The sequence below is a fragment of the Rhea pennata genome, chromosome 2 (assembly GCF_028389875.1).
Source record: "Rhea pennata isolate bPtePen1 chromosome 2, bPtePen1.pri, whole genome shotgun sequence".
In the NCBI taxonomy this organism is placed as follows: domain Eukaryota; kingdom Metazoa; phylum Chordata; class Aves; order Rheiformes; family Rheidae; genus Rhea; species Rhea pennata.
The window spans coordinates 158,337,297-158,625,654 of record NC_084664.1 but is presented as its reverse complement, the minus strand read 5'-3'; the positions used below and the strand labels follow the sequence as shown (position 1 = coordinate 158,625,654).

Here is a 288,358-nt window from a genome sequence, read left to right as displayed (position 1 = left end):
GGTGTGAGACACCTTCACAAATTCACAAAATAACTGAGGGGGGCAGGGACTTCTGGATACTGCCTAGTCCGACCTCTGCTCAGCAAGGACCAGCTGGAGCAGGTTGCTTAGATCTATGTCCAATTTGGTTGTGACTATCTCCAAGGATGGAGATTCCACAACTTCTCTGGACAGCCTGTTCCAGTGCTTCAGAGGGAGTTCAGCACTCATGTTCAGAAAGCTTCAGCTACCATTCTGCCTTTGAGGATAGTTCTGAGAAGTTTCAGCTTTGTTTTCCTGTACATAAGATAAATGTTGGTAATGACAACCCATACAGATGTTTTGAAAAAAATAATGATATCTTGTGATTCTGTGAGGCCATACAGCGGTGAGTGAAGCACTCTGCAGCTCCTATGGATGTTCCAAATTTGGTCTTCTAGACCTGGGTTGAGATATTAACAAAATCCTTTTCCTTCTTCCTACTGTGCATAAGGCTGAAATTGGAGGATGATAGTTTTTTCCTGCTTGGGCTCACCTTTTGGTGACGTTTATATTCCGACGCATTCATGCAGTTTCAGTCATTGGTGAGTTAAGAAACATATGCTGGACCTCTTGTGTTTTGCTTTGGCCTCTACAAAAGTGTGTATATAGATATTTGATTTTGGTCATTCTTTAAAGTTATTCAGAGTATGTTTTTTTTTCTCATTCCTACAGTTTACTGCTGGTGGATATGTAATTTTTCCAGAGCTCTGTTCTATCGAATAGGAAGACACTTAAGTAGTTCTTTTTGAGCATATAATGCTGGAATTCTTTCCAGCTACATCAGGTGTTTGTACTATGTTAAGCATTTGAAATGTGCTTGTTTTATTTACTCTGGTTTTCTATCAAGTATGCAATCTTCAAGAGAATTGAATGAGATGAATGTATTATGAGTTTTCCAATCACCTCTCAGGTAAGGAAAATATTGGTGGGTAAATGTAACTTTTTCGTATTAAAAGCAAGATTGTTTACTTGGCAGTTTGGCGGTGTCAGTGCTGGGCTGCAAGCTGAACTGCAGAATGAAGCAAAATATTAACTGGATAGCAGCTGAATGAGGACTCTGGCTTGAGGACAGAATAAGTTTGAAAAGTATAAGCTTATATCCTTGAAGCTAGTATGAGTGAATGAAGCCTGTGTGATCCTGGTATGTATGTACTACTTGTTTTTTGTGTAGAAATATGCTTGGTAAAAAGATAAAGTATACTTTATACAGCAAGGTATTATCTTTTTCTAGTGCTGTAGTCTTTATTTTTAATTCTCCCATCTGATATGTAAAAATGGCAAAAAATAAAAAAAAATAAAAACACCTTTATACTGTGGCACCCAATGCAATCTGCTATATTTATTACCTCTTGCTGTCACTAGGTACATCAAAATGTAGATATACTTTAGTTAACCATTCTGGACATACTTTATCGAATAGCTCTGTGAAAAGTATCCTGTAATCCCTGGTCCTTTTCTTCTCCTTTTCCCTTTGCTTAATTGCTTCTCTGTTGCATAGCGTGAAACTGGATTATATGAGACTGGTCTTGTCAGACGGTGTTTCAAGCACTGCAATAGCAATCGATGCAGGGCAAGGCTTCCTGAAAGGGTGTTGGCCATCTGAATGCCTCTACAGAACCCAGAGGTTCCAGTAGAAATAAACCCCCAAGACTGAAGGTGCTGCCTTTTCCACTGAATTAGATCCTTTCCTTTTGGAGTAAATTTTCCTTAAATAATAGACTGATGGATAGGTAGGAAAGTCCCATAGAAACTCTGCATCACAACCAAGAGTTAAATTCCCTCTCTTGGTTCATTGAAAGAGGAGCTTGCTTTTCTCCTTATGTTAACCACAGAGCTCTCAGGTCTTCTGCTGCTAGCCTGAAGCACACTTTTTGCCCTTCCTTCTGCTCCCCCGACTTGGCATTGACATGCACTTCTACAGCCCAGTGTCACAGATTTTGCCTGCTGCAGGCTGTGTCCCAGATTTGTTGCAGCCGGAATGGAGTTTCTGCCTGTGACCGGTCATTGTGTGGTCCAGATGGAGGCTTACTGTTGTGGATCTTCCCCTGCCATGGGGGACAGGCTGCTTGAGTTACACTTATCTCCTTATCCCATTTGTGTGTTTAAATGGTGCAGGTGCACTCTTTAGGAGTGAGTTTTTCGTCAGTGTTGCAGACCAGTGAAAGAATTAAGGTGGGCAGATCCTCAATAATATTTGCACTGATGGAAAACATATGCTTGCAAACTGATTATGTGTACCGCAGAAGCAGCCCACTCCTCTGATTATTTAGCAGAAATAAGATCTGTCCACGGTGTTGTATTGTAAGTAACCGTGGGCTTTGCTGTCAGATAGTTAGTTATGTGATAGGTGATTTCGATTTGCTCCAGATCATTGTAATGCAATGAGATTCCCCACCTCAAACCACAGCAGGCAGGCCCTAGACCATGCACACACTAAATATTAGCTTTCAGTTCTTGTGAAAAGGTTCACAGTACTATCCAACTTTACATGCATATCATTTTTTAAAGACTAACAAAGATAACATATTTCTTCTTTTTTGAGTGATGGAAAGAAGGTAGAAAGAATGCTTGCTTTAAGCCAAGAGTTCCATAATGTCTCTAGGAGGAGATCAGCTGTGGAAAACTGTTGCCTAAGAGGATATTTGTTGAAAGTGTATAAAAAGGAGAAGTAAGTTGTATGGTAACTGGTTTTATAAGATACATGAAGGTTGGGAAATGGGAAGGTATTCCAAGGAAGGCTGACTTAATGCATACTGCATGGTGCATTTTGCTTCTCAGTTGTGCGGTTCCAGATTCTCCCATAATGCTGAGATATATAGAAAATGTCTTTATATGCACCACATCATGAGTCCCCAAATGAACATGATGTGAAGACATTGTATTCTAGAGTGCTTTGAGAAGAGGCGCTACCAGCATGTCTCCCACAGTGATATCTCTGGATCTAATACTTTAACAGGAAACACCATCCGTTGCATCTTCTTAATGCCTCAAGTTCATAGTTGCTGATACATTGCAGCATTGCACATTCAGGCTGCAAGCACAGCTCCGGGAGTAGGAGCAAATCTCTTTAGAAAGATTCCACCAGTGATTATTCTTTTTCAGTAGGTTTTAAACGATGTATTGCAATGTCCTGCAAACCTTACCGGATCTTGAAGGAACTGTCATGTCTTATGAGTGTTACGCAGCTTTGCACTGACATTTTTGAATGGGAGTGACGTTTGATTGTTGTGCCCTTGCTATATCTTGTGATGTTCCATTGCAAAGTCAGAGCTTTAGGACATGCATATTTGATAGATAAATGGCAACTGAATGCCTTGATTTCACACGTCTCTCTCAGTTAGGGCTCTGCATTTTGATTATGTGGCAGCTCATCTACCTTTCTTTCCCCCCTTTTTTTTTTATTCTTCAGACGCCTAGAGAAAGACAAAGTTAAGCTTGTTTGCTTCATGGAATTAGACAGGTAAGCATCAAGTGTCCTGCACTTTGTAAGAGACCTGCCTTCAGAAAGGTTTTTACTCACCGTTTTGTGGTAGGAAGGTTCTCTCTCTTTCATAAAGAATAGGTCTATGAAAGGATATTGTAAAAAATACCTTCACACAAGAAGGAAAAAAAAATCTAATTTCCAGCATTTTACAGAAAAGGCTTCAAGCTTTATGTGAAAAAAAGAAAAAGTTTAAGCTTACCTCAGAACAAGAACCACCAATGATTCTCCTCCTTAGTTGCATTTTGCTTTTTTGGTTCACTTCCTTACAAAAATGCAAAACACACCCATAAATGAAACCTTGGCCTTCTGGCAGCTGCTGTTTGACCTCTTTGGCTTCCCAGAGCAGCACTTTTTTGACCCATGAATACTGAGGGACTTTATCTATATAAGTGCTTGGGCACATCTGTTTCCCCCAAGCTCCAACATCACCCCCTGCCAGCCTGCCTCCAAAGATGAAGCTCCACACTCTCCACCACCAGTGTCCCTCTGGAAAGACAACAGGGCAAAATGTCCAGATCTTTGTCTTGAGGGCCCCATCCCGTCGTGCCTCGCCACCGTCCTGGCACTGCCACTCTGATGCCCACCGAAGGGATGGGGTCATCAGTTTGATCGTGGAGCTGCAGCTGGGGCCTGACTCTGCACAACTGGAGCAAGCTGGGAAGGGCGAGGGCAGCCCCGGGGCGGGCAGCGAGCCAAGGGCTTTCATCGCTGTGGCCACTGCGGCCGTCGCCGAGGAGAACTGGGCGCCGGAGCAGCTGTTGCGCCGAGCCCTGCCGCCGCCGCTGCTGCCGCCGAGTTGGGTCACCATAGCAACAGCATCACTGCCAGCATCCTCCTCCTCGCTGGCTCTCCTCCTCCTCCTTAGCATCGTCAGGACCAGGGAGCAGCAGCAGCAGCAGCCCCGGCAGGAGCCAGAGCCGGCAGCAGAGGCTGCGACCAGCCTCTCGGTACCCGCTCGGCCAGCCTGGCCGCAGCGCCGGCGGCAGCCCCGGGGGCGGCGGGAGGTGCACTGCGGAGGGACCCCAGACAGCCCAGGTAAGACCCGCCGGGCTGCGTGCAAACTCCCCCCGACGAACGCGGCGTGTGTCTGGGGCGCGTTTGCGTGCGAGTGTTTGCTGCTACTTCCCTGGCTCTCCCGTTTCAACGGCATCGTAGCGAAGGTTCAAGCCAAGCATGTTTTCCAGCTCGCGTATGCTGTCTCCGCCGTGCTGTCCCTTTCCCCCCACCCAGGTACCTAAGATATAATTAATAATATTCCAAAAGGTTGGTAGGAGATGGGGTGGTCAGGGACCCCAACGTGATCGGAGTGTGGAACAACTGTGCTTGCAAAATACAAGCGGGCAGCGGCAGCAGAGCAAAGGTTGACGTGGTAATTAATAACCCTTAAAAAAAAAAATCACACGACAACACACTTCTGTCTCTGCCCGCTCCGCAAATAAATCTCTCACATCATATCCAGGTGAGAGCTGTAAACCAGAGAGGTGTATGAAGAGCCAAGACAAGAAACCTCAGTGTAGTCTAGAACTGACACATTTACCCTAAGTGCTTTAAAGCCACAGTAAGTCATTGCGGTAACAACACAAACATCAGAGCTGTGAATAACATTTTTGTAAAAATACTGCTCTTAAACCATTATACCTTCTAAAGAGAGAAAAAAAATCTTTTTAAAGATTTGGGTGTGATGGCCAAGCAGTGAGGGACATCTTCATCTGTGTGAGAAAACATACGGGGTGCGTTTAGAAAGGTAGAAAGAATAGCTCGAATACAAAAGCGTATGGGGACAGTGCTTGTTATTTTAGAAACAGAAGAGATCGAAAGCTGTGGAGTGTCCTTGTGCAGGCAAATATCTGTGGATGAGTGTGTACACGTCTGGAGATCGTGAAGGGGCAGAGAATAAGGAGTAAGTTTAAGCCAAGCGGTGTTTGCTATGTAATGACTGCAGAAAGCTCTTTCCACTTCATGTAACTGCTTTATTGCTATTATTATTATTTTGTTAGCAGTAAGGAGAAGGAGTAGTGCTGCTGACGTCTCTATTTCCTTTTCTAAACCTCTGCTCTCCCTGTCTGGTGTCCTGATCTTCCCCTGTCCTCCCCAAATCATCCTTCCCTGCATGGCTGGAAATGCTCCTGGCTTCGGTGATGATAAGCATTTTAATAGAAGGCTTTCAAGCCTGTCCCATAGTATACTACAGTTATAACTCTGCTTCCTATTTATACCGTGGGGACGGTCTGGCTATGAGCAATACCAAGGAATATAGCAAAGGCTGAGAGGCACCTGTCCTATTAAACCTAGTTTGAAAAAAGCAGGATGTTTTGGTCCAATCCTGTGTTTTGCTACTTGTCTTCAGATCCCCCTAAAATCAGCAGAAGCTGGAAGACAATTTATGTTTTCCAAAAGAGGTGCAGAACAGAGGACAGAATTGGGCCCCACATTTTCTTTTATCATAAACCTTCTTGTCCTGCAAGCTGCAGGAAACAAGAAATTTTGGTTGCCAGGACTTAGTGCCCAATTCCTATGCAGGAGTGTTGTAGAAATGAACTGAGCACTACCTCCCCTGAAAAGGAAGGTGAGAGAATGGGAAATGAGAGAATTAACAAAAGAAAACAGGGACAAGTATTTTGAAGCAATGCTTGCATTTGCTGAATAATTTCTTTAGGAACCTGACCTTTTCAACCCTACTAAAAGATACAAGTCTTCTCTACAAGGGACTGCCTGACCCATGTTAATAGCCATACTTACCAACATTAAGTTTAACCGACAATTTTGGATCTTTATATTAATTAAGCCAAGCACTCCAGGGATACACTTCATGGGATATTACACTAGCCTGGCCACATTATAGTATACCTCTGGGTGGCATTTGATGTCTGTTTCAAATCTAGAGAATATTTAAATTTTGTGACTTCTCCTTTGCAATGCCAGCGAGGGAAGGAAAATGCAGCAAAAGCCACAAAAACCTGATTGTGCTTCTGGCACTGAGATATCGATGGCAGAATCAAAATCCTGCTTATACATGCTGCAGAGATGTAAAGTATGTAATCAAGGGACACCTCGGCAAGGCACAGAGCGGTGATCCTCTCACCGGCCCAAAGCACATGCTGAATGTCGGAGGGCTTTGGGGATTACACATAACACCCCACAAATATCTGTGTGTGTTCTTACTTTGCTGCTGGCTTCAGGCAGACTGTTAGGGGGAAGCCAGAACTCACGTGTGGACTTTTGATTACTACCAAGCTGCAAAACTTCTCTCAGAAATGGCTCCAGAAAGGCAGGAAATTTGTGTGTTATCACAAGCTCTGCTTTGCTGTAAAAATCTTCTGTGGAAGAAGGGCTGTTTGCTTATGCAAAGTCAGGCCACTGCATTTGGTATCAATGCATCAGAAAGAGCAAAGATGCTCCCACCTGGAATAACTGACTTTTAATACTCAATGTCCCTAACCTATAACCCACAGGCAGCAGCTCCTCCCCTCCTCCCCCTTGCTTAAAATGGAAGGCTTAGGAGAGATTTTGCCTTTTACATTATGATTTGTTCTATTATATTGTATTTTCATAGTAATGTAAGGGAACATAGCTTTTGCTTTGTGCATGGCTGTTAACAGCTGGTCTCTTGATGCCCACTTAGTGCTGTTCGCTAGCACTGTTCTAAGGGAAAAGGCTATTTTTGTACCTAATGATATTATTAAGCATCTTTTAAAATCCAGATCCTTATTTTCATTAGTCACCCACTGTGTCTCTCTGGAGCTTAGAACAAAAGAAGACTTATACACTAGTTGCTGTCAAAACTCAGCGTTTGCCAACAGGTTGAAGCAGAGATCTCTGAAATGCTGCAGCTAGGGTGGTGTTTTTAGTTTGTTCGTTTGTTCTTACCAGTAAGGAAGCTGCCATGTAGTAACCTGAGAAAAGTGATGATCTAATGATGACTACTATACCTCCTATTTAGTTTTGCAATGCTATTTCATTTTATCTTGAGTCTGTGCAGAAAATGCCTTTTATAACTCCATTCAGTAATCCTCTTCTGTGGTTTTCCCCTGTTGCTGTTTCCCCTTGCACTCTGTGCTGGTTGGCTAGATCTGTCTCCTAACGAGACAGACACATAATGATTGAAAGTAAAAGTTCTCCCAGTGCCTAAGGTGAGGATAAGATTTTTACAGACATTGAACACTCTCTATCTGTGTGGCCCCATGAAATTAGCAGTTGTGGCCCATTTGTATCTTGTAAGGAGATGACCGTCTTTTACCATACTTGTCTCTCTCACAGATCAGAGTGGTCTTTCTACGTTCTCCTCACATCCAAACAATCCCCACAGACATTCACTGTGGACCTCTGTCTCCGTCTAGTGGATACCGTCTTTAGCACTTGGAAAGGTTTTAACTCCTTTCTAGTCTAGTCTCAGGTATCGGATGCTCCTGGCCTCTCTTGCTCAGCATCTCCAGGGGTCAGTCGGTCTGCTTACTCCCTGGACAAAACCTTCCCACCAACTTGGTGAGACAAATGTTGAGTTTGTGCTTCTTGGCTGCACAGCTATGAAGCTCTGAGAAATTTGTTTCGAAGAGCCAGAGCAGTGCAGGTGCCTCACTTGACTGGTATTTCTCCTGTCTTCTCTATATGCAGTACCCTTCCTTGTGCACTGGCAGCGCCTGACATGCTGCAAGGAAACAAGGGGCTGCGACTTCGCCTGACCTCTACTAACACTGCTCCAGGAGGTAATGGGCTGCAACTGCCCGACGCAGTCACGGTTGCTGGCCTGATCCGAGCCCTCCTTCAGAAGGTCACCACCGTGACATGCCTGGGAGCTGCTTGTCGGGCGAGTGAGTCACAAGTCGGCTCTTTCCAAATCTATATCCAAAAGATATAATTGTATTCCTCTCTCCAATCCTATCGTTAGCACCTGCAATGTGAGGGACTCTGTTATTCAGCAGTTTTACTTCTCTGTCTGACTGCAGCAGACGGAGCATCCTGGTGAAGTGTAAAAGGGAGAATTTCCCTCTTTACTGCAGCTAACATGCTGCTGGCATCTCTGTGTTGGCTGACCCAGGTTGGTGGAGACTCCTCTGGAGAGGGGAGTGTTCTGGACATTTCTACCCCAAACCACCTGTAAAGCTGAGGTCATTTTGTCTTTGCTCGGCAGTTCAGATGTTCCTTGGTGCATTTTTTTTTTTTTTGTGGCTGGAGCACTCACACCTCAGATGGTGTTTCAGTACTGAAATAATCCCATTATGTGGATGTGTCAGTTAAAGAGTGATTCTGGTTCTGCTGGAGTCAGAGCAAAACTTATGTTCATCTTAGGTGCACACTTAGGGAGCCAAGCAGTTTGCCTGGGCTCACTGCAGATGAGGCACCATAGATAAAAGTGGAATCCTGATATATCCTTGATATGGTGCCTGTCGTGTTTTCTCATCCCTAGGATTGTAGGTATAAAACAGTGTAAGTAGTAGTTTAAACTTCAGCTGTTACATACACACACACACAAATATATACGATACCAAATTCTTGTTTTAATACTTCCTGATCTGTGCCCTGTAAATAAATAGTATTTGTTCTTAACCATACAGTATTGCCACAGATGAGCTAGAGCTTATGCATCCTATAGGTCTGTAAAGGAGAAATTGCAAGAATTACTCTTTATATCTCAGACCAATATTCATAATATACAGCGGTCTGTGTCTCTTGCATGGAGACTTCAAATTCTGTCCTCCTGGTACAGTGTGGCTTTTAAGGATTCACAGCATGTAACAAAATGAGAAGTGGGACTTTGTTAATATAACTTGGCTGTGGAGGGACTACCCATCTGCTTCCATCACTTAGCAGCCTGGGGAGCAGGCTCGTTCTTTGTCCAGTCACTTGGGCAAACAGAGCTCCCCTCTTATATTACAACCCTAAATCCAGCTCTGTGTGGTTAGGAAGGGATCTGACTCTGCTGGTGTCTTTAATGTCTAATTTTAGTTTTTAACATGTTTCTAACATTGCATTTATTTCCGTGGCTAGAAACCAAAGTTTCATTACTTTCTTATGGCACAAACGAAAGTCTGTATTATTTGGATGATGTGGCATCAGCAAAACATTGTTTGTATCTGTTCAGTTTGTCAGCCTGTACTGCCAAAAATGCTGTTTCAAAGACAGAAGAGTGGGAAAAGCAAACCTCTTTGGAGGATAGATTTAATAAAGAACAGAGCAAAAAGACCAGCGTATTTCTCCACTGAATCCTCCACGAGTCGGGTGTTTTATATGAAAGTCTCTACTCTTATTGTATAATCTCCCTCTCCTGTCCACTCACATCCTCTTGTTGCATCTCGGTTGCTATGACTTGACTTTCCTTGGAGAAGAGGATGCTTGTACATGATGTAACCTCATGTCCCATCTAAACATGGCCTTGGCTTGTGAAAGTGTCAGCATTGTGTGTGTCTACACGAAATGCAACCAAAATGATCTTTGTTTGCTTGAGAAAACCTCCCCTTTGTTTATGATGTAACGGGCAAATATGGGGCAATACCCAATTTGGGGAGATCAGATCCCTTTCTGTACCCCTTTTCTGGATTCACGTGGTTGAGGGAAACCTAGGTCCTGGATGCTATTTCAGATTCTGCAGAGCATTTAGCCTCCGAATTAGACATCTGGAGGTGAAGATCCAAGCTCACTAGCTGCTGATGCCTGTAGCCAGCACCCATCCTCCGTGTGATTGAGTGCCTGAGTTCAGCAGATATTGCATCCCGACCTCTGGCTTGTACAGAGGAGCTGCATGGCTTTTCCCTGTTATTAGGACCCCAACCACCCCACATCTGATCATGCAAGTTTCTCTGTAAGACAAAGCAGGTGGGTTTCATTAGAGCTGAGCAGAAACTGCTGCTGCAAGTGACTCCTCTTCCAGGCGCTTACAAACCACACTAGCCGGCATAAATCTATTCTACGCCATGCGGCAGCACAGGCTATTTTTTTTCTTTGTCTGCCTGTCTTGGCTTCTACAGCTGAAAACATCTCTTTTCTGCCCATATCCCCTCACTGTTTTCTCTCTGTTTCCCTCTCCCATTGCAGCTGTGTTTAAGCTGAGCCGTGTGAGGGTACAGCCTGTCAGGGCAGATGTTACAGAAAATAAAGTCGCATTGTGTTAGGTTCTAGAGTGCTTTGCTCTACAGTCATCCATGCCTTTCACTGCTGCAGTCAATAGGGCGCTTGCCACTGACCTCAGAAACAGCAGGATTCGTCCCAGTGGCACAGAAGGCTTTTCAGAAGGAAAGATAATGCAGAAGACCGTGAAGAGATTGTTGTTTGAGGGAAGCCAGGAAGCCTGGCCTCGGCCAGTGGAAAGGCTTTTGTTGGCTGCTGGGGATGGATGAAAGTCACGTTCCTGTTTGAGCCTGGAATGTCATGACCCCAGAACATGTTTCATCTTTTTTAGGGGGAGCCAGGCAGTAAAATTAAAGCCATTGGTAGGCAGATGAGGGACTAAGTAGAGAGAAGTCATTTCAGACGGGCCACTCTTGTTTACATGCATTAAGTAAACATCCTCAGAATGGCCCAAAAGGGGGAGGAACAACAATTCTGGGTTATGTTAAACATCTTTAGATATGTTTAGCCTTTTAGAGTGGCAGAGTGAGAAAGATCTAGCAATAGATTTTAGATTTTTACCTTTTCCTATGAAGGGAAGAAATATTGTTGAGGAGGGAAAAAAAAAGAAACAAGCCTAATGAGGATTAATCAGCAGGCTCTTGCTAATTTTTAGTAGTACTGTAAACTGAGCCTTGTTTTGCTTTGGTTGACTTGCGTTGGCAGTGGTGACATTAGTGCTTTATTAAACTTGCTGTGCTGAGAAGCTCATTGGTTTAGTGTAGCTAATAATAATACCTTAATCGAGAAACAGAAGGTGGGATAAATCGACATCAGAATTTGGAATGCAGAAATTGTTGCTTCTAGATGAACTAAAAATACACAGGAGCATAACCCTCTTCCTTGCAGCAGCACATGCTGAGCACGCATTGGGCTCTGGCTGTGGGGGGGAAATGGCTTTCCTTTTATTTTCTGTAGCTGCTAGATCAGCAGCTCTCTGAGGTGACTCTGGTGTGCTAGGTCCAAGCTCCACCGCAGGTGTGGGTGCACAAGTCCCCTTGCAGTAAGTTAATCAGTGTCCTCAGCAAGTTAATCATTAACCAAAGCCATAAACAGGCTATCCAGGGTGACATGAGAAGCCAGTTTGTCCTAGGGTAGAACTACGTGACTGTAGGATCATGATTGCACGCGATGAGACAGGAGTGACCTGCAGCAGGGACAGGGATGTAACCATGGCTACTCTGTTCCACTGCTCGATGATCCTGCTTGGGGATAAACAGCAGATGTCATGATCCCTGCTGAATTATGTGCCTTAGAGTTATTGCTATGTAAGAATTGTTTGTGCTCAAAGAGGTTTCTCCACTTTTTTCTACAGTTTCCTAGGGCATCCTCAACCTGTCATCTCTGACTTTACAAGAGTGAAATCTGATTTAACACATACGTAGGTTTATACATGTTTTTCTGCTACAAATTTTGAAGTCTCCATGCCAGTACACTAAGAGTGGCCCAGATACAGTGGTGATGGGGGGACCCTGAAATAGGTTAGCTAGATAGATATAATTGGGACACATCTAGTACCAGAATCAGCAATGCAACACTGAGCATTTGCTGCATTGTCAGACAGTAGATCAAAGACGGGGGGCACACTCTAGAAGAAGAAAGGTGAGCAGTGAAAAGAGGGAGTTAATTGAATATGTTTGGCACAAGCAATGAGATTCTTGTCCTTCCTGGACAAAAGGCTCAAAAACAACATAGGGCTAAAAGGAGGAATGCTAGAAACAAGGGCTGAATCCTGTATTTTGAAATGCGTGCTTTATAGGTAGTAAAGCCTTACCTTGGCAGAAATTGAAGCACAGGAAGTTCTGCCTGACCGTGAGGGGGAATTTCTTCCTGGGAGAGTGATGGAGCACTGGAACAGTTTGCCCGGAAAGGTTGTGGAGTCTCCTTCTCTGGAGATCTTCAAGGCCTGCCTGGATGTTACCCTGTCTACCATGCTCTAGGTGACCCTGCTGAGCAGGGAGGTTGGACTAGATGATCTCCAGAGGTCCCTTCCAACCTTACTGATTCTATGATTCTATGAGGGAAATCTTTAGCTGTTTTAAATACAAAGACATATTTGGCTGGGATAGGAGCAGACAGAGATGTAACTAGTGACTTTATTCCCCAGCTCAACATGCCTGAAAGGCAGGAGGACTACAGGGGCACATCAGTACTTGCGCCCTAGTTCCCCTCCCAAAGCTGGACATGGGTTTACTGTGCTAGCACAGGAGCTTCTCTCAGACTGGAAAATGGCAATATAATGCAGGAAAATATGAATCTAGTAAAATTGTTCTTGAAAGATTCATTAGAAGTAGGTATTTTCCTCAACACACCTGAATTTTCTTCTGCCTATATAGGTCTCCTTCTGGGCTATGGTTAAACTAGTAAATCTGAGGACATGTGTCCTTGAAAGATGAGACCTTGTGTCTCATCTGAAATTCAGAGTCATGGAGATCAATTGTAGAGAGGTGAGGCAAAGCACAGAGATAAATTGTCCTGCCATAGGTGTCTTTTGGGCTGAGGTTACTCTAGATGAAAGGAAAACCAGGAAAGTAGAGTTTGTTTTACTGTCCTCAGTCAGTCTTAGCTTCTTTCTTTGCACACAATTCATTCTACTTCTTGCTTAAGTGAATGGCAAAAAGCCATTCATAAAATCATCGGATGGGCTTGCAGGGTAGGTTGGTTTGGAAAGGACCTAGGAAGGTTACTATTCCAACCTCTTACTCAAAGCAAGGTCAGCTATGAGGTTAAACCAAGTTGCTCGGGACTTTATCCCATTGAAATTGTTACCTGCCTATAATAAAGAACAGGTGGCCTGTAAAAGCTTTTGAATTGCCAGGATCAGGGTCAACAGGAACTTTGAGAGAGAGATTAAATTCAGAGAGTGAGAAGATCTGATAGCACATGTAAAGAGCATTTTGGTAAAGACTTTTGATCATGGAACTATTTCAGAGGAAACTAGAAGTGATGGGGAGGAAAATGGCATGCAGAGCATCACAGAGGTGAAGAGGAACTTATCTTAAGTATACTTGAGTTGTCAAAGGCAGGTTTCTTCCTAGGTATATGTAGTTTCCCTTGGGGACATATGGAATATGGTTGTCAGGGGAAAGTGCTGATATTTATTGTGAAATGAGTCTGACTTGCCCTATGTCTGTGCATGGCAGATGACTGTACTGGGAGATAACGCCCCAGGTCTGTGGTTAAATTATGACTGGTTTGAAGACCTGTTACTATATCTGAAGGCTGAAGAATGGTTTTTGAACAAATCATCTGTTCAGCAGCAATAATAATCAATTATAAAGAAAAGATAATTTTTAGAAAAAGAAACCCACCTTCCTCGGTCATTTCCCTCTTTTCCCTGCTTTCCACCATAAGCACAGTCTGAAAAGTCTTTGCTTTCAGGACCAGTCCCACTGATAATCAGAATTCCTTTCATCATAAGAACATTTTAGAAAGAGTTTGAGGACCAATTATACAAATTTTTCCCCTTTGGTAAAACAACTTGGGACTTGTAGATTTACTGTGTCCACATCTCTAAATAATTCACCATGATGAATTATTTAGTTGTGTAAGCTGTTTTACATAAGGAGATGCTTTCCTTAATGTGTAAGAAATGCAGATATTTTAGATAATTTCAAAAGGAGTAGCTGTCATTTTGCTCTTTTACTTCAGTTTCTTTTGCAATTGATTTTTGCCACGCTATTGGTCTTCAGGAGTGGCTGATGCCAAGTGTACAACGTGTCAGGGTGACTTCCTCAGCAATGATAATGACAAAACCTTTCAGGAGAAAGAGGCTTATCAGAAGTTGAGGAGTCCACATCAGATTGTGTATTTGCAAAGGGCTGATTTTAGAATCACTGCTCATTTTCCAGAGAAGTTGGACTTCTTCCAGAGAAGATGATTTCAATGCATGGGAGAGAGCAAAGGTGGACAGTCTTACTGCCTGAGTCTTTCACACAATATATTCTCGTTCTTGAGCCTTACTTGTAAGATTAGCGTAAATTTTATTCTTTGATATTTCAGTAATTCTCTTGAACTTTCTTTTCCCTCCTCTTCTTTTTCCTCCTTCAAAAACAGATGATTTTTGAAGACAGCATGAATGAAACAAAATGTTGGCATGGTCTAGCTGGATTTCTTGACAAGATAAACATTAAGTTAAATGTGAGACATATGCCTTAGTGTGGAATTGTAATTTTATAGATACTTTTATATGTTATGGTTGGCAAAAGAATTTCTGTAGCCTATTCTGGCTGGAGAGAACAGTATTTCTTAGTCCTAAGACATACACAATCTAAAATCAGTATGTACCAATAGCTATATAGTGTATGTGGTGGAGTGAATCTCAATTATGTGTAGTTTCCATTTTGTCAGATTTTATAAACTGAGATGGTTATTCAGCCATGGTACATGGGTGATAAAGATGTAGCTTCATCATCAGTAGCTTCTTTCCTGCCCTCATCCTTTGGCATTAAGCTGTCAGGAAACAACGCAGCTCCATTTACTCCACCGTGGAGCACAGCCTTCTGCTGGGTGAGTACACCTCCTCCAGTGCTGATGAGGGTGGAAAATCAGTGGGACATTGGCTCCTGTTCATTCTGAGACACCAGTTTGTGCAGCCAGGCCACTGTGGAAGGTTTGAATGTCTTGCCCACCCCTGAGTTTCAGGACTAGCTACACAAACTGAGAACTCCTTGAGCTGCAATCAAGTCTGTTCTCCTTGGGTATGCTGTTCTTGCACAGAGCTCCATCCTCCCCTCCCCTTTCTATGCAAGGATCTCCATGCAGAAATGCTATTTTTAGCTCACGTATGGAAATACAGAGACCCATTTGGGCCCAATGTATGTTTCTATTTTATACGAGATTCTGGACATGGGTGGAATTTCATTTGCTTTACCATAGTTATTTACAATGTCAGCTATATCCAGAATGATCTCCTGATCTTCTCTTTATGGACTGCATAGAGGAACAGATATTTCTAAGGCACTATCCAGATAATTGCTTTTAAATGCCTACTTAATAAGAGAGACACATAATCAAATTTTATCTTTTCTCCATGGATTTAAAGAGAACCTGAATAGCTAGATGAGATATAAACATTCACGTTGTAGATTTCTGTCATTTAACCAGATGAATCTCATCTTATTTACCATCAACATATACAACACGACTTCCTCAGCCTTATCCTTCTTCTCCAGGTGCTATTGGCACTTATTTATAGGTTTCCTGAGACGTGTAGCTCAGTGATCTTGTTGTAGAAGTGGCTGTATGCAGGCCTCCTATCTCTGCCATTCAGGTTCCCCATCTGTTCTGGCTACTGGTAAGACCACCTTTCCTCTCATCTACAACCTTATTCCTCTATACACTGTCCCACTTTGCATCTCTGTTCTGCTTGCTGCATGACCATAGCAAAAGATGGGAAACAACCCCTGGCATTGTTCAGTTTGATTTGGAAGGTGTGAGAGGACATTATGTATCCTGAGGGGTTTTAGGGGTAAGAAACACTCGGAATAAATGACATATTTGGCAAAAATATAGCATGTTGAGGGAAGTAGATTTACAGACTTCAGCTGTACAAAGACCCATGAGCCAGTTCAGATAATAGAATTAATATAACCATCTTAGCACAGTGCTCCAGCTGCATGAGGACACCATCAGGATCTGCCCCTGTTGGGTAGGGTCCTTAAGCCCAAGCAGAGTCCTGTCCTAACTCAGCTATCCTCCTCTGGGCCCTGAGAGAGCTTATTCAGAGATAGCTCAAGGATACCTCTGCAGTGGCTCAGCTATGCAGTACCCTTTGTTGGGAGGAGTACTTCGGTGATTTGTGTGGGTGCCTTTATGGGAACACAGAGCTTCTCTTAAAGATATATGCCTATGTGTACTGCATAGTTTTCCACATTCTGTCACATATGTCTCTAGTATTTGCAGAAGTTATGGCTGTACATTAAGAAAAAAAAAAGTTTTGATGGAGGAAATTTCCATTATTCACCAGCAAATCTCTGTAGATAACATTTTAATTGTGAATATCTCATTTGTACCTCAATAATTGGAGGGAAGAGATTGGAATTTGATTCTCAAAGGGATATAATATATCTGGTAGTATGCACATCAACATGCTTGTGAAAGGTATTGTACCTTAAGGTCTTGCTCCAGCAAGTGCTAATACAGTGACAACCAGCCACACCAAGGCCTGGCTTTTGTAGACTTCAGGACTCCCAGCAGGACTTTGCCATTTGTCACTCTGGGTCCTAAATGTTTTATAAGATTGTAGATTTTTGTTTGTCCACTCTGTGTCACTCAAGGCAAGACATACCAGACTGATCAGCAGTGTCATCACTGACTGTGGCTGGCACAGGGGCCTGCCACAGGAGGGAGGTGAAGATGCTTTACAAGGTGCCCAGGAAGGTGGAAGCAAGTGCTGATATGAGTCTCTATCACTGCTAGTGGAAGCAGGTAGACACCCCTGAGTGGACAGCCCCCTTGTGTGATGGTACCGATGCCAGTGGGGGATCTGGTGGGACAAAGAGCACTCATCCTCCAGAATCACCTTCTGTTCTCTGTAGAGAATGATGAATCTTGGAAAATTATTCCAGGAGTCTTTAGTCCTCTTTTGAACAGGATAGTTTAGGCAATAATGTCAATACAGTGAGAAGATAACTTAATGGTTATTTGCTTCTCTCTCCACCATTGTGGTCAAAAATACATGATCTTGCATACCTGTTTTTCACCCATTCCTATGCACTGCCCTGGTGGGATCTGCAGGTCAGACAGGTAGGTTATCTATTCAGATCTAAATTATTTAAATGTTTTTCCTCTTCACTTCCACCTCGGAGTGATGGAGGTGCTGAGAGAAAATACAAAACTTCTTCCTTTTAATCTTTACAAATGATATTTATCTCATGTTGTTTATGAATCTTCAGCAAGTCTCAGCAAATCTACTATAAGCCCCCAATCAGTGTTGAATATATTACCTTCATGATCTGGACAAAGGGATTACAAAAAAGTAATAAAGATGGCAGAAAATGCAAAATTATTACACTCAGGTGAGACTTAGTGAAACTTAGCAAAGCTCCATGAAGGAAGATAAAATTGTCTGTTGATGAATACGAAGGTAATGTGCAATGGAAAGAAATCATCGGAATGACTCAAACACCTTGTTAGATTTGAAGTAATTTGTTACCACTTGCGAGGGAGTACCCTCAGATAACCTTTTTTCATAAGCTGTTTTCTTAAGGAAAAACCTCTTCTGTAAATAAACGGAATATTTGATGCATGTGGATTGGGAAGAGGATTAAATCTGAAAATAAAAATTAATCTCTTTTTTTTTTCCCTAAGTGAAATATTTGTCAATTAAAATATGTTTTCATTTAAATTAACAGAATCTTGTGGGAAGTACTGCTCTTATACAATTTGGTTGGGGAAAAGCTGGAGACTAAGTGTGCCATAATCATATTGGAAAGTTCAGGTGTTCATTTTAAATGCCTTTTTATTTCAAATTGCATCACTTTTAGAAAAAAAGCCATATACATTAAAGAATTGAATGTGCTGATTCACTGAAACAAAATGTTTCAGATCCATCAAGATATTTTATTTCTGTCAAAAATGTTATTTTATAGGAAATATAGGACTTTCATTTTTTGTCTGAACACAAATACAGACATGCACCCACTCGCACAGTGAGAGATTTTCTTGCTGTAGGCCCCACTGTGCTCTTCATAATATTGGTGTCTTATTGCAGTGTGACATCCTCTAAAATAGTATGTTTTAATTTGGTCATTGTGTCCTATGGAGTCTACATTTTTAAGTGTGAAGCTTCAGAAGAAAGTGGCCAGGCCTACTAATACAGGAAGATTTTTTTCATGCTTTGGGTTTGAGTAGACTGGATATGTTATTTTGAATCTGGATGTAGAAAACTCCTTAGCTGAGTGGTCTCAGCTTCTACAAAGTTAATAAAAAAAGTCTTACAGATTTTGGTCTTACAAGATATCTCATGTGCCAGGTTAGGTGCAGGAATGCTCTGAAGAACTATTTGGTGAGTATCTAAAATAATAATCAGGAAAGACAGTTTACACTTGTCTCTTTTCAGTATTTTTCAAAGAGTAAGATGGCATTCTGTGAAAAGGACAGCATATTGAATGTAGATTAAAATATGTTTTTGTATGATAATTAAACTATGAAGACTACCAGAAAAAAATGGAGAGGCCAGGCTTTACCAGAATTTAAAGAAAGAAAATAGATTAAAAAAAGTATTACTAATTTTAATAGCCAATGAAAACGTTTGTAGTTACAGATAGTGTTTGAAATCTCTCGGGTCCTAAAGCAGTGCATGAAAAAAAGTAGAAAGGTTCCCATTAGATTAATTTTTCCATCAAACAATATCTGAGGGAAATTATGACAAAACCTGCCCATTTGGAGACACACTCTGTAACTCTTCATTGCAGAATTATTTTTATTTTTTACTGAATCCTCTGTTGCTGGTCTTGCTTTTGTATATCTGTGTGCTGCATTTGTCTCCAGTACTCTGAAGTCTTGAGATGAACCCTGGCATCTAAATCTTGATTCACAAATCCCTATCCATACACCTTTATACATACATCATATCCATAGACTTTTGGGGGGTTTGTTTCTTTTTTTACAGTGCTGAAACTGTTTTAGTTTAGGTTTTAGTGCACAAAATGCTAGATTTTTAGTGCACAGGATGCTACGTGTAGTCTGCTTTGCTTTTTAAACGCCACAGCGCAGTCCTTGCCAAAAGGCATTCGGATAGTCTGTTTTTGGTGCTGTATGTGGTCTTCTGCAGTAATATTTTTTAAAAAAGCAGTTAATTAACTTTCTGCGCTTTTTTTTGTCAAAATGAGAATTCTATTCATTGGATGAGCAGAAAATAACAATAGTGAACTCTATACTGAAAAGGAGGGAAAAATAAAGGCACTATGGTATGCTGTGTCTCAGTACACACACAGGGAAACAAGATGTTCATGACAACGGCATGAAAAAAGAAATAATGATCTCAGAGCATTTTTTTTGTCTTTCACCTGCGTAACGAACTTGTCCTATAAACTGGTTGTTAGCGATCTCTCCTCTTCAGGGCTCAAAGGAAACCCATCTGCTCTATCACAGTAGATTAAACCATTCAGAGTATTTCTCAAGAAAAATCCCCATTGTATCATAGTATCATAGGATTTAATATTTGCCGTTAGCGTGTAACTGTGACTGTAAAAGGCAGTCGTTAAGAACCGGGGTGTTCGTAATGGCACTTTAAAACAGGAAGATGGAAGGTAGCAAAGCTCTTGTAAGCAATTTTCTTTTATTCTCTCAGGTTAGAAATGCCCCATCAGCTTGGCCCCTCTCCTTTTCTCTTTGGCTGTATCTTTTATCACCTCCCCTAGGTCACCTGAAGCATAGGGGCAAAATTATGCAAAGCAGATCTCTGTAAAATGAACTTCTCATAGTGCCTGGGTCTGTGTTTATCTTCATGTTTCCACACTGCAGTTTACTGCAGAAACAAGGGAAATATTCTCATAGGCTAATAGCTGTTGCTCTGCAAAATGCGTTGTGCCATTACTGCTCCATGCGAGTATATAATCCTCTGAACAGAACAGAGTCTGAATTCAGTGGGGCTTCAGCTTTTAACAGAACTGGCCTCTCTATCCCCAGGTTCATGGACACAGGCTGCTTGTTGCCTCCTGTGGACTTCCCCTCGCCTCCTTCTCTCCTTGCCTCTATTGCCCTCCATGGGAACCTGCCACATTTCTGCACCATCCCAGCATTAAGCCTAGCAATGAACGGTGCTAACTGCTAAGGCATGGTTCACGGTGGTTTGGCTTTTCCCTTCTGTCCATGTCCTCATTAGGCAAGATGGGGAGCTGTGTTGAGTAATCTCCTCTAATTTTGCAAGGGAGCTCATCCCTTTCCTCTCTCCTCCCCCCCCCCCCGCCAAAAAAAGTAAATCTCATTTATTACACCTTCTTCCCCCCACCTCCCATCCCCCACCTCTTTGGGGAAGGTGATAGGAGGTCTGTCCTTGTGCTTCTTTGTCTCATAAGAGATGTTTAACACCTTCCCTCCTAAGGCCCCTTGTTATCCCTGTGTCTTGGAAGCAGAATGTGGATTTTGCATCCTCAGCAGCTTGTTCGGCTCTGAGGACTGAACAGGTCCCTGAAAGCAGCTGAAGTCATGCAGAGCCAGATCTCATATTTTTGCTGATTTCTGTGGCACGTCCACCTTAGGTGGGCTTGACATCGTCTGCATCCTTTCTCTTCTCTGGTAAAAGAAACTGAATCATCCACTTCATGCATTTTTTTCTCTTCCTACATTCACGGCCTTGCCTGTCTCTGAGTTACCTTTCCTTCCTACCTCTAAACAATTCCTGCTTCACCAAAAGCTCACATGGAGGGAGTTTTCTTTCCCTTCTCTTTGTCTCCTCCTACAGAGCTATGACTCATCCAGACCCTCTTTATTGAGGAAGGGACAAGGCCTTCCCAAGTAGGATCATCTTAGCTCCACTATCATCTGTCTTCTGGAAGGACCCATCCTCTTCTAATCCAGGAAAATAAGATGGAGAAAAAATGTCAATTTTAAAATTCTTCCTCTCTAAATGGTTGCAACTAATTATGAGGGCTAGAGCTACTATGAGATCAGCTAATAAACTCCTCAAATAGGTCTGTGAAGTCTGTATTAGAAGTGGATGAGTCATAGTTGCACCAGCTGATTGCAAATAAGTGGGTGGGAGGGGAATAGGCCCTGTACTTTGTACTGGCAAGGTATGAATAAAGAGCTATCAGCAGGCCTGGGAAACTAGCAAGGGTAAGTTTGGACTGACAGCTCTGCAGCAGGGGTATGCAGGCAGCTGACTGCTTCCCCAAAAAATAAAGCCTAAGTTTTTAAATTAAATCACGCCTTGTAAACAAACCATCCTAATGATGGAGGTGGGATGTCAACAGTGGGTCAGCTAGGCTTCGACACTACGCAATTCAGCCCATGCAGCACAGGATTAACTCTCCACACCCCATCTTGCACATTTGTATGCAACCCCTTGAGCAGAAGCATTTAGAAAAGGAATGCATTGTGGTTTGAGTCAGATCTGAAAGTGATCATTCAAGTTTCAGCATTTAAGATCAATATGACAGAGCCATCAGCACACATGATATAGTCAGAGACTCCAGATGCAAAAGTCTGTTCTGAATGTGGGTCTGTCTGAGCCTAGTATTTGGTGAATTATGGTAGAGGGCAGAGGGTCCTTTCTTGCCCACGTGATTTTGCAGAGGCCAGGTGTGTTGTATTTGATTTGCTGTAAAGCTCTGCAGCTCCAGCCTTCTGTTGAGACATGCAAAATAAATTATGTGGCCTTGAGGGTAAACGCCAAAGCAATGGAAGCTGAGAAGAGGATTTTGTACACCCCACTACAGCAAAACTGTCTACCTTTCCATGTCTTGGTGCTCCTTCTTACTGACGTTTGTTTGTCACAGCACTAGATCAGAAGAGGTTTGTCAGTTGTGTGAAGCTCAGCCCTGGCATGCAGTTACTTTCTGAGACTTGGAGAGAAGTGTCATCTGTATGGACAATGCCTCCTGCAAGGCCTGCCTAACTGATGGATGGTGCTTCTTGTGGGTCACAAAAATATACATCAGTATGCAGCGTTTCACTGAAAATAGCTGCTTCTGTGATTTATATTTTTGAAAGATAAGTGCAGCCAAAAAGATTTATAGGATTAGGATTTACAGCTGATAATGCTTGAGAGTGACCCGGTTAGTGGGGCAGGGCTCAGAAGATACAAGTCTTACACTCTGTCAGTGAACATGGCCTTAAACAAATTACTTATGCCCTGACTTGTCTTGGAAAACTCATGCCATCTAGTCTAGACACAATATTCTCTCTTCTACCTGAGGAGATAATGCACTTTCTTTAGTGCATCTTTCCTGGGCTTTTGAGGTGTTATCTGGCCTTTTAAGGTGTGTGTACTGGCTTTCTGTCTCTAGCATGTCATCAGATATACAAAGCAGAACCTAGTGTTGCAGCTGGTTCCACAGTGGTGGATGGAGGGTCACTGAAGTTACTTCGGCATGGGGCCAACAATACATTTTGTATGAGGAAAATAAGAAGTTATCGACCACTCCAACCTGTGGGATGGAGACAGTATGAGAATGTACGGTTTCTCACAGAATGAGAAGGCAGTCCATACCGGCCCATTTGGAAAACAAAACAAAGTTCCAGGGCAGGTTAAAACAATTCAGCCAGACACATCATCAATAACTGGTTATTTGCAGCTAAAATTAGACCTGGAATTGGCATTTTGTATCTTAATTAAAACAAAGCTATCTTTATCAATAAACTATGACAACTCTGAGCAGACGTTTCCTAGTGAATGTTAATCCCTCAGTCTCTTTTGATTAGTAGGTGGGATTACATTAAAATCGATCCTCCTCCCGAGGTCCATTTGTGCGCTCTCTCTCAGTATTGAATTACATGGTTGGCCTCGTGCCAGCCACCGGTCCCCCATCGGGACAATGAAATCACAGCCGCAGTGATGCTCATTTGTGTTTTACAGTATGTCATTTATTTATTACAATGGGCTCAGGAGACTTAACGCCTTGGTGAGATATTATCTTAGGCTTCAGATCTCTGTCAAATCTTATTAAACTCTTTTCAGTTCAGTTTGCACAACTATCTTTTGAAGACGGGAAGGAGGGAAAGCAATGTAATATTTAAAATCTTGGTCTAGTGAGTTTTCTCTGGTTACACAGGCTGATCTGAAGAAATCGTTGAGTTTAACTCTGGCACGAAACGCCTCTGGAGGAGCTCAGAGGAATGGACATCAGTGTGGAAGGGTGTGGATCTTATGAAAAGATGAGCCCCTCTGGCTTGTGCTTGAACTTGGGGTAGCTGAGCCCTGAGAGGAGTTGTTCTTAAGTTTTGCTGAACTGTTGCGGTTGTTCTTAGGGTCCCAGTGATGCTTCTGGGAGTCACAGACACGTCCTTACCAAAATAAAAACAAGAGCAGAGAAATAACTCTGGTGTCTTTGTTTTGTGTTTCGATATTGTTTCTTAGAAATTGAGAGTAATTAAAGCTATGAATAGTTCTTCCAAGGGAAAATGAAAAAGCTTTGTAAAAAAATAACCAAGAAAAGCTGTTGACAGTCTGGGAAGAGTAAGAGCTGGATAGCTTTCCACTTAACTCCCTCCCACCTTTTCCATCTGTAGATCTTGTCATCAGTCAGCAAGCCAGCCAGGAGACCGTGATAGCTAAATGGTGTGCATTCCCTTAAGGTTCGAGATTGCATCTTTCCTCTCTGATATCCTTTAATAGTCAGCTGCTTTCGCAAAGTGCGCTGTGTTCCTTGACTTGTGTAGTTGTGATCTGGAAGCGATCTTCTAATACCTGGCCGGTACAGCAGCGTTTGGAGTTGTACGAGTGTCTCATGAGAGTCTGAAATGATCTCTTAACTGAGTCTCTAAGCACGGCGCTGAGCCTGCCAAGGCTCAAATGTGAAGTGCAAACATATATATATAATTTAGACAGGAAATGTAAAACATTATGGTATTCTTTACAGCGGCGTAAACAAAATTCTGTATCACTCTGCTTATGTGATTTGGCATTTCTAGCATAATTAATGCTCTGTGATAGCACTAAGAAGGACGCTGCGTCTGGAAGTAATGTGGGATGGGAGTGAATGATGCTCCTTGAAACGAGGAATGCGAGAGACACAGGATAGCAGACTAATTATATAGCTTGTTTTCTTTCTTTTTTAAGGAAGGTCATACTGCTATGATTGGTGCTGAATGGAGAAGAGGAATGAGTTATGCACTGTTTTGGATCTGTTTATTTTTTTTAGATTGCTGACAGATTTATCTTTGAAAATCTGGGAGGTGTGGTGGTAAGGATTTCAGAGAGAGAAAGATGGACACAATGCCTCTTTGTAATTTATAGCAGTGAATCTCTTCGGTGAAGAGACACTTTGAATACTTGCCCAGATTTTTCTTTCTTTTCTTTTTCTTTTTTTTTATAGTAGCAATACCCAGTGTTCATAGTAGATAGTTTATCATTTTTGACTACGCTTCAGCTGATATTTCACCTGTAACCCCCCAACTGTCCAAATACATTAACTTCGACACAACACTGAATGTCTCCAAAGCTTGAAGGGGGAGTAAGTGCTAAATTTTTATTTTTTACTCTGATCTTTTCGCTCAGGAAAGAGCAGCATTAATTAGACTGGTTAAGACACAGAAATGTTAACAAGCTTTGCCAAGTGAGGTTGATGATGATAATTCTGTCTTGGAATGACAACACGAGCACTAACATATGTAGCTTTAAAACAGCTAGTATCTTCTGTGCACTAAGGCAAGAAACTTCCCATAGAAAACTGAAAAAAAAGTCAGATAGCTACAATATTAGAGGGCTAATTAAAAAAAATGTGCAGATTGGTTTCTATATTTTAGAAGTCTTCACAGATCTGTGGGGAACCTGCATAATCTTATTTATTCTGGTTTATTTGGGTATCTGCAGTATAAAAAAAAAATGCTATTCACGCCATTATTTTCTTGCAGAATCAGGGCCTTTGCACTCCATATAGTCTCCGAAGAGCCTTGTGATATAAATCTGAGTTGTGTTTCCTCGAGATACTATCTCATTTGACTCCATTCATGGTACTCCATTTTGTTTTATGAATGTGATGGAAAATGAGAATGAGAGCTGGAGAATTCCCCTTTATATTTCAAGCTACTTCTTAAGTCTCGTGTGACCAAATATCTGCTTGGAAAGGATTGTTTTGTTTCATTTCATTTCATTTTCTTAGGCGTTAGCAGCTTTCCTTCAGCATAAAATGTTGTGCTAAGCCAAACACTTTTATTTTTATGCCTACCTAGCTGTATACTAGCTGGAAGTTGCTTCCTACTGCAGCAAACATGCTACTGCTGTGATGAGCCTTGGGGATCCTTGGGTTTCCCCGTACCTGAGCTCTGCGGCTGCACTCCACCCTCCGATGCGACCCATAGTGACTATTTCCCGTGACACTTCAAATGTGTTTTATCAGCTCGATGATTTATTTTGGGCATTGGGGAGAGGCTGCAGATCCTTTTGACTGCCACGAAACAAAATAAAGCTGTAGACCTGTGTATGTTTTTGAGAGCAAACTGAGCTGTTGCTTAGATTTGTTTGATTTTACTAGAAATGTGAGAAAGGCATTTTGGGGAGCAATCAGTCCAGCGGTGCCAGTTCAGTATTTGACAGACAGCATGAAGAAAAATCAGAAAACAAAGCACCGTGATTTGGAGTGTATCGCGAATTGCAAAGTCTAATCTCCTGCAGATTTGCTTGCTCAGATTCAGATGGAAGTTGGCACTGTCAGTCTGGATTCCTCTACCCTGGGTATTGTTCCACCAAGGTAAGGTTAGACTGTAGCTGAAGGTGAGCTGCTATGCATTAGATGATTGACCTTAGTATCAAGTTTCACCTGGAGAAGCAGAACCTGATTTCTTAGATGTTGCCAACACGTTCCTTGTAAAGATTTCTGTACGCAGTCAGTGAGCTCAACTTTTGCACAGTGTACATGAAGACAGATCCCACTGCTTTTAATTAGATGTTCTTTCATTAGTGTAAAGATTATTTTACATGACTTCCTGTCTACCGAGACATCATTTTAGTTGAACTCTCTGATCTGACATAAAGAAAAAAAGCATTTCTTTGGGCTTTCTCAACCCCTGTAGACCACAGTAGACTTGCTATTGTGCATAGTTCCCTTATCTTTGCCACGTTTTCTGAGCTACACTAATGTTGTTCTTCATCAGTGGCTTGAGTCCTTTATGACTCTGGGGCTGGCCAAGCTGATCCATGCTCAAGTCATTCCCTGTTATAGGTTACTGTCCCTCCTTGATCGATGCAGAGCGAGGTGACAGCACTTTGTGTCCAATTAATCATCAAAATGGCTCTCGTGATATTTGCTAATATGAGATGAAGGAAAGAGTTTAGATCCTTCTTTGAAGTGAGAACTGAGTCTGGTTTAGGGTATGTCTCAGTATATTCACTGCCAATTACCAGCATAATAAAAAATCAAGTAGTTTCCACTTGTTCTGGGTGTTTGAAGTTGTTGAAACTTATTTCCAGGCATGGATACAGAGAATTTTTTTCTTCACACTTGCCTTCTGCCACAGCAATATTAAAGCTTCTGGGAGGGGTATAGTCAACAACTCGAGTCAAAGAAACATTGTGGGGTCATAAGGGGCTTTCTGGAGGAATTTGCTTATCTAAAATGATTTGCTGGTGCCTAACCAAGAAAAATGTCACTGTAGGAGTTAGTTTTTCAAAAACAGGAAAAACTTTGACTCCCTGAAATCAGGGCAGGACTTTCATTAGCTTGAATAAGACTGGGATGTCACCTGCCAGCTTTTCAGAATTAAATCTTCTCAGGCTTACTGCTGTGTAATCAATAGCTGCTGCAAGAACAGCAGTCACAGATGGAGGGTGAATATCTCTGTAGCAATTTCAGATATGAAATTGTATTTTTCAGTTTATCTGCATCTAGCAATTTCTTAATTATAGTACCCACCACTTACAGCTGTTTACCTCTTCAAAGCACAGCACAATTATTAACAAATTAATTGCTGCTTCATTGCCCTGTGAAATATCCGGATGGTGATCTGATTATCAGGTCCTCCAGTTAATGAGAGTAGTCGTATTGGTTACAGGCCAGGTTGCATGTCGTAGAAAATTCAAATCATTTTTTTTCTGAGAAGGAACACTGAGACCGTCCGTTCTGATTAATTGCATTGCAAAGTTTTTGCGATGCTACAACATGATCCCTACATTTCTCTGTCCGTGGGAGCACAGGAGCTTCTTCTGCTCCTATGGGGATCCATGGTGACGGGACTGTGGCTCAACAGGCAGTGGACACAGCTCGGGACTGTTGTCTTTGCAGGATCGTCCTGAGAAGTGGGAGTGGAAATACTGTGAATATCTGAAGTGCTGCAACTAGAAGGAGCATAAGTGGACAGATAATCTGACACACACAGCCCTTTTGGAAAAGGGGAGCTTCTACTTTGTTGGTATTCCTTCTAAGCCTTCTACAAATTTAAGTATTTCTTTCTAAGAAAATATGATCTAACGTGAGGATTAATTAGACTGTTAACCACATTTATCTCCTTCACACAAGAGATCATTCCCTGATGAGGAGGAAAAAGGGATGTTTTATAACGAGTAATGAAAATATGGCAATTTAGGGAATTAACATACTGTAGTGGCTGACGCAAATGTTTTTCTATTTATAAGACTAAATATGTTAGGCTGTCAGAGCCTCGGGAGCTAAATGCTGGGAATGATGGACCCCTAGTGCCAAGGCTGTACAAACAAGCAAGAGGAAGAGTTGCTTGCTGAGGGCAAAGAAGAGATTTAAGTGAGATGGGAAATGTTCAGTGCCTAATAAAGCCCCAGTTTCTGTGTCACCCGTACAAAGTCTACATCTTTTAAAATGCAGATGTGGGTATTTAAATGCATTTATCATATTTAGGAATATTCAGATCTTCCCCCAGATAATTTTACTTTAACTTTTAGGGGGAGGAGGCATGCGTTTAACCTTTGTGAGTGATGACAGGGGATATTTAAACTGTTGAAACAGAAAGGCAGCTCTGTCTAATAGCTCTCTTATGCTCTCTTTGTGTTGCATAATGGGCTCCGTGCTGATCGGGGATAGCTGGCTGCCTTGTGAAAGGATGCAACCATACATCTCTTGAAAGAATTAGATTTCCCTTATGTCCTGTTGGCCTCTTAGGTGTTTGGAGATGGTAATGCACTCCTGTCTGAAAATTGCCCTCTCTTGTCTTCAGACAGGCACCAGCATATTGTGCGAACCACAGCTTTGAATTGCAAACGTTCCTAAGGCTTGGAGCGGTATCTTCTCAATGTGTCACGTTGGATGTGGTCGCACTCTTCTCTCTACTGGGACACAGCCCTGCTGCACAGCCTCTTTAGACCTCAGCCTGCTTTAGGTTTTAGAGTTTACTCCCCAGCGGATTCGTGCTCTTCTCAGGATGACATTTTAGCAGTTTTAGAGTTTGACAGCAACTTAGTATCCAAAGTTGGCAAAGGAACAAGGTATGAGCCCTCCTCCCTGACTAGTACCTGGAAGTTGTGGATTTGCGGAGGCTAGCAAGACTAACCTGCTTAGTTTTCTCTGTTTCTGAGATTATGGATTCTCTGTTTAGTTTCCTGTAGAGGACTCTCTTGTATCTCATCCCCTGTTCACTGCTCTCATTTCTTGATGAGATTTTTCCCTTCCTTGGAACACTTCTTATTTATTTACTTATTTATTTATTATCAGATTATACATCTGGTTTTCCCATAATGTGTCTCTGTTCTCCAACTTTTAGGTGGAATTTCTGCTAGAGGGACTGAGTAAATCATTTAGCCTCGCCATTACAGAAAGACTGATGGCATGTGTGTCTGCTTTTTGAGTTACAAAAATAAATCTTCCTAGCTGACAAAATTCTCCAAAAAAAAGAGGCTATCCTGTGAACAATGCTTATGAACATATTATTTCATTCTGAAAATGCAATTCAGATTCTGATTTATGGGTAGGAGTAGAGTCCTCAAGTTTTCACTTTATTTCAGCACCTAAAAAATTAACATTTTAACATTTTAAACCTTCTTTCAAAAGATTAATGCAGAGTTGTTGACGAAACGGTTCAGAACATCTTTTTATATAACCCTTGTGCTGGGCTGGATTCCAGATTTTCTTGATTTCATATGTTTTATATCTTTGCAAGAGAGATTAATTCCATGCTAATTACCATATTAAGGTCGACTAGGGTAGCAAATATAATTTGTGATCTGTATAACTTAACAGCACATTACCTGTTGTTTTTTTTCCTTGATATGATGTTTGAATACATTCAGGAAAGAAGGAAAAACCGTATATTTTTACTTGTGTCTATAAAGTTCCATGCGTTGACAAGTGGCTTTGAATTCTCTTGGACTTTGTGTGAAGGGGGCTAGCAAGTACCAATAGAAAGGCAGGGTTAAGTCTTTACCCAGCCTTGGCAGCTGTTGCTCAAAGACCTTATCCAGATATCAGAAAGGCTACTAAAATATGGAACAGAGTTTTGAAAAGTTAGAAAACTACTAAACTTCTTGGAAACAACGGGAGACCTCAGAAATATCTAGTCAACTGATTGGCCACAATCCTGATTAACCTGTTTTGGAGTAAGCTAGAAAGCTCGCCAGGCTCCGATGATCCTACTAGCTGTAATAGGAGAGTAATGAAGTGCACATGCAGACAGTCAAGTTTAGGTGTCTGAATGTGGAGCCGAATCCCATGCAGACTTTAATATTCATCTTCTCTTGGTAGTCTGCTCTTCTTAGGCAGCTCTTGCTCTTTGTTTCAGTGTTTTTGTTGAGTACATCTTCCAAGTTGACTTTGAACCCCATTTTCTGTGTATTCTATGTATTTTTTTTTTATCTGTGACTACGTTGTCCCATATTTTCTTGTCAGCTACTGTGTTGCTGTTTCTCAGCAACTGTGGCAACCTGCATTACCTATGATTTGTATTATTTGATCTAAAGGCCAGTGATACTCCTCTGACTTACTGTTTACAAAAGCCTCCTTAATCTAAGACATTTCACTCAAAATTAAAATAGAGGAAAACAAATTCTTGAACTCTTCAGATGAAGCTTGATTGTATCCACCTGGAGAACCATATCTTCCGCAAACACGGACTCTTTGTTTAAATGTAGATCCTGTTACATGCAAAGCTCACTACAGAATCAGCAATGCATGCATGTGTTCAGACTTTTTTTCCAGAGAGGCTGATGCATTTTTGTAGCTGAGAGCACTCAGCGCAAATGCAGATTGTGACCCTTTTTTGAATCTACTGCTGCTCAAACTCGTTATGTACTGTTACCGGAGATACTAGCCCTGGGGTGCCTGCCTTCTTCCTAAGACACTCTCAGTTCCATATATTTTACAAAATCAAATTCTGCTCTCTGTCCCTTCGAACTGAAATTGGTCAGGTTATATGGCTATAAACTAGGGCACAACTAATCCATTCTGAGCTGGCTGTCCTTTTTAAAAATTGTTTCTACATTCAACCTTTACAATAATCTTCCACTCTGTTTTATTTAGGATATTTTTGTACAATTCCTTCGTGTTTGGCTGTGCTGTCAGAGGGAAGCTATTTTAAAACTAAAAGTGTAGCAGAGCATACCATGAAAATCCTAGTGTAGATCTGTCTCTGAACAAGGCCGAAGCAGTAAACTCTGATGAAGCCCTACTTGCTACCATAAAATGCCAGATTGTGAGCCATGTTTTGCCCAGGATTTCACCAAAGACTTTTTTTTTTTTTTTTTTTTTTTTTAAAAAAAAAGAAGAGGAAGAAAAGATAATATTTGAATGAAATTCTAATGATTTTTTTAAGATTTTCAATGTCTGCTTGTAACCGCTGCTGTGCATAGGAGTTTTAGAAGTGGTTGAGTAGAGATTCTGAGTCTAGACTAGAAAGATATTGATGCAACTGGCATGGGAGAAACGCAGCTGGATAGTCACTGTCCAGGCACTTCAGCCAGGTTCCCCTCTTGCTAACTCTAAAGCAGTTTTGTTAAATATGAACTAAAGGAAATGCTCATGGAATGAAGTAAGAATTGTGGGGGGCACATTCATTGAGTGCTGTTTGACAGCAGAGAGCTGCTGAAGAACAAATTGCTTGGTGTGACGGAGGAAGAAAAAGTTTTGGGAAAAGTATAAGAAAAAATAGTGTCCAAAACACTTTCCAGGGATTTGTAACTCTTGTGCCCGAGCATTTCACAGTATCCCTTGAGCCAAGTGAGTGCTATTCATTCTAATTTTTTTTTCTCAAAAGGAGTGGAAGTAAAGAGCAGCTAAATGACTCATCCAAATCAACTAGAAAATCTGTGTCACAACACAGAAACAAATTCAGATCTCTTGTATCACAGGTTTGCATGCTTTTCATTCAATCATTTTTCTACCTTGAGACATGAGCAAGCCTCAAGGCTGTTATGAACTGAATAGATGTGTAAGCAAGAATGAGACTGTGAGATTAAGATTTGGAAAGGATACCAGATCAAATTTACTTTGGAATCATTATCTCCCCCCCCCCCAAAAAAAAAAAAGAAAAAAAAAAAAGTAAGAGAGGTCAAAGAGTTAGCTAGCTGAAGTCCAACACAGTGTTAGAGCTAATAGAAATGATGGTTAAGGTGTCTGTCTTTTTCTCTTCACTGGTTACATTGGCTGATGTGAATATGAAGAAAACAAAAATAAAACTAATAGGCAGAGGAAAATATTTTTAGAGTTCATAAGAGTTTTCAGCATTTATATGATTTCCTTCGATTGGAAGTTTAGCTATCGAACACCTCCTGAGTTCCTGCTGGCTTCCAAGGGTGATAGTAGTTCCCCCTGGCTATTTATGACAATCCAACCCATATTAGCAGATGATGGACAGACCTTATTAATTTAATTCCTTCTCAACAGGGTTACAAAAATGTGATATTTCTGTGAATAAACATATAAACGTAAACTGCAGCTCACACAGGATGCTGAATAATGTCTCGGTAGCAATCAGTCTAGTCCATGCAGATGTATTTTATCTTCTGTCCAAGGATAGCTGAAACATTTCCTCTTCTGCCTTCTATAGTATCAGACAACTACATGAAACCTTGGAAAATGTGTAATGATGATGAAGAATGTAGATTTTTCAACAGCTCTTGTGATCTGTTTGAGTTTTATGGGATAAAAGCTCTTCTGTGTGGGGGAGAGGAATTTTTCAGTGAAAACCCACACAGTGACTTTCCAAAAGTAGCAAAGGACTATCATAAATCTCACTATTGTCTTCTGTCTGTAAGAAACACTTTCTTCAAATATTCCTTCTCTAATGCAGGTAGTGACATGGATGGCTATTAACAGCACCTAAAGCAAAAAATAAACGTAAAAATAAAAATCTCCGAACCAGATAAAAAGCTTCTAAAAATTAAGATTCTGATAAGCACAACTGTTGGGAGACTTCTGCTGGCTTTGAGCCCTGATTTTCAGAGGAAGACAATAAATCCAGTTCTGACTAGTCTTGCTCCAGAAGTCCAACCTTAGTGGAGATGTAGCTTAATCTCTGACAACTTTTGCTCAGTAACTTGTTGCAACATCGTTCATCTTTGTCAAGATCATTAAAGGTGAGGGCACCCGTTTTGGATTTACGCCAGCGGTTTCAAAGGGTGCCCCCTCAGCTGCAAGCAGTAAAGCTCGGTGAAGTGAGAAATGAGACAATGGCATAGCGAGTGGCTGCAATTTAAAGCATTTTTCAGCACAAATGACTAAAACACTCTTAAAACTGCAGGGTCTGCTTTTTAGTGTTGACATGCTGTTGGCATGTTTGTACAGGTCTTCACTCAGCATCTCTGTGCTTCGAATAAACACTCGGGATGTTTTCCAACACTGTGATAGAGGATGTCCTCAGATATGGAAAGAAGTACTATCATCTGGCCTGTTGCAAGGTTTGCTAGCCACTCTCAAAAACAAGACCACTGTGGTCTTCTAAAGGTTTAGGTTTTTCTATTAGAAACCATTGTCCAAGCAGCAAACAGACCAATATGGAAATGATATAAAGAATTATCCTCTGTTTGCAATATAAAACTCTGTGTCTACGTGCAAATGTGTTTTTATGTTTGTGCCTGTGTGTATGCATGCATGGGTTGGTAGGCACAGTAGGAAAGAAGAAAGTTTTCTTTCCATCTAGAGTAAACACATTTTGATCCAGCTTCAGCCTCAAACATGGGGTTTGTCACCTTCTGGTGTCTGCTGTCTGTTGACTAAAGAAATCCTTCAACAGTGTTATATCTTCATATTTTATTTGCAGTCTTGAAATACCTATTCCTCCTGCCTCATGAGGACTGAAAAAGAAAATACCTTTCCTTATTAAAAGGTTTAGATACCTTTTTTAATAAGAAAATGTTTGAGCTGCTGACAGGCATAGAGAAATGAAGACAAACTGACTTCACAAAATACAGCATGTGTATACCTCCTATGTACACTTCTTGCTGCAGTAAACTGTAATAATCCACTTTATGGGCTCAGCTGGAATTTTATATATTTTAAAATATGAGAGCTTTAAATATTTTAGCATGTATCACTGGGAAGGAGGGAGGAGAGAGGCTTTGTTGCTTACAGATGTTGACTGAATACAGCAAGATTAAGAATTGAATTATGAATTTACCTAAAACTGAGTTGCCTTGGGTCATTCAAAATCGAGACAATTCTGTGGTATCTTTCACCTTTGCTGGTTAAAGGTCTAGACCTGTGTCGTCATATTTATATGCCAGACTGATACAGTACCAGAGTAGTATGCAGACTAAACCTGAGCTTTCTTAACTGAAATCCTGACTGAAGCATCAAGAGTGGTTCTGAGGCTGCTAGATCAGACACAACCTAAGGCTGTTTATTGGCCCTTTGAATCCAAAATAAAGTGCTAGAAGGAAGAATTTACTTTAAATTTTCTTATCTGATTCATCAAACCAAGAGGCAGTGTTTCCTCAGGTTGGAAGGAGGATTTTAGCAGTGGGAGAGAAGGAAACAACAACTTTGGTCTCATCCTATAAAGAATATGTTTGTGCTGGCCAGCAAGGCACAGCTCCTAAGATCAGCTTTCGTTAATAGCAGCGTGGAAGGGAGATAATATCTTTCGTCTCTTCCTCCTGCAGCTCAGGCTTGGCCAGCGTTCATCTCCGCTATAATCTGCAATTGTCGTGGCTTGTTGATCTTGAGATTTTGAAACAGATGACCTGCAATTATTCCATCATTTTAAAAACAGTGTTCAGATGTAATGGAATGTCGAAAGGAGCTTTTGCCTCCTTCCTCCATCAGTTCCTCTAAAATCTTTAGTTTCTGTGTGATACCTTCATCGTGTGATACCAGTCATCTGTGCTGGACGTGCAGCCTTCTGCTTTCTTCATGTGGAGGCTGCCCTTGACCTCTGAAGTCATATATCTTCCTGAAAGTATTTCTGCTACAGTGGCAAGAAAAGTATGAAAGTGCTCTGAACTGAAAGTCAATAGGGGTATAGAGGGGAATCAATTTTTAAAGTCTGATCATGTCATATATCTTTTTCTATATCACCTTTCAATGTTTTGATTTTTTTATTCAAAGTGGCAGTTGCTTATTTTGATGTGTCATGCAGCAACAGGAAAAATGAAATAGATTTAAGAGACTGGAATGCTTTTACTGGAAACCCTCTGTGTTTTTTGTTCCCAGTTGAACCATATTTCTGGTTGTTTAGCCTTCAGAGGACAAATAGAAAACAAACAAAACAATGGCAAAAACCCAGGGCCCCCAGAACAAGGAGATAAAAAGACATACCTATAATCCTATAATAACTATAATACACGTAGTCATGCTCATATAATGCAAGACTTTGTACATTCCTAGATTCATATTCAACTCTAACTTGCATTTCTGCTAGTTGAGCTCAGTGGTAATATTATTTAATAATTGGCTGCTGATTATAGAACTAAATTTGTGGAGGGGTAATGATCCATGTGTCAGATGACACCTTCTGCCTTTTCAGTTTTTTCTTTATTCTTCTCCACTCTTTTAATAACAGACAGAAATAACTCTCTGCCCTTTTTCTTTTCTAAAGAGTTATTTTTAATTAAATGCTGTCCAACTGGGGTGCAATGTAAGTGATTTACTAAGCACAAAGTTTTTATATCATAGATCATGACCAGATTAAAAGAGAAGCTTTCAAACGTCGGTGAGCCATGTGATGTTTCCTTTATGTGAAAAAAGGCAAGTAAGAGGCAAGTTCAACACTTTGCTCGGCAGGCTACAGCTGTTAGCACATTAATGTCCTATGATTACTGTTGATAGGAAAGCACCAGTACGCTTAAAAATCCTGTAGGGAGGTTATTGCCTCTTGACCACATCACAGATGTTTTCAGCTCAGGTAAGTGAATAAATGGTCTACTCTATAAACCGGATGTTGCAGAGTGTTCTCCTTAAAGTGCTATCAAAATGCATAAATGAACGATGTTGGCAGCTGGAGCACATACAACAAACACTTCTGTGTGATGACATTTTGAAAATTTGGCAAGTACAGGTACACACAAGTTGGAATAGAAATAGCAGTCTTGTGTAATTCAGAATCTATGTGATCTTACATTTTTTAGGTAGGTAGTTGCGTACCTAATATAATAAACACACTTGTTTGAGTTCTGTTGTGAAAATAATCTTTTGTTTATTTGCTAGATGTGGCTAACGGTTATAGATTGACCACACTAAAAGAGCTTGTTTGTGAATGTGTTTAGAATAAATGACAGTTAAGCAGACTAAATGACTTTCAATTCCTAATGGGAGATTTTTACAATAAAAGAAAGCTTCTATTGTTCCCTCATTTAGAATGTAAAGCTAGACAAAAATCCATTGAGATGTTAATCTACACCATGATCGCTGCTGGCTGACAGTTCTGCTGGTGTCCTCTTAGCAACAGTGAATGGCTTGTAAAAATGCTGCTTGGGGGTACCAGTCTCTTCCTGGCACAAAGGTTATGTAGTGGGATGGGAGTGTGTTCTGGGTTGCTTCAGAAAGACTGCAAATATTATTCATTTAATAGCTCTCTGAAAAAGCAGATATGCAGACACTGTGTTGGGCTACATGAAATGTTGAAGAGGTGAAGGTACTTGCTTGCATGGCACATGCTTACTTTATGAATAGAAAAGTTCCATATGTATATAGGTAGTTTTCAGGATTAATTAATTACTTAGATTATTAGCGACTTGCTGGCTGATATGAAAGTGCCAGTGTGCTTCATCTTCATTTGCTTGGTGGTATAGATTTAGGGACTGATTTCCAGATGAGCTGGGCTTTCACAAGTTGAAGCTCATGGGAGCTGCAGGTGCTCAGAATCTCTTCAAAGGGGAGTGAGTGAACATTTTTCAGAGAAACTCTGATTTGCCTGCAGTGCAGGTTCAGCTCCAATACCTCACCGCCCCCAACATTTGGAGCTAAAGTAGCATCAAAGCTCAAGTGCTATGCATGAGATTTTGGGGAACTGTAAATCTTCTGTTCCAGTTGTTCGGTCACTAGAGAAGACTACTCAAAGCTAAATTAAATCTCTCACTTCCTAGGAGAGAACCCTGCCAACTGTACAGAGGCTTTTCTGTTTTAGAATGGGTCTTTCTTGATATATTGAAATTGCCCTATTTTATATTTAAAAAATTAAATTTTAGTGAGAGTGGAATTGGAGCCAATGTCTCTTGCATCCCCTTCAAATCCTTTAACCCTCATCTAAAGAGACATTCTCTCTAACTAATCAAATGTTTAAAATATTTATATACACTGGAAAATGACCACTAGGGGAAAGCCAGGAGTAGCCATCAAATTTCCCAGTGATTATGGAAGTGTAAAAGATGTTGAGTGCTGGGATGCATGTTAGCAGAAGAGAAAACAATCAACATTTAATGTGCTTATGTGTTTCTTTTTTTGTATTTTGTGTGTGTGTGTGTGTGTGAGCATGTCTGATAGCTAATGCTGTTCTAGAGATTGAAAACAGGGTTCTGCCAACTGAGGAGATGACAACTACTAGGCAGTATTCCTATCTTTCATCATCTCAATATATAAACTACATTCATAAATGTAAATACAGAAAGTGATTTAATACTATATACTTTTTTTCAGAAAAGGGTGAGTCTGGCTGAGTGTTGTTCCATGTATTGCTCCAGGGTCTGAGCACAGGTCTACATTTACATGACAGTCTCTTTCTACAATCTGCTTCATATCGATGTCATTGGGGCTTTCGATCCCATTTCTCCAACTCCTTCTCATACACCCAGTGTTGCAAAGTTGTTGATACGGGCTCTGGTGAAAGGAATAAAATGAGTACCCCAGCCCGTGTACTCACCAACCTACCAGTTCTGCACTTGGACTTTGGGGACTGCAGACCCTTGTCCTTGTTGAACCACCTATGAACCGTGCTGCTGCCCTTCCGCGAAGCATGTTCAATGCTTTGGTTATTGGTCCTCACGTAGGCCTGTGGGATTGAGATGTGTGGAAAGGGAGGGTTGGGTTGCTACAAACTGTGAGTCTCACAGTTGTGAGCAGCTCCAAGTAGGTGTTTGCCAGGGGCCTGCTGCGAAAGCTCAGGTAGCTGCAGAGCTTCCACCTACTTTCCTCTTGAGCTACGCAGCCATGTTTGTTTTTCTGGCTGTTCCCAGGTTGCAGTCTTGACTTTGTAGGATCCTGGGCCAGTAGAGGACTTTCAAGGAGGTGGACCTGACAACCCTCATATAGCACATTTGTTTAGAGTTATGTCTGCTGAGTTATGCACTGAATATTTGCTACTGAAAAAAGGCTGCGATAGCTTGTTTTGTGGCTTTCTGTACATTTGTCCAGCTGCAGGGAGCTCTTGAGGTAGTAGATCAATATGACACTTCATGCTATCCTTTCTCATTTTTTTTCCTTTTTATTGTAGCAACACAGGTGTGTAGTCTAAAATGCCCTGATTTAGCTATGCCTCTCAGGAGGATCTCTATGCTGTATGTTTACAGTCAGCTTAAGCAGACATCATGATTATATTAAGCTGCTTGTCAGCCTGACATGGCTGCTCAGGACTTGGAAACTTGGTCATATAATTACAGACCAATTTTGGTCAGAGGAGACTACTGGAGATAATGTAATCCAAACTCTGCTCAAAGTAGGGCCAGTTTGAGTTTTGAAGGTACATCAGGTTGACTGGAGTTGTGACCAGCTGAGTTTGAAAGATCTCCAGGGATGGAGATTACAGCAACTCTCTGGGCAACTTCCCGCTCTGTAACGACCTGCAGCGAAAAACAATTCCATTTTACATCTGCTCATAGCTTCCTTTGCTGCGACTTATGTCCACTGTTGTCTGAGCTGTGTAAATATTTTGGCTCCTGTAATCAATTCTGTCTTCAGCAGATAAGATGATTCCTTGATTATTTGTGAAGTTTTCTTGGTGGACAGAGAATAGTGTTGTAGGGAAGTTCCTGGCTGCAGAACTGAACTTTGACATCTAGGATTTAACCTAGCCTTTTTTTTGTAAGTCTTGGATGCATTGAACCATGTCCCTGTTAGGATAAACTTGTAGCACAGCCATTGCTTCTAACAGGAGGTGCAGGTCCCTAGCACTTCACAAGGCTTTGCTTGCTTTGGATAACACTGGGGTTAGCACCAGGACGAGTCACTTTTCAAGTTTTGAATGCTCTGTCCTGTCAAACTCCCTTAACTCCTACTCCATGAGCCAAGCAAGCCCAGTAAATTAGGTTGAGGATGTTGATGTTAAAATAGCATGCAGTCAGAAACACTTCAACGAGCAGGGAGGGAAGTGATTGAGGTATTTAACTCCGCAGAGCTGACTGGAGAAGATGAGAAGTCTTTCATGTCAAGGGTCAAGATGGGAGTTCTTTAATAGATAAAAGTGACCGATTTTGGGGTGTTGCTGCAAATCTTGTACATCACATTGCACATTTGGTCCTTTGTAGGCCTAACTGAGCGTAGCTCCATTGACTCCCCTGGATCTCCACACCTTTAAGCTGATGAGCGTCCTTTCCTTAGTTTTTTTTCGTTTTTATTTAATACCCGTGGCACAGTGGTATCACAGTTACTATGCAGGGAATAGAACACAATGAACAAATATTACAGCTCAAGCTGGTGGAAAAACTTGTGATGGAATGTTTTCCTATCAGAAAATGCTATTTTGGTCAGAAAAATAGTAATTCTACAGGAGTGTGTTGATTGTGATGAAATTGTGCTTTGTGGGGGAAAGAACGACAGAACAGCTGAAGCATATTGGCAACACCAAAATCATTTCTTTCAACAAATTTGATATCATAAATTTCTTTTCACTTAAAAAATGCCATATCTCTCCTGCTTTTAGCAATAACAATAATAACAGTAATAACAAAATTAAAAGATTCCCAATGTTATTCTACTGAAATCTTACATGGGAGATTAAAATGTCAGTGTTGATTCTCATTTAAAATCCAACGTTTAACTCTGAAGAATATCCTAATTTGCTTTAATTTGGGATCTATTCTGTGAACAACATGGCTAGAGAAACTGCTCAGGGCTCCTTTCAGCCATGTGCTTGCAGTTTTTACTTTCTCTGTTTGCACCTGTAAATATCCTGAGAAATTTGGACCTGCAAGTAGGACTGTTCATGAGTCTTTCCTATAGTCATTTATATACATATGCATAAAAATTTTTGTTATTTCAGTTATATACTTAGAGTCATAGACTAATTTAGGATGATTTCTAGAGGCTGTCCAGCTCAAAGCCCTACTTAAAGCAGGGCCAACTTCAAACTTAGGTCAGGCTGCACACCGTCTTCTCTAGCTGAGTTTTGAATATCTCCAAAGATGGAGATCCCACAACCTCTCAGGCAGCTGTTCCACTGCTTGATTGCCATATATGCATAAAGATTATTGTTATTTTTCACCTTGATTTTGATCTTCAGAATTTTTCCTTACAACTTTGAAAACTAGAATATATTACATTTTTTTCTCTGCCTTCTTTTAATGGAAGATGCACATTTCTGCATCCATTTGAGTCTGATATCTGGAACTTCAGGAAGAGTGCCAAATATCTGGAAATTAAACATGTTTTCCCCTTTTCCTCTTTTCTATTTCTCCCCCTCCTTGCCCTCCTCCTAATCCAAGCCATGGAATTTATGACTGAAAGAATTAAATTATTTGCAGAAAATAACCATAAATCTAATAAAAAAAAAAAAAGCACATACCATAAATGTTTTTAGTTTGATGAGTTATTACCAAATAAGATGGGTTAATACTTCCCTTTAGGTTTTGAAGCTTGTGTGAATGATAAAGTAAGTAGAACTATATTAAAACAATTGAATTCTTCCTATGGATAAGAAAGGTCTTGGCATCTCATCTCAGGTTCTTAACAACTTTGGTAAATATTTAAAGCCTACTGATTAAAAATTAATATTCCATCCATCCCTGATGAAATGAAATAATTGAGCCTCGAGGCACTATCGTAATACAGCTAATTAGAATAATATCAGAGAAATACAGAGCAGAGAATGATCTCCTAATACTGGCTCCATAGGACATTATAATCCACTGTTTTATTTGTTGTGCTTTGATCTTTCCTTAGGTGCTGAAAGTATCCAAGCACCAAAGGACAGATATTTTCCATTGAAATCCTCTTCTGTGTGTATTTTTTTCCCCTTTTCATGAACATTATCTGCTTTCTGTTGAAAAATTTCAAGTTCTTTGGAGGAAATTGAAAGTTTTTACCAATATGGGAATTTGATCTTTTTTGTTTCCCTATACAAAGGCTCCAGCTTCTCCAGGGATGGGCATAGGTGCAGTAGGGATAAAAGGGCTAACTCCATCCCCACCCTGAGGATGCAGTAGCCATGGTTGCTATCAAGCCAGATATCATTCATTCAATGTCCCTGGTAGAAGATTTGGGACAGATTTCCCTCATAATCTCCACCTTGCAGGCAGGACTCCCCTGTTTAAGCAGTCTTCTTGCCTTAGGTAAGCTGCCTTTTATTTATTTTTATTTTATTTTATTCTATTCTATTTTATTATTTTATTTTATTTTATTTATTTTATTTTATTATTTGTAATGAGAGGGGTGCACTGCCCTAGAAAGCTAGAAACTCATTCTCCTCCCTCAGCTCTTTTCTGCAGTGGTAACATTCCTGCTGTGCAGTCTGTTAAATATAGGCTGAGTAGTCAAAAGATAACTGAACGTTTGTTATAGCAAATGAGGCAATAAACATCTGAGGTTATGATGAGCAGAAAAGTCAAGGTATTTATCAAATTGCTGTGGGAAATAGCTTTGCCAAGCATTAAGTAATAAACTTTCAATTATCATTTTTATACTCCTACTGCAGAATGCTTCTCAGATCAGATTTGCTTTTGTTGGTTCAAACAGGGTGAGAGATAAAGTTGTTTTGCTTTGTGAGCGGAGAGGAGAAGGATGTCTCCACGTGTGCATATGCACGCACAGCCGTGCCTGTACATTTCTCTCTTACTCTGGTCAATTTTTTTTTTTTTGATTATCTTTTCAACTTTTCTTGGGAATTTTCCCCAAGCCTGGATTAACTGACCAGCGTGCTGATGCTGAGGATTTTAGGATAATTCATTAAAGGACTCTTAAAAAAAGTACTTACCTTTAGATTAAAAAAACATGATTACACTTTGTTATTGTTGTTGTTATCACTGTAATATCATCCTCTGCCTGATCTGAACTTCACAGCTGTAGATCCGCTTATCTGTCATCTTCTTTGTGATATAAGAGATGAAGATTTTCTTTTCTGGTTGACACCTCATTTGACACTTTAACCATCAAAACACTAGCTGTGTTCAATGTCCAACTTGTCCTATCAGTGAAAGTCAGGTTGAGCCCATATGAACTTTTCTGAAGAAGCAAAATTTCTATGTTTATTGGTGAGGAAAAATACCCAAGGAAGAACAAAATCCTCAAAACCTCAATAGGCAGACAAAAATGAAGGCTCTAATGTAGCTGTTTAGAGCACAAAGAGATATTGGACTTATGGTGAAAACTTCTTGAAGACATCTCAATCTTGAACCAAGAAAAGCCAAACCAAAGGTAGGAAGTAGAAAAATAATACAAAATGAAACCAGAACTTTGTTATGCCATTATATTATATGCCATCTGCAGGGTATACACTCCTTTAATACAGTTTATATTTCTGTTTCGCTCTGTTTCAGAAATGTTGAGAACAGTGCAGGAGTTTTACAAGTATGGAACAGTTTCCATAAAGAAAAGGGCAAATAGGCTGGTGGACTTCAGTTTGGGAAGGAGTTGACTGGGCATGACAGCAAAGAGCTAAAGGCCGTGCATGGAGAAGGAGGGTTCTATGCTTGCTTTGACTCTCTTGGCCTCTAAAAATACACTGCAGGTTCAGATGGACCTTTAATTTGATCATTTACAATTATGGTTATAACCCTGGGCCTCTGCTCATCACTTCTCTGCCTACACGGTTATAGAATAAGGATAATAATGTAAGTTACCTCCCAAGAAGAAGCAGAGATGAAGCATTTCTGAAGTCTCTGCATGATGGCTTTTTTAGAACCGCTAAATGTTGCCACTGATATTTTTCCCTACTATTCCTGGTGTTTTATACCAGAGTCTTCATGGATAAATGTTCCTCGGTTTACTCAGAATAGACCACATATGGTCAGTTGCCATTGAGTGATCTACTGATGTATCCCAGAACCCTTTTGGCTGGGCTCCAAAATTTTCTGAAGCAAAGAAACAAATTTTTCTCCTCTTTAGCATTTGTACTCTCCTCATCTTATTTTTATATAAAACCATTGTAATTTTTAGGACCTGCTATATCTGGAATCAGCTCCAGCACCTGGCTGCTTAGACAGCAGTTCACAGACTAGCCTTGTAAAAGCAGATTCTTTGAAAACTTGCTTGTTAAAAAGCAGACTCTTTGCAAGCTGACTTTCTAGTACACTGAATCCTCACTGAACTCCAATGTGTTTCTTTTATACCTCCGAAATAGCTGACAGTTTCAGAGGGAGTCTGTGATGTGTGGGTTCTGTAGGATTACAACCCTAACAGCTGTAACACCACTAAAAGACTTATTCCTGGGAAAGCCCACAATGTAAATGAGATGTTCAAGGACTGAAGGTTACAGCTTGCTAAATGTGCCTGCTGCCAGAAACTGTACTCTCCGTGAAAGTCCTATTCCCTCCACATATGCATATATATATATATATATATATATACACATATATATATATATTTCTTTTAAAGTACTCAATTTTTAGAAAGTTTGAAAAAAAGGACTCATCTGAGAATTTTTATAAGCTCCTAAGATGGTGGGGTTTTAGGTGCTGAGTCCTTGACAGATCAATGACTACAATTAGATCTGTGAAGAAGAAGGACACCACCTTACTCATGTCTCCCTTGACTCTCTATGGGAAATTGTATCCTGTATGCAAGGAGAGGAAGGATGGGATATATCTGTGGTTCACTTCACAATCCGGCTTATTACCTGAAAAATTGATTAAAGTGGTCTATTGCTGAGACAGCGTGTTGAAAACTCGCAGCACACAGACTTTCTGCAGCCTATGCTCCAACAGGCACTTCTGGCAGAAGGTCGAGGGCAATCAAAGAGCTTAGACTACCAAGAATAAAAGTTCCAGCGTCAAAACCAGGAATTTAAATCTAGGGATCACAGTGTTCAACCAGGCAAGGTATAATGTGGTAATGACTGAGTGTTGACTGCATTTAAGCCATATGTCTCCACTCTGATCCTTAGGGTGCTTTTCCTTTGCCCCTCCAAACCATCTCCCTCTACAACCTTCACAACCATCATTTGGGATTTGAGGTGAAAGCAGTCCTTGCAACTGTTTGGGGTGCATCTTGACCATTAAGCAGGCCCAGAAGATCTTTTCTGGACTAGATGAGTTAGGGGACTTCAAAAAGATGCATGTTTGTAGGCTGCCTTAACCCATTCAGCAGGGAAAGAAAATCAGAGTGCTCAGCCCAGTCAAAATGGTGATGAAGTGCGTGTAAGGACACGGCACCAGGTACTAAGAGAGCTTCATCAGTTAAAATATGGGTAAGGCACTGGATGGGGAGAAGGACAGGGAGCGGAGATCTTAATTTCAGCAAAGTATTGCTTTAAGTACCTAGGCCATTTTGTGCTTCTGGGTCTTAAATGTTTGAGAATTCTAAACATTTTGTTACACTTAAAAAGAGAAAAAAAGTGAAAACCACACTGGAGATTAGTTTTTGTATGGATGATTCTGTGGGCACAAAAATCAGGATAAAACAGAAGCTGAATCAAGTTGATTTTTCTTCAAAAGGGTTGTTTCAGACTTAAATCAGTCTTTTAATAAGCTCCAGGGGTTAATTACATATTGTTACTCTGTGTGTACAAGGCTTATTAAAATGTGTCTCTCGTCTCAGCCTGATGCTTTCAGAACACAAATTACAGTCATATCAGAGAAATACAAAATGAAAGGAAGAAAGTACAAGCTTTACAAACTTTTATCTAAAACAGATCCTACTCCTTATCTCATCTATATGTCTAATGATATAGATTTATGTAATATTATGAAATCCTGTGGCTAATTTTGGGACTTTTTTGATCTTTTCTTAATGCTACTGTAAGGATTCAGCTGACAAATATTATTTGTTCCAGAGAACAATTTTAAATTTGCAGCGAGCTGAAAGGATCAATAATAAATTCCAGTTCAAATTGTGAATCTTCTGATGCTTTGCTAAATTAAATCCAGTGTAGTGTCAGGGATATTTTTATCCTATCTGACACAGAAATCATGTTTTTCAGAAGCCTTGACTGCAGAAATAATGGCTTATTATAAAAGAGCACAGAATGACAAGATATTTTAAAGATATAGTGGGGAATAGCCTCCCTTCATATAAGTAGGCAAAAAAAAAAAAAAAAAATGATCTCAGTCAAACTATGCAGATATACACTAGCTGAGCATTTGACTATGAGAAACATTCTAGATCTCTTGTTGTTCAGATTTCCTGCTTTTTGATAATTAATGTTCTTTGCACAGTATCAGCCCACAAACCCATTCAACCTGACGGATTCGTGATACACTTTTTGTAATTTTCAGAATTATTTGTATATCGTGATATACAGTGACATGCAGATATATGCAAAAAAATTTAGAATAGACAGGTTATTACTTTGGATGGGAACAGTACCTTTTCTGGGGAAAATTTCACTGATGGCTAAATTCTGATTGTTTCATAAGTGACCTACAGAATTTAACTTATTTTTTACTTTCATAGGAATAGACAATTTTTGTGACTCAACACGTGCATGAAATAAGATTCTGTGCAGTGAGTAGATCTCAGTATAATTGCATCCTATGGGTGAGTATATTGCTACTTTGACCACACAAGTGGAAACATGTCTTTCACCATCCTGAAAAACAAAGAAAGAAAGAAACCATTCCCCCACAAATTATTGTAAGTTGCTCTATCTAAAGCAAAGAAACGTAGAAAGAGGGGTAAATGTCAAACTCTGATCTTATATTCTTTCCATCGCTCAGAAATATGCAGTAAACCAAATGTTTTTCTGTGCCAGAAGGACGCACAATGTTAAGTGTATTATTTAGCCTACAAAGATTTTACTTCTACAAACTGAAGCTGCTTTTGAATTCAAAAAAGATCTGGCATCAAAGATCACTTGATGTTTCAGGTGGTCTACAGCAAATTTATGTGAGGATCTAGATCCCTAAATTAGAATTCTGTTGTGCTCTCATACACACGGCATTGCTATTGACAAAATTTTAACTGTGGCCTTAGACACAACCTTTGAGTAGAAAGAGAGAAATAGCACTTTTTGTTTTCTCCTCTTTCTGATATTCTTGAATAGATGTTTTACTCCCATAGAGAAGGAACCCATTCTGTTGACGCTAAAGTGACTAGAATTTTACCCAATATTGTTATTTTTATTGCAATCAATATATTCCAGGAATCACTAGGCTATTACTCTGCGTGTGATGTTGTCTTTGTTGCCAAGATTGTATCTCAGAAGACACACAGATGGTGTGTTTCTGCATATAAACACAAAGTAAGAAGTGCTGGAGCAGCTCAAAACGTGCTCGTCCTGCAATAGAGTTAGATCCCTCAAACAGGATCGGGTGACTCAGCCAGCGTTGGTTCTCCATCGCAGGGTCAGGACGTGATTCTGGCTTGGGTGCGATGTATATTCTGGCCCACAGTTTATTTTACTACCCAGGTCATGGTGTGCTGCTTGGCTGTTCTCAAGCATGAACTACAAACGCTGGAAAAGCTTTGCCGTCTTCTGTCTCCGCAATCAGAACATTATGGAAATGCAACTGCATTTTCCTTACCGTAGAAGCTGTAAACAGTTTAGATTGCCTGTCTTCATCTGTTCCATAGTGATATTTATTCAAAGGGAGAAGAACAAAACATTTCACATTTTGCTATTTATGGCCCGATGAAATCATGTGCTTGTTGTAGTCGTGTGCTCTGTTTTCCTGATTCTCAGTGCTGTGTGAGAATTACATTTCATGGGTGTCTGGCTGTTAATAGGAGGATGAAATCAGAAATCCATGATAAATTTTGACTCAATATAACAAGTTCAGGATTATGATTAAAATTCTTATGACCTTGTTGAGGCTTTGTGCCTTCATATCACTTTTTTTTTCTTATGCAATTTTTAACCTTTTGCTTTAAGAGAGAATTCCTGTGAAGCACTGAAAACTGATGCCAATGATGATAACTTGAGTCGGAGAAAATAAATCTGTGTATTTTCTTGTTCAGAATGACAGGCCATCATTCCTTGAGAAGAAGTGGCTGGTTGCTTTGCTGCTTCGTTCTAACAATAATTCACATTTCTTTAACCCGGAGGAGCACCAAAGAGCTCCCCAGCATGCATATATTTCATTTCCATCTGCAATGTGGAGAAAGCAGCTCTTTTGTACTGACAGCACTGGACATAGATTTGAAGCAGACAGCAAGGCTGCAGAGACTTTGCTAGCCAAAAAATGTAATTCCTAAATTGGGAGTTAGCTGCAATACAATGCCATTTCTACTTGTGAGTGGACAGAGCTTAGTTTCACTAGTAAAATTTCTTGTGCACTTGAGTGGATTTTTGTGCTTGTTTATTTTGTTCTCTGTTCTTTGGCTTTTTTTCATTTAATTTTCCTTTTCCTTTTCAGGGAGCCATTAGAAATTAGTAGACTATATCAGAAAAAGATGAAAAAAAAGAAAATCCTTTTAAAATTACTGATAGTGACTGACTTGATGTTCGTGTATAAAGCCTCTACATCAAAAGTTTTAGATCCCTGTTTAGATCTTGTGATTTATTTTTCTGTTTGAGGCATACAGTCTGTAGGTCAAACTTGGACTTAGAAGCCTAGCTATAGGTTTTTGGTTGATGTGTATACCATTGAAAATGCTATTCCCTTTAATAGGATTGTTTGGAGTTGTGTTTTGGTGAGCAGTGGGACTTAGTAACACGAATTTAGAGTTTCAAATGCGTTTAGGTGCAAGTAGCTGTTTAGCGATGACATGTAGATATCTAATTCTTGATCTTCATCCGCTTTTGTAGAAGTGGGATTTCTCATCCATCTTTAAGAAGTCTACAGCTAAGCTAAGCATCAAGATTTCCCTGCTAGTCTATGGGGAGAAAGAGTGTGACTCATTTCAGTGTAAAATGGATGTAGAAAAATGGGTCAGCGGGATCTCTTTCTAAAAGTGACTATTTTTTTTTGCCCTTGCTAGACAAGCTGCCCATATGTGGATACAGGCAATGTAAATAGCTAAGACAGATGAGATGAATTTCCAGTTAAGAATGGATTTTTTTTTTCCAAATTGAGACATTTATATTTAGTGAACATGTCATAGGTAGAGGTCCAAGGATTTAAGTTCCCATTGCAACCAAAAGAGATTCAGTTACTAGAGGCAGTATCAGTTCATCTGGTGATTATTTTAGGGGGAGCTTAATCACTTTCTAAGTAAGTTTCTTTAACTGTAGACATTAGAGGAAGGATTCAATTGCCTAATGATAACTGTGTGATGACATTTGATATGCTTTAGGATGTCTTGTCTGGTCTTCAGCTGCTGCTTCAAAAGGGAACAGGATTCCTGACATCGTAGGTCATCTTCCAATTGTGCATAGATGTCTTATTTTATATCTTAGAGGGTATAAACTGGCCCTAGATCTCCATGTTTAGGCATTTGAATTTCTCCCTAGGTGTCTAATTGCTACTGAGAATCACAGGTGAAAATAGCAGCAACTTGACATTCTGACTGCTCACTTTGAGCGTGCAAGAAGTCCAAAATTACCCTTTTCTCAAAGTAGCTTACGTAGATATATATATTTACAGGGATTAAAGCAAGAGGTAAAAATGCCATTGCTTCTAAAAAGGAGTTAAAAAGACCTTTGAGGCACCCTGTTCATTGCATCTTGCTGATCAAATCTGAAATATTTGCTTGTGCAACAAGCTAGTCTCTAAAATTCAGACTGAGATGCGAACACGAAGCTAGTTTCAGCCCTACATGCCCATTATCACTTCTATTGTATGTCCTGCAAATCAAATTATGCTTCTGGCAAAACCTCTGCACTATTAACAACTTCAGCTAGACATCATATAACAGAGGTAAAATGAGGTCATAAGAAATCCAAGAAATTTGCTGGGTTTGGATTGTATTTTCTTCTGCTGCATATAGCACTGAGTATACTGTAAGTTTTCCTGATGCTCTAGGCATTGATTGCATTTTTAGTACAAAAGCTAAAGACAGCAAGGAATAAGCAATTAATTGTGGGGTGTCAGGGATGATTCATCTGTGCAATGCTGCTGCTACCAAGAGTCAGGCTGCAAAACATCACCAGGAACAGAACAGATATTTGTATTGAATATGCCTGCTCTGAACAAGGATATTCACATAGTAGGGACTTTTATCGAGATGTCAGTGTTCCTATTTTTGCTTAATGACTTTCATTGCATTTTCTAGACTTTCATTTCATGTACATCTCTCTCTCTCTCTTTTTTTTTTTTTTTTTTTTTTTTTTTTTGTCTAGGGAGTGAGGGACAGTCCTTTGCTTGCCTTAATGTAGATGCTTGAGTTATACCCTAAAGTCACGTCACCTCTTGCTCCTAATCCTGTTAGTGCCTCTCCTAAGCTGACTCTTCATCCTTAAGAGATCTTGAATGTTTTCTGTGAGGTATGTAAATACAAAGAACTCAGAAATTTGGCAGATCAGTCCCTCAGTCACTGGTTCATGATTTTGAGGCTAGTTCCCTGCAGAGAGAGAATCCAGTTATTTTGTGAAGTAATCTCAATAATTTTGAAGATGCCACTTTCTTCCAAATTAATAAGAAGTGAAAGACCTGACAAGTTACAATGGGTAACAGGAAATCTCAGTAATACTGTCTTTCAGGCTGGGCATAGAACTAAGATCTTGGCTGGTTCCTGTCCTTGTTTGCTGAAGGTTACTGTTCTGAATAAGAAGTGCTTACTCCAAAATGCTGTCCCAGTTTCTGCTCCGACACTGAAATTTCTTCTGCTTGTAGAAAACCTCTCTAGAGCATGCAATTGCAGTGCTGTATTAGATATTTATTTGCATCAAGATACGTTTCTTCCTAGAATTGCAGTATATTAGTGAAATGGAAGCAATGTATTTCAAATGGTATTTTGTCCTTTTCCTTTTTCTTTTCTTTTTTCTCTTCTCTTCTCTTCTCTTCTCTTCTCTTCTCTTCTCTTTTCTTTCCTTTTCTTTCCTTTTCTTTCCTTTTCTTTTCTTTTCTTTTCTTTTCTTTTCTTTTCTTTTCTTTTCTTTTCTTTTCTTTTCTTTTTTCTTTTCTTTTCTTTTCTTTTCTTTTCTTTTCTTTTCTTTTCTTTTCTTTTCTTTTCTTTTCTTTTCTTTTCTTTTCTTTTCTTTTCTTTTCTTTTCTTTTCTTTTCTTCTTTCTTTTTTCTTTTTTCTTCTCCCCTCCCCTCCCCTCCCCTCCCCTCCCCTCTCTTCTCTTCTCTTCTCTTCTCTTCTCTTCTCTTCTCTTCTCTTCTCTTCTCTTCTCTTCTCTTCTCTTCTCTTCTCTTTCTTTTAATTTTTTTTTAGTTATTAAGCTAATGGTTGAAAATGTTTTGTTTTGCTGAGATTATCCCATACAATGAGGAGGGCAAGGAGGAACCTTTTCAATTTTCCATCTGTTGTTTCTGAAACTTCATGAAAACATCTAACTGGACCAATGGGCAGAATTTAACACAAGGCAGTATCTTTATAGAATTTTTTCTTCTTTCCTTTTTCTTTTTTTTTTCTTGATTGCATATTTAGTGTTCTAAAGACACTAAAAAAAGAGTAATAGTAAATTCTGTCCTTACTGAAATGATAAAGTAGGACTGTAGCAATGTAGATGATAACATTCTTTTGTAATTTCCAATTTTGCAATCCTTTGCCTGAAGAAAAGTTCTTAAGTGGTTGTTTCCTAGAATATTTTCCTTCAGAAAATAAGGTGGCCTCACAAGCACCACTGGAAAGGGAGAAGTTTCTCAGCTGCCCACGCCTCAGCAGGCAATTCTTGCCTGGGTGTAGAGTTGTTAGCAACACAGTTCTGTCTGGTTTTGGCAAGATACATCTCCTGCTACCATCTGCTAGACCTTACAAACTGAAGGCTATGTCGAAATATTGGTCTCTGCAACTTCAGTGTGTTCGTACCCTGCTTGTTTTGAACCAATCAGTTTGGACACTGATGCTGGGATAAACTGGCAGTATGTAGTTCATTAGAGACTGCAAAACCATGCAGAAGAGGAATACGTTTTCCTGGTGTGCGTACCATGCTGCTATGATCCAACAGTTATACGCACCAGAAATGGGCATTTAATGCTGGCTTAAGTACATTTGTAGCATGTCACGAGCATTGAGCTAGTACTAATTAGTATTAGAGAAGCAGATCTTCAAGGGGCACTGAGGCAGCATAACACTGAGCATAGTGGCTCAGCAGCTGACTTTCTCCAAAGTGTGTTGCCCACATTCAGTTGACTGGAAGTAAAGGGGCGTAAGTGAAGGTGAGTCGTGGAACTAACTGGGCCTAGAGTTGGTAGCTTCATCTAGTTAGCACATCTTCTTCCTCTTCAGGCGCTGTTTGCTTTGCACCTAGTCCAGAAGGTGTGTAAAGGACAACACCTGAGCTGGCACATAGACTTTTTGGTGATGCAATGCTTCACACCATACATAGTGCCCTTGGCTATCGGGGGAGAACTCCGACTTTGTCTTCAACAAAATCGTGAGAGCTCAGCAGCTGTCCTCCAGGCCTTTAGTCATCTGCGGAGGACTATTTGCTCTATTAGATGGTTGAGTAATGTGCTTGTGGTGTGACAGAAGGCTTGTCAGGCAAAACTTGAGAAAGCACTGTACTGAGAGGAATTTCATAGAATCATAGAATCACAGAATCGGTGAGGTTGGAAGGGACCTCTGGAGATCATCTAGTCCAACCTCCCTGCTCAGCTCCAGAGAAGGAGACTCCACAACCTCTCTGGGCAACCTGTTCCAGTGCTCTGTCACACTCTCAGTGAAGAAATTCAATTTCTTCTGGCAGAGATAAGAGCTGAAGTCTCCGGGGAAAATTAGTGCCTTTCCTTGAGGCAAACTTTCTGGCTGTGTAAAACCATCCTTTGGGTGAAGTTTATCAAGGTGCTGGCCTGAATTTGTCTGAGTAAGAAATGTTTTCTGTGTGTTGTTTTTGATAGACACTGCTAGCCTAATTTTATTCAGCAGCAGCACTTCCAGGTCCTGCTGTGTTGGTCCCACGTCTAGCAGAGGCTTACTTAGCCCTGCCTTTCTTTGTCACAGATCAAGTAATGCCATGACAAATAAAGCAGCCTTTTCCTCTGTTTGTAAACCACTTAATTTAGCTCTTGCGCTACAGCAAAACCTGGTGCGGTTATTTATATCAACATGGCCCCAAGCACTTAAAACAAGTCAACATTCTGATTATGGCTCTGCATATTTTATTGCCTATATTTATATCATGCTGCTCTGAACCAGCACCTGTTCCTTTTCTACTGCATTTCAGTTTCATTGTTGCTGCCTGTCCAAAGAATCATCGTGACGGAGACTGGTCTGCCGGTTCTTTGCTGTCTGCACCGGTGAATGTCATTTGGAACACAGCTTTGTTTCCAAGCCCACAGGCAATTTGTTAAATATTCTAAAGCTGAGGGTGTCTGTAAAAATTACTTTTTATTTTTCTGTGATCCTGAAAGCAAAACATCTTGCAGTATTAATTTCTGTATTGCAAATATTCCCTTTCAGCAGTACCAGGACCGTAGTTGTGCTGATGCTGCTCTGACGGTCTCTGTCTGACAAGTTCTCTCTCCAGCATCCTCCTTTTCTCTCCCCACACTCCCAGCCTGTGAGTATTGCAGTGACAATAATTCAACCCACTACCACTTGTCAGGCTTTGAACACTTTGAGCTCTTCACATTCAGTATGTGCGAGCACTACACTGCTTGCTGCGCTGTTGTCTTTTGGCCCAGCATTGCAAACACACAATTTGACAGATGTTTACCAGCATCAATAACCTCACTGATCCTGCAGAAAAACTCAAGACAGTCAGTGATTATTTCAATAGAAATTGTAGAGTTGTTTATTGAAGAAGAACAACTGTTATGTTCCTTTATTTGGTCAAAATTTGGATCAGACAATCCAGAGGGAAAAAAAAAAAAGATTTATAAGAACCTGACTTTTTTTTTTCCCCTGGGATCTCTTAGCTCCTTCATAACACATCTTTTCAAATCTGAAAAAGAGAAGAGTTTCTTCCAGATAGTCCTAGTTAATTCCCAGAGCTTGTGTGTCCTGAGCACTGGCAGAGGCAGAAGTGGTTTTGCAGAACAAACTGTATCTGATCATTGCACAATGCATGTGCACAGGAAAATATTCTGCCTTTCTCACCTTTTTCATATGTGATTCTACAGACATAGTAAAAATTCTATTTTTCTGTGCACATGTGCAGTGAATGGCATGTACACGACTAGATGTGGGCTTGCAGCATAGGGTTACCTTCAGCTCCCTTTGTAGTCAGCATGGAAGTAGGTGTTGATCACATGAATGTTATTGACTGTTTTTGCCAGATCTCTGTTGATTGTAATGGGACTCTACACACCTCCTACACATAAAGGTATTTTAAGTTTGTGAGACGAATCTCATGGACAGGTGTCATTTTCACGGACTAAGGGTAATCGATGTAATGAATGTAAACTTCATAGCTGTTATATGCTTATTTAGAATGTTCTCAGAACTCTTGAAGGAGGGGATAACTTGTCCGAGTGAAACTCTGGAGTGAATTTGATCAGGCAAGATGCAATATAAGCACTTAAAATCTGACAAACTGGGTTTTCAGCTGAATATACAGTGCCATGAAATTTTCATGACCAGAAATGGAAATGTGGTCAGAACAGTGCCAAGGGAAGTATAGTTCATTAACCTTTCTGAACAAGGCTGTGACTAGTTGGTATAAATGTGGCAGTGTCCTAGAGCTTCTGTTATGTACTTTGATTCTTTGGAAATATCTCTGTTGATCATGAAAGTCTGCAGTTGATAGCAGACAGGTTCCTGACCTATGCATGAGGCAGACATATTGCTTCAGAAGAGGATGCTTCTCATACAGCACCTTACATCTCCTGTCCTGCCCAATAGGATCTGATGCTGGGATCTTTCCAAAGAGGATCTTGGTCAGATTGTCTGTCACATCCAGATGTTGTCTATTCAGAAAACAGACAGAACCGTCCTCGGGATGATGCTAAGGATTAGCGTGAGGTCAAACACCCTGATATCCTCCCAAGATCTCAGTAAAGACTTATGTCCATGCAGTTTGGAGATCTGTCACTTCAGAACTTGAAAAGTTCAATTATGCATTGATTAAATGCATGATTGCATATATTTATATAAAAGTATGCATATTTAAAATATGCATACATTCATAAATGCATGCATATACATATATTTATATAAATGTATACACGCCTATACATACATACATGCATATATTCTCATCTGCTTTATCAGTAGAGAATAAATATCTATGTCCTAAAGCACGCTAATTTGTTGTATAACTCCAGTAAAAGAACCTAGGTGAAGGATGTAACTCAGCTTATTAGGGAGGTGAATATAGTCAAATGTGAGGGTGGCGAATAATTCTGTTCGCATGTCCTCAATAGGCTTCGAATAACTTACTGCTTTTTAATGCATTTTATGTAAGGATTATAATCCTGACAAAAAGAATATCAGAAAAAAAGATTCTGGTGAACAGTGGGAATGAGATACAGCAACGGCTGAAGCGTGAAGATGACAATGTGCTTCGGAGTCTGGACTTTTAGTTCTCACTTGTACATAAAGCTTTAAGACCTGTTTCTCTTGTGGAGGTCAGAAAAAGGAGATACAAGGTAGGGAAGGAAGAGGTGGGGAAGGTGTGAAGAGGAGAGGATTATGAATCAACAGAAAGCCAGTCCAGGTGAAAGTTGGTGTTATCTCCTTTTTCCTTCTGTTTTCCTCTACTTCTTCTGCTGTCTGAATTTTCCCCACTGTTTCATTTTTTGCGCAATGTTAACAGCGGATTATTATTAACTGGCATAAGCAGATAGTGATTTGTGCTGAGCCGAACTCAGAATTGGTGTCCTGAGAGGCACGTGCTGACAGAGGACAAATCGAGGTTGCTCTTCATTCTTTTTGTCAAGTGATCTGACCTAAATTTGCACAGCTGTGTTCACATTTAATCCTGTCTGATAGCTCAAAATGCTTTATATCTCATAAGAGCAGCCTACTGGCACCTAACATTTATTCTGGCCCTGGTTCAGTTCTGACCTCAAATCCTCTGGCACAACCTCTTTTTTTTTTTTTTTTTTTTTTTTTTTTTTTTTTTTCTTTCTTTCTAGTAGATCTCCATCCAAATACCTTTGGAATGACCAATCTATGAAGAGTATAATCCAGATCATTGATTTTCATCCTTTTTGGACTTGTCAACATGTACAAATTCGCCAGTGTGGATTTGCCACCTGAGGAAAAGATACGTGGACTTGGAGCAAGCTATTGACTTGTTTCCCTAAGTGACAGTGTTTGCATCCCTTAGGTGGACGCTCTGTTTTCACCCATAACTGTGTGGACCATGTATTTGAAGCTGGCAATCTACAGTGAAGGTTTCTGACCCTGATGCAAAAGTATCTTTTACTCATAACACCCTGAAAGGATATTTCCTTCACTCTTCAGTGAGAACCACAGACCCAGGTACTTTTATGAATTCCAGCTGCGCTGGAAAATACAAAGCATAGTGGAGTGGATAAGCACAAAAACAATGACATAATACGAAGCAGTTTCTTTCTTATTTGCTCTACTCTGAATACTCTTTGGGCTATGATTTTCATTTTTTTAAAAAAGTTCATTTATTATTTGTCTTCCATGCCTCTAGCTCTTATCATTTTGATGGCAGACATCAAAGAATCTTGGGAAAAGTGATTCATGGTGTTGCGCTGTTTATGAACATACATCTAATGCAGCTGACAAAATTGAGGATATTGATTTTTCCCTAGACTATCAAACTGCAAACTTTGTATTATTTTTTCCTAATATTATAAGATTCCTTTTTTTCAGAGCTCACATCCAAACTGAGTTAGCTCTTCCAAGTATAAAAACAGATTAGCCTTTAAAATTGAAAAGTAGGTTGAAATGGTTATGCAGTAGAAACAAGCATATTTAACAAGGGTGGTTGAGTAAGAGTATGTGCCTTACTTTTTTTTTTTTTTTCCCTGTACTACAAGTTTATATCTTGTCTTACATAATGAAGAAAAAAAATCAAAGGATTACAATAGACTGATAACTAAACAAACTCAGCAAAATAGCTGCAAGAGATTATTCCTATCTTGCACTGTGATATTACTTCATGCTGCGAGCTATGGTGGGTAATGTGAGGCGATTGTAAAGACTGGGGATCTTAAAAAGTAAACCCTGATACTTCCATGTCTAAACAGAGCATTATAAGGTTGTTTTTAGGGAACAAGCTAACTGGCTTTCTGGCTGAGTTTTAAATTGGGTACATGCATCATCTATGCAAATTTTACTGCATATGTTCTACTTTTTTATATTTAAGTACATACGGTTGAGAAAAACCATATATTCAGTAAGGTGATGTCTGCACTTCATTGAATGTAGATATTTTGATTGACCAATCTGTTTTAATGCTTGTGCCTGAATGTGGGTAGCTAGGTACTAAACTGCTTTTTTTGTTGCTGTTAAAGTTTTGGTAATCTGCAATTTTTGAGAAGTGACATGCTTCAGTGATGTTCTGTGGCTCAGGATAAATATTCTAGCTGGTAATTGCACTTCAGAAGGATGAAATGTCTATTTTAAAAAGTCAAAGGAACATAAACTCATGCTTAAATCACTTTGCTGGAGAAAAACCAAAGTTGTTGTCCAGGACTGACATTCAGATCACAGGAAAAAGGAAGCCTTATAACAATTTGAGTTAAAGCTTTACATTTTAATCATTCTTTAGCATCAATAGGACTGGAGAACCAAATTAAACTGCTTTAGATGAGTCATTTTGAATAAAAATCAAACTTTTACCATCCATGCCCTAGAGTAGCCCAACAATTATAGTTCTCTTCTGGGAGATTCAGGTTTTAGTCCCTGTTTAGTCTAGAATTTGGACAGAGAAAGGGTAAAATATAGAATATTTTAACTGTTTTTAAACAATTTTGCTAAATAAGGCTTGACATTTGCTTGTGTATTTAGTACAGTACTTGGGTTGGTCCTTTTTAAAACTGTAAAGCCAGATATCTTGCCATTACCTCAAATCTCAGATCTATAAGATCTATAAGAGAATTGATTTACTTTGACAAAACAAGATGTTAGCGTCTCAAATCAGTGTGTTGCTCCTCCCTAATTTCACTGATGCCCTGGCAGAAAAAGACTGGTTCTGTGAACGGAGGAATAGCTGCTGACAATGTGGTAGTAAAAGGACTAACTGACATTTGTGACTGTTTTGGCTCAAGCAATACACGTGCACTTGGAAGAGGTTATCGAGTGGTAATCACTGTCTTAAGAACAGAGATCCAGCTCAGCTGCATGAAGGTGAACAGAAAAATGGAAAAAAAAAAGCTTGATCTGATGAGTGAGCTTATTTTCCTGTTACTTTACTCTCAGAGAATGAGATTTTGATTTTTGCTGTGTGTTTGTAGACCTTCTTTTACTGCGATCCTCTGTTCCTTACCGTGAATTTTACAGTAGAGCTAGACGTGTGCAGAGGAGAATAACTTTTTCTCCCGTTGACTTTATTCTATAAACTTAATTAAGGACTTCTAAAAAAAGAATGCTCAGCTAGCAACAAATTCCAGCCACTGAAGAAATTCATGGTAAAATAAAAAATACTCTAAAAGCAGTAATAATGGAGGTGCTATCCTAAAGACTGGTATGTGTTCTATTTCTTGAGAGGCAACTTCATTCTCTTAAATTAATGTTTCTGGGTTTATGAGTCATTGGCTTTTATCACATGTTGTTTTGTTCTTTGTCCTCAGTGGGGTTTTTTTTTCCCCTTTTTTCCTTTTCTTTTCTTTTTTTTTTTTTTTCTGGCTTCTTTGATGGAGATGGACGAGAATGGCAAAAGCACTAAGGAAATGTCTGGTTTATTTTTCACTCAGAAGTAATTGTACAAATGCTATAAAGTTCATAGACTGCTGGGGTGTGCAATGTCCTGTCCTTATTTCCACTCTGCTCTGTCCTCATCTCCCCTCCCTCTCCTCCCTTTGGTTTGGTGGATGCTGATTGCAATCTCAGATGGGGATTGTCAGAGTCCATTTTAGCTTCAAGGTGTTTAACAGTTTTGCGTGTCTGGTACGTGACCAATTCAACATGTACTGTCAGAGGACTCCATTCAGTCAGTTGATTGTAGCTCCACAATTTCATTAGACACAAACAGTCTGAGTTAAAAAAAGTTCAGAGAACAGTGGAACATAAAGATGAATAAGGCCAATGCAGTTTAGCTAATATCTTATGTTAAACCATCTGCAATCCATAAAGTCTTCGCATTGAAAACAATGGAGATGAGGAGAATAAAATCAAGTCTTCCTTAAAAATTCCAGTGAGACAATATCTAATTTTTAAATGTATAAATTTTTACAGGGCAGTACTTATATGAAGGATTTTCGGTTAGTGTCCTCTTACTGCAATTAAAATGACAATTGAAACTGATTGTCTTTTGCTAGGAGGTCAACTCTTGTTAGGAGGAGAAACCTCGAAAGTGATGACCTAAGACTAGGGACACGGGGTGTCCTATAAGACACAGCACAACCTGTGATGATGGCAGCATGTTATGAGGCAATCCAGTGCTTTGGAAAAGATGAGACTGACCACAAAAACTATTTTTTCAGGGGTATATGGCCAAAATACTTCCCATGTAGCTTTGCTAGATGTTTACTTCAGTCCTCTGCTGGAATATGCTGTCATGCTAAGAATATGACCTAAAGCCAGGCATTTTAAAAGAACATATGTACTAATACCTTCCCCAAAATCTTTTTTTTTTTTTTTTTTTTTTTTTTGATTAGCCTGCTTGTTTTTGGTAAATAATAATACTTGTATTGGCAACATTCCCTATTGCATTTCAGATGCTGACGCAACAGCGTCCTTCCCTTCAGTACTATTCTTTCCAACTATTCCTCCTTTTATAGCCCAAGCTTGTTCCCTACAGTGATCAGTGACTAGGAGGGAGTTGGAGACACTTCATAGGACCTAGATTTAATGGGCTGCGATCAGAGTCAGGCAAATGGTACCGCAACGAAGACCTGGTGCATCATTTGTGTTTCCCCTGTCCGAGGTGCCTGCAGCTGTTCTGTCAGACTTGGTAGCTTCTTTCAGTGAAGAACGCTGCCCGTGTCTCTGAGAAACTAGACTTTGAACTTTGCTAAAGTGCTGTGCTGACAGAATGTGCCAGAGGCTGTACCCCACGTCGCAGGGCTGGCTTAGGGGGGTGCTCAGCCCCTCTGAGCCTCCGATGTAGGTTTATGTGCTCGGAGCCTCCAGTATTCCCATGGAGCTGGTGGTGGTCCAACCTGGGGTGCCAGCTATTTTGCTCTTTCATTCATGTGATGTGTAAGGGAAAATACATTACAGAAACTGGTTTTCTTTCTTCTTTTTTTCTTTCAAAATAAGAAAAAAATAAATTAAATGAAAACCTGCATACATATTTCCCTTTATTGAATTCTTAAATTTTCCTGTACCTTAGCCAGCTCTAGTCTCACGCCTTTCTTTCCGTCTTTGGCAATACAGGCACTGGTCTGAACTTACTGCCCACCCATTCACCCTCTCCTCTTTAAACTGTTGTCTTCAAAAGCTTAATGTTCCCTTTGATCTGGAGCTTTCGGTCTAGGGAAATACGCCTCAGCACAATATGCAGATTTAATCAGAGGCTATTCTTCCAATTAGCACCTTTCTCAAGGCAGAATACTTTTTCACAGTATCTCTTCAGTGGGATTGTTTGGTTTTATGTTGGCTTCCCCCTCACAGTCTGCTTTGACTTGATGCTGCAAGCTCAGAAGAGACTATTACACATGCAGCCAGAGGGAAATGTGATACATATGCCCCATGAACAGAATAAAACTCCTTCGTGCTGTGCAGAAAGGCAAATTCAGGAAAGGTTAGTCTAATTTCTATTTAAAATAAATAAATAAATAGTTAGATAAATAAATAAATAAGCAAGGTAGGGCATGAATTGCATTTACTTTGTCAGATGGTCACATTTGGATTTACCTTTACTGCTCCTGAATTATTACCTGGCATTAAGCCGATATTGATTTCCTTACCTTGGAGGAAGATCAGTTGTATAGCTTAGTGATTATTTCTCTTTTCTTTCTCACAGTTGCACACTTGTATTGCATGCATCCTGTCTCATTCATATCATTCCGTAATCAACATCTATAATGTTTGCTCTTCAGGAGAGTGCATGAAAAATCAACAACAAAATTTCAACACTCGATTGAGCTATTTGTGAAAAATAGTAGTGCCTGAGAGGACAGCCAGAAAGAAAAGAAACAACTTAAAATAATCACTGTAATAAGCCAGTCGGTTGGAAAATTGCTAATCAGAAGTCAGCACTAAAACTTATCAGAAAGCTACAGCCTAATGTGTATCTGAGGGCTTCATGTATCAGACTGCTCTTTCCTGCTTCATCAGAGGCACAGTGGTGAAATCTTTGAGTGCAATGGAAATAGTAGTTTGCAAGAGTGTAGGAATTCTCCCCTTTGCAGTCTGAGCCGGGTGTCGCATCAGAGAGACGCTTTTGTCCCAGGCAGGGGAACTATTAGTAGCGCTGACATGAGTCTTCTTCAGAGATTACACTTGGCTACTGTCAAATAGCTCCCCAAATGATGCTTCTGAACTGTATTAATTAAACAAATCTGATGATTCTCTTGCCAAAAGTGGACTTACAGGGAGAAGAGGCAGAAATGGTAAACGGAAAATTCAAAGTCTGGCCACAAGCAGTAGAAGCCTTCAGGCTGGCTCTGCTACCATGAGGGAAATGTCAAGGGTCTACACTCGTATATTAGACAGTGCTATTTTTGAAATCTATTTTGGTAAAGTTCCTTTGAGTAAGATATGACCTCCCACAGTCCCTTCCAACCTGAACTATCTTCTGATTCAGTGATCCTATGAGACATCATCTGCAAATGACTGTAACACTTTAAAATACTGCTTTAGCTGTTGTAGCCTCTCTACTAGGTGTCTTGATTGTCAGCATTTTCCTTAGCAGAACCTCTTCCGTCCATTATTTTTTAAATTACTCATATTCGCTCAGAAACTTCCCTTTCGGGGCTTCAGGAAATTCACGGGAGTGGCCAAAAGCATGCAAATTCTGATTTCTACCATGATATGTCTAGATTCTTTGTCTCCTTAGCCTACTCTTTTACAGACTGATCTGTGCTACCCTTGAATACCTGCGTTTTGGTAAAATGAGAAGGGAAAAAAAAATTACAGTATAGGAATAGCAAGAGAGTTAATTAAACTTTGCTTTGTGATTCTTGCACATGAGATATTACATACTCTTTGATTTGTCATATACTTTCCATAATATTATCGCTCTATCCTAATTAAACACTTTGCCGCTTGTAATAACTGCTTCAATTTGGCTTTTCTCAAGTCTTCCTGAAGCTGGAGCCCAATTGGAAAGATTCCAGGTGATTACAGTGAGCTTTGCATGAACCCCAAGATGTCAAATAGAATGTGATAACACATTTACAGATTTGTTAAGTAAAATATTTGAAATTTTTAAAATACCTATTTATACGTGCTGTTTAGGTGATGACCTGAAAAAATCATGTCTGAGGTCCAGGGAACGGTCGAGTTTTCTGTGGAGCTACACAAATTCCATAATGTGGATCTCTTCCAGAGAGGGTGAGTTGATGTTTTCATTTGTTTTCGGCTGATTACAGAAGAATCATTTACAGAAAAGTGTTAAAACTCCAAAACAGGTTGTTTCCTGACAAAGGAAGTATATTTCATGTAATCTCTGGGCAAGGATGGACATCACTGGTCTTCACGGCTGTCAGGGAGCATCAGCACACATGACTTTTGCTATAAAGTCTGACTGACTGACTTGTTTTGCAGTACACTGGTACAAAGCATGTGTTCAGAAAGAGGGACAATAGCTGCTCTAAAGTCTTTTGGACCAATGTTGCAGCTCTGTGGTAAATAATAACTGCATTGCACTCTAGTGAAACTGCTCGTGGCAGGATCATATATCTAATGTCTATATACTTTTAATGAGATTTAACAGAATCCCTTCATTCAGAGACCTCAAAGAAGGGAAGGTGAATGTGTTTTCTTTAAAGCTCTGCTTCTGTTGACCACCTTGTATTCTCACATCCCTGCAAGTTAGAAGAACATACACAAATTTTGGTTTACTCAAACTCTTGCCCCCCCCTTTTTTTTCCAGCCTTTCCTTGTAGCTTTTATAGCAGCCCTGAAATTGTTAAATGGAGAAGCCTAACAAAATGTGAGTGATTACTCTGCTTAGATGTTGGACCCTACAGGTGTTTTTCGGTGAGGAAAAGATATTACGCTGATGGACTTTTTGAGGAGAACATAAAAAACAGAAGAGTCAAAAGAATGTACTTGTCTAGTAGAATATTATTTTCTCTCATCTACAAAAACTGATGCATATATCACACTAGGTATTTTCTGTTAATCCTTACCTCTGCAGAGGGATGACTCATTGCTGATCTATCTCTAGCATCGTTTCTAGCAACTAAGTTATAAAATTGTTTCGGGTATTGGGATGCTTTCCTGTTAATTTTGAGTGTGTTGCAATAAGGCACTCATGAATTGGAAGAGGACTTTTTTTAATATTTAATAGAGAATTACTATTGCTGATTTGTTTTTTGCATTGCCTTTAGATCAATCCATGAGATTCAGCAAAAGGACATGATTTTTACCCATCTCAGAAGGAAATGTGACCCCATAAGCCATATAAAATAACGAGGGAGAAATATGCTGCCTTTATTTATTTTTCAATGAAATGAAGGGAACACAGCTGTACTTCATTTTAATGGCTGGCTTCTGCTATTCTGTTCATACCCCATGTGAATATTTACCAACTTTACATTTGAAAGCATTCTGACTATACTAAATAGATCTATTAAATTGAGAAAAATGCTTTGTGTTTGAGGCGTTTGGTTTCCCTGAGTTATAAGAGAAGTCTGCTGTGTATCTCAGTTCTTATGACCTTAGAAGATAGTCCTATTTGTAGAGTTTTTTCCCTTTTCTTCTGATGCCCAGTGTAACGTATTTGACCTTCCTCATGTTTGAAAATCCACATCCATCTGTTCAGTGATTTCTTTGGACTTCATAGGATATTCGAAGGTTAGCCAGGGATCTTCCTGTTTCTTGTGTTACTCTGTGAGGAGCTGACCATTTTTGACATATGCGCCCACTTTTCCACACAGTAATTTCTCTAAAAGACTTTGACTGTGACAGATCAACATTCCGCTGTTGGAGTAAACCTAGTACTAATACAGATAATATATTTTGCCGACACACTAATGAGTTTCTAATTACCTTTGCATTTTCCCCTACTAGTTCTTACTCTGTTTTGCTGATTAATATTCCAAACATACAGTGCTATAGGTAATACTGCCTTAATTCGTTTACAGTAATTTTTCTTTCTATTTGTAGCTTGCTCAGTATTACATTTGCTTTCTTTCCATAATTATACCTTTTGCATTTTCACCAAAATCCTCTATTGTGTCTCTCATTTGCTGATCAGCATCCTTTGACTTCATCTACTTGGTGGTTCCTATTACTGTAACATCTGAAGGTGAAGAAAAGTAGTATATAAGCTTGCCCGATTTAATTTAGAACTTGAGTACAGTTTCATTTTTCCTTACTGCTGTTGTCAGTAGTCATTGTGGACAGCTGGGATACCTTGGATTGACAGATGGTCACCTCAGATGAGAAGATGGTAGAACGGACTTTCGATTTAAACAGATATTTTTTTTCTGTGTATGTTTCCCGATTAGGTCACTATCCCTCTGTCCCCCTGAAAACCAGCAAGGTGATTTGCGAAGGACCGTCCATCAGAATAGCAGCAGAGCTGAAATGGATCTTAATTTCTGTGGGAACCCAATATGCCGTGGCTTTTTAACAACAAAAATAAGAACAATGACAGACATTATTGATAATAGTTAGTATTATCTACTACTATTCTTCATTTTTTGTTCCAAAACAAAATAAGAAAAAAAACCACAACATAATGAAGAACTTGATTACATATCCCCAGAAACACATTGCAATCTCACCAGTGGCATTAATAGGATTGGGCTGGAGTCTTACGTCCCATATCTTGTTGAACATCATTAGATTCTGGGCCTAATTTCAGCTAGTAATCTGAAAATTGACCTTGAACCATAAGGTTGAAATTCCCAGATAAGTACCATGTAACTGTGAAGAAATACGGATGAGGTTTTCTAAAGTCTTGGCAGACCTTCCTTCTAAACACAGTACCTTGAGGGAGGGCATGGCTGAGCCAGCAGTGAGCACTTCTGAAAAGAGCAAATAAAAGAACAAATAAAGCCACAAGATGTAGCAGGAGAATCCTGGGAGAATCATCCCTTCTGGAGCCCTTAGGTTAATAATCAAACTTGATTAAGGACATGGTCTGCTGGCTGCAAGTCACAGAATAAAGTGGTTTAAATTTTAGATCCTCAATAATAATTTAAGGCATTTTGTTCTATTTCTAATTGCATGGGAATCTATTTTCAGTTTTATGAACACACACTGCCACCTGTCAACCCTCCCTTTCTACAAGAAATAGAAACTCCTTAATCTAACCAAATTCCATAGCTTGTGATATTTGAATGACAATCTTAACAGCTGAAATAATATTTCTTAGCCTATATGAAGGTTTAATATTGAAAAGGAATTCCAATACAAAAATAATTAGGATTTTTTTTTAAGCTTGTTACGGTTTTAAGTTCCATGCTCTTGTGCCAGGAACAGTCATCAGTAAATTATGTGTTACAGGTAGTTTAATTTGATCAGTTATTAATATTAAAAATATTTTCTTCTGAAGCATAAACATTGCTGTGTCAGAATTTATAGACATCAAAAGTTAAATGCTGTAGATACAGCTATAGGGGAAGAAAGAACCTTTCCTTTCATCAAACCAAAGGAGTTGTGCTGCTGTTTGATGACAGAGTTCTAAAGGTTGAGGAATAAGTAATACAATTTCTGGAAGAAAAAATATTTTTAAATTTCCCATCCTAATTCTCTCCATCATGTGCTACTTAATAGCTGGTGACAGATATTTTCTCTAGTGAAATTAGCTAACTGATTCTGATTTTCCTTAATAGAGTAGGAAATAAAATTATCCCTGACTGCCAGAGATCAATTAATTGATTTGCCTGCTTCTATCAGAAGCAGTGCTTTTGTACCGTTATTCTTAAAGCATTTCAAAATCTATTTGATGGATTTCCTTACTTAAAAAAAAAAAAAAAAAAAAAGCTGCTGTGTTCTTAGGGTGTAAATAACTTTTTGAGTCTGAGAGGGAATAGATGGCATGGAGAAGATGGCAATGGTGTACTAGAAACTAAAGTTCAAGTTAAGTCCTGAGGTACCAATCATAGGGCGTAATCAATCACTTATCAGTCTTTTGACTCCCCACATTCTAAGCAAACATTTGTGACTAACACTTCGTGGAGGTAATGGTGAGAGTTTGGGGATGGAGTTTGACAAGAAACTAATGAGAAAATGAAGTCTAGCTTCTTCCGTAATAAAGAGAATATTACCCTGGGCATCAGACCAGTGGACTCAAACTTTCCAGTATCCTGCAGGTATCAGACCAAAGAACTCTCTCCATTCACAGCTGCCTAAAAGATGATGTTCATGCATGGCAGACAATGACTTTACATGGCAAGACATCATTTTTGCCTCCCAGGTGGACAACAATATTTCAGTGTCCTTACTCATGAAGTCATCAGCTTCAAAGTCCCAATCCAGCAGTTCCTCTCCTCAGCACAGTGGGGTTCTGCAATCAGTCAAGGCTTTTCCTCAGCTTGTCAGGAGAGATACATGTAAAATACTCATCACGTTCAGAGGTTGAGAACTAGTTTCTCAACTAGATCCTTGAGGTACAGTGTCAGGATATGTCAAAAAGTTTCTTTAAAAAATCTAGAGCAGAGAAAAATCATGTTACTTTTTTTCCAGACAGGATGAATTTCTTCAAGCTTCCCACCTTTAAAGAAATATAAAACACTTTTGGGCCGTAAATCTGTTTGTTTTTTTAATATGCTTGCATAGTTCATTTAGGATGCATGGATTTTCGCTATTAGAAATGAAGTAAAAATAAAAATAAATTAAACACAGTTAACCATGTGATGCATTTCTGGAATAATGATTAGTGATATTCATAATGTTCAAATAATGATTAGAACACACATATTGACAGAACTAACCTTTTTCTAGTCATGAAGACATAAAATAAAGACCAAAATTATTTTTCTTGCCAAAAAAGCAGGTGGAAATGACTGTTTACATTGTCATATAGGGATAGTGGTGAACCTGCTCCAGTGGGAACTCCGGTGCCAATAATAAGGAGATCAGTTTGGAATTAAACAGGGTGAAACCTAAGATACGAGACTGCTTTGCAAGTGAAGGGAGTCCATCTAAACAGGCTCCGCTGACTGGTGACTGAAATGGTGACTGAAAACAAATGCTCTTTTCTTCCTTCAAATAGGCAATACTCCGACTACCTTAGCCTGAATATATGAGATAAATTTTTCAGTGTCACCTCTCTTCCTACAGAGAACTGAGCTAAAGAACAATTCCAAGACCATTTAACAGGTTTGAAACTTTTGGCTAACCAAGCCAATATCACAGAATGAGTATAATCTGAATCCAAAAATAAGTGATCCAGCTCAATAATACTCAGCTAAGACAACTTGGCACCTGCTAGATGTGGCAGAGAACTTTAATGCATCCCTTCTGAAATGATGCAACCGGTGAACCATGATAGAAAGCTGTGACTTGGCTGCCAGAGATCTTTCTTCTGTGGCCTACACAGAAGTCACTTCCCTTTGTCGTCTTTTCCCCCATTTTCATATGATTGCAGGTTGTACATCAATCAGATGATGTAAAATCCAGAGACAATATTATGCTCAGAATATGCAAATCCATCTGTTGCGTATAAGCAGATCACTAATAGTCAAAGGGCTCAGCGAGCAGCTGACAATGCAGTGCTGAACACAAGACACCAATTAAATTAGCAGTTAGAGGACAGCTTCTTGTAGAGTATGGCTCACTATCCTTTGGTGAAAGATATATAAATCCACAACTGGTCCATCTGGTCAGCAGCTCAGGACTGTCCCTAGCTGCTTGGTGAGAGTAACCACAGGCGGAACATGTGTGACTAATACCTTCTACAATCCCATTTGCACAAGAGGCACTCTCTCACTCTGATGTCCAAGTGCTAATTATTTTGAGCTGCAGGAATGCCATTCAACATTAGGGAATTATAGTTGCTATAAATATTTCAATACTTCTCCTCAGCTACTCAGGCTACATACTGGGCACTGCACCATGTAGGAAGCTTGCATAGAAAGCAGTGGAAAACTTGCTTTGCGCTTTCAGAGTGCTTTGCAGTCCATGACCAAGACATAGACAAGGCCGTATTGAGCTCAGGATTGCACACCACGATCAGGAACTTCCTTTTTCAGCACTTAAAAACATTCTATCAGAAATAGAAAACTCACATGCACAAAGGAAAACTGCTGCAGGATCTGACTCCAAGTGTCAGGCACCTAGCAGCTGCTCTGCCATCGCTGGCAAGACCATGTAGTCTGTGTGTGTGCAGAGAGTGTGGAATTAAAACAAAAACACTCCACTGCTCAAGTTTCTCCATAACAGGAAAATTATTTGACAGGTGTTGGTCATGTTAAGGGAGGCAGGGCTGAGGGTTGATCAGATACAATGGTGCTGAGTACCATATAAGAATCTCATACTGAACGAGATGAAAAAAATTGTCAGCTGGGGGTTTATAAAAATGTTAGCATCTCAAGAAGGAAGTAAAATTCTAGATGTTTAAATGAATCCAATACTGTAGTGGAATGGACAATTTGTAGTGATCTCACCAGTGGCTGGTTGTGATAGCTGAGTAAAATAATGTAGGCATCTACATATCAGAAAATACAGTTTTTTCATTGTTCTTCCAGGCTCAACTGCTAAGTACTCATTAAATCAATGAAAACTATGTTGCACATTTTTATTTATCAGACTATTACTGCATTCTTCAAAACCATTGACATTAATGAGAGTTGCCCCATTGGTCTGTTGAATTATGTCTTCTCTGATTTAAGCGTTGGTAGGCAATGCATCTCTATAACTCGAGCCTCCAAAGAAACTTCCTTGGGATGCCTAGTATTAAGCTAGGACAATGGTAGTACAACTTCTGTGCCAGAGGTTGTAGATGAGTCCTTGGCAAGGTCTATGCTTTTGATTCAGATCTTTTCATTAAAACCCTCTCTCCTGGAGTCAGGCAATCAGATGAGAAACTCTTATGCTATTAACTATTCAATGCTTATGATTGCTAAGAAAGCCATGAAAAGATGTATCCCAAAGCTGCAAAAAATGTTTAACATATATTAGTATTTAAAACTATTTTAAAAATCATTCAGATTCTATTGACCTGTTAAACAATCCCAGGTGTGTTCCTTCCAAGTCTTTTTTTTTTTTTTTTAAAAAAAGTCATCTATTGTATTTGGTTGATCAAAGAATAAACCTTTCCTCTCTTAACAGCAGGATACTCTCCTCTGAAGAAAGTAAATATCACCCCAATCCAAGTGACATTTACGTTGCTGCTTTGATGACTTTCTGAGTGAATTATGTCAGAATACAGCTTCAGTTGCATCTGACCTGATTTACATTCATATAGAGTTGCACTTGAAGTGTCGATTCCAGCACTTAATTCATGCAGGTCGACCACTGTAAACCACTGGAAATCCCTCTGTTGTGTATTTGTATATGGGAAGGGAATCTAAGCCTGCAAGCTTGTGAATGGATATATGTATATTTGCTGCAACATCTTGTTACTTAAGAATAATCAACGTGAGGGATTTTTGAAGCACTGAACTTAAGTAGAACAAGCCAAAAACATGACACCAACACAGGCAGTGTCAATGTAATTAAAGTAAATAAGAAGAGAAAGGGTGCCGGAAATTACTGAATGAGCAGCTCTAGTAAAAAAATAACTATGAGATGCTTCAGGGAAGCATGGTGTCCTGGTATGTAACCCTTAAGGAATGGGAAGTTATTTTCTGAGTTTTCATGTGAGGGCTGATTATGGTGCCTTGCTGCTCTTTGGACACTTTTCCTCTCTAAAGCACTTTGCAGACAGTTGCTAATGGAGGCAGATGAAGTTATCTGTGTTCAGAATGTGTTTTCACATTGTTACACACTGTACATATCCCTAGAGAAAGCATGCCATAATCACCAGCAGCAAATCTAGTCTTTAAATACAGGACAAGCTGTTTAGAGAACAGATAGGCCTAGTCCCTTCCTATGATTCCTGGATACAGGGGGGAAAAAAAGAAGAAAAATAATAATCCAACAACCTATGAGGATAATCAAGCACAGGAACATGCTGTCCAGAGACAGTTTGGATTCTCCATCCTTAGAGGTTTTCAAGACGTGACTGGACATGGCCCTGAGCAACGTCATCTGAATTTAATGTTGATCCTGCTTTGAGCAGGAGATTGAACTAGAGACCTCTTGAAGTCCCCTCCAGCCTATGACCCTGGATGAGAAGAACCACAACTGTCCTTGACATTGAAACAACTGGGAGATGTCAACCCTGTGCAACTTCCTTCTGCATCACTCAGCTTCGCCCTATGCAGCAGACGCTATTTTGTAGTGATTTGTAGTCAGTACAGCGGTCCCTAGTAATCCCTTTAGCTGGTTAGCTTACAGCACAAAGTGGGTTGATTTGATTAATATTAAAAAGTAATTCAACTGAGACATGCAGCACACAAATAAGGTTAAGTTCTTCTTTTTACCTATACACATTGGTTCACACCATAAGCTGTGACTGAGTCCTGCTGCTAATGGCCTGCCGGAAAATCCCGGAAGAGCAAAATTTTTGGTGCTGCACTTAATGTGTCACCCCCCCTTCTCCTTTCTCCCCTCCTGCCCCCCAAGAACATCTATAGTTTTTTGTCATCAATTCTCCAAGGCATCTTTAAGCAAAAATACCTATAGGATAAAATAATTAGATTTGAGTACAAGAATGAGTAACACAGCTGTCCCCAGAAGACCCATCAGTGAAAAACAGTCATTTATTGTATAAACTATATTGATTCAAACAAAAATTCTCCTCAAAAACATTGCATTAGCCTATTAAATTATTTTTTTAAAATTAAATTCAATCTTGATCAACTTTCTTTAGAGGTGATCAAAGCCACTCTATAATAATGCAGAGCATAATACTTTTAATTTAAAATCTCTGCGTGCAAGAAAAAGAGAAAAGTTTTAGCAAAAATGGGCAAAACATTTCCCAGTTAAACACCAATGACTTTGAAGAAAATATTATGATGGTCAGTTACTAATGATATAGTTGATAGGATAAACTGTCTTCCAGCTAATGCCTGATGAGAATTAAGAGTTGGCTAAACCCCAACAGTTTTATTTTAATTTCTTCTGCTTTTTCTAACAATTTTTTTTCCAAGGTTTTTTTTCATCCAACAGATCATACTTTTCATTTTATTTCCTAGGAGAATGAATTCCATCTGCTTGCATTCCATTCCTCTTGGCTAACGGTGTCTATATGATATATTTTAATGTTTGTCTTCCAAGAGCAAGCAGAACATCTTTTTTTGACTGTATCTTTACCTCTGACTTCTGATTTTTTTTCTGGTGTGTACACAGTTTTCCACCTGGGTAGCTTAAGTATCTGTGCCAAACTGTGTTCTGCAAAAGTAACATCACCTTTCATCCTTGGATCACAAATCACTTTATAACCTTTACTTATCCTTCAAAACATCTTTTCTGAAGCTCGGAAGCTATTTACATGCTAAAAGTGGGGAGAAAAAAAAAATGAGATGACTGTAACAAGATCAGGATCAGAAAAAAATCCAAACTAAAGCCAAGAAGTGAATGTACTGATTTATCAGATTATACCTAGATTTTCTTCTGATAATCTCTGACTAAACAGAGGTCAATTTGCTGAATGTCATGCAATGCATACTTTTTAATCATTTATTTTAACTGCTGCTTATCATACCCAAGAAAATCAACCGCCATTTCGTGTGTGAAAAGTGACTGAAGTAAAGAGAACATGTTTTCTCTGGCCACGATGCTCTTAGGATCCATGGTCACAAAGTGGGAGTAGCAGAACAAATGGTGAATCTGGCCCATAGGGGCTGAGGAATGATAGGACACTTGTAATCCTCAGAAGCTCTAAAACGGATATAAATTTTCTGTCTCTCCAACATGCTTTAAATGTTGTCCAGAAATTTCTTTCTGATATTGCACTTACCCGGTTTCTTAATGACTGCTGGGAACTGTATATGTAAAATTTTGTATCAGGGTGTGTACAGGCATTTATCTCACTGTTCTGTCGCCAGTTTAGTGCTCCATGCTCATTTTTTTTCTGAGAAGAAGCACTGCATAGCGGTTAGGAGTTATGGGTTCAGTGTGGGTTCAGCTCTATTTCCCTGCCTTATGCTTGAAGAAATGCAGTCTTTTGGTCAATGCTGTCCACTCAGTTCTTCCACAGTACTACAACGTTCATTTTAATGCTGCCGTCTTAAACCCAAATGAGCTGTGACTCTTATTACTTGCTGGAGTGACCCATGAGTTCTAGAAAATTCTCGATGCAGGCTTGAATAACCTTTTTTGTTCTTCAACTTTTATTTTTTAAAAATGGAAGTAATAATAATATCTCAGAATGTTGTCCCTAATTAATAGTAACAGGAGTCTATCACAAGTTTTTCAGGTGCTGAAGTGATAGAAAACAGTGTTGTGCATGGGAAAACTCTGTCCCAGAGTATCCCTGGCCTTTCTTTTTCCCATATTTTTGTAGTCAAACATCCTGAAGTCTAATTTTCAGAGGAGAAAATTCTAAACCATTTCCAAATCAGATTCTCTTAATATGACTTTGTTTGGAAACCCCAAATCATTACTCTTTTTTTGACACTTCATCCTTTTAAAGTTCCTTTGTGGGTAATAACTTCTTGCGTAACTGGATAGTTTAATTCTATGGAAGCACTCAAACTATACAATGTGTATGCTGCAGACAAGGTGCACTTGAGATGCAATGGAAAAAAACAACTGGCCTTTGTTCTTGCATAAGTGGAGCAGAATATGCAGTATGTCTGGATGGGAGATCATTTCAGCACTTTAATTACTTAATGTGTTTGCTGCAGCTGAAGTACATTAACAAATGCAGATCAATTTCTCTCATCAATCCATGTCCACTTTGTTACTTCAGAACATCCATTCATTTGTGGGGATAACATCTGCCAAGAAAAGGTATTACAAATAAAATGCAGCTGAAAAATGAACTGTTCTTCAGTAATCTCTTGTTCCCATTTGGCTATGCATGATAAATCTTTATAATGATACCCTGCAACAAATGAGAAGCTAGTTTATAATGTGACTGTTTGGGCTGGTGGCTGCAACCAGCCAAAAACAAAAATGCTGAGAATTATGTGGGATTTTTATTTGATTTTTACAATTTTTGCTGACCAGTTTAAAATATTCTCTTTGGTTTTGTCATTGCCAGAAAACCCACTTCCTTCTCACAAGATAAACTTTATGAAGTGGTGGAGAGAAATATATTGAAATAACAGACCTACCAGAATTTGAGGACAGTGACCACCAGGTTTGAAGATTCTCAGATAAGAGCAATCCTGGCTTTCTCAACCATGCCATAAGGAAAGAAGGCTTAAATCCTTAGCGGAAAACATAGGGGACTTAAGCTCTAACTTTTGACAATGAACACAACACTTAAGCTTTCAGATTTTAGTAAATAAATAATTTAATTAAGTCGATAGTTCAAGGTACTAGTTTGGGATGAATAAGCATGGTTAGAGCTTGCAACTATGTTCTGACAAAGAAGATACACCAGTGCTCCCTACCTTGTGGGGATAATGAAAGGATAAATGAAATAAAAGGTCAAAGCATCCCAGTAAGCTGGAAAGCAGCCAAGAGCGCTAGTTGTTCATGCTGTGGAACTTTTGTACATTATTTCAAATAACATGTAAACGATGTAACTAGTTTCCAAAAGTCCCTACTCCATGGCTTACTTTCAGATTCTTTAGTAATGTGGTTTCTTTTAATGTATAACTTCCATGATTTTTCACAGATTCTACAGGCTGTAAGATCCTCTGGCCTTTTGACATTGCCTTGAAAAATTTCCAGTCTCTTTAGGCTCCAAGGATACTTGAACTGGATCTCAAAGCCGTGCTATGTCCCTGTGGCCAAGTTTACTCTGCGTTTCATGTCCTCTCTGATGAAAATGACAGCTACAACCTAAACCCATATTAGTGTATTTCTTGAGTCTGTGAGATCTGTCAGAGGATCTAATGTTCACGACTTTTGAACATCTGTCTTTGTTCTCGCTTCTTCACAAGACAACATTGTATTTCAACTTGAATGTACTTTCTTCTTGCAAGATTTGTCAGCTACAGTCCCATGTGAATCATTATATCAAAGACTTTATGTTCTATATCCTAGTTCTGGTTTCCTATGTCAAGCAGCAACGTTGCAAATATTTTGGATGAACTCTGGGAGAAATTCTATTATCTCACTCAAACTTTTATTACACTTAGATTACATTCACGCCCTTTCAGCTCATGGGAAATGATAATATGCTTTATGATTTTTACATCTTCCCACCATCAAGAACCTAACTGAGAGCTGGCCCTGTCATCAGCACCTATCCCTTAGGTGCTTGGAAACAATGCTGGATGGTAACCTACTCTTGACTTCTCACATTGCTTCTTGACTCTCCAGAACTTTGCTGATGACCAAGCCTATGTGGTGTCTACAGATAGAAACCGTTTTTGGCATGGTCCAAACCAAAGATTAGCTCAGTGTCAGGTGGCATATTTTATTTCATATTTTACAGGATCATCTGCCAGCCACGATAGTGATGTACTAAATACACTGACCTCTGATACTGAGGGTTTCAGCAAATGATGATGGTGATAATGAAAACAGTTAAAGGGAGCCTCTGAAGCTTTAATTTTTTCAGGTAACTAACCAATTTAGTTGAGAGAGAATAAGAATAAACAGATAAAGGATCAATTCATCAATATCTATCCTTACTCTTAGGATACTGCTGCTTTTCAGAGATTATTCTTAAGATTAGACTGTTGCCAGAATCATTATCTGGGTAAAAATGAAATTGTTTTTTCTTGGTAATGAGGCATCAAGTTTACAGATTCAGTCGCCATCTCAGTTTCTCTTTACGTTTTCTGTGGTAGAAGGTTCAAAGTGTCCTGGCTCCCTTAGAAGAATATTGCATGTTTGAGTAAAGAATTCATATATTTGTCATTAGCATTGTAAACCTTGGCATAAAGATCCACGTGTGCAGAGGAGACTGAATCTGATGAAGTTAGGTGTTATCAGACTAAGTGTTTAGATATTTTACTTCCCAGACTGGAATCCACAAGTCCATTTTAGGCACATTTAATCTCGCATATAAAGAATGGAGGAAACTAGTTAGGTGAGTAGTTGTATTCTGAAATAGGATGAAGGACTAAGTGAACAAGGAAATAAAGCTCCATAGCCCAGTTATGAGGTGAATTCACTTATATCAGTGGAATCATCAGCTTTGTTTCATGCTTTTGTTAATGTTTGATATACAGCGCTGATCTGAGATCCAATTAACATTTTTATTTCATGAAAACAGGAACAGCCTCAGCAGGAAGGAAAACAATACTGTATGGATAAGCACAGGTATGAAAAAAGACGTGGATGATCTCAGACATGGTAGGGAGCTGGATCTGGGTATCAAGTGACTTAGGTTGCAGAATACCTGCAGAAAAATGTAGCATCACTGACTCCTCTTAAAGGTTTCTGTATAGACTTTGATTGAGCAGATGTGATATTGAAGGACATTTCTTTTGTGGATCCTGATGGAAGATAAGTGAAAGGTTTGCTTCTAGCTCATACCAAGAACAGATCTGTAGCCATCTTGAAGAATGTACTCGTGTAAGTTCAAGTGGCTACAAACTGGAGGCATTTTGTAGCAGCTGAGATGGACACATCGCTTGTTTCTTTCCTGGTGTAGTTCATTCCTGCTCTGATATTTTATCTTGTGTGATTGTCCCCTCCCCTAGGAGGAGAAACATGACCTTCTGTGAATGCTTATGTGTTTAATGTTAACTTTTTGAGCATTAGCTCAAAAGTAAAGCTAGAGCTTTAGCAAAGAGAACAGATTCATGAGGCAGTGGGAATGAATAGACTTCTCACCTCTTTGTGAAGATTTCCTGCTAAGGAGAGAGGACTCATACTGACAAAAACACTGTGAAAGTTGCATTCAGTTATCAATGCTGCATCTATTCTACAGAAAAACAAACAAACAAACAAACAAACAAAAAAGATTTTCGACTCCAGAGCTGTCAAGTTTAGGCCAGCACAGACTGTACTTTTAGAAGTTAGTATTCACCCTTCCTGTAAGAGATGTAAAAAATACCTTGAAAGCTGCCAACAGTTCCGTGAGAAAAACAGGTAAATTTGGATAAGATCCCACATTTTCTAATCATTTTTATTTGTGTGGATAGAGTGGGTGGAAATAGAAATGATCCATTTCCTGAGAAAGAGTAGCAAAGATAATTTAATGCAAAGGGCAAATATGAAAAAAAAATAAGTAGAAATGGAGGAGGAAGAGGATTTCCTTGGCGGGAGAGGGGAGCATCGATTTTTTCATCTATCATCTTGGTGTGGGAAAAATGCTTCTGTAGAGGTAAATGTAAAGGCTCTGTTCATTTACTGCTGCAATGGGCGGCTATTCTTTGAAGGTTTGTACTTTTCCAAAACCTTGAGAGAGAATAGTCAGTCTTATCTCTAGCCGTCACAAATTTAATGTAAAATATTGATCTGGTATAGAAAGCCCCCCCCCTCTTTTTTTTAACCTTAGAAAAAGGTGGTCAATCCTTTCTCCCTTCCCATTCCAGCAGTTTGCTCTGTGGGATGAGACCGCTCTATTCAGAGCAGTCCAGTGCAGAAGCAGAGATTTTGCTTCCCGATAGCAGAAGTTCAGGCGTTCCCAGTCTCCGATATCCCACAATGTGACATTTCTGTGCTTGGCCTTTTGTGAGGTTCATCACAGGAAACACAGCCACCAGCAGATGGCAAGTGGAGAGGTCGAACATCTCAGCTACACACCTCAAAAGGCAACAAAGTGCTATGGGAAAATGGGCCAACTTGTCAAATTCAGATAAGATGGACAGAAATGTTGAAGTTACAGTTTCTTGTTGGACGGGAGATCAAACTACTGTTAGTACATGGTCACAGCAAGGCTCTTTGTAATATTCAGTCTCAAATAATTTTCTAGCTTGTGCAGGAATCTCTTTATCTGCTCTTTGAAACCGTCAGTGTCTTGAGTCTTCTCTCATAACGGTGCTTGTGGGGATGACAAAGTTGAGAATTCGCTTTTGCCTTTTGCTTCATATGGAGAATTGTTAGATCGTTCTTCAAATGGGCATTCTCTAACCAAAACTGATTCATCTCGGAAGTGTTTAAGCATGATGGCTTTCTTTTTTTTTTTTTTTTTTTCCTTTTTTTTTTCATCTCTAACTGCAAGTTCAGCTGCAGTATCTCCTAATTTTTACTGATCTAATTACCTACATATTGTTTTTGTGGGTCTAACAAGCTTATAGTCTCTGCCTCTTTTGTCACTCGTGTTTCCTGTTCTGCCTGTAACAGTTCCTTCAGCGTTTGATCAGAGCTGCCTTCTGTAGCTACGCTGTGCATTGCATCACCTAATTTAGGCCATAGAACAGAGACCTGAATCAGGTTATTGTACTGTTGCTGTTGCAATGTGCTTATTCATCTTGTTTTAATTTTGTTTTCATTTTCTTAATTTTTTGTAGCTGTTGCTCTGAGTAGTTTACAGACTTTGAGACTTCACTGCTGCCATGCTACAGTTCCTGCACCTGTGCCACTAGTTTCTCTACATCTTTATCATGAGCTGTGTTTTCTTGATGTTTTTTGCTGCTAGCTAATAACAATTTATTTTAATCATACATCTTCTCTTTTAGGTTTGCTTTCCAAGATTCTACTACATATTCTCTGGGCATTCCAGAAGTCTGTGATGTTACTCTAAGTTTTAACTGTTCTTTCAGTTTCTGAATTTCTCGCTGAAAACCATCACATTTATGTTCACTTTCTATAGCTTACTCATCCATCAACTGCCACATTTTTTAGGCTGTTTTTCAAGCACTTGAATTTGCTTTTTTAAACCAGCAGCCTCTAACAATTGTTTAGCCAGGTCTTGAAACTATGAAGCTGTTTTTCAAGTTTCACCTCCAAACTTTTCATTTCAGAGTACAAGTACAATGGTACTTTTCTGCCTGACCCTGAAGCTCTACTTCCTCCTTTGCTAAAAATTCCACTTATAGTTCCTAGAAGATATTTGTAACAGGAGCCAAGGGCTTGCTTTGATTCTGCTACAGTTTTATGGCATGTCCCTTTTAATTTTTTGTTTAGAGTTATCCATAGTATGGAAAACAGTCAAAGAATTAATACTATATTTATACAAAAACTGCACAGTTTCTGTTCCATGTTTTACTCATGAAATCCTAACAAGTCTCTGTGTTTCCTAATTCTTTTACAAGTGTCTGTTTCTCATTCTGTCCTGAGATCTTAATATTGGAACAAGGAATACTGCCACTTCATATTTTATTTCTTTATTTGTACCATATAGGATGTAGCCTTGTCCTACTTGGTACTACATCCCTCGTAAGTCTTCTTTGGGCCAAACAGTTCCACTCTTGTAGCCTTTCCTTGTATGAGAGATGCTCCAGTCATCATCTTAGTAGCCCTCCATTGGACTAGCTTGAGTAGCTCCATGTACTGGGGAGCCCAGAAATGGATGCAGTACTTGAGATGTGGCCTCACCAGGGCTGAGTAAAGTGGCAGGATCACCTCCCTTGACTTGCTGGCAATACACTTCCTAATGCACTCCAGGATACCACTGGCCTTCCTGGCCACAAGGGCACATTGCTGGCTCGTAGTCAGCTTGTCATTCACCAGCGCTCCCAAAGTCCTTCTCTGCAGAGCTGCTCTCCACAAGGTCAGCCACCAGCCTGTCCTAGTGCATGCAGTTATTCCTCCCTAAGTGCAGGAACCTGCTCTTGCCCTTGTTGAACCTCATGAAGTTCCTCTCCACCCAACTCTCCAGCCTGTCCAGGTCTCTCTGAATGGCAGCACAGCCCTCAGGTGTGTCAGCCACTCCTCCCAGCTTGGTATCATCAGCAAACTTGCTGAGGAGGCACTCTGTCCCTTCACCCAGGTCTTTGATGAAGAAGTTGAACAGGATGGGACCCAGTACTGGCCTCCAGGGGACACTACTAGCTACAGGCCTCCAACTAGACTCTGCACCCCTAAACACAACCCTCTGAGCTCTGCCTTTCAGCCAGTTCTCAATCCACCTCACTGTCCACTCACCTAGCCTGCACTTCCTGAGCTTACCTAGGAAGATGTTATGGAAGACTGTCAAAAGCCTTGCTGAAGTCAAGGTAAACAACATCTGCTGCTCTCCCCTCATCTACCCAGACAGTCATTCCAGCCTAGATGGCTATCAGATTTGTTAAGCAGGATTCCCCCTTGGTGAATCCATGCTGGCTACTCCTGACCACCTTCTTTTCCTCCATATGTTTAGAGATGACATTTACTGGGGGGTCAATACAGCAGAGAGGAAGCAGTCCAGGTGGTTTCTGGAATTTGTTGATAAAAACATCCTAAAACATGTATTTGAGGAGCCGATGAGGAGATGTGCCCTGTTGGGCTTCATACTTACAAACAAGGAAGAACTAACTGGGGATATAAAGGTTAGGTGCAGCCTTGTATGCCCTGATCATGAGATGGTAAAGTTTAGGATCCTGCAATGAGGGAAATAAGCAAAAGTAGGTTCACAACCTTAGTCTTTAGAAGAGCACACTTTGACCTACTTGGAAGATAGCCATAGGAGATGGCTCCAGAGAGAAAAGAGGACCAGGAGTACTGTTTTATTTTTAAGGATCACCTTCTCCAAGCTCATAAATAGATCATCTAGATGAGCAGGAAAATAAGCAAAGCTGGCAGAAGGCCTGCACAGATAAACAGGGAGACCTAACTAAACTCAGACATAAAAAGGAAGTGTATAAGAGGTAGAAGCAGAGATGGATGACCTGGGAGGAATACAGAGACACTGTCTGAGCATGCAGGGTTGGGGTTAGGAAAGTCCATCTAGAGTTGAATCTGGCAAGGGATGTGAAGGGTAACAGGAAAGACTTTACAGCTACATCAACAGCAAAAGGAAGACTAAGGAAAATGAGCCCTCTGCTGAATGGGAATGGGGCCCTGGTGACAAAGGACATAGAAAATGTGGAGATATTCAATGCCTTCTTTGCCTTGGTCTTTATTGATAAGACTGACCTTTAAGTCCTAGGTCCCTGAAACCATCGAGAAAGTCCAGGGCAAGAAATACTTACCTTCAGTGGATTATGACCAGATTAAGGAACATGTAAACAAACTGGACATACATAAGTCCATGTGACTTGATAAGATGCACTCATAAGTGCTGAGGGAGCTCACCAAGGTCACTGCAAGGTCACACTCGATTACCTTTGAGAGGTCATTGAAATGGGGGAGGTTGATGACAACTGGAAGAAAATGTCACTTCTATCTTTAATAAGGGCAAGAGAGAGGATCTGGGGAATGACAGCCCAGTCAGCCTCACCTCGATCCCTGGGAGGGTGATGAAGCAAATAATGCTGGAAACTATTTCCATAAACATGAAGTCTGAAAAAACAAATTGCAAAGTCCTGTACCTAGGGAGGAATAAACCCATACACCAGTGCATACTGGGGCTGACTGGCTGGAAAGAAAGCTTGCAGAGAAGGGCCTGGGGGACCAGGTGGACAACAAGTTGAGCAGAACTCAGCAATCTGCCCTTGCAGCCAAGAAGGACAATAATGTCCTGGCCTGCATTAGGAAGATGCAATAAGCCCTCAGATCTTGGTTCACTGCATGTCAGAATGTATTGCAACTCCCTTTTGCTCACGTCTCCGGGCCTCCTTCCTTTGAAACCTGTGCAGAGGCAGTGGCTGGCAAATGCTCAAGTTTTTTATTCATTCAGGATTGGACAATAGCCAGACTGGGAAGGATCTGAAAATTCCTCCGTGCTCTGCTGAGTTAGACATACCTAGTACGTCCTTAATTGTTACACTTCCTTGTTTCAAGGTCACTTTGGCTTTCAGCCTTCTGGGAAAGTGTGAGAATCAAAATACGAAAAGGTTTACACATGTTAAAACACCAGCTTCTAAGAAGCCATTTCCAGGCTATCATTTTCTGTTTTCTCCTACATACAGTAGTAGAGTCCAAAACTCAACAAAATTTAGTGGAACCAACCACCTCCCCAAATTCAAAACCCTGTATATTCATTTTAGTCTGCAAACATTAAGAAAACACTTTAGCACTGTCATCAGACATCATCACATTTGCCTGATTACACATCTCTTTTATTCCAGTAAAAAAGCTGCAGTGTAAAAGTTTGAATTAAGAAAGAAAAGAATGATTTTCAGGAATATTCAGCCACTTTTGTATCTATTAAATGATTGTTAGAGATTGTCCTGTGTTTACATCCAGAACAGTCAGGGGGTAGTTACCTTTCCAAGATTATCTTGGTACAAGATTTTTCAGATGCTTCGGTTAGAAGAGTACAAAATCCCTTGACCTGTAGCTGTTTGTATAATGTAAGAACAGATTGAAACTATTACTACTTGACTGTAAGACTAAATCAAGCCATGTTAAAGCCATGTTACCAAGCTTCTTATTCCCTTCGAGACAAGGTTATAAATGATAAGGATATATCCTTATCGGGGTCTTAATTTTTCTGCCCTTTCTTTTCCCTGTCTCTCTTCTCCAACAATAAAGCACATTTCTTTCACTCTGCCATTCTGCCATCGTGCTGCCTCCCCCTCTTCACTCCTGCTTTGCTATGCAGTCTGAAGGGGAAGTAAAGGGCAAAGTGCTTTAAGAGGATAGACGTGGGACCAGGGGAAAGGCAGCATTACTACCCTGGTGGGCAGAAAAGAGCAAGAGCTCCTGAGGCGAGCATAAAAGCAGACGTAAAGAGAGCTAGCTCGTGTAATTGTCAGAGAGCTGCAGGGATGCAAAGGTTGAGCTTTTATGGCCTCTAGGGTTGCAAGTTGCTGTGGAGATGAGGTGATCTGATGAAAAGGTGTAAGAAGCTAGAAATACAAAAATGATCAAGGTTGCGGTTTACCTGGATCCAAATGAAAGCCCAGACTCAAATACATCAAGTACCAAGTGTAGACTTTGATTCAGCAAAGCACCTGAGTAAAGGTGCTCTGCTATTAAATTTAATGCTCATTTGCCAAAAGGTATTTGTATCTTTTCTGTGTTGTATGCAGCGCACTCTGCTCTTGAGACTTTCCAGCCCTAAGCTCTGGACTCAAACGATATCTTACTGTATTTAATCCTGGAATATGCTGAGCACCTTCAGCAAGAGGCTGAGAGCCCTTACCTACTGTTTACTTGGCTGGGAATGAATCACCCCAAGTACTGCTCAAGTTTGTGGAAATGACAGGTTTATTGATAGAGTTAAAACACGAAATTGATGACTGCCAAACATTTAGAGTTTAGTGATTTCCTCTTACTGCGTGCACAGCTCCCTTTTGTCATACTTCCTTGGGTCTACATGCCAAAATCTTCTTGTAGGTGGCAGTTTGCTTTCAGTAGCCTCATTATGCTTTTTAGCTAAAGACAAGGGCTACATTAGTTACTCTACTACAGTGAGGATATGGATTGTCCTCTTTGCCTTTTAATTTTAGCTCCACCTTCATCAACAGTTAAAGAGGCTGAGGACAAATCTGGAGTGACAGGCTTAGAAACTGGATGTGATGAACGATTATGTAGTGTGGATTTCGGTAGTCATCTTTGGCCAACCTGCTGCAGCTCTCAGGCAGCCGTGGCGGGATAGTGGAGGAAGACGGCAGACAGAACCGAAACCTTGCTAAATGTCTGCGAAAGACTGAGCAACTCCTTTCACCACCTCTAATGCCAATTTTAGGCTTCCAGGAGGAGGAGAAGGTTGGAGGTGAGAATAGGACCAGACTGTCATGGAAAGCCCAGAGCCCTGGGTTGTCAGGGTGGTTCCTCCTGCTGCCAGACAGGTGGGAAGAAAATGCTGATGGTGGAAACAGTGATGGCTGCTGGGAACAACTACTACTACCCGCTGGTAGCTCCTGTGCCACAGGCTTTCACCTCTTTTCCAAAGCTCTTTTACACCTTTCTAGGAGCCGATGGTAGAACTGAGTCAGAAAGGCTTCTTGGAATAGTATTTCATTGAAAACTGTCTTGATCAAAGTGTCTGTAGATGTGTGTAGCTTCTCAAGAAACATCACACAAATAAAATGTTTTGCATTGACTTTCAAAGCTTACATTTGAGATTTCTGTATTTTTCTATTTGGAACACTTCAAAATACAACAGATTATGAATTATTTTCCCTTTTTACAAAATAATATTGCATTTAGAATAACTAAGAAGAGCTGTATGCTAATCTACCTCGTATTCTTTTCCGAATCAGCTTATTTCCAATTCTTGTAATGACAGAGTTGAGAACAAACTGTTCTTGTTTTCATTTGATTCTTTGTGGCATAGTGACAAACTCTTTGGTTGCAACATGAAATATTCTGCTTCCTAAAGGAAAATATTTTTAAGAAAGGAAGCCTTGTGTGTCACAGATTATAAATGGATTATATCAGGGTTTTCAGTCTTCACTGAACAATATACTTTGTACGGATTTGTCTACCTTGGTATGTATTATCTAAATCAGCAAAATCAACAGATGCTATGAGTACTTTACTATAACAGTTTAGAGTGTGAACACGAATGGGAAAACTTGCTGACAAAGTCTGTGGAGATGTTTGTGAATGACTGACACCAGCTATTGGATAGCAAGAAGAAAATGATTTGTCTGAAGTATTTTGTGGTCAAGTTATTGTGGGGCTGTGGGCTTCCTCCTGTGCATATGTGTTACATACCCTGCTTCCACATGCAGTGATATCATTTGTGTGGTATGCAACGTGGTTTAATTTGTCTTTCTGCCTTCCGTCTTAGGTGTCAAATTTGTATCACCTCGCACTTCTCTCTTTGTACACTGCACAGAACCCACCAAAATATTTATGTGAAAAATAGGCAGTAAAGATCAGGGGATAGAGTGGTGGTGTGCATTGATGTTTGTGTGCCTTATAGGTCTGTAGAGTTAAACAAATGGGGTGAAATGTTTATGGACTCGTTCAGATGTGTAACCTTAAAGATTATCACCATGTGCAAGGAAAAAACCCTTTAGTTTGACACAAAGTTACAGGATCATTTTGGCTACATCTCTGGCTTATCTCATTAAAGGGGAAAAAAAAGGAAAAAAAAACCCACAATATTCTATATTGTTTCCTTTACCCGATCTTCCTTCCTGTACCTTCCGGACAGAAAAAAAGCTATGACTTTGTACTTTTTACTTTTTCAGCATAAAGCTAACAGGAAGGTAGGACCTTTTTTCTTTTTCTTTTCTTTTTCTTTTTCTTTCTTTCTTTCTTTCTTTTTTTTTTTTTTTTTTTTTGAGTTTTGGCACTCAGTATCTGTATAAGAAATAACTTATTTGGCTGATTACTGGTTGCACTGGTAGCTGCACTGCTATTCTAGGAATTAGGTTAGATGATCATCGTTATTCCCTCTGGCCCTTAAACACTTATGGTTAATGTTACCAGAGAGTATTTTTTTCCAGCTGAAAAGCCTGAGTTCAAACCCCCTTCTTGACCAATTAGGTTACTTCTTGTACAGAGATTTGAGATCTCTTCTCATGCTATTTTCATGAAGAAATCTGACTTTTCTTCTTGCCTGGAAGGTTTTTCCTTGTTGTCTTCCAAAATAATGTGCTGCCTCAACTTCACAGCAGACAGTAATTCAGTTAAGAAGTTTGCTGACAGGGGCTTCTGGGGGCTGCCTCCATCCATGCTACAAAGAGGAACAGAAACACTAGGCTGAATTATAGGTCTCAGCATACAGTGCGTTTCTTTGCAATATGTGTTAGTTTAAGGGTTATTCATTAAAATGTGGCCTAACTCAGGGTGAAATATTAAGCCTTGGAGTTGTATAATTCAAAGCAGGCTGAAAGTGCGTGGTTTTGAACTTGTTTGGCTTCCATGATTGTGTTAATGCAGTAATATTTCTTAATTTCCTTGCTCAAGCAATGGTCATGGAAGGGGGAAGTCAGATGAGGGTGGAGTCTGAAGCATCAGTAATGGGTGGTACCAGCTCTCTTCCTTGCTGTGTCTATTTCTGCTGTTTCTGCTGTAAATCCTTTGGAATTAGGGGCTGCCATGTGGTGTAGTGTATGCACCAGAAATAGCACCATGAGCTGTCTGAAGCTGAAATGTTTTATTCTAAAATTGAATATTTCCTCTCTGCTTTTCAATGTAATTATAATAATTAACAAAGACAACACCAACTCTGCACCCTGCCTGAGAATAAAATGGGCAGACAGCATTCGAATGTAATCTTGATGTTCCTGAGAAGAGGTCTGATTACCATAGCACTGGGAGACTGAAACATGCTAGTAGCTCCATCTTTTGAAGGGGGAAACAAAACAAATCTACATCGCTCAGGTTGCGCAGAGAGGCTGTGAAGTCTCCATCCCTGGAGATATTCAAAACCTGTCTGAATAGTGTCCTGGGCAACATGCTTTAGGTGACCCTGCTTGAGCAAGAGGGTAGGACTAGATGATCTCCAGAGGTCCCTTCCAACATCAAGCATTCTGTGGGTCTGTGACCCAGCACACTGGTTAATGGAGTTGGGCTGCTGAGGATGGCTTTAATGTCATCCCTCTAGGTGAATCATGACAGGTTATCAGGGATTAATGGGCGTCCAAACTTTGAAAAAAATAAACATTCGAATTATCTTTCCTTATTTGATGTTTTAAAAGGTGAGCAATTCACAACTGATCAGTAAAGATGCACATGGAAAATTCATTGTTACTTGTATGATCCACATAGGCTATTTCACAGGAGAGACAGGACTAGGACTGGTTTGGACTGCCTAGATAAATAACATTAGTCCTACTACTAAGAAGGATCCCTGTCCTATAAATAATTCAAAAATTTACTGAGTTTCCTCTAAAAGCAAAATGAGTTTTTTATCTCAGCTTCTATTAGGAAAACATTCCACAGTCTTTCTCCTTTGCCAGCTACAGCTTCTTATTTCTAAATTGCATTTATTCATGGACAGTTTATACATGATTGTTCTTGTGCCAATGTTGTATTTTCTTGTACCTCACTCTTCTTCCTTCCTGATGCTTTTTCTCCCAATGTATTTATAGATAGAGAGAGAATCTAATTGCTCTGCATTTCACTGAGTTAAATGTGCCAAATTCCTTTAGTTCTTTTCTTAAGATCAGTTTACTGTTTTCTGATCTTCCCTTCAAACTGCCTGTTCCAGATTAGCTGACGATTTCCCATGGTGTCTCTACATTACTGAAATCCAAATGAGCTTTCATGAATTGCTCTTGTCTAAAAAACCCAGCTGTTTACTCAAAGCTATCACCTACCTTGACTCTGACAGGCCACACTTAGCCTAATTTTAGTAAAACAAGAATTTTATTGCAATTTCTCATTTACTTAATTTTTCTTTCCTTCAAAATCTGCTCTAAAGCCTTGCATATATCTGGGGCCGCACTCAAGAAGCCATAGAGGAATCCATTTCATTCTCTCTGAAAAATGATTAGTTTTATTCTTCTGAGTGTAGTTCACATGCCACTCCAGTCAGGATTCTCCAGCTTCCTACTCACTAAGTATGTTAACCTTTTTGATTCTGGCACCTTGTCTGTGATCTTTTTCTGAGCTTTATACTCCTAACCATTAGCCTTCCTGTCTGTGTTCTTCTTAAAAAAAAACCAAACAAACAAAAAAAAAAAAAAAAAAAACCAAAAAAACCCAAAAAAACAAAGGCGGACAGGGCAAATTGGTTCTAATTTTCTGGGGCAATATTCTGTCGATGTTTTGTCTTAGAAACTCTTTCCTCTCTTTGAAAATATGTGGTGGGGTACCTTCTGGTGGTCACCATTCTGATGACTTTTGCAAAATTTATCTCAGCATGATTCTGCCCTTTCCAGGTGCAGATTTCTTTGATCTCCAGATCCTATTTTGATTCTTTATTGGTTTTCTGTTCACTCCTAGTATCATTCTGGGTATGTACACTCACCCAAGTGGAGCTGCAGCCCTATCTCTGTAGGATTTCTTCCCAAGCCTGAGATGCAGACAGCACCTAGTCCTTACACTTTTGATAGCCTTAGAGGCTGACTGTCTTCACAGTTAGGTCGCTGCTGAGAACACCTTATATCTTGCCTCTCAAAGAAGGTTAGCAGCTTGGCATCATGTCAATACTAATCTTATTCAGAGTGCTCCTGGTGGCTCCAAGTCTGAGCAGAGCGAGCCCTTGTCTGCCTGCTGTGTACGTCATTTGCAGCCCTCGCTGTGAACGCAGAGACTCCTGACTGTGACGTAGTGTCTGCTTTTATAGAAAGTGGCAGAGGCCACGTCTGTGCAATTATGTCCACCCAGGATGCAGCCTACCCTTGAAATCAATTGCCACAGCATCTGCATATCAAGTAGTCCACTCAGGTGACACAGTCAAGTCAAGCAGACAGAGACACGTTCCAGCAGGCTTCTAGCGGAGCTCAGGCCTCCAAACTGAATCCTCTCTCCTTGCTGTGTAGATTGAAAGAGGCTCTTATGTGGAGGAACAACCTATGAAGTGTCCTTCTGGATGAGGGCATTTAGAGCCAGCAGGCGATGTTTGGCTTCACCCTGAGAAAAATCAGAAACATTACATAGTCAGCTGTATCAGCTGTATCTCCTGCTTCTCAGCATTATTTACGCCCCTTCAAAGTCGGACAGAATACCTTGCTTTAATAGCGTGAGTGGTCTTAGCACACGCTAATGTGAAAGCCATTTTTCCATCTACCAGCCAAGAGGACAGTATTCTTTCAATCTTGTAAAATTCTGGTCATATGCAGAGGTACTGATGAAAGGATTATTTATTATTTGTTCTCATAATTATTAACCTGAATCTGTTTTACACATTAATCTCGCTAATACTTGTGCTGGCACAACTGAAATTGGTGTGGAGTAGTGGTGTGAGGAATCAAACACACTAATTTAGGTTTGCAGCTGAAGAAAATTTACACTGCATCTTGCAGTGGCCTGTATTTTCACCAGGAAAATCCTCATGAGTAATGCATAAACTAGTATAGGATAACATTCCAGTTTTACAGTGAGTGAACAGGTATCTTCTTCTTCTTCTTTTCTTTTTTTTTTTTTTTTTTTTTTTTGATTAAGTGTAAAGTCACTATTTGGCATTATCTCCCTGCCTGCAAAATCACAGAAGAAATACTAGGGAGGAATGGGTAATATTTGCTTGTATTATGATTCAATATCAATATGTGGCTTAGACAATAGAAATATAGGTAATGGAATTTATTCAGTTTCCTGTCTGGAGGTTGTCTACTTTAACTGGACAACAAAAGGTCTGGTAAAACTCAAACAAGAACGTCTTTATGTCTTTCTAGCCAAAGTGAAGCTCTCTGTCCTTTACTCTCTGTTTGTGATATTCATAATCTCCCGCAGAGCTGTTTTTAATGTTTTACCTGAAACTCTTCATTGAAAAATAATTTGCTCTCAAAACATTTGAGGGAAACTATTTGGTTTTAACAACAATACCGCTGATAAATTTTGAACATTTCTGTTTCAAATTCATTTTTAATTTAACTTTCTGGTTTTGAGTCCCAAAGACTCACTCCCCTATCTGTTATTTTCCATGAATATCAGTGGGGTGCTGAGAAACTTCAATCCGAAATACTCTAAATCACCATCCTTCTCTGGTGTTAATCTAACTACCCCAAAGCACCACTAACCTGTGGTGTGAGGCACTGCAATGAACACGCATGCACAAATGGGCAAATCTTGAAATAAAAGGTCGTTCAGAAATCTCTTGTCTCTTTCGGATGCAGGCTCACTCTCTAAAGCCTTTCTTTTAGAATAATAAATCTAATTCTGAGATGGTTTTTATCAAGATTACTGCTGTTTGCTGTTATGTTATTGAAGCCAAATCTTTTCGTTATCAGGTGCAGGAAAAGATATAGAACTCACCTTGCTATGATAAGTGATAAGACTGAGCTGTCATGGAAAGTCAGAAAAATGACACTGTCACTTTGCTAGCGAAGAGAGAGCTGCTGCTCCTACTCAGTCACCATCTAAACTCAAGCAAACCAAACAATTTCTTTCGATAGAGTTGTGCAATGGAGGTATCACAGAATCACAGACTCACAGAATGGGTAAGGTTGGAAGGGACCTCTGGAGATCATCTAGTCCAAGGCCTCTGCTCAAGCACGATCACCTAGAGCATGTTAGACAGGGCTGCATCCAGGCAGGTTTTGAATATCTCCAGAGAAGGAGACTCCACAACCTCTCTGGGCAACCTGTGCCAGTGCTCTGTCACTCTCACAGGGAAGAAACTCCTCCTCATATTCAGGTGGAATTCAGGCAGAAGCACCTGCAACCAGCATCATCTGGGACTGACTGATCACCTCCATTTTAAAATGAAGTTATTTATCAACCTTTTTAAATTTTTTTGAGCTTGCAGTGTCCTTATTGTCCTCCTCCTTGCTCCCATTTATGCTTTTGGGAGATACAGAAGACTACATTTGACTATTCCATCACTAACAAGAGGGCAAATCTTATTGTCCAGGTGGTACAGGGATATACTCTGAGTAATAACTGTGTGATCAACTATTTTGTGTATTGTTCTAGGATTGGTAATCCTTCTGGGTTTGAGGAAAAATAAAAACAGTTTTATCCTCCAGATACTTCCAATGTTAGTTCATCTTTTCCTGGTGATGACAAGTACGGGAAGGTGCACTTGTGATTAATGTAAACAACCCAGAATAAATTGCCTATTAGTAACTGATTTATGTCATTGTTTTTTGTTAAGAAGGAAAACATGTGTAGTCATTTATAAAACATGTGGAACATTTATAGCAGTATATCTTAATATTGCAGACATCATCAGTTTTGGGAATCTCATTACATTGCCGACTTTTAACCTCATCAAGGGTCTGAAAAGGTCATCGGCTTCATCGCTCACCTTTTCCCACAAGCACAATAAGACAAACTTTCACCACAATTTGAAAGGGGTAAATGCTAAAATGTAGTGCAGGATGCTGGTTTAGGATGATGAAATGGGATTTCAGATTGGTAAAGCTAAAAGTAGCCCAGGAGTAACAGGATGATTTCAAGAAAGGCTGTACGATGGAGTTCAGATTGGGGGCACTGTGCCCAAAGCAGACACAAAAGCTGGGACAGAAGTGTGCATGCCTGCAACCATCTGAATACTTCTTCCTCATTTCCAGCAGACTTTGTATTTGTATCTCGAAGTAGGAAAAAAAAATCTAAAAGAAGCAGCCAGACAACTATAGGATTTTATTTTCCCAGTAAAAATTGCACACCTAAGCATGTCAGCTTAGTGCAATAATCAAACTTTAATAATAAGTCTAGCTTAAAGCAATATGGAGTAAAATGTTGTTAATGCCTACATACCGAGTAGTCTCCTGTTACGCTGCCGTGGTATTCTTCCTTGTCTTCATATTGCATTGTTGTAATTTGGAAATATTTAGACTGTGCGGATAGCCCAAGCAGGGCATTTTTGTCTTTTAGTACTGCATAGAATTGTAAGGAAAATATAAAGGTTTTTTAAGAATAATTCTTTCTTGTGCTAGCTCTTGAAGAAACCAGGAGCAATGGCATTAAGTCAGAGCTCCTACAGGGATGTTAGGGCCCATCAGTGCTCTCCAGGGCTAGCACTGGCCAGGAGAGCCATGATCTTATCCACTATTTTGTCCTTAGTAAGGATTTTATTCTTTCACTCATGAAAACGGTGGTGAAGGGGGACTGGGACACGCTTGTTTCTCTGTTTTGACTGAGATCCTACTTTCAAACTTTCCAGAGAAACCCACAAGTGTAACTTGAGTGGATGAAACTGTTGATATTTTTGTTTTCTATCTTCCTCTGTGTAACATAGCGATTGCCTGCTGATGGCGAATAACTGGAATATAATCAGCCTAGACTTGATTTATGTTAGTGTGCACATTTTTGCCATATAATGTTCTCGGTATGGAATAGAAGAATGACAATCACTACATATAAATTGAATTTTCCTGGGTATGAGGCTAGCATGTTTGGTTTCTTTCCATAGGAGCTTCCCCTTTCTTTATTCTGTATTGAATTCTATGACCTCACTACCTTTTTCTATAGATATTTCTCTTTTTTTCCCCCCTCTTACAGAAAGCCAAGAGCTTTTCACAGCCTTTCCTAATTAGTCACATGTCAGACTCTGAGTCCACTCAGCCTGTTGTAAAATAGGAAGTGCTTTATTAAAATCATCTGAATTCTACTTCATTTAAAATTACCATGAATGTTTCCAGCAGAAAAGGCTCTATATGTGACAGCTCTGCCGCCTCTGTTTGAGTCTGGACACCTAGGACGTGTCATCCCAGATTTTTAGATGGGATCAAGTGGTCATCTGTGTAATGTAATTCTTAATTCTTTCTGTTCAGGTACTACCAGATAAGAGTTGGACTGAAAATCCCATCCAGGATTCCCCATAGACTGTTTGCGACGATTGCAGGACAGACAGGTAAGGAGGTCCCTGAGAGATGTAGCATGGTTGGAGATGGGGAGAGGAATAGTTGGAGTGTGTGTGTGTAGTGTGGGGAATACCAGGATGGACCCTGGAAGTGGAATTTAAATTGTCCTTCCGTTTTTGGAAATTGGTACCGTAAAAGCAATGGAAATGCTCACAGGTTATCTGCAAATAATTTCTCTTACATGTGACTTTCCTTACTGACACTGAAAGGTGGAGTTGGTTTACTCTTCTGAGTGATTTCAGAATGGAAATTGTTTCAATGTTAATTACAGCTTGTAGAGGATATTTTTTCACTATAAGAGTTCTTTTTAGTGAACATTGCTCGTGGAGGAAGAAAAAGAAGAGAGCGCAATATTAATGAGCTAGGTACTTGGATATTTCATTTTTTGAGAATTTTTTTTTCATTTTTACTTTTTGCATTTGAAATATTTCAATTCATCATTTTGGGTGCATTCAAATTTTTGTTTCTTTGAATAAAAATGATTTTTCCATCTGATTTTTTTTTGGTTAACAAAGGTATAAAATACAAAAAAATCATCTGAGCAAAAAAATCACAAATTCAATATCTAAGTAAAAATTCAGTTTGTGGGAAAAGGAAGTAAGTCTAAGGATCTTTCACGTGTTCCAGGTTCAGGAACCCCTTTAATGTGAAAAATCCTCAAGAGGCTAAGAAAACTATTTTTTCATCCTATTCCAGTTTAAATCACCTTTGACATACCCCCGAATTCCCTGACCTGCTGGAATTCCATTATTTTCTGGAAATGTCTTCAATTGCTGGTAATTTCTGGCACAGACAGTCTAGGACTATTAAAATACTCTCAGTATGAAGAGACCTTGAAGTTTACTTTCTAAAAAAAAATAAATAAGTAAAATAAAAAATAAAGTAAATAAATAATAAAAACATGTTCCAACCCTATTCCGCCCTGGAAAAACAAATTATTATTCAAGGAACAGACTCAGATATTTTCTTTATTTGCTTTTTATCCAGATCAGTGTTGCCTTCTTTCTAACACTTCTTCATGCCTTCAAAGAAGACATTTTTTTGGTCTGGATGTCCTGTCTCCCTTCACCTCTTCTTGCAGTGATCCCCTCGAAACCGTGAGCAGGAGAGAGGCGAAGCCGGCCGAGTGGCTGCAGGATTAGCAGCTGACTTGCCTAGTGCTAATGCAATCCAGGCAGATGTCTAATAGCTTTATAGGGCTAACATCAAGACAGGGAGTACTTAAGCTGTTAAGGCTTTAAACAGTTTTTTCCTTGGCTATCTTTGCAAGTACTTCCTAACTGATTTCATAGGCCCGTGAGCGAGCATCATTTAATGGCACTGAACATAAAGCCAGTCTGCAATGTTCTTTCTGTTCTCGTGCCACTGATTTCTGTTAATTTGGGGAGAGATGGGGCAGGGAATAATTAAACTGCTCTGTATGTTTTAATAAGACACTCCTATCAAGGCAGTGTTGTTAACAAAACCAACGTGTTATAGAACAGTGAATTATCTCCCACCTCACCAAAACAATGACTACAAAACGTGTAGGATTCTTGAGTTTGGTTAAAAGAGATATTTGTAATCTTTTCCTTAAAGGGTTGTTATCATCATTCAGAACTAAAAAGTTTCATTTTTAAAAAATAGTTATATTAATTTATACGGTACAATTTGTACACTACAGTACAATTTGTACACAAATGCAATAATAAAATATATAAAGCATGTAAATTCATAAATAAGGAGTAGTGGTTCTCTTACAGTGCACATGGCTTTTTATTTTTATTAAATTTTACAGGACTCACAGTAAAACCGTGGGAACTGATGACATTAATGACGTTCAGTTTGCTTCCCATAAGGTGTTTTCAGCCGCAGAAGCAGAAAAGCTTAATTTTTGAGAATTCATCACAGGGGAAGCTAAAACTAGGATCAGGCATTCCCGTGGTATTTGCCAGCCACGTCTGAATGATGAGGACTCCATGCATGGGCAGGACAGATAGGCTATGCAGGGAGCCCTGCCAACCTAGGAAAAGAATGGGATATGAGCCATATCCCAGTCGAAGCAGGAGGAAGCTGTACTGGGGACCAGTAGCCTCTGCAGTTTGATTAACTAGGTCACAGGAGCTGCAGACTAGTGTGTGTTGACTCATGCAATATGAACTTAAATAAACCATGTAGTGTGTATAAATATGCCTACATAAGTAAATGTATATGCATATGCATATGTATATGATATGTTTATGTATATACATAGATAATTTTTATGAATAGTTGTAAACATTATTTGTTTTGATGGTTTCCTTAAAGATAAGAAGAGACTGGTGGTTGGGTGAGCTCCTTCAGCAGGGAAAAGGAAGGTGAGAAAGAGGCTGGTTACACAGAGCCTCTCCCATTCTTTAGCCCCGGAGGCATTTAGCGTCCTGTGTTTGAGCAGACATCACGGCTGATGGAGCCTGCTTCTGGCTTCAAAGAACAATTATACTCTTCGCTCTTCTTGCACAGCTCACAGCGGCACGTTCTTCATCAGTCTCAGCATCGACTCCACAGGGCTGAGCTAACACGGATGTAGCTTAAAGTCAAACTCTAGAAGTGTTTTTCTGAGTGGATGTATGAGACTCTTGTTTCTGGTGCTCTTCTGCAGCATGACTGGTTAAAATCGTGGTGTGGTGATGTCCACCTGGGGCATGCAGTGAGCTGAATCTGCTGGACTGAAGCGCAAACAGCCAAAGGAGACAGGAACATGAATGCACCATCTCATGATAGCATATCTGTATAATCAGCTCCTTGGCTGAGTTACTTGACTGAGATGCTAAATGTCTTCCATAAGCTTTTAGGCTATTGTATAAATTCAGGGGTAAGGATTTTTAGGACTTGTGAATATGCAGTCATCTTATTCAGTGATTTTCAGACTATAGACATGATGAAAGGCTGTGGGAGCTTATCTTCAAAGCACACATTTGAAGCCTTTTTATTCAAGAATTGGCCCATAAGCAAAGATCTTGGGTCAAAACTATGGGAGAAATAAATCTGGTCTAAAATATTTAGAACTAGCTGCATTAATTTGGTTTCCTGCACCACCTAAACCAAAGTCCGCTCAATTGTTACCATAGTTTATGTTCCAAAAATGTGCAAATTTGAGAGGGTTAAATCTCAAAACCAAAATTTCTGTAAAGGTGCAACATAACGTCTAGTATCTGGCATCAGCAGGAGGCCCTTAGTATCTCAGACCAGGAGAATGGCATTGGTGAAGATTACTTAAGGAAGATAGCATCTGTGGGGTAACTCTGAGGAGTATTATTACCTAGGTAGAAATCTTATATTGAATTATGCTGATGAAGTTACCAGTGAGGCCAAAGCTTGGTGAAAGTACAATTTTGAACTTCCTCTTCAGTGCATTGCAGTAGTATGTACACCAGCTGGAGTTATTACTTTTTGGAGGGAGAATCATCCCTTATTAGTCAAATTTGCCATCAGGTTCCATTATAAGTTCTGTTTTTAGACCTGCTATGTCTCATTCTCATTCTCACTGCAACTTTGGATAGCAGCTTGTCTGGTTAGCTTAAAGGTTGGGGAAAAATTTTGATAAACCTTCAGGAAAGACTTTTTTGCGTAGCATATAACTAAAGAAATGACTTCGGACTTTTGATTTGTGTCCATTTTTTTTCCTTTCTTTTATCTGAAATTGATTTTCAAAACTTTTCAAATAAACAAATATTTTTGAAAGGTTGGTCTAAAAATCTAATTGTACCTTATAGGAAGTAATTAAGAAGAATTATTACCTGCCAGTCTATTCTTTATTAGATTGTACCAGTGTTGCACCTAATTTTAGTCAGTTAAATTGGGTTATTGCTTAAGAGTGCTGAAAGCCAAAGAATATTAGGCTTTTTTTTTCATCCATCTGATGTAAGGTTGAGGGAATGAGATGCAATATTTGTACCAGACAAGTGAAAAAAGAAAGTAGCTATGACTGCCATTGCACATTAACTGTTTTGATTGGTGATATAGAGGTGTTTCCTGTATACATAATTTGATGTTTTCTCATGAAATTGAATATCTGACATTATGTGATGGGAAAAAATTAGCATGATTTAAATTGAGATTTACAAAAAGTAATGCAGAAGAGGATATCTGAGAATGAAGAACACTGCTTTAATGTGTGCCTGCATCTTGCTGCACCAGCTTATGCTCATCCACAGTGAATACTTGCAAGTTATATTACCTTCTCTATAAATTAAATTTTGAATCAGCACAAGTTATTTTGATTCTATGATGGCCTAGTACCTAAGTCCTAGATTGAAGGATCAGTTATCTTTCTGATATGTTCCCTAAGTAGCTTGTTGCTTTTATACCTGTTTTTAATAGATAGTTAGTGAGCGTAAGCTCTCTATTGCTTAGAATCCCAAAGAAGTTCCCAGTGAAGGAATTTTACTTTGATACTTAAAGAAAATCTTTTCTTGTAAACTACTTCTTAATGCAGTCAAAACAAGTATTTGCAGTTTGTTGCTCATTAGAGCAAGAAGAAACATACCAAGAATTGTGGAACAGTTTGAAATTGCAGTCATTAGTTTCAATAACTTTTTGAAAGGTAATTTCTGCCTCCATTAAGTGAAGATAAGCTTACTGCTTTTGAGACATGAGAAAAGCAGGGGGAGGGTTTCATGTGTTAGCAAATAGATGGATTTGTTTTCAAGGGCTATTAAAGTAATCTGAAAAATAAACATGTATTTTTAGAGGTAAAATGAAGTATTCCTGATAAATAAATACGAATTATACCTAGAAGGGGCCTTACTGTGAGAGTATTGTGAGTATTGAGGATGAGTTGTTCTCAAAGTGCTCATTACCTGCAAGACCACAAGAGATGGTCAGAAATGTTGAGAATTGGCAGTAACTGGAATTAATCCCCACGATCTTCCAAGAAGCAAAGAGGAAAGTTAACTTGAACACAGAAAAAAGATGAAAAGGAAAAAGTCAAAGATATCCTCAACTGATGTGCTGTTTTTGTGTGCACATCTCATTTCTCTTCAAGTCCAGATCTTTTGTAACAGGCCAAGGACTAAAGCTGAAAAGGCTTGTTTGTGACTAGGAGATTTTCATAGCAGATACTGAAAAATATCATAACAGCATTCCAACCAAAATTGACACACAGCAGACAAAAATGGATCACGTTGCTGTTATGTGAGGAGAAGGCTGGAACTGGGAAAGACCTGAAAGCATCAGAGAAGGTCACGGGTCTCTTCCCCAGGCAGTGAGTTTTAGACCCAAAATTTCATCAAGAGTGGCCACCTGAAGGTCTAGTAGGAATGAAATCCACTTGCAAAGACCCAATATGGTATTTCTGCTGCCTGAGGCTAACAATAACCTTCAGTTTTGTGGTTAACCTTGGACCTTGCCTGTCTAATGTAAAGTATAACCTTGCAACTCCTTTAACATCCACCACTGCCCTAAACATTACACAACCTCAGCAGACAACTAGCACCCAGGTAACTGTTTACTCCTATGCTGCACTGGCGAAAAAGTGTCTACCTGCTCCAGGGTAGAAGTCTGTTGGCATCAGTGAAGACAGATGTGGAAGCAGAAAATAATACCTTTAAGTGTTTTCAACTTTTTGGCGTTGTGATGTCCTATGCTTTACCTGGGGAATTTTGTCAGCTGAATTAATGTTTGGAATATGTAGAGTGTCAGCTGCACAGTAAGGTGACACAGCAAATGAATATTCGCTCACCTTAGTTCATCAAAGCTAGACCTGCTCTCAGAAATATATTCTCTAATGGTAGAAGGCTACCAGGGAATTGGCAAAGAGTTTAGAAATAGTAATGAAGCACTGCAAAAAGGATAGATTTTGTTTGTTTTAACAAAACATTAAGTATTAAAGAAAGCAAAGACAAAACTTTCAGCTGATACTAAGTGGGTCAGCCATTCCATCAGCTCACGTTTCAGCATGTCTGAAAAATGAATCTTGATTTATAGAGCAGTACAGCGATAAGAGATTGCATTTCATTTATATTAGGACCTTTCATACAAGGAAATTAATAGGATATCTTGCTTTTTATCTTCACTGGATCTATGTATGTGTAGAGAGGCAGTTTTATGTAATTCTTTCTATGAGGCTAATTGGAAATGTCAAAAGGCAAGGTTAAGATAAAGGATTCACATCTTCAAAATGTGCATCTTTAATCAAAAGTCATACTGAGAGAGAAAACATTCTGAAATTTTTGATCAAGCGATTTAAAAATCATGTTGTCTCTTATAAAATAATCTAAATATAGCATCTGCATTTATTCTAAATATAAAATATGCTAAATATAATATTTCAAAACTAAAACAAGTCTTTTCAAATATTTAAATAGCAAAATGATTATGCATTGAAAGTGCTTGTGGCTGAGAAATGTTGTCTTGGCACTTTCAAATTCAGCTTATTTAGCACAGTTGTAAAAATGGAGGTTCTCAACTCAATACACATTGCTAAATGTGCCAGGTTCAACCCTGTGTTTATTTTTTTGTAGATTTTATATATGGCCTTGTACAACTAAATATATGTTTCCCCAAAGTCTTCAGAACCAGATTTTCTAAAGTCAATAGTAATTTGGATTTTTTTCAGTCTTTATTTTTTTCCATCCTGAAATTCCAATGTTTTGGTAGAACGGGACTTCTGAAACTGAGATGTCAAGTGGGTAAAATAAGTAGCTCATCAGAGCTAAATATCTGCAGTAAAATCTCATGTATATCTTCTTCAGCAGGTGTCAAAAAAGATGAGTTGCATTAAAAAATGAATAGCTTGCAAAAAATCTTGAAAATTTTATCAGTTAACACCAGTTAACTGGTAAGTAAGTAACTGATATTAACTGAACAAATTAGCAAATGGCAATTTTATATAAATTACAGTGGGGGAAAAAAAAAAAAAAAAAAAAAAAAAAAACAACGTAGCTGGACTCCTATGCAGGAAACAGCCCTGTTCCACCAGCAAAGCTCCTTTGAGGCTGTCAACAAAGCTAAAACCAGAATGGGTTTGGCTTAGCAGTTCATAGGAACTGTAAGTTCCCATGAGCTGCAAGTACCTGAGAGGATGGTGTGGCAAAGTTAGTGGTAAGTTTAAATGGTATATTGTCTTTCTAGAGAAATAATTGAATGAATGGAAAGTATGTCTTGCATCTCTTGACTTCAGCGTGAATTTGGGACAGTATCTCCTTTAGTTGGTAGCTCTACCATCCTCATATTTCCTCTAGATAGAACATATGAGCAGGAATGTACTTATACTGGCTTATATTGACTAAATCTCACTGAGCATCTAAATTGAAAGACTCTGGCTCTAAATCATTAGTAAGCTTGTCTAATATTTTGGTGGTTGCATAGACCCACAACTAAAGTAAATCTCCTGAAATATTTAAATGGGAAAATTATGATACATTGGAAGTCCTTGTTACCAAAAGTCTTGTCTTTGCACTTTTAAATGCTTTAAAGCTTTTCCATTGTCCTTCACAATTAAGCAGAGATTAGTACAAAAATGCAACTTATTAATACTCTGCACACCTGTACTATGAAGACTTATAACCATAACCTTTTGAATGCTCCACTACTCAGTTTAAGTAGTATTGTTTTCAGAAACTGATCAAAAAATAGTATTTTCTGATACTGACTTTTAATGCCTTTATGCCTTTGAAAAGACAGGTTAGGGCCTAAAAAGCAAATTTCCAATTTTTGGTTAACATCTTCCAGCCTCTGAGTAAAAGGACTGCAATGTCACGCAGGTCGTCCAGGTGGGATGTGATTCAGACAAATGAGGTATATCTGGACTGGGTTACAACTACTCAGAGTTCTGCCTGTGCACCAGCTCTGCAAAGAGTCATGCATACAGATACTGTGTTGCACTGGGAGGTAAAGATGGAGTCTTGGATGGATTGGGAATGAGGTGAGGTTTTTGAACCAGTTTAGGGATGTGTTAAGAGAGTAGTGCAGGTGTGGATAATGGTTTTGTTCCTGGTTTGGGGAGGTGCCCATCTGAGATAAAAGCTGAAAGATACAGGAGCTTTAAATTCCTGGCTGAACTCTTGGCTCTTCTTCCCTCCTTTGACACGTTGTGATGTTTTCTGACACAATTGACGCTGACATTAATTTTCATGTCCATGGCATTAGAAAACCTTTGCTTGGGGTTATTCTAGCCATGATTAAAGAAAATAACTAAAATTTCAAAGAAGTGCATGGAGATTACAAGCATTTCTAAGCCTTTCTTTGAACTCAGATACTTTTTGATGTGGGATCATATGGCAGTGCTCTGCTGGAGAACTTTTGCAGATGTGCCATGAGGAGTGATGGCTTCTTGGGAGTACAGGCCTTCAGTATTTTTTGCATAGTTAGAGGTTGCCCTAAAACATCACCTTGCATAAATATGAGCGCATCTTTGTCATATGTACAGTGAATAGCTCGATAGGGTCTTCCAGTGGTATCACCCAAAGGGATGAAGTAGTGTATGCGGAGTCTTGAGGAACTGGCTTTGTGGTACTACTGCTGGCAGGTCTTCCTTCACCTCTTTGCCTCATCCCTCACCTCTTTGCCTCATTTTACACATCTGCTCAGCAGAGGTGGTGATGCTGATCTCCATAAAAAATCTTGAGATCCACTCTTTCCAGTTGCAGATAATGGTGGTTGTTCATGGAGGAGTATGTCTTGTATTACTTCTATATTTTAAGTTTTCTTTTTTCCTTTTTTTTTTTTTCCACTAAGTTTTCTGCAGTATCGGTAAACTATTGTTTTGTAATGATGTGTTAGATTGTATTCTGAGGGCAGGGGATAAATCATCTGTAACCTGAACTGTGACTAAGAGAGAGAAGCAGCCCTGCGAATCAGTGACTAAGGGTAAGAATCATCTTACCTAACTGCTGATACCTATATTATGAATATCTCCACCTCAGCTAATCAGCTAGGCTTCCTTTTTAGTCAGAGGAGAAAAATAGGTAATTTGAGGGAATAATTCACTGTATCTATTTTAAGATGACTTGAATCACACATATTTCTTGCCATTTACTATATATATATGTAAAAAAAAAAGCTGCAGGAACTTCTGCAGAGAACGGTATTTCCTTTGTGTTTTGTACAAGACCTGGCACAAAAACACTATGATTGCAGTTTGCATCTTCATGTGTGCATGCAAATTAGGCAAGTAGTAATAAAAAACAGAAAAGGTGACACAGTCAACAAGGAGCGCAAATGGCATCCATGCCAATCCCAGCAAATAATCAAAGATAATGGCTTGATTCAGGATTTTGCATAACGTTTCAGCATGGTTTCTCCATTTATAAAAAGAAAAAAAAAAGAGATGACTCTATTGTGAGAACAACTTTCTTTTTCTCTTTTTTGGATTCTGCCACTAACAGAAAAAAAAAAAAAAGCTTAAATCTTCTATATAACTAGTCCTAAAGATTTCAGCAGGATTTATCCATTAAAAATATTCATGTGGCTTCCCTGTGAAACAGTTAAGCACCAAGCTAATGATCTAAAAGATGCATTCACATTTTCCTTCCAGAATGACACAATTTATTTATTGAGAATGAAATTGTATAAGTGATGTAGTTTGTTTATTTTTATTTTGCAAACTTAAAATTATGCCTATATTTTCATGTAAATTTAATAGAGGGACAAAAAATATACTAGGAAATAGAAATCAGGCTTGAATCTGGGTGAAATAGGAATTGAATTTGCGGTTCAGCAAAGCATTCCATGTGATTAGCAGTTCTCCAGGTCATTGCTCAGTGATCAGTAGCTCTGAAGGTTAACGTTATATATTAGATGTGGCCATAAATTAGAAAAACGAGAGAATTTTCTGGGCATTCAAGCATTACACATGGGACTTGCAGAAGTATTTGCTTAATTTACAGTTCCAGCCAAGGAATGCTGGTTGGTTTAATTTCTCATTGATAATGCTGCAATGAAAAACCTGGTGGCCTACAGATTCAAGCACAGGCAACAGGACACGCTGTATGTCCTTGTCTCTGTCTTGTCTCTAAAATGATGATACCGCTTCAAAGATGCCATCATACATAAAACTTTGCAACTTTCCAACTATCTAAGATAAATAATGGGAATCCAAATAGCTAGAAGGTGACTCAAAAGCTTCAGTCAGCAGAAAAGTTATGTCCCAGGTAAGACAACAATGACACGAGAGACAAATGTTCTGCTGGATTTCTTTGTGGTTTCTTTTATGTCCAGAAACGACCATTTTTATAGCTCCTCTGATACTCTCTGAACCCAAGTCATAAAATTTCAGCCACTGTTTTGTGCACAAAGAGCAGTTCTGGTGTTTGAACTATAGCATATCTTTGTCGAAGGATGTTGAATGCTAATTTCTAAGAGTTTTTTTTTTTTTTTTTTTTTTTTTTTTTTCAAATTTCCACTTGAAAGAAAGGTCAGTCTTCTTTCTATGAATAACTTTTTATACTAAAAATGAGTGGCACATCCATTGCCTTTTTAGTGACTGTAATCAGAGAGATTTGAGCACTTGATGTGTCCTTCTACTGTATTTTTTGTTAGTCTTCACCTTTCCTGTGTTCACCTTATTTCTGAAAGAAGCCAAGAAAATCAGATTCAGGGAATTCAGGGAAATGTTATGACTGGCATGAACAAAGAGTATAGATTTTAATGTAACTATTTCAATTTTCCTTTTTCAGCTGTGTTATTTACCTAGTAAGTATGAGAAGAAATAAATGAGTAAATAAATTGATCCATTAAAGCATAAGCTCTTTGGCTGGCCTGAGACTGTACTCTAAGAGCCTACATTTGATTTTGATGTGTAAGCTGTGCAGAAGAGCTATGTGCGATGGTAAAAAAACTCTCTCTGGAGTCAAAGCACTTTCTTACTGATGAAGTACTCCAAGGACTGCATGTAAATAGGAAGTAAATATGAGCGTTCAACTTGCTATGTCTTTCTGTATCAGAGAAGAAAATAATAAAGTCAGTTTCCAGCCACTATGGACCATAACTTTTCTACCTTAGTACTGAAGACTATAACTTTTGAGAAATCTAATTTACAAGAATATTTTATAAATAGCATGAATGATGTGTCAGGGCTAAAGAAATGCACATTTTGAAAAAGCATATTACTGAAGGATGATATAGTAACTTCTTTTTCTTCTTAGAACAAGAAAGGAAAAATAATATAAATTACCTGAAAGGCAGCAGATGTTAATATCAAAAGTTGACATAAAACAGCAAAAAATATTCTATGAAATAAACATACAATCCCTTAAGAATACAGCTAAAGCTTTCTCAATATACTAGAAAAAACAGTCGTGAAAGTCCATCCTTCATACAGTTATTCACTTCAGTGAAAATTTTTCTAGGATTTATTGCTTTTATAAAGAAATTCCATTGAAAGTGTCATGTAGAGAAGATTCTTCTGTTACTGTTATTTCGCTTAATTAAAAATAAAAATAAAATTAAAAAAAAAAAAAAAAAAAAGGAAAGTATGGAAAATATGGATAGTAACCAATGAACCAGACTTTAAAGTAGGGATTACCAGAAACAAAAGCTCAGGGCAGAGCCTAACTGAGGTAAAAAACATTAAGTGTTTGTAACAGTGGGTTTTGTTGATGTTATAAGTAAGTGTTCCTGTGTGACATGATAACTGGAGGATTTGAGGACCCAGGAGGACTTACTAGTCCATTCCTATGATTGCTGGGCTCTTTTTTTCCCAGACCTGATCTTGAATGAGTCATCCTCCCTCTGTTTTAGCTTCCACACGTGTGCAATGAGGTTAATTGTACCTGTATCATGAGGGTATTGTGAGACTTAATTAAGAGCTTTGAGATGCTTGGATGTGTGACAGTGTAGGAAGGCAGAGAATTATTTATGGTCTTGAAATGTTTGGTTATGGTATGTTTGGTTAATATACTGGTTCCAAAGAGGGAAGTGTTTGACCTACTATTTCTGCCATGTACTGCGTAATGAGTTGCAATAAGAACAGTAGTCTTGGAGTCTGTTAATGTAATTAGAACTGCTGACTCCTTTCTAGGTGGGAGGTTTTTGAATGAGGCTCATGTCCTAAATGGATGTGTGCTTTAATATCATCATAGCTGCTGTATCATGTCCAAAAGTAGAGGATAATTCTGCTCCCCAACCTCCACACATTAACCTGCCTGAAATAATTAATATTCATTTGGAAAATCTGAAACAGTGGATCACCAACCTCTGTTTTTTATGATCTGAATTCAGCCACTGTTCCTATGGTATCATCAGTCCATACTTCTTCACAGCCAGAAGAAAGGGTTTGGTAAAGGGTATTGGTCCCAACAGCTCCAGCATAGAGTAAAAGGATGTAGTAGTGCTGTGCAAACTATTTCTGTGTATACATCTAGCACCTGTCCTTATATGCAAAGGAAAATATAACTTCAGACACCAGTCAAAATCATCATCAATTTACCTGAACTCCAGCGTGGGAGATTCCTCTCATCAGTGTCTGTTGCCTTGGTGGTATATGATGAACACCTGCATCTAGGGCCGTGAAGGTAGTGACCCTCCATACCCATCAAATACTGGAGTAGAAGGGACTCTGTGGATGCATGACATGTTGAGAATATCAAATAGGGACCAGCTGAGACAAGTGTATAGTTAAGGACTACTCAAACAGAAGGTGATTTAAGCTAAAAACAGCAAAAAGCAATTTTTTTCCTTTCCTGCTTTTGCATCCCTTCTGATCATTGCCTAGGTAGCATAATATATGCAGCCAGCTACTTCCTCGGTGGAAGTTTTCTCTTTAATGCCTTCTTCACCTTAGGGCTGCTTTCAGGCAGATGACGTATTTCTGGGCAATGTTCTGACAGTTTCTGAAAAACTTAAGCTAGGTGCCTGTCATGTATATGGAGATGGAGAAAGATGCTTATTTAAATGTTCAGAGGATATAGAGAAAATCAGTTAAAAATAGAAAGAAAAATAACTATTTCATTTTAAATAGCTCAAAAACGTTAATCAATAATTTCTGGTATTTGCTCATTAACAACTAGAAGTTTTGGCACTTTTGTGTGGCACTTTCCATCTGCACATCTCTGCATGCCTTATTGTTGTGAGTTAACTCAGCTTTACAGCCAAGTGCTTGCAAAGTAAACAAGGGTTTACGTCTGCATAGTGCAGCATGAAACCATAATGAAGATCTCTAGTCTAGCTTTGACCCAGTACATTTGTGTGACCTAGTACAGAACTTAAAAGAGCTTATGTCCTGAGAGCTGTGTACTTGTGCTGGATTTTTCTGCCTCAGCAAATTCTGCATTATTTATCCTACATCTTGTTCTGAAGGTAGTTTGTTCGGCATCATCTTAAGGCTATTTGCGCTGTGCTGTGTTGTGCAGTTGTTATTCTCATTTTTTCAGAGGAACACACTGAGCCAATTGCTCAAATCCAGAAGCAGATCAGCAACAGAACCAGGAATAGAGCAGGAGTTGGGACTAGAGCTGCACAAAATTTCCATACTGCGTAAGTCTGCCAGACTTGTTTGGCAGATTGGCTCGTATTCGCAGAAAAGAGCTTCAAAGCTCCACACAGATGCAGGTCAAAAAAATTCTTGTTTTTTTCCTGCAAGCAGTCCCAGGAAATGGAAAACAGTATAATTGGAGATCAAGTATCATTCATGGAAATAATGGAATATACTGAGTTAGGCTTTTTACACAATTCTATCTGAACTTTCTCTCTGCCCATTGAATATTAAGAGATTTACATCTGTGGTTGTGCGATGGTCAAGGTTAAGACCCTGTGCAAGGCCAGCCTACTGCTGTGTGAATAGCTCCAGCCATGGTAATTAATCTAATCTCACTATTTCCTGGATTTCTGTTTATGTCCATGAATCTGTTGTCTCTCATCTTACCCATCGACTGGAGACGCTTTACAACAGCCAATATCACTCAAGGCATTTGCTTTGAGTTTAGCATATGCATCTACAGTTTCTAATCTACAATTTCTACTATAGCCCTGGTAGATTTGAATCATCCCTTGCCTCCCTACTTGTGCGTAATAACATTGGACTTCACTCCACACACTCAGGAGGAGGAGGAGGAAAGGGAGTTCCTCCCATAATTTTAGCAATAACTAACTTGATCAATCTTAGAGTTAAATAGAATAGCCTAAGATGATGCAAGTTTTCTTGACAAGTAATGCTGAAAGGAGTTCATTTCACATGGACAAATTTTATGTTACAGTGAGTTTCTCCTATTAGGTGTTGATTTCTCTCCACTGACTACAAAATATCAACTTAAACTAGTTGCCTGCCTCTTCTCTGACTAAAACGGAACATGACAGATCCTGCACAAGATATCTTACTCAAGGCCATTGTGCAACTTAATGGTAACATGGACATGATGTGGGTTTAGGGACCTTTATCAGTAGTCTTTGATCTAAGAAGTATATAGAAATTAGGGTTAAGACAGTCACCATGCAACCTACTGAGAAATATCAAGGTTTGGTTTACCTCTTTTTAAGCTGTGGGAAGTAGTAGGTTAATTATAATCAATCACTAGTAAAGTAGGAATTAAATTTATGGGGAATCAAAAATCTCTTCTTGTCCAAAACACATTAATGATCTCTGTGGTAATAGACATGTTAACACTTGATTGAAAATACACTCATCAGAGCCCAGAGCCTCAAGGTTTGCATTAGAAGAGATTACAAAAGACCTCTGGGAGGATTCAAGGAATTAACATGCACTGTCATGCTAGTGTTGCACGCAGGAAACAGAAGCAGAGTTTTGGATTTCTATAATGAATTTCTTTGTTTTGTGGGTTATAATAAGGAGGCTGTTTTTTTGTGATTTGGGTATTAAATTTTAATAAAACCAAATTAAATTGCAAAGTATTGTACCTTCTGATTTCCAGTAATAGAAGTTTCTACAATAGTAGAGAAAAGGGAAGAGAACAGGGAGTCTAGACTGATGTTGACCTGTGAGACCTAGCTTCTGTTTCTCACTCTGCAACAGGCTTCCTCTCTGGTGTTAAGCAAGCCACTTAGATTCAGATCTTCAAAGTCACTTAAGAGCCTGATTTCCATTGGCTTAGACTGGGTACTTCTGAGGAGATCATAGAATCATAGAATCTATAGGTTGGAAGGGACCTTTGGAGATCATCTAGTCCTGTGCCTCAGGTTCCCAACAGTAAAGTGGGTATGAATAGTATCTGCTCTCAGTGTTGCAAGTGATAAATAAAGAAGTGAAGAACTCATACTGGATGGATGTGGTGACAGACATAAAAATGTTCATATGATCAAGCACTTCTGTGCGATTCAAACAACGTGGAAGACTTTTGTGCCATATCAACTTGATTTAATTCAGATTGCTGCTCACTGTTTACATTGCACAGTGCCGGCTTTTGGCAGCAGTTTACTGTGACAGGAAATTTAGTGACAGCACATAATTAAGTAAACACTGAGCAATATCAGATGGAGATCCTTTTCATCCATTTACTGCTGTCCTTTGGGATAAAAAGGGAAGTCCCTAAAATGTACTTTTTTTTTTTTTTTTTTTCAGTTTGGGTAGCCAGTTCTTTCCCTAGACTGAAAGGAAAGTTACGTAATATTGTTTGTCTTTTTAATCACAAGTGAAAAGGAACCAAGGGGAGTTATCTGGAACCTCACCTTCGTTTACATAATTGCTATGTGGCATGGGAAAATGGCTTGTGCAAGGAGGACTCAGGCTTTTAATGACGATCACCTTCAGAAGAGAGCATGGTCCCTGGGACTGTGCTCAGTTGTAGGAGGTAGGCAGTCTGAAGGGACATATTTCACAGTAGCTAGCCACCTAAAGAAAGCACAAGCAAATGGAATTGAATTTGGTGCTTGCCTTTGTCAGTGAGGTTGCTTGCCTGGTGACTGCAAACATTTCTCTAAGAATTAACTATGCCTCCATGGGAATTACTCCCAGGGCTCACAGTTCATAATTCAGAAAAAACCGTATTCTCTTTGGCCCCAAAACATGTAGTGAAGGCAACTTCTTTTGATATCTCTCCAGTCTCTGCAATGGATTAGCCAACATAGGTCAGATGAACCTGAGTAGTATCCTTGATTTAAAGGATGAGAAGGTTAAGATGAACAAGTAAAAAATTAAAATATAGGTAAAAGGTGTGAAAAAGTTAAAATATAGGTAAAAGGTGTGACTAGATCAGTTAAAAAAAGTGTCTTCTTTTTCATCTGGTTATCAGGACTTCTTGTTTTGTGATAACCAGAGTGCAAGGAAGATCTCAATATATGGCCATTGCTGATTAATGTGAAGGGAAAAGCCATCCTCAGCTCTGAAAAGGTCAGCAGTCTAAAGAAAGAGCCTTAATCTTAGAAGATTATAGCAGGGTGGAAACAAAAGGCATTATGCTTTAAAGTTTGGAGGGCTGAGTTGAAAACCATCTCCTTTTCTGAGAGTTCCCAGAAATGACCCAATTGTAAAAAAAAAAAAAAAAAAAAAAAAAGACATTGTTCTAATACAAGAATAGTACTGCTGCACTTAAAAAAGAGCTGCCATTCCAGAGGTGCTGACCCTGCTTTAGAAGAAATTTTGCTTGAATTTGGCACACTTACACTTCCTTTTTGATGTACAGATTATCTTCTGAAAAAAAAAAATCTGAGGTCATATTATAACTATACAGGAAAACTGGTTGAATTTGAGTAAGGCTGGCAAGAAAAATGTAGAAGTTAACACACTGTCAACAAGATACTAAAGAAATATTTACCAAGTGTTGGTGTTAATGTCCTTTAAATTATTCATTTGTTTGTATAAATTAAGATTCAGTCAGTTTCTCAGATCTAGTTCTAGCTGACTTGGACACAGTTCCTGCAGGAGCCATTCCTGAAGAGCACGTTCCTGCCTTTACCCTTTGCAGAACCTTAGTAGCAATAAAAATTCCAAAGAAAAAGACAGCCTTTTTTTATTATTTATTTCTGTGCTAATTTACGTAACTGTCCACTTTTCCAAAAGTCTTGAGCTTCCAGCAAACACCTCTGGCTACCCAAATGTCAGTTGGCTGCAAAGTACTTCAGAGAATCAAGCTACTTTGTATTTGCCCAGATTTGGAAAAAAAATAGAAGTTTTAGTGAAGAAATGTGTATTAATGCCCCACCTTTTGGAATATGGGACAGGATTTTAATCCAATCACATATGACATTGGTCTATCAGAGATAAAATCCTTGATCAATCTGGAACAGGAGTTTCTGGCTTCAGGTCCAATGGTGAGGACATTGGATTAACAATTATGCCATGGTTTTACTTCACCCTTCTCACCTGTGCGTTTTTCATAATAAAAAAAAGTAGGAGCACAACCTCTCCACAAAGTACAAGTTAAATACATATTTGACTATATATCTTCTACTTCAAGCTGATTTTGTTAAGAGGTTTGTGCAAAACCTACCACTTTATCTTTTCAAAGATAAATTTATTCCAGCTGTGACCGGGATTAAGCGATTGGCCCACAAACTGATAAAGAGTGGCACTATGATGGGATTCATGAATAGCTATCTGGAGAAGTTACAGCTACTGTTTTTTTGATTGACATCTTAAACCTCTTTGCTTCTGTTTGCTTATTCAAGCCTATCTGTCCAGATAGAAGTGTGATTTGAAATGTAAAGTAGACTTGTGCTAGACAGTGCAAGAGGAAGGTACCTGGTTCAGTGTGCAGAAGAAAATTAGAGAAGCCACAGAGAAAGAGCAGTGTGATACGGAAAGGGAATCACTGAACAGCATTTGTCATTCCCAAAGTGTTTGGCAAGAGAGGTTATAACAGCTAAGTATTAATTTGTGCATGGAAATATTGTTCATGTTATATGAGTAGTCTTTGCATATCTAGGTATCTCTAGCTCCTGAGCTCCTTCAATTCATGACTGTTTTTCTATGCCTCTGCTATAAATGACATAAATTCTAAGTCTGGCCTCTGAATTCAACCTTTTAGACAGCAAGAGAACAAAGGAGTATCCAAGAATGCTGAAGTGACAAACATAAACTGATAAACTATATCCAGGTATCTCAACAGGGATCTAAAAAGCAGAGAACCACATGAGAATTGCTGAATAAAACTAGCTGCCAGTGGAATGTAAGGAAGCAACTGGTTGTCTAGTATTGTATTCTGTGTCTTTCCCCACAAGTCAGCAATGAAAGTTTGAACACCTGATGCATTAAGGTGTTTCTGAACCTATGATTTTCATTCCTTCCCTCATCTTTTTGCTTTATGATAATTTATGAAGGTTTTCCACCATATCTCCTGAAGGTTCTTGCCAAGCCTGTTTTGGATGCTTTCCAATTTCTCCTCAGTTTTTCAATTTTGTGCCTGTGTGAAAAGTTCCCATCAAATCTTTAACTTCCCTCTATTAATTTTAAATAAGAACAAGCTAACTCTTAGTCTTTTCCCCATAATTCATGTCCACAGGCTCTTATATGATTTCCCATAGCTCTCATTTTCAAGGACAGCTATCCTTACAAGGACATGGGCATGTAGAAAAGCTTCATGCAAAATGAACAGTATTTTTTTTCTTCCTCTTAATATCTGTAGAACAATCTTAATCTAAATCACTGGTCCCTGGGTAATGGAAAGCAACATGCAGTTTGTTTCCAGCATTTATAAAAGCATTGAAGAAACAGAAAGGATTTTATTTCAACAAGTTTTGGTTCTTTCTCCTGTATTTTACAGTTAGGATTACTTTTCTAGTTATTCCAGCACACATAGATAGATAGATAGATAGATAGATAGATAGATAGATGGGATCTTCAATATTTCTTCTTCTCTAAGGCTTTTCTGTAATTGAAATCCAAATGAACAATATTTATATTTAGTCTTTCTATTTATTATAGTAGCAGAAATGATAGATTTTTCCCAAAGTTATGTCACTTGAATATATACTACTTCCTTTCTTATTTTTGAGGAAAGAGCTTAACAGGTAGGAAGGAAGATGTAAACAGCTACATCACAGGCCTGACCTGTTGTCTTCTGTGAACTTTTAAGAAATGCTAATACCTCCAGGAGAAGACTCCATTGAGCTTCTTGATCCGAGAGTCTGAGATTCGATTCTTGCAGCTCATGTGCCCTGAGTGCTGTCAGAAGCATTGGTGCTCATTCAGCTAACATCAGGTAGATGTGTTTACCTTCATGGACTGCACTTGAGATTGCTAGTTCCAAAATAATTAGGATTGTTGATGGATATGTTTAGAGGATGAAAGAAAAGAGCCAAAATCTGCTGAAGTTATTAGAAAAACTTGTGAGCAAGATTGCCACTGGATGAAAGATATCCAGAGAAATATTTACACCATTTAGCTATTGCAGTAACCATCGAAAGCTTGTGTCTCCAGTCCATCAAGTACTTCTCAGTCAGGTTAAATATGACAGCGGATATCACCGTGATAAATATTTTAATGAAACTCAGATCTCTAAATGGCAGCTGCTATTGTGTTAGATGGATTGTGTGGTATATACACAATAAAATGATTACTCTGTTCCCTGTGGTAACAGACTGATTATACAAGAGACAAAGAGAAGAATAAATTAATATGTGGAAATTGAGGCATAGAGAAGCTTCATGATTTACCTCAAAAAAAGATGATAACTTTGGGAATCCAGATCTCTTGAGTGCTGTCTAGATATAGGTGTAGCCACATACCTGTAGAACATAATGTACTTAATAAAGCTGTTTGGTTTCCTTCAAACTAGAGTTTGAAGTGAACTTGAAATGGAGTTCAAGTCCCATTTCAGCCTTTGATCCTCCTGAACAAGTTATTATAACTTCGGGCAAGTTCAGTGTTTATCTAACAACACTTTTAACCTCCTTATTTGTCTTGCAGAGATGAATACATTTTAAATTTTGAGTCTAATGGAGGTTGGACTAGATGATCTCCAGAGGTCCCTTCCAACCTTATTGATTCTATGATTCTATGATTCTAATGGAGATTATATGAGATTTTTTGGATAGACAGAATTTGGCCCATTTCAACTGGTAAGTGTTAGGTGAGTTTTCCTGAGGAAGACAAGTAGGATTAGATTCAGGATCCTTAGTCTTATAGTGCTTTAACCATTAGGAGCTTATTGCAGGACCATGATATATATGCAAAGTTTATGCCAAATAAAAAGACAGATTGTGCAGGAAGAGATAACACATCCTCTACTTGAATGACTCAATGCAAATTGAAGGCAATGAGTAGCTTTACCAGAAACTAGTCCAAAGAGCAGCTTAATGATACTCTTGGCACATCATGAGCAGAGGGAACATTAATGTGGTTTAATGAAATCCCAGACAAAAAGCTAAGTGGCTTGTGCCTGACATGCATTGACAAAGTATGATCGACTTCTTGTTGATTTACGTGCATGTGTGATCCAAAGGAAGCTGCAGGATTTCAGTTGAGGTAATGAGCATAATTAAAAAGTGAGGGAAAGAAAAAACAGTGGCAGCGGTTGATGGAGTCTAATTGGAGAAGTAAATGAATAAGAAAAAATATTTTGTTTTTGTGTAGTTTAGCAATTAAATCACTACTAAGATAAGAGCTGCCTGATCTAGGAGAAGAGAATCTCCTGCTTCAACTAGATGAGAAAATTTAAAATATCTGCTCAAAGGAATGCCTAAAACATGTAGAACAGGGTGAAGAGTGTATTTTAGTCTTCTATTAAGCTTATGGCTTATATTGAGATGATTCCTCTTACAGATAAGCAACCTGCTATGCTTTGGAAGCTACTTTATAACAACATTGTTTTTATTATAAACAGAAACTGCTTTCTAGCAAATAGAACTGAAATTTATTTTTTCAGTGTGTATGTTAACATTTATATGGATTTTTCATTCATTTAGCCTCTTTAATAAGCAGACTACATTGCCCTTATACAGTTCTGCTTGAGTATTTAAGTGTCATCTGTCTGCATCAAGGGTTTTGATAAAATTTGTGTTGGCTATTTATTTTACATTGGGGTCCTAGGGAGTAACTCTTAGGTTTAACAGATCAGATTTATTATTACTTTTGTGATTAGACTATCAGAAAATGTGTTTGAGTATTTAACTCACAATAACTTATTATCTGAGTCCAATGCAGTTGGCCATAATGGTGGAGATGAAAGCTTGGTGAACGCAAGGCCTCCATCCATCACTTGCTTGAAAAGTAGGCGTAAAATGGTGTTGTAACAGCACATTGGTGGAAAGTTGAGTTTCTAATCTGTACCACTGATCAGAGGAGCTAAAACTGGTGCAGCCTCGGCTAGGAAATCTTGACTTTCCAGTTTGACTTAAAGGTCATGATTTTCACTCAGGACTTATTCTGAGTTCCTGGTGTTTTGATGTGATGGTGGTAACTATACCATGCCAGCAGTGGAAAATAACAGATGGGTCACTGAAAGACAGCATATAGCTTCTGTGTTTCTCGGTTCTGATTTCCAGCTATCACTTCTTATGTGTAAGGCTTTGGACTCAGAGAGAGTGCAAAAAATGCAACTGAATTGGAGAAATTAGTCCAAATGGTTCCTACATATTCGAGATCTCTAAGGTCCATGCAGACCCCATATTTGTATGAAAACCTGACATTGTTTTTTATGGAGTATTTTTAGAAGCACATGTTTTAAGGAAAAGGGACTCTTAGCTTAAAAGCTCTGTTTGGGGCAATGCTTGTAGAGAATAACACATGGCTGTCACTCTTGGGTTGAGTCAGGGGAATGGAAGGTGGCTGCTTCTCCTGGGAGCAAAGAGAGGCTCCAGAGAACAGTTAATTTGGAAATCCCACCCAAATCTGGATCATCAGGAGCTAACAGCAGATCTTCCTAGCTCTTTGTAGGTCCTGAGAGGAGTCCACAGAAGAGACTGTGTGATCATGCCTGGATGGCTGTGCAGACCATAGGTTTTGTAGTCCCTGAGATAGCACTGGAGAGCGTCCAAATGATCCAGAAGCATTTGAGGCTGAGTGCACATCAAGCCCGTTTACTCTTCTCTCTTTCCAACCTCATCCTTAGGCACAGCTGAGCAAACCTTACTGTTTAACACTTGCAGCTTGGGATCTGACCTGCTACATCAGCAAGCATAGTTGTGAGTCCACGGATGCCTGGGTGCATGCAGTTCCTTCACTCCACTTTTGCTCCTTTGCACTTAGTGAGTTTGCATATCTTCACATTTTCTTCTAACTCATCCAAAGAAATCCATCTGTGATCCTGTGTAAAAAAAGATCTGCTGTTTCAGATGATGTGAGAAGAGGTCATGGTCTGGAGACAATGCCTTGATGTCTATGTCCACCTATATGCTTTCCTCATTGCAGGGTCTGAGGGATGAACTTCTACTGCTTACTTGACCAATATGCTTTTATCTAGCCAAAAAAATTTAATTGGCATTATTTCATGTAAGTTTGTAGCATGTTATATAGTCTAATAAATTCTTCTAATATGAGCTTTACGGGGTGGGGGGGAGCTCTTTCTGCATCTTTCTGCAGCAGGTAGATAGGAAGCATACTGGGGACTTACAGTCCTTTACAGAGGCAGACTAGGTGGAATGAATTTTCCTGGAAAATTCTTTTCTTTTTTTCTTTTTTCCCCCCTTCCCTGAAACAAGATAAACTTTCTACTTGCACCTCTTTGTCAGGACTTCCTGTTCTTTACACCACTGATTCACACAAAGAAGTTGTGGCAATAATAATGGGAAAAAACGACCTGGCTGAAGGCAAGAATGAATTAACTTAAAATAACTATTTCCACTTTCCTTTTTTCAGGGAAAAAAAAAATCCTGCTAGAGAAGTTCCAAACTGACCAGGAGGTCAGCATGACAGTCTGAAATTGTCATGGTCTTGTGATGCTGAAAGAGATATCTGGTGTTTTGGAGTTTTCAAAGACACTTCAACTCCTCATTTACTATATTTAGGACTGAATTCATTTTTATCCTTCAGCCTTTTCACATTACACAGCAATGCAAAGTGACATTGACATTGGAGACAGCTATAAAACATTACCTGAATGATGTAAATGGACATTTATGCAAATGTCTATTGGACATGAAAGTGAAGTCTTGTACTTTTTAAACTCATTAGGACACTTATTGTTCTCTAAATTGGCTGAAAACTCTTCCAAAATTTAATTTTAGTATTGAACCCTTCTTTGCACATGTTCTTCCAATGCTAAAAGCTAGATAATTTTGTGACAGGGATGTTTATTTTCCCTGTCAGTCTATGGAGCAGCACAGGGCAGAGGAGGAATATTTTGGGACTGTAATTCAATGAGAGTTGCTCTGTAAAGAAGTGAAGTGTCAGAAAACATGGCTTATCTTTTAATTAAAAAGTAATCACTCACATAGCTGTTCTTACCTCTTCCTGCACTAAATCCTTGGCAACTGGAAAGTCCCCACCCACTGACACGCTTGAGCTGTTGATTCTCAGATTCCTGATGTCCACACGAACGCCAGGGAGAGCCCTGTTTTGCACGTGGTCAGTGCAGGGAAGATGGGACAAGACATACTATAGCACAGCTAAAATATTCTAACATCTTCAGAATTTCTCAGGAGATTACATGAATCATGTACAGTGAAAAGGGTATTTGCTCTGCTTTATACTTCTAAATGATGCTGTCCCTCCCTAATTCCATACCTGCTGCCTTGATTTTTTTTTTTAAGAATAATCCATTCCATGGTGTTATGGTTTAGCTCAAATTTTATTTTCTCTTGACCTAACATTTAATAGTCCCGTTCTTGAATGTCGATAGCCCATAACAACAGTGCTTCAGCTTGCACTGACTACAAAAATGACAGGAAAACACAGAACACAAAGAGCTCTGCTACAGTAGACACATCAGTGAATATTTATTAGAAATAGTCACTTTCTGTCTCAAGGTCACCGCTTTTATTGTATTGGCAAAAACTGTACTTTGGCTCCTTATTATTACTGCAGCCTGTCATATTTTTTTTCCCATATGTTAACACAATTACACATGCATCAACTACAACTACTGCGTACTCAAGATCGAAAACTGTAGAAAAGCAATTGTTTCAAAGTCTGTTTTGGAGGGGGGAAATTCTTATAAAGAAGAAAATAAATCTCCAGTAGAAGCTTGCAGCAGTTATCACTATTTGATTATTTGCAGCTATAATTAGCTGTTGTTTAAGAAGGCATATGGATCTAACAGATGGCAAAGGGGGCAAAAAAAAAAAAAAAAACACAAGTAAGATAAACAGGATTATTTGTACAAGACTTCCTGGTCTCTTTTAGTTATATTTTGCAGTACAATGCTTGGTTTTTAACAAGATAGTATACTATTAATTTGAGGAAAGTCTACGTGTCCTATTTTTCTCTTTAAAAAAGAGCAAAATTAGCATGTTCTACAAGTGTTCCACTTTTGGAGATCATCTTGTCGAACTCCCCTCCTCAAGCAGAGTCACCTAGAGTACATTGCATAGGACCCTACCCAGGCTTTTGAATATTCCCAAGGACAGAGATGTCACAACCTGTCTGGGCACCCTGTTCCAGTGCTCTGTCATCTTTGCAGGAAAGAAGTTCTTCCTCATATTCAGGGGGAACTTCCTGTGCTTCAGTTTGTGTCTGTTGCCTCTTGTCCGGTCGCTTGGCACCACTGAGAAGAGTCTGGTCCCATCCTTTTGACATTCTCTCTTCAGGCATTTATACACATTGTCAAGATCCCTCCTAAGTCGTCTCCAGGCTGAACAGTCCCAGCTCTCTCAGCCTGTCCTGGGATGAGAGATGCTCCAGTCTTTTCATCATCCTAGTAGCCCTCTGCTACTCCCTCCCTCTGGACTCCCTCCAGTAGCTCCATGGTCTCTCTTGTATTGAGGAGCACAGAATTGGACACAGTAGTCTAGATGTGGCCTCATTGGCACTGAATAGAGGGGGAGGATAATCTCCCTCAATATAAAGGCAACACTCCTCCTAATGCAACCCAGGATACCGTTTGCCTTCTTGGCCAAAAGGGCACATTGCTGGCTCATGGTCAGCTTTCTGTCCACCAGCACTCCGAGGTCTTTTTCCATTGAGCTGCTTTCCAGCAGGTCAGCCCCCAGCACTGGCACACGGGGTTATTCTTCCTTGGGTGCAGGACTCTGCACTTGCCTTTGTTGAGCTTCATGAGGTTCCTCTCTGCCCATCTCTCCAGCCTGTTGAGGTCCCTCTGAATGGCAACATTCCCTTTGGTGTCAAGGGGAGTTTCAGATACTGAAAACCAAGAGATAGGCCTGTCCAAAGTGTGTGTCTGGATAAGAGAGAAAGGTAGTCAGGCACTCAATACGTTTGAGTTAATTTTATGACAGTACCAACTAAGAAGATGTGTGCCATAGAAATCTCTGTGGATATGTGTAGGTGGGATACAGCTAGTCCACCCTGAGACACTAAAGACATTACTGTCTGTACTTGTTTCTTAGCATCCTCCCCATTCAACTGCACTGATAGATCATGTGACTAATCTGCTGCAAGGCATGGTCCCGTATCTCAGTTTAAACAGACTTCTACAACGATTTAGTATCAGATAACTTTACACTGAAGCAGATTAGGAAAGATCACATGAACTGCTGACACAGTTTGGCTGCGTGGGTAGTAACATAAGGTTTGTTGGTAGGAAGATGCCAGAATGCTTACAGCTCTTTCTCTAGTGAATGTGTTGTAATGCCCTTCATCTATCTGTGCATGAGTGACCTGGGAGAACAAACCTCCTACATGTAATGGTACGGTAAGTCTCTGAGATTTACTTGTGTTGAGAGCCCAACTGCAGAAACCATGACATGTTTCTTGTGGCTGTGAATTAATCTGAAATACAAATACTTAAGTGTACACCATTATTCACAATGAAATATTTAGAGTAAAGCTTCATCTACAATGACAACATCTTGGTTTCCTTGTGTTTTAAGGAAAATCTCTTTCATTAAACAAAGCCTAGCTGAACCTTGTATTTCCATTTCTTTGAACAGCAGAGTAATAATACTGTTTTTCTCAAATAATAAGAGAGATTCAAGAAGTTGCCAGTGATTGAGTAATTATCTTGTTTCCTGTGCTGCAGTCATAAAGGCATTAAAAAAATTAGATGTTAAGTTAGATCTGTTTTCCATATGGATTTTTTCCTGACTCTTTAATCACTCCCTGTATGTTTTAGACCTTTAGACACAGTACTTAATAAGTGGCAGAGTGCTACTTCTGGAGAAAGCATGATATAAACCTGAACTCGTGTTTCAAAAAGCTTACCTCCATCACAATGATATTTCCTGGAGTTGTAACTTTACATTTAGAATAAAAAATATGTGTCTGCAGTAACCACGCAGTAATCATGGCTGGATTGTCTTCATCTACACTCTGTGTAGGCAGTGCAATGTGATGTTATGTCTCCAGCAGCAGAGTGCCGGGACTGAGCCACCACATTTCTTTGCTTCTTGTTTTGAAAAAAAGAAGTAAGTTATCTTGCTTCTCTGTGATCAATTCTGGGTTAGAGAATAAAGGACAGAGCCAGGATAAATCCTGTCTCTGCTCTTTCTTTGACAAATGTTGAAGGTGATTTATAATAAAAGCTAAGCTAACTAGGGGATGTAAGTGTGGTGTTTTCCCCTGGTACTTCTCAGCAAGTCTGCAGTAGTCAAGTCCTACGAGATTAATAGAGAAGTTGTATAGAACAATATTCTCTTCAAGAGAGGTTTTAGCATGTTTTCTCTGGAGAATACGGCTTTTTCACATCTCATTTATGTCTCTTGCTCCTTGTTGTGTAGGGAAATCCAACATTATTTAAGGTTATTCTTAGAAGAGGTTGGACTAGATGATCTCCAGAGGTCCCTTCCAACCTTACTAGTTCTATGATTCTATGAAAAGTAGTTGATTTTAAGATAAGCCAAGTACTCAGTTTTGCACTTTTATTCCTGTTTCTGCTATCTATTAGAAACAGAATTAAAAAATAATGAAAAAGTGATATAATGTTGATCATTTGAGCTGGGCATTATCTCTCTGTAGCTTTATAATCAAGAACCTCTTCCTTTCTAACTGTTGTTTTTTATCAGAAAGGCTCTAAATATATACATGTATTTCACATGTAGCTTTGAAAGTAGTCTTGTATCATAGGAATATTGCTTAGTGTGGGAATTCTGTGTTAGGGATTGCGTGATAATGTGTTTATGTGTTTTAAAATCCTGATGAAATAAAATCCTGATGAAAAACCAGCATTTCTCAAAGAATCAGATTATACTAAAGTTCTTAGGCAAATCTGTGTCTCAGACCTGGATGCCTACTACCCTTGAAATGATTCTTTGCCTAGGTTTATTCCATTTTTCTTTGACAGTGACTGACTTCACAGGGAAGTACAATTGAAAATGTAATTATAGAAAGAATTTAGCTGTCTGGGTTGGAGCATGCTAATCGCCAACATGATAAACAGGTTGCGGAGTGCAAAAAAATGGACTCTCCTATATCTAGCAAACAGCAAGGGTCCACATGACTAAGGTGGCTCTGGGGGAATCATTCATCATGAAGTCTTGTCTATGCCAAGGCATTGCCAATTCAAAGTGTCTCCTTGACAGAAACTAGAGGTTGAGGTATACGTACATCATTGCCAGTCGATTTTGTCAAGGTGAATTTTCAATTTGCTTTGTGCAGGAATTGTTGTTGAGAGAGAGCAGCTCTGAAACTGCTCAAGCCATTCTGAGAGCTTGTGGGTAAAGATCAAAGTGCAGGCTAACATGGGGGACACTGTTGTGGGTGTCTACTACAGGCCACCTGACCAGGAAGAGAAAGTTGATGAGGCCTTCCATAGGCAGCTGGAGGTAGCCTCAAGATCACAGGCCCTGGTTCTCCTGGGGGACTTCAGCCACCCTGACATCTGCTGGAGGGACAACACAGCAAGGCACAAACAGTCCAGGAGGCTCCCGCAATGCATCGATGATAACTTCTTGTCACAAATGGTGGAGGAGCCTACGAGGAAGGGTGTCCTGCTGGATCTTGTCCTTACCACCAGAGAGGGACTGGTTAGAGATGTGAAGGTTGGGGGCAGCCTTGGCTGCAGTAACCATGAGATGGTGGAGTTCAGGATCCTGCAGGAAAGAAGTAAGGCAACAAGCAGGACTGCAACCCTGGACTTCAGGAGAGCAGACTTTGGGCTCTTCAGAGACCTAATTGGTGGAAGCTCATGGGTTAAGGCCCTAGAAGGATGTGGGGTCCAGGAGACCTGGCTACTATTCAAACATCACTTCCTCCAAGCTCAAGAGTGGTGCATCCCTATGAGTAAGAAGGGCAGCAAAGGAGGCAGGAGACCTGCATGGGTGAGCAAGGAGCTCTTGGCCAAATTCAGACAGAAGAAGAAAACACACAGACTATGGAAGAGGGACAGGCTGCTTAGGAGAATTATAGGAATGCAGCCAGAGTATGTAGAGATGCTGCGAGGAAGGCTAAGGCCCAGCTGGAATTGAGTCTGGCAAGGGATGTCAAGGACAACAGGAAGGGCTTCTTCAGATACCTCAGCAGCAAGAAGAGGACTGGGGAAAATGTGGGGCCACTACTGAATGGGGCAGGGGCCCTGATGACAAGGGATACAGAGAAGGCAGAATTACTGAATGCCTTCTGTACTTCAGTCTTCACTGCTAAGGGCAGCCCCCAGGAATCCTGCAGCCTGGACGTGAGGCAGAAAGTCTGGAGAAGGGAAGACTTTCTTTTGGTTGAGGAGGAAAGGATTAGAGACCTTCTGGGCAGGCTAGACATCCACAAATCCATGGGCTCAAATGGGAGGCACCCACAGGTACTGAGGAAGCTGGTGGATGTTGTTGCCAGTCCGCTCTCCATCATCTTTGAAAGGTCTTGGAGAACTGGAGAGGTGCCTGAGGACTGGAAGAAAGCCAGTGTCACTCCAGTCTTCAAGAAGGGCACGAAGGAGGACCCAGGCAACTATAGGCCAGTCAGCCTCACCTCCATCCCTGCAAAGGGGATGGAACAGTTCATTCTGGATGCCATCTCCAGAGATATGGAGGAAAAAAAGGTGATCAGGAGTAACCAGCATGGATTCAGCAAGGGGAAATCCTGCTTAACCAACCTGATAGCCTTCTAGGATGGACTAACTGGCTGGGGGGATGAGGGGAGAGCAGTGGACGTTGTTTACCTTGACTTCAGCAAGGCTTTTGACACTGTCTCCCATAACATCCTCTTAGAGAAGCTCAGGAAGCATGGGTTAGACAAGTGGACAGTGAGGTGGATTGAGAACTGACTGAAAGGCAGAGCTCAGAGGGTCGTCATCAGTGGCATGGAGTCCAGTTGGAGGCCTGTAGCTAGTGGCGTCCCCCAGGGCTCAGTACTGGGTCCCATCCTATACAACTTCTTCATCAATGACCTGGATGAGGGAATGGAGTGCATCCTCAGCAAGTTTGCTGATGATGCCAAGCTGGGAGGAGTGGCTGACACAACTGAGGGCTGTGCTGCCATTCAGAGAGACCTGGACTGGCTGGGGAGTTGGGTGGAGAGGAACCTCCTGAGGTTCCACAAGGGCAAGGGCAGAGTCCTGCATCTAGGGAGAAATAACCCTAGGCACCAGTACAAGCTGGGGGCTGACCTTGTGGAGAGCAGCTCTGCAGAGAAAGACCTGGGAGTGCTGGTGGACAAAAAGTTGACCACGAGCCAGCAATGTGCCCTTGTAGCCAAGAAGGCCAATGGTGTCCTAGGTTGCATTAGGAAGAGTGTTGCCAGCAGGTTGAGGGGGTGATCCTGCCCCTCTACTCAGCCCTGAGGAGGCCTCATCTCGATTACTGGGTCCAGTTCTGGGCTCCCCAGCACAAGAGAGACATGGAGCTACTGGAGAGAGTCCAGTGCAGGGCTACAAAGATGATCAGAGGGCTGGAGCACCTGCCCTATGAGGAACGGCTGCGAGAGCTGGGCCTCTTCAGCCTGGGGAAGAGAAGACTGAGGGGGGATCTGATCAATGTGTACAAGTACCTGAAGGGAGGGTGTCAAGGGGACGGGGACAAACTCTTTTCAGTTGTCCCGTGTGACAGGAGAGGAGGCAATGGGCAGAAGTTCTGCCTGACCGTGAGGGGGAACTTCTTCCCTGTGAGAGTGACGGAGCCCTGGACTCCCAGGTTGCCCAGGGAGGTGGTGGAGTCTCCTTCTGTGGAGATCTTCAAGGCCTACCTGGATGTAACCCTGTCTACCATGCTCTAGGTGACCCACTGAGCAGGGAGGATGGACTAGATGATCTCCAGAGGCCCCTTCCAACCTTACTGATTCTGTGATTTTTGTAAAGAAAGAGGAAAAAAAATGTGAGTACATGATGGTTGGAAGGAAGGAGATTTAAAGGGAGGAAGAGATGACAGGCATGCGGAGAGCAGAGGATCAGAGAATCATGGAATCACAGAATAGTGAAGGTTGGAAGGAACCCTGAGAGATCATCCAGTCCAAACTCAAGCAGGGTCACCTACAGCACATTGCACAGGATTGCATCCAAGCCAGATTTTGAATATCTCCAGAGAGGGAGACTCCACAACCTGTCTGGGCACCCTGTTCCAGTGCTCTGTCATCCTCACAGGAAAGACATTCTTCCTCATATTCAGGGGGAACTTCTTGTGCTTCAGTTTGTGTCTGTTGCCTCTTGTCCGGTCGCTTGGCACCACTGAGAAGAGTCTGGTCCCATCCTCTTCACATTCTCTCTTCAGGCATTTATACACATTGTCAAGATCCCTCCTAAGTCGTCTCCAGGCTGAACAGTCCCAGCTCTCTCAGCCTGTCCTGGGATGAGAGATGCTCCAGTCTCTTCATCATCCTAGTAGCCCTCTGCTGGACTCCCTCCAGTAGCTCCCTGGTCTCTCTTGTATTGAGGAGCACAGAAATGGACACAGTAGTCTAGATGTGGCCTCATTGGCACTGAATAGAGGAGGATAATCTCGCTCTATCTAAAGTCAACACTCCTCCTAACACAACCCAGGATACCATTTGCCTTCTTGGCCAAAAGGGCACATTGCTGGCTCATGGTCAGCTTTTTGTCCACCATGACTCCCAGGTGGGGAGCTGCTTTCCAGCAGGTCAGCCCCCAGCCTGTACTGGCACTTCGGGTGATTCCTCCCTAGAGGCAGGACTGCAAAACTCCGCACTTGCGTTTGTTGAGTTTCCTGAGGTTTCTCTCTGCCCAACTCTCCAACCTGTCGAGGTCTCTCTGAATGGCAGCACAGCCTTCTCGTGTATCTCATCCTTACCAGGCTGGCCAATTGCCTCACTTAGCGAGGTGGATCACATTTCTCCCTGTCAGTTGTTGACCTTCAAACACAGTGCCGTGGTCATTGAAACCAAAACCCTGTTGCCAACATCAGTGGCACAGACAGTTGTTAACTTGGAAAATCCCTCTGCTCCTCCTCCCATCCTTCCCCCTCACTGGTAGGATTGAGGAGAAAATGACCTGGGCTCCCACACCCTTGACCACCATCCCCAGAGCTCTCAAGTCCTGATTTATGGTTTCCAATTTGCCCTTGGTATCGTTAGTGCTCACATGGAAGAGCAGCAGAGGGTAATACTCCCACACGTAGACAAGCCTTGGCAGCCCTTCCATGACATCTCATATTCAGGCCCCTGGCAGGCAACAGACCCCTCTCAGCAGGAGATCAGGTCGGCAGGTAAGTGCCTCCGTCCCCTGCAGCAGGGAGTCACCCAGGACAAGCACTTGCTACTTCTCCTGGGTGTTCAAGCAAGGCACAGGGTCTGTCAGCCCAGTTGCTTCCCTTGGAACCATGCCCAGCTCCTCCTCAGCCTGGAGGGCACTAAACCTGTTCCTCAATTGCAAGTCTTCAGGAGGAGTAAGAGTCTTGCTCCTGCTATGAGAAGTGACCAGTTTCCAGCCTTCTTCTGCAGTGTTGTGATGTACCGTTTCACTCGACACAAAGCCCTCCAGCAGCTCCTCTGCTGTGGGAGGCTGGGACTCCTGAAGCTGTCTGCTCTCTGAGAATACCCTGTCTATATCCTGCTTAGAATGGAGGTTAGAAAGGCTTAGAATTGAAAAAGAGGGAAGTGGGATATCTGAAGAGGAAAATCAGGATGACTGGCCAGAAACATTTGGGGGAATGAGTGTTAGTCTATTTAGCATGAGTCCTAGGAACTTGGAAAGCTGGAGGAGGTGTTCTGACCTGCAAAATGAATCAGCAACTTTGAACATTTTTTGCTCAAAATGTTTTCTTCCTGTCCCCACATGAAGACTGGTGCTAGAGTATGGCAAGTAGAGATAAAACAAATGAGAACAATTGAAAATTAGGAAGTACAAAGTTAAGAGGCCTGCTAGTGCTGTGCATCACCTGAAGGGTGCTGCCAATCTGGCCAGACAATTGAGGGAACACATTCAGTTGACTCACCAGAGTGTCGTTCAAGGAGGTGAGCAAGGAAAACCCTACAGTGAGGAAAAACAGCAATTCTGGTTTATCACACCCCTTCAAATCACAAACAGATTACATTAGAATTACATTAGATTGCTAAAGTGGATTCATTATCAACAACTACAAAATGCATCAAATTATATCCATTACAAACAGGCAAAGCAATGATTAATGAGATTCGATCTGTTCTTACAGTCCTCTGTAGAGGACTCAGGTTTCTGATGTTGTTCTTCAGGTCCTGTTCCACTGCCTTAAATATATTAGACATATCTGTTGTTTTTTCTTTCTCTACTATCCTATCACTCTTTATACATGCTTAGATATTATGCAAAATTAATTTCTTCTACTTATTTTTACACATCTGCCACTGACAGATAATCTTTGCTTCAAGTTCTTTTCTGTTGGTGGTGATCTTCAGAGCAATGTAGTTGAAATTATAGCTAAATTAGGCTGAAGATAAGTAAAACATTTTTTGTGTAGAGGTCAAATATTCACCAGCTACTTCCTTGTAATTTTATCTGCAGAGATGTTTTTCAAGGGCCTCCAGGATCTAAATAACAATGCCTCCCACTGATTCTTTCAAGTCATGAGTAGTTTATGATGTGCTAGAAAAACATTTAGGCATCCCCATCTATTTTCACTTCCAGGTGGAAAGGTTAGGTATGCCAGGACGAATCTGGAAGAGCTTGCTAAGTCAGATATGGATATGGTGAAAGAGCAGGGCATGATAAACTGAGTGGTTTATACAGCTAGCCTATGATATGTGGATGTGGAAGTGTGCAAGCTTGCAAAGGGTCTTTTCATTTTTAACACATTACTTAGTAGTCTTTAAAGGGATTGGTAGGGGTGGTGGTAGGAAGGCAATATATTTCTCCTGGAAGGAATAGAAAGAGAGAGAGGAAGGTGGATGAACAGATTTTTCTCATTCCCTTAGAGGAATGTTGTGGAGCACAGCTGTCCTGTTTGTGCTTGTGATGGTTCTTACAGATATTTTAGAGGTCAATTTCACCTAAAGAAAGTAAGCAATAAATGGAATGGCCACTTAGGAAAATGAGGCAGGAAAATCTTCTTTCTAGCTTAAGAGACACTGACAGTATCACAAATAAATCTCCTAAAAAAAGAAATTTACTTGAGCAAATTTCTGCTCAAGTACTGAAAAAAGCTTATTACTACAAAATTAGAATTTCCTTGTTGAGTTCACCAAGTTCAGGCATTTGAAAGCCTGGAATAAAGAGCTGCACAGAGGTCAGCACAGTCTTAGCACCAACCCTCAAAAAGAAGTGAGAGCTCCCAGCAGTTACTACACACTGTATTGGTCTTCCCTTGCTTACACATGACTATTGATCTGCGTAGGCACAGTGTGGAGCAGTTTGGAAAACTGAGGTTATGTCAGAAGGATATTTAGGAGGACCTGATGGTTCTCACACCATCCTATGCTTTGTGCCAAAAGGCAGAGATGCATGTGTGTGCACAGAATAACGTCAGTAGTGACAAATGCCGGTCTTGGTACCATTGATTTTGTTAGCAGACAAGTCTGTGGGTTTAGAAAGAGGTGAGTGATTAGTGTCGGACAGTATCCTGGGAACAAGGTGCACAGTTTATAAAAGTTAGGGAGATTATGATATTTTCATCCAGTAGTCTAAAGAAGCATAAGTCTAGTGTAGTATTACTTCTCTTTAGTGAAAGAAGTCTTTACACAGTCATATAACCTGTTCACTGTATGTACTTGAAAGTAAGGAATACATCCTTGATTAGTTCAAAGTTTAGGTTGCAGAGATACTCCTCTTTGGTAAATATTTCTCTATGTTTGCAAGTCTGAGTTTTGCTGAGTTCAATATTCTGGGAGGACACAAGATACCGATGATCAATGTGAAGCTGATCTTTTTATTAGTTATATGGAGAGGATGGGTCACATTCTGGATTAGGACTTCCGAAAGCTGAGTTCTGTTTCTGTTCACAGGTAAAACTCTGCAGCTCAATTTGCTATTGAGAATACAAGTGTGTTATTTTAAAACATATCTGATGTACAATGAAGAGTTTTTCGTTGAGATGTTTGAGGTGTTTATGATAGTAGAGATAAATATAAACATTTATATAGATCACCACTATAGAGACAGTTATATAGACCGAAGCCATCAAACAGCAAATATGTCAAAAGACATACTGAGTAATTACTTTGGGTAGTAGCCTGGATGTAAGAAGGCCAATAATTTTAAGGGTTCTATTATTCAATTGCTTTGTCCATGAGTTAATCATGACATAGATTGAGAAGAAGAAAATAAGGTTTTTAAATAGTTCCTTCTTCTCCTCTTTTAATGCACATAACATTCAATGAGTCTCATTTTTTTCATTTTTATGTCAAATTGATGAGAAGGAAAGTGTCACATGAGGGAGGGGTGTACACTGTAAGAGCAAAATATAAACTGTGCAAAAAGAACAAAAAACCCGCTAGCTGGAACCACATGTGTCAACAAAATAAACTATGAGCCTGGAAAGTCAAGTAATTGTGCATGTCAATGGTTGAATCCAACTCCTTAGAGGACTCAGACTGTTTGGTTTTCATTCCGTTCCATTCCATTCCATTCTTCTGTGCAGTATTATTAGCAGTATTCAGAAGTGCTAAACCTCAGCTGATCAGGAGCCCATTAATATCTCAGCTTCCAGCATCAGCACTTACTCTAGCAGGGGAAATAGCCTAAGAAGTCCAGCATGGTTGTCTTTACAGAAGCATGCTCGTGTTCAGGCTAGGTGCTTGCATTTATATAGAGTCATAGCCGTTCTCCTTTGCCTAGAGGAGGGGTAGGATGCCTGCATAGTGGTCAGCATTGTCCAGGTACTTTCATACTGCTGAGGACTTCTCCCAGGAAGCTCCAGCCACAACCTTGTGTGGTATTTAAGAGGCAAAGAAGCAGGCTGTTGCCATTCAGATTAGCAGTGATGAACTGTGTCAATCTGAAGACCATCAGGCATTCATCTGCTGTAGGCCTTTGCAAAAGTAGGTCCCTGCTTGAAACTGAGCAGTCTTTTGGCTCTGGGGTATCATATCCACTTACACTGATTTGAAGCATCCTGAAGCATTGTAGCATGTTTTTGGCTTTGACCTTCCCAACAAGAATAAGGGCTCTTTATGCCACCTTGCAAATCTATCTCCTAAAGTAGTTACACACTAGCAGTGGTCTGTGCAGAGTGTGTCTGAAAAGAAAATGACATTAAACTTTCTATCTTCAAAGAGTACCAGTATATCAATATCCAAATCAAATAATATAAAGTACCTTTTGTCTGCCAGATAGGAAGACGAATGCATTATACCTCTAACATAATTTTCCCAATGTCTCTAATATGATGAGGTTTAAATTAAAATAAATATGACTGCATGCTTTTGAAGAGATAATCAGGCTGAAACATTCTAGTCTAACTGGTGTAACATAAGGAAGTAAATATGTATCTATTTAGGCTGACTTATGCATAACATTGTGCAGAATATGTGATGGGAAGACAATAGCAGGATGACACACTTGTGCTGTTTCCAGGTGTGCTTGGTGTGCTTGGTAGAAGTCAGTAATCGAAAAATGCTTTGAATGCTGTTTGGATGTCAGCCCTATGGTCTTTCTAATTATTTCTTATTGCTATTCAATCAACTCTTGTTTTCTCCTTACATAGAACAGAACTTTTTAAGAAGGTGCAGCTTCATCTACATTTTTTTAGTTCCATCAGACAGACACCACAAAACGTAATCATTATAATGACAAAGCTCCATTCACTTCTCTACCAGGGGCTGTAGTGCCTTTTTTTAGCTCTTCATCTTCTTTTATTTTTTCCCCCAAACAAACTTTACCTTGGAAAATTTTCACTCTTCACCAACTTCTAATTGCAAATTATGTATGATTCTTGCATTGAAAAGAAAAGCAGTAGCTTTTCACACAGTGGAATAGACCTGTCCTGATCTGAGACTCTTGACGAACCAGCAGTCTCTGTAGCAGACTTTCTGACCTGGACTTTTATTTTACCACAGCTCATAGGCTCAAAACAATTATGCAAAGACCCAGATTCCCAGAAATACCTTCTGAGAAAGCATCCCTCTTTTAAAAAAGCATGTACCTACTGGCTTCCTAAGGAGGATCACAGATCTGTCTCTCTTTAAAGGACTGATACTGGTACATTTTTTTTTAAGCACATCTTGTCAGGAGTTGTAGATGTCTATTTCCAATATACCATTTGCTAGAGAAATATATTGCAAAAGCTCAGATTCCTACAGCACTAGATGCTGGAAAAAGATAAAATTGGTACTGACTAAATTCTGCAGGAAGTTGTTGCTCTGAGGCAATGAAATTATAATTAACAAGGGATTCTGATTAATAGTCAGATACAACTTGAAAGTACCTGAACTCTTGGTGCCCAGTTGTTAGTTAAATAGACAGGCACTGCAGACTCTTCAGAAGAAATTCATTGTAGTAAATGTTGTTGTCTCCAATGTAGGTTTCTAAACCTAAGCAAATCATACTGTGCTGCCTTTAGTGAAAGAAGAATTACTTAGTAAGGGGTGGACTTCAGGCTACAACTGACCTCATTCTAAAGTGGGCCCCCTCTTCTGGTCCGATTCCTTAGGCTCCAAAACAGCCAAAACTATTAACTCAGATACAGACTTAGACACTGGAAGCACCTAGAAGTGAGAAAGGATAAATCCCACCTTAATTTATATTTAATTAATTTGTGATGATGCAATATATTGGCACTTGATGGTTGATCAGTGGCACAAGCCACTGATTGTCTGAATTCAGTGTGCAGAAGCTTAGAGCTTTTGCTTTTGAGTGCTCTATTTCACTATTGTATCCCAATTGTATGGGATAACTTTTCAACTCTTACACAGGCTAAGGGCCTGAAGGAATTCACAGGCCTTCTGGCAATTTGAAAAAAAATGAGGCTACTTTTTTTTTTTTTTTCTTTTCCTGAATTTTAATTTATGATGCCTCTTCCTCTCTGGGCTCTACCTTGGAGAAGTGCTGTTGGCTAGCGTCCCCTTGCAAGCAGTAACTTCTGAAAGCACCAGAGATGACGAGAAAGCTCCCTTTTCTGAAAAATGTCCACTGCAGATAAAAGATGAAATTTCATAGATGCAGTCTGTGCTGTTAAACACCCACAGTCCGCATGCTCCTGCAGAGCACCCCAACTCCCCCTGCCCCTGAAGACATCTGATGCTCTAGCTTTCATTAGAAGTAAAGTTAGTAGGGTAAGTGTTGTCACAGGGTCAGCCATTCTCGCTTTGAAATTCAGCCTGCCTGCTTCAATTTAGCATTTATTTTCTTTAAATACCGTGGCTGGGAAACTACAACCCACAATAACAATCTGCTCCATTAACATTCATTATTGTGAATGCCAGTGTTTAATTACAAGTAGTAATATAACTATCCTAGATAATTCTGAAATGAAAGTGTAAGAGAGAAAATAATCTCCCTGTAGAAATCATTTTGGTATTCTGTCTGTGTTTTACAGGTGATTCCAGCCTTTGCTCAGCCTGTGTTCATGAAAACAATGTTTATAGCAGAATATTTCAGATCTTGTACAGGAATGAAGAAATTGTTCTTAATGAATCAATGAACTTCAGAGTGCACCTGCTTCTGGATGGTGAAAGGGTGAGTTGTCTTGGGATGTTCATGAAAAACATAAGGGCGAGGATTCATCCTATTTAACTTTAGGTTTCCGTAATATAGATTTCTCCCTGTAAAAGGTCACTCTGGGATCCCCATAGTGTCACAGAACTGGCCCATGTAGCCAATGGGGGTGAGGGCATGATTTATCTAACCAAATACCAACATCTGCATTAGGAGGAGATGAACCATGCTTTACCCACTATTGCATATATTGCCTAGGGATACTTGAGGGAGCTTGTTTAGGTGTGAATAACAGCACTGAAAACATCTGCATTTGGGCAGGCAAGTCCTACGTAGTTATGAAACAGTTTGAATCCTGCTGCCAGACTTTCTAATGGAATAAGAAATTGAAACTTGAGCATGGCAGCATATCAGAAATGCAAGTGTGCCAATCAGAATTCATCATTTGTGCACTAAATCACTCGTTTTACACATCTGTGTAGATTTACCTTACCTGAGAAAACTGTGAATCTTGCTAGGGCCACCTCATCCTCTGACTACCCATTACAGCTGTCTTCTCCTCCCCTCTCCTCGCTACTATTTCTTGCTCCAGCAATGACAGTACTTGACAGTACTGAGACCAAGCTACTCTGGCTTTTCCACTCAGAGCCACTCAAAGGTCTCCTCATCCTTGTCCTTAGTGCTCTTGATCTGAGAGTGCAGTGCGGACTTTCTGGAGCTGATTGTCCCCATAGCCCAAGAAAGATGTCCATGGTTTATTTGCTCAGTCATGTCTCAGATAGAATGGGCCCCTACTGAGGTCTCTCTCCTCATTTCTCCATTGGGTGACAGATTCTCTGTGGCATGGCACTCAAGGTCAGGCCCAGTGTGCCATCTCTGTGCTTTGCCTGTGCAAGACTAGCATGGATTATATAGCATTGGCACCAGCTCTCAGTGATAGTGAGATGCACATGACATCACTTGTTCTTGCAAAATCAGCATCCTATCAGAAATAGGTCCACAAATGCAGCCAGTCTGGACCAAGTGCTGTATGTTTAAATTGGACCCAGACATGCTAGCCTAACTTTCCTTATATGAACTTGTATTTGATGAGGAAGAGATTTAAAATTTCTGTTTTGACTGATTTCAACCCGTATATCTATACGTACACACACACACACATATATATAAAGTATATAAATTAAAACAGATGGGAAACTTAATTTAAGCTCATTGCACATGCTTCCCTTTCCCTCTCACTGTTTTCCTTTTTTTTTTTTTAGATACAGTATCATCACTTTATTCCTCCCTAGAATTATTGTTTTCTGCTTATATGAAAAATTAGTAAGTGCAAACCTATCAATATTCGTTAGAAAAATGTTCCAGCACACTTAATTGAAAATTAATCTTATCCTTCCACCGTGGAACATCTCTGATTAAAAGTACTTCCTTTCAAATTATGGCAATTTTTGCTGCACTGAGCAGGAATGATTTCTGATGATTTTTGTATTAATATTCAGGAAAGTTGTGCACCCCTCAAAATGAAAAATAAAGATCCCACAAGATTCCTCACAGCTGAAGTTCATCCTGAATTCTGATGAGCTGTGTTCCTCTCAGTCTTCTTCACATAGGAGGACCCTTGGGAGAGGGACAGCTGCCTAATTCTGTACTTATGGAATGGTTTTACACAGACAAAACTCCATTATTTTTGCTAAAGCTGCTTCTTATTTGCAGGGGAGAGGAGAAACAGGTTTTTTGGTCCCGAATGAGCTGCTGAAGGCACTCTAAAGGACTGCATGCAAAATAAAGGGTTGTCGAACCTTTTGTGTGCTGAGCAGATCAGCACAATTCACTTCTGCTTAAAGTTCCCAGGTCTGTGTTTCCTGCTCCAGTATCTTGTCCTCCAAGACTTTACAAATCACAAATAAATTTCATGTATTATAAAAGAAACCAAAACATGTCACCCGACAGGGCACAATGCTCAAAAGAAACCTTGCTGTATAAGCAGCTCCTGTTCAGAGACTGTGTTGCATCTTTGTCTCCTGTCTCATACGCCGGCTGCGACTCTTGCAATGTGGTGTCAGGGAAATACTTAGAGGTCTTCAAATATTAGCTCTGTTTATCACACGTCAATTTATTTAGCATACTTTTATTAAACACCTTTTTAATATGCTTATTTAGCACAGGATCCCGGTCCTATTTGTACCGGTTGTGTGGTATGGTGGGTTTGGGGGTTCTGAGTAAAGAACTGGCTCACCACTTCTCCTGCAAGTGGAAGATCTGATAAATGGACAGGGGAGTTAGACTGGATGATAGACGTGATTGAGTTAGTATGTTCTGTACAGTCTCTCCTCTCAGAGCTGTAATTACCCAATATTACATCAGGTGTGCAGCATGCTTTCTCCTCGTGGAGCCAGGGTAGTTTCATTGACACAACGGGTTGCTGAGATAGGCTTAAGGCAAAACCCAGCAATGTGCATGCTCAGAATAGATTGTTTGCTACAGTTTTTCTGTAGAGCCCTAGATAAGCTTAAATAGGGAAATATGTCTCCTTTGCCTGGCATTATATAAAAGAAGCCTCAATTATCAGTCTAGAAACGGTGCTGAGCACAACCTTCAGCATTCAAAAGGTGCCTTAAAGCTCTCTGGCTTATTAGATCACTTTTTGAGTAACATCCCAGAATGGAGCATTCTTTGAATGTGTAGGAAACAATATTGTGGGGCTGAGGCAGCCTTTAGTGTTACAAAGAAGTGTAATTTATTATCCAACCACATCATAACAAGGCAAGAAACTTTGGCTGCAACTACAATGTCAGTCCTTAAAAGTTAAAGCAAAGGATTAAACATCTTTGAAAGCCTGAGAGCTTAGGAGGCACCAGCACCAGAGACCCGATGGCTGTACCTCCAGATACTCCCAGCAATGCATATCTAGTTGCGTGAAGAGGGGAAACTGCTTTTCTCTGCCATCTCTCTCCATGGCGCATTGCTTGCCGAGCTGATTGGACAAGAAGACCTTTCCTCCTGGTCCCCGGCTTGCTAATCAATCTGACTTCCAGAGAGCGACTAAAGAACAAACGATCCATCCCAGAGGATTCTCTGTGCTGGACCTTTCACCTTGTCTTCAGCAATGATGTCTTGCTGAAAATTATTCGATATAGAGCTGAGGAAAGGGTGGAAAATCCTTCCTGAGTGCTTCAGGTGATTGGCTGTGAACAAAAAAAATTAGATTTCAAAAGGGAAGTGATGCACTTACTTAATTCCGTTTTGGTGCAATACAAAGAGGAGTAGTTTGTTTTGCAGCTCGAAAAACTTTTGGTTGAATGAATACCAAACTTTTTAATAAAAAAAGCATTTTCCTATCAGGGCATTTCTTTGGCAAGAGAGGGAGAGGTTAGAAAGCAGGACCCACAGCCTAAATGCTGGACTGGATGGAGAATGCTGGACTATCTGGAGAATCACGTGGGCTCATAGGGAAATGGGTGGAAGCACTGGGGAAATGTAGACACACCACAGTGACAGAGAACTGGAAACTGAATTTACAGACTTTATCTTCCACAAGGCACAAGATGGTGTTACAATAAAGTGTAGGGCAACATTAAACTGATGCAAAACTGAAGAGTTACTCATGTTGGAAACAACAACATTAATTTCAGCCCTGCCTGATTTAACTGAAAAAAAAAAATAGAATCAATATGCTATTGATTCTATGTTCTGTAGTACTGTACACTATTTCAAAGTAAGTTTTCAAAATTTCTGTTCAGAACTGATTTTTTTGTTTGTTTGCTTTTTTACTGGAGACAAGTTCAGTATGTGAAATATAGTAGCATTTTCCAGAGGTCAGTTATTCTGAATTTCACTTATTCTCTTTGAGAGCAGAGAATATTATAGAACTGAATAATGTTCCTTGCTTAGTATGAATGTATTTCCACTAAGAGAGCTACGTTTTCCCTCATGAGTTATAATTTTAATTGTTAACAGAATTGAGTAGTCAAAGAACTGTGTAGAAACTACTCAAAGGCCCTTCACAGAGTGTCAGGAAAGGCCATTCTTTGGCTTAAACAGCCAAATACTGATTGATATTCCAGAGCAATTTTTAAGGTCCTAGGTAGCTTGGTCTTAAACTTTAAATCTTTTCTCCAAGATCTGAGGGAGTTAAAAAAAAAAAAAAAAAACTAATAGTCTACCGGAGTGTTGGAAAATTATGTAGTTTGCAAATGATAACTGTGAAAAATGCCATACTAGTTCCAGAAGTGCTAAAAGAAGTAACTGAATTTCAGTTAAGGATAATACTATTTCATATTAGAGACTGATAAATGGCAGAAATTTCAGTGCCTTTTCGATATGTGCTCTGGAGAGGCCATTTCAGTTGTTTCCCTGTAACCCTTATGCACTTGTGGCTCTAATAAGTGAAAAAAGTAAAAGATAGTGAAATTCATCAGGAAATCAAAGCTGTACAGAAACGTGCGGCATAAAATTATTGTGCATCATTCTGTCATGTCTGACAGATGGATAACCTTTGAGCTTGCGTGTTCTCCTGGAGAAAAGAGATGTAGATACTTGAGCAATGCAGAAGACTCCTGATGTTTGCATCTCTATTTGCTCAAGGAGGGTCCAGTGATTTTTGAACCACCTTTTAGTTTTCATTTGCCTTAGTACTTACACCTCCAATATACTAAGCAAAACTTATGCTCATTGCCTCAAGGTGTTTTGTGCTGGTGTCACTAGCCATCTGGCTCTGAAGCTATGGAACTTGCTTAAGCTCAGGCTGATTTCAGTGACACTTGCAGATGCTCAAAACTACCCAAGCTCAGCCCCCAAATTTCATCTCCTCTGTCAGTGGATGAGGTTTGCTTCATCTGAAGCATCATACTTCTGTTGAATTTCTAGTTTAAATTCAGCCTGCAGCTTCAGTAATGATTATTTGTTTTGCCACTGCCAGCAACCGTGATTTTTAGTGACAACAACTCAATAAAAAGGGAAAAGGAAAAAGTCTTTTTTTTTGAGAGAGAGAAATACTTCCAGATGTTTCCAGACAAATACAGAAGAGAAAGTACATTTTCAACAAACAGAGCTTGGATTTTTCTCCTCACATCTCAGTGCTTGTGATCATGTTAAAGAAATACCATATTACTTTGGAAGGGTCTAAATTTTATGTTTTTGCATACTATGACAAAATACAATAAATCCTTGACTGTAAATTTCCTTGCTTCCATAAAAAAAAGACACATTTAGATATAGTTTCATCTTTGAAAATATACCTAAACATGTTTTATATTATATATTTTATGAATCATACCTGTCATAGTGGGCTAGATGCCTTTGACATTGTCTTCAATGCCTTTCTCTTATGAAGTCTATTGCTAAGGTGCTAATCAGCTGGAGAAAGTAGAATTTAACTTGCCAAACTTAAATCATCTAAAATTCAGCTATATCTGAACCAAGACATTTGTCCAGGCTCCATCTATTGTCATTCAGAAGAAACAGGCACAGAGATCAGTTGGCCTGGCCTGTTTTAGGTGTGTGCTTTCGGATATGTCAGCTCACTGCACACAGGCATTTGTTCCTCTTCCCTGACAAGAGATGGGACCTAGATATTTCACTTTTCTTTAATGTTGAGTAAAAAGAAGTGTCTCTGGTTCCCAGGTGAACAGTTCCCAATCTCCACCTGTATTGTTGCACATCTCTACAGTACCCTGAAGGTACCCACGCAGCACATTTGTCTATTCGCAGGAAAAATATGCCTGTACAATGAAACAGGACTATTTTGCTGATAAAATTAATAATTTCCTGTTCACATTTCAGTTAACTTGTTAGAAATATAAATAGCTTTATCCTACTAACCCTACATTGTGGGGAAGAAAAGAGGTTTAAGAAGAGTGAAACAGACAGTTCTGGGCAGGTTAATCTTCATTCTAATTTATTTATTTCAGAAGATTACAGTAGCTTTAATTGTGCCAAGGTGGGAGGTGTGTTATCGAGTATATTCTTTGCTGGGTGAATGAAACCAACTGACAACTCACTTCATGTACAGTCTCAGAAAATCCAATTAAAAAATTTTTTTTGGCAATAAAAGGTATTCTCGGTAGCGGGATATATTAGATGAAGGTATCAGTGAATAAGCTTATGATGACATGTGATATCTATGGAGTGGTCAGTGAGCTGAGTCCTACTGTGTATAAACATGCTCAGCACCAACAAAATAAACACCTAAATTTTTGTTAACTGAAGCTTTCATTTAAAACAATAACAAAAACCTTCATGTTTTGCCAAGGAAATGGTCTAGGTATAAATCAATGACAAACTTTCTCCATGAGTCTGTGAAGAGACTTTAAAGAGTGTCTGTGAGGTAGAAAAACCTCATCTTGCTGAGAAATAAGCTAAAGAGCTAATGATGAGATCTGCAATTGTCTGAATGAACTGTTTCATTTCCGAATATTTTAAACGCTAATCTTCAAACCTTGAGTTAGTAGTCGAGAACCAGCAGGATGCATAGTGTTTTCTGGACATAGAAGACAACCTGGTCCTTGTTCTCCTTCAGCTGATAAGATAATTCAGATGAACACTGTTTCAGTGATGGAGCTGAGCTTGTGAAATACTCCACTGCCTGGAGACTTTTACTGTGCAAACACCCAAGAAACCCAGTGCTCTGTGCACTCAGGTTACTCTCATCTGGAGTGACTTTTCGACACAGCAGGACTCCTGGTGGCAGATAGCACCTCTAGCTGCTGTGGGTCCCTCTGACTCCCTTGGCAATGCTCTCAACTTGTGATTTCATTTGCTCATTTCTGCTACTCTGCCAGAGTTGTCGCTGTTGCTACATATTTTTACCTTTGCTCTCGTGAGGTAAAACTATTTAGTTCTGCCTTGAATGCTGTGAGGGGCAACTTATGAAGGTAATCTTGCCTTTCTCTTCTTTTGTAGGTGGAAGACGCACTGAGCGAGGCAGATTTTCAGCTCAAGTTGGACCTGCACTTTACTGATAGTGAACAACAGTAAGTGCTGTTTTAGAGCTCGATTGATAATGCAGGGATTTGTCCTATTGGGTAGATGACTTTGATGAAGTGAGAGAGTCCCTTGGAGAAAGGATAGTTTGATATGCCTTCCCTCTGCCTTAGCGTACAAGCTTTTCTGTTTCTCCTCTGTGGTTGAAGCGGGTATCTACTACTCCGCTTTTTAGGCAACAATATTTTTCTGCGCTAAGTGTGGGATTTTCAAAGTTGCTGCCTCCTGTTCATCTCTGCTGCTATTAAAGTCAAAGGGAACATCATCACTGACTGTGTGAGCAGAGGCTGTGGTTCAGGAATACATTTCTCCCAGGAAGCAATTAAGGGTGTTCTGGCTGACTATGGGTGCATGAACATGCTAAGTGCTTTGATCCTGTATAAGGACCAAAGCTATCTCAATATTTCAGGAAAAAGATGTCTTTCAGTTGACTTTGATCTCTTCCTAAGAGGTACCAGAAAATGATCTTATTCCATCTTGCTCAACTCCGAGAAAAAAAGCTTCAGCAACATTTATGGAGTGCCCGCAGAGAAATCATCTGATCGGGTTTCATGCCAAGACTGTCCCTATGTGATTTTATTCATATCCATAAAGCACCTTAAGAGATTTCAAGGGGTACATTTCCTTTATCTTCAATATGCATGAAGTGAAACTCTTTTCTCCCAGAGAGAGATTAACTGTGCTGTAGATGGGTCAGGAAGGGAGGAAAAAAACATTATAAAATTATGGTCTAACATGTACATTTAATTTCTATTGCCATCTGAATGATTATTCAAATTCCTGTTTTTAAAAAAATACTGATGATATTTACATAACCATGTTCCACAGATCTCACTGAAACACTTGTGACTATACTCATCCATCTCATCATGCACTCTACTCAACCATCTTTTCATAGATATTATTAGCTTTGCAAAACAATTGGCTTGTATTGGGAGTATAATGCTGTAAAATAATGTTTCTTTAGAAGTGTTTTACGATTTTCGATGGAGACATGTTATTGTGTAAAGCCTCAGGTCTACATCTCATTATTTCACTTTGTAGGCAACTGCGATTTACACTTTACACACTAGACAAAATTATTCTGGAAAATTTATAATAAATCTTTAAAAATAAACCCTGTTTTTATTTTACTGAAAAGAGGACGAGTCAGTCCTGCTTGTAATGCTTCTTTGCAGTTACTTCATCTGATGGTTTTTTGGCCCTTTGTAATTTTTTTTTTTTTCAGATCACGTATCTAGAAAGGTACCCTGAATAGACTTCAGTTCCCTGATACTGAACTACTTCTGCCTCTCATAGATTGCCTGAAAAAAAGCAGATGGTTCTTATACTAAAATCACAATTGCTGTTCCAACCTGGCTATTAACACTCAACTTAGCTGAGAGCACTTTGCTGACTACATTTCCTTCTGCTATTCATTAGCTCTCGATCATCTCCAGAACTAGTGCACGGGTGGGCAGCAAGCACAGTCACCTGGGGAGATCCCACGTTGCATTGCATCTATTTCTCATTTGTACAGTAGCTTCATAATATTTACATTTCTGCTAGAAACAGGTACAATTAAAAGATACTCATCAGTTGTGTAAACATTCTTCAAGCTGTGACTGTTACCAGGAAGTGATAAAAATTCAGCTCAAGCCATTTCCCAGACCGCTGCCTGTAACATGTTCTGGACTGTGACAAATCAAGGTTTCGCTAACCCCTGTACATCTCTTTTTCTTCCAGGCTGAGAGATGTTCCAGCGATCCCCATGATTAGCAGCCGTACACTGTGTCTTCACTTCCATCCCCGGAGAGGCTTGCACCACCATGTTCCTGTCATGTTTGACTATTTCCACCTGTCAGTGATATCCGTCACGGTGCACGCGTCACTGGTAGCATTACACCAGCCTCTGATCAGGTAAAGGGCACTGAAATGCCTCTTGATAGGCAGAGAAGATTCCTCTTCTGAATGCGTTTGCTTATCTTATAAGAGAAGCAGAGAGGATGATTTAGTTTCTGTTATTTTGGTCCTAGAATAGGATTCTGGAAATCTGGGTTTGAAACCAGTCTCTGGCACAGGTTCGTACCTTTGATAAGGCTCTTGGAGCTCGATCCAAAATCTGCAAAGAGGATAGCGAATTTTCCCTTTTCCTCCTTGGCTGCATTTCTTTTTCAGTCTAAAGGCGTCTAAGAACATTAGCATTTTTTTTCTGCTGTTTTTTTTTTTTTTGTAAAGCATTTAGGATGGTAATCTCGGCTGTGGCCTCTGGGCACTAGTGTAATATATAACATGACTGGAAGGAGGAATGCATGAGTCAGTACTGGTTAAGCCTCCGTAGCATTTCTACTTTGCAGCATCATTTAGCTGTTCAGCTGTATAATACTAGCTGCCATGGGGTCTAGGTGTGATTTATGTTATCTGATTCGTAACGACAAGAAAATAATTCAGAACTCCTTCAAATAAAACAGGGCTAGAGGTCAATTTCCTCCAATATTTAGAACAGGCAAGGGGAAGCAAAGGTCCTTCTGGCAATTTATTTTGTGTCCGATGCTGTCAACGTGCGAGATAAAGAGTGCTGAAAGGGAGGGAGCAACTTGGGCTCCTGAGGCAAAATGCAATGCTCAGTGTTGCTCAACTTCCCTCACTCTGCGGAGGTCTCGTCATCTCGCCAGGTGACCAGGAGACTACGGAGTCTGCCACATATTGTGCAAAGCGCTCTATTTCAGAAAGAAAGAGTGGACCTCTATCACACGGTGCCAGGTTAGGATGACTTAGGCGCTCTTCTTTTCTTAGGTTTCCTGTTTTTAATTAGTATACCTTTGCTTCAGTTCTTCATTGATATGAAGGCGCTGCATGCACACGATGCTATAACGTGAATTAAGACTGTCAGACAGTGCGTTGTGACAGTGATGGGGGTTGTATCGGTGCATCAGGGCGACAGCAATTCAGATCTGTCTTTTCTTCCTCTGCGGAGGTGCAGGTAACTGCTGTATCTCACTCCTGCTATGTGTTGACTTTTTAATAATGAATTGGATTCTAACAGACTACTTCTAACTGGAGAGTTTTACTCAGATAATTTACTCATTGTTCCACCATATAAAAGGATGGGAGAACAATAGTTATCAGGCTTAATTACTGCTTTCAGTGCTTTGTTATCCTCTTATGAATGGGGCTACAGGGAGCTGTTTTTGCTATTAAGCATAAATTGCCTGATGAGCAACTGTTCCATAGTTAGATTACTATAGCTTTTAAAATATGATTTTGTGGACATTTATGAGGAATAGTGTTTTTACTTAATGCAGTGGAATGGAGATTTTTGACAACACAATACAGAATTTCATTTGCTTAAGCCAGTAATAATCATTTTAAAGTGTGACACTTGGAATTTATCCTCTTCTTGATAAATATTTAAAACTCTAAGGTTTTTATATCATATATTCTCTAAACATAAATCAGTGTGAAGTCAGTAATTTAGAAGAAGATGGCAAGCATTCTGAAACAAAACCAGCCCACTAAAACATATTTGTTTTTCTCTCAGCTCAGGGCTTTCCTGTTAGCACTTATCATTTGGTATTTATTGGGAATATAGAAAAAAAAGATTCAATTGTAAAAGCAAATATTTTTGCATCACAATAGAACCTAATGACTAAAAAGTCTTTTTTTGGGAGGTTGAAATTTAGAAAAAGATAGGTATGTTATTTACACTCTCTGAAAAATATCTATACTACATTGCACTATATTTTAGGTAAAATTGAAATTTACTTCAGTCCAGAAACTGCCCTGAAAAACAACTTTGTCTGGAACACAACCACTTTCTTACGTATTCCCTAGGGACTCAACTTTCCTTACATTTTTCTGTTTGCAGATTAGATCCTCTTCCCCAAAGTCCTTCCCCTGTTCCTGTATTTAAACAGCGGAAACCCCAGGGAAACCAGCAGTACTTTTTCCAGTCTTTCCCCTCACAAATAACTCCTGCCAGGCAAGACTTGCCAGCATTAGTTCTGTTGCCTGAAAAGTGAAAGCTTATCTGATATCTCTGAAACCAGTTGCCACTGTGGCACACAGTACAGTTTGCTGCCTACTTTTAACCTGGTATATAGTAAATATTCCATTAAGTTAGAATATTAGGTTAGCAGATAAAATTCATGTTTCTGGGATCCTTTGTTGGATTCTGGATGATAATTTATTGACTCTTTTTTTTTTTTTTTTTTTTTTTCTTTATAGCTGGGTCACCATTCATGGCAGCTGCTAGAGGTTTCATACATTTAGTAAGGAGCCTGGACAGGAGGGAAATGAGGCAGAGTTGCTTTCAGCTCACCTGCAGCTCTGTTATCTCCACAGCCATCATATTTGGTCTGGCTGTGGGATGATCAGGAGCACTGTGGGGTCCTCCAGCATCTTCCATCACATCATCTTTCTGCTCCTTACACAGCCATATCCCTTCAAAATGCTGCTACAAAAGGGACTTTTCTGAGCAGGCAGAGCAGGGGCTGGGGTACTCTGAAACCACACAAAGAAATATGGTGGTTACCTGCTTCATTACTTCTATAAACTACTCTTTCCCAAGAGGAGCAAGTATGTGCTTATAAGATGAAATAGAACATGTAAGTAGTCTCTGAAATAAGTAACTGAATGGCAAAACATCATTTTCTGTACTAAATGCAATGTTGTATATAATGTATTTCCCTGTACTGCAGGGGCAGTAGGATCTTCTAGTGAAAGTTCATCCATTGACTTCAAAAGATTTATACATTTTACCCCTGAAAACTTTCTCAAAATTTAAGAGACAGGTTTCAGCATCAGACTGCTACTGCCGGTAAAGACAGATCTTCCCAAATCCATATTTTACCTAAGGATTGTGCAGAATCTGGCTCTTGCAATTGGAAAAGCACTGCAAGAGTGTCTGCAGTCATACTGCAGCTTGCTGCAGCTCTTGGATTTCATTTGAAAATGTTTTAAAACTCGAAATTGTTATAAATAAGCAAGCTCCTTCCCTACATGCGTCTGGTAAATCTGATTTCTCTTATTTGCACGAAAAAGGGGTTTTCTTTTCTCAGCTTTCTGGGTTCTCCTCAACTCTCTGTCCTCTCCTTTGCAATTATACCTGCCTCAAGGATTGCTGTAGGGGAGACTTTGTAGCCCTACTCAGAATGCATGTTGACTTAATGGGAGCTGTGTCTAAGTGAAAACCAAAGTGGGTTGTGAGGTTCTGATTTATTTAAATTAAGCTCTCATTTGTCCATATCCATTATATGATAGAAAAAAAAATCGTGGTGGCATCTGAGATGGGGGGAAAAAGTAAAACGCACATTTTGCGAGTGGGAAAACCAAGACACAGATGCTGAATTTTCCGATCCCATACGGCTGGTCTGTTCTGGGAAGAGGAAAAAGAATCAAGAGGACACAGGAGGGTATTTAAAGGCTTCAGCACTGACCTAATTCTGCTCCTCTGCACTGCGCTGAGAAATCATGCCAACTCGGGCTTTTGTTGGGTATTTTCTTCTCACCTAAATCCTTTTATTCTCAGGCGTCCCCCCGTTCCTCAAAAGCACCATAACCGATGAGTGTACTGCCATGTACTACCTGAACCCGGGTGCAGATTTTGCAGGTCAATCATCTTTCTACAATCATAAGTGTAACTGGCACCTGCTTAGGGGAAGCTTAGAGATGAAACTGCCACAGATGTGCAAAGTTCATGGCTTATTTTTCTCTCTCCATCTCATTTACAAATAAAATAATCTGAACATTCAAAATAAGCAAGAAATACAGAAAGAAAAGGGAAAACTTCTGCAGTAAAGAGTTATTGGTTCTAAACTTCGTTTATTAAAAGATACTATTTTTTTTTCTCTAGGAATACTTGTATAATAATGAGTGTTTCTTCATCTAAATTTTCATTCATTTATTCCTGTTTGTTATGTACGTGCAATGATAAATGTCTATTTTCATATGTCATTCCCTGAGCTACCGATTTAGAAATCACATAAGAAAAAAATCTATTTCTGAACCAACCTTTCATTAAGGGGTAAAAAGAATCTCTAAATAACTACAACCACTTGACTTTGCCTATTTTCAAGTTTTATAGCAATGAAGGGTAAGTTCAGGACAAATGAACCAAACAGTTTTCCAGCATTCAGTATCACTAGGGATTTCAAACCCTATTCCATCCTGATTTACTTTAGGATCTAGGGATAAATGCCTATGACAGTTATTGTTGTAGAAATTCTTACCAGTTTTACCCAAGAATTTCAGAGCCTTTTTTTTTTAGTCACTGAATATAGCCTTAATGAAGGTGAAAGAGATGCACATGCTAGGGTAGCCCAACCTGTACATATCCATGTATTCTTCTCAAAAGCAAATAGCAAATCACACGTGTATCCTGTGGCCACATGCCAAACAGTAATTTGTTAGAGCTATATTAATATTTTGAATTTAAATAGTGAGGGAAACCAGTGTGCTATGCGTTACATGTTTCTAGATGTGTGGGAAGTGGAAGGAATTTCCCGGTGAAATGCGAAGGATGCTGTCAGTGCACAATGTGAGGGTTGGATGCTGATGTGTCTCATAGCTTGGCAAATCTTTACTTTCAAAGGATTTATTAAGATATCTATTTTTCCTCTTTCTGAAATAAGTAATATTTTATGAATAAGGAACCTAGGTGCAAGACGTAGTGTTTTTTCCATAGAATGTGTCTGGCCAAAATGGGATGCAAATTTGTTTCCTGAGCTTCTAGTCCTGTGGGACAGTCAGAATACTCTCTGGTTTCATCATTAAAAATGTAAGGGTTTTTTTTTTATATTTTTGTTTTGTTTTGTTTTCTAAGTTTCTCTGCTACATATAATGCACATTTTTTTTCCAAGTAAGATTCAGACCTCAGTCTATTTGAAGAGTTTTTTTTACACACATTCTGATAAAAGTTACAGTTTCTGAAGAGATTACATTTCCAATAAGAAAAAAAAATATATTTTTAAAAAATGAATGAGAAAAGAAAAAAAAAGTGTATTTCACTTTGGGTCATTTCAGTCTCAATGAGACTATTTTATTTAATTAAAATGCCCTAAAGCATTTATTCTGAATTACTTCAATAAAACATCTAACTAACATTTATCATTGCCAATTCACTCCTTGTCAGGGAACTGTTTTCTCATGTATAAGCTAAAGAATTGTCTGCAGAAGGTAAAAACCAGGGAATGATTAATTAATATTTCATGCAGTACGAGAAATAAAAGGTGTCACATTCAGTTCTCCATCAGAAGCCTCAAAGCAAACAGAAAAGTGCAGCGCATACTACATTGTGAAATGTATAAATTAAAGTATAAAAGTATAAATTAAAGGAGCACAGAGACAAATTAAAAAAAAATAGGTAACCATAACTGCTGGGCATAATTACATGAGTATAAACTCTAAATCAGAAAGTTATTAAATTGTGATTGCTAGTAGCTTGCAGATTATAACATAAAACTCCCCCCACATTTATCACACCCCACTTTACTCTAGCACTTTCCTGTGCTAGGGATAAAAACATCAAAAGAACAGTTCAAAAAGCCAAAAAAAATGTTTTTTACGTTGAAAAATGTTAATAATTCTATGTACCTACGTCCTTCTCTCTGACACACGCACATACACTCCTTTGACTTTTTTTACCCTGCTTCCAGATAAAAGCTAAAGTTAAAATATAGAATGAGGGTCTAAGTGCTGATATTAAATCAATTGTATTACACAGATAGGAAAAATGGTCATGTAAACAACCAAAGTTCAAGTTTCATACAAACAAGTGCGGTGGCAGGAATAGTTGGAAAAGTAAATATAGAAAATGAAATGTGAAGTAGCAAATGAACCTGCTTTTGCTAATAAAAATTTTCTTCAAGTATTATGTGCTTTGGAAAGCATTACGGGAACTTCAACAATTTGTAAGCTTTCCAATTAAACTTGCCCTCAGCAGACATTTTGTCAGATTTCCCCCAAAAAAGATTTTTGTTTTACAGCGCTATATGAAATCAGTTTCCATAAAACCAACAGATTAAAATCCCCTTTTGCTGTAAAAGCAAAAGATAAATAAAAAAAAAAGCATTAAAAAGTGCTTTTTTTCTCCCTTAAAGCCTTTGAAAGCTTCGCTAATATTCAAATGAGGAGTTTTTCATGTGCAGGGGACATTTGTTTAAGCCTCTCTTTCTGATACCATAGCAATCATTTTTTATTTCTGCTCCTTGAGCCTTTCCAACAGACCAGGGCAGACAGCATCATTCAATAACAGCTGAAATTATTCAAAGTGGTGTTTATCTCTTTGCTCTTTGTAATTGCTGTAGTTTGTTTATTTATTTGTATCTTAAATGTTGCATGTGGGAAACGCATAGAAAGACTTCCTGCTGCTTAGAAGCAGCCAGCTGGAAGTTTCTTGGATCACATCAGTTAATACAGACACAAACAAGGCTAGACATATGCAGAGGTATTCCACGTTGTCTTCTTATGGGTTGTCCTCTTTGTCAATATATGAATGCTGATATCTAATAAACAGCAGTTTTGTCTTAGGAAGGAAACAGGTATTTATGGTTAACCTGCTGACACTGGTCCAGTTCCTGACTGTGCTTGACATTCATTTTATTATGTTGCACACACACCACTGAATTTCCCCGCACATCAGAACATCATCTGTTATTCGGGCGATAACAAGTATTTCTACTCCTCCTTTTTGTCTTGACTCCTTGTGTATGCATCCTTATTTTTGTTCTGTGCTTCTGTATGTCAGCCAGCACACTTGTCCATCCTGAACTATCAAGTAAACCGTAAAGACTCATAAATTATGGCTGATAGGGGCTGACAGGGCCACATGACACACATCCGTGTAGGGGAATGATCCCAGGTTGGAAAATTTTGGCAGCTCTGAAAGATCTTTCTCGGTGCACATTGATTCTTCCTGGTTTTAAAATTGGTTTTGTGCCCCCCAGCTTGGAAGATTTTGCTCTTCCATGAGACCAGGACTCCCGGGCGGGAGGTGCTTAGGGATGCCTAGATGGTGAGCATAAGCTGCTTTTGGGTGGAAATTCCAGTCTGAATACTGTAGTACTAATCTCTATCGTATTACCTCTGTGCTGAATATAAAAGCAAATGTGTTTCTTTCCTCTGTAATTCTTTTGTTTTTTTTTTTAATTCTATCTTTGCCTATCTGCTTGTTAAGTCCAATTATGTTTGCTTGTATCAGTACTTACACTCAATAATTTCGCTCATTTTATTCACAAGTAGCCTGATTTCCCTCTCTCAACTTCGTAACAGCTTATATACTATGAATACTACCACAGGAACGAACTGTGGGATTTATCTCACCTTAGCAGTCTATGAGGTACTCACTCTAGGATCCCTTTATATTCCACAGTAAGAACTTTGAGGGTGAAATTCATCTCACTTGTTTTTATATGACTATTTCAGGAAGAGATGACTCACGCCATGGATATGCCTATTCCTCTCTAGTGATTATAAAGGCATCATTAACTTGGATGTAGATATTTCGTCAGATTTATCCAGAGTAAGAGCCTTGGCTGTGAATCAGGACTCCAGTGTGCTTGATGCTGAATAAACTCCAAAGAAAATGTTCCACTCCTAATAGGTTCATGCTATAAGACAGAAGATAAATTGATATAGCCAGAAAATAACACTGAGACTGTAATGGCCAGCTCTGAGAGTTAATGACCTCAGCATAAAAGGAACTTAAACTCTGGCAAGTCTTTGAGGAAGGATATGAAGAACAGCAAACTCACTTTGCATCATCCCACTCATGGATGTGAGAGAACACCACCCTAGAATCACAGAATCAGTAAGGTTGGAAGGGACCTCCAGAGATCATCTAGTCCAACCTCCCTGCTCAAGCACAGTCACTTAGAGCATGTTAGACAGGGTTGAATCCAGGCAGGCCTTGAAGATCTCCACAGAAGGAGACTCCACAACCTCTCTGGGCAACCTGGTCCAGTGCTCCGTCACTCTCACAGGGAAGAAATTCCCCCTCACGGTCAGGCAGAACTTCCTGTGCTTCAATTTCTGCCCATTCCCTCTTGTCCTGTCACACAGGACAACTGAAAAGAGTTTGTCCCTGTCCCCTTGACACCCTCCCTTCAGGTACTTGTACACATTGATAAGATCCCCCCTCAGTCTTCTCTTCCCCAGGCTGAAGAGGCCCAGCTCTCGCAGCTGTTCCTCATGGGGCAGATGCTCCAGCCCTCAGATCATCTTTGTAGCCCTATGCTGGACTCTCTCCAGCAGCTCCATGTCTCTCTTGTGCTGGGGAGCCCAGAACTGGACCCAGTACTCGAGATGAGGCCTCCTCAGGGCTGAGTAGAGGGGCAGGATCACCTCCCTCAACCTGCTGGCATCACTCTTCCTAATGCAACCCAGGACACCATTGGCCTTCTTGGCTACAAGGGCACATTGCTGTCTCAGTTGCTCAAATTGTCCTACACCAGCACTCCCAAGTCCTTCTCTGCAGAGCTGCTCTCCAGAAGGTCTAGCCCCCAGCTTGTACTGGTGCCTAGGGTTATTTTTCCCTGGATGCAGGACTCTGCACTTGCCCATGTTGAACCTCATGACGTTCCTCTCCACTCAGCTCTCCAGCACTCCATTCCCTCATCCAGGTCATTGATGAAGAAGTTGAACAGGATGGGACCCAGTACTGATTCCTGGGGGACACCACTAGCCACAGGCCTCCAGCTGGACTCCACTCCACTGATGATGACCCTCTGAGCTCTACCTTTCAGCCACTTCTCAATCCACCTCACTGTCCACTTGTCTAACCCACACTTCCTGAGCTTCTGCAGGAGGATTTTATGGGAGGCAGTGCCAAAAGCCTTGCTGAAGCAAGGTACACAACCCTGATGAATGGGAATCTCCCGCAAAAAGATACACAGTTTTTGGACTGAAATCTTGACAGTAGAGCCTGATGTCATGGGCCACTCTGAAGTGGGAACTGAATCTGTAATAAAAGATTGTGATGAATTGTGAAATATTTTGATAGTAAAGGTAGGTTATGGGGAATTCAAAGAGAAAAGGTGATATGGTTAAAGCAGAGGTAAAGATACTGCATTAGTTAAGATGCAAGCTGATGAGGGTAGGAGTGGATACATACATATACGTGGATAGATGAAAAGATTGTACTTTTGAGATATTATTCTTAAAAAAATATAAAGGATAGCAGAGAAAGGTTTAAATGAAAGGTAACAGTCAAGTCATTGGCCTGAATGTCAGAGAACAAAACTGCATTTGCATCATTTAGCTAATAGGTACTAGACACTATCCATTTTGGATGAGAAATATGGCATGCTGATTTGTGATGTCAGCCTGAAATCAAAAAAAAACTTCACATATCTGGTTAAGGAAGGAAATAGCACTCCGGACAGCAATGATGCTTTGGTAACAATGCTATTCTGATGATTTTTTCTTCTTATTTTTCCTTCTTTTAGTTTCGCTCGTCCAGGGAGAGGATCATGGCTTGGTAAAGGCAACCTGGAGACAGGACCAGACCAGTCCAGTATGTCTTTAGAGAATCTCGTGTTTGGCGCTGGCTACTGCAAGCCCACTTCTTCAGAGGTAAGAAGGGCAAATAATGACATTTTCTTCAATTTGGTCCCACAGAGTGTCAGCATTATCTTAGCAGGAATGTGCCCTGGATTATGTTGCTAGTATGGGAAATTTAGCTGAAAAAGAACCCTTCAAACATATGAACTGCCTAACACCTGGATACACAACTACTGGGTTTTCAGCCCTCAGCTATACCATCTACTTAGGAAAGTGTCAGGGTGTATGGATAGTCAGTCCCTGGATTGCCAACGACACTTTCAGAGTGGGATTCATCCAACCAGGGTTTGCTGTAGGGTAAAGTTAATTATCCACCCACCGAAGAAGATGAGCTGTTATAAAGGATGTTGTAATTAGCAGTAGGTCAAAGTTGGCAGCAAGAAGGAAACCTAAACAGGACTGTGCCTGGACCAGTGAGGAATGAGTATTGTGCATGCTGATGAAAGAGTTTTATGCACATTGCCTTACTCAGGGCAGGTCCCGCAGTTTGTGCAAGCCTTTGATCCTACTACTTACTTCAGATGATAAGCAGAGCTTGTTATGCAGTTTTTAGTACAAAAGTGTTTGCTTGGAAAATACTGGTTTTTTTTTAAGGAAAATACTAGCTTTGAAGTGTTTTTTGTCAAAATTATTTTCTGAGATCTAGAAACTCAACTCAAAATACTGGAATTATCAAGATAGTATGAAGGACTGATTGAAGGATCCCAGCTAACATGCTACCCTCAGCTTTTCTCAACCTTTCCTTTTGAAGCTGTTCAGTTTTATGTAAATATTAAAAATACGCTGGTCTAGGGAGACTGATGCAGAGCAATTATTAGGGAATTAACTTAGATTGTGACAGAATACTTGGCCTGAGGCTATTGACCTGACCATTGGGTTCTTGTGTGCTGTTGGTGAGCAAACTGACTTCATTCTCTGTCTCCTTGCTTGACATCATATTAATTTAAATAACTAATTTAAGTGTTTATCTTAGGAAACTAATCTCTGTATCACTCTGCATATCACAAAAGAAAGAAAGACTTCTTTGGAGAGTGGTCCCTGCTCTTCATTATCTTCTGGGCAAGTCTCTAGTCTACAAAGATAATTGTAATACCTGGCTCTCCTTTCACATTTTTTTCCTTCACTCCTCATGGACTTTTGTCTTAGTCTGATGTTGACTAAGAAACCTGATTTCCTTCCCACATGTTTTCCTCAGCTGCAAACATTATTTTTTGACCATACCTTTTGACTGTTCTTGTTTGATGAGAGGCTATTATTTTTTAAAATGTTAGTATAATTATTATCCTAGCAGGTGACCTATTAAATATCAAAGTGAAAGCACTCTTTCATGAACCTGCTTTAGCACTTTGTTATACTGCAGGTCATCAGAATGTCACACACCAAACAGGTAGAAATGTAATATTGGACACTCTACCTCCATGTGGTCAAATGTGCATTTACTCAGCTTTGGAAACCTGTATTGATATCTGTTCTTGATCTGAGTATTTTAATTTAATAGATTGTGATGGCCCTTTTCCACATGGTTTCCATGATGCATGATAATGAATGATGACTATTTCCATTGGCTTAATGTGAAAAAATACCAACTTGAGCTAGGAAAGGAACTACTGTGGAGGTAGACATAATACCAGTTCCATGTAATCCTGGGAAAAATGACAGTGTCTCTGTATTTCTACCCCTGCAGATATGTTACCTGTTTCTTTAGCTTCTGCAGGCACATAACAGTTAATGTAACCAACACATGAAATTTTCAAATAAATGCCTAAGCTTAATCATCTTTGATTGTAAAAGATGAGACTCTAACCAGAAGAACAAGAGTTGCACATTGGTTTATTCTACTACAAACACCTGAGTTCAGCATCTGCACACCCCTCTTGAAACTCTCTGAGTTTTGCCAGTGCATTCAGTCATGCCAAGGCCAGTCACTTCCTACTTTCTCCAGCTCACTCTTTTCTATGTGTTTATTGTATCGTTTCACTCTCACCAAAGTTATCCTCTAATTTTATTAGAGAAATCACGAACATTTCCTCTTTCTCTGTGAGCTTTAGCTCTTTCAATTCCTTTGCACCTATATATTTCTACTTGTTTGTCTCCTTTCTTTTTCTGCTGAGGTTTTGTACTAGTTGAGTTTTCTCTATTGTGGGTGAGTGGAAAAGGACTGCTTGTCTTCCAGCTGCAGCCAGACTATTTTTCCTGAATATTTCCATTTGAGTGGAAACGGGTAATTGTTAAAAATTCTGATTTTTTCCCATTACATCCCTCTTTCTCAAGTCTAGGATCTACATAACTTAATTTCCCCCCTGCCCCCCTTGCAATGGGTTTATATCAGTTCGCTATATCTGAGACACTTATTGACTTGATCAAATTCATAGGTTCAGCACAGATTCTCTGAAGTCATGAAGAATAAACAGAAACATAGTCACAAAATAAAATGTCCTTGCTAGTGTTACATACACAGTGGACACTATTCCAACAAGATTCAAACATGTAGCTTCAGCAGAGTAGTGGTTAGTCTTACAGCAGTGTTAAGCTGCCAGAAAAGCCAGAACAGCACTAAAATCTGATGTTAATACCATAAGGTCTCATCTTCCAGACATGTCTTGAATATGAAGAAGAAAACTTTTACATTGACATATCATCCCTAGGTCATACATCCCCTTTTGCTTCTTCAGTTAGCAAGCTTGTGTAGCAAGCTTAATAGGCCCATTAAATTACTGTGGAAGTCCTCAGCTAATTTATGCACTCAATTTGCTTTTTTCTTCCTGAAAATGCAAGTGACTACCTTCACTTCTAAATAAAGTTTATATCAATCATCAGCTTCTCTTGCCGCTTACTATGCTCATCTTCTGGTTTTGGCCTGCTGAGGTGCCACTGCTTAGTGATAGATCTTGTAGGCTCCTTGTTCTGCATTTCTGGCTTCTCAAGGCAGAAACTAATTAAATGTCATCAGCTTTGGCCTACACATGTCCAGTTTCCTTAGCTTTCCCCAAGTGACTTCTTAGCACTGCTGACAGTTTCCTCATTTCTCAGCTTAGCAGAGTTTTTATAATAGTCTATCCTGCTATTAAAGCATTGGTGGACTTTTCTTATGCCTTCCATTCTTTTCCCAGCCACCTACTCAGCAAGCAGGGATCTTCCTTTTCTCCTTTCCTTATTTCTTCCCTCTCTCCTTCCCTAATATTTTCAATCTAGCTATATAGAAGAGGTTTCTTAAAGCAGGATACACTGCAGGACAAAGCGATTTTACTTCTCTGCTATGCTGCGCTTTTCATTTCAAGGAAAGATAAAGACATCATAGCTATTTCTTATTGATTAGTACCTTTTGTTGTCAGATAACATGAAGGAAGTTGTTTTTATAACCTAAAAAACAATAGAAAACAGTATGAAGAATAAGAAAATGTACTAATACTTTCCCGAGTTCTCTTCACCTTATAATCTACATTCATATGGAATATAAGTTAGTAGTATGGACAAAATATGGTCATATCTACTGCAGGCTTGGGACATCTGGATAAAAGAGACCTTTGAGCTACATGTGGCTGATTTCCCTCATGGGCATGTGAATTCCCTATAGAGACTGGTAAACTTCTTTTTGCTGTAAGGAGGTTCAGTAAAGAGTTTCATATGTCACAAGATTCATCATCCAGCAGTGGCTCAAGCTTTCAGAGGATCACAGCAGCCATAAAAGCTGGGTACTGAGAAATATAAAGAGATCCTGCATTTAGAATGAAACACACAGAAAAGGCTCTTTGCAAAATGGAATACTAAATTGGCATGCAGACCTTTGAGATTATATGCGTTGCTCTGTACCATAGACTCTTCTGTACTCACTGTTTTCAGGCTATTTTAATGTTTTCTGTAATATTGTATATCATATGCCTGCTGTGCTATAATTAAGTTGAGTCAATGACATACTGCAAGTTATTAATAAGATGTACTCACAGGAATCTTATTTTCATTTGTTTAAGGGTTGCACTGAAGAAAAAATGACTTCTAACTAATCAAACTCATTAGTTGTATGGTTTCCTATTAATAAGGCACTAGTGCTTGATAAGAAGTGTTCTCTCTTTTAGCATTCATGTAACTATCACAATAGACTTAAAGTTTAAGCATGGTTTAATATGACGGCTAGGAGTGTCTTTCGTACAAAAATGCATAAAGGAGTTCTTTCATGTAGATATTTTTTAAGTTTTCTTTTTAAGTTAACTTTTTAAGCTTTTCAGCAACATGTGACAAACCGAAGCTATTTCAGCCTAACACCCAAAATGTGATTCAAACTCACATTACCGTGTCACCTAAGAGACATTTGTGCTTTATTCTTCTGTTCTTTTCCATAGTTGAGGTTTTGGGGGCTGTACTTTCCCATAATACATCACTTTTTCAGCTCTTCGTTAAAGCTAGTTGTGTGCCAGAGAACAGCTTGTGTAAGAGCCACCATGGGAGTTCTTGTACGCCCTGCGGGCCCCGTGTGGCTGGGAGAAGAGGACTACGTAGCTACAAGCTTCAATCCCCCTCAGACATAGGAATGTTACTTTGGAGATTCCTGTTTTTCCTTTTTATATTCATCTGCTCAACTACTGTCTTTCAGTTTTAATTTCAGTGTTCCTTTTCTCACGGTATCTGGTATGTCTTGACTCCAAAAAACAAGAAAATATGAGAAAGAGAGAAAGTGAAAGACAGAGGAAAAGAAGGGGACAAAAAGAAGGGGAAGAAGAGAGGGAAGGTGAAGGGGAAGAAGAGAGGGAAGGGAAGGGGAAGAAAAGAGGGTAGGCAAATGGAAGGAAGGTGTTAGTTTTGCTAAAGGACTAAAACTTGGCAAAAGACTAAAACTCAGCAGTTTCCTTTTAAAAGAAAAGGTGCTGTATATTTTTCTCCTTTTTCCCCTTTGAGACTAGCAGAGAGTTTAGTAGGGATTCCTTCCTGCTGCATAAAAAGGAAGCTGATATGTCAGATTTTTTTTTAATTAAATATGTTTCAAGAGATATATTTTAGAAACGGTCTGATCATTTATAAACCTAAGGTATAGACAAGATTTTTATTTTACTGATGCAAAACTTGAATATTTAAAATATCTAGTGTAGCTTTGCTTTGGATATGCTTCATGCAACCAATTCAAACTGCAGAAGTGTAGTTTACATCAGAATTTCCAGCCCTGAGTGTTAATTTTACATTTAGATAGTTTTATTTTTGGTCTCAGACTTCTCCACTTTGATGTGAATCTGGTATGTAAAGTACATATTTTATCTGTTAGCATGCATTTGCAGTGGGTGGTTTTAAAGGAATATATATTGCTCGTGGTAATTGTTATTATTTCTGATTGGGATCCCAGTAGATGTCCAACACATAATTATTCTGAAATGTTAGGAGAGCCAATACCAATATTCTTTCTCAGATATATTGACAAATATATTTAATCAATGTGTACAGGGCATCATTTTTGGTAGTAACTGATGAAGTCTTTAATTTTCAATTGCCTGAAGATAAATGGCTGATCTTTGCAAAGAACTGTAAATGATTTCCTTGATGTAGCAGAAAACATAGTAACTATTAATGTGGCATTAGTATTCTTTAACAATTGGCACATTTCTTTTCTGTGGCTCTTATGTTTTGACCTGGCACAGGCAGAGTAAAGAAAGCAATGATCCACGTGATGGTAGAGTTCAAAACTAGGGTTAAATTGAGATTAAACCTAAAATATGATGCTGAAAAAAATGCAATACTCTCACCCTGAGTGTCCAGTGCAAATGTTATGAAATCACCTGAAGATTCCTGTGAGATTCTTGTACAGAGCAGGATAGTGATGGACTCCTCTCCCAGAGAAAATCCTTATGAATCATTCAGGTTGGACTAATTGGTTCCTTTCTGAAACTCAGTGGAGTCTGCATAAGAAGTCCAATTTTTCATGTCTGCTTTTTGCTACTGTTCTACAATGCTTATATATTGAAGAATCAGACTACTGAATTCTCTTTGAAAATCTATTTCTTTGCATCACACTGTAAAAGAATCAATCACACCTAGATTTGTATAACCGAAATAAAATTTTGTGTAGCTAATTTACAAGAGCTCTGAGTAGGGTGGTTAAAAGGCAAACTCAGCGTGGAAAATTTACTTCTCTTTCAGAACTACCATTAAAATTATACACTTAAGAACTTCTTTGGCTCCCATCACCATAATTTCTTATTTTAGGGCTGAAATCCATTATGTGTCTTGTACTATCATTCATTTGACTGACATTCTTCCAATTAAATCTTTGCCTATCTGCAGATTTCAGCATTGATTTTAAGGAAGCTGATAGAAGGAGGATTTGAACAAATGCTTGTTTCTTTTTCTGCCTGTAAGCAGAGTGCACAGACAGCGGAAAGAGCCTTTCTACTCTTCACTTTGGACAGTGGACTTGGTTGCTCCCTACCTTTTAATATAGTGGTCCATGATTCGTCTTTTTTTTTCTTAGTATTCTTTTTTCCTGGTTATACTTTGTTGAAAAATTATCCTTATATGCCCTCAAGAACACTACAGTAATTCCCATTGACTGGTGGTAAGAGAGTTTTTGAAAGGAGACCTAATCATCTCCCACGGCTTCTGAGCTGATGGCCTTTCCAATGGGAGCACAGATGCCAACAGCACAGTTGAGATCCATCATCTGGAAGCTAACTCTGCTGTTGGCAAGTGTCCCAGACAGCAGCTTGGGGACTGGGGAATGAGAAAAGAGAATCCCTGTTTTTCCTACCACTTTGTCTTGTTTTGTGGAAACAAATCTTTATGTGACAGCAAGAGCTTGTATCTCTGTTCAAAGCCACCATGCCAATCAAAGCTACCCAAGAACCAGAGTCAGTAAATGTGAATTACAAGTTTTGATGCAGTGCTTGAAAGTAATACTCAGAAATGCAGTCTCTGTCATATCAGCTCGTGTACAAATGACTGTCCACGCTTCAATGATCTCACAAGTTCTCCAAGGGTCTGATAAGTTTTAACAGCCTCACTAACAGAAAAGAAAAATGAGCTAAGAAACCAGAGATGGGTCAATACATTGTGATTCTCAAAAGTCTTACCAGTCAGAGGTGAATGTCAGTAGTCAAAGGTTTAGTCAATATACATAAAGTATTTTTGAAGCTTCATGAACGTGATAAGGAAAATATAAGAAGCCCTTCAGTATAAAAATAAATTCTTCTGAAGCTTATTGGACTTAGTCACATATTTAAAGTCTGTACTGGAATATCTTGATGTATAGCAAAAAAAAGAGCAATTGTTGGTTAGAACTGGGTAGTGCTTCAAGGGAGCGTCGACAGCAATTTTGAGAAAAAGCCCTGAAATCAGGAAAAAAAAAAAAAAAAAAAAAAAAAAAAAAAAAGGAGTATTTGCCTGCACAGAAGTTAAATAGCCAGCTTGAATCAAGCAGGCTTTAGAGAGAACATTGGTCACTTTTTTACACTATATGTCTGGATGACAAAAGCTAGGAGAAGTGAATGCAGCTGTCAGATGTATTTAGAAATGTGACTTGGACTATGTTACACCTACTATTCCTGATATTTCAAAAGACCGTCTTTTGCTGCTGTTTCAGTTAGAATTGTCGTTGTGTTTTGCTAGATTTGCATTTCAAGCGTATGCTTTCCACCATAATGTCATCTGACACCATGATGCCTGGCTCTAGCCTCCTCATATATCTTGCAAATGCTAATTTCCTAGTTTGGCAGGAGGGGTTGCAAAAGGAAGGGGAACTAGCATCTAACAATATTTCCTAACTTCCTCTATTTAACTGGTTACAGAAAAAGTTTTCAACTTCTGGATAACAATCAGTCTGAAATGAGATAAAATAAAGACCATTCTTTCATGGTAGATTCTTTAGATCTGACAAGTGCAACTGGGGTAAGATAAGCAGAGTATTGAGGTTAGTGGAATAAGAAGGATGTGCAAGTGTAGTATTAATGTGACTAGGCACATTTTTAAAAAACCTCTGAGTTCCAGCTCTTTGCATAACTCATAAACATGTGTAAGTATTCAGACAGCAAGAAATATGCCTATCCAGGTGAGAATTTGGGCCTAAAAGCTTATCTAGGGTAAGCCAGATGCAGCTGGTTTGCATGTGAGCTACACTACTTGTGTGAATGGCATAAGCTTTGAGAAATAACGCTTCCAGTCAGTCTAATTTTACAATAGCATTTTTCTCTGCCATCCCAAATTTCACAGCATGGTATTTGAAAACAAACCTTGTATATTTATACTGTTTGTGTGCTCAGTCACTGTATGATCCCAGGGTAGCTGGAGGGGTCATGCAGTATGAAGGAACGTTGTCATTGTCCGCAGCCCCTGGCTTCTAGTAAGATAAGTAAGACCAACAGCCTGCTCCTGCCTTTGTTCCTTGTCATGATGTCCCCCAAAATTTCCCACACTCTTTTATGTGCAAGAGGAGGCCATATGGTGAGTTGATGCATTGTATGTCTGCTCTCTGATGACCCAACCTAAAAGTCATTGTCAATTTTCAGCTTTATGTCAGGCCTTGAAGCAATCTGCAAGGTCTCTTTTGGAATAAGCTTTATTTGACATGGGTGGCCGTAGAGTTGGCTGATCAGAAGCAAGGGTGAAGGCTGAAGTAGGACTCTCAATTTATTTCTCACCACTTTTAGAGGAGTTTTTCCAAAACAGAATTGAGTCATGTTCCTGGGGGTGGTAAAACATTGTTTCTGCTCTACATATTGTGCTTTTCTGGTAAATAAATAGTGTTTGATTTTCCAGAGCCATCAGGCCTACTCATTTTTCTCCTCTGCTAAACTCATTAGAAATATTTTATTTAAAAACGTAAAATGATGGCCTGTAGAATAAATGGTAAGCTACTCACGGCTTATGAAATTTGATTGTCTTTGAGTGTAAATTACCTCAGGGCTGGTGTATGCAGTATGCATAACACAGTAGGTATCTACTGGGCTAGAAAAAGGAGCCTGTGAAAATGAAATGCTTATGCAAATTTATACAGCTCTAGCTATTCAGAAGTTCCCTGTTACCTTGCAGTAAATTGAAGCAAATTAATGTAATTTTCTTTAAAGTAACACACCCAGGAAAGTTTCTGATTAGCCATTACTGCTGTATCAGTGTTAAAATAGAAATTGCAGTGTTCTGAAGTATGAAAAAGGCCTATATATAGTGTTTTATAATTGGTTTTGCAGTTTGATACATGTTTGCATGCATGTCAAAAAGCCATAAATGATTCATTGCCTGAGAGTGTCGTAAGTGAAGACTTCAGCAATGCAGCACAATGACAGCTCCAGGCGTGGACATGTTTCTTGGCAGCAAAAGCACATGAGCTATGCTCTCTTGTGTCAAAGAAAATAAAGACCAGCCATACTGCTCCTAGGCTAAAGCAGAGCATTTTTCATGCAGACTAATTATTTGCAAGAAGGAAGGTGCCATTTAGAGCCAGAGCTGTAAATGATTCTCTTTGAGAGAGAATGGTAGAAATAAAGTAACACTCCAGAAAGAACAGATTTTGACACATAACCACGAGAAAAATCCTATAGCTCTCATTGGGTCACTCTGAAAACTCTTCTGAAATTATCTGAATGTTGGAACTGTCTGAGCCATAAAATTATCTTCAGCAAAATAGCTGGGAAAGGAATGGAAATTGATCTGCTTTATTTGGTTTTACAACAAAACTTGGAGCAGGATCTTGCAAGAGACCTTCTGTTCCTCATTTTTTGTAATACAAGAATGGACAAAATTCAATTAAGCTGAAAAATAGCATATTTAGAACTAATAAAAAGATTTTTTTTCCCCCAATTTTACAGACCATGCACTAGCTAGTAGAACTCATTGCCGAAAGGTGCTTGTAGAGGAGCTCAGTAGAGGTTTGCCACAGTTTTGAAAAATGTCAACACTGACAATTTAACTACCGTACCTGTTCAGAAAGGACATGAACTCTGAGGGCTGTGGTATAAGTCAACATTTTAGCATTTTGAAGATCACCTAGCCTGAAGGCATGTCTGTAAGGTTTTAGGTGCGAGTTTTCTTTTGTTTTATTACATCTGTTTCTTCAATGAGTATTTGATACTTGACTATTATCAGTAGCAAAACACAAGTCTTGCTTCTTCTTGGACTTCTGTTCTGATGCAGTTTGACAGAGCCTGTACAAGACAGCTTGTCTTGCCCACATCTTTAGTGAAAACTGAGAAGTTGATCCTGAACCAAGTAGAAAGAGGAAGATATGCAAGAACATTTGCAAATAATAATAATAAAAAATAATAATACTATCAATAGAGACATGATTGCTTCCCACTTGTTTATGACTCATAGGACCTCTGCTTCGCAGAAGTGTGGCCGTGTGTAATAGACTGAAAGAAACAATAAAACAACAACAACAAAAAAATCTGTGTTAGTAACAAAAAGTCAGACTATTTGAAAAATGAACCCATAAAGGTTGAAGTAATTTGTCACTGCAAAATGACAACTAAATATTCCTCTTCAGTAATTGTGGCAGTGGTGCTAATGTTTATATTTACCAAGTTTAGGAACAGACCAAAAGTAGTGTTATGATCGTTCTTGTGTTTTCTCCATTTGAGGAGACAAAGTTAATGAGCCAGCATGCAGCCACTGTTCTGATTATGAAGATCCCTTTACTGAATTCTGGGCAAGTAAATAATTTGGGTGTGCGTGGTTGGATCCATCTCCCGTCTCTCCTTTGAGATCCTGTGTGATCACATAGCAAAATGAGCCCCTGGAAAGCTATCTTCAGATAACAGTGATTATAAAAGCCATATCAGAGGACGAGGCGGTGGGAGCAGGAGGAGAGGACTAGAATTCAAAGTGATCTTGCCAAAGTGAAGCAGTATGAAAAGCATGAGGTGCAATTCATAAAGGTCTTGTTCATAGGCAGAATTTATCACTCTAGATGAGTGCAAATGCTCAGGCCTTCAGCTTGATGGGCAGTATAGACAAATGCTGTGATGTTCTGACATCCTATTCTTCCTGTCATTTTTTATTCTGCTTCTTTGAATTCCAGGTTCCCTAACAAAGGGAAATCTCTTGTTTTCTACTGCATGATGCTTGAATGCTGATTTTTCTTGTGAGAGTGTCAAACTAGCAATTCCTGCAAAACTTTGAAACAGAAATGAAAGGGATTTGAGGACGTTTATCATCTCATATGAATGGGATCAAATTTACAATAGTCTTTTTAGTATCCTTTCTGCACTCTTGTCCTGCCTGGTTCTTAACATATTCCTGTCTTTGAACAGGAGGATCCCAGTCTTTGTCTTTGAATCTTTTCTTCTGCAGCAGTTTCAAACACTCATCTCAATGTTACCTAAGAAGCAAATGCTATTTCTGCTGGTCAGTCTGATGCCAGTTGTTAAAAGGAAGGAATAGATGCAGAACATTCTCTCTTGCAGTAATCCAGCAATCCATCTCCTCCTAATTCTTATTATTTATCTTCCAGTGTGGGACTTCAATCTCATCTCTTCACAAATTTTTCCTTTCCTGTAGATCAGGATCCCTATTTGCTTTATCGCCGGTACCCATACTCACCAACTGTGAGCTCTTTTTTCCTCTGTTCAGGCTATGGATAATGTTGATACAAAGTCATTAAGTAGCACAAATGAGCTCATCTTTTAGCTCAGATCCATTCCTCTAACACAGCTTGCTGCTGTGTATTCACAGAATCACAGAATGAGTAAGGTTGGAAGGGACCTCTGGAGATCATCTAGTCCAACCTCCCTGCTCAAGCACAGTCACCTAGAGCATGTTAGACAGGGTTGAATCCAGGCAGGCCTTGAAGATCTCCACAGAAGGAGACTCCACAACCTCTCTGGGCAACCTGGTCCAGGGCTCCGTCACTCTCACAGGGAAGAAATTCCCCCTCACAGTCAGGAGGAACTTCCTGTGCTTCAATTTCTGCCCATTGCCTCTTGTCCTGTCACACGGGACATCTGAAAAGAGTTTGTCCCCGTCCCCTTGACACCCTCCCTTCAGGTACTTGTACACACTGATCAGATCTCCCCTCAGTCTTCTCTTCCCCAGGCTGAAGAGGCCCAGCTCTCGCAGCCGTTCCTCCTAGGGCAGGTGCTCCAGCCCTCTGAGCATCTTTGTAGCCCTATGCTGGACTCTCTCCAGTAGCTCCATGTCTCTCTTACTTGAGTGGGATTGAGTGTATAGCTTGGGTGTAATTTCTGTTCCACCCAGGTCATAAGTACTATAAGTACTTCTCGCTGACACCTTTTCCTCCACCTTTAAATTTTGGACTTAGTCTCCAAAATAAGCAATCTTTCAGATCACAGTGACATTAAAAATCCGTCTTTTACCTTATGAAAATTAATGTTCCAGTGCCTGAAATAATGAAATCTTCCTCCACATATGGACAAGTTTGCAGCTAAGTAAATTTAAGAGAGCAGCAGGATATGAGGTGGCTACTCTTTAGATTTAAAAGTGCAGCCTCATGTGCTGCTATCTTAAGGCCTTGATGTAAATCTAGTGCAGTTTGTTGGGATGTTTTACTAGGTCCAAATTAAGTTTTAGTTGTGATGATCTGTGTATAAACAAAGCAAGCTTGGTTACTGTAAGCTGTTATAGATGGATTCTTTAATGAGAACAGTGAGTTTGATCCTGTATTTAGCAACAGGGCAACAGTTGTGATCCTCATCCTCTGATGCCAATGATGATATGTCATCATAAAAGGAGGAATCATCAGTGTTTGATTACTGTGACATTCAGCTTTGAGTCAGCTTCAGCTAATCCATTGAACACTTTGGAAGGGAAACAAGAGGATTCAGATTTCAGAAAGTCCAAACGCAAGAGCTGTGGAACAAGTGCGCTAGAGACTCAGGCCTTTTCTCAAACCCGAGTGATACGCAGTGAGTGTGGTGTCGCTCTGCTTCTCCTCTTAGATGATGCAGCCCAACGGTATGCCATTTGCCTAACAAGTGGGAGAGATTAAACACTGTGGTCAGAAACAGAAACATAGATAGGGATCACTGAGTTCAGTCCACTACCTTTGTGGGAAACCATGAAACTAGCATTTATCACAGAAGGATAGAATAGATGTTCCATAGGAACATCTTCCCTGCATCCTGCAGGTTACATTTTCTCTGCTTAATAAAAGAAAAGGTACAAAATCCTGTTCCACCATATATGATTCATTAAATGATAATTTATTTAGCTTTACAATATAGAGAGGTATATATGTTTTAATTCACATCTGTAGTGGATTAAGAGGTCTGTTACGTGCTCACATGATAAGTCTTGATGTGTTAAGCCACAATATTTTGATAATTTGCAATCACTGTTAAGAGTGCCTTGGGGGAAAAAAACAAATAAACAAAACAAACAAGCAACAAAAAAAAAGCCCCCAAAGACCTCTAAATCTTTCATTTCACTATGCACAAGGAAATAATTTCTTTATGAGAAGTCCCTAACACATTCTTGACCTAACACATTCTTTTTCTTTACCATGTTGGGCACTGAATTGTAAAATCAGGTATTCCCATAGCTCTAGCTGTATGTGAACAGAAATCCAGGCCCACAGTCAGTTGCTCTGTGGCAGTGAGTTGCAGCATTTAATAGAGCCTGGCATTTCTAGATAGGAAACTGTGGTTCTCCCTGTTGTTTTCATTAAATAAAGAGCATTTCAAAGTGACCATTCGCCCCTGGCTCTATGCATCAGCAAGAGAAACAGAGCCAAACTCTTTGGTGCTTGCAGCATGATGCCAGTGCAGTATATTTAATGGCATATTGTGCCGAGCACTACGAGAGAAATGGCATGCTCCAGAGAACTGCTTTAAATAATTAATTCATCAACTCCCTGCTGACCCACATGCCCATGCACAGTAGATGGGATAGTCTCAAGCAATCTTGTTCCTTTGGCCTCATATTGGGGGTAGGGGGAGGTCAGACGGGGGTAAATGAAAACGTAACCTGGCCACTTCCACCCCTGCCCTTGGCAGGTCTGTGTGTTGGGGCTACTCCAACACTATGCTCATTAGAAACCTCTTCCTACTCAGAAAATTGGCATCAAGCTAAAACAGAATGATATCAGCCTATATCCTTTAAAATTTGCTGAAGGAATATTTTCTTGGTAGTTTTCCAGCCATTTCTATGTCAGTTTTCTTCAGATAAATGATTTCTCTCTTACCTTTAGATTTTTTTTTCTTTCCCTCTCTACAATAAAATTGCAATAAGTGAGATGCATCCGGTTAAGCTCTGACTCTGCCGATCCTGGGCAGTGCTGAGCAACATGATGTTGACTATATGTCCCTAATAAAGTGATACTCTGGCAAAATGTCCTTAGCTGGTTCTTGTAACAGCTATAGCCATGCCCTTCTGCAGGAAACACAGTGAGAACAAAGCAAAGCAGGACAGCTGCTTTCCTACAAAGCTCCTCACCTCATCCTCAGGTCTATTCAGGTCTTGCTTTTCCTCCAAGTTGTAGAATTCTTGGGCTCATGCTTGGCCCAGACTAATGCACATACTGGGGTTGGTGGTCAGAAACCTGCTCAGTGTGTCTTAAACATTCGTAGTGTTTGAGGAGACAGTATCTACTGAAACTCAGGATGCCTTGTGGTGTTGGTGCTTTGCCCAGACCTGGTTCAGGGAAGAATTATTCATACGATCTCTTTGAGCCTTATTTCCCTTAGTTATAAAACAGTGAAAATGACACTGACTTCTCTTTGATGTACTTCAAATTCTGCAAATGACAATCACTAAATAAGAGCCCATTAATCCTTGTGTGTTTTTTTAATTGTCACTAGTATTCCAGTATTTCCAGCCTAGAATAAATATATGTCAAGAATAAAAACCTCGTTCTTGCTCCAAAAGCTAGACTATTCCAAAAATAATAAAATTATTATTCCAAAAATAATAAAATTATGTTACCTCTAAACTTTCAAAGGTCACAGATCACTAGGAAAGAACAATTCTAAATTGTATGAATTACTTTTTTATTTCTTTTTAATAAGTGTTGAGGTGGAACTTCTCTAGCCAGCTGTAAATGCCTCCATTTGATCTCCTAGTACATTAGTCCTTCATACATGAGCCATGGAAAGCAAGAAGCATTTCTAAGGAATAATATATCATAACATCAACGTTTATAGCAGAGGAGATGAACTGTGCTCTGAAACTCCATCTGTTCTGAAACTTCCATCATTCTGGAACTGTGCTCCGCTTCCATGGACTATGAAGGGAGTCTAGAGTGATTAGCTGAGCTGGGGATATTTATAGTCTAAATATGTAAGATTTACTAGATATGAATCTTCCTATCTGAGCAAACTCACAGAAGTTTTAAAGCTTTGGTCCTATGACCAATTGTAATCTTTTTGAAAAAAAAGCATTAAAATGCTATAAAATATAGGAAGCTTTATTTTAATATTTACTTACTATATCAGGCAGAAAATAGCAGCAATACAAAGAGCAAAACTCCTCTACCAGCTGCTAATCTGCATGCCCACATAGCACAAGAACATCTACACCCCATCTGGAGAAGCAGATGAACATCGCTTTCCCTATCGATGCATTGTAAAAGTTTATTCAAAACATTTTTGGTGTTTTCAGTTGTCGTTAGTGCAATTTCTTGCTCATTATGCCACTGAACAAAATCTCTTTGAGTACATGTGGGAGAGACAAAGAAATGTTAAGAAGTTTCCTCTTAAAATCTGACTGGTTTTATGGCTACTGCCTGCAGTGATGTGTAATAACACGGCAGTTCCTCAGCTCAGGGGTCCTTGTTTGATCACGCTAACAGGAGTGGATTTGCTTTCCTTATCTCTGCGTAAGCAGCATGCACTCTGATGGATAAGAAAGGACAATGTCCTAAGGTCCTCTTTGATGTCCCCACTGTGTTATTTCATTTAGGAAGTCTGAATTTATGGTATGTAGTTATGTCTGTATACATATATATATGTGTGTGTGTGTGTGTGCATGTGTGTGTATACGCACATGTATAGTGTGTGTTTGTGTCTTCGTGTGTGTGTATATATAAGTATGTATGTATGCATATGTGTGTGTGTATGTCTATAAAGATATACATACAGAATGTAATATACACACACATATGCACGTATATTATTCTAGATTAGCTGCCCTTTTTGTGCATAAATAGTTCTGTAAGTTTGGAAATCAGCCACTGTTTCTCCCATAAAATAAAAATTTGGCTTTCCTGTATCACCTGTTAGCCAAAGGATATCCACATGCTTTGCAAATGTTCCCTAAACGAGACTCTTAATACCCACAAGATGAATATATAGATTAGCATGTGCCATTTTCATGCATAAGGCTAATGCAAGGAAATTAAAGCATATGACCTAACTTGTGCCAGACGATTCAGTGCTCATCTTGGAAGAAGCATGCCTATCGTCAGGCACCTGTTCTAACTTCCATCTTCCCTAGTACTTAATCTACTGCTGAAGAAGTGTTTTGATGATAAATGGTAAATAGTTTTGGTAAATTGGATGAGAATGTGCCCTCTTCCCACAACTGGTTCATAAATAAGGTATCCTCGCTTCATGTGGGAATGTTTTACATTTGCAACACTGATACAAATAATAGAGATACTACTTTTCCTTCAAAATATATATTCGTGCACTGGTTCTTGCAAGAATGGAATGCTTTTTGCATAGGTTTGCTATTGGTTTCTCTGCAAGGAATGAGAAACAGAGTTAAAGGAGGGAGATGACAGAAGGTTGGGAGAAAGATAAAGCTAAAATCATTTTAGTTACTTGGTAAATCTGTGGTTTTGTATTGTCTCAGTAGATGGTCTGATACCTCAGAGCTGTGGGGGTTTTTTGTTTGTTTATTTAATTCTATGAAACTAAGTTTCTAAAGCTACTAAGTAGCTTTCTTTGATATTTGTTTTTCTACAGATATGAAAAATATATCTTTTACTCATATGTTTCAGTCACATTCCCAACAACCAGAAATTCTTATCTTTTAATCCCCCCCTTTTTTTTGAAAAATGATAAAGAGGTGTAAGTATTAATGTATCTCATGCTGTAACTGTCATTTCATTTGAAACTACTAGCTGACATAAGGTTTTCTGTCTTAGAAAATAGTCTCCAAAGAAGAGATGTAGAATCTCCTTGGTCAGGGCGGTTGAAGCTAAACCAATACAGATGTATGTTAGGCAATCAGTTCAGGCAGACAGATAAATGGGCAAACACGAGTTTCTCAGATATTGCATTCATCTTGAGATATTGAGATTTATTCATCTGTTCCAAGCAAGTGCGACCCGCTGCTTATCTCTAAATCTCTACCAGAAATAGGCAAGGTAGGCCAGTTCTGACTGCTAATGAAATACTGCTAGAGACTGCAAGTCTTTCCTATTTAGTCTGGAATGGCTTTTTAGTATCTTAAAATTCTTGACAAGTAATTTGAATTTGAATTATGAAATGATGTTTTGAATTAGATTAAATGTAAAGTGTCCAATTTACCAACTGTTAGCTCTATCGCTGAACATTGCACACAGTTAACATAGCTGGTGAAATTACTTTAATACAAAACAAATACAAGCAACTTACAGTATATAATAAAGCGTAAAATCCAATTGATGTCTTCTGATATTAGATGGATCTGGTACACTAGAAATGGATAGTCACAAATTGTTCTCTGTATTAAAATAATGAATTGGCATGAGCTTTATTTAATTACAGTGTTTACTTTTCTCAAGTCATTTTCCTATCGCTTATTAAAAAGGAAAAGTACATTTATAAAGTAAAACACTCTAATTATAGGAGAAAACTGTTGACTGAAAAGAGCATTACACAGGACACCTATTCACTTAAATGGGTCATTTATTTAAACGTATTAATCAGGGCTAACGTCAAGGATTTTCAGTCTTTTTTATTGTAGACAATTTTGTTTGGCTGAGTAAACTAGTAGAAGAAGAGCATCGTATGCATTCCTGTTCTAATTTCGTGGGTCATTTATTAGAAGGTAATTTAGTATTATAAAGAAATGTGTCATTATTTGTAATATAATGAATGGAGTTATTTTAAATATAGCTGATACTCAAACCTGGTATCTAAATTCCACCCCGAGGAACTATTTGAATTCCTGCCAAATTCAGATCTGCGGACCTCATGTCAACTGCAGAAAGGTCCGGCTTTTGTGTATCTGACCAAGTCATATAGATCAGTAATGAAGTTCTGTGAATCTGTGAAGACTAAAGATCTTACTCATAATCCCTTTTATTTGCAAATAGAGAGCAGAAGGACAGGGGATAATGATGATCCAGTGTCAAAATCTAGCTTGTCAGAATACAGTCAAATTGAACTGAAGCCTTTACATTTTCAAAATGCTTGGCAGTTGTTTTTATATACTATTTGACTAGCTTTTTCTTTATGTTATCGTTGCTCAGTAAATTAAGGAACAGGGATTAAGGCTATACATACATGGTCTTGCATTATGCCTTACAAGCATACTAAAGTTTCCTTTTCAACAAAATATATACATTTAAGGCCTCACCTGATCTTTAAGGAAAATGAGTTTCTCTATTTCACCATTGAGAAGCTCAGAAATAGGAAGCATTTTACATCTACTTTCAGAATAATATAACCAAATTGCAGTATCAGTTCTAGTCTGGGGAGCACCACAAAACATCATGTTGCTATAGGAGATTAGACAAGGTACAACCTTATCATTCTTCTTGTCTTCAACTTTTCAAACCTAGCACTTACAGGACTAGCTCAGTCTCCAAGGATAGTACAACTTTGGCCTCCCCCAAGGTTGCTGGTTGTAGATTCACCTCTCTATTGGTAACTTGGTAAACATATAGAAGAACCTCATGGCAGAGATCATCAGGTTGCTGGTGGAAGAAAATCTCATTTGGGAGATGAGACAACTATATTCTTTTTTTCATCTGTGAAGAACACAAATGATATTCTTTCAAACATCACATGCAAAAAACATCTTAAAGCAAATCATTGCAGAATCTGCATTTATTGATATTATTTGCATTTTTTATTTCTGCCTGTCTCTTTTTCTGTCATCTCTTGGCTTTCCTGACCTGTTTTGCCCCGATACTGTTGGCACTGTGCTATATTTTTCTCTGGTGTCAATATTAGTAGCTTCTGTATCATCATCCATCGCTGCTATCCTATTACAACTAGATGGTAATTCTTGAAATGAGGATTTGTCAGACATTCAAAAGTAGAAAGGTAAAAAAGCCTGAAATATAGGCTACTATTGCAGATAGAGAAGGTCTTGGAAAAGGAAATCAGTGCAGATGCATTCTGCAACTAACACAGCAAAAACTGCCCTTACATACAAACTAATGGAATTCAAGTAACAGTAGACCAAAGAAATGAACTGTAAAGGTCATGAGATGCTTGAGCAAGAAGACTAACACATAATTTTACATTGGATTTTATAAGTCCAAGGCAGCTATCAGCTTTGAGCAGCTGGGCTTGTCTACTTCAGTGTGACATTTGTTTTAATGGGAGCTGCATCTTAAACAGAAATAAAGCCTTTGGAATATAAAATATCTGTCTTCCTGATCCAACAGACATAGAAAGCTGAGTGCTTGGTAGCTGTTTAATGGGTCATAGCCAGTGCTTTTTGTGACAGCTAGTTTTGTGGTCATGCTTTTCCTTAGAGTAGCACGTACTGCTGAACTCTATTTGTTAACATTGTAGGCTGATTCCTTGTTTCAGGCCATAACCTAGGAAATAGTGGACAATCTAAATAAATGCACAAAATACAACACAATCCAAACAGAGAATGTGAAATATTTTCAATCTTCAGATCATCTCAAGGAGGACGTTTCCTGACGTTTCTTCTCTTACTGCATAGTGACAGACAAGCTGATTTAACAGTGGCAGTTCGTGCTGACATCATCTGACAGATGTCTCCCCTGCTGGGGTCTGCAGCAGATAAGGACACACAAACCTTAGTGCACATCTACCACATTAGCTAAAACTCTCCCTGAGGTGGATTTAATAATCGTGTGTTATGTCCTGCTCTGCCTCCTGTGTGTTTGACAACCTTCAGCAGAAGACAAGAGCGACCTTGTGAGGGCAGTAATGTCTTAAAGTTTCTGAAGGACCTGAGATTTATAACTTGACATATTTTTCTATCGTGCTCACTTTCTACCTTGACAAGATGATTTTTCAAACTACGATAGATGTTCCCATTAAATAATGTGTTTTCAAATCAGTTGCCAGGAGTTGCATTAAGATGTTTCAGCTTAACGATATGGCCTCTTACTCATACACAGTGTGGCCTGAACTCTGCCTGCTCAGCACTGCCTTGAGTTGCAAACTGTGCAGCGCTGTTCCTCCTACACAAGGGCGTTCTCAAAGTGTGATGCCTTATTTTGGAATAGACATTCCTCCTGGAGAGCTGAGACAGGAAGAGAGAGGAGAATTTTAAGCAGTCCTTTCAGTCTTCAATTCACACACGTGCATTGTTCATCTCTTAAAGTAATTTGAAAGAATCTTACACACTTTCCACAGGCTACACATGCTGGAGTTGTCCCTCCTGTCCACTTTGAGGGACAGCAATGCAAGATGAAAGTTGACTCATCTGTTGTGGTCGTACTCAGTGCTACTAATTCCACACATCTGCAATCCATAAGTTTATGTTCAGTAGGCTTACACTTCCTTCATAATCAATGGGAATAAATAGTCATGATTCAAGCGCTTGGTATGTACCTTATAATGAAAAGACTAATTTCCTAGAAAAATCTTTTTCTCTATCAGTTCTCCATCTCTCAGTGGAGCTGGGGGTGACAAGTTCAGTTTGCTTAAGTCCCTCTCTCAGCTCAGTGTTATCTTACTGTTCTCAACTCTTACTGAAGATATTTAACTATCTTTCTCTTTTTTAGTTTTCTCTTCATTTGGACGATATAAAAATCGAAACCTTTCCTATGAGTAATTTTTCTTTCACTGCAGCGCCTAGTATTAGAAGATGATGCTCTGTTAAGAAGAAAGCAGAAGAAACATCTATGCTGTTAAGAGGGGGAAAAAAAAGGAAAGTAGCAATTATTGTGCTTTGTAATTTCAGAGCCAGATGCTGCAAATCAGTTTTGGGGCTTCGTTTGTCACAGCAAACAGTGCACACTAGCATGCAAGTGGAAGCTATTTCTTCCTTACTGCAGTCCTCGAGACTACTGGTGTACAAGTCAGAGCTACTCTAAGTTACACAAGCTAAAATTGTTTCTGAGGGACATTAATCTAACATTACATTTGAGGAGTGCACCATTTGTTAGATATATTTTTTTCCCCTTTAGGGCTTAGAAACAACCCATTCCTTCATATACTCTTTGTATTCACACATAGAATAACACAGTGACATCACTCCCAGAGATGTCTTTAGACATTTAAAATAAATTTAAGTTGGCATTTAAAGTCTTCAGGTGACAGATTAGTAGGGTAATGACTCCAGCTGTCTGCTGCTTTTGCAGGGCAATGTCTCCAAAACTAATTGGTCTGAGATTTAATGTTAAAGGACTGTCAGAAATATCTGACCTTTTACATGGATTTTTGGATTCATGTTAATCTAATTTGTGTCCTGAAATCTTGAGTATGTCTGTAGGGTTAATTGTTTGAGATGCTCAAATGAGGACACCAGGCAGGTAAATTGTTCTCATCTTTGTGTTTAAAAAGATGAAGTAAAATCGAGATCCTTCTCAACAAAGGAAGATAAACTTTAACCTCTCAGGGGTGGGTGATGTTATTGCTGAAAATGGGAGGTCTTGACAGCATCTTTGAAAACTATCTGGTCACTGAAGGCTGGAAATAACCCATGTTAGTTTGACCTGTGAAAATATGGGTCAAATGATTTCCCTAGAGTGATACTGCAAGTCTAAACCATTAGGGACAGAACCTATCTCCTCTCATGCCTATTGGCTTGGCTGCACTTGACCCACTTGGCTGCAGCAGTGACCATGCAACTGTAGAGTTTAAGGTCCTGAGACAATGGAGCAAGATAAGAAGCAGAACTGTAACCCTTCATAAGATCAGATTTTGGCCAGTTCAGGGACCTTCTTGGAAGGATCTCATGGGAAACTGTCCTGCAGGGTAAATGGGACCCAGGAGAGCCAGCTAATCTCCCAGGATAGCCACCTCAGAGCACAGGAATGGTTAATTACAATGTGCAGAAAGTCGAGCAAGGACATCATCAGTGAACATGGAGCACCTAGCTGAGGTCAAATGCTTAGAAGGAGGTAAACAGAATGTGGAAACAGTGCCAGCCTCTCCAAGAAGAATAGAAAGACATTCTCTGAGCATGTAGGAAGGGAGTCAGGAAAGTTAAAGCTCTGAAACTAGCAAGGGAGGTGAAAAGCAACACAAAAAGTTCCCGTAAGTACCTCAGCAGAAAAAGGAAGGCTAAGGTGAGTGTGGGACCTAGTGACAAGCAACATGGGAAAGGCTGAAGTATTCAATGGCAGTTTTGTCTCAGTTTTCGCTGGTAAGGCTTCTCCTCAGGCTTAATAGGTCCCTGAGCTTCTAGCAGAATCTCTGGGAGTGAAGCAATACTCACAATATAGGAGGATCAAGTTAATGATCACTTAATCCACTTGGACATAGACAAGTCCATGGAACCAGATGGGCTTCATTCAAGGGTGCAGAGGGAGCTGAATGGTGTTATCACAAGACCTCTCTCTAGCATCTTAGAAAAATCATTGCAATTGTAAGAGGTTCCTGATGACTGGAGGAAAAGTCAGATATCACATCTGTCTTCAAGAAAGGGGTAAGAAGGGGGATTCAGGGAATAACAAGTTGGTCTGTTGGTCTGGAAGATGGGCTAGTGTGCATTCTCAGGAATGGCTCAGGATGACTAATTTGGAGGGAGTCGGCAATATTCTGGAAGGCAGGTGGTTGTTCAGGGGAACCTGAACAGGCTGGAGAAATGAACCAATAGGAACCTTATGAAGATCAATAAAAGCAAATATAGTCTTGCATCTGACATGGATTAACTCCATGCATCAGTGTAGATTGGAGGCCAATTGTCTGGGAAGCAGCTTTGCAGAAAGGCACTTGAGGGTCCTGGTGGGCAACAAGTTGAACGTGAGTCAGAGAGCCTTGCAGAAAAGAAGGCCAGCAGTATCCTGGGCAGCATTAGCAAGAATATTGTCAGTAGGTTCAGGGAAGTGATGCTTCCCCTCTATTCAGCACTTCTGAGACTACATCCAGAATGCTGTCCTGGTTGGGCTCCCCAGTAAAACATGGATATTGACATACTTGAGGGGGGCACCAAGATATTCGGGGGCAGGAGCAAAGGATGTATGAGAAAACCTGAGAGAACTGGGTTCGCTCAGTTTGAAGAAGAGAAGATTCAGGGGTGACCTTATTGCAGTCTGCACCTACCTCATCAAAGAATACAGAAAAGACAGGCTTTTCTCAGAAGTGACTGCCAATAGGCTGAAAAGAAACAGATGCAAGTTGGAATGTGGAAAATTCCAACTCGATATAAGAGGAAAAAATTACTATGAGGGTGGCCAAATACTGGAACAACTTGCCCAGGCAGGTAGTGGAATCTGCATCCTTGGAGGTGTTCAAGACTCAGCTGGACACAGACCTGAGCAACCTGACCTAATTAGACTTGCTCTGAGTAGTCAATCAACTAGATGATCTCCAGAGGTCCCTTCCAATCTAAATTATTCTAAGAGGCTACAAGGATGACTAAATTATGCTGCCAACACATTATATTCAGTAAGCTAAATACTTAGAATTAGTTCACTCTCCATTCTACATTTGCCACTATGTAAATCTTTGTGAAGTATATTCTCCTAAATACTCTGCTTTGGCAACTTCAATTACTTGATCTCTGACTAATGGATTTTTATACTTCAACTTAAATCAAATTTGAAAAGGCACCATATGTGAAGTAGGCAAACTCTAATGCAATTAAAAAAAAAGTTAATTGATAGATTTTCAATGCCTTTAATTCACACATTTCTGAGCCCACCTGCAACTGCATTTTTCTATTACCTTTTATATTTAGTTTCAAGCAACAGTTTATGCCAAGAAAGGCTGAAAATAGACCTGTTAAAATGTCATATTGTGCAATAATAACATGTTATAGTATTGATATGAAATAGGAAATTATTTCTCATTTTTCCTTCTACTGCAGCTTTTAAATACCAGAGTAATTTTAGCCTAAAAAAAAAAAAACAGCAATGGATTATATAACAGGACATTTTTTCCGTGACATTGTATATCAAATCCCTTCCAAATTTCAATTATTTCTAGTAGAATTTCTTGATGATCCTTTTTCTTTCTTCCATCATGAGAATAGACAATAGATTTCATGCTAAGGCTGATGGTTTCTGAAGCCTTCCAAGCGGTAACAACTCACTTGATTATCGTCAGCTCTTTCTGTGTTGGTCAAGCTAGGCAGACCCCTCTATGTCTACTGCAGAACACTAGAGAACAGCTTGTAGATCTGCACAAGAAAGCTGGAGAAAACACTCCAGCTCCAGCCCTAAGCCATGTAGTAAAGGCTAAGAGACAGGTAGTGCAGAGTCTAAAGGAGTCAAAGGGAGAAAAGTGCAGTTCCACTGGGTATGTTTTCACTCTTGTTCCTGGAGGTGCACGTCATTTGGGATATTTAATGTCCAAAAACAGACTCAGTACCTAGTTGGGAATGTAGTAACTTTCATAAAAGTTGACCTTAGCCTATAGCAGATATACGAGAAGGTGGGATTGCATTCTTAGCCCATCAGAGATCAGAAGTGGAGTAACTTGCAAACTCATCATGCTGTTCCATAGTCATGCGTCACTGAGGGAGTCTTAATCTGGAGCCTTTGCTCAGTCTATGCACCATAAATGAAACAAATTTAGATGTATTCTCAATTTTCCTAAAGTTTCATGAAGTTCAAGGATGGAGCACTTAGTTGCTTCCTCACTTCTCTGTTTTCATAACTCGTTTTCTTCCCCCAAAGTCAGCAGCAGATAAATTCCTCCTGTGTGGGACAGTTAGTACCAGCTGTAGTCATTGATTGCAAGGGTTTACATGCATTTCTGAATCAGTGCATCACTTTCAGCAAGTGAAAGTGGTTAGGAGGTCTGTTGATTGGCTAAAAGTTACCATCCAAATCTATAGTTTATGAAGAGACTTAGGAAATCTGAGCTGTTATTGATAGTTGTCCTATCTTTGCATTTTTGTACTTCTCCATGAAATCCTAGGAGATCTGAAACAGGGCTAAAGCTCACAGTTTAAGAAAGTGTTTCATTTTAAGACTGACCAGTGCAAATTTCAGATAGAAATAATTTATAGAACATTTTTTTTTGTCAGAATCACAAATTTTTGATTTATGGTGCCTTAGTGCATATTCAGCTTGTGCTCTGACTAAATATAAAGATGTTTTGGAAATTTTTGTATTAAATATGCTATGGCCTTTACAGTTAAATTTCATCCCCAAAATGGGAGCTACCAGCCTGAATTTTGCTCCTGGAGTACAGAGTACCTTACATTAGTAGATAGGAGGAGTGGGCAATGACTGACAGTGGACAACTGGACTTTCAGAAAGCTCTGCAACAAAAGAAGAGTATGAATTTTAATTTCTGTATTTTTCTTTTCTTACTACTTTTGTTATACAGGGTAGCTTTTATGTTCCTTCTGAAAACTGCATGCAGCATGCATACAAATGGCATAAGGACCTGTGTCTTCTGCTATTGAATGCTCATAGAGGACTTCATGGGTACTACAGCCTCATAATGAAAGAGATTCCTGATTTACCACAGCTGAAGTTGGGTAAGAGAACAAATATTTTAAATTTCTGAGTATAGTCCAGCGCAACATTTTCAATACACATTTTAGTGCTGACAATCTTAGGCTGTTTAGAGACTTTTTCTCCCTGCTTTCTGATTACTGTTTTTTTTTGGCACACTGTAAGAGAGGACTCCTGCTCAGTCTGTGTAACAACTTTTTACCAACTGAAGGTGGCTTGACATGCAGACAGGTAGAATTTTATAATAAATACTTGCCTCTGGATAATAATATTTGTAGTTAGTTGTTTTCAAAGGCTTGAGCTTCCAGTATTGAATTCCCATGAGACAGCAAATTTTTCTCTTGAGTAGAAATTGTTTTAAACTGAAAACAAAACTCTAAAGGGTAATATGAGTGTAATTGAAAAATACTCCCTCACTTATCTTTGGAAATGTATTTCTTCCTTGCCAACAGCATAATTACAATTTTTTCTTAAAAAAAATGATTCTGTTTTTCTTTCTAATTCAATTGTTCAATAGATTTTCTGGGAGGAAAAAAAAAAAGCTCTCTGGGTTTGCAGAACAGAGTTCTGTAATTTGTGTTTAGTCATGTTTGTAGTGACAGAGTGAGCTCTGTGAAAATTAGGAGCACTCTGAATAATTCCAGCTCTCCCAACTGTTTCTTTGAATTCAGGGAATGTGGATTGTGCTTTCACATCCATCTGTTTCTATGTTTGTAAGCCTGTATGCATATTTTTGAAGTTATCAGTTTGTTGTATTGCAGGGGTAGTAATATTGAGAGAGCTGATTGTGTTGGCCATTAGCTTAAAAAAGAGAGGAAAGAGCATGTGTAGAGCAAAAAGGGAAAACGTTATTACCTCTGTTGCGTGTAATGCATTATGCTGTACAGCCTTATGGGACGATAGCTCCTGTTCCCTGTTCCATGTATTGTTCCCTGCTATATAATTCTTTTCTAAAGAGCCTGTGAGTCGTAGTGTGGGAAGTGCATATACTATGATACTCAGCTGAGCCACGAGAAAGAAAGCAAATCACTTTTGTATGCAGAAGACTGAGAGAGGACCTTACCAGTGTCTACAACTACCTTAAGGGGAGGTGTCAAGGGGAGGGGGGCAAACTCTTTTCAGTGGTGCCGTGTGACAGGACAAGAGGCAATGGGCAAAAACTGAGATGCAGGAAGTTCCACCTGAATATGAGCAAGAACTTCTTTACTGTGGGAGTGACAGAGCCCTGGAACAGGGCACCCAGAGGGGTTGTGGAATCTCCTTCTCTGGAGACATTCAAAACCCACCTGGATGCGATCCTGTCTAACATTCTGTAGGTGACCCTGCTTGAACAGGAGGGGTGGATTAGATGATCTCCAGATTTCCCTTCCAACCTCAGCCATTCTGTGACTCTCTCAGGACTACATCCAAGCAGTGTTGTACATCCTAGGGGTGAACAGATACTTCACGCTGCCCACAACAAAACAGAGATGCTCAATCTAGTACCAGTCAGAGATATTTGGTTTATCTTACGTGGCCCTGTGTAACAGCAAAGGGAGACTCATTTATTGTGCACCATTTGCTCAAGCTTTGAAATGGTGAGACTATATTGTACACAGATCTGGAGCAGACTGTAAATAACAATGACTGACAGCGAACTAATAGTAGGGGAGAGAATAGATGATGAGAATTATGATCACTCATGTAATACAAGATTTATATTAGATAGCCATAGTCTACAGCTGATCAAAGGTTTCCTGACCAGAGAGTCAAGTTCAGCCTCCTCTCTGAAGACCTCTACAGACCCTGAGCTGGGCCCAACGCAAGTGCAGAGCTACCCTAGGACTGACAAGCACTGACTTTTTAATCAGATGTTTAGGTAGAAACAAATTGCAGGGAAGAGGATATTGCTCTGGAAGTTTTGGAATTTTACATTTTCTTTCCCAGGATGCCTCCCTATTATGAAGAAAAATATCTCTTCTGAGATGCTGAGAACTCCCAAGTGAACTGTTTCTTGTAATTGTGGTGATCAACTTTTGCCCTGGTTGTTTGAAGTTGAAAGATTAAATCCTGCCCTCTTTATCTTGGCAAAAGCCTTCCAGAACCTGTATAGGTTTAATTGTCCAAGTCACATGAGCAGAAGTTGTGTTTGAGGAAGGTGAGTTATGAAGTGCCCAAATATGAGCCGAATCTTGTCCTTCAGGAAGTAACAAGTAACTTTAGCTTGGATGAACAGCAGAGTATTAATGATTCACAGTTCTCAAATCTGATCTCTTTCTTTTTCTTTTTCCTTTTTTTTTTTTTTCCCCTCCATAGAGGAGCTATCTGTGGAAGACACGTTATCTCAACTTTGTACGGAGCTTCAGGTATTTCCATCAACAGATTCAGTTCATACATGTAATTTTCAAGGGCTCTGACACAACCCTGTTGTGTGTCAGAGCCGGAGGAATTCGGTGCCAACAGAAAGTTTGCTGAATGTTTCTTTTGTTCAATTTCATATCATTTTGATTATTCACTTACATGATATTTCTGTCACTTTTAACAAATCACCAGCTGTAATGCTTTAACATCCTTCAGTGAGCCTAGTCCTGAGTATCAGAGTATGCAGAAAAAAATTGATTGGAGGGTAGGTTGAAATTGCAGTTCTTCAGCTGACAGTCTTTCTGCTGACAGGAGAAAAGACCCTTTGGCAGGTTGTGCAGCCATATCTTTTCAGATAAAATTGCCTAAGAGTGGAGGGGAATCTGGGAGGAAACAAGCAATTCAGGGCATGGCAATAGCTGAATTGCACTTACTTCTACCATGCTTGTTTCAAGTGAGATACAGGGAAGCTGTCAAGGGTGTCAGAAGGAAACATAGGCATCATTTGAATATGGGGCAAAATGTTTTTATCATCAGAGATTTAATATATTTGATTTGCTCAGTTTGCCAGGAGAAAGGCAGAGAGGGGACTTGATTATCATATGCAGGTATCTTCATATGAAGAAGATTCTTCAACACAGAAGAGAATAGTTAGGTGACAATAAATGACTAGAAGCTGAAGCCAAAGCAAATTGGAAGTAAATTTAAGCTACATTTTTGAATGGTGGGCTAATGGCTGTCACCCATGGGTGAAAAAATGTTCGGGAAGTGGTGAATTTCTTAATTTTAAGTCATAACTTGGATATCTTTCAAGGAAGTACATTTCAGCCAAATTTTATTTAAAGAAATATAAATTATTGGCCTCTTCTCTGTTGGATAGCTAAAATTCAGAAGTCTTAAAGATACAGGAAATTGGACGACATGATCTAGATTCTACTTAGGACTTATTCTCTATGAATCTGGGAAATTTCAAATTGGCTTGGCAAATACCAGAAAATATCAGCATTAAACTCTCCGAATTTTCTAATTCTTGTCTAATTCCCATTCTTAAAAAAAAAAAAAGACAATCAAGAAAAAAAAACAAGAAAAAAAAATCAAACAAAATTCTTGACTTGGTTTGCAAGACTATTCGTAAGGCCAGAGCACCCCGACTGTTGTTTGCAAGGTCCGGCTCGTGGGAACAGTGCAGCAGCAGAGGTGAATACAGCAGCTCGAATGGCTGCTTATCTGAGGTGTCGTGAAAACTTAGCTGTGGTTTTCCTGTACACCATCAAAATATTTGGCATTATCATCCTGTGCTCATAACAGTCTACCTTTCCAGCCATAATCTGATGATGAAGGTCATGAATTTGCAGAGACTTTAAGGACGTGAATGCTGATATCTAGTAGACTATTGGTGGACTATAAGTGCAGTATTGACCATCTGCGCTGTAAGTGCTGAAGTTTTATGTACCTCTGTATGGGGTGCAAATGAATATTGGGAACACTCTCCTAATATTTTGCCTCTAGGAATTTGTAAACTGAAACCATTTCTTTTCAGCCAAATGTAGGGTAAAATGGTCATTTGTAAAGGAAGAAAATGTTAGTAAAACCACAGAGAGAAGCTTGTGAGGTTGGTTTCCAATTACTACTGTATTACAGGAGTCAGGTTCAATCTCAAAAATAAATAAAACAAAAGAAGAAAGGAAAGTGAGTTTTACCCCATCACACTTTGATATTCAAGTCAAGGACACGGTGGAAACTCAAAGCAGGAGAAAATGGAAGGACAATATTATTTTAATCGTTTGATTGATTTGTAAACAAACAAGCAAAAGTAGCCTCTTCAAAGCACACCTTGACTTGTTTTGCATGATGGGAGTGTTAAAGACTACCCTGGCTGGTGTTTGAAAGGAAACACCCTTCCCAGCAACAGGGAACACCGTGGCAGAAGGTTTGTGAATAGAACAGCTAGACACTCCGTGACCGTTTTGATTGCCCTGTGCTGGCCTTCATCCTGGAGAACTGAATCCCTGGGATTTCGCTTGCATCTCTAGCTTGCCAGCCTCTTGTTCTGTGTATGCCTGTGCAGCAAGATGCTTGAAATTAAAACTGGATATGGCTCTTTCCTTTTTTCCCCCTTTCCCCCCTTTTTCTCATCTTTTCCCCTTCTTTCTTTCCCACCTTTCCTTTCCCTAAGTTAAGCACTAATAAACAAGAAAAATAGCCATCATACTCCTAGTATGATTTGCATTAATAAAATATCTTCCCCTTTGAAAATTTTAAAATAAAATAATGCATTAAAATTGACATGAAGCTTATAATATTGAGTCCAGTAAACAAAGCAGGGCCCTAATTTGGCAAAGAGCAGAATCAGCATCCATCTGATTTCTCCAGTACTAGAAGGTTTACTGGAGCTTGTGGCATTTTGGGCAAACTGTTGAATCAGAGTATCAAACATACAATGTAAACTCAGTAAGAATAGCTGTGTTTATTATACATATGTATTTGCTCTGTTTGTCTGTCTTTTGCACAGTTTGGTTTTAATCTTGATTTAGTTTGTCACCAATCTGGAAATTACCTGCATAATAAACTGCGCTATCGCAGCTTTTGGTATTAAGCAGGCTTTCAGCATTTTCTGCCATGCTAGCCAAAAAGAGAGCTGGCCCTGAACGAACCGATATGTGATTCCTCGTGGCATTTTTTTCTGGAGCATTTCCGAGAGTAGTACCTGTTTCATCAAAGGTAGAGTCCCGAGGAATAGATAACGGTTCAGTTTTGTATTCTTTGTGCCAAGCCGGGGGAGGTAAAATGCAACGTCTGTCTGTTGTTGTTAAATAAATAGTCAAACTAAGATGACCGGTATGCAGGGATTTTGCTGCTGGCCTGTGCTTCCTGTGCTGCAGTTCTCTGGTGGTGCAGAATTACTGCTGCAAGCCACAGGGTACGGAGAGCCCTGGCTCGTCCGAGCGCAGGACAGATGCACCACTGGACTCTGCGATGTCTGTTTTCATTGTGCGTTGAGGACACAAGTCTTTTTTTTTTGTTGTTGTTTCCCCCCCCCCCTTAATCATCCATCTGGTATCCTGAGAAGGATTTTTCTACTTAGAAAGGAGATGATGGGTGATGGTTTATTATTTCAGAGTATCCAGCACCATCTGCTGGATAGTTTAGAATCAGCTCTCAGGGATTTTTCGCTATTTACTTCCTCAGCAGTGAAGCATGTCAGCAAAGACTGAAGCTGTTCCTGCTTCCTGCTCCCCTGCTCTGTAGCCAAGACCTGTTGTGCTAAAGCACATGACAGTGAAAGCCTGGCCTGCTTGATTTTGGGTAAAAGAACTGAAAAGTAGGGTTTTCTCTTTTAAATATTCCCTTGATTCAGAGTTATTCTTTCCTGGAAGGACTTAATCCAACATTCTGTCATGACCATTCTTGATCTCAAAATATCCTTTCTCCCCTCCAGCTGTTGAGCAATCCAGAGAAGATAGCAGAACAGATAAGCAAGGACCTTGCCTGGCTTTGCTCCCACCTCTTGGCCCTGTGGACCCAGTTCCTGGAAGTGGCAACACTTCATCCAGAAGTCACAGCTTATCTGACTCAGGAACATCACATGCTGAGGGTAATGTTAAGAAGTTAAGAGTAAGCTCAGTAATTTGCTGATAGAGGGACATCAATGGTATAGCTGGATAAATATTTCTCAAACTTCTGTGACCATATAGATATATTCAGGAGATGAGATTAGTAAGACAGAAAGTGAAGAGGAGGTAAACACAGACTAAATTTTATGGCAAGTAAAATACTTCTTTGACTGTTTTTGTTTTCTTCAAAACTAAGGGAGTGGAATAGTGAGCATTATGTCATTTTATTGCCTTATAAGGAATACAAGTATAGACTACAGTGATCATAAAACAATTTTGAAAAATATAGTGCTAGAGTAGTCTTTCATGGGAATGGGATAAAAGCGAATCTTGTGCAAAATCAGGATAGCTCTGCACTAGTTTATCAGTTCTCAAAGCCTTCTGCTACCTTGAAGCACAGGGCAGACTTTCAGACCTAACAAAATACCATTGCTGAAAAAAGTTTTAAAATCATTAGTATCTGTTGAAGAACAGGGAATCAACAGTAACCTTGTAACTTCATTCACCTCTACTTTAGCAGTAGGGTTTTCCAATGGATTACATCCCGAAAGATGCTTCCTGGAGCCAGAAACACATGGCTATGAGATCCATTTTCAAGATCCAAAGAAACCTAGGATTGCTTTATAACTGCTTCTCAACAGCATAAACAACCTTCCACGATGGTGGTTGCCAACAGTTTACAAAAAGCACCAAGACTACGCAGAGCGCTTTGCAGATATATCCAGGAAGAAGCTATTTTCTCTTTCTCAGCATTTACAGGCTGATTTAATGACAGGTTTCGTCTCTCTTCTATAAGTTTTTCCACATGCACAAACGCTTGAGCTTCAATCAAATTATGTGGGCAAAAGCAGTCCTCTAACACTGAACAACTCGCTGGACTGGCAATTCTGAGTTTGAGAAGATAGTAGGATTTGTTACAAGCAAACGACTCATCCATACAGAAGCTGCATTTCAGTTCTGTACCTCTGTTAATCAAATAATACAGTTTTGGCACCCTTGTCAGCACCTTTACTTTCAGATACATTCTATACCAGCACATGCAGAAAAAAAAATTACAGATATGAGTTTCTGGAAAGCAAGATGTTGTTTTGGGGGGACCTGGGATGCTGTGTAAAATGGGTAAGCTGTAAATATCAAAATACAACATGGAAAATGAAGTGGGTGGGAAGAGGTAGAAATGATCAAATGTAGTTTCCTGTGCAGGCTAGATATCCCTGATAAATAGCCAAAAGGAATTTATCTCAACACTTTTAACAAAATTATAATTATATAGGAATATAATTTGCTCTCTTCAGTGTGTCACATATATATAGTTAGTACTTTCCCTTCCCCCTGTAAGCTGCATATAAAAAAATGTTGTTATTGTTCATGAAATTGGCACTTAATAATAAAGAGAGCACAAATGGTTTTATATTTAAAGCTAATTAGGTCAGACCTACGTAGTTCAGCAAATGCTGTACCTTCCATTAGGACCTTTTCTGTTATTGACCACTATATGCGCAGTTGTATAGGAAACAAGATATTGCTTTCATTGCATCAACGGAGCTGAAGTCATAGCACAATTTAATCATTAGAGCAAGGACTTACGGAAAAAAGAAAGGAGAGGATTAATCTTACTTAGCTTTAGGAAACTAGTGTGTAGGTAGCTACGGCTCAGCTTACTCTCCAGTTCCTGCTAAAGTCAATGGAGATCCAGCCTCTGGAGACCAGAGCATGAGTCATCTCACCGAAGGGAGACATCTAATTCATGAGGAGATGACTAATGCTCAGACTCCCCTGCTTCTTTTGACTAGGTCTCCCTCAACTTTCAGAGGAACCTGAGGTGGCTTGTTCAGCTGAAGGGTCCTGTAGACAACCAGCTTCAGCAAGATGAATTCCAGCCCCACGGTTCTAGCCCTGACTGATGCCAACTGCCAGTGACTTTTAGCAAACTACTTACCTTTGTGTTCTTCGGTTCCTTCCCATATCAGCTGTGTGTAATGATACTTCTCAAGCCATGGAAAACAGTTTGAGCACCTCAGATGAAAAGTCATATTATCAAAAAACAACCTTTGTTAAGAGATGCTGTGGTTTTTGAGAAAGACTATTTGCTGAAGCACGGTTGGGATTTAGAAAGATGCTGAAATGCTATGACGTATGCTTTTTGCTGCCTTTCTCTGGCACTGTAATAGAGGTCACTTTTACAAACGTTATTAGTAATACATGGGCTGCAGTTTAACAGCTTAGTACATTTGATTGCATATCACGATTGATTGATTGAATCCCAAAGCTTATTCCAAGGCAGATAGCAGTACTGAATTTTTTATAGCTTATTTCGAACTCTGTGCTCTGCCAACCATGTCAGATCTGTGACTCTTTTGTAATTGATTATCCAACTCTGAACAGCTCTAAAGTCCATGAAGAGATATGGAGAGGCCTCACCATGACATAGGCAGATGTGTTTCTACTGTGATAAGGCTTATTCTCCTCTGAGCTGATATGTAAAACTTTTGTTCTCTTGGGAGCTGCTGTGGATGTTCCCACAGAAGACATAATCAATTATGAATTGTTCTAACTTAGTAACTCACTCTACTGCTATATGATTTGCACAGTGGGAAAAGAAGAAATCTTCCCCAGTTTGCAGGGAAAATGGTAAATTTGGTAGCTTCTAAAAAAAGACTCGGAAGATGCGCATAAGGAAATACTGATTTACTGTCAAGGGACAAGTCTTTCATCCCAGCTAACTGTGCAGCAACATCAGCTGCTTCATGATGGACTGGGGAAGCGAAGCAGAACTGGGCTGCCTGTTTGTCACCAAAATGGTGCAAAACAGAGGGAGCATACTAAGGAATCTGTCTTTGACAGTCATAGGTCTGTTAGTAGCTTGATTGTCCTTTGCATTTTTCAGCAAATCCAATGTTTAATTTGTGTGTTTCCCACTCAGGTAAGAAGATTCTCAGAAGCCTTCTTCTACACTGAGCACCAGAAACTTGCTGTGCTGACATTTCAGGAAGGCCTGTAAGTAATTCATCAAACTGGAGTAGCTGAAAACGTAGTTTCTTAAAACATTTTGTGGTTCAGGATAAGGTCCTCTCTGCTGGAAATGGAGGGGGACTTGATTTGAGAGAAGTTGCTGGCTCTAGTGTCTACAGGTCCCTGTGTTTTAAGCTTGTTGAAATGAGTGTCAGAAGTGGTACGATAAGTGGTGCCACTCAGGCCCCAGAGAATATTAATTTCAAGATCCCTATGAGATGTTGCTTTCTCTTACTCCCTCTCACATATGACTTATTAGGGAGATTGTGATTAAAATGCTTTAGCAAGAGCCTTCTTAGGGAAAAGATACAAGAGATCTTCTTTCTCCATCTCTCTTCTCATTTCCAGCTGGGTCCCTTTCTCTTCAAAGCTCTATCTCCCCCAGTGACACTAGTCTTGGTGCAGGAAGAATTATTTCCTTGCTGTCTTCCTTCAATTAACTTCCCCAAGCCCCTGCATCAGGATCATTTTTCCATTTTCAGTAGAAAGCAACCACTAGAAAGCAACATAAGCTTAACACTTAACAAATTGTTTTTTACCATCTCTACATGTTTTGTGCATAGGCAATCATGGATTTATTTTATTCTTTAGTTCAGACCTACTTTATATATCAGAAAAGACCTGTAAATTCAGACAGGAGTCTTGATTCATTAACCAATAACCAGTGCAAAATTGAAAATTCACTGATTGCTGCAGCTCAGGATTGGAGTGGGGATACCACTGCATTAACTGGAAGAGAAGTGGGAGTGATGTGAACTCGGAGCTGATGATCAGCTGCTCAAGAATCAACAGTACAAATAAATGTTGCAGTGGGCTGCATTCATAAAAGTATGCTGTGAAACACATACAACACACATATTTTCTTCTGCTTGATACTGCTCGCATAAAGCCCAATTGAGTAGTACACAAGGACACAGTTTCAAAGCTACATTAGAGTAAATTCTGCCTTTAGTTTTAGCCAAGCAACCTGATGATCACAAGTAGAGTACATGGATCAGATTGTTCTCAGGACCTGGCCCCTGAGGGCAGAGTTCAAGGAAAGCTGCTCAGGTTTGAATCTTTAAGTAATGAATGAGTGACATCCTGCAATATTTCTGCAGTGAAACAGCCTGTCACTGCTGGAGGGACCATGGAGTTATCTGTGTGGAAACCTGTCTTTCAGAAATGGCTTAAAGGGTAGGATCTCAAGTCAACAGAAAGGAAGAGACCACCTTTCTCAGAGCTGTCACTAGTGACATTTGGGACAATTCAGTGATGGTGGAAAGAGCCATGACTTGGTTAGTGGATGGGTTAAACAGGTTTTGGCTTGTTCTGCCAAATTAAAGCAGCTCTGTGGCTGCAGGGTCCTAGCTGTACTCACTTAGTGCTCCCGTGTAAAGTTTTAAGGAAAGCCCCATGTCAGCACCCCAGGACAAGGGCATGGGCACTGGTGGCCTCATCTAAGCAAACACAGCCTTGCACAGGAGAAGGCCTTATTGCTTAAAGTGCCTTCATTTCTCCAGGCACTGAGGAAATTAGCCCATTTTCTGCAGATGAGAAGTACTTCTTCCTTACTGCTTTTCAGGAAGATTAAATACATAAAGAGAATAGTTTTCAAACACTAAAAATTGATCTCTATAGTAAATTTGGTCTGTGCAAGCCTTAGGCTAGAGTCCTCCTTTCCATAGGTTGTGCTAGACTGTACAGAATGGAGTATTTATCTGGTTCGTAGAGGCTCCAGCTGAGATAGGCTATCACCGTGCAAGGTGCTATACAAACACATCAAGTGATGACAAGTTTTTCCCCACAGTTGTTTTTCCCTTGTTAGCAGATTAGAAGTTTCTTTCCTTTTTGTGCTCTTGTTTTAGGCTACGCTGCGAATTTTGTCGTGTGTTAGGCAATCCACCTCCACGCATAACAGATTGGGACTGCTCAAGAGAGCAGTGCATGCCATTTGGTCACAAACCAATATCTATTTTAGATTATTGGGTTTTTTTAATGTGGTCTTTAGTGAAATACTGATACTATTAATGACAGTGAGAACTTTATTAGAGTGCCAGGACTTAACTCTGAATACTCAAGTGTTGCTGCAAGCAAGAATAAGTACTTAGCTGTTTTGTGAATCCTATCTGAGTCATGTTTTAGCAATCTGTGGCTTCTTTATCTTTGAGGGGGAAAAAATTGATGATCTACAGGTAAGAACAAATAGCAACAATTCTGTGTTGAAGCTGAATCTGATATGCTGATCTGAATGAGTTGTTGGTATCTGGACATAGGAATCTTCCATATTGGCATGAAATCAATACATGCTTTTTGAGTTTTGTTCTGTAATTTATGAAATATGTTGCTTCCAATTTTCACATGGCAGCTGCCGACCTCCCACCAAGAGTAATCTGAAATATTGTTGTTGTTCTGTCCTATGGGATGCATCCAGAATTGCTTCCAGCTGATAGTCTATGAAAAGTTTGTTGCCTTCATCTTGATACCTTAGGATAAACAGACTAATTCATCAAAGACTAGTATAAATAAACAAACTTTGTATTGGAAATATGTTTCTCCTCATTTTTGAGGAAGATGCTTGCACAAGAATGTTCATTAGAACTAAACATTACTGTATATTATAGCCTAAAATGACTTCTGTGTGGCAATTTCATCTAGCATCCCATAAAGAAAGTTATGTAGCATTTGACATGGACCAAAAGCAGATGGACAGTTTTTCTAGTTCTGCCAACATGCAGTAGCTAAACCGACCAGTCTTAGGTCTTCTAGACACATACTTACATGAAATAACTGCAGTCTTCTCCAGATCAATATAAATGAGATAAACGGCCTGCCATTTGTCCTGCTCGGCCTCGTTCCTCACTGCACTGTTTAAATTGATTTTTGATTACTGCTTCCTGCATCTGTGTTTTTGAAACTCTTGTCACAGTTAGAGTGGCAGGCCTCTTTTCCTGCAGGGAAACCTAACGAGGGTTCAGTATCAGCCAGTTGTGGTGATCTGTGGGAGGACAGAAATGAACTGTGGTAGCTAAGAGGAGCCTGTGGCAGAGGCAGTAGTAGCAACTTCCAAAAAAAAAAGACACAGGTTTTGTAGTGACAGTATGCAAGCAGTTGGCATCTCTGACTGAGACATGGACATCAACTCTCGGGACACCTCTTCAGAGTGCTGGGTACCCGCTTACTACACACCACTACTTCTTCTCCAACCATATTGTGGTTGTGACAGAAAGAGGGGACAACATTAGTAATACTGGTGGAAGAAGCTGCATATGTGTGCGTGTCTTTGTAGGACAAAGCCTTCTGACATTGCTCATGGCCACAGGAATTCAAGAGGTTAAAACTGAATTCTGACTGACAGTTTCACTGAATCATAGAGTAAAGTAGGTTGGAAGGGACCGTGGGAGGTTATCTGGACCAAATCCTGGACCGAACTGAGATTAGATAGCTCAAGGGCTTGGCTGTCAAATTAAGCCTATCTCCAAAGATTGTAATTCCACTCTGTTCCAGTGACTGAATCAGCAGTGATATTTTTTTCCCTAATACGTAGCTGGAATTTTCCTTGATGCAACTCCTTTCTATTGCCTCTTTTGCTATCACTCTGTATCTGCCAAACATCCATGGTCTCCATACCCTCCCACTGGGAAGCTCCTGAAAAATTTCTGTATATCAACTTTTCTTTTTTGCATGGTGCTACTCCATCCTTAGTGTACAATCTGGCATTTGTCTTTATTGAACTTCATGAGGTTCCTGTATGCCCATTTCTTCAGCCTTCCCACGTCTCACTGAAGAGCAGCCTTGTCCTCTAGCACATTAGCCTCCCCCCCTCCAAGTCTGTCATTATCTGCAAACTTACTGAGAGTGCACTCCATCCCATCACTGAGGTTGTTAATACAGACAATAAACTATATTGCCCCAATATCAATTGCTGTGTTCCACTGCTAACTAGCTGCCACTCTTAATTTTGCTGCCTGGTTTGCAGGACTGACTGGGAAATGGTACAGTAATTATTCCGATGTTCGGTTGCTTTTGTACTTTGCTACCAGGATCCAAAGTCATGGACAGATTTCTACAGAAATTCGGAATTCGGAGTACTTCACCAGCATGCCCCCTCTGCCAGTAGAATGCCTCGACATAGATGGGGACTGGAACACACTCCCAGTTATATTTGAAGACAGGTATATGGATTTGCAGTGCAAAGGTGAGTGAAACCCCCCAAAGTGCAGTTTGATGAGACAGCCTGAGCTGAGTGAATTTCCACTACCTCTTCCCTTCATGAGCTATCGCTTACCTTGGGCTGGTTCTGGCGCTCGTCTGATTGCTTCCTATTCTGATTCAAATCACTAAAACTGCTGAAAACTAACTGCTTCCACCACTACACCTCCCCTCCCCCCCCCCCCAAAAAAAAAAAAAGAAAAAACAAAGAAAAAAAAAGCTTGTTGTTCCTACTTTGGAGATGGATGGGAAGGGAGAAATAGAAATGTGAGGGGGAGTGAGATGTTTCCCTTTTGCACGCTTATTCATAAGGTGGCACTGTGCACTCGGGTCCGTGCTTGCCTCTCAGGTCTTGCACCAGCACGGGTCCTTCTAGCAGGCCACAGAACAAATCCATATGGACAGGAACCCTCCTGAGTCCTGATACGAAAGCATAGAGCAGCCACAGAGCTGCACAGCTGGAGCTCCATAGGGCAATGTGGAAGAAGTGCTCGGGTATCACTCTCAGATTGCACCGTGGCAGCTAGCTGGGTCTGAAGTCACATGAAGAGGGCAGCTGGGGCTGTGGTGTGGGGGCCAAAAAAGCTGGAGAGATGCTGAAATGCTCCATCAGGAACAGGATTATGTGTTTTCACCCAGATTTCCAGCTACTGATAGTGAAATAAGACATAGGCTCTAATTGGGACAGAGAGGGAAGAAGAAAGTCCCAAGAAAATAAATCTGTTCCTGTTATAGGAGGTGGTGAGGTGGCATCAAATTGAGGTTATCCTTGTCACTGGTGATGAAGAAAGATCTGAGTTAATTTCTCTTTAGTGTTACAGACTAGTCCTCTGCTTGGATTTTAATGGAACATGAATATTACTTAATATAGTTAAATACCTGTATTCCCTAGAAGTAAACTCTACAGTATTTCCTGTATTTTAATATTTTTTTACCTTTGGAGAAAGCAGGTTAATTACAAGAACTGGAGGTAAAATCTAAACAGGAAAAAAAATCTTGGGGCTTTTTGTTGGATTATAAATTTAAATGAAAACTGGCACAATGAAATTCATCCCTAGTGTGACATCTAGTGGTAAGAGAACTCAGAACGAAATATCTCACTTGCATAACTTAAACATAAAGCCCAATACTGTCCCTAAAAGGCAGCTCTGCTTTTTTTCAATAAATACCCAAATCAGATTTTTAATTAAGAATTGATTTAGTTTCGCAAATTTGTAGTAAAAGCTCGTAGTCCTTGGTTCCATTTACTTTTTAACCAACTATTCAGGTTAATAAGGAAGCAATATGCATTAAAATAGTGAGTGATCACGGTCTAGTAAATATGGCCAGAGGTCCAAAATTTCCACTGTGCTAGAGTTATCACACTGTCTAATTTTGACACTGCTCATTATACATATTTTAACTATTAAATTGACTCTCAAGCAATATCTATACTATGTGTTATGTAGCATGACAGCAGGAGTGCAAAGCCTGTTGTCTCTGGCCTGCCTTTGCTGAGGAAACTAGCAGGGTAGATACAATTATCCTGGGAAAAGTATATTTTGCTGATATTGCTGCTTTTTGCCTAAATACAACCGTTTAGTGCATGTAATTCTTATTAAAGATAACCATATGCACCCTGTAATTTGCATTTTTGTTATATATTTCTAAAATACAGGTAATTTGTATGGTTTATATAGTATAAATACATAAAACTTTTGGGGCCTTACAATCATTTCCCAAAGTCCCACAAGGAAAATTGGTTATATTCTTGCAGGTATCACTTCTTTATTTATTTATTTATTTCAGATCAGAATTTGGATGTTTTCCCAGATTTTGAGGTTCCTGCAAGCACACGAATGGATGCAATAGTCAACAACGAAGATTTTGCGTCACATGATGCAACAGCGAAAGGAGACTTTGGGAAACGTACCCTGGTAATTCACACAGATAGAATAAATGGGAATCTCTCCTGCGTGTATAGTGGTACTGAATGTGCTGTTTATACAGCTAAAGGTTTAAACCAGCACTCCACATCTCAGGTATGTACAGTTAACAAAGAAGGCCAAAGGAAACCTGAAAAGATTTTTGTTTCAACTAAGGGGATTGCTTCTAACTTGGAGCCGGGCAATACAGAATGCGTATCAGAAGACTTTAAAACATCTGAGGATGTTTCTTTAAAAGACAATAGACTTTCACCAGAAGTTACCTATGGAGATATGAAACCTAGCAATAAGGATTCCCATAAAAGTGAACCCATGTTAATTGTTAGTGCTCAGGATGATGGCGGAGTGTGTGGAACCGATGGCTTGGAAGGCAGGACTGAATTACATAAAACAACTCAATGTAGTCATCCTGCAAATAACTTCACTTCTTCTGAACTTGCACTAAATGAACTAACCAGTCTTGAAAAACCAGCAGATCCAGATGCCAAGGCTCTGTTACCTGTTTTGAAAGGTTTTGCCACCCACAACTTTGAAATGAAATTGTTCACAAAGGAACAACGAACTGAAGATTGTGAAGAATTTACCCTGATGTCAGGGGTTATAAAGAGATCATCTTCAATAATATCTGATTCGGGCATTGAAAGTGAACCAAGCTCAGTGGCATGGTCTGACGCACGTAGCCGGGCTCTGGAGCTGCCCAGCGATAGAGAGATCCTACACCATTTGGTACGGAGACATGCCATTCACCGAAATTCCCTGGAGGGTGGCCACACGGAAAGCAATACCAGCTTGCCCAGTGGGATTCAAGCATCGCTCACGTCCATTAGCTCTTTGCCCTTTGAGGAAGAGGAGAGGGAAGTAGAACTTACCAAACTGACCAAATCTGTTTCAGCTCCTCAGATCAGTAGCCCAGAAGAGCCTATGGAGGAGATGGACATATCCAAACACACTGAAGCACCCGCAGGAGCTTCAGGAGGACACTTAAAAAATTGCATGGAAACAGATAGTGGAGATAGGTTGTTAATTGTGAACTTTTCTGGATGTCAGATTGCCACTGAAAGTGGTCAACTAGAACCAAAAGGACATCCAAAACCCTCTTCCAAACACAGTAGCAGTAACACTGAGTTACAAGGGGAAGAGGAGAAAGAAGATTTTTCAGAGACACATTGTAGTTTGAAATGTGCAGAAACACCTGTAACTCAAAAGCAGCTCAGAGATGTTTCCGAATGCCAAACAGTGGAGAGTAATGGTGAGTGCAGCTTAAAAACAACAAGGGCTTGCAGTTACTTGGACATGAGTATAGATAATTTTGATACATGCATTGATGATGCAAAGGATAAACCTAAGCCAAACAGTTTAAACATACAGCAAGACTTTTATTCCAGTTTTAGGATATCAGAAGAGGAGAATTTCTCAAATGGCACGAAGTTGGTGCCAGATTTTTGCTATCCTGTTTCAGCCTCCTTGGAAACCTCCACCAAATTTGATCCAATGCAAGGAGAGCGTGATGACTCTGTTGCTGACAAAAGCCTGGCAGTATACGCAGAAATGCAAGGGTTACAAGAAATTGAGCTCAACGATTCACTCGCCTCAGTGCAGCCTGAAGCAAAATCCTGCCAGGCTGAATTTCCTCAGGAACCCGACAACCAAGAACATAAGCTTGTAGCTAATGACACTGGGTTTCATTCAGTGACGACAGAAGGGGTAGCACTGGAAAGCAGAAAGGTTGTTGATGTAGTTAACCTGTCTGTCTCCTGCACTGCCACGTGTCTTCCCTTTTCTTCCGTGCTCAAGGAGACCCCTGCTATGGTCGGCTTCTCTTCAAAGCAGGCTGCGTTTCCCATTACACACCAGCCTCTAGGCTCTTTCGGAGTTGTCTCTTCTAATTCAAATGAGATGGATGAAGAGGCCAATGAAAGGATGCTGAAGTAAGAATGCCTAGTTTCTTCTTTAATTAATGTTATTGCAATGCCAAGATACCTTGACAAAGCTCAGGCCTCTAATGCACTAAGCGTGGTATACACATGGGTTGAGACAGTTGCTGCCAGAGGAGTTAAGGGTAAAATAATTCAACTAGACAAATGGTTTATTCAGAATAAATAATCTAAGTAGATAGCAAGAACTGAAACACGGAGAGACAAAGCTTTTCAAAGGTATTAGGTCCTTAAAGCTTGTGGAAATCAATGGGAGTTAGGTGTCCAAATGCTCTTGAAGATCTGGCCCTCCATCATGAACCCAAGGTTATTCAGAGCTGGGTTTTGCTCCTGGAGAGCTGGTTCGTCATTGCAGTACAATAGCTTGTCTTTCTTTTCTGTTTAAATAATTATTCCCATTAGATAAATTGTAAAAAGGGAGCACAGATAGGCTTGCAGGGCCTTGGCTTCAGTTCCTGAAACTGGAAAACTGGAGAGTTAACCTCCTGGGTAGCTGGAGAAGAGACATTATTTTATTTCTTGCTCCATAGCCCATGCCAAAAATGCCCAATTGTGGCATTTCTTAACTGACCACCTGTTTCATGGATTGACTTGATTGATTCCATTAGATTTTGGTGTCTTTGCTGAGCTGAGGGAATATGGCAGCATGGGAAGTTCTCCATCCATTCATCTGTGTAAAATGTTGGTTATGTGCACTCATTTGGGACTCAAGACTTTACTTAACTATTTCTTTAAACAACTTGAGTTTCATTGTATAGTCCCTCCTGTAAGTCCTGCTTAAATAGCACATTTAAAACGAAGTACAAAATGTATTCCTTCTCTGTGAAGCAGAATATTTAAGCATACATTTATGCAAACTGCTGAATCCAAAGCCTCCAGTTCCATAGCCAGACTCCTAGACTTCTGGCCCTTGAGTCCTTTTCATGTTAGTAATTGCTCACCATCATATCAAGTGGCTCTAGGCTATCCCCAGGCTTTAAGGTTAATAGCTCCTAACCTGGTTCATCTTAGTTTTCTACCTACATCTAAACTTATGTTCTAATTCTTAATCTACAAGGGCTCTGCATAAGTTTTGCTGAGCAAAAAAGTGACTGAAGTGTTCGGCACTTTTGGATAGCAGAGTGCTTTGGGGTGAATTTGTGTGTCAAATTTTAGGCCTTTAGCAGGATACGGCTCAGCCTAATTCTTTTAGGGCTGAGTTGCTCTTCCACTTTGCTACTAAATATTTGCAAACAAAACAAAATAAAAAAAAAACAAAACAGTCTCTGGAAGAAGCTTCAATTTTTCATATCCTACCTCCACGGTTTGAGGGGTGGAAAGAACACCTTCCACTCTCTATAGGCAACTGATGCTGTCATTTTGCTTTTCAGTGTGGATTTGGCTGATGACATTTTTAAGATGCAATATTTACTAGTTCTGCATCTTCTTCTCATTGCTTCAACCTCCAGAAAATTCTTGTTGGGAAATCTTTTGTACACCAGACACGTGAGGTGCTAATGGGGTTCACCTATTCCCTGCATATAATCAAGCCATTTAGGAGCAGATTTTCTTTCCTGCATCCTGATTTCTTTGTATCAGAACTGATTGTATCCAGGCTTGTACCTTTAGAGTTGCAGATATGATTTCTTTCAAGTACCATTCTCTTCATCTCTTGTTGAAAGGTTTACTGTTGAACACCCAGTTCTACTGTGATTAATTAATGTATTCTACAGCTTTTATCAGGCCAAAGAAAAATTTAAAAAAGAAATGAAGATTGAAGGATTTCTGTACAGTGACTTATCTGTACTAGCTTCTGATATCCCATATTTTCCACCAGAGGAAGAGGAAGAAAATCTGGAAGATGGAATTCACCTGGTTGTCTGTGTCCATGGGTTGGATGGTAAGGCCAGGCAGAATTGCTATATGTTATAGTCATTTTGGTATAGACAGGAAAAAAAAAATATAAAGTCAAACCTTCAACAAGTATGAAAGAACAGAGTCAACAGAAAGTATTTACCTTAGCTAAGAGTTTAGTCCTTTATATGTTATTCAGTCTACTGTAATAAAGGTTCTATATGAATATTAAATATTTGCTCTAATAAATGGGTGCTCTACATTCTTTTTTGTTTAAACAGAATTCTGCAATAAAATACACTAATCTTTACATGTACAGTAACAGTACATTGCAATAACGCCTCTTACCACTCTGCAGAGGTTTGTTGTTTAGTAGTACCCAAACCAAAAAATATAACTCTACTATAGCGTAGAAAGTGATTGGCTTTAGAAAGTAAAATAAGTATCATTATTCACTGAGGAGGAAGCGTGGTCTGGAATTTTTAAATTATATGCTTTCTAAGCAGAAAGAAAACATGTTAAAGTTGAAACATCTCTTGTCAAGGTATTGTTTTTAAGGCTTTAACTTTGAGACTTATAGAGAAAGAGCAATGGAGACTCCAAAATAGCAGGCAGCCTCATAAAGGGGAGAAACAAACGCTCCCTGGCTTAAGCAGGGGCTTGAATTTCGCCATACGATATCTAGCTGGCAGTAATGTCCCACTCGGTAGGTGGAGGTGCCTTCTTCTCCAACAAAATGCTTCAGAAGACCTTGGAATTTGCCTAGTAAGGTCAGATTCCAGCCTTTTAGGGGCTGCTTGTGGCTTTTCAATGACTGGGCGGCAGTGTTATTCTGGGCCTGATCTTTGCCTCTTCCTCCCCTGCCTGTTTATGTGGCCCACAGCAAGCAGGAGCTGATGTCCAGCTGTCCCTCGTGTAGCTGAGCAGGCTGTGGGTGATCTTTCTATCCTGCTGTTTCAATGTGTGGTCATATTATTCAGTGGAGCTGGTTTAGAAGCTCTTAAAAAGTGCTCTCTGTAGTCAAAATCCGTGAGAAGAAGAGTGTATTAAGTTGAATATATATTAGCTACTTTGCTGCTGAATTACAGCTGATCGAGTGCTATTTATTTCTAGGTAACAGTGCAGATCTGCGGCTGGTAAAGACGTTTATAGAACTGGGACTCCCTGGTGGAAAATTGGACTTCCTAATGTCTGAAAGAAATCAGGTAGTACAGAGCTAATTTTGTTTTTTCTTTAGGTAGTTGGCAAGCTGTTGACATCGCTGAAACAGGGCCTTCAGCAAGTGGCTAGCTTGAAGAGGCAAAAGCTCTGGGGAATTTAGGAAATTTTGTATGGGGTTTAGTACAAACGCTGCTTTTGCTCCTGCCTGAGTTGACAGGATTTTAAAAACAATCATAAAAGATTCCTAGCATTGAAATCACAGGCATTTTAACTGACATCAGCACTTATAGCATTGAACCTTAGAAGAAGTTAATTGGTATGTCTTGTCAGTTTGCAAACAGCAGACAAGTGTATGTGCCTGTTGGATGGCATGCGAAATAGTACCAAAAGAAAACAGCATGTTTAGTGATGTTAAATTCTCCTGAAGATGTGAAATACCCGGCTGAAGGCAGCAGATTGTCAGCTGCTTTTGCCATGTCAGCTACTGTTTCTTATGTTGTCACGTTTACAAGATTTATTTCCTTGAATGATGAAGAAACTTCTTCCAGAAAAAATTCATTGCTACTGTAAGCAGAGCAACAGGAGTGAGTTCTGTGCTCTGCTTTGCAATGAGCTCATATTCACGGTGCAGAGGGCTACCCTTATACGTAAGATAAGGATTTCCAGAGCCCAGTCAAAAGCATTATTCTGATTTATGAAGAAAGCTGAGCAACTTAAGTCAAAACTTCCCAACCTTCTTTGCTCAACAGATCTTTGGTTGAAGATAACCAAACAACAGTTGGGTGTTATTCTGTGAACAGCTGGTGATAGTCTGTGAACTTGCCGCCTTCCAGGGCACATTTCTTTCAGTAAGAGATTGTCCCAGAGAACATGAGCGTGATGATGTTAATGATGAGACTGCTTCAAACTTGCAACAACGGCTCTTCTGTTTTCCAGTGATGAAAGGATTAGTTCTTGCAACATCTCAATTTACTGTTATCCAGAGACCATGAGAAGTTTTAGTCCTCCTTGTAATGATGTGAAAAAGTGAGCAAGTTCCCATTACACTGGAAATAGGACTCATGTGGCTTGATGGTTATCTGCGTGCTTTAAAGCATCCTGTCAACCTTTTTTCTCTGCTCTGGGCATCACACTGAAAATTATTTATGAAATCAATTGTTTAGCTGAAGTTCGCCTTGTAGAGGACAACACAACTCACTTTTTTTAGGCACTCATTTGTGAGATTTGACAAGCTCACTCAGACTGACATGATACTGAAGGATGGAGGCATAACCAGGTGAAATATGATATTGAATGCTTTTTGTTTGCAATTAATGTTTGGATTGGTATTCTTCCACCTTTAAACAACCTGAAAGACTTGGGATAATAAGCACAGGAGGAAATCATTAATTATCAATGCAGACAAAACAGACAGGCAGGAGGTTAGTGGACTGTTTCTAGTTTATGAGAACATTTATTTTAAGACACTATTGCAAACTGAATATGCTCATGTTTTCCTTTGCAAGAGCTGCAATTAGCAAGATGAGTTGTGTCACAAAAGCATTAATTACTAGATATGTTTGCTCTGAATAGCTGTTCCAATATTTGATGATTGTTTTTGTGGCATCTCATTTGTTACAAATTTGATTTAGAGTTCTGTTGGATTGCCAAATGACACAGTTCTGAATAAGATGATCTGCCTGCAGTTGTATAGACTGGACAATATATTATTTGTTTTATTGTATCACAACTGGCAGCACTGTTGCAAGCACCAAAGTGTTTAATCTTTTTCTGGCACCCATTCTCTTACCGATAACTGTTGAATGGCCCAAGGCATTTCATTAAAATGGCCTAATAATTTTGTGATCACAGCCTTAGGGTTGACATAACCTGTGTGTCAGTGTATAATGCTGTAAACTATTTCATCCTGGTAATCTGTTAAATCCTAAATGCCACAAGCTTTTCATTCCATGTGCACAGCCCAGTTCCCAGAGAGGCTGAGCGTAAGCAGTTCTCACCAGTGTTACGTCAGGCCACTTTCAGACTGTAGTAATGACTCTCACATTACGCAACCATATGTTTTAAATCTTACTATTAATAAATTGGAAGCCCAGGTTTTTCCTACCATGACACATGCTTACGTTTGAATAAAGTACAGTCAGCGCAGAAAGAAGAGTAAGCACGATAGGCAATTTAACCCTCTTAAAATACGAATTGTCTTCTAGATACCCTGTTTCCACAGCCTACAAAAGAGAGCAGGATGATTCTTGTCCTAACTTGAATGTCTAAGATTGATTGTATTTTACTTTAAAAATATCATTGGTCTGTGATTTGCATATGCAGCAATAAATGCCATCCATTTTAATTCATCCACTGACTCAATTCTTCTTTCCCTAGACTGATACATTTGCTGATTTTGATACAATGACTGACCGATTATTGGATGAAATTATTCAGCACATCCAGTTGTACAACCTCTCCATATCCCGAATAAGGTAACGCATTGTGATAATTAATAGTCTGTGACTGTATATGGTCATGAGAAACATTCAGCAGAATTAGCATTTCTAAAGGTGCTCTATGTCAAAAGCCATTAAAGACAGTGAGATGAGTTTTTACTTTGTTATAGCTAGAAGAGTATCTATGAGGCTGAAGAAAATATGAAATGAAAAGTAAGTGGTGTTAATGAAAACTTTGATAACATCCACTTAAGAGAACAACTTATGCCACCCTTACGTGTAATTTAAATAAAATACAGATTGGTTTTGTACTAATCTAGTTCTGTCTTTTGTAACAGTTTTATTGGACATTCCCTTGGTAACGTCATCATCCGATCTGTGCTAACTCGCCCCAGGTTTCGCTATTACCTCAACAAATTACACACCTTCCTGTCCCTCTCTGGGCCTCACCTGGGAACCCTTTACAACAACAGTACTTTGGTCAGTACAGGTAAGAGTTAACGGGAATGCTATGACTTGCTGTAGTCAACGGCGGAGGATATAAGTTGTAGCAGTAAAGTAGTAGAGAGGTAGCAGTAAATTGTGATGACATGAGTCATGCACTGAAGCTGTAGCAAATATTTGCTGCAGGCTTCAAACCCACGGAGATTTCCTTCCGGAGCTGGGTTCAACATCACAGGGAACTTGCAGCTTGTGTTTCCCGAATCTGCCTGCGTGCACACGATGAAGTGCAAGCGCCAGAGCCCGTTTCTCACCCGTTGAATCCACCCTTCTATCCTACCCGGGCTCTGTGAACGGTGCAGTGAAACGGGCTCTTGGTACCTGCTATTAGGTCCCTCACTATGCTCGCTGGAAAGACCGGTGTGTGCAGCAGCAAGACGTGATCTCACTTCTGCTATGTTCTTCCACTCTATACTGCCTGTAAAGTCAGGCATCTCCAAAGCTGAGAAAGACACTTACAGTGATAGGTGAAATGAATCTCTCAAAGTCTAACCTTCATGAGTCCTCATGTTACCATGATATTGAAGAATACCACAAGACCCGTAGACTTTTCTTCTTGTTAATTAGCAATAAAGAGGAAACAAGGACTTAATACTGTTACAGTGCCGTTGTTAGTCTATTCAGTTGTAATTTATTACTATAGGCACATAACTTTAAGCCCTGCAGTTAAAATTAGCAATTGTGGTAAAAAGAAAATACACATCAATTGTCATTCCAGGTCTATGGCTCATGCAGAAGTTGAAAAAATCAGGGTCACTTTTGCAGCTGACCTTCAGGGACAATGCGGATCTGCGCAAATGTTTCCTCTATCAGCTCAGCCAAAAAACGGGTAAGTAGTGCTTTGGGTGGGTGTGCAAATGTCAGCAGCTGTTCCAAAAAAATTGTCCTGTACTACTGTGTTCTCCAGAAAATAAAGGAAATATGCTTTTAGTCACTGATTTTTCTTTAAATGTCCTTACCTTCAAGAAGGTCTGCTCTGTATAATATTTATTTTATCTGTGCACTTCCTCTGCAGCAGTCAGCAGGAAATATAGTCACCAAATTGTTAGCACCAAATAAGCCTTCCATGCTGTAGTAAACACACATCTAAGTTTATATTCCACAAGCAAGAAATATTATCCTTGACAGGCCACCATTACTTAATTTATGCTGCTTGATGAAAAGCATTTTTTTTTCAAGTTTAGCATCTCTTGTCTGTAGGAAATATGATGCCCTGAAATGAAGAGCAAATTTTATTGATGTCTATTGTGACACCTCTGTACTACAGAGGGATATATATGGCTTAACACTGGAAAAAAAGATGTCTAAACAGAGATCTTTTACATTTGCCTTGGCCTGTCATGCAGAAATGAAATAATCCAGGATTTTCCAAAGAGGAGGAGAGGGAGAAAAAAAAGCAAGCATAATCCTTCTAATCAAGAAAATATTTTTTTCTAAGAGTTATTTTTAGTATTTCATGTGATCAAATTGGTGCTAAATATACACTCACAGAGTCACTTCTTGACATTTAATTATTTGACACATTACTAATGGGAAACAAAGATAAATTTGTTAGACAAAATATCAAGAAATTATATTTGTCTTGTCAAACATGGAATGATTTGATAATTTTATGAACACAATACGTGACCTAATAAGTGAAAGGAAGCTGCTGTATCTTGGCATTACTCAAATTTCCTGTATGATTCCCTGGCTTTCACTTCTATGGACGTCAGTGGGATGTTTACTTTGATTGCCATGTTCAAATCATACTGGGTCTACACAGGAAGCTAATTTGCTAACTTCACAGCCAAGAATTCCCAAGCACATGCTGTAGACACAGCGATGCGTTGTTTTGTTAGCTTGGAAGACTGGAGATGTAAAGGGAGATAAAGGAAGGTTTCATCCCTGCAAAAGCAGGAAGGTAAATGTCAAGAGGGTTTTCTTTAAAATCAGAATGATGCAGGTAGATGGGTAGGGAGAAAATGGGAAACAGGTCAAGATGTGGACATATGAGCTGAGTCACAACAGAGGTCTTCCTAATCCTGTCTCCTTCTTCCAGAGGTGCTTGAGAGCACCTGCAGATGGAGACGTTTAAGAGGGCGGTAGTATTTCCAGATAACTCTTTGAGCCTCCAATAATTGCTCACTTTCTTCTTAAAGTAGTAGTCCCTACTTAAAGTTTAATTTCTTTAAACACTCTTTGTGCTTGTCTTGGAGAAAAAGAAAGAACAGTTGTTTACCACTGATCTTCTTCCAAAAAAAAAAAAAAAAAAAAAAAAATGTGGATGTCAGCACTCACTGTTGTCCTCTCCTACTTGATAGTCTGAAGTGGAATTTACAAACTTAATTGGTTTCGTGGTAGGATGGCCTACGAAAATGATAGGCAGCTTCAGCCAGGCTTAGCAGAAGACGCCAGCAGTACTCTTCCTTGTGGTAATGGCAAAAGTCCAGAACGGGAAAGACTTGGTCCCAGGCTGCTTTTGCATGAGGGAGAGGGAAGGTCTAAAACACAGCTCTCCTGTGTTCGGGATACTCTCTGTATCTACTCTACTGTATCATCTGTGTCGATTTTCCAACTCTTCTGCTGAATTTGGACTCAGGAGGCCACAAACAGAGGAAGCAGAATGAACTAGTATCCAGCTATATATACTTATCCATGCAAGAACACCCATTGACTATAGTGGGGATATTCATATAATTACACTGTTCAGAGGCATAAATATTTGCAAGATTAAGGTTTCAATTAAATATCATTTGGAACAGAAACAGTTTCCTTTTTTTTCTGATATAAAGTTAACTTATAGTATGAGCATATGTAACAAGTCATTCACAGAAGTAGCAGAAATAATTTCTAAGATATTTTCCTAAACCGTTATAAATCTGTGCTGTTTCAATTTTTCTTCATCTGTTTTGCATAGTAGATTTCAAAATTTGCATGAACATGACATAGTCATGCTGACATTAAAGATGTTTTCATTGCTGGGCATTATTGTGAAGAACATATTTAATGCATTTGTTTGCCACAGGTCTTCAGTACTTTAAAAATGTTGTGTTAGTGGCCTCACCTCAAGACAGATATGTACCCTTTCATTCAGCAAGAATAGAAATGTGCAAAAATGCACTCAAAGACAGACACACAGGTATGTATAAGGTCTTTTTTGTGTTAACAAAGCTGCTGAGGAATTGTGTTGATTTTTGTGTAGCTGAGGTCATTGCATCAGAAGGGCTTTTCATGAGCCTGATGAAAACTCAGATGTTTGATAAGGAAGAAAGTGTTTTCTTCCCACAGGAAATATCTGAAATCAATTTTTTTTTTTTTTTTAAAAAAGTGCTTTTCAAGGAGCTCTTCATTTGATGAAAAAAAAAAAAAAATCAATCAGGTTGCAATCAAAGGGCTCTTACCCTTTCGTTTCCTTCCCTCTCCTTCTCTTTATTTTAAGAAAAGTGATGATAATAGAACTAGTTCCCAACAATGTTTTTCTCCACTCTACTGAACTGCTAGCATTGTCATGCCTTTGTTTCACATAATGAAATCTCATTAAACACATCCAAAGTCAATAGGTTTTCCTTTTGATTTCAGTAGTCTTTGGATGAGTGCACTGTGATTTAAGTGGCAATCAGATCCAAAGTTATCTTACTTTGTAAAAAAAATCTCCCAGGTACCTCAGGACACATGCCATCAGAGGCCTAGCTCTCCCGTGAGCTCAGACAATATTTTCTGTCCCATATATCGCTTTTGTCATTAGCAGTTTTTCTTATTATAAAATACTCCATAACTTTAGTTTGATACCACTTTCAGAAATAATATTCATGTGATTTCATACTTGTTTCACATATATGGTTAGCTAGAAGTAGAGGAACTCCTCGGAAGTACAGAGAGATACAGAGTGTGAAGGCCCAAGTAGTCAAGATAGTTTCCTTCTCATATCTCAAACAAAACAAAACTGCTTTTTTTCCTACCTCAAAAACAAATTGAAAGGCAAGCTCCTAGCTTAGGTAGTTGTTTTGCAGGGACAGGCATGGTGTAGCAGGTCTACATTCAGTAGAGATTATTCATGTGTATGGGAAGTTTTCAGAGTAGTTGCTGTTCTATAAATTTCTGAAGTACCTATTGAAAGGCATGATGTTCTTGATGAAGTAGACTCCTCAGAGAAACCCTAGTGAACCTTTATTTCTTGCCAGACCCCTTTTCCTTCTGCTTCACAAACAGCGTAATTCCAGTCCTTTTTCCCTGAAGGTAACGAGAGCATTTCCTTCCACTACAGGAGAAATGGGACTGAATGATGAGAAACTTCAGCAGTCCTCTTGAGGTGGCAAATATCTGCTCGTAGATTAACAGTGTGCTGGCATTTGGCTAAAATTGGCAAGGAGCAGTCTCTAGGCACTCACTTTTTGGCATTTAATTTTCCTGCCCGTTGTCACCGGGATTAAATTACACTAGGAGGAAAGAAGGGGTCTGGCAGCTTTGGCATGTAGATGTGACATCTAAAAACATTTTTCAGGTCCTGTTTATGCAGAAATGATTAACAACCTGCTCCAGCCGTTGATCGGGGCGAAGGACTGCACTTTAATACGACACAACGTGTTCCACGCTCTGCCCAACACCGCCAACACGCTCATAGGCCGGGCTGCCCACATTGCGGTGCTGGACTCCGAACTTTTCCTGGAGAAGTTTTTCCTCGTGGCAGGACTCAACTACTTCAAATAGTGCCTGAAGTACTGGGTAACAGAAACAAAACATTTTGTTGAGTGGAGTCGAATCCCTCAGCCAAAAAAAAAATGCAGTATCAGAAACGAGATCAGGTGGGACTTTCAAACTCTCCATTTTCATTTCTGTCCCAGAGAATAAAGTTCTATGGCTTTAAGCTATTCAAGCTTCCAAGTACTGGTGCTTTTGGAAGAAATAAATATCCCTCCTGCGTTTCGATGTTTTTTGTCCATATAAAAACATAAGCTGCTTCTGAAATAGAGAATCTGAATGGGAAGGCTAATTCTCTAAATGTGATTGGACCAATATGATTTCCATTTCTCTCAGTTATTAACCCAGGCTCTTGGCTACCCTTGATTTAGTGTTTATTTATGTATTAAAAAAAGCTATACGTTTGTAGCACTTTGCGGGTAGTTAACACAAGAGGAAACAAGTAGATACGAGCTCAGGTTGAAACCTCCTTTGTGATGAACTGAAAAGTCTGGAAAGCATTCGTGAAAGATTTAACGGTTCCATTTGTTGAAAGAAAAAGCTCAGATGGTTCCATTATTGGTAATCATTTGTAACATGCATACATTGAAAGTATAGAAAGGGAAGAAATATTTTAAATAGAATGACGACATCTTGATATATACATATATTTTTTAAAAGACCTTTGAATTAGAAAGGTTTCTTTTCAAGCTAGAAGCTGCCAAACCAAGAGGAATCTATTGGAATACTTGTGAAATATCAATCATATCTGTTAATACTTCTCCTGTTTACATTTATAGAATATCATTATTGTGCTTGTCATTATAACCTTAAAGGTTTTTACTTTCCAATGTGTATCTAGGTATACTTATCCCAACAAATAAATTTTTCATTTATTACTCTGAGCTGAAATTCAAAACCCAGCCAGTAATACAGCTACAAAACTAATCAGATGAAAATATTCTAGTGATATGGAGTGGTAAGGACTGCAGAAAGCTTAAAGATATGGGGATATCTTCCTAGGCTTCTCTGCAATGCCATACTAATGCTCTACTAATGCCCATTTACAATGCTATATGCGTCCTGATTATTGTATGATTACAGCTGGTTGAAACATTTAAACCTATATTCATATAAAGATATTCTAATTCTTTTTAGGATTTGGAAAAGAATTCATTTTCCACTTTTTCTATTTTTTTTGAAATTTTTAATTAAACTTTTTACCAAAATGTTATCAGCATTTAAAATGACAAATTTCAAAAGCTTGCTGTTTTCATACCATTTTGATAAGTTTTCAATGTCACAGCTGCTTTTTCAAAAAAAGAAAAGTGAATAATTCTTCACAAATATTCTTTTGTTTGAAAGAAAGACACTTTTTAATGAAAACATTTTTTTATTTAAAAATGTAAGTGACCAGCTCTCCATATCTTATGACAAAACCAGTAAAAAAATGACAAAGATGGTTCCAGGTGCCAAGACTCTCAGCTGTTAATTAAGGTCAAGCACTAAGTTAGTAACACTAAGTTGGGTTCAAAAGAAGAAAGTGGGCAAAATATACAGAATTAATTCAGGAAAAGAGTTGCTAGTAGACTGGCAAGCACTGCTAGCGAACAAGACTTGTTTGATGCATAAGTGTGTTTTTAAACAGAGGTAAGAAAGAATACACAAAATGGTGGGATTAAGATCACCTGAAAATAGGAAGTTATAATGCACTTAAAAATCATCTTCTGCTCCTCAAAGGTCACACTGAAATTAAATAGAAACACTTACATAGTGTGTTTCAATATCAACAAGTTTTGTAAACATTAAATATTACTGCAGTACTTGAATGAAATAGGTAGATACTGTTTTCCCTTTTCCTTTTATAAACTAGCCATTTAAAGCCAAGAGCTGGATTTACATAGTTCACAAAAATATTCTGTGTATTGAAGAACTGCTGGCTCCCGCTTCTGGTTTTGGACGGCTTCGTTCATCACTTTTCTGCCTCCACGTTTTAGTGCTGGCTAAATGTGCGTATCACAGCTCGCTTCTTCCTTAGTAAATTGTTTGCACTGTTTCGAGTACAATGGGGAATACAGGCTGAACAGTGCAATGGTTTTCTTCTGCAGTCCTGGACTTCTGAGGAATATGTGAAAACAAGAAAAGCAGGTCCTACCATCAGTAGCACGTAGCCGGTTCTTCCTTTAGGAAATGTTTAAGCGTCTGCAAATGGAAAATATTGAAAATCATTGAGAGGCTAGTTTGCACAAATAAAAATAGATAAATAAATATATGCATATGTACATATATGTACATATGCATACATATTTATATGTATATATATACATATGTATGAATGTATACGCCTAAAATCAGTATAAAATGTGCTTTTTTTAAGCTCTCACATTCAACTGTTTTTAATACTGTATGCTGGTGGATGACAAGTTGACCATGAGGCAGCAATGTGCTCTTGTGGCCAGGAAGGACAATGGTCTCTTGAGGTTCATTAGGAAGAGTGTTGCCAGAAGGTCAAGGGAGGTGATCCTGCCCCTCTACTCAGCCCTGGGGAGGCCTCATCTCGAGTCCTGTGTCCAGTCCTGGGCTCCCCAGGACAAGAGAGACATGGAGCTACTGGAGAGAGTCCAGCATAGGGCTACAAAGATGCTCAGAGGGCTGGAGCACCTGCCCTATGAGGAACGGCTGCGAGAGCTGGGCCTCTTCAGCCTGGGGAAGAGAAGACTGAGGGGGGATCTGATCAATGTGTACAAGTACCTGAAGGGAGGGTGTCAAGGGGACGGGGACAAACTCTTTTCAGTTGTCCCGTGTGACAGGACAAGAGGCAATGGGCAGAAATTGAAGCACAGGAAGTTCCTCCTGAGCGTGAGGGGGAATTTCTTCCCTGTGAGAGTGACGGAGCACTGGACCAGGTTGCCCAGAGAGGTTGTGGAGTCTCCTTCTGTGGAGATCTTCAAGGCCTGCCTGGATGCAACCCTGTCTAGCATGCTCTAGGTGACCCTGCTGAGCAGGGAGGTTGGACTATATGATCTCCAGAGGTCCCTTCCAACCTTACTGGTTCTGTGATTCTATGATTCTGTGATACTGAGTCTGACAACATACTGTACATACATGCAGATTGGTGGTTTCTTGCCTTGCCTTCTAGACTTGATGGCATTCCCAGCCTTCTGCTTGACTGAGCGTGAGAAAGAGAGGAAATGTGAGAATGTTTCTTTTGTGTTATTGCAGAAGCTGGTGGCCCTTTCAGTATGTTCACTTTTGCTCTTGCACTCTGCACTGCTGCCACTGATTTGACTGATGGAAAAAATATCTAAAAGTTTCTATATGTGTAATGTTCTTCCATGGCTCAATGTTTGGTTGCAATGGGAGATGGACTGGGCCCGTACAATTTGCTCCTTGGAGAATATGATAAAGAGCTGCAAAAAATCTGGGAGATGTCATTCCTATGAAAGACTGAGACAGATTTTTATCTTCCTTGAGCTGCCAGAAGGTTGTGAGAAATACTGGCAATAACTGTCTAGCTTAGCATTCATTCTGAAACTCTCAGAATGGTTTCTCTTTTTCTTCTTCTTCTTCTTCTTCTTCTTTCTTTTTTTTTTTTTTTTTTTTTTTAAATGAGATCTTGCTTTGGTAATCATTCTGAGTATTGTAAATCCACTCTTACAGTAAACTATACAGAAAAGATCATTATTATAATGTAAATAACAAGTCAGTGGTTTGACATCATAAAAATATAGTAATCTACATGGACTTATTTTCAGGTTTTTATATAATAACTTATATATAGAGAGAAATATATATTAAGAATTATCTCCTTAACAGATAGCAAAATATCTGCATAGTTAGCATCTTTGTTTCTGTGTTGACCTTTGGAATTTTAATGTGTTATCCTTTCACAGAAAGCCTCTCAAATTACATTTAGATACACTAACAATATCACTACAAGGATTTCCCTTCAAACTGCACAACCTCCTCTTGGTTTAGGGTATTAATGGGGGCTAAATCCTTAAGTTCTTAAATTGACAGTGGATAAGACAGGCTTTCAAGAACTTGGACAGAGGAGTCTGAGTTTCTTGGTATATTTTTCTTTACAGCCTCAGCACTGATGTAAAAGCCTTTTGACAGCTTTCTACTTCATTCATTTAGTTCATGAATAGGATCTTTATTCTACACTATGCAACATTTACCAACATTTAGTTCTTTTATTTCACTCAAAGGCGATATTCCCAGTACTGTCACTGGGACAACTTGAAGTTTTGGGGCTGTTCAACTATGCCGGCAAATTGGATTGTGCCCACTTATCCATCTCCCTTTCTGCTCCTATGGGAAGGGATGGGCCGAGAAGGAATTTGGCAGCCCAGGGAACAGCTGGGATCAGGGGTGAGAGCTGCTGCTTTGGTACGTGGCAGCAATGGCAGAAACAAGCCTGGCTTTCTGTACCACTAGCACAACAAAACACTGGACCTATTTTCTCATCCTCTTGTGGTCCACTTCATAAGCAGCTGTCCGCTTTGTCAATACCCAGATATACTCTGGGCCTAATGCTAGTTGTATTCGAAATAAAACTTCAGTAGGATTCTTCTTTAGAGAAGAAAAAAAATAAAATCAGGCAACATAGGGCTGTTTCTCGAGCACCTAGATATGAAGCTAAGACCAGTGTGATAGACCTCCTGGCTCCAACCGGCGATGTATATTTTGCTAGTGAGGTTTGCCGATATTAAAGTTTGTGTGGAATATAACCCAAACTGGTAAGTACTCTCGAGGCAAGGTGATAGCCTACAGGAAGGAAAAAAAAATAAGTAAAGACAGAGGATTTCAGGGCACTGAAAAGCAATGGAAAGGACCAAAGGAACAGGAGGAAAGGAGGGAAGGAGGGGAAACTGCACAGGCAAAGGTGAATTTCCTGGCAAAGAACTGAAAAAAAAAAAAAAAACTATAATGAATAGGATCATCTCACTTTTAGAACATTATGTTGTAGATGTCTATTTGTGGTCTGGTAGAGGGAATTTAATACCTTTTGTGGTCAGTGGAAGGAAAGAAAGACTTTTAGGGTGCGCTTTATCTGACCTATTTTACTTGTCTATTCCAGGTTTCTCTAAGTATGCCTGTTTCTCTCCTCTGGCTGTGCAGGAAATCAGATGTAGACATCTACTTTGTAGATGTCTACACCTGTTCAGATGAATTCCACCCAGTGTTGGAACCCTTATGGGACTCCATTCACATCCCAAAGGCCTAGCACTCTGTATGTTAAAATAACACTTAACCTTTGAGCCATCTCCTTTTCAGCGATAGAATTATCTAGCTGGCATGGCACAGAAATTTTAAGAGGAAGAAGAAAGAAACACAGCCAATTTTGCTGAAAAATTCATAGCATGACAAGGTAAAAAGACACAAAGGATCTTTGACTTCTTTTCCATCTCTACTATACATTAAAAATATATATATGTCTATATGTATGTATAAGCAGTGCATAGTATTTAAAGGGTTTGAAACTAAGTATATAAAAAGATGGAAGTACTTGAAAAAAATGTGGTAATTACATTTCAGTGGATATCATGTCTTTATTAATAGTTGGATGAAATTCTCTTAATTTGGGGCTGTAAGAGCCCATTCAACTCTGCTTGTGTGAGAATTTCATTTCTTTTGGAAATGATTTTTTTTTTGGGGGGGGGGGATATAAATGGAAATAAACTGCAGTGAAGTAAATGTGAACAGCTGAAGGACAGAAAGGGAATAGCTGTTCCTACAGCTGGACCGATGATTTTCAAGAGGCTATATTTCTTATCTCCTGGTAATATTTGCAGGCTGAAAAACCCAGAGAAACCTCTGAATGTGTTTCTGCTTCTAGGGTAGAGTTTAGACAGTCTACTTTGTTTACCTAGTTTGTACCTAAAAACTAATTGCAAAATGAATTTGTCCTACTGAAGGAAGTATCTAAATATAATCAATGAAGCAAGGCAGGCACTACAGAAAGTTTGCTAGAGGGACCTTGCTTTCTTATTTGGTAGCCTTCAGAGTTATTCACCTCTTCACTTACCAGGGAACTTATTGTGGGACTCGTTTTCAGGGTCTCTAGGATGCCAGCAATAGACGTTAGCTATTCAGTTTTTCATATGTAAGCGGAAGTTTTATCTTGAACAGCTGGATTACCAGCAAAAACCAAAGAGGCATATCAGGCTCCTTTAAAATTTTACTGGAAGCGTGTCTTTTACCAGCTTCTAATGTATGCTCATCTCATCTCTTACAAAATTATTTATTCCTTTTCAAAATCACGTCTGCCCGCTGACAATAGTGGAAGTTGCAATTGCTTAGCATTTTAAATGATTGTATCCTAAAGGCTTGAAACTGTAGTACAGAGCTTTGGAAATTACTAATACCAAGCACTTGCTTCAAAGGCACCTCATAAACATGTACTGATGGATCCTCTTCACTGTTCCTTTGCCAGAGAAGAGCCAAGCTTGTGAGAGAGAAAGACATCACAAGACCATGTGAAAACTCACATTTCAGGCCAAAGTTTTTATTAGAATCCATAGTTTCCGTTGGCACTTTCTGCATGTTAGTGGGAGAAGCTCTCTTGTACTCTGCCTCTGCATTTGAAATAGCGAAGTTGTGACGGCAGAAGGAAAGTGAGAACTTCTGACAGTAAGGTTAGACTCCTGTGAAGTTTTATGCAAATATCCCATGAAACTGTATATATAATGAATAGTAAGGGGCAGTTCGTGCAGTGGTCTCTGCATGCCAATGTGTGTCAGCCTAGGTGAATGGTTGTTTTCTTTATGAACTGAAATTTCCATTTTGAAAATTAGCATCAGAGCAGAACATCATATTTCACTTCAGCTGATCATCTGGATGCTAAAGGTCATGTCCATGGAGAACTCTTATGGAGTATTTTGTTTTATCTCACTATATGTGCTCATCAATTTTGTTCTTTAATGTTATTAAGTAATTGATAATTCTAGATCAATCTTTATCCCCTCTCCCAGGACGTATTTAATCATGAAATGGTTTTCCGGTATAAATCAGCATAAAACCATGTCGGTTGGAGTCGGAGTTTGTTTCACTCATTCTTGTGTTTGAATACCATTGATTTATGGCAAACTACATCACCAGAGTCTCAGGAACTTCATGAAATATAGTAGGACTATGTGCACAGAGCATTACTGAAATAAAAATTAGCCAGTTAATATTTAGAGGCCTAAAATATCTAGTTCTGGACTTGTCTGGCTATTACTCCTCTGATTTTGAATCAATACCTTTTGAATCAATATATTGTGACCACAGCAAACTCACCCCTCTTGCTTTTTATCTGCACTCTTTTCTTATGGTTCCCCTAATTTTCTGTCCCTTAAATAGCCTAATCAGCCCTGAGCTACTATTCTGCTTTGCCCAATCATTCCCAGGTTTGCATGGTCACCTTGCCACCATCTGCCTACATCACTTGCTTTAGTTTTGTCTAAGGCTTCCAAGAATTCCTCTTAAGCCCTCAATCCTTTCCTTCATGCAAGCTTGTAAAATTTTCTAACTTTCTGAACCAGACAGCCTACTAACCTTTGCTTTTTCATCTATATGATGTGGGATTTTTGTGATGTGCTTGAACAGAACTGTACCCAAAACTGAAGTTTATCCTTCATTAAACCTTAGTGGGAAACTGAAATGCAGAACTTCTGATTAATTTGAGCTTTATGATGGACAAAAGATGTTTTGCTGATTCTGTGTAGGTATTAAACTCAATTAACACTGGTTTATTCCAGACTCCTTTGCACAGCCTTTCTGTATGCTTTCTCTGTGTCATAGCATTGTGCAGCTGTTGTGACCTTTTCCTTCCATCTGTGACCTTTTTGCTTGCTCAGAATGCAACTCTAGATATTGGAGAGAAACATTTCATGCAGGTGATTAGCATCTCTTTAAAATGACAGAACCAAGCGAGAGATGCACCCTTTTGAAGAAAGCAAAAATATATATGATCAATTATTTGTACTTAAAATACTCCATAAACCTAGTCTAGATCATTCTGAAATTAATTAAAAGCTCTCCTGGTAGCTCTACGTATGTCGCATATAGTCACACATAATTCTTGGCATGGTATGTATTGTTGATAGTGTTTGCTCCAGAGAGTCTGAAGTCAGGGTGGAGGTGTGTTCACAACTCCTCCTTGACTAGGAGGACTGAGGCAACCACCACCTTATGTTTCTGTCCTCCTCATCCTTGCCACCTGAGCTCTATGATCATTTTTGATGTTCTTAGGGTTTACCCTGGTCTTGTCAATGATGCCCACAAGCACGAACAGCAAGGGAGAAGAGGTAGAAGGCCCAGTGAGCCTACATGGTCTTTCTGCAATGTCATGAATCTGGGCTCCAGGTAGCAGCAAACCTCCTTAGATGATGGGTGCCTCTGTCCTGTGGAGGAGAGATCACCAGCTGTTGAGTCTCATCACATCCTCTTCCTAGATTGTATCCTAATCTGAACAGGTAGAGCTGGAGCCTTCCTCCTGTTGCCGGAATTTACAAGCTCCCCCCCGTAAGTTAGCATGTGCTTCCTGCTCCTGTGATGTTTTGTGTATGGTGATTGCACTAGCAGGCGCAAAGAGTTATGTCCTGCAGCATATGAACACCACTGGTAGATCTCCCTTTCAACACACAATTCATCCTGTCCCCGTTGTGTCCCTGGCACATCCCTTGCCATACTAATTGCTCCACTCCTCTTTGCCCATCTTACCTGAGATGATCCTAGTTATTGATGATCTTTAGGTGCATACAGTCAGGAAGCCCGATTTGAGCCTCCTCCAACCTTTCATGAGAGACAGAGATATTCACGTACTTTGTAATCTCCAGGTCTACAGCATGTTGCTTCCTCATGTGCTATAATCTGAAAAAGCTGCTGCCACTGCTGTTTCTTCTCTGTTTATAATAGGACTATATAATACATGTACACTTTCCTAAGAGAAATCCATGTATTGAATACAAAAGTGTATGAAAACAATTTCATCAGTGTAGAGCTGCTTTAAATGCAGATGAGTCAGGCCTTCTCTGCATAGAATAAGAATAAAATGAATAAATATGCATAAGCTCTGCTAATGCAAAAGGTCAGACTAAATTAACTTCTATTACAACCTTGAAACTTGATTTATCTGTTTCTGAAAATTCAACTGTCTGTCTACTTTTGCCTAAAGCATAGAAAGATCCTATTACAGGTGCAGCAAAATAATTACAGCAGTCCAAAACTGATTCTATCACATGCATATACACTATGTGCCAGAAGTCCATTAGGTATTTGCTTGGAGCTGCACAACTCCAAGTAGCTTCTTCCCATAAAAATATGAAACTGTGATGGAGCAAACGGAGCTACTGTTTCTGCATGCCACACTGCTAAGCATTGCAGATACAGAAAGATTATCAGCTGCAAACACAAAGAGCTTATTCACAGGAAGAAAACACCTACTTGAAGACCACATAGAATTCTAGTCTCAAGGAACCATACATATATTTGGGTGGGGCTGGGGGTCCAAATACTCACTTATTCCCCACTTTCCATAAGCAGGGTTGATCTAGTAAATTAGGACCTCCAAAGCCTTAATATTTGAATATTCAGGATATTTTCTAATAATTCATTTAAGCTTTTCATTCCTTCCTGAAAGTGAAAGTACTGGCAAAAATCTACCTGTCCCATTTCAAGAGAAAAGCTCTCTTACTCTTTGTTATTTTTGTGTGGGTAAGTGTACCTGCACCGCTCCTGATTGTGGTAAGATATCAAGGCATTTCTAATACACTGTAATGCATGCAGCTACATGCATTGGAAATAATGAAAAAGAGACAAAGAGGATTTTTTTGATCCAACATGTGTCATCACCTTCAAAAAGAAATAATAATGAAAATATTAGTTCTTGTATACCGTACCTCTGGTGGTTATCGAAGCTGGTGGTGATTGCTGAGCCTATTAGGTTCCTGTTCCTTTGGGAGTGTGTGGAGGGGGTTACTTTGGTTATCCTTCAGTGCTGGGAGGCAGCAGTTTGCTGGCTTCCTCCATCTTACTGGAGGAGAGAGATTGGTTTGTACAATTAAATGTCAAGTTCCTGGCACCCCATTAGCAGCCTAATCTTATCTAAGCAGTCTTGAATTTGATGTGTGTTATCTACCTCTCCCATGACTTCTGTGGTCAATGCAATGTGTCAAATCAAGCTGCTGTATCTCTTGAAACAGGAAGCTGGTTACCATTTCTTTTGTTTTTCATGGCATCCACCTTCTTCAACAAGCTTGCATTTTTAACTTGATAGACCAATGATTTATCAGCTTTGACACGCTTCTTACTAATTTTAGTCTTGTATATATTGGTTATGCATCCAGTATGGGGATTTAGTTGCTTCCTTTTTCTGCTGTTAAATTTTTATATGAAGGAGACCAGCCTAGACTAGTTGTGGTACTCCTTTTGAGAATATATAGCTTAAAAAAAACGGTAGTGTTTTATAGATTTAATTTTTACTACGTTTGTTATGCCAGGAAGGAAGCAACACTGATGCTTTGTCCAATACCTTTCTGTATCTCTAGTTGAGTAAGGAGGTCGTTGTAGCTCTGATAGACTAAGGAAGTAAGAAGGAAAAGATGCACGATAAATCCTCCCTTCTATGACATGATATGGATTTACTCCAGCCCAGATGTTGGTGATGAGACCTATAGCAATAATAAAGAAGAGTTTCCTAAACCTTATTCTCTTCACCCTAATAAATTCCACCAAAATATGTTTGGGGAAAGTATTGCATCAAAATCACAACACAGATCAGTATATTTCTAAATACTAAGTTCAGAAAAAGAATTCAAATTCATGTGTATGGTTTGTGACATGGGTTCGTCTCTTTGCAGTAAGCTTTTTTAAATCCTAAAGAGTTAAATGGTTTGGCTTACCCCAGAACTGGGCATCATTGACTTGAGCAATGGATCTGTTAATAGTGAATCCTCATTTTAGACTATGACATTCCCAGATTAGTACATACATCAACAAATTATTTTTTTTCTCCTACTTCAGCTTTGTGCAGAAAGTGTTGTTTGGTTTGTGCTTTTTTTTTTTTTTTTTTTTTTTTTTTTTTTTTTTTTGCAGCTGGTGTAGATTATGAAGTATCATGTTAATTTAAATTGGAACTGATTGTATCAAGGTCCAGATTAAAGGAAGGGCTGGCATCTACAAATACTGAATGCTACAGTGCTTAGATGTCTAGACAATAGTCATGAAGTCATCAAGTTCACTCGGACTTGATCAGTAGAAAACACACTTTACTAGGGTGTCTTGCATCTCCTATCTTCCAGGAGCTTTGGCCTTTAAATGAAGGTTGTTAGAAAAGTTCCTGGTAAGAGGGTATTACATAGTGTTTAGTAGAGATTTCTAAAGTTAATTTCTTTTAGAATGGTGTAAATATTGCCCAGCTGCTATCTAGCAAGGTAGTGATTGCAGTTTTTGTCCAGGATTTGGAAGACCAGAATTAATTCCTCCACTCGGCCTGAGGATATTCAAGGACGTATCTACCACACTTTGTCAAAATGTGCTAATCAGGTTGTGATTTTCTGTCCTTGAAGACAGGCTATAGTTGAGAAAGTCTGTTTGAGAAAGAAATCTGCTACCACCACATTTTGGGAAGTTCCTAGAGAAATGGAGAAATTTCAAACCAAAGAGTCCCCCAAAGAGTTTTTTAAAACATAATCTCATACTCAGATCTTGGTCATCTGTTTAAATCCCTTTATACATAATAAATTCTTTTTTTTTTTTTTTACTCTAACCTTAAATCTTGATCTTGCCATTTAATTTTAGACAAATAACCACAGAATTTGAAATACCAGAAAGTTCAATTTTCTCTATGACCATTTAGAGGAGAGAGAGAATAGTACCCTAAGAGATGAAAGAAATTGTCTGCTGTGGGATTTTCTCTCTTAGCAGGAGCTTTTGATAAGAGAGTTTTTTAATTCAGGTAATTCAAGGAAATGAGTGAATTCCCTCCTTTCTCCATTCCCTCTATTCTATGCTGTAAATTTTAAACATGGGTGCTTAAAATTAGAAAATATTGACTTATATTCCAAGTAAAACATATACGTAAGGCAGGTAGTTCCTGCTGCCATCTCTTTCCCTATGTGTGATGTATATAGGAAATTGCTGTGGTTTTGACCCTGGAACCACTATCTTGGTTTGAGAGTCATGAAAGCCCTCATGATACACTCTCTATAGTGAATTAAAATTGTAACCATCTAAATTATGCTCTAACCTTTTAATATTTAAAGTTAGCCAAGTTATCAGAAATAAATTCTTAGTTATCAAGTATATATTCAGATGAAGCACCTTACACATTGGAATAATTATCAGCTCATCCAGTCTTTAAAATAGTAACCCCTAAAATTCGAGCTTCACTGTTTCTTCACTGACATGTGGAATAGAATTTGGCCAACAGGAGCACAGTTCTGTCAGGACTCTTATTGTATGTCTCAAAGGGTTATGTTTTAGTTCTTTTATTAATTAGTAGGAAAATATAATTTATAATAAAAATAATTAAAAAAACCCTATTTCCTGTAAGTAATTGTCTCTGTGGGTAGTTTTTTTTAAATACACTTCACTTTATAGTTAACAAGGACAAAGCTAGAATAGTTTTAAAAAGAAATATATATTTTTTTCTAATAAATAACAGAAAATCCTAACGTGGACTTGAAATACTAATGAGCTGAGTTTCAAGTGATTAATTCAAATTTTAAGCAATTTATTTTTTTCGTAAAAGCTATAAAGATCAGTTTTATGACCCTTCAACTTACAAATAATTTGTACCCATGCATAGTGAATGTAAAATACTAGCATTAGTATACGTGCCCATGTTTGTACACATAGGCTGCAAAGCAACGCATCAGAGATGTATCATTTTCCCAGTACTTTCTTTGAGGCTGATTGTTTGGGACAAGTAATATGCATGATATAACTGGTGCATGTAACAGTAAGTACAACCTTCTGCAAATCTGGATTCAAAGCCAGTAACTTTATTCTGAGGCTGAACTTTGCAGATGAGTAGTTTATGATATCTTTAAATATAGCCATTTCTGTGGTCTGAATATGAGTACAGCTGATTCTGTGACGTGACACTAGAGGTTGTACTTTTAAATGATATATTATTACATTTGATTGAGACAGCTATCTTTCTTGCAAATTATATCTCAAAACAGACAGAAGAGGCAATAATTAGAGGCTGTGAGCTTGGAAAATCCGTAGTGTTTATTTATTTTTAAGAAGACACCAAGATTTACAACACGTGCTCTGCTCTGCCTCTCTCTAATTTACCTCCCTTTCCCTAACAAATGTTTTTCAGCTGCCATATACTTCAATTTTGTTTAACTGTGTCTGTCAAGATTTAAGTGAGATTTATATAGAAAAAAAAAAAACAAAACTTATCAACAAAGTGGAAATAAATGAAGCTGAGTCAAATCCATGACATTTTAGGGAAAATGAAGTTGCAAATCAATTTCCTTGAAATGTAGGTTCTGACTGAACAACACTCACAAGGTCTTGACTAACGGTCTGATCCTGAGAAATGCTCTCAGATGCACTTTCAAGACCACGGGTCAGGTCCCCAAGTGGGTTAAACTGGTGGAGCAGTTTGTACAGCCCGAGGATCTTGCTGAATGGCAGCTGGTAGCATTCGCGGCATTTCAGTCAGACAACCAGAAGACAATAAATGTCTTGGGTTCTTTTCAAGGCCAATTTTCCAATTGGTCAACTATGTTTGTAAAAGTAATGTCTTTTTAGACAAATGCAGACCTCTCCAAGGGATCAAGTCAATGGATTAATGTGGACAGATCCTTATAAGTTAAGGGAAAGGGCTTTTAATTTTTAACTCTACTACTTTGAATCATGATCATACGAAAAAGGTGATGAAATCTGACATGGTCCCTTGTATAAACAAGATCATGAATGTAAAGCTTATAATGCCACTGTGAAATTTTAATGCTTATTTATTATGGTTATGATGAAACCTGTATAATAAGATGATAATAATAATGAATAGTCATCAGTGCCAATATGATTCTACTATTTTTCTACATATGCTTTATCGTGGCATTTTGTGTAGCTCGTGTTCTGTGTAAAGAAATGTCAATAAAATCTTTGCTTCCTTTTGTCTGTACTTTTTGAGGTTTTTGGTACTCGCACATAAATTACCTAACTCCTTTTATCCATGTAGTGTAGGGAAACATAATACCAGTGCTAGACAGAAGTAGAATTAAAAAATTGTCAAGTATGAAGCAAGAGGATGGATGAGCTATGAGAAAACTTGGCTAATTCAGACTATGCCTTTCTGCCTGAAGGATGCAAACCACCTCTGAAGTGGCTTCCATTCCAGTAAAGAATGGAAACAGTTAAATAATCAGATCATGACTTAAAATGCCTTTAACATGGAATTATTATTGGCTCATTTAGTAGATGAGGTCTTAAAGCAGTAGAACATTTAAGGCAGCAATCTAATGAATGCTTGAAAACTTTGGTAGCAGGCCTTGCTAGGCCTAATGTTCAATAATTTATTTTGGGAATGTAGTTCTTGACCAGACTTGTGCTCCCTCTCTCCCTGTATGTCAAGGCTGTGGACCTCCTTATATGCCTCAGCGCGCTGTTACCAGGATGTTACAGAAGTCGGATTCTTTTTTACTACTTTTCCACGCCTCTTTGCTTTGTCTACAGCAGTTAACTGAATAGGGAAAGGGCGTTTCTGCTTTCTGTGCAGTCAGGTGAGTAGGGACTGCAAACATGTCTGCTCTTCCCAGCTGAATGTCTTCGTTGGCATTAGCAAGCCTGCAGCATTTTAGACTGCTTTGTGGGTGAGATGATTGATTGTGAAACCCAAATAGCTTCAAAGTACAGTGAGGAAGGTAACATTTCTGGACACATAAAATGTAGACATCCAAATATTTCTCCTAGCTAAAAAAAGAGGCAACTACAAATGTTCTAACATTTAAATGGCAGAGCTTTTGTGGACTGCTATTAGATCTAGGCATCTACAGGACCCTTTAATTGTCAAGGTACCTAAACAACCTGAAAAAAATGTACTTAAACTTGAATTCTGATGCTACATCACAAAATTCCAGAAAAATACATCTGTGCTTAAAATTAGTCACAGATTTATGTCAACAAGACTAGCATCTATTCTGTCCTTAACTACTAACAAAGCTAAAACCCTTTGTAACTATTAGTCCAATATAATCCCAGAGATATTTAGAGATAGCTGATGCCGTCAGCAGCAGAGTGTGGTACGACAGGACGAATCACTGGGTGTCATTCCACACTAGCCCTAGCTGTACAGCTCCCTGAAGAAAATGGATAAAAAAAGAGGCGTCTCCCTTCAATCAGTAGTCTATCAGAGTCTTTACTTTAACTGAATGCACACAGTAGTTCAGAGCTCAGGGCAACTTGTCTGCTTTTCCATAAGTCAGTGGAGCACTGCTCACGAGAATGGGGTCTGTGCAGCAGCTGTGTCACTGACTTCTGGGTGACCTTGTTAATTTGCATTGTTTCTCCAGAACTGAGTTTCCATCACCTTTCCTGCCCTTCAAGGGGATGATTCTAGCACTTTACATCTGTTTTAGGCTGCTACCTTCTAACACACAGGCCTGTGAAGCGAATATTTTCATTTATTTAATTCTCATCCTTAACAGAGATCATCTCAAGCCCAGTAGTGGGATAAGTGTGAAAGGACTATGTAGAACATGTTTTTTCCTCTCATGACGTCTTTGGGCCAAATTGTAAGAGGTCTTGGGTGTTTTAGGCAGCAGTAGGCTTTCCCTAAAAATTTGAGGTGAAATGGGTGGAGGTAGCAGATAGCAAAGAAGAGGCTGGATGGGAGATATCTGTATTTCCTCCAAAGGAAAGAAGCACTGAGGCAGAGAAGCTGGCAGTCCCAAAAGAAATTTCCCAGCCCTAATTTAGTTTGCAGGGGAAGGGAGGAGGTGTCTTCCATCACTGGTGGCCCCCAGAGTCCCCAAAATACTGCAGATATGTGGACAGCTGATTGAAGCAGGGTCATGAGTAGAGAGTTGGTGAGGGGAAAATTTAGGGGATTGCTGCCTTTCTAATGAAAACTGATTAGCAACAAGCAAAGTATTACTGTGTCTGCATAGATAGATTATTTTTCCTGTCTGACTTCTCTATCATATCAAATGGCAAACGGAGCAGCAGCAGGGAGGGGATAATTAGTGCATCATTTAAATGTGTTTGCCTTTTACCTTTGATGATAATTACATTCCATTCTCATAGGAAGAAAATGAATTGGCCTCACCTGAGTCCCCAAAAGTCATTTGTCCATCCTCAAAATGCTACAGGAGCTGGCCCATTTTCCAGCATTTGGCAGAATGCAGGGGCACGCTCTGGTCAAGGTCAGGAGAGACTCATTGGCCCAACTGTTCTGGAAAGCCAAACTAATGCCAAATTCATTATGTATGACCCAAACTGGTATTTGTAGTCTCTTATTTTCATAAACACTAAATTCACCTTATTATTCTTGTAAGTTAAAATGTGGTACCATATGGTAAATTATATCCTCATCAGACTTTAACATTCTGCTGGGGACTCATAGTGAAGCAACATCACTGATTTGTAGCAGTGACTGTCCAAGATGGACTAGGTACTTTCCAAAAAAGACTTATGGTACAGTCTGTGCCCTGGTTAGATTTTGGCCTGTTTTTCAGGGAAACTAGGGTTTCCTAAACTAATAAAAGTCAGAAATTTGAAAGTTAGGCCATCACTTTGTAAAAGGCAATAGACAAGTGCCTAAATACAGAAAAAGTTTCTGTTTAGCCCTTCTGATAGTTTACTTTGGGAGTACAAAAGTAAAGGCTATGTATGCCCTTTAAACAGTTAAAGGTGAGTGACAAATATCTCCACGGCGAAAATGAGTGATATAAAGGAAAAAAGAGGTCACATGACTTTCGTGTCTTTTCAAGAGGAGGTCCAGTCAACACTTTTTATATCTGGATAGCTAAAAGGAAGCAAGCAGGCTAGTAAAATGTTCCTGTACATAGTCCAGAGTATGGACTATGGAGAGTTTGGTCCAAATCTGGACCAAAGCCTCCTAAACGCCTGGAAGTGCTGCGCATGTGCGATCGCACTGCGTGGCGTATGGAGGGTTTTGGTCATGTTCCCCCGACAAAACCTTCACATCCAGCTGTAACCTGTATTCCTTCCCGTAATACTTGTATCACAGTTACTGCTTCCTCTTCCCCACTAACCTCTCCACTAATACAAACGCATCCTTCCTCCGCCCATTACCAAAGATTTTACATTGTACACATTTGGTGTGCGACAGAAATTTGGCTGTAAAAATCAGGAGACAAACCTGAAATTAAATAGCCTGAATTAGTACAGAACCAAACACCTATTGACACAATCAAGACTGTAATTAGAATGCTAATAAACCAAAAATGGTGCACTGGAATTTGAATTAATTACTGTGCTGGAATTGATGCCTAATTATTCAGCAAAAGAATGAGAGTGTGGACTCTTCCACATTTCGTCCTTTCAGGTGTCATTGATCAGACACCGATGTGTATAGGGTGGCAATATTAGCAACCTGATCTTCAGCTTGGATGGCTCCTGAGGACTCATAGTGGCCTGATTAGGTTTTCGTTATCATGCCCCAAAGAGCTTTCCTCTTTAGTCTGAGTCAGAAAGAGTGATATACACTTATGTGCACACACACACACACACACACACACACACAGAGACTCTCCTTCAGTTGAAGCTAATTCTGCTGCAGACTTGTGTCCAAATCAACCAGCTAACGACTTCATAGTCATAGACATAGCAAAATTGCCCACATTTAGAGTGGCAGATGAAGCCTGGGCTGCACTTTTCTTCCTTGAGCCACGAAATTGCAAATAAGAATCAACACGTAAGTTGGAAACTATTACGCTTCCTCATTACTTCCCCCTCATTCTCCCTCCTACAGACTGTCTACTGTATTTTATCTTCAAGATAAGCCATTAATTAATCATTAATAGCAATTATTGCTCCTGCATCTAGGGCAGATTAATCCCATATGCAGTGTAAGATGGGGTTCAAGACGACGTTCGTTGGAAGGACTGTAGACAATGATTGTGTTATTCTACAGGAAAAAAAAAGGAAAAAAAAAAAGAAAAAAAGAAAGAGAAGTTTACCTTGTATTGTGCCATGAGGTTCCACGGAGCCAGGCTTCACCAGCTTGTTGGACAGGCCTGGTGACTTCTGTACCAAATTTCAAATGACATATTGGTAGAATTTGGGACATTAAAATCATAGAATCTTCTTGTTTTATGTTTTCTACGTTCTTGCTACAAGCATGCCTGTTGCCTGCTGTGTAATCCAAAACTGCTGTGAGTTTTTTAACTACAAAGTTATTTATGGATTATCCAGTCAGATGTTTAATGTGGAATATATATAGAGAGAGACACACATACATATATATATGTATATATGGCAACATCTCTCTGACACTGTACAATACTGAGCTAACCGTAAGTAAGCAGCAGGCAGAACATCCTTAAGAAGCTTTAGTAAGTCATAAAAGCAGTCTCTACATGGCAGGGAGACATAGCTAGCCAAAACAAGACCCATTTAATAGCAATCAGAGAACCTCTGTCTGGTTCAGCCTGGGTTAGGTGTGAGCTGTCTTCCAAGAGCATGCTGTGCTTCAGAGCATAACTGCGAAACTGCCCTTATTGGCTAGTTTGTGAATGTTTTTGACAAGGGATGTCTTTGAAAGGGCTAAACAGGCAGCAAATTTCGATTTCTACTCTTTACAGCAAACTTCAGATCCCGTTTAGGGCCTATATGGCCGTATCATTTCCTGCATGGCTGAAATTCCACTGACTGCCCAGGTGAATCAGTGGGGTGACAGTCTCAGACCTGAACATCCTGCAAAATCATTTTGTACGTGACACAAAGGACGGCCTCTGTAATTGGCAATTTTCAGAAGGAAAGCAGGAGGGAATATAATATTGTCTCAGTTTTTGTTACCTTAATGCTGTCTTCCCATCCGTAAATAACTAAAGATGCCTTTAAAAAATCTCAGGAACTGATAATCCTACAGCCAACGGAAAGTCAAAAGAAAAGTCAGAACAAGGGGTTTCTTACCCTTGCCAGGCAGCCACAGGATGTCAGTGTTGGTTCATACAAACACAATGAATGTCATTTCCTTCGCTGTGATTTCCACGCTATCAAGGAGCAGGAAAAGAGGGTGAATACTAAACATCTTACTCCAATATCTCTGTGACCCTGTAGTGACTTTCTAGGTTCCTCCATGGGATGACAGATGTTCAGGGAGCAAGTACTCTTTTCCTCTCCATAAAATGAAGCCAGAGGACAGACTATGCTCCTGTGATTAAGAACCTAGTGTTATTCCAGAAGAAAGCCTAGTGCCTTTCTCTGAAGAGGCATCAGGTGTTGCTTTAGGCAAATAGTTTGTGTTTTTAGTGGTGGTCTAGCTGTAGCCATGTGATGACACAGTGAAACAGAAATGAAAGCTCATATCACGCTGAGGCAGTGATCTTTCTTAAGGGCTTCTTTTTTCACCAGCCTAGTGCTACAGGGTGATGAAGCAAATATGTAGTTAAGGGCAGAAAGTTCACATTTTTACGTGAGCAGGACATGAAGGAAGAGGATTGTTAGTCTCCTGAGAGCACTGGACACCTGAAGCAGGTGGCCCGGCCAAGGGCTCACCAATAGATGTAACCCTGGTGAGGTGGTACACCATGCTTGAGGTCAGAACAAGGAGGATAACCACCTGGCCATTAAGATAAGGCTGTGCACTCTTCTAATGCACGGTTTTGCCTCTGATAAATCACTTTTCTTCTCTCGACTCTCATCATGAACCTTGAGCTCATATGAATCACTGTTTCTTTTTTTTTTCTTCTTCTTTTTTTTTTCTTTTTTTTCCCCCTAGGACAGCATATAATTTCACTTATAACTAGAAATTCAGACTCAGTGCCTTGGCAAATTTAAGCTTAGCATCCATATTTTTGCTTTGTGTGTTTTACCTCGTGAGCAGAAGTTCTTTTACATACTGTTCTGCTTCTTATTAGCCATGTAATGGGCTCAGATTAGCCTATTGTACTATTAAAAAGCACAAGGGAACAGAGCCTGCTGGAACTTAACAGAAAGATTTCAATAGTTCGAGCTGTGAACACAGGAACTTCTATGAGGCATTAGTCAGATTACACCCTGTGCTTCTGCACCCTTTTGCTAAAATGAATGGTGGATCTTTGATGTGGACATGTCTTCCTACAGCAGAAGGAGAGACTTGTCTGACACCCACATAGATGAAAGCTTAGATGTATCGTTCTGCCAAATAGCTAATATCTGGTAAGTTAGAAATAGAAATGGAACAGATCTGCTACTTTCACTTGGCTACTCTAGGCCTGGGTTTCTCCTTCAGTGTTGAACATCCTTAAAACTCCAAGGAAAGGCACTAGAGACCAGATACTGAAAAAGCTTAATCTATTCTACTGGTAATATGTCAAAGCTCAGCTGCAGACTGATATGCTAGATACATATCTTTGTTTTATAGGGTTTCTGATGTTCTACATTTCCTTGTCTACAAGATGATTAATACACGCAGAGAGATTAGTATTGCATTAAAACAAATGCATTGTTAATGCTTATATAATTTCATGTTCTCTCTGCTGCCTTTTTTCATAGCATGAACTGCTAACACACAAACAGCAAACAAAAAAAAATGCCAAATCATATTTAAATCCTGAAATCCTCTTAAAATCCTTTAGTAGGAAGCCAGCTGTTAGAGCTGTTATAGTTAAGCAACAAGTTTGTATTTTAGATTAATAATAGATTTTTGACATGGTATTTGTTTAAAAGCCTTCCAGTGTGGTGCTCTCTGGAAAAATGAAAACAGTAACTGGTCCGGCTTTCTTTTCACTCTTCTGCCCTTATTAGTCATCACCCTATCCTTGGCTGCCATCCAATGGTATCACCATGTTTTTCTTTATGGTTGATGCATTTTCTCCTCTTTTTGCAGAAACAAATGCAAAGGTAAAGCAGTTATAAACATTTAGGTCTTTAAGGTAGAGGTGTCCTGAAACACTTGGTAAAAGTCTTGATGTTGCAAATTCTTCTACTTGAGATGAAACAAATTCCTTTGCTTAATCTCTGGGCTGGCATGATTAACTCAAATCCTACTCAAGTGTTGTAGTAAACGGTTCTGCTCCAAAAACGAAAGCCAAGGTGAAAATGTGTCAGAATTAAAGTTGGAAGTATTTCAATCCTTCCAGCCTCCTCAGCAAATGACAAGATCACACTAAAGCATCATCCTTCCTCTTACTCTAAAGAAAGAGAGAATTCAGAGCATAGGCACTGCTTTCTGCATTACGCTGGGGTCTAACTGCTACGGTGAAATTACTCTGATGAGGGAGAAATGGAAGGAGTTCTTTTAGCTGATCTTGCCTTCCACTAGCCTAAAATTGTAAAAGCCAGAGCCTATCAGTGAAAGACTCTTAGTTGGGTTTTCTTCCATAAACAAAGAAAAGTGAAAGGAGAAGTTCAGGATGATGAAAATTATCCCAAAACACACAATTCCTCTACATTCCTCTGAGCCATACTGCAATAGCCTTCACTTCATCTTGGAAGAAAGGCTCCTTGAAAACAATGAAGGTCCCATTATGCAGACTCAGATCCCAAACCAAACCTCTAAACTCTCTTCCTCTTTAGGACTAGGATCCTATATAACCCATATACTATTTTATTCCAGAGTATGGTCAGATATGAAATGAATGGCAATGAAGAGAAGGACTTTTACAAATATTTGTGTTCTTTACTCTTCAGCATTTTAGAATGTTCTCATCAGCAGCATATTCCGAATGCCTTCCTGCCAAGCACACCTCCCATATGAATGTAAATCACTCAGTAATATCGTCTTCCTCAGGGAAGAGCTGTGTATGTTGAATAGAGGATTGTTTTATTTGTAGAGAGTTTAACAGTTTTATTCTCATCCTCTGCAATGTGTATATCAGAAGAAACAGATCCTAAGAGTATGAGTTCTGCATGAAGCTGAAGATGAGGTATTCATGATGATCCTTGGCTCTTGAAAGAATATGTGCTATGACTTCAGATATGCTCCAGGAAAACCCTGTTCCCTTTAGATTTTCCCTGATATGATATTCTTGTAGGGTTGAACATGAGAACAGCACAACACTCAGTTACGTGGGCCCAGAGCAACCTTTAAATAAGGGCCAAAATTAACATGACATACAGCATCCCAGGCAGATGGTTCTCATGTGACCACAGCCTCCCACATCACCACATCCACTTTCTGGTGTCATGTCCTCAGAGGTGGTGCATGCATCCCATTGCTCCAACTCAGATGGCATATGGCTGAAATAGGACATCAGAGGCCAGTCCACCATCCACTAGTTTAACACAGTCTTTAAGCTGTCATGTCTCACCACATTTACCCAAGACTGTAGCTGGATGAGTTTTAGAAACTATTTCCTCTCCAGCTATTTTCAGGAAGCCTATTTGTTAAAGGATGATTTGATAACCCTTTTGAAACGAACCAAGATGTTTACAAGTGGAGTCTAATACAGAATGAAAGACATGGAATAGGGGAAATTAATACGAAATACTGTTGTAAGAGGAAAGGGGAAAGAGTTACCTGGATATATAATTCTTTCTACAGAAAGCACTCAGTCAGGATTCTGTCAGAGGCTTTAAAAATTTCAGACACATTAATCAAAGCTATTTCAGATAGCTCTGCTGTGCTTACCCTTCACAGAGAAATGAAATATAGTGTCAAATTGAAGTAGCAAAAGAAAAAAGCTATAAGGAAAAAAAATAACAGAAAAGGCTACTGAAACACTCATATTGTTCTCAGTGTTTTAACCATCTGATTAATCTTCGCTGGGGCAATTTTGAAGCAATATTCCTATTAGAAAAGAATGCTTATAGGTTTGGTAGTTTAAAGGCTTTCAACAGGAAGTCTTAGGTGGTTCCCCAAGCAGTGAAAATGTTGACCTGTACCTGTGCTTTGAACATGACAGACAGGAAAAGTGGAAGCAATTAAACACATCCTTTGATTGCCAGCATAAATGGGAGAGGTTTTATTGCAATCAGTCCCAAAGTAGTAGTGTGGTGGAGAAAAAGTATCAATGTTCCACTTGTTCTCTCAGGGTAAAAACCCTTCCATACTCCCTCAGCTATTTTGTAGGCTATCTTTTGAAAAAATGAGGCTCATATAATCCCGCTAAGCCTTTCAGCTGGATTCCAATTTCATCCAGTTTGACAAGGGGAATAGAGTTCTCTAAGGTACTGAGTTCTCACTCCTTTTTTCTGATCCCTTCAGAAAAAAAAATACAGAAGTGTGAGCTTGATATTTGTTAGATCTGATGCTCTGCTCAAAGTCTCTCGAGCACCAGGCTATCTCATTATTAGCACAGACTTAAGTTTATACGTTTCCTTAGTTTCTGCATTCATAGAATTATTTACTGCTTCTGAAATTAATGCCTTTGTGCTGAGCTGAACACTATAACAACTTTTGCCTGCTCCATATGTATTAAGAGGGGATTTAAATCTCGTGATGCTACAAAGTTAAAACTTAGATGTCACCAAGAACAATGAAAGAGGTAAAAGCTATAGGCAAAAGTTTAGCTCCAAAGTTTGTCTCAGATTCATGTCCTGTATTGCTGCACTCAATGTGGGTTCAGAAGTGGCTGGGTCTTACTCCTGGATAAGAAAAGGACTACAAAAGGCACCAGAGGTCTTGTTTATCCACTCTATTTGCAGCATTTGCTCCAGTGACAGAGCGTAAAAAAGGATAATGCCTTCACTTGGCATCATGCTACATGCACTTGGTAGGGGTATACATAACTGCACCAAATGTAAGTTGGAGAAAATGATTCCCAAAGTACCTGTCCATTCAGGATGCACACTCTTCACTGCAATAGTGGAGTGTTTTCAAATAAAGTTGTTTATGTTGGAAAGGTTGATAGACACCTAGATTTCATCTCTCCCTCTTCTGCCTTCACGACAGGAAGGTCAGTCCTGTCAAGCAGCCATTTCTGTTTCCTAGGCCGACCTGTTGTCCTTTCCAAACAGGCTGAGAAGGTTTCATTCTGGAGTCAAACTGAAGCTAAGTGATAAACCATTCTCACTTTGTTATTTGGTTGCCATCAAACTGGAACCAATGTTTTTTGACATAGTGCCTGTGTCTATTAAAGCTCTTGAATGCAGAAGACTCCTGATAAGCTTGTAGCATGGGCACCATGGTGTTTGTATAATGGACAGTTAGTTCAGCTTTCCTGGCAGTTACTTTTTATGATATTGTGGCATGATGAATGGCAAACTGTTCTTGTTATCTTTTCTGTTCTGAGGCTTTCTACCGTCAGCAATCACTATGCATCCTATGGCAGAGCTGGCTGGGATGCTTCAGAAATGAATTTTTATTTGTGGGAGTAGTGTAACTTATTCAGTACCTGATCTAAATTATACAGAGTACTTGCTTCAGTGGAGCAGAATACGGCTCTCCGTGGCCTGTGGCTGCTCCTTTGGCCAGTGGGCAGAGTTTTTGATCCCATCCCTGTTGTTCGATAACCTTGTGGTAACTGCAACATCCATTCTGCCTGACAGCCCCAGCTGGCACTGGTCCTCCTTCTCTCAGGCTGCATGCTGACTTCTCTTTGAAAATGACGGGAAGTCTGCAAGTCCGCCAGTGTCTGAGGACACATGAGATGCAAGTGGGAAGATGACCAAACCTGAAACACTTGCGTGGTTCTGACTTCCTCTCATTGTGCGATCTACAATATTTACCTATTATACAGAGCTGATCAAAACCTTCTGGCTTCTCTTCCAAATCTATGGTTTACACCTACCTAAAAGGATCTATTGAGATGATTCTGGTAGGAGAAAAGAGAATCATAGAAGAAAGAGAGAGAGGAAGAGAGAGAATAAGAAAGAAAGAAAGAGAGAGACAAAGAGAAAAAGAAAAAGAAAAGGAGAGGAGAGGAGAAGAGAGAAGAGGAGAGAAGAGAGGCGAGTGTGATAGCAGACAACTAAGGAATTCTTAGTTATTCTAAGGCTTCTATTCTGTGGAAATTTAAGCATAAAGATGTTCAAGGAATGAATGAATAAAATGTATTGTTTTTGATATCAATTTGGATATTCTTTTGGAGTATGAAAGAGGTTTTGTAGGACTATCATTTTCTCCTTTTCCTATGAGAATGTAACGCAGTGGATGAGCGGTGGGTAGATGCTGAGTATTCTCCCCTGTCACACCTACTGCCACGCTCAGGAAGAGGAGATACATACAGACTGCTGTTCAGCTAGCAGAGCACTAGCGTGTATATCCTCAGTGCATGTCTTAACAGGACAGAGATGAGTCAGGAGGCACAGAAGTGACTGTGAATAGATATAGATCCCTTTTTTGCATCTGATTAGCATGAAACATTTGAAGAATTAAGAACAAAGACATGAGAGCTTGTAAAACAGAGATAAAATTGAGCAGAATTTACCAAAAGCAGCACAAGACAAAATGACTAATTTAAAAGACAGAGAAAAGGTCATAGATCTTACATGCCATGCTAGATATTAATTAAATCTCATCTGAAATTGAATATACACTTCTGACCATTTATGTCCAATAAATGCTTAAGAACCAATAATTGAAATAAGAAGATGCAGGGATGGATAGGCTAGTATGAATAAGCTAATATGAAAATAGAGGGAAAGAGGATTCTTTCAAGATCCAAAGACCCAAAGGCTTGGTTTTAGTCAAAATAAATAAATAAATAAATAAATAAAAGAACACAAATGTGCATATCTATGTGTGTTTGTATATATTTAATACGTATGTGTGTGTGTGTGTGTGTGTGTGTGTGTGAATAAATAAACAAACTGACCCTGCATGCAATGTAGCTGAAATTAGAAGACCAAAGCAGTATGGGCTGGAACAACCTTCCAGTCAGAGTAAAGGCAATAGGAAGCTGAGTGTGCCTGAAAGTGGTGGTCAGCAATTTTACAACTGAGATTCTAGGACCTTTTTTTTGCAGTAACAATGAAATGAGTTCTGTGATCTAATGACTTCCTTTCAGTCAAATCTTTTATCACTTTTGCTTTATAAGCGATCCAGGAACCTAAGTCATTCAAATACTTTAAAAATAAATAATTTCTTTTTTATTGTCCTGTCTTTCAGGGCATCCTGAAGCAGAGCAGAGAAGCTGTGAACACGAGATTCCTTGAGAAGTTTGTAACCCTTCGCCACCAATGAAAATGAGCTTCCACAATCACTTCATCCCATACTAGTGCATTATAGCATAAAGACAGTCACTTGCTATGCCCACTAAATACAAATACATGTCTGTATGGTATCTTGATTATTGATCTGTTACTTAACATGGACTCCCTAGACTTTTGAATATCAGTCTTTGTTTCATTATCAGAAACGTTAACTTATTTTACCTCAGTTACCAATGGGGACATGTAAGATACAACTAAGTCATGCATATAGTGCTATTAAAATCTGTCTCAAAGATTTTTGGACCCGTTGGCAAACATTAAGCGCAGAAGAAATCACTTAGACTGTCTACAAAGAATATTCTACCGGCAGTAAAATTTACTCTGCTGGTTATGTTATAGCACTATCCCTTGATTTCATCCACCCTTGGACCTGATTGTGTTAAGCGCAGTACAAGCAAAGAATAACTGATGGTTTTTGCCCTCGAGTCCCTGCAATTTTAAAATATGACTAAGAGGTGACTGGGAACTTTCAGAAATGGAACAATCTATGTGGGAGAAAACTGTCAGCTTTCATGTGTGAGACAAGAAGGTAATACAAGAATTACCTTCTTGAGTTTGATTTCACTTCACTGGGACCAAAACAGGATGCAGTCTCTAGCCGCTGAGAGAAAAGCCTCATCAGCCCAATAAAATGGGAAAATAACCCTGAAAATACTGCTGAGGTAAAAGCCCTTCCACTCCTACTTCTCTTTCCAAATGACTGGGGGTGAGAAAGAGCATGTTGCTAACTGGGTAATGAGGTACAGATTGAAAATTGCTTAAAAGCCTGAGCACAGTAATGAGGAGGACTTTACCCAGTGGCACTTTGAGAAAATTATTGTAATTGCACTTTTTAGTTATTACCAACTTGGTCTCCAGGACCTCAGTAAGTGCCATTAGACATCTGCTCTGGGACTATTCTCAGCAAGCAAAGAAGTCGCCAAGTTCTTTAAAAAATATAAGTAAGTGGGGAGTACACATTGTGTTTTTTACTTTAGATATACCTAACACAGCATTAGGAGATCTTTCTTTTTATAAACTTAAATATTGTTGTTGGGGTAAGTTGGTATATGCTATATACTGTAATGAATGCTTTCCTGGTGAGATGACTAACGTTTGTTCTATTCACTTTGATACTTACCTGAGCTTATGATTATTAAATGTCTTATTTAGGTGAATTTTCTATTCAAAGAAAGAAAGATATGTTGTAAACTAATAGAATTTGAATATTTTTACTTTCAAACTTTCACTACTGTTAGTTACTCTACACTTCCGTAGCGATATCCTTGTATGAAGGCGAGCAAACTGAGAGACAAGGAATTAATCCAGAAAGAGAATGGAAGAATTTAAAGAAAAAATTATATACACGGCCTAAGAGGGAGAGAAGGAAGAGCTCAAGGGTCACACTTGCCAAAGGACTGCAAGGCCTGAGTCCTAGGCCCCCTTTCGCTTGAGATCTCCCATATCACTAGAGAAACCCCAAAGCTCTTCCAGGGCCTGGGCAGAGGCATGCTCTGTCCTCTCCTGGTGTAATCTGGGCTACTGCAGTCACGGAAATAATACAAAATTTAGGGCAGTAAGAGGAAAACAGTCATAAAAGAACACTAACCCATCGCCTATTAGTGAGGGTAATCATCTGGGATAGGAACATCCAAGGCTTTCATCCCTGCTCCTGGATTATTTCAGATTTCTAGCCAGTGATTATCTAGTATAAAATATGTAAAGGCAACATATGTCCTAGTAAATTAAATACACTGGAATTTTTCTCTGACATTTAGGCCACTGAGATGAGGTGGCCAACATCCATACTATTAAACACTCATGCTTTCCAAAACGGGGTGGCCACATCTAATATGGTTCCTGGGAATTGTCCCTTGACAGCTTGAAGATGAAAAGTGCCTAGGAATTGTCAGGATAGTGCTAGCTGGTCCTGCCCCAAACTGGGCCAGGCACTATTTTAACAATTTAATGATACAACAGGACAAATTTCAGTGTCTGGGAATGTTCCTGTTACTGCCTAAGTATAACATAGACAGTCAAACTGTCCAGCAAGGAGGCCTCACGGTATCTGTATGTTTACCCACCAGCAGCTCAAATATCCACGGTAGGTTTTCCAAATCACCAGTGAGGCTTTACTCTGCCCAAAATGGACCCACCTCAGCGAAGGTGGCTCCGAAAAGGACCTGACCTCAACAGACCATAGACTACCCACACTTTCTCAGAGCAGTGTTGAGCAAAAGGCAGAAAACTTCCTCTGGAAACAGAGTCCTCCCATCGCAGTAGCCACATCATAGGAAATGCAGAGCTGGGATGGAAGGAGGACAATGAGGAATTTGCACTTCAGCAGAGGCCCCTTCCCTCCTCTTGTGCCCTCCCCTCTGTCTGCCCACTCAAGGCAGCAACGTAGGAGAACAACAAATAGTTGCACGGCGATTCTGGCAGGAAACCTTGATTACTTGCTTACTTTCACCTATTGTTAAGGCTGCAGCGAAGAACTAGGGAATCATATATAAATAAAAGAAAATAAAAACCTCTCGCAGAAGTGGGCCCTCAACATCTTGCTTCTCCTTGCTTCTCCTTCCCACGAGGCCCTACCTGGGAACCAAATACAAAGCTGCTCTTTTTCTTTGGAAATGCAGTGAAACAAACGAGAGCGCTTTAAAAGGAAAGGCAAGGGGAGAAGAGCAGGCAGGTAGTCACGTGCGGAGCAACCCTCTTGGCTGTTTCCCCGTGCTTTTCTTTTTCTCAGTTTCCCCCTGACCAAAGAGCAGCCTCCACAGCCTGCATAATACATGAGGACGAGATAGCTAACAGCATGCTCTGACTCTGCGAGCTTGTGCACGCTCTGAACGTCCCTAATGCTGCTCTTCCCCATTACCCCTGTATCCCATAAACTCACACTTAGCCATTCCTCTTTTTGTTGTTGTTGTTTTCTTTTTATCCTCCTTCAAATCAATCGATAAACTGTAGAATTTCCTTACCTACACCAGAACGGTGTATTTTTTCTCTAAATGTAACTACTCCTGGCTGAGGCTACCTGAGAGCAAATGAAGCAAACAGAGGAACATGGTGACAAATGAGAGGAGAAACAAAACCTGTTCAGTGACTACAGCAGGGATGGGTAAAGACAAGACAGTATCTGAGAAGGGAGCAGAAACATCCCCTACCACTGCACAAAGGGAACGGATTAGCTCTCAGCAATGAAGCCACGCTTTATGGCATGGCTTTGAGACGCAAGCTTGAGAAATTGAAAAGGAAACAATCCTTAATCCTACTTTTTTTTTTTTATGATTTAGTGATAAAGTCAAATCCACTTTGCTGTAAGTAGCTCAGCTGATTTTTAGGAGCCAGGCTATTTCCTGAGATGCAAGGCTTTGCTTATATAAAGGGATCTACACTGTTTATTGGGGCAAGGGGAGGGGAAGAGTAGGCAGTGGTGTGTGGGAGATGTTTGCATGCTCTTTGCAGAGGGCTGCCTCTTTTGATTTTGTTATTATCATTATTATCTTTTATTGCCCGTATGGTTCACAAGGTGGAAAGGAAGCAGAAGTATGAGGAAGGAAAGGATGCAAGTGAGCTGAACAATATACTCCATCCCGGGCATTCTTTTGTGGTAAAAAGTAAAAAAAGAAGAAGAAGAAAAATGTTTTGTCTAATGTTACCAAGAGGTCCTGATATCCCATACAGCAGGTTTCTTTTCTTTTTTTTTACTTCCTAATTAAGACAACAAAAAATTTTCTTTCAGAAAAAAATAAATCTGATCACGCTCTGCCCTATATGAATGATACAGTCTCAATTACATATACTTCATTCTGCAAAAAATGCAGCCTCTCATTCTCTGTATGGCTGCTGTGCACACAGAGAATTATAAAAGAACCATGCCAGTGTATTCAAGGCCATCCCAATGACAACAGCTAACTGCAAAGAATAGACAGCTATAAAACCATTAAAATGGAGTATAAACACCATTAACAATAATTGATCTTTTAAATCAGGAAGCTGCTACTGATCACTTTTGTCTTGGCTTGAATTAAATCCATTACATTTTACCTGCAAATGAACTCTTTACACTCAGAAAGAAAACAAAAGGTAGAGATATAAATCGTAAATCTGAAAATACTGCATTTTGACATTTTAGCAAGTGTTCTTTGTTTCAAAAAAAAAGGAACACAAGTATTTTGATTGTTTTCATTTCATAGTTTACAAGAACCTTGAACCACAATTTATTCTATAAGTAGAAAGTAAAGTATTTCAAGTTTTCTAATGTACTAAGTGTTCAAAAAGCCTTCTCAGAGGAGTATGGAATTTCTGGAGTCACCAAACAGAACAAAAATGAAGTGAAACAATATTTTTGAACACAGCTTCAAAACATTCATGTTTATTGTTATTAGAGAGCTGTAGTCTTAGGATCTTTGCAGGCTTATGATACTGCTAATATGAGTTTAATAGCCTTCTCCAAAGCCCCCATTAATTTCCATCCTTCTAGCAAGCCAACCAAAACATTTTTTTCCCTTTTTTCCTTGTACAACTCCTCTTTGGCTAGATGTAAAGTTCAGAGCAAAGTTCAAATGGGCATTTTGTACTCCAAAAAAAATGTAGCCCAGCATAAACCCCCTCACTGATTTTTAGATCCTTTATGTACAAGACACAAACTTTTCCTTCCAAAGCGAAGTAGAGGCAACAGGTTTCCCATGATGGCCACTGCCTGTCTGTGTTCCCTAAACAGCTGGCTGGAGAACACACTTTTCTGTCCGTTACTTCTTCAGTCATGTATAGGATAGGATTAGAGACCTTCTGGGCAGGCTAGACATCCACAAATCCATGCGCCCAGATGGGATGCACCCACGGGTACTGAGGGAGCTGGCAGATGTTGTTGCCAGGCCGCTCTCCATCATCTTGGAAAGGTCACGGAGAACTGGAGAGGTGCCTGAGGACTGGAAGAAAGCCAGTGTCACTCCAGTCTTCAAGAAGGGCAAGAAGGAGGACCTGGGCAACTATAGGGCAGTCAGCCTCACCTCCATCCCTGCAAAGGGGATGGAACAGCTCATTCTGGATGTCATCTCCAGACATATGGAGAAAAAGAAAGTGATCAGGAGTAGCCAACACGGATTCAGCAAATGGAAATCCTGTTTAACCAATCTGATAGCCTTCTAGGATGGAATGACTGGGTGGGTAGATGAGGGGAGAGCAGTGGGCATTGTTTACCTTGACTTCAGCAAGGCTTTTGACACTATCTCCCATAACATCCTCTTAGAGAAGCTCAGGAAGTGTGGGTTAGACGAGTGGACAGTGACATGGATTGAGAAGTGGCTGAAAGGCAGAGCTCAGAGGGTCGTCATCAGTGGTGTGGAGTCTAGGTGGAGGCCTGTGGCTAGTGGCGTCCTGCAGGGCTCAGTACTGGGTCCCATTCTGTTCAACTTCTTCATCAAAGACCTGGGTGAGGGAATGGAGTGCATCCTCAGTAAGTCTGCGGAAGATACGAAGCTGGGAGGAGTGGCTGATACACCCGAGGGCTGTGCTGCCATTCAGAGAGACCTGGATAGGCTGGAGAGTTGGGCAGAGAGGAACCTCCTGAGGTTCAAGAAGGGCAAGTGCAGAGTCCTGCACCTATGGAGAAATAACCCCATGCACCAGTACAAGGTGGGGGCTGAGCTGCTGGAGAGCAGCTCTGCAGAGAAGGACCTGGGAGTGATGGTGGAGGATAAGTTGACCATGAGGCAGCAATGTGCCCTTGCGGCCATGAAGGCCAATGGTCTGCTGGGGTACGTTACGAAGAGTGTGGCCAGCAGGTCGAGGGAGGTGATCCTGACCCTCTCCTCAGCCCTGAGGAGGCCTCATCTTGAGTCCTGTGTCCAGTTCTTGGCTCCCCAGTACAAGAGAGACATGGAGCTGCTGGAGAGAGTCCAGCATAGGGTTACGAAGATGCTCAGAGGGCTGGAGCATCTGCCCTGTGAAGAAAGGCTGTGAGAGTTGGGCCTCTTCAGCCTGGGGAAGAGCAGACTGAGGGGGGATCTTATCAATGTGTACAAGTACCTGAAGGGAGGGTGTCAAGGGGATGGGGACAAACTCTTTTCAGTTGTCCCATGTGACAGGAGAACAGGCAATGGGCAGAAGTTGAAGCACAGGAAGTTCTGTCTGACCATGAGGGGGAGTTTCTTCCCTGTGTCTTCCCTGTGAGAGTGACAGAGCACTGGACCAGGTTTCCCAGAGAGGTTGTGGAGTTTCCTTCTGTGGAGATCTTCAAGGCCCGCCTGGATGCAGCCCTGTCTAACATGCTCTAGGTGACCCTGATTGAGCCGGGAAGTTGAACTAGATGATCTCCAGAGGTCCCTTCCAACCTTACTGATTGTATGATTCTATGTATGTCTTTCTCCCAGTATCATTTTTCTTTTTTTTCACTGAAGTCTCTCTAAGATGGAATATTACCATTTTCTACATTGTTTTGAAGCCACTTGCCTACCTTTTATACAAACCGTTCCTTACCAGCTGCTAAGTCACATCTGAAGAAAAGTAATCAGCTGCAACTCCGTGGGGAGGATATATGTCGTCCTAACTAACTTCAGACAATCAACAGCAGGACGTTCTCAGAGACGATGTACAAACAGCATTGGCTATTTATTATTTTTCTGAAAATTCTCCCTAGTTTGAGTATGAAACCAGTAGTGAAACATCACACACAAATTTGACTTTGTCATTTTTCAAGATAAAAAAGAGACATCCTGGACTTCTGTTATGTCTTAGGAATGCAAGCTACCCTGAGAATGGTGTGAATATCTGTCGTTATTACTTTTATTGCTTAGATGGATTTACTAAATAGCCTATTTGAGGATGAGAGCCCAACTGTATTGAGTGAAGTAAGCGCCGTGCCTGAAAGTCTCTCATCTAAGCGCATGAACAAGGGGGATGTGAGACTTATCCTGAAACTTGAGATTAGTCAACCAGAAAATATCTTCAGAAAGCAAAACAGAACAAAGCAAATCAAAGCAAAATAGAAGACTACCAGATGATAATTTCTTCCCTTTGATAGAAAATAGCAGTAAATGAGTACAGAAGGAGAACATGAATACAGAGAAATGAACAAAACAGAGGGAGAGAGGGAAAGGGTGGTAGTTTTTATTGGAGGGTCATCTTGATGACAAACTTTTTTTTTTTTTTTTTTTAACAAATCAAATGCCATTGAAAAATTGAAACTTGTCAATATATTAGATGAGCTAGTACTGTGGATGTAATCTTTTCTGGAGGACTAAGAGAAAGTTGTTAAAAAACAGACAGTTGCAAGAAAGATGTTGACAAGGTTCACCTTTTGTTTGTTTATCTGTTTGTTTGTTGTCATGGGCTACATAGTTCTCACATAATTAAAATAAATGAGTGAAGATTGCAGAGAAACACTTGCTAAAGAAAGACTTAAAAGAAGGCGCTCTAGAAATCAGTTTATATGAAGGATGCTCTTTAATTCTTACCTTCCAGTGAAGACCTTTCAAGAGAAATCTTGAAGGATGAAGGAGAAGGACAGAATGAAATAATAACGGTAATTAAATTAATCAGGGAAACTTAAGGGGGACCTTCAGGGATAGGTCAGAGCAGTCTTGCTGAGAAGCAGACGTTCAGAGAAAAGTAGGAAATATCTTTTTCTTATCTCTTGCTTTTCTTCTCTTTTGCTTTCTGTCTTTCATCCTCTGTGCATATGTACCCGACTCTTCAAAGTGTGCTGTCAGACTCTGTTGTCGTCCAACAGAAGAGACCTTACTTCACTGCCACTCGGGCCTGGCTTAATGTCCACTCTCATCTGCAGGAGTTTGTACTAGTCTTTCTGTTAAACCATAACGTCGTTATTTTCACACTGTGACCACTTCTGTCCTATCTGAACTCTCCTGTGATACCTCTCCCACTTAATCAGGACGTAACATGGCAGAGTGGCCAGGGTACCAGAAGTCCTGGTTTCAGACATTAGTCCGTTCCCTCATGGTGAGAGGCCAATATTAACTTGGATAAGTCGGTTTTCTCACACAGCAGATCCACATTACATCTCTGTTTAAGAACAGTTTATTGGATACAGCACAGGTAAGCTCTTTCTTCTCCTGACCAAAAAAAAAAAAAAAAAAAAAAAAAAAAAAAAAAAATGCTCCCAGTTACACAAAAAAACAGAATCTTGAATTTGGCAAGAAGCATGTGCAAAGACCAGTGTCTTAATCCTTGGTCAGTTAGATCCTAGCATCTTATGTTAAAAGGAAAAAAAAAAAAAGTAATTCATGTAAGAAGGACTGCATCAAAATGCATTTTCATTGTAAAATATTCTTTCAGGTAGGCATCAGTCCTGTGAAATGTCAAAGATTTTTTTCTGTTACATAGCTTTTAAATATTATCACAATAAAATTGCTCTTTAATTGATATTCTCTTTACTGTCACTCAGACAAACAGAAAGATTAAAACATCAGTTAAATGGTGATTATGACACTGTGTATTTTGCAGAATCTGAAATTAAATGATTAAGAAAAACTTTTATGAGAGATACTGTTGAGGAACTGCTTGAGAAAGCAAGTCCTGAGTTTAATATCTGAAAATATTTTTTTTAATTATGATTTGCATTTATTTTATGAAGAAAATAAGAGTGTTTTTTCTTACATTTTTTAGAGTACGTATGTGCCAATAAAATGTGATGTATCAATAAAACAAGGACAACACTCAGAGAAGCTGACAACACCTAAGCTTTCCTCTAAACTATCTGTGTAGATCCAGGGTCTAGCCCATCAAGTTTTGCCTGCAAAATATAGCTGCTGGTCTTTGCAGCTCTTTGCAACCCTGGAGAGCTAAGCGTAACTAGTGGGAACAGTGAAGATTAATGAATGATCTTCCCAAGGCTCTCTAAGAAGGAAATTCTCTGACCACTCTTTATGTCCATTCCCTGCACCTTCACTTGGAAGCAAGGGTCAAGCTGATTAACTCTAAGCTGTGAACCTGAGTGGAGGCTACCTTCAACACTCATATTAAGAGATCTAAGTGTTGTCCTTTGCAGGGTTTGCAGACACACATCTCTCTTTTATTACCTGATGGCTACCTTGGGTGGTTCCTTGCTCAGCAGGCTGGGGTGTGTAGCCATAACTGAACAGCAAAGCATAATGTCCTGCAAAACTGTCTGGTATGAAAACATAACGGATACAAACTGGAATGGGAAGATGGTGGCAGTTCACAAAGATGAAATATCTCTGATGATCATACAAAGATCCAGACTGGAAGCACATTTTGAGGAATGGGACAGAACATTCCTGAGATGGCCAGTTTGTGGTCATTGATGTGTTTCTAACATTCATATATAACTCAGTGTTTAGCCTGTTTTAAGATAGCATTGAGACTAACTGAGAAAGGGTACTAGGACCATTACAATTTGAAAATATGTATTTTTCTCACTATGCATAAATCTATGCTTTTGTATTCAAAGTTAATCCAAAAGAGATGTGGTCACTCAAATACTGGGATACAGAAGTCCCAGCTGATGCAGAATGATCTTCATGGCTGTATCACAGAATTACAAGCCTGGAGGTGTCTCCAAGTCCTTGGACTACTTACAGCCCCAAATTAGGCCAACTATATCTAAGTTTCATGTTTGTACAGAGTAATTTTAACATCATCTCATGACTGGAGCCTCCATCTCTTCCCCTCTCCAGCAGCCCAGTAATGAAAATAAGAGTAAGTTCATTAGAATAAACTCTAAGATCATACATTTTGGTCATAGTAAGACAAATTTCTGCTATTTGCTGAGCTTTCGCAAATGGGACAACTAAATGAAAATTACCGTCTATCTGTTGGCTGATGATAGGATGAGTATGAACGGCCAGTGTGTTATAGTAATGAAAAAAGCAAGTGCTTAGTTAAATCAAAAGGAGTAATTCTGTAGAGGTGAACAGATATTAATGCTACATTCCAGACCGTAAGAAAACATCCTCTGGAATGCAGTGTGCTATAGCCAGTTCGAGAGAGATGAACTGAAACCGAAACAATGTGTGTATAAATTCCTTGGATAGTAATGAAAATGGAGAGCTTGGCTGTTCAGCCTATCAAAATATAGGCTGAAGATGTTGAACTGTTGTCTGTATATAGCAGGGAGAGAGGAGAAATACTGGAGGCAATGGACTATGTCAGGTGAAGACTTTAATTGGGCAAGAATACATATATTTTGGCAGTTAGGAGAATTTCCCTAAGCAACAGTGAAGTAAGGTTCTTGAAACAGCAATCCTAGAAGTGAGGAGAAAATAATGAACTGATTTTAGGATGCTGTGTGATAAATTAGTATTAGGAAAGGTATGAAATGCCTGAAATGTCATGATATCCTTTACAGTCCTTTATTAGGCTTCTTAGACTAAGTTTGCCTTTCTGAGTTGCATGTGGATACTATTGCGGTCATGTAGGTAAATCTTCAAAGATCCACATTTACCAAGACAATGGCAACTTTAGGTGTTTGAAATTTAGGTGTTTGCCAGGCTGAAGAAGATTTGCTGATGCAAGGCAGGCTCATCAGAACACTGAGACACTAGGAACCATCTGCCACTTCCAAAAGTTGCCATTGATAATCTTAAGAGCCAAAAATAGTGTGGAATGGTAGCTTTGAGGGAGCCACAAGAGATGTCCCAAAAAATCTGAGTAACAGCTGCTTGCTGTGGGGAATGATCTAACCCTACATTAAACTGTGTCATCATAGTTGCTTATTATCATTTTATGAAATCTGAAATTTCTGTATAATTAAACTGAAATTTTGTTTTTTTCAACACTTTTTGTCAGAAAGCCTCTGACAAACCAGCATCTCACCAAGCAGGTGCTACTAATGATAAAATGAGGATCAAGTTCTGCCTGTGATATGCAGAACATGTGAAATCAGCTTGAAAGTGATGCTCCCTTCCTGCAGCAATATTATTTAGACTGTATAAGTCTTTTAAAATTAGAGAGAACTTTTTCCTTGCCTTGCCGCATCATTTCAACATCATTACAGATCATATATATCACTGCATCCCAGAGGTATCGATCTAGTTCAGAAAACTCCAGTTTATTACAGAGTATACTCATTGTGAATTCCTTCTATTCTCTTTCTCTTGCTCTGCAAAATGTAATTCTCATTTTGTGATAGTTTTATAATGAAACTTCTTTGCCCAAATAAGTTCTTTGCCCCACTGCTTATTTGCATTATCATACCTGTTTGCGTGGATGTCTACATCTGCCATCTCTTAGCCGATACTAGTTAGAGGTGACCAAAGCTCCTGGTCATCAGGACACAGAGAAAATCCTCCTTTTCCAGAACTACAAATAAGAGGCTGTTGCAGTTTTGTGTCCCCAGTTCCAGCCAGTAGCCAGGTTGAGCATGCATTCCCAGTAGATGTGCTCTACACTGTATGCAGCACATGCATGGAAGGCCACTCAGGCCAGTGCAGGCAGAGATCTCACAACCACAAAAACACAGACAGTATCTCACAAACATGAACAGCACAGATAGCCTGCTCCTGCTCCTTGCCCCTGGCTGACTGAGATTGAAGGTTGCTATCGAGGTTGCTATACACACTGAGGGTGGATCTCCCCAGCAGCTGGTCTTGGACACTCAAGGTGCCCAGTATGTGGCCTCCAGACCCTGATCTCCTCCAGCTGCTGGAACCAGACCTGCAAGCCCTCAAGGTTCATAGTTCCACTTCACACACACTGTTGTACCATCGGAATAGAGAAAGCACACACATAGAGGAGAGTTAGACATAAAATTTCATGAAGATATAGGATAGACTGTGCTGACCACACATAGGATTTGTCAGATAAGTGTACTGACCAGAAATATGAACACACAGCTGGCTGCTTTTGCCTCCTTTTCTTTCTATTTTCCCTTACTTGTTCCTCCACAATCCACCTTTCTATGCCCTTGGTCCTTTCCCTAAAAATCCCATAATAAGTTTCACACATCCCCATATTCTCCCACAACACAAAACATCCCACAATAAGTTCTATAAGTTCCCCAGATGTTCTTCTCCTCCTGTAATAAATCTTGCATCCTTTTAGGCAATAACCTCTTCAGTGCACATATCTCTCTGCGGAGACATTGGTTGACTCATCCTAGTGGTTTCACAACAGTGAAACCAATAGTGGTCAAATTCTCCTCTTTTGACAGTCTGAGAAGCAGCTGAATCAGTGTTCTGACTTTCACCAACGACATTTTCACTGATTAGGTTACTAGAGTTGTCCATTTATCATTATTCAGGTGATTCTTGACAGGCCTTTATATTTAATTTACTTATCCTTTGGTCAAATAACCTAACAATATCATTGCAAGCTTTTGAAGAAAGTGTGTCCTGTGTGCATGTATAGCTGCCAACCCAGGCTGGGACCTGGCCCATGCCTGAGACTTCGTTCCACTGTAGCATGGATACTATTTAATTATTGTTACCAAACTGTACTTCTGGCTGCGCCACTGGCTTGCTGCATGGTCCTTAACAAGTTCTTAAAATAAGTCATTCTGGTGTCTGCTAATCAACTGATAAAATGTGAATACAAATGCATGCATTTATCATAATGGAGAATGAAGTGGTTCAATTTCTAATCCATTACTAATGTGTAAACAGTATTATTAATATAAATTTCTCAAGTTTTGAAGACTTCAGTACTCTCCTTTCATTGCCGTTGCCTCTATATTAACATCTCAGCAGCTTTCTGGATTCCAGGCTTGAATTTTACTGTCCGTACTATTCCTGTACTATGCAAAAACAAGTCAGTTGCTGCTTCCCCAGAATTTTACATCAACTTCTGTTTAGATTTGATAAGCGCTCTCCACATAACAAGTACTTTGGGTATGGCATGAGTGATTGGAGGTGTGGTAATTTTTGTCTTGTGGAACTAAATAGGAATGTGTTCTGAGACGTGGATCTTATCATGAAGAAATGGTGTTTGCACACTCTTCCTTGTTTTCACTTCATCCATACTGTGTCTAATAACTGTGAGGAAAACCCAAATTGGAAATCTTTTACTCAGTTTTCTTTAAAAAGAAACATGAACACAGACTTGTTAAGCTTCCCTATAAAGTAATGTGCCTTGGGCTAGGATGGTTTTAGTCAACGGCTTTCATGTCCTAAAAGTCTAGGGAGAGGCTCCAGTTCTCAGAACCAGCTGTGAGTCCAATATAGGGGAATGACAAGCAGTTGGTGGGGGAAGAAGATCCTGAAAAAGGTTCAGGAGGAGAGCAGGCAGACCTGTGATGCCAGCAGGGATTTCAGTGACACAGATAAAAGAGCCAGAAATGTTGCTACAGTAGAACATCCGTGAGGGAACGGTCATCACTGAGAAACTTAAAAAGGATTAAGAAAAAAAAAGTACTTACCAACACAATTCATATGCTGGGTATTATGTTTCTATAGCAACAAAAACTTACTTACTGAAATAGTTTGCAAAAGGAGGCCTGTAACTCATTGAGTATGTTGATGCAGATAACTGCGTGAGCTGTCCAACATCTACTACATGAGGGCCAACATGCCTGATAAATAAGGATGGAAGAGCCAAATGTCTTTCTTGAGATCCTTCAGGTAATGGCTAGGATTTCCCAAGGTAGATGGTTATTATCTAGCATTTATCGTTTAGACCAGAGCAGGATCCTACGACGTTAGTGTTGCTGGCATGTGGTATCACACGTTGTGCCAAGCAGTAAAGGGGGAACAAGCCTTCCTGAAGGGCTTTGAGTAGGCGTAAGCAGAAGTACTGCTCTGTGCGCTGTACCTGGAGTTCAGGTTTAGCCAAATCTTTCATACACTCACACACAGCCTCACACTTACCACTGAAAAGGGAATTAAATATTGTGCTTATCTGAGCATAAATATTAAATCATAATCATTTCTAAATGTCATGTCACAGCCAGTGTCTCATAATGCTTTAGGCTTCAGATCAGCAAGATTTCTGCCTATCTTCTGCTCAAGATGATCGTGGTTTTTGATCAATGCAGAATATGAATATATATGAATCTATATATATGAGTTCCATAATTCTCTTGAAAATTTTTCTCCTTCTTGTTAAAAAAAAAGGTGTAAAAAATCACTATTTTCCATGTCTTCAAAGGCTCTGAGTGAGTATGAAGAAAGAAGGATTCACAAAAGTTATCAAGAAAACTATATCCCTTGAATATTCCCCTCAGATTCCCTTGAGAAAGAGAATCTGCCTGGACAATGATTTGACCTCAGATACTATATATTTTAGACGGAATTTACTCCTAGAGAGATAGATATTTGTTATCTTTGTGGTCATTAATACTTGCTAAAGTTGTTAAAATAATATGCAGAGAAATTCATACTTGGTCTGATTTCAGGGGGTGGTACAAATGAGTAGGAATCACGTGAAGAATGAAAATGATCAATGAGAAAATCATGTTTCAGACAAACAAAAAACATTCTTTTTACCTGAAGCACCTGTCCAACCTGCCCTTTTCGTGTGTGTTTGATGATTTTTCAAGCTGAATACAAAAAAAACCCAACCAACCAACCAACCAACCAAACAAAAAAACAGTAGTAGGGACTTGCTATTCCATATATTGGGTAACATATGATCAGTTTTTACCCAGTTCCCAGTGAAATGATGCCCTTGACTTTAAAACCATGATCATGCTTGTCGTGAAGAGGACTATCCAAATACATCCTTGTGTGACTGGTGAGACTGGGGAGATGACAGACTTGGACCCCTTAAACTCACACAGAAAATTTGCTTTTCCTTTGGACTGAGATATTTTGTTTGCTTTCTCTTCTCTTTCTTAGTGGCAACTTACTTTTTCCTTAAGGGTATTTTCCAGGATACAGTAAGGGAACATGGGCACTAACCAGAGCAAGTACCCTTTCCTGGAGATCTGTGTCTGAAGATGTAGAAGGACATCAGAAAGACACACAATACTGGTTTGGTCGTTGATTATCTTTCTTTTCTATTTTTCACTGGGTCCTACTTCCTTTCCACTGACTCACTGAGTTTTCAGCAGCTTGATTTTCCTTTCCAAATGAATTATAATGAATGCTGGGTCTTCTGGTAACAACTGGCCCAATTCTGTCTGCAACATGAATCTAAAGTTGTAATTGCTTTAATGGTGTCCTTTTCTTTGTTCACAATATGCTCTTTTCTTTGCTTTAATTCAAAAATGCTTTCTGGAATCCCTTTCTTCTTTAAATTTATGTATTCATCTCTCTCTGACTTGGCCAAATAACTATAATGCCTCCTTTCTCTATTACTGGACTGGAGAGACTGGTTTGTTAATTCTGAGGAGCTTCCCATTCACCTACACAATTTTAGCTCAGCAGGGGATGTATTTGAGTGTACTATCATCATCTCAGTACTCTTCACACCTTCTTGTGGATGCAGGTCTACACTGCTATCTCTGGTTTAGCTGTCCATCATGGACACTTTATAACCTCTTCCCTTCTAAAAGAAGTACGCAAGTCCATCCTTGTGGAGTCCTCTGTATGACCATAATTAACCTGTGATGCCTTAACTATATTCCCATTTGCTATGAATTTCTTAGTGACTTCAGTGGGATCACGGAACTCCCAGTTCCATTGAAATGAATGGGTCAGAGGAAAGTCTGCTGGAATTTAGTACAGACAGAATGCCACTCTTGTGAATTTCTTTCTGTTATATGAATTTTTGGTTCAATTTCTCTGTATCAACAGGTTTTTTTAGGAAGCTAATCATTATCTGCAATCTTTTTATCTTCCATTTTGTCTCTCGTCTTCTCTGTCTTTTCTGGTGTACAGTCTGAGGACCTATGGAATAACAAGGGTCCTTGGTCATCCAAGTACACTGTCCTAGAAGAGATGTGTGCGTCTGAATTTCATGATGTCACTGTATATGCATATATATATGTACTGCACAGTACATAGCACACTGTTTTTGAAGGGAATATCGGAAAAAATGCAGAGGTGTGGCAAAAATAAAAATGATAAAAATGACAAAATGACAGAAATGACAGAAGTCAAATGATGAAAATAAATTTCTGATTTGGGTTTACCTGGATATTTTGCAGGTATTTTAATTTCAAAATATCACTGATCTTGAATGAGAGGAAAAACATCTTGCCACCACTGAGAAAAAAGCTCAGGTCTCTTTTTGTTTGTTTTTCTTGGACTCCTGATGTATGTCAATTCATGTTGACGCTTAACATTATGTTCTGTGTAACTATTTCCAAACTACTGGAAAATAAATTGAATTAAGGAGGGTCGAACCACTACTTGACTGTAATTCAGTCTGGCTTTACCACTGAAAATGTGGGTGAGAGGTTTATAAAAAAGTCAAAATTTATGCTAATAAACATATTTGTCTTTCATGAGATGATTAAGTATAAAGAAATTGTAATATTTGTAGTATTTACTAGTCCTGGGCTGAAGGTTTTTGCTATAAACACAGATAAGAGTAGAACAAATGAGACAAATTGTTGATGGTCTGAATATATAGAAGAATTTATTTATGCAGCTCAATGCTGTCTGAATATATCAGAGATTCTTTCAAGCTGATCTATTTTCAAAGAATAAGCAAAATTATAAGTTTTGTAACTGTAACAGCTCATACAATCTCGGTGAGCTCAAATGAAAGCAGCAATTTTTAGAATGTATTCTCCTACGAATACCAGGGAATGTGACAAAACCATTGCTAATTAGACAAACAAAATTCATCTGAAATGGCTCCAAAGAGGTTTTCTTTTCAAAAAGTGGATTTGATGATCCAAACACATTGCATTATTAAAAGGACCATTATTGTTCCTGTCATAGAAACAGGTTATGTGTTTACTCAGGCTTTTACTTATTTACAGTCTCACTTTCTTTTCTTTCTTTTTTTTCCCTTTTTTTAATTCATGCTCACACAATCAATGGGAAAGTATATGAGTCATGGCACGCTGCTATCTTAGTGCCTGTGTTGTATAAACCTTTACCTCTCCATAAAGCATAAAAGACTTGTAAAGATGTGAATTAAAGAACTTTTTCCTAAATCCCACTGTACAGAGCCTTCCGCTTTAAATTTTGGGCTCTCAGATATAGTCTTGGCTGTTGGATGTTCATACAGAGTAGGATTTTTCTTACCTAACTTTATCCACTTAAAACTGTGAGGTTTAGATTCATTTCCTGCAATGTTGTGTGTTTATAGTGCAGGCGTCTCCATCAGAGCAAGGAATCGATGATGTTGTTAATATGGTTAACAAATTAACAGTTAACTATTTAATTCAATCAGTGATGTTTAGAAGGTGATTATCTGTTGAGAGGTAGGTTCCTAAACTCTACTGACTTCATTGACTCTAAATGGAGCGTGATGTGACTTGAGTGAATGCAGGTACTGGTGTGGTAGACACACATGCTCATTCAGATGACTCCAGCTAATGGTCTAGGATTCCTCAACAGCCTGTAAGAGGTAGAGAGAGAGATGGTCCTCAGCTCATCCTAACACTGATGCTGCAAAAAGGTCAGGTGAATCACCCTCTTAAGTTACTAGCTTAGATAGATCTCTTAAGTGTTGGTGGATGCAGTGGGTAAAATGCTCCCCCCTCAGAACCCAACAGCCCTGTGGTGGGAGGATATCAGTTGGGATAGGAGCAGGAGTGCTTGGGTTTGAGGTCCTGGCACCCTTGCTGTTCCAGTGCCTACTTGTTCTGACTGCATGGTTTCACTTCCCCTCCTGGTCTGAGCCTGTGGGGGAATGTATAGGGATGTGCAGAGAGGTCACACTCAGGTTTCATGGATACCAAATGAACAAGCACAGCATAATGTGATCTCAGAAGGACAGAGTGGGAGAAGTGGGAAAGTGCTGAATTCTTCATAGAAATCGATGAAGACAAGGGGCATGATGACCACGAGGTCGAAACACACAGACAGCAGAACCTCCTTGGTCAATACAGTTATCAATGAGCCCAAGCACAGGTACACAGGAATCAAGCGCTCAGCGTTTCAGAGCTCTGCCCATGTTTCACACCCGCTGCTCAAAATACAAGTGTTATCTCATTCAGCTCCATGACAGCGCATTCCTCTTTTGAAATCTGACACGAGTACTTTGAGAAAGGCAGTGCATAACAGCTACCGAACACACACATTATACTCAAGGATAAGAACAGTGTATGTCACAGTCCCAGAAATGACATGCTTAGAGACATTTGCATATTCACCTGTTAATCTCTCTTTCCAGAGATCTGTCTGAGGAGCGAACAGAAGGTGGCATCCCATCAAAAAACACTTGATAACCCCAAGTCTCCAAACTCTATAACCTAGATAAACCCCCAAATCTCCTCAGATACTGGATTTGCTACTGATCTTGACAAAATAGATGGGAATCTGGGAATGGAAGTAGCAGAGGAGGGAGGGATAGTTTGGATTCTGGTTCTGAATTTAGAGTTCCGATTAGGCAGTTTTAAAGCACAGACAAACAGCTATAAAATCTACAGGAAAGACAGCCAGATATTTTCTTTATGTGTCTATGCACCAGATGTAGTGCTGTTCCATAGTGGGTGGGGGAAAAAAAAAGGAAATCTGTGTGTTGCTGCATGGCCTTGGTCACAACTCGAGGCACTTCAACAGTGAAGCACTACAACAGCTCATGCAGCCATGATCTTCTCCAAAGTCCAATGCCTGCCAATTTTTACCTGGTCTAAATAAGGACCCTGCAAAGACTAAGTTGGGCAACCTATATCCAAATGCTGTGAGGAATCTGGATCTGTAAACCTCCCAGATCTCTGAACACAAGTGTGGGTTCTCTGATCTTCATTTTGCAATGACAAAATAAATCCTGCCTGAGGTTTCCATGCCAAGGCATGTCAATCCTTTTATAATTGGCTCTAACTGGCACCATGACACTCTTCACCTACAGGCAAATGGCACTTAGAAAAATGTAAAACTCTCCCTGATTCTGAAAAGCATCGAGGCTTCTGAACTAATTCTTACATCCAGTAACACCACTGATCAGAGTAATTTTCCAAACCCATTCTGTAATAAATGGTATACATTAGGGTACATGAAGGTCCTTTTGCAGGATCTTTGAAGGCTGCAGAACTATGTTTAGCCTTTGCATGTCACAAATATACATTATTCCCTTCCTAAATCATGCAAAGAACAGTTAGCCCCTGCAGCTCCCTTCTCACAGTAGCCACATGCTATTTCTTAGACAAGTCTTTCAGGCAGAGACTCCCACGAGTGCATTTACTTTCTGCAGTCCTGGGCAACAAATGGTGAGGGGAGAGACAGAAAGCAAGTCCCTAGACATATTTCTCTAGGCTTTCTTTGATCATATCCTACTTTTTCAAAATGATTTCAGGCTAGATGCTGTAGTTATTTTAAAATTTAAAGAACCCAATACTACAAAAAAAAATAATGGGAAAGGAAAACAATGTTAGGAGCACAAAGTGACTTTTTAGGTCATAAAATCCAGTCCTCAAACTCACAGGCAACAATGCAATTAATGTTTGGTCCACAAAACACATACTTTAAACCCCAGGGCAGAAAATGCTTTCAAACAACCTACATGAAACTTAGATTTTATAGTGGAAGACCAAAATCTCCAAGTATGGTATGTTAGAGGAAGAAACTATGAGAGACGTCAGGCATTGCCAATATATTGAGTTCCTGCAAACTCAAGCAATGATTTAAGTCTTTTTTCTTTTCTTTTCTTTCTTTCTTTCTTTCTTTCTTTTTTTTTTCTTTTTTTTCTTTTTTTTTTTTTTTTTCAAGGAACAATTCTAGAAACAGACCAAACCATGCAGGATTGCAGAGCTTCATCCCAAAGATTCTCTTCTGCCCCTAAACAGCAAATCATTTCAACCTTGAGTGTATGTTCAAGAAATGCCAGTCAGACTCTGCAACAATTTCAGGACCATTACAATTGTATCACCCTGGCCAAATTCCAAGGTGTCAGAGGAAAACAAACAAACACACAAAAGCAATCATTAAAAATATAAATATATAAGAAAAATAAAGAAGGGAAAGAGGCAGATTTTTTCCCCAGCTCTTGAAAGTGATTAGAGGAAGCTCCAGAACATGAGATACAGAATAACTAGAAGACAAGCAAACAACAATCTGGTCTCCTTCAAAACCTTTGACAACATTATACTGGTATAAATCCCTGTGGACCTTCTTTTCCTATCATTTGTTCAGGAAAAATAAGAACACTTTTGTATTCCATCTAATTTCCTTAGCTATAAGAAGTTATAAAAATATGTCCTCCACCACACTGCAGCAGCAGCTGGAATGAATGATTAGCTTGGAGTTTGGCTTCATAATAATGCTTTGTCTTCTTGTTAAAATAAATCACAGAAGATGTTGCCATGGCTTGCTTGAAGCTTAAAAAGAAGTATTCCAGGAATCATTTATATATTAAGGGACAGACACGAAGGTAAATTCTGAATGGCTGTTGGAGAGAGCATAGAAAAAGAAGTTGACAGTGAGAGTGAGAATAAACTTTCACTGTACTGCTGTACTTCACCGCTCTCGGACTTTCAAATTCTTGTGTGTTAAACATTCCCTGTGACTTTACACGTGTTTGGTTATATCACTGTGGTGAAACGTTTCAAATGATCAGGCTTTTATAGACAGTTGTCATTAGGGATTGTTGTGTGATTTGTTTTTTTGTTTTTCCATTCAGAAATAAATGAATGAATTGCAGCCTCTGAGAATTAGGTTGCTAAATTTTGAAGCTTCGACAGATGTATATGTATATATATATGTGTATGTATATTTACGCACACACACTACTGAAGCTATAGCATTATATATACATAAATGTGCATGTACAGATCTAGAATATAGGTGCATGTATGTACCCAGTGTCTATAATTACATCACAAGACCAAATTTACTCTTTCTTCCTGCTGCTGCAGGTGCTAAGATGAGACACCTAAAATCACACACGGTTCTCCATAGGGTTTGATTTTTTTCCCAACATCTGGACACTTACTCCTGTCCGGCTGCTCCCATCCCCATCAGGAGTGTGTGTGGTCTCTGCCTGCTTGCAGGATGGGTGACCCAAATGATGCAGAGGGAATACGAACGGTTATAAAAGATGCTTAATTCCTGAGGAAGACCGTGACCGTTGCAGCTCTGCCTGGTGACTCAGAAACCCATGTGCCCCTTATATCACTAGATGGCACTCTTAATTTAAAATCATGGCATGCTCTCCCAGGAGCCTCCCTGGGAACCTGGAGTAGGTTGTGCAGCAGCAAGCTGATGCTTGACAGACACGCAAAAGAGTGGCAGGGCCTTTTGCGGGGGTGGGAAGGGGATGGAGAGGAGGGCATTGGCAAAATAATCTGCATTTTTTCAATCTTGCCTGGTTTTTAAACAGGTAGTCTTCTGGAAAGGCCCAGGACTGTTACAACCACAGCAGAAAAAAGCCCCAGGCTAATCCAGCTCAGATCTGGGCTCTGATCACAAGAAAGGTCTGGGTTGACTCTCCAGTCCTAGGTGGGCTGGGTCGATTCTCCGATCCTGCCCGAAAGCCCACTGTTTGTGCCTGCGGCAGGAGGATAAGCGGAACATAAGTTGTCTCATTAAATTGTTATTGTCCTTACAGCCTGAAACCCTGTGTGATCAACCCTTGGTCCTTTCCTCTGTAATAATGGAGAAAAAAAAAAAAGTGCATGTTAGGAAAATCAGAGTTAATGAAATTATAATCTGAAAGAAACTGCAGTTTCACATCTTTAGTGGACAGATATTATCTGCCTCTTGTTGTTGATTAGTGGGAAAAATTAAATACTGGGCATTGCAGGATCCTTGACAATTTGAGTTTAAAAGCAAGGAGATGTATCAATCTGCACAAAAGATTACATGTGCCACTGAGCTCCCTGAGTTGACAGTGCTGCTGCTCCATCTATGTAAACCACGTTCAGTCTTTCCATGATGCCTTCATAGGGCTGGATGGGCTTCTCCAGGAGCACGGAAAGTGAGCAAGGAGCAGCGGAAAATGTTACTTTCCCATGGGATCCTGGCACGTGCTGGTACGCTGGGCTGGCATGGGGCTGGAGGAACGTTGCTATTTTTTGGATATTGTCATCAACCTTGTGGCATCCTTTCCTGTGGCAGAAGTGGTCTAGTTTTCATGTGGCTCTACCTCTTTGATTTTTGTAATGGTGGTGGGAACTCAGCTTGGCCTCTGTTTCCAGATAGCCTTAATTCAAGTTCAATGCTTGGTGCCCTTTTCTGGATAGATTACAGTATCAGGCACATCTCTTCTCTTGTCATTGCCACAAACCAGTAAAATTGTGTCAGAAATTACAGATGTGTTAATATGTTAAGCTGCTCTAAATATCTCTGGCACCCTCCGAAGCCTTCGAGCTGGTTAACTCGGTATGTTTTGCCAGTGAGGGCAGAGCAAAGGTGAAATTACTTCTCCAGGATTCAGCACAAAGGAATGAACTCGGGCACTTCAGAGATTCAGGAACCCCAGCTCCTAACTGAATTCATGATCCTGAATGAGTGTTCGGACTCCCCGTATGGTTAAGATGAAGAGGTAGGGGCATAGAAATGGGAGCTGCAAAAGACAGTTACAAAAACCAACTGCTGAGAAGGCAGCTGAACCCCTCAAGGGTTTGGGAGTTTAACTCTGAGCTTCCTGGACTCATCTCTCCTCTCAGGATTCACTGAATCTGACTCTTCAACTTGTAAAAGTTCTTTTACAAGTCCAAGAACCGCTCTGTTCTTACAGATGTAGCGTTGGGAGGAGAAGAGGGCATAGTGGGGGGTCCCTTCTTTTCTTAGAGCACTTATCTAGAGCAGGGAGAAATCCAAACGCCCCCCTTTCCCTTTTAACGGATATGGGGTGCCAGCAATGCCACGGTCTCTGCCATCCGAGAGAGGCCTTTGCCATGTGTGACTTACCTTACTAAGAGGTGGAGATTCAATCGCTATTTAAATAGTTTCCTACAAACTAGAACAAACTGTTCCCCCCACCCCACCCCAAGAATATGTAGTTGCCTGATGATTAAGGCTTAATCTTAGGAAATTAAAGATGGGATATTGAAGTACATTGAGTCCTTTTCTATCCAAAATACAATAATGCTACGGTGAAGAAAGCTGTGTGATAGCAAATTTCTTGTGGGAAGAACGGTAAAGGCATTATAGGAAGGTTTTTGTTTGTTTATTTTGTTCTTTTTTTTTCTTTTTTTTTTTAAGGAAAGCTCTTTGATTCTGAAGTGCTGGAAGTTCTGTGCTATTTCTTTTGAATACTGCAGACCACAACTAGAGCAAGCTGTGGGGAACAGTATGTGTGAGGGAATGAATCCTAAAATACCAAGAAGCTTTAATAAAATGTGAAAATATTGGTGTGGTAAAGGTATTAGCTCAATAGAGAATGGACAATGCATGACTGATGATGAGTGCTGATTTAGCAATCACTAATTCTGAGATCTTGCTGTGAGGAAAAAATGCTTTTCTTACAAGACACCAGGTATGTGAGGACGGTGGTTTTCAAGAAGTGTGGTCAAAAGTGCTTTAAGCAGCAGCAGGCTCCCTCTTCCTCTCCCCGCCCCCCATGCAAAAAAACATAACAAAGCTGAGGTAAAAACACAAAATGTCAGTTATCCTCCCATTTCTAATGCCCTGACACATTTTCCCCCCATCTCTTTATGCTGTTGATGCAGCCAAAGCCTCCTGACACTCTTGTGTTGTCGTGACACCTGCGAGGAGAGGGGAGACTCGGAGCAAACCTTGCTCTTCTCGTACGTGTATCTGATGCCGGTTGTTCCCCCAGGAGTGCACGACGGCTGCTCAAGTAGCAGGACAAATCAGCCTGTTTTACCTTCCTCTCTGAGAAGTCATCACCCTCATCAGAGCTGCAACGACTGCTTTCACGATTAGTCTGGCTTTGGGGTATGTTTTTCTTCAAATTAGGTCAAGTCAGAGGTGGAAGCTTTGAAGAAGAAAGAACATAGTGCAGAAGGTGACATGCGTTAAAGCCCTCGGTTGGTCCTCAGCTCTGAACATTTTCTTGAACTGTCTTTTCTATCTTAGGAGGTTGAATTACATTTCTCTTTTGTGGTTGATTGAAGATTGATTTAATAAAGCAGCTACCTCGGTGAAAGGACCAGTTTATTTTCTCATACTCCTCAGAGAAAGACTTTGGGGGGAAAAAAGGAGAAAAAGGAAAAGACAGCTGCGTATCCACATTCACATCCCAATCCTGAAGCATCTTTGAATACAACTCTAGGTAGGAATCTTTGTTTTTAGCGTTGTATGCAATCACCCTGCCACGAATATTAGCACACTGTAACTATACAGCTGTTACTTCCTATGGAAATTTAGCTGATCTCTTAAAACATGTTTTATGGGTAGAACAGAGAAGGAAATCCAGAGCTGCCTCTGGAAAGGAAGGAAGGAAGGGAGGGAAAGGGAAAGGGAAAGGGAAAGGGAAAGGGAAAGGGAAAGGGAAAGGGAAAGGGAAAGGGAAAGGGAAAGGGAAAGGGAGGGAAGGGAAGGGAAGGGGAAGCGCAAAGAGAAAGGGAAGGCAAGGCAAGGGAAGCCAAGGCAAGGCAAGGACAAAAAAGCGAGAGGGAGAGGGAGAGCGAGAGCAAAAGAAAAAGAAAAAAGGGAAAAGAAAAATAAAATGAAAAATGAAAAGAAAGAAAAAAGAAATAGAAAGAAACTCTATGTGAAAATTCATTTTGTAGCGTATGTTTTTCTATACGCTCATTAAAATACTCCAGTATTTTATATAGTGATCCTGTTTTGGAGAATGATTTAAGTCAGCTCTGGTACTTGTGCAAGGGTGACAGCCTGGTTTTCCGCAGGCACAAGAACAAGAAAGGAAAACAGCCATGTGACAGATGTTAATTCACCACTGGAAGGCATCCAGATGCTGTGGTGACGGGGCTGGCGTAGACTCTGGATAGAAGAGAGGAGAAGAGCCCTGGAGTACATGCACCCAGAGGATAGAAAGCAGCAACAGTTGAGGTTTCTTGACATCCTTGAGCTAGTAGCAAAGCTCTTATTTCCACCTATGTCACTAAAATCTACTGGAGCAGTGAGTAAGAGTCTAGCATGCTCTGGTTTTTATGTTAAAGGAAGGCAGCAGAGCCACCTTTTTAGACTCAGGAAGCCTAATGTTTTAGAAGTGAAGTTCACTGAGCCATGTAAATGCTTAACTTTTATGTTTCTTGCCATGTAGAGGAATGTGTGAACTAGGCACTAGAGGCCGAAAATGGCTCTACAGTGAATGAGAGAAAACTGGGCACCTAGAAAAGGGATTTACAGCCATCAGCAGGCTGAAGTAGAGTAGGAAGAAGAACTAAGTGTGTGCAAAGCCATCCCTTTTATAGATAAGGGTATCTTTGACTTAAAAATAACTGGCAATTCCTTGCAGAGGAATCTCGCCAGGGAATACCTAATTTACTGATCCTGAAAGAGGCACAGAGCTGAGAGTAGCCCAGACAAGCTCAACTCGGCCAGATACTAGCAATTCAGAGACATAGATTGGCTAGACAGGGCTTTTGTGGATCACTCTTTTGAACTGTGGCCTTCCACTTAAGGTGGACATTTGGTATCTAACGTTCCTTTGGTGCTAGCGCACGAGAGGAATGATGTGATATCTTATGGGGATTTTACGGCTGTCTGCTAGATCATACTATCAGAGTGAAGTACAAGTCATAACCATATGAATTTTCTCAGAGTTTGGTTCCTGTCTCCCCCAGAACATCAAAACATCTCCGAGCTGTTCAATTAACTCTCCTCTTCCGTAACTTTGAGAAAGAGGAACAACTTTGCTCAATGGTGTGTTCCCTGCTCCAGGAGGGAAAGAAGATGCTGTTTTACAAGGTGCAGCAGACCTGCAAAGGTCCTGAAGGCAAGAGACATAGCTGTTTGCCTGAGTGGGCAGAAAGGATTTCAGTGGGCAGAATGCGCTCAGAAAGAAGCAAATCACCAGCTCTTAAACGCCAGTAAGGGCATCACCGAGTACAGGGTTTGCCCCAGCGTCTTCCCTAAACCCCCAGTGACCTTTCCAACCACTGTTGCTCCTGCATTACCTCAAAGGGAAGCAGGGTACCAGTTACACCTCAGAGAAGATTTTGAAAACCTCCTAGTTAAACCCTTGTCTGCTTGGAAGAGAGAAGACCGAAGCCAAGCTGTTCTGCCTTTAGTCATATTTTCACATTATCTCATTACTGCATGTTATTATCAATGAGTGTGAAAATAAGGCCCAGTATTGTACTCCCATTCTAATGGCTTTTTTTGATATGATAAATTAGAGCTCATTTCCAAAGCTGGGTGCAGAGAGGATGAGGAGAGAGAAGGGAAGGGTGAGGAGAGAGGAGTAAGGGGAAATGAAGCCAGATTACAAAGTGTAGTTTCTGTCTTCAGGACAGACAACATCCCACAATTACCTTGGAAAACTTTTATATGAAAATGATTTAAATTGTATCAGATGGGTTTTGTTTGGCTATCTGGAGGTATTTAAGAACAGAAATGATTGAATAGATTTCTTTCTATTTCTAAATGACTGTTTATACTTTGAGAGTTTTTTTTTTTTTTTTTTTTTTTTTTTTTTTTTAGCATAAAACATCTAATGTGAGATTAAGGGATTATTATTGCAGAGAACAGATGTAGTGGTTTTATTCACCAGACAGGAGTGTCCCAGATTTTCTTGTCAATGACCTCAATCCTGGATTGTTGTAACTCATCTGGGGATAGAGTGTGGTTCCATTTCTGTGCTTGCCAGAAATGCCCCAAATTCCACTGGTCCAGTGGGACCATTTGAAAAACTTATTTGCAGCATTTACCTTGTCTATTGGAAAACCACACTCCTTTCCCTTCCATATAGCCCATAATTTCCTAAATCTTAATATGCAGTTTTCGGATTTCATCATCCCTGTTTCTCTAGGTAGATCTCGTCCAGGTTGCTTCTTAATTATTCTTTCCTGATCTCCTGCTTCCTTGCTTTATTAAGACTATGATGGTGTTAGAAGAGTGAACTGTTTATATACTTTCTTTGCCTTTTGACACATACCGGGACAAACAATGGGTTCCTCCTAGTTTTATGAATACAATTTTGACTATTTTAAGACAAGCAGAGAGTCACAGAACAGAGTAACTGTGACTCAAGTATCCAGTATGGGGCTCTCATATAATATTGTCTGTGAGGGAACCACCAAAAACAGTTATTGGTGATTATTTTTTGACCATCCATCAGGACAGTGAGTGCAATGTGCAAGAATATGCTTGAGAACGGAGTTGCAGCATGTCAGGGAGCACGCACATAGCTCCCTTGATCTGGAGGCATCTCTGCACCACTACCTTCATCAGCATCTTCAGAACCAACAGATGCTTATGTGCATCCTTTAGGCTAATTCTGTATCAGGACAAATCTAATGTTTGGACAAAAGTGAAAAAAAATAAACATCTGTAAACCACAGAATGAAAGTGATGGAAGCTTTAATAAGACATTGTTGTAGTATCACTGAGTGCCGATGCCAGCAATCCTTCGAGCAACACATCAAAATCATACATTCAAATGAGCAATACCAATAAGACTGTGAAAGGCAAAGCAGCCTCAAGGATTAGATCAGGAGAGTAATCACTGAAACAGTAGGTTAAAAATTGGCGGGTAGCTCTGCAGAAGGGGCCTCCCGTTCAAAGGCAGGTGCCCAGAAGCACAGAAGAGACTCACATAGTTAGTGGACTGTCAAAATTCAGCATGTGTTTAAGCACTCTGTTGAACAAGGCAACATGGCTGGTAGGTGCTTGGTAGACCATTGCCCTAGCTGCAGTGCTCACAGGAATTTTAAGGTCCAAGGCTTGAGTCCTTATGGGTCCAATTAAGTGACCTAACCTTCTCGGTTAGCACTGCTAAGAGTTTTCTGGAAGCAGAGCCAAGACCATGGCTTTACTTCAGTCCTCCTCCTTGTCCTTTTCTCCAGATCCTTGTAACAGGATCAGTTCTGCAAAAGGACTGCTACTGGTGCTGCGAAAGTGAAGAGACACAAGGAGAAGTCAATCCATCTGTGTCACGGCTTTAGGGTCCCAGTGAGATTTCAAGGTCACAAGGGAGGGTCAGACCTAGCTGAGGGTTAGGGCTTGTCCATATAGGTCAGGTTAAGAGGCTAATTTCCCTTCAAAACCCAGGAGTTAAATAAAGATATAACTCAGGCAATGCATAGTTCCTACTGATGGGTTTTTTGATAACTGCTCTCCTCATCGCATCATGGACAACTGTTTGTGGCTGTTAGAGCTGCTTCATCTTTTCCCATATCCAGAAACAATTTAAGGTGGGATCAAGGTCATCTGAATAGGATCTGAAATGTCTTTCTGGCTTATACTTCTGATCTCCACTGGATTCAAGAACGAGTTGATGACTGGAAACTCCTTGATAAATACCATAATTGACAGGTGTTGTGGGAGCACAGGGAGAAGTCCAAGGTCATTACCTGGGAGGTGAAAATTTACATATGATCTGTCTGTAGCCTACAAGAATTCCTCATGTTGCCCTTCCAGTCATGCCAGGATGGAAAGCTACTCTCTTGAAGCTTTATAAATTAGAATAATTCTCAAAAGCTTTAAAAATTAGAATAATTCTCAAAGGGATTTTTAAAACTCTTCTAAACAAGAAGCTTAGGTTTATGTTATCACTGATTTTTTGGAGTTTATTAATGAAAGCTCTTTGGCTTGTGTATGGTAACAGTTAGACATCTCCTCTAACCAATATTTATAAATCTAAATTCCTTCTGATTATTATTAGTTATGTCAAGGCTAGATGCCATGTAACTATAGATGGAAAGGATGTCACACAGCAGAATATATGTTCCTGTGACATTACACAGAGCTCTCCTGCTACTCCAGGAATGCTAGTGGAGGGACCTACGTTCATCATGGCCACCTAAGAAATCACCATTTGAACAAGTTACCTTTAACCAGGATTCAGTTTATACATAATCCTGGAAAGGTCGTCGTTTTCACAGAGCTAGTTTGTTTTTGTAGAGGATGAATTACTATCGCTGATTTTTTTTTCTTTTTTTTCTAACAAAACTCATACGAGACTATTTAAACCACAAAAATATCAAATCAGTATCAATTTCCCCTGTGAAGGAAGCTGATTTTGGGAGAAAGATTGAGGATTGTATAGTTAAAATCATATCACCATTTCCAGGAGGTGTTGATATAATCTCCTGCCTTGAAATCCAGGGAAGAGGAAAGTCAGATTGGTTACAACAGATGACAGTAACTTCCTCAAGAAAACAAACCAGCCCCACAACCAAAACAGATAAAAACAAAGCCTGATGCTACCTGAACAATCAACTCCAATATGACTCTCATACTCCACTCTGACCTCATTTTGGAGATACGTGCTGTCTTTAGATATGATCCACTGAGTCGGGCTCTGTGTCTCCAGCTGAGAAGTTTCACAGTTGCTGTTCAGTGATGTCTATACTTGAACTAGGCTCTGGTCCTGCACAGGCTGGGAGACCCTTCAGAAGGGTCTATCCACGTCACTGAAGAAAACTGGTTCGTAACATGTTCATGGCTGCAGCCATCCCCACCACCGAAGGCGGCATCCTCCGAGGGGCTCTGATATTGCTCTGATATTTTACCTCCAGCCAAAAGCAGATATGGGTTTAATTCGGATTGTACAATTGCATGTTGTGCATGCAAGAGATTTTTGCTGTGTTCTACTGCTACACTGCTATATCTAAAGTATCATAATCCCATTTAGAAAGCATTAAAAGCATTTAGAAGTAGTTTATAAAATAAATTTAGCTTCATCTCTTGTAGAAAGAGATTTAATTTTAGCATATTGCTGCCACAGTGAGTAAGAATGGTGGGAAGAACCATGATTTTCACTGAAATGGTTTGAGACGGCAGAAGTCAGTCTGCCTTTCCAGGTCTGCAGCCCAAATGGCAAGGAATAAAGGATTAAACAGGGAATATAACAGGGAATAAAATGCTCAGTGACTCATTTGGATGATGACTGGCTTTTGCCCCACAAACTGATTGCTGCAAAAATGCCTGGTGGAGTGAACAACTTTTACATATATGAATCAGCACTGAGAAAAATATTCTGATTTCTGTAAACCTCTTGTAAAGAGGTTCACAAAACTGCAGTCTTGAGAGAGGTAGTGAGAATTTACAGAACACCAACACTCCTTCTCCCCTACTTCAATGCATACCTTAGCCTTATAGCTAAGAGATACTTATTTCAACTATTATCAGAGACTGAAAAAAAAAGCAGAAGAAAAAACTCTCTTGAAAACAGATGTCAGAAATTCCCCTTCAACAACCTTCTCAAGATCACGTAGCAAACACAGACAACAGGAGCATGGAGTACAGTGCTATCTAGATTTTTGCCACTGTAAGTAGTTCTTTGTTTCATTTTGTTTGGTTTTTCCAATGTTCGTCTTTTTAATGGTTTTGCCTACCTTCCACGAATTAGAACAAGACCATACAATAACAACTTCTGATTGATTTTGCTAGTTTTTAATGTTTGTATGGTTGGTTTGGTTTTGAAGCAGCCTAGATTGTAAAGTTTTTAACAAACCTGACCCCGCTGTTCATTCCTCATTTTCAAAAAGCATTTTGACCTGCATTACTAGCTCCAGCAAGAAAAAGTTTCTGAAAGCAATGATGCCATGTAGGCCAGGATGTGCTCAGAGTAATAAAGGAGATAAATTTGTTACCTTTTGTATTTCAAGGTCCCTTGGAAATTTTCCCAGCCCATGGGAAGGACTGTTCAACTTTGAGCATCCCCTACCCGTAACGATCTGTTGGCTTGTTTGTTTTCTTTGTCCATTAATGCCCGAAGTTAGCTCTGTTAGGCAATAATTTCATATACCAGTAGATGGTGCTGTTTGTTTCAGGTTTTCTCCTCATCACACCTGCTGAGATTTTAGCAAGAAGTGGATTCCACCCCCACCACCCCCACCAAAAAAAAAAAAAAAAAAAAAAAAAAAAAAAAAAAAAAGGGGGGGCAGAGCTAAATTGCAATAAATTGCAACAGATTTGGGCTGCATGCGAGTCCTTTGGAGTCACGGACAAAGGGACCAGGCTGCCATGGGCTCCTCAGAGTGGAGCTGTGCATGCTCAATGCACCTAATAACAACCCCCTTTAGCTATCAGTGCTGCCTCTTCGTTGCTTAGCTGGACAAACACCTAATTTCGATGGTAATTTCTGCACTCCTCAGGGTACAGACATCTGGCATTTCCCAGGTACAGCACACGCTTTACAGGCTGCTTTTGGCTGCACTCAATGGGATTAATTCTACACTTTCTATTTCTTTCCCCAAAGTGTGGTTGCCTTGTATGGAAAGGATAGGCACTACAGACGGTGTGCTTCAGAAGAAAAGACTGATTCCCTGCTCTGTCCCTTATTAAAAAATAACCCCTCTAAAACAGTAAACAGCACAAGTGCAGTCTCAAATGACCCTCTTTTCCTTCTTTTCCTCAGGAGATTTTGCAGGATACAGCCAATGCATAGGTTTATGTGTTGGAAACTTGCTGGTTTAGGGCAAACATTCAAAGTAACTAGAAGCAAATCAAACCAATATACTATTGGCAGCTGCACTGAGTGGGGTTCATGAGAGCTGGTTAAAATGCTATCTTTGACAAAAACATATTGACCACCTACCAGAAATAAATGCTCATCAGTATTCAATTTTTTCTCCCAGAAAAGAAATTCCCTTCCTTCACACTTTTCAACTTCTTTCTTTATACTTCCTGTTTTATCTCTTTCTTTTTTTTTTTTTTGCTTTGTTTTGTTTTGTTGTGTTTAATCATACTCACCAAAAAATACAAGAGTGAAACAGGGTGCAACGTGCTGTAGTAATGTCGCTTTTAAAAAGATTCAAGCAAACTGAACTCCAGTGGTTTGTGAGATCCGGAGTTAATGAAGCCTGATTTCCATAGATTTGAGTTTCTCAATTGATTGACCATTTAACTATAAAGAGTTTTTTCTCATATAGCTCAGTCTCTTAAGGCAGATGTTTTCAGAAGTTAGCATATGAAAGTCATCTCTACCCATATCTACCTGGATGGCTGCTGTTTTGGGTTTTTTATTTGTTTGTTTTATGAAACTTGTGGAAACATAATTGTCTTTGTAATGCCTGATTCTCTGATAGATTTACCTGACTCTAGTTAGGAAACTTTCTCTCTCTGATCTGCAATCCAGGTAAGGATACATAAGAAACTTACTCCAGTGCTGGGACTTTCTAAACCATCCCAGAGAGCAGAGAATTGGGGTGAGATAGTGCTAATCCAGCGGAGAAAAACTACTGAAGGTCAGAGCAAGGGAATAGGTTAACGGAAGGACTGATCCCTGGCAGCACGGCCTAATCCAAGCAGATCTTCATCAGGGCTATTCCTGGGGCAGAATTGCTTTTTGATATTTCTCCACTGATCACAGAGCCTTTTAGAAGTCTCACCCTTCCAGGAAGGTTTGCAAATGTTGATAAGGTGAACATTAGGCAGTAGGGAGGACACTTCCATTCCCCCCTTTCATCTTCAGCCTTTTCACTCAATGGCCTTGCCCACGCGGACGCGGTGGTGCCTCATACAACAAAAGCCTAGCATAATGCTGCTTCCAAACACTCTGGTTGGGTTTTCTAGGGATGAAGAAAGTATGAATTCTGACCGAAGATTTCTTTACATAGAGGCACTTAAAAAATGTTAGTTTACCCAGCTGCCTAAAAGATTAGAAGGAATATAGTCATTTACAAATCCTCTATCCCTCTGTCAATTTGGCTGACATCAGCCATTATTTTCAACGTTATTGAGAGTGAAGCCACACACATCCTTCACCTCGTGACAAGATGAGTCTATGTAGGTAACACAGCTAAAAACATTCATTGGGACCAAATGCAGATTTGAAATTAAATGTTCAAGTAGACTTGGGGAAATTTTGGCTATCTTCATTCTCATTTAGCACATATAAGTGGATTCCTTCCTTTTCTAAAGTCACATCTTGCTTACTGGTCCTCCTGATGAGAGCTAGAATTTAAGCACTTATGCATAATTCTCCCCTCATGCCATTTCAATCAAGATGCTCCCGGTAAACCCTCAGAGTGTTCTTAAATTTAACTCAGTCCACATCCACTGCATAAAATCTATTCCTTCAGCAGCTGCTACTGCAGCGGATCCTCTTCAGGGACGCTCTGAGAAAACAGCACACTCAGGCGCGTGAGGATGTTTTAAATGGTGTGTTTTGATCTCCTGAGTTGTTCCGTGACAGCTAGGACAGAAATATCAGTGTTCCCAGTCTGATTCCTTGGAGAGTAGTCACTGCAGCCCCAGGGATGGGCCTGGACATCTTTGCCATTGGTTTTCCAATGGCTGTTGGTAGCAATCATCCTAGTAGTCAAATCTGTCCCTGTCTGGGGAATTTTCACATACACACATGAACATATATATGTGAGAGAATATAGGAGGAAAAAACTACATATTTACTAATATAAATTCATAGAATTAATATAGGCACTTTTAGAGGCACTAGGAGTAGGGAAATATTCATTCTAATTGCTCCTCATGACAGAGTCATTTCAGGAGGACAAGAAGATTGAAATAAACTACTCTTATAAGAGGCTATTCACTGGGAGTAAAAAAGCTAATTTTTGTGGTACAAGTAGCTGTCTCATCAGTAGACTTTCTCTCTTTTGTGTGTGTTATATATATATATATATATATATATATATATATATGTAGGAATGTGGCAAAAAGTGAAAACTCACACTTTTTATTTTGATAGAATAAGCATACAGACTCTGTATTCAATAGGTATATCATAAAGCTCCAAGAGAAAATAAGAACTATAGTCTCTATGAAGACTGAATAAATAGCAATGACATATACTGCCTGTTATCAGCAAGAAATAAGATGTTTCAATATCCTTTACTTTGGTGATGAAAATGTAGTTTTGGAACATGTGGAATGGCAGCTGATTTGTAACTTATTTCCTGTAGACAGATGTGTATACTACACACAAAGAGAGATCATAGAATCACAGAATCGGTAAGGTTGGAAGGGACCTGTGGAGATCATCTAGTCCAACCTCCCTGCTCAAGCAGGGTCACCTAGAGCATGTTAGACAGGGTTGCATCCAGGCAGGCCTTGAAGATCTCCACAGAAGGAGACTCCACAACCTCTCTGGGCAACCTGGTCCAGTGCTCCGTCACTCTCACAGGGAAGAAATTCCCCCTCACGGTCAGGTGGAACTTCCTGTGCTTCAATTTCTGCCCATTGCCTCTTCTCCTGTCACATGAAACAACTGAAAAGAGTTTGTCCCCGTCCCCTTGACACCCTCCCTTCAGGTACTTGTACACATTGATCAGATCCCCCCTGAGTCTTCTCTTGCCCAGGCTGAAGAGGCCCAGCTCTTGCAGCCTTTCTTCACAGGGCAGATGCTCCAGCCCTCTGAGCATCTTCGTAACCCTATGCTGGACTCTCTCCAGCAGCTCCATGTCTCTCTTGTACTGGGGAGCCAAGAACTGGACACAGGACTCAAGATGAGGCCTCCTCAGGGCTGAGGAGAGGGGCAGGATCACCTCCCTCGACCTGCTGGCCACACTCTTCATAACGTACCCCAGCAGACCATTGGCCTTCATGGCCGCAAGGGCACATTGCTGCCTCATGGTCAACTTATCCTCCACCATCACTCCCAGGTCCTTCTCTGCAGAGCTGCTCTCCACAAGGTCATCCCTCAGCTTGTACTGGTGCATGGGGTTATTTCTCCCTAGGTGCAGGACCCTGCACTTGCCCTTGTTGAACCTCAGGAGGTTCCTCTCTGCCCAACTCTCCAGCCTGTCCAGCCCTCAGGTGTGTCAGCCACAGTATGTATCAGCCACAATACCCCAAATGTGCCGTCATCTCAGAAATTCTTATACTGTCTAAATTATGGTAAACAATCTAAATTGATCAATGCTAAAACTCTCAGATGTCCATGGCAACTTTTAATGCTGTCTTGACAACGGAGCTGAACTCTGGTTCAGGAAATTGCATGCTTAAAATGCTAAACATTTACTATTACCTTGAACATGATGGACTTAAAAAACAACTACTATTTTATTTTCTCCATTTATAGTGTATGTGAACAATTCACAGGGATTAACTTCTCTCCAAAAGCTCTTTATTGATGTAAAAATTATTTATTTATTTATTTTACTGAAGTGCAGAAATTTACTGAAGAATGGAAAAGAAACTAGTCAGAGGCTTATATGTTCTTGAGAGGAACACAGAAAAGTGAGCTAACTCACTTTTGAAAGCGTTGCAGAAGGAAGGGGGAAGTGAGCGGCATCAGAGCCCTGTTTTTTGACATGTGGTGCTATCACAGGTGCTGCGTAGAGCCAGGGAGGGGCCCCGGGTTGTGCCTGGTGTGCTCCGGAGGGATATCAGGCATTGCAGCACCATGGCTGTGTAAGTACCCTTGAAGGTCTGCACTGGATCTTCCTGTGTCCCCAGGAGTGAGCAACTGATTAACATTATACCCCAGCATCTTTGGATTCATGGCATGGACATCCCCGGCCTGGGTGTACAGCTCCCTCAGACAAATGCATAGTTTAATTCTTTAGGTGCTTTTCTCCTACTTCCATGAAGACTAGTATGTTCAAACACTGCTCATCAGGTCAATTTGCTCTTATAATTGTTTGGTATCTGCCTTTTTTTCCTAAATGGGTACATGTGGATTCCTGAAGGACTCAGCCCAACAGCTATGTCACTCCTCCTGGCCCTGGGCTGTTGTGTAGGAGGTCAGTGACTCTATCTCTGCCAAGTCTGGCATTTGGGTGGCTTGAACTGATGTAGGTTGTATCCCAGAAAATCATTTAGCGGTTGAATCATGAAAAGTGCTGAAAACTCTGAGATACAGTACCTCTGAAGTTCCACCTTCGTTTTACCTCTGCAGACCTGAAGGACAGATGCCTTACAGTTAGTTACTGTTATTTCTGTAGTATTCAGATGTGCAACTCTCAGTGATGAGGGACAGAGAGCTCAGGCATGTAGAGGTAGAATATGACCCCAAAGGACTGAGTTGTCACTCAGGGCCAACGTTCGTTTATTGCCGGGACTGATAAACTGATAAAATTGCGGAAAATTTTGTGCTCAGTTTTCATGGCGAGACTACAATTTTCTGAGGCTTTCTGGAGAGATTTCTTACTGTTCAGAGATATTTAAACAATTACATGATGTGAGGCACAGCACAGCTCTGTTACCATACTGTATCGGTAATTATTTGTTCTGATTGTGCTTGAACGGAGATGGAGGGACTGCTACACTTTGCACTAACAGGCAATATTTCCTCCCCTGTTGGTGCTGAAAAATTGCATGAAGGGAAGCTGGGAAAGAAAATTACCACCACTTATACTTCCCATTTGAGAGTATGGTTATAGTTAGGTACAGATCTGCAGACAGACTGAAATGAAGAAAATCTATTTTCTTGGTTTTGGTTAGGAAAGATCATTTGCTCTTGGTTTCATCTTTAGACAAATTAAGAAAAGAAAAAAAAAAAAAAAAGAAAAGATCCATAAGGCAAAAGTCAATAAACATCAGCATATATTGCTTCTTTTTGTTTTTAAATTGTATCTCTGGCCAAGATTTCTAGAAATAACGTGATATTGGAATAAGTTTCTATTGGCTATAAGTTTAACTATGGTAATGACATGTGTCTATAGTTTTGATCAAGTCTGCATCCCTTTGAGCTGAATGTGAGATTCATACAGGGTCCCATTTAAGGAATCAGTAGATCTTTGCACAGCCAAGTTGTTTGGACCTCTTACACACTGAAATTCGGTCATGTCTTAAATATCACTGAATAGTACGAATTGGAGCCCTTACTGAAAGCCTTTGGATCACCAGGTAGAGGGACATAGCTGTGATCACAAAGAACAAGCAACGCGCATGGGTCTACAATTTCATTGCAGCCTGTTCCCTCGCTCAGTGCTAATGCACAACGTGCAGGCTTGCCCCTGTGTGCAGGGGCTCCTTTCACCAAGCCCTAAGTGCAAGGGGATTACTTTTGGAGAACATGTTGATATTCCCAAATATAGGTTCATAACCTCTCTTTTCACTGTCAGCTGGAATTGCAACTGTTTTCTTGCGTATAAAATGTTTGCAATGCAGCTGCAACAAAATCAATTTAAATCCGTAGGACTTTCTGGAAAAGCCAGGCGATTGGCACATTTCTAAACTCACAGTCCAAAGAGCAAAGACCCAAATTCTGCTCTCATTTACGCTACTACAATTCAGAGTAAACAAGTCAGGATTCAGTCTGCTGTCACCTAAGCCCTACAAACCAGGCAGTACAATTACGGGCTTTTATTACGTGCTCAGTTTGGGTGGTTATGTACGGGACTGATTCCAGGTTAACAGCCAAAGCTAGATGTTGTTTATTTGCTTGTAAAACTTGTAGTGTATTTCAGCCGTGGTATAAATAAGACCCACTACCAAGAATTACTGTAAAAGAGCTTTGTTCAAATTGAAAGTGATATGATTGCTACAGTATTAGTTTTTTTCCAGATTCCCCCAGTATATCTACAGAAAAAAAAAATCAATAAGGAAATGGACTTTGAGCTCTTAAAGTGCTGTTTATAAAGCCATGGTATCCCCAGGACTATTAATGTAAGGAGGATGCCAAAAGCACAAAATTATGATGTGTCAGTTTATCTGCCTAGCAAATGGCTGCGTGCTCTGAGCCCTTGCTACACACAGATTCCTGTGGCTGAATCAAGAGCAAACAAAGACCTTCAGGAGCACAAGCATTTAAATCTGTTAACAGGTAAAGGGATATGCTTGCAAAAACAACAGAACATTTGTGTATTCAAACTGGTGAACGTCAGTTCTTGGGAGAAAATAAAAGAAAAAAAAAGGAAGAGAAAAAGAAAGCAAGTGATTCGAAATGCTAGGAGGTTCGTAGGTTAGAGGAAGGAAACATGGACGTGATCACATATTAATCTGGGGAGGGATTCACTTTGATATATAAAATCTATTTCTAGTCTTCCAGGGGAGGGCCTTGAATTTCAAAAGCACTTCACTGACAGCTCTGGCCAAGTTATAGGCTAGAACATTATATTGTTGAGTTATTATTTACACAGTTGTACCTGCTCTAAAAGACTGTTAAATATATATATGTATGTATATGTATACACACACATATACACGCACACTTACTCATATGCATACATGTGTGTGTCAACACACCAATTCTCTCTTCTTACAGGTAGCAAGATGAAGCAAATCTTTAAGTTCTTCTAAAACCATATTTAATTTCCAGTCCTCAACTCCATCTCAGACTCATCTTTCCACAGCTTGCCATGGATTTTCAATTGGATCTGCTTCTCATTCCACATCCACCTGTTTTTCTACCTACTTCACCTATATCTGAACTATTTCTATAACTTTATTTCTATATTGCTGCTACAGCTATAGAGGTTATTAAACAGGTTATTACATCGTTTAAAAAAGCGCATACTACTTCAACTAGTAAGTAAGCAGACAGAGTTGGAGAACAGGTCCACACTCTCCCCAAGCTCTTTCATGTAATGAAGAGTCTCTCTATGCTGATAGAGGATTCCAAAATGAAACATCAGTAAATTTTCATATAGTCAGTAGACTCTATCCTTTTTGGGAGATAGCCTTTCCTAATCAGACCACTTAATTTCATATTCCCAGTTTTCCTCAGAAAATTATATCGGAAGGACATGATTTCACTGCGAAGGTAAGAAATGCTCTGACTCGTAAAAGAAACTCATACACTGGCCCGACAACAGTCAGATCTTCCATCTAGATTAGGAATTGTTTGGGGGATCCGTTGACTAAAACCTGAGTACTATTCTGCTGCACATAGTTAGGACGACAACCTGTGTAATTCACAGTGCAGAAAGACAATAATCAGCTAAAACAGCTGAAATTCCTTCAAAAGCTTTATATTGTTCCCCTGAAGCTGAATTTTCTTAGTATAGCCCCAGAAATCACCAATCATTCTGTATATACTTGTTCAGCATTTAAATCCCTTTATATCTCTGTCCTACCATAATTCTGCTGCACCTACAGATGATGTTGTTGAGGTCATACTAATACAACGCTGCCAGAGGTAGATACAAAACATGTCCATAAACAGGGTTTCTGCCATTTGAGGTGATCTTAGGTTCACTCTCTGCCCTCTGGTTGCTCTTCCAAAAGGTTACAGATCTCCTGCTGATATGACACAGCACCTATGGGAGACCTAGGACCTTCTGGAATGGCTATGAGGGGCTTCTCAAATGGCATCAGCACCTAGGTTTGGGCAAAAAAATCAAAGCGCAAAGCCACTTTCCTGCAAGACACACTCTGTAAAATTCAGTTATCTAAGAGTAGTTGTTGTTGAAAGGTAATCTAAGATACTGACAGCTACCTCAGGCATTTGTATAGGTCTAGCAGATATGGCAGAAGACCTAGAAGAAAGCTATTGCCTTCTAAATTGGCAAAAGTGGCAGTTGAAGTTCCTAGGTGGTACTACAAATATACATTTAGGCAAAAGTGTATCTTAAATACCTTTTAGATAGCCCATTCCCTTATAAACACCTGCAGGTGGTAACCTAAATCCATATTTCCTAATCCTGATCAGATTTCTACACAATTTCAAGTGAAATCTATAGATCTAGAAATGTATACACAAAGACTCAATGGAAAACTCTGTGATTCAGAAGCTGCAAGGCAGAATGAGAGTGTACACCAAGGAGTGTGGGACACACACACACACACACACACACACACACACACACAACATCTTTTCTCTTCTGATGCACAATAACAAAGGGAGAAAAAAAAGACAAACTTTTCTTTGCTTTTTCAAGACTGATGGAAGAAAGAAGTCATCCAGTGAGGCACTGAATATCAATGAGAAAAAAAAAAAAAAAAAAAAAAAAAAAAAAAAAAAAAAAGAGTTTCTAAGGAAAAGGAGATACAAGGAAGAATACAAGGAAGGATACAAGTAGAAAGAAGAACTTCTGCTGGACGAAGGTAGTGATGTAAATATGCTGAACACAGCCAGATCATAAAACAGCAAGATTACAGCTGAAGCATGAAATACGGCAGATAAAAAGGAAGTTTAGGAGATGTGTGACAGCTATCGACTGCACAAGACAGTTCTGCTTTCAGCAGCTTTCTTAGTCTGGCCTGTCTCTTGGCTTCTTCATCATGCTACCTTGTCCTGATGCTACTACAATAGAGAATATACAAGCAGATTTAGCTGAGGAAGAGGTACAGGGCAAGAAACACATATTGCACTCCAGTGGTCATGGCAGTGAAAAGAAGAGGCACATCAGTGACATGTGATGCCATCAGCAGAGAGTATGAATGCTTTGGGTTTGTCTGTCCTTTGTGTTTAGAGTCAGGCTCCAAGGGGCCTCAGGAGATCTCAATCTCCTGCTCAACTTCTTGCTCAAAGAAGAGCCAATATTGAATTCAAACCAACTGGCTCAGGGCTGTGTCTGCTCAAGTTGTAAAAGCCTCCAAGGACTGAGGTTCCATAACCTCTCCCTGGGTAGACTCTTTCAGTGCATAATCACCTTCACAGCACAAAAAAAAAAAAAAAAAAAAAAAAAAAAAAAGAAAAAAAAAAGTTTTTACATGTTCTGTTTGAACCTTTCCCATTTCAATTTATGACTACTATATCTTGTTCACCTGCGATGCACCTATGCACCTCAGGAAAGAGCCTGTCCTCCCAGTAAACCTCTTGTAGGTTCTGGAGGTGCCTGTTAGGTCCTCCGCAAAGCTGTCTCTTCTCCACACTCAATAAGCCCAGCTCCCTCAGCCTCTCCTCCTGGTGCTCCAGCTCCCAGTCATCTCAGTGACCTCTGCTGAACCTTCTCCCGTTTATTTCTTGGATACAGTATTCCAAATGCAGTCTAAGGAGTACTAAATAAAGGGGAATAATCCCTTCCCTTAATCTCCTGGGAATGCTGCTGGTGACACAGCGCCAGGAAGCTGTCAGCCCTCACCGATGCCAGGGTGTGCTGCTGGCTGATGTTAGCTACAGTCCAACAGGAAGCTCAGGTCTTTTCCCACAGAGCTGCTACGCAGCCAGTCAGTTCCTGGCTTGTACATTTGTTTGCATGTTCTTCAGTTTTCAGCAGCCCAATTAATTTTCAGAAAGTTATTTTGTTCTCCAACCCCCTGGCGTGTGAACTCTTAGGAAACAGAGAGAAATAAGAAGTTCACCTATTAATAAAATCTCACACTTAGACAAGATCAACCTTTAGGCCTTTTTATGCTTTCAGAATACCTTGTCTCCTGTAACCAAGCGGCAAAGTTGCCCTTATTACCTAGATTCTACTGCACGTGAGGAAGAAGCAGTCGTGATGAATATGATTTGCATTATAGCTAATCACATCTAGGCAGCTCTGCATCAGTATGCTCAGTCCTACGGAAGTGGTCAGGGTGCTTGCCGCAAATATTTTTCTACGTTCTTTTCTAATGTTTCTTAGAGAGAAAATCCACAGACTTAATCTGTAGGTAACTGAGGTGGGATTCAGTTAGATATCCAGACAATTAAGTTTAGGTGGCTACGGTACAGATGCCTATGCCAAAAAGATTTGAGAACATTTCTATAAGGGGCTGGGAATTAAAATCCTATTGTTAACATTGCAGATGTTATGAAAATTGGCAATATTGAAAATAAGATCGAGGTATTTATAAAGAGCTCGACAGCCTGGCAAACTGGATTTCTTCAAATTGAATGTGTTTTAATGCAGCTAGACCTGTACTGACCTGTACTTGCAAAGTGGTTCTTTCTTTCTTCCCACTCTCCACGTCAGCACTTCTCAGGGTGCTCCCACAATTAACAAACTACATATCCATCGCAAGGGCTTTTTCTTTGCCAAGCTCCTGTGGCTTAGCTGTGAGGTCCGTTCCCACCACAGTCTCTCCTCTGAGGAGGAGTTTCCCAGGCTGCGTCTGTACTGCAGACCCTTTGCAATGTCTCCTTCCTCCCTGCTTTGCCTCATCCAGCACTTCCGTCTGCTCAGTGGGAAAACAGCCCCCCTCCCTCCAGCAGATCCTGCCACAGGCACTAAAAAAAAAGACCCAAACAGCTTTCTGCTCTCTTTCCAGATACTCTCTTTTTAATAAAATGTATTGCATCTGGTATCGACCCCTCCAAATCATCTGGGAGCAAACTGAACAGAACACTCATGGGAAGCGTCTAGGTGGATTAGCTACTAATATGAGGGAGCAAGTTCTGCTGGGCTCTGCTACTTTACTGAAAGAATAAGCTTCTGAACTCCAAACGTGTTAAAAGATTAAACTGTTTGACAAGAGGCAAGGGGTTTGTTCTGGCCTTGAACTCGGTGAACACTTCTCAAATGTACCTTGCCTGCATGAATCCAGTCAAACTAAGATAGAGACAAGCTTTCTGCTGTGTGAGTTTGCAGGCATAACATGCACACATATATATTCAAAGTTCCTGTTCATTCCTGTATACTTTTCTTCTCCCTGCTTACTGAAATTTGAACATTAATGTTCTTGTTCTTGTCTGTCTGGCATCTGTACTACCCAAAAAAAAAAAAAAAAAAAAAAAAACAATATCTACTTAGGGAAATTGTTCAACGGGTATTAATGCTTCTTCACACAGCTCCCCATCCATTTTCTGTGTTTTTTTTTTCAAATTGTAAATTGAAATCAAGTATAAAAGTGTTACCACTGTAATCACAGTTAAGTCTACTGACTTTTTAAATGAGAGATAAAGAGAAATAAAGAACCAAATTACTACAATACAAATAGGAGTGCATGAAGTGCTGTATGCAGAATTGGGTAGGGTGTTGTGTATATTCGTGGGGAAATCAAACCAACGTTGTATTAAGGCTGCTCATTTTCCACTTTGCCTCTGTCATGGAAATGGGACAATGTGATGGAAAGAGAAACAGCAGAAGGTCACAAGCTGTAGTTTTTTTTGACATTGATAAACTTGATTCAGAGCCCTTCAAAGCCACTGCGGGTCTTTGCACTGATTCCACAAGAGGGCTCTTCCTCCAGCCAGTTCAGTATAATATAATAATATAATAATAATATATAATAATATAATAGACATAAATAGTGAATGTAGCCTGACAGAGAAGAGCAGCCATGGGGGCTTAGAGCAAGGGTCCAGTGTTCACTGTCTGAGAGCAGTCATTATCACACACCAAGGAAAAAGAAGAACCATTCTGCCAGTTGAGTCCTCGCTTGCTATTCAAGATGTCAAAGTTTGAAAGCCAATTCTGGATTGTTGTTGCGTTAAGTTTCCTTTCTGTTGGAAAGTTGCTGGTTACTACTTCTTATTAGAACAGTAGTAGCACTAGTAGTACTTCTATTATTCCTCTTTGGCCTCCAGTCTCATTCCTTAGTGCAAAAAATATTCCTGGGAGTCCTTCTCAGAAACAGGACCACATGTTGTTCAAACCACTCACACCTAAAGAAATCTCCATACCTGGGACCTCCTGAACTGTCTCTCTTCCCCCAGAATGGCAATCTGGCTTTTCAAGGACAGATGGCATGTAAAGGGAAACGGATTTAAAATGAATATTCTGTACTCTGAGCACAAGAGGTACTCATGAGAAGTAAACCAATCCATGAAAGATAAGAAATACGTATATCCTGTTTTTCTCAGCATCTTCATTGAGATTTGGTTAGAGGGATAATTCTTTTCTCCCTGTTTCGACTCCACGGTTGGTTTCTTATTCTCGTTTCTTCTCTGAGATGGCCACAAACATTTTTTTTTTTTTTCCCCCCATGGGTTTCTGGTACCTGCTATATAATCTCACTAGCCAGCTTTACTTCTCTGGCATATGCTTCTTTTTGTGGCCTCCAATCAATTTCTACAATCCAGATTTGAACTACCTTGCCCAGATCAATTCTAATACTTAATTTGAGATGCAAAAAAAAAAAAAAAAAAAAAAAAAAAAAACTCAATTTGGAGATTAGAGAACTAAGAGGAAAGGACACAAATTGATAAAAATGAAAGAAAACAAAACACAGAAATATTTGCTCAGGAAGAAATAAACCCAGAATCAAAAATTTCACTCTAGGAATACCTAGATATTTTAAGAAAACTAAGAATATTAAGCTATCTAAGAAATTTTAAGAATATTTAGAAGCAACTTAAAATAATCTTAGAATGAATTTATCAACTGACTTTATATATGCTGGCAACTCTGCTTATAATGCTTCATAGATTTATTATCAGGATAATTTTCTATTTGGAGGAAATATTCTGGTTGATATAAAGAATTAATGAAATGAAAGGGTTAAAAAAGATAAAATATTTTCTTTGCCAAATTCAGTAGTGATACATATACTGAGGTTATGAATGAATCCTAATTACCTGTGTAGCTGTATTTTTCCTTTATGATTCACAACATGGGGAACGTGCTCTGCATCTGCACTAATATAATACCGAAAGTAACACTGATATAAGCCTAATGCTCTCAGTTCCTGCTGAAGTGTTGCTCTGATAGACAATACCGTGCAGAACATGCACATAAGATATTTCCTCTTCTAAATCAGTCTCAGCCTTAGTCTTGTATTTCCAGCCAGTGATAGAAATCTCAGCATGTTAAAACTATGGATTTTACAGAGTTTTACAGATTTTTTTTTCCTTCCAAAACAGAACTTCATTAGGAATCAAAACACAGTTTCCAGCTACTCTTTAAGCTGTTTAATTTCCTTGGTGGAAGTAAGATTAAAAAGCCCCCAAACAAACAAACAAAAAAAACTCCTCAAAAAAATAGCACTAGTCAAAGCAAAAATTCTGGGTCATTCATCTAAATGTTTCCCGTTCTAAAGCCTAGCTTGACCATTTAAATACTAACAGATTGCAGCCAGTTTGTCCACATAAAAGGCACCTTTGGCTTTTGCAACTGAAAATGAATGATGAAACAATTTGATGAAACAATTACTCTACAAAACACTTGCTTATAAACAGGAACAAAGTGTAGTACATAAAACACTAAGTAATTAACTGCTACCAATATCAAGTGCTGGGAGAGGTCTACACTGAGATGCCTTATTTTTAAACATTTCAGATGTTTTTCTAGTTATAGTATTATTGTGTGACCTTCTAATAATAATAATAGTTTTACCTTTTACCTGAAATTTATACCTTATACCTCTGTACCCTGTAGCACAGATGCATCTGTCTATCATCTCAAGACATCTATTTATCAATGCATCTTGAGATACTATTGCTGTTAACTGTTTCTTAACACAATAATGTTAGACACCTGTGCATTAGAGATAAAGGCTCTGGGATCAGCTGGCTGTTGTGTTCAGTGGCCCAGTGGCCAAAGATGTATCTCTTATTATTAAGTGTACGGAAGAAACTTCCCCTGCTGAGAGGAGATGATGTTTACTAGCAAAGTATGGATCACATTGTCTTTTCTATTCCACCTAAATTAAAATGACTTAGTATTGCTAATGGGTAGTGGGTATTGCTAATTGGTAATGCAATGAGTTGCTTTCAGTGATGGAGAATCTCATTGCAACAATACTCCAGGGGTGTGTAATATTGACACCTAATGAAGGGGTAATTACATAGTATGTCGAAGAGAATAAACCTTATCCTTCTCTTTTTTTCCACTTACAATTCTCCCTCCTTCCCTTCGCTTTTCCTTGGCCCCTCTCAGGTCATGGGGTCTGATAATGATGTGTTGGAATTGCAGCCTACCCTCCTTTCTGAGGTGTTTTTAGGTGGCTACCTTCTTCAAGCACCTAGGCTACTACCTACATCATTCTTCACTATGACAAACAAAACAAGCCCATCCTCTGAAGGCATAATCTGCTGGGAGGAAGCAGAAGCTGCTGACCAAGTCAGTCTCCAATGCAGGAGCAATGAAGACAGAGATGTCCTGGTTGTTATGATTCTTTGAACATTAACTCCACTGGCACTGTTCCAGAAGGCAAGAGAAACCAGTCCTAGAATCCTAGACTTTAGGATGTGTGTCATAATTGAGATGTAGATAATTGTAGCTACAGATGTACGTAAGAGGACATTTTTGTGTGGAGCCTGGAACTGATGAAGAAAAGTTTGAATTAGTACAGTGGGAAAAGGGCTTCAGTAGTCCTGAAAGCTACTACTCTTTGGTGGGTCCCTTAGTTCATCAGATTACAATGACAGAAGAGGAGGAAGATCAGAGCAACAATATATTGCAAGAGGTATGTAGTAAACATGTTCATGAACCAGATAAACCTCAGCTAACTGCTGGTTTTGTTTCTTTAAATACTAAATATCAGCAACATTTTTGTGGTTTGCCCATTATGTCATAAATAGCTAATTCTGGCATATGCTTATAAAAGCAAACTACAGTCTTCACTCTCACTTTATTTCTGCCTCAAGAAATGATCAGCTAAGATCAATATGGTATTTTGGGAATACTAAAGTAACATTCTGCCTTGTGCTCAGCAGAATCCTGTTATTTTGTTTTAATAATTAAAAAAATGAATTTGCTGAGCTCTACTGTGTTTTTATTAGTTATTATTATATACTCTTCTACAAAATACATAATAGAGATAAAAGCAATAACTTTGCTTAAATGAGTTCAGAATTGCATTATCTTGTGTGTTAAGAAAGAAGGCACAATATTAAAAGTATGTAATTAACCTGTACCAGGAACGATCCACTGCAATACAAAGCCCAGTGTAAAGCTAATGTAGTGGACACAAAATAATGTGTTCTCATGCACAGCATTCTGAGGGTGTACATTATTCCTATCATTTATTGTTTCCTCAGTTGGGATGTTATTTGGAAAATGTTCTGAGACAAAACCAAAACAGAGCCTGAATCATACGCATTTGTGCAAGACAGGAATCTCAGAAAATAGGCAAATATTGCCCCTCCCCCAGCCCTCTCTTTGCTGTCTAGCAATGAAAAGAATATTGAATGTCAAAGAGCACGGAAGAGTAAATAACCCATTTGCGGCTTAACTGCTTGGCAATCCCAGGAGCAACTCTGGAGCCATCCACACAACCGCACTGGCTCCATCCCATTGCTTTGCCTTAGTCCAGCCACTTTGTATTAGCGATGTCGCTCGTTGTATTATAACAGGACAGACACAGCATGATGTTTTGTGTCACAGGAAGGAGCTGAAAAAAAATATTCCCTGAAAACAGTAGTGATTTTTTCTTCTCTTGAAACAACTCAAATTAAAATATTGTCCCCATATATAGCAACTTCCCCCACACACACCCCAAGGGCTCCCATAGCAGTTGTCAACTCTGTTTCTGAAGAATCACTTCACTTATCTGTTTAATGCAACCACCTTTGGGGTGAAGAGTGACAGCAAACAGCAACAGCATGGGAGTGGGAGAGAAAACTAGACCAAGGACATCAGGGCAGTTCTCTGCAAAGTATGTCCTCAAGACAGCTTTAGAATGATCTGGGAAAAGCAGGTTTTTCCAGGCCTTCTCCAAAGCGATTAGCTTACTTTCGGCAGCATCTTGGAAAGAAGAGTCAGTTGGACATACACACAGAAACTATTTGAAATATCAGGCTTACAATCCAGGTCTCAACATGATCTCTTCCAGAATTAAAAGAACCCAGGTCCAGGTAGGGGAGTACTCCTGCAGTGTTTTTCTTCTTCTTTTTTTAACATTACACATTTAAGTGTTGACCCTTAAGCTGTGATTCAGATGCCTAAAAATAGGTGCCCAGTACCATTTGCAATATCCTGGGATATTCTAGACATCTGTGTGTGAATGACATGAACTGCCAAATATGACATAAGAGCTAAGGGAGTCCTGCACCCTTGTGAATAGGCAGCTAGAGGACACCTGAGACACTTTAGGTGTATTTAGCAGCTTATGGTTAAGATTTGAAACTATATTTTTCAGCTGTAGAATACAGTTCTAGACTGAGATGCCTAAATTTAGAAGTCTCCAAGTGTATTTGGTTCTTCTAGGCTCCACTGATTGTACTGTCTCTCCACAGATACTGCTGGTTATGTCTCCACTAACTTTAAAGAGATTTTAAAACAATTTATCTTACCCTAAAGTAGATCCCTTCATTTTGAATTGGTTCTGTGCCACGTAGGATTGCCTAGGGCGCAGAGGACACCTACAAAGAGATGGTAGACATGACATGAAGTCTGTGGGAGATCTACGTCTTCTGGGTAGCTGGCTGAAGAGTACCCTATGTCTGCTCAAGTGACATAGTGTATTGTAATGTACTCAATGGTATAATGTATTCCTTTAGGTAGATGAACTGTGCTCCAGTGGACTAGAGTTTTCCTAGCTCCATTAACTGCATCAATTAGGAATTTATTTAATTGCCCAAATGTAGATATCTGATATCATTTTAGATGCCCTAGGGTATCCTAGGTAGGACCCGGAGTAGTCTCCACATGCCAGTCTGGAAAGCACCTCCACTAGCCAGGTGTGAATGTGAATACCTCTGTCATGAGGCACCAGAGCCCCAGAAGGAAAACAGACTTTTCTGAATTTTGGTCAATTTATTTAGCTGTCTAAGCATAGTTTTCATTGTGTAACCTAAGATACCATCATTTTTTTTTCTAGTTATCTCATCATAAAAAATTGAGACATGAAGAAATTTAACAGGGTATGGTATCTACCAGTCAATCCATCAGGAAAAAAAAATCAATTTATTATTTCATATTCTGGATGTACATATGTATTCTTATCATTGTAGAAGAGCTCAGACTGTTTTTGCGAGCTCCATCACATCTTAAGTGCCATCTGAACTATGACTTTTGTCTTCCTTTATGAACAGCAGGGAGAAAGAGGCAACTTTATGGAAAGATTTGTAAGAGTTATTACTGATTCTATTTTACTTTCTATTTTGCTTCATTGACCTTAGAGGGAGTCTTGGCAATCAACACAGATGTCTACACTGTAGAGGCCTACTCCTGGTCAGTTGAACCCTCATATCTAAGATAAATAGAAAATGGATATGCGTGAAGATGAGCCTTGAGGCAGAAGCAGGTCTTTAATTTGGTAATGTTTGGAACAGGGAATAACTTTTTTTGTGTGTAGACAGCACAATACTCAGAGGTTCTTTTCCTTTTTTTTTTTTAATTTATTTTTCTCTGAAAGGAGCCTCTTTAACTAGTCAAAAACAAAAATAATAATAATAAAAAAACCCAGCAAAAGTCATTTCACAGCTCAAGGGGGATTTCTGAGTCTTTGCCAAGCTCCTTCAGCCCCTCTCACATCTCCATATTTGTTCCTCCTCGTAGACGAAATGTCTGCTTTGCAGGAGGACGGTGCACAATGTTATTTATTTAAGGCAATGTTGTTTTAAAGATATTTAAGAAAAAGTCGTAAAAGCTTTTTTCAGGTGCTGACAGGAATCTCTGAAGTGTATGTGACCAAAAAGACCCACCTCAAAAAGAAATGAAAAAGCTACTTCACGCACAGGCTGTCAGTTACTGACGTACTCCCTGGAGTGATCAACCTACCAAGTATGATCAACAATGGTGAGAACTGGAGCAATTTAAAACCGAAAGAAGCTAATTTCTTAGGATATAAGACCTATAGGAGGGGAAAATGAAGGGATAGTTTTTCCTTTCTCCTTTCTTTCCTCTTATACAAACATGACGATAAGATTGCAGCTGTCTCCTCTGCTGTGAGGAAACTTGAATCATGGTGATGAGGTAGAACCGAGATAACCCTGCACAAGTTCCTTCTGTCCAGTTCTTACCCACTTCTTTTCTTTTTTATTTCTCAGACCAGAACTTCTTGGCATACTGCTTCTGTTCCCATGCTATTATAAGTAAAATTCAAGCCCAAAATGGAAAGGGTGAGTCCTTCCTGTCATAGTATATTTGTGCCATGGAAGATACTACCTTGATAGATAGAGGCAGTTTGGTGCTATACTTCAACAAACATTATGACTTTCACACTGAACCCTTATCAAAATACCCCCTTAGGAACAAAAAACAACAAAATCCTCTCTTAAAAAAAAAAGAAAGAAAAAAAGAAAAGAAAAAAGAAAAGAAATCAGACAGAAGAATTGTTTTTTCTCTAGATGTTGTTTTCATTTTTCATCTGTAACAGAAAGCAGAGCGAAAGCAAATGAGAGAAAACCTGACAAGGCTGATGCTACTTGTCTTCATTTAACAAGAAGTGCCTTTTTGCAAGGGTGCTAAAGCTGGGTGTTTGGGATTGTGTCTCCCCAGCCCTTCCATCTCAAACAGTCATGGTCTGACAGCTTTCACAGGCTGTGGTCAACAGCTAGTCAGCAGCTGGATAGTATTAAAAGAGATCTCTCAACTGTGCTTGAAGTCACAAAAGCAATCCTGGTTCACTCCAGCTCAACGACAAGGCTGCAGTGGTGGCTCATCAGAGACCTTCTTGTCAAGATTACTGACAGAGGCTGCCTATGAAGCTGTCCGTTCAAATGTTCAGCATTGGAAGGTCTCTTTTTTCCTCTCACTTTTTTGTCATAGTCAACACCACCTTTTGCTACTCTAGAGCAGACTTTGTGTTGTTCATAGACCTGCTTGGAAGAATCTCTTGGGATACTACCTTGGAGAGAAGAGTGGTCCAAGACTGCTGCTTGATATTCAAGGATTGCCTCCTCCAAGCTCAAGAATGGTCCGTTCTAACAAGCAGGAAAACAACTAAAAGTGGCTGAAGGCTGACATAGATGAACATGGGGCTCTGGACTGAACTGAAGCATAAAAAGGTATGAGAGGTGGAAGCAAGGACAGGTGATGACGAGGAGTATAGAGATACTGTCTGAGAATGCAGGGATGGGGTTAGGAGACCTTCGGCGCAACTAGAGTTAGAAGTAACAAGGGGACATTAAGGACAACAAGAAAGGCTTCTACAAATACATCAGCAGCAAAAGGAAGGCTGGGGAAATATAGATCCACTGCTGAAAGAGAATCAGGCCCTAGTGACAAAAGACACAAAAAAGGTCAAGGTATCAACTGCTTTTTTCATTTCAGTATTTACTGTTAAGGTGGTCCTACAGGAATCCCAACCCCAAGACCAGAAGCCAGTCTGGAGCAATGAAGACTTACCCTCAATGGAGGAGGATCAGGTCAGGGAACACTTAAACAAACTGGACGTACACAAGTCTATGAGCCCTGATGGGATGCATGTGCGTGATGAGGGAGTTGGCCGATGTCATCGCACAGCCACTCTTGATTATCTTTGAAAGATCATGGTGATTAAGAGAGGTTGCCAGTTCTAGAAGAAAGCAAAAGTCTTGCTTGTGACACTGTCTCCCATAACACCCTCATAGACAAGCTCAACATGTGCTAGATAAGTGGTCAGTGAGGTGATCTGAAAACAGGCTGAATGGCTGAGCTCAGAGGGTCTTGTTCAGCAGCATGAAGTCCAGCTGAAGGCCAGTCACTAGTGCTACCTGCCAAAGTTGCCAAATGCCATGGTACTGGCATTCAGAAGGACCTTCACAGGCTAGATAAATGGGCAGAAAAGAACCTCATTAAGTTCAATAAAGAGAAGTGCAGAGTCCTGCACCTGGAGAGGAATAACCCCAAACATGAGTATATGCTGGGGGTTGACCAACTGGAGAACAGCTTTGCAGAGAAGGCCCTAGGGATCTTCGTGGATGCCCAGTTGAACACAGCCCAGTGATGTACCCTTGTGTCAAAGAAGTCCAATGAGATCCTGGGCTGCATTAGCCAGCATGCTACCACCAAGTCAACAGAAGTGATCCTTCCCCTCTTCTCAGCACTGGTGAGACATATCTGGAGTTCTGTGTCCAGTGTTGTGTTCTTCAGTACAAGAGAGATATAGGTTACTGGAGAGATATAGATTTACTGAAGAAATCCCAACAGAGGTCCAGAAAGATGATTAAAGGACAAGAGCATCTCTAATACATGGAGAGGCTAAGAGAGCTGAGACTGTTCAGCCTAGAGCAGAGAAAGCTCAGAGCTGTATAAATATCTGACAGGAGGATGTAAGGAGGTTGGGGCCAGTCTTTCCTGAGTTGTGTCCAGCGGCAGGAGGCAAGAAATTGAAACACAAGAAATTCTATTAGGACACAAGAAATCACTTCTTTACTGTGAAGGTGGCTGAACCTTGAAGGAAATTGCCCAGAGAAGTTGTGGAGTCTCCATCTTTTCAGACACTCAAAACCCAACTGGACATAGTCCAGGGCAACCTGCTCCATCTAACCCTATTTGAGTAGGTGGAAGGCTGGACCAGATGATCTTCAGAGCTCCCTGCCAACCCTAATTATTCTGTGATTCTGTGGAAGTAGTTAAACTTCTAGTACCTGCACACTTTGAATGTGACTCCATGCAAGAGGATGTTGCTCTTCTAGACTTACCCTTATGGCTCAGTGATAGCTAAAGCTATAATTATTCACCACCATTCCAGCTGTCACTAATGAGTAGTTTAATGGCTTCCCACTTGAGGACTAAGAAACTGGATGTACATAAAAATAAGTCTTTCATCCTCCAAAAATCTTTCTTCTGAAAAAAAAGGCTGTTACTAAGAAAGAGATAGAGAATATGCGAGGAGTCTTGCATAGTCTCCTATGTAATCTTTACTGTGATACTGCTGAGAGAGCTCATTTCTTAGAAGCATGTATGGAGGGAAGCACAAACCCTTAACAAATGCCAGAAAATACAGGACAAATACCTCCAGGTTTCAGGGTTAGGTCTGAAAATATGTACCTAGATACATAGCTCTTGTATTCTTTTTTGTCATCTAGTAAACAGTTCTCTCTTACTACCTAGGAAAAGGTTTTCAGGTCCAGCCTATCACAAAGGATGAAAGAACTGTGTTTAGATTGCAAGCCTAGATTGTTGTAAGGAGTTGAGTAAAATTAAAAGTTACAGAGCCTCTCTCTCTTTCTCTCTTTCAGTTAAAAATATATATTATATATAAATGACCAGTGATCTAGATAGTTCATTTTCTTCCCCCTTTCATTAGTAAATAAATACATAGAATGTTACAGTCTCAAAATTTTGAAGATGAAGCTTATTGTTGGTCACTGCATATACATTACAGCAGTTTTAATCTCTGCTCAAATATTCACCTCACATTTGCAGATGCAAACATGGAGTGGGAGCTTCAGAAAAAAAAAAAGAAAAAAGAAAGAAAGAAAAAAAAAAGAAAGAGGAGCCTTTGCCTTAGGGATTGGGTTTGGGCTGTTTTACTAATGCTACTTTGCATTTGCTTCATTACTAGCAAAGCTCAAATTGGGTCACAGACTGCATGTCAGTACAATGCACTACTGGCACTGTGAGTCTGACTGCTTTTCTTTCCTCTTTTTCCATCTTGTCAGACTCTTTCCTTTCCAGCCTCTAGACAGGCAAAAACACTGCATAGAAGACAAGCAGGGAAGACGTCTCAAAATGTGTTCTCCTTTCTTTAAGACCTTGCTCGCAGTTCCCTCCAAGTCATAGCAATGACTACTTATCCAGACAACCAGACTGACCTCTTGTTTGGACAAAACTTAACTCCTGTTGCCTAATTTGATATCTAGTTATGGAGATGAAGTGGCTCTTGATGAGCTGACCTTGGCTCCTGTGATCAATGAAGGACTGATTCCTCCATGTAGATGGAGCCTGGAATGATTAGAATCACAGAATCAGTAAGGTTGGAAGGGACCTCTGGAGACCATCTAGTGCAACCTCCCTGCTCAGCAAGGTCACCTAGAGCATGTTAGACAGGGTTGCCTTGTGGGCCTTGAAGATCTCCAGAGAAGGAGAATGACAAGCCTGGAATGGTTAGAGTTACGAATGACAGCACTTAAGTTCTTCAGTTAAGAACAATTGGAGAACTATGTAGGGTGGGAGGAACACCTGGAGGTCTCTAGCTCCTCCCTCAAAGCAAGGCTAACTTCAAAGTGGGGTCAGGAAGGACCTGACCTTGTCTCATCCAGTTCTGAAAATCTCCAGGAATGAAGATGCCTCTATGGACAACTCCTTCTCATACCTCACCCCTTGCTTGGGGACAAGCAATTTCCTCATTTCCCACCAGAATTTCCTTTCTAGTAACTTGTCACTGCTGCCTCTAGTTCTCCCACTGCACATCTCTCAGAAGAATCTGGATCTGTACTTTTAAAAGCCTCTTTTCTGTAACCCTGGGAGCCCTTATCTCCCCCCGTTACCCTTCTCTCCTCCAGGCTAATAATCCCCATCCTCTAGCCTCTCCTCGTATGCCATGTGCTCTAGCCCCCCCAACCACCTCCATTGCCCTGCGCTGTACTCTTACCAGCTTGTTCACAAAAGTACCTATAATTAGTAGCAGGAGACCAGCCCAATGGTGTCAGCAATATTCTGTGGTTCTCATCCAATGAGGCAAGTTCAACTTGAGAAACCAAGATTTGCTACTGTTCAGTTTCCTCCCTCTCTAAACCATAGCTCTGCACTGACAAATTCAGTGAAAATCACTGCTTTTCTGAATCATAGCAGGTCAGTCTTGCCAAGACTGTGTAGGTTATCATCCTACATAGTACAGGTCCTAAGACTTTGAAAAACAATTCCCACTTAAATAAAAATAAATAACAATAATTATAATAATAAAAAAAAGCTAGAGAATTTGTTTTAAGAGGATCTCCTTCAAAATCCACTGAGGTTAAGAACTCCAAACACTGATTATTTGCATAAGTTCCTTGTGTGTATCTAATCTAATTTTCATCGCAGATATGCTTGTACAGCCAGACAGCTAGTATTAGGACTTCAAAGTATGAATAATTAGGAAAAATCTCTACACATATGCAAAAACTTTCTAATATTCTCTAAAGAACGGCAAAGGAAGCTCCACCACAAGAGACCGTCTAATATGGCTCAAGTATTGCCTCGCTAACCTATTTCCATCAGGGGCTAATTTTGAAAACCGTGGTTATCTGAGCAAGCTCTAATCATCTGCCCTGGTCCACTACATTCAGTAGGACTTAACTGCCTGGGAATGAGTCAATATGCTAATGTAAGTTTTGACACCCAAGTGCTAGTCCAAGTGGAACTAGTTCAATCAAATAACCTTCCTTTGTAAGAGAAATAGAGTCATTCGTGAAGAAAGTTGCAATGCAAGAGGCAGAAGGCTATCAGAATATCCGGTTCTACATATTTTGATTTTCTCCAGTTACTGAAGAAGGTTGTTGCACATATATATCTATATATGTATATGTTATATATAGATACACAGGTATATAGATAGCCTAAGGGAGGGAGAAAAAGAAGAAAAGAGAGAAATATAGAAGGAACTCTTTCAGGTACTTTGGAAGGAATGTGATATGTAGTTTTTGCTGCTTTCTATGATTTGTGAATAGTGAACCTCCGTTTTTTATTATCTATATATAGAAATGTAACTTTACATATGATTTTGAGCTACACACATGCAGACACACACACATGCATGCACACATACACATACAGACACACACACACTCCACCAAAGAAATGAATACTTCACTTTCTCCCTCTCTTTTGGATTTCAATGTCAACAAATGCAAAGTCGATTATTAGTATGCAGACAAATTTCCCTAAATTACACCTTTAGCCATTTCTATGACAATGCTGACAGTGTTATCACTGAGTTGAAGAGAAAACCCTGCTGAACAGTGTTTTCCTGCTTTTAGCACAAAGTAAAGACAGAAGCTGGAAGAAAAAAAAACAGAGCTTTTCTGTATATCTCTTTTGGTGTTGTGCTTTTTATGCAAATATCTCATAGTTTTCTACAGTAATGATACCATTAAATGCCTTGAGATTATTTGTAAGAGAAAAGTGTTACCCTGAGATTAAGACATAAAGTACTAAATGCATTTTTAGGAACAGAGAAGATTTTTTCGTAAAGAAGTTAATGTTCCAAAGAAAGCTTTGTTTATTCGAAAGGTTTTATGGCTGTGCTGTTTTCTTCACTTAGCACCTTAATTCTCACGAACCATACGGCTGTCCAGATGTTTAAAATAAAAAGCCCATTTGGGTATTATCAGAGATTACTGAGAAAAGATATACAGACATGATGTTTAGCTATGCAACATAAATTCTCAGAGTATATAGTACCCAATAAACTCCATATCCTCGATTTGATGAAACCGAACCCATAAATCATAAAAACTAGACAAAGGTCCACAAAGGTCTTAACGCAATCTTCCTCTAGCCAGATGCCATTTAAAAAGTATCTATTAGGCAGGGTGATATTCCTTTTTTTCTCATCAAAGTATTATTGGGAAATGTGTTTACCAGGGGTGAATATGTTTCTACTCGACCCAGATGCACTTTTCAGATGTTCTCCTTGCTTGTAATGCCTTAAGAATAGGGTTAGCTAACACCTAAAATACATACATTCTCCTGATTATCTGAATCTTTCATCTCCTCCCCTCCAGGTTGCCTAATATGCTCACCAAGCTATTATTGTTTTGCTTGAGATACCTTGGCCCTCTTGCCGAGTTTCATTTGCTGTCACACAGTCACAAATTACAGCACTTACTGCAGACTGCCTCCACTGTAAAGCATCAGTTTGCGCTTGCTGAACTGGAGAACATGATGATGGATCAAGGTGCATTTGTGCTAATCCATCGCAAGTTGATTCTCCAAAGAATGCGGCACAGTAGGAGTCTCTGGCATTTCCTTTCCGTTTTAATTTGCTTATGCTATTTGCTAGTAATTGTTTGCTATGCCAGGCTTTCAATCAGCCACAGCAGTCTGCGCTCACTTTTCTTCCTTGGCTTTTGACAGATTACAAAAAATAAAAGAAAAAAAAAAAAAGAAAAAAAAAGAAAAGGAGAGGTGATACTTGTTTTTTTTTTGTTACTTTCTTTTTACCTTCATAAACAAATCTTTAAAGCTGGCCAGGTTTTCTTCAAGTGTAAATCACCCTAGCTCCTCTGTGCATGCCATTTTATGCCAGCTAACGCTATAACACAATACTTCTAAAATGCCAATGATGTAGCTGTTGTCTAGACTTCAGTTCTGAGCCAGACTTACATCTCCTAAAGGAACATTTGCCTCATTTTATCTATGTTCACTGACATCTCCTGCTCCAAGTGCTTTTAAACACACTTGTTCCTAAATGCGGGAGGCTTCTACGATAGTGGGGACAGCGAGTGTGCACTAAGTGGGAACTGATTAGCCTGTATTAGAAGAACAGTTTGGTTAGTGAACCCTGAATGAATGGGGTGGTATTTATCTCTTACTTCATGCGCTTTATCAGTAGCTCGGAATCTGGATCTCGGACCAGGTCTCTACTACTTTAACTGTTGTGTCTATGCAGAGCAAGAAGAGAGTCTTCCCTTCTTGGAAAGGTCATGCTAAATATTACCCTAACATTAAAATTCTTCAGATCCATCCATATCAGAAAAGCTCAGATGCCAAATTCTGTTCCTCTTACCCACAAAAAAAACCCAAAAAACAAAAAAACAAAACAAAAAAAACCCACATAACTGACACAATATGGGCAAAGTGATTTTGGTTTTAGTTTTTCTGCACTGTCAATTTTTGTGTTGTCATAACAGGTAATATAGTATGACTATCATTGCTGTGAAAATATTAACTTTGATTTCCTTAACATTGCCTGTTCAAACTACCAAGGTTCAGTTTGTGATGCCATTTTTTTTTCTGTTTGATTTGCATTGAAAGTCAGTTCCTGGTAGCATGGTTCTTTCTGTTCCTCCAAAGAAAATCCATTGTAATTTTTAGAAGATGTATGTTTTTTTCTCTATATAATTCTTACAAACTTTAGGCTGACATGCTCATTAGAAGATAAGGATGGAGCAGAACTAATATCTCACAAGCAAGACTGGCATAATAAAGGCTTGTGGGTGTGGGCCCCGAAGCAGCAAGATCACCAGATCATCATTCTAACATTCAAAATTTTTTTAAAAAACATGTTTATTAACAGCAGTAACCAGTGCTACCACATATAATTTAGGACTTAAAATTTGGCTTATAGAGTATGAAGGGTGTGATAAGGGAGAATCTTTTGGGATAGGATCTGTCAGTACTTTTTTGACTTTTTATGCAGAGTAACAGCTTGGTTCCCATGTCCTATTACATTTATGCACTTATATTGGCTTCTGAAAAAATAGCTTACCCAGCTTAGCTGATCAGTGATTATATATTATTCTAATTAATAACAATCCAAAATATATGGTCATGACAGATTTTTTTTTTTTTTTTTTGTGGTGCAAGTTGCATTATCACTAAAATCATCAGCTCTACTTAAACATTGTAAATTCATCATTAAAATGAACTCTGATCTCTGAGAGACTACATTCCCAGTTATGAACTGAACAAGGGGTAGAAATCTGTAGGCATGAAGAACCAGTGTTATCAGGGCAAAATGAATAGCATTTTTTCTTCTTTTGAGAAAAGTTAAACCATTTACACAAAAATAGCAAGATGTTGTGTATTCAATTAGTAGACTAATTAGTTGCCTTTTCAAGTTTATCAGACATAGTGTCTCATCAGTGCGAGTTTAGAAAGAATTACTCTTAGTGCTGGATGAAATAATAAACCTCTGCGGCAACCTTAAAAAACTTCTTGAGACTGAATGCTGTGTGGTGACAGGCAGCAATGCTGCGTGCTGGAGACCACCACATAGATCCAGAAAGCACAAGGCCCAACTTCTCTGCTTCTCTGGCCATGATACATCCCACCATCAGACACAGGAGAAAGATGACATCTCTAAAAGCCATTCAGACCACGAGAGATCGAAGATGACTCCTGCAAAGTCTTGCTCCCTGCACCGACTGCAGAGGAAGTGTTGGTAATTGTGTAGCACTAATGTATGCCTGCTGGGTAACAACATTTCAGTGAGGTGAATCTGGGCCTCTATGTCCAAAGCCTGCAGTGCTCACCCACAAAGTTTTGTCTGGCTTTGGTGGCAGACAGAAAGGTACTACGAAGAGGATCAGAGGTCTTCATGGTCGAGAGTAGGTTGGGGAAGGTGGATTGGGAATGGTTCTCCACCACTTCCCATTACAAAAACTGCACATCAGCAAACGAGAGACAAAGGGAACGAGAGGAGGTGATTTTTCAAACAGTGTACGGCTGAACTTTGCCACGGGAAGTTTTACTCAAGGCTCAGAGGCACCTAAATGCCACAGAAACTTCACTTTCTTGACTTGTCTACCTGCATGTTACCCAGCTACTCTAAATTCATCTTCAACATCATTAAATATTTCAGTGCTGTCAGGGCTGTAAAACTTGATGCCCATCTCTTTCTTCCTTCATCAGGATCCTTCCTGGAGAAGTGTGAGCTGTTAAACCTTCCCAGATAAAGTCTTATCTTAATGCAAGAGATTTGGGCATCAGCTCTTTCTTCTCTCCTCTCCCTCGACCTTTTCTCTGTAGTAGTCTAGTTACTGCCCTCTCCTGTGAGATGGGAGCCTAAAGTTAACAGCCACCTCCACCTGAAGAGCTTCAGTCCTACATCTCTCACTTTCCTAGTAATCTCTTTAACTGTCTAGATATAAAACAGAGCAGGGGAATGAGGAAAATTGTGCGTATTGCCATTCATTACTCCCTCCTGAGGAAAGTTATCTACTAGATAGCTAAATAATTTGAGATTCATGAAACCATACAGAGCACAAATCTGTAGCCTAGTGATTAGGACCCCCTGGAGACCTAATTTCCTCCTCCAACAACATTATTGTGAAACTTCCAGACATCCCTTAAAACAGTTGGTGAAACAACTGTTTTAATAAGCTTACTTCTAGAAAGTTTGTCCTAAAATATAATCTCATTTTTTCCTTGCAAAATTTAGGTTGTTATTTGTTCTCCTGTCCTCCATGGACATGCCTTTCCTATTTCCAGTAGCACATCAAGTAGTTGAAGACAGCTTCCAGCAATACTTTCAGTCTTTTCTCCTTTTGGCTGAGCAGTCCTAATTTATTTAATCTTCCCTAAAATATCATGTTTTCCAGAGATGTGAACATTTGCACTCCTCTAAAATTTTCATTCCTCCGACTTTGGTCCATACCTTTCTTGGACATGTTACAGTAGAGACCTTCCCAATGCTGAATAAATTGGAAGGTTAATGACATATGGTTTTGAAGGTTATACTACTGTTTCTACAGTTAGGTTGAGTGAAGGGGTGGGAACAAGATGACACTGTCAATATTCACTCATGAAGCACTATAATTTCTAAATCCTTTTCACATAATGGTTGCTCAAATAGCCGGTGCCTATTCTGATTTTTTTACAGTGGATTGTACCTGTGAAATGTTATACTTTGTATAAGTCCCTAACAATATTTATCCTTTTTTTTTCTCCCAATCATATCTCCAGTGTGTCAAGATCATTTTGTATTCCAGTCTTGATCTCACGTTTCTTGAAAGCTATGGCCTTCAGATTTAGTAAGTGCATTTTCTATTCCGACATCTGTGTCGTTAATAAAAGTATTAGATAGCTCCAAAATGAGGACAAACCCCAATCACTTCCCTCTGTTTTGAATACAAACCATTGACAATTAATCCCAGAGTACAGATTCCTACTAGTCTTCATACCTCCTCTGTAGTAGTTTCATCCAGACCAGATTTCTCAGATTTATTTGGGAAAAAAAAAATACCTTTAAGACTGCATCGAAAGTCTTATCAAAGTCAAAATATGATGTTTCCAGGCTTCTATTCAATCCATAAACCATTTTATGGAAAGAAATTTATTGATCTGGCATGTGTTGTTCCTGACAAATCTAAGCTATCTGTTACAAGTTGTTATTTTCTGGGGGTTCACAAAGAAATTAATAGATTTTGTAGCTTTTTTTTTTAATGCACAAAACACGGTTACACAGTGTTGCCCATTATTTCATGCATTCCTTAAGCAAAATAAAGTTAGCTTTTTAAAAAAATGACAGATTTTTGTTCTCAAATTTGTTCTCATATTATGTTGGAATAAACATTTTGTCTATACTAATGATTTAGTGCTTTATGATGAGAGAGTGCTATTCAACATAAATATCTAGATTTATGAAGCGAGATGTGAAACATCTTTATTATCTATGCATATACTGTACCTTAAAGAAATTTGCTTTGCAGAAATGCAAATATACTTAAGTCTGTAGAGTCCACCAGTTAAAAAAAAAAAAAAAAAAAGAAAAGGGTAATTGCACCTTATGCATATATACGATAGAAGAAAAGCTTTATGGTTATTTCTTATTCCGACCTCAGAGAGAATAGCATGAAGGAAGTGGATAGTCTTATTTTATGCAGACAGTAAGACTTTCAATACTGGAGAAAAGTAAGCTCTGAATCACCTCTGGGAAGTACTTTACTTGAATTCTAAGCTAAATGTCTAAAGTCAGGCAGTGTAATTAACCTCTGTTGGTCCTATCTGTTTTCTTCCATTGGCCACCAATTGCACTCTGCCCTAATCTCAGCCAGCTGTCCATCAAGTTAATTTTTTCATACCTCTCTGGTCACAAGGCTTGGGACTTAGCTTTAATTTTACTAATGTACACAAAATTGAACAGATTAGAGCCAGATTCCTGTTACTGCCACAAGAAGGAGGAGCCTGATTGGTTTGTTCACGTTTTCCTTTTTACCCAGATTTATTCTGGCTCCTCTTTCTGCAGGGAAATCAGAAGTTGGGACTATTTTCTGTGCTTCGGTTATAGGTTAAATTGGAGGCAAGGAATGATCAAGCTTACAACAATATCCAAGCTGTATTTCCCACTGTTCTTTGCTGCTACTCATATGACACTCAGCAGTGAAGCTCTTTAGGGGATCCTCATGGGATACTCATTAGTGTTTTCTAATTGCTCCATGCAGAGGGAAATATCTGTACATAGCAGGACTCCACCATTGCTTTAGCCCGTTTAACTCATAAGGCCTTAAGTTATAAGTGTCAAACCACAGAGAACAAACTAATGAGAGGAAGATTAGTGTAACCACCCTCTAATGTGTTATCAGGGAGGCCCATGCTCGTGCGTTAGGCTGTCTTTTTACTAGCTAGTTTTAGTATGTCTCTGCAGGACATCTACTATTTCCTGCCTTGGTCTCATGGCTTTCTCATGCTAGGTTCAGCAATAGTCCAGTCTTCTCGCAGCGACTGTGTACTTCATGCCACCTATTGTCCATTAAGGATTTGTCTCTGAACTAGCCAGAGGTGTGCAGTAGAAAAGAGAAATATCAACCTTCTCGTAA

General features: G+C 39.6%; 1 protein-coding gene across 1 annotated transcript; it reads left to right on the top strand.

Moving 5' to 3' along the window:
• The first annotated feature begins 61,396 nt into the window (after window positions 1-61,396).
• Window positions 61,397-200,194, top strand: FAM135B (family with sequence similarity 135 member B). The gene is made up of 19 exons (XM_062568434.1): window positions 61,397-61,473; window positions 90,465-90,544; window positions 128,280-128,419; window positions 135,299-135,369; window positions 137,105-137,278; window positions 146,803-146,929; window positions 172,426-172,579; window positions 174,852-174,901; window positions 178,336-178,491; window positions 181,434-181,507; window positions 185,545-185,699; window positions 187,502-189,566; window positions 191,285-191,451; window positions 192,519-192,610; window positions 194,943-195,040; window positions 195,343-195,494; window positions 196,224-196,334; window positions 198,513-198,626; window positions 199,989-200,194. Exons 1-19 carry the CDS (start codon window positions 61,397-61,399, stop codon window positions 200,192-200,194), a joined length of 4,263 nt encoding a protein of 1,420 aa, XP_062424418.1.
• The last annotated feature ends 88,164 nt before the right edge of the window (window positions 200,195-288,358 follow it).

What these genes read in the sequence shown, in the direction of transcription:
- FAM135B (XM_062568434.1), top strand. Translation starts at nt 61,397, where the DNA reads ATGTCTGAGGTCCAGGGAACGGTCGAGTTTTCTGTGGAGCTACACAAA. An exon ending in AACTTTGTACGGAGCTTCAG is followed by an intron (nt 174,902 to 178,335) that starts GTATTTCCATCA and finishes TCTCCCCTCCAG; the next exon opens with CTGTTGAGCAATCCAGAGAA. An exon ending in CTGTGTCCATGGGTTGGATG is followed by an intron (nt 191,452 to 192,518) that starts GTAAGGCCAGGC and finishes ATTTATTTCTAG; the next exon opens with GTAACAGTGCAGATCTGCGG.